Here is a 243,286-nt window from a genome sequence, read left to right on the forward strand (position 1 = left end):
CCACTAATAAAATGTTATATCTGGCGCACCATGACAATGAAAGTAATGAAACGAATTAATAGCACGTCCCCACGTTCACAATGCAGAGTGCTTTAGTAATATCTTGATCAGGGCTAGTTGCTTCATATTTAGAACTGAGGTTGAACAGCGCGAATGAAACAAGGACACGAGGAAACAAATATCACAGACAAGCGCTGACTGCTGTAAAGGTTGGGGTCGGGCATGAAATAGATGGTAGCTGGCCCATGCCGTCGTCCAACTCATCCACGCTGAGGACGTTGTTGAAGGGAGAGACTTATTCTCATCGAGAACGAGGAATATGTGATTTATTTACAGTATCTACATGAGAACGTTACAGTTCATCAGTCTAGCATGGCTGAAAGAGAATGCACACTCAGCGGCCGCGCCACGGCTGCTTATAAACACTTTGTCCTCACTAGATCCCTAGGTGAGGGAAAACGGCCGTTCAACCGTCGACCAATTCGGAGAGTCCAAAGGCATCGTAGCCGACCCACCCTTGTGGGGGAGGGTTTACACACTCACTTCCGAACAGGTTTCACTGACCACACCGAAGTGAGAGGGTTCTCGCAGACAGAGGTCTTGACCCGAGCCGGCGCCTCTTTATCCCAGAGTTGAACCTGCAGTCAGTGGCCGCCGCGTTCGTCCATTGACTGACGACTTCTAAGACCCGTGAGACGGCGCCGCAGAACACCTTCTTCCAGGAGTTCCCCCGCTCCAAACAGACCGTGACGGTGACGGCGAATCCACTAACAATAGAGACGTTTAGCGTGTCCGGTATTCGGGCAAGCTCGGGCGGTTTTCCGGTTTAGCGGGGGCGTCAAGGTGAGCGCCCAGATTGGTGGCGCCAGCTGGTGGCGCAAAGCTCAATCACACAAACACAGAGCTAATTCCTATATTCCGCTTAGCTCCTGGCGTAAATTTTCGACAGTGGCGTAATCGTGTTCACAATTAGGCCGCTGCGAAAAATTTGCACGAGTGGCGAAGCAGGATATGGTGAGTTACTGCAGTTTTAGCTATGCGTTTGTCTGGTTGAGCTCTACAACACCAGGCGGCTTCACCGCTCACGTTTACGCCCCGACCATCCGGTAATCCGCCCAAACCGCTCCCGTTTACCGGAATAGCGTACAAGCTAAAGGTCTCTAATACTTGGTCCGCCGACTGCGTCCAGACATACCGGCGCCGCTCGCTTGGGAACGCGGCGTATTGTCGTCCTTACAAAGCGAGTCGCCGCAGCAGACATGCCGGCGCCACGGGTTGTTGACGAGGCGCATCCTTGTTTTCACAAAGCGAGTCATCGCAGCGGGCCGGGCAGAGTTCGACGGTCGCTTCCCCGAAGATTGCCAGCCCCCGTAGGTCGAAAGTAACAGTGCCAACTGGAAGTTTATTTGAAATCCTCCAGTCATTTTATACCTTTTCCAGCATAAGCATGCGTACAGCAGTCGCAAATACATCTGCAAAATCAGATACATCATAATCTATCATTCAAAAAAAGCTATTTCTTTTTCCGACAAGGCAAGAGAGGGTGCGCTTGCACATTTATCTCCTTCCTTTCTAATGTAATAAGCCTCTAGCATTTTCTTTTCCCTATGAATTTAATTTTTCAAATATGGGAGTGCAGGGACACTCGTTACAATGTCTTGCTAAATGACTCCCATAGTCATTGTTTAGGTTACTGCTGTGCTGACAAGCTCTGTCATTGAAACACTGTCCCGTTTGCCCTATGTAAGTTTTTCCACAGCTCAGCGGTATCTGATGCATAGCGTTGCGCCTGCAGTCAGTGAAACGAGATTGATGATTTGTGGTGCATAGTGGCCTTTCGAGCGTTTTCCTACGATTGCATATCGAGGAAAGTTTGCACGGGGCACTGAAAAGCAGATTAGCATCATGTCTATTGGAAACTTTCTTTAGATTGTGTGACAACTTGTGCAAGTATGGCACCACGTGCGCTGGTTTGTTGTCTTTATTCTTTTCTTCGTGTGCTGGTTCGGAACTTATTCTTTTTACTTTCTGCAATATGGCTTCACATACTGAAGTGATGACAGAACGGGGAAAACCTGCGTTCTGTAATCGTGCTATCTGATTTTAAAAACTTCGCTTGCACTCATGCTCACATTACTTACTTAGTGCTGCCTTAATGCACGTGATTGCTACGCCCCTCTTAATCAATTTAGAGTGCGCGCTGTTGTAGCGCAACAAGCTTTTCTTAGATCTGGGATGATATGCCCAGCATACATGCTCATCCAAAGAAAAACAGAGATTAATATCGAGAAACTGAATGCGGTTGTTAATTGGCAATTCGTGCGTGAACTTCCCGATGTCCTCCCGAAGTCCTCCCGATGAGTTGAGGAACAAGTCCAAAATTTATACCGCGTCATGAAAATGCATACATATGTCTTTCTTCATAAAAATTAAGTAGTCGTCAACGTACCTAAACACTCGTGTCACAGGTGTGTCCACCAACTTAGCAGAAATTACATTGTCAACCGAGGATAAAAGAATGTCACACAAAATGGGGGCTATGGCTGATCCTACACAGACGCCGCTACGTTGGATGTAGAACTGGCTATCATAATTAATGGCAGTTGAATGAAGATAAAAATCTACAAGTGTTAAAAAATTGTCCGTGTTAACACCTACAGAATTCTGAACATTCAACTCTCCCAAATCTTATATCCTTTCACGCACAGCCCACACCCAACTATCACGCGGCACAGAATAATATAAGTCCTCTACATCTATTGAAAATGCGGTTAGTGCAGTCCCCTGGTCTTCATTTACCGCCAGGATAACCTCTACGGGACTTCTTACCAGAAAAGGGTCATTTATCTGCAACTTCTTCAGATGGCCCTGTAGAACTTTTCCTACATGGCGCTGCCATGACGTCTTCTCGGACACAATAACCCTAAAAGGGTATTCAGGCTTGTAGGTTTTGCAAGTGAAGAAAACTTCAAGAAACTCTGTATCAGCTTTGTTCACAAGCTGCCGTAACGAGTCCAGGTGCAAGTCTTTGAGTACCTTCAGGGCGGCCTTCTTTTGCTTTTTCTGTTCGAAAGAAACAATTTTGAAATTCTTCATTATAGCTTGCTTGGATTTTTGGTTCATAAGGTTTGTAGGCAGAACAACAAAACGGCCTTCTTTATATGCCTGTAGTACTTCAAGCGCATCATTCTTCAGGTTCGTTACAATTTTCTTTGTGGGTGGCGTACCTGATTTTCCACATGGTGCGTGCTTTAGAACGCAGTCCACAGCTTCACCAACGACTCGTTCACGATCTTGATTCTGAGCTCTGTCTCCTATGCTTCTACCCATGGCTAGGAGCTGTGGAGCAGTCAGCTTTGGCTCAAAACTGTATTTTGGACCTTTTTTACAGGGTCCTCCTAAGTTGGTCTGGAATTGTAGCCTCCCCAAACGTGGGGACTATGTTGGCACTGGTGACCCTAGCGCACGCCTTCAGTAAAAAGATCCTGGTGCGTTGCCACAGGAACTCCGTAGATTGCCCGGCAAGTCTCTTGTACTCCCGCAGCGTTCGGTCCTTTTTGCAGGGGTCCAGAACCTTCTTGGGGACACGCAAAAAGGATGTGCAAATTACTAATGCCTGAAAAATGTCGTCAAATACGACTATACAATGATTGGCTGAAAGTAGCTGTTGAAGAAAGAAAAGACCCCTGCAAAAAGGGCCGAACGCTGCGCGAGTACAAGAGACTTGCCGGGCAATCTACGGAGTTCCTGCAGCAACGCACCAGGAGCAGGTAGGGAACGACCCCACGTCTTCGCATTACGCGTGCGATGCTGCGGAAAGTTGTTTTTCATCCACTTTCATTGCAATTAATGTATCAATTCTTTATTTCACTTATTAAGTACAAGTAACTTCCCCTGTTTTCCTTAGTGTCTTTGTTGGCTTCTCATGATATGATTAATAAAAATCGGGCCTCTCGGTTAACCCCCTTCCTTCTCGTTCTCTTGAATCACAGTGGCACACTATCCATTCTGGAGGATTGACCAAGAACTGGTGCAGGTCAGTGGCACGTGCCGAATGAATAAATTAAAGAAAATCAAGCAAATAAGAGACTACGTTGAATGTAATGAGCTATTAAGAGGTTGTTGTGCTCTAGAGATACCTCTGGTCTAACATATATATATATATATATATATATATATATATATATATATATATATATATATATATATATATATATATATATATATATATATATATGTGTGTGTGTTGAGGTTTTATGTAGAAATTTACTTATTATGCAGAAGAGAGGTACCCACTCTCACTACTTTGTTGGTCAGCATACAACGATTATATAAGTCACCTTTTTCTAAAACACCCGCTTTTCAAGAGAAGCCTGCTCTTCTCTTTTCTGGACGCTTTATTTCGTAATATAGCACATTCCCCTACGCGGCTGCTGTCGGCCAATAGTTGATACGTGAGCTGACCTCAATAAAGAAGGGTACGTTTGGATCAGCGCACTTCTTCCTACTGTTATTGTATATATTTAGTGACTCAGTTTTATAAACAGGCTGAAATAAGTGAAAGTGTGCTTTCGAATTTCAACAATAATTACGTACTTCAGGAAGAAGCAGACTATCTGCTCACGCTCGGCCGCGGGCGCCCGCATAGGAATTACACTTTGGCCACACTGCTTGTCGGTGTCGTAGCCGTCGGGTCTCGCTAATTTCGACTAGTTTTGAACACTCAACTAGCCTCGAACGACGCGAAACCCCAGGCGTGGACAAATTGAGCTGACAAGCATACAATGCGCGCCAACGATCGTGTCTCACTTCGCTGCGCGCCGCGGAAAGGACTGAAATTTCAAACCGAACGCCATTTGCCCTTCTTTATTCTATGGTTTGCCCTTCTCGTGGCCGCCGTGCTCCAAGCCGGACGGTCCTACGGACACGTTGCTAGTGCGCCTATGTACACGTGTTTGTGCTGTGACGTCGCTCGTAGTGATATGTGACCTCGAGAATTATTCAAGGCAACATCTGCTATTTGCGTAATCTGCTGCCTGAATAGACGAATTAAAGCTTATAGAAATAATAAAACACACAAACTGAATGTCTGCATTATGTTTTACCTCGCACCGGAGCAAGAGAGATGTACTTCCGTTTCGTCTGCTTGTTCCCACGTCGCGCAGACCCCGAAACTATGTCATTTTCTACTGTGTTCTAGCGCGCGATGATGCTCTGTTATCCGCTTGTGTCTACCTCAGTATTCGGGTAGCACTGACTTATACCCTAGTCAGGTGTCCTCGAGCTCAGCGCGCAAAATCGTGCGCTGCGCGAAACGAGACAATCGCAACAGCTCGCGCGCGACGCCGTCAGCGGAAGTGCGCCGCGCCGCAACAAAATGAAGGCGGGGCCCGTGACGTATGGGACACGCGTTTCTCGAGCTCCGGTATGGAAGAACGCAGGGAAGAAATTTCGCTTGCGGAAGCCAGACGGGGCGAGTGAAGAGAGCGTCTCTCTTGGCAGTGGCGCTCGCCTTTTGAAGTCACGAGTTTGCGGCACTGAAATATTTATACCTCGGCTATTAATGAACCGATTTGAAGAATTTTTTCCGGCAGAATGCTCCGCAGAGTATACGTAACAACTTCCAGCGTATAACCGAAATTTGCTGTGTGGCCTGGTGAAGGGCCCCCCTCCAAGTCTGGCCATTTTGAGCTGACAAGCGCAGAGCATACAATGCGCGCTAACGATCGTGTTTGCAAAGAATTACATCGCTAAGCGCCGCGGAAAGGTCTGAAATTTCAATTTATCTTTCCCTCGCGGCGACCGCGCTCCAAGCCGGACCGTGACATACCGGTGTCCCTGCGCGTACGTACTCGGGTCCGCAGTGTGACGTCGCTCGTGGTGACATGTGGCTTCGAGAATTATCCAAGGCAACATCTGTTATTTGCGTGATCTGTTACTTGAATTGACGAATTAAAGTTTAGAGAAATAATTAAACACACAAACGGAATGTCGGCGTGTTTTTGTTTTACTTCGCACCGAAGCAAGAGAGATGGTACTTTCACTTCGTCTGCTTGTTCCCACGGTCGTGCAGTCACGTGCGTTGGTACCGAAACTACGCCATTTTCGACCGTGTTTCAGCGCGTGATCATGCTCTGCGATCCGCTTGTTCTGCCTGAGTATTTGTGCAGCACTGAATTATACCGCTAGTCATGTGTCCTTGTGCACAGCGCGCAAAATCGTGCGCTGCGCGAAACGAGACATCACAACAGCTCGCGCGCAACGCCGTTAGCAAAAGTGCGCAGCGCCGGAAAAAAAAAGCAATGAATAAAAAACGACGGCGGGGCCCGTGACGCAAGCGTCACGCGATCCTCGAGGTCCGATATGGGAGAACGCAGGGAAGGATTTTCGCTTGCGGAAGCCAGATGGGGCGAGTGGAGATAGTCTCGCTTTGCAGTGGAGCTTGCCTCCTGAAATCATTGGTTCGCGGCACTGAAATATTTCTTTCTCGGCTATCAATGAGCCGATTTGAAAAAAATTTTTGCGACAGAACGCTTTCTAGAGGACGCGTAACTTTCAGCGTATAACCAAAATTTGCTGTGGGGCCTGGTGAGGGGCCCTTTATGGCCAGACCACAGGCATGCTTGCCAGCGCACACTCATTCCAGGCCGCTTCTGGTTAGACGCCTTGGCAGACTTCGCATTGAGCTATTGATAGCGCTTCAAAATGCGAAAGTTGGATGTGGCTACTATCCGTCTGTCAAGCTTGTGCAGGACAAAGCCGGTCCGCACTACGTAGCACGGCCAGACTGGAGCATATGAGCGCGACCGCGCACTCAAGCCCTGTCGTGCCCAAACGCGGCGCACCCGCACCAGGGCCGGATTAAGAAAAATGGGGGCCCTGGGCTAATGCGCAAGCAGGCTCCCTTTCCCTATACTGACCCCCCCCCCCCCCCTGTCACCTGCTACGCTACTGGAAATATGCCATGTTTCATTTTAATTCCACCAAATTAAAAAGAACGAAGTGCGATCAACGGGATTATTTTTATTCTTGTTATTATTATAAGGAAAACAACAAAACTTGCTTGAAACGCGTATTGTTGTAAACACCAACACATATGTTCACTTTGTGATTAAGCTGCATTCTGTTTTCAGCAAAAGCTAGGCTTTAAGGAAAACTTTAGTGCACTCAAGACGATCAAGAACGTAGAAAAGACAACACAGCTCAGATGTCGATCCTTCTGAAGCTAAGCTTTGTTTGCATCACTAAGTTTAATCCCGTGAGGAGACGCATGGTTGTATCCAAAACATTTTTTATTAAAATTCAAGCATCAGACTGCGGTAATCGTTATACACGTTACTCTATAAATATGCAATAGATATATACAATACTTAAGGCAATACAAACACCATGAAAATGCACTAGAATACAGATGAAAATTACCAACTGTAATTACAAAACATTATTTGAAAATATTTTCGTTATAGGTAAGACAAGCAAGGACGACACCAAATAAACGTGGCACTATCAAAAACAACAAAAATACAGTTCTTTATAAGCACGCTAAATATAACAGGAACAAACAAGAGACGAACAACGAAGATTTGCATATCTTGAATTACACTGCTCAGCGTTTCATTGGCACCGTGGAGGTTGGGAGGCGACACAGCGAACTTATTGGAACTATTCATGTATAGCACAAACAGTCCTCTTTTAAAATGGCATCTTTCGCGCCTTCGCTTTGGCGAACTCAGATATAGTCTGTTCGAAGCCCATTGGACCACAAATCTCCAGCGAATGTCCAAAGGACGTCCTACAAAGGATATTTTGATGTCCGTCGGACATCCCTAGAAGTCCCGATGATGTACTACGTATGTCCATAGGATCGTCCGACGCAAGAGAATTGCACATCCCACGAACGTCCATCGTACATCAAAATCAAATATCCGGACGTCCGCAGGACCTTTGAAGATAATCCCATTGGAGCACCAGCGTCCTACAGATGTCCAGCGGAGATCAAAAACGGGACATTCGGACGTCCCTGGGATTGACGTTTATAGAAACGTCCCCCGAACGTCATAATGGGATATTCGGACGTCCAAGAGACGTCTAAATACAGATTATTCTTATTGCATAACCCCGAGTACATCCTAAGGACATTTTTGTCAGGATATAGGACGCTTCTGGGACATTTTACCAATCGTCCTAAGGACGTTTGTGGGACATTTGGTTGGGGATTGAGGATATCCACAGGGCGTCCATATTGATTATAAATTACCATAATTGGGACATTCCTCAGTATGGACCCTACAGTGCAGCAAGCCTGCTGCAATTTACATACCATTAACAAAGTAAGCTGGTTTTGTGATGACTTGTGGGCAATGATGAAAAGGAACTGCACAGCTCTTGATGATCCATCCCAGCGGTCCAATAAGGCGACCAAATATTTTCGTCATGCAAAAGCTGAAGTACCAGTAGACAAGCCAGGAATGCAGCCCACCACATCTCAAGGCACGTTAAATGAAGACTGCAGTGCAACTAAGCATTGTGCACATGGTTCCCTGCTACGCTAAGCAAATACATTACATACAACTTGATAAAAATGCATTAATTCACAACATATAGACATGCGACCTATACTTTTTTGTGCTAACAGGGACAAAGTTACAGAACGAAGTTCTGCATACTGCTGAATCGTTTGACAATCTCATCAAAAATACAGCATTTATTTCAATAAAACAGTTGCAGGAAGATCACTCGTTGAACTCTAAAATGCACTCAGCAGTTTTCAGTAAAACCCAGGAATGCAAACAAATAAAAGTCGATAATTTCTTCATACAAGCTCAGTATTGGAGTTATTTATACCGCACCATGGTTAGTAAAAGTGTACATTACTCAAACTCTTTACAAATGCACTTTGGGTAGCAAGAAAATTTCAGAATTCGCAGTGGGCCCACTATGGAACTTATCACGAGGCTTGCAGTGGGCTCACTTCCGTGGTAGCAGGCACATCAATGCAAAATTTGCTGAAAAGTTTAGATATGTTAGCCACTTTAAGTTGCCACAGCCTTTCCCTAGGCCATATTCAGTAGTTACATACACGAACACGAGTTATGCTAAATTAAGATGTCACAACTACATTAGGCATTAACAAAATTACTCGAGGCTAGTTCAGTGGTCATATATAGACAAACAGCTGCTGTATAATCATCCATTTACACTCTAAAAATAGTTGCGCCCTGTGGGGTGTATATTTGCCACAGAACAATAATTGTCATCCGTCTTGCCCACATTTCCTTTCTTTAACGCTGCAAGCCTGGTACTTCCATGTCACGAATGGCATGCGCATTATCAGCATGACAGAGCATTCTCGACAGGAAAGTAACGAGCGCAGGGTTTTCAAGAAAAGAAACACAAGCAAGACAGATGACGATTATCGTTCTGTGGCAAAATTACACCCCAAAGGGTGCAACTGTTCTTAGAGTGTACAGCAAATGCACTGCGCATCCATAACAAGTTCTGGCAAAGGTCACCAGAGCAAACATCGACACTTTCGTGTGTAGTGATAAGACCATTTCAGTTGAGCTAATAATACGCAGATGCACCTCGGCCAGTAAAAGAACTTTAAAAGCCCTATGCAAGGGTGGTGGGGGGGGGGGGGGGGGTAGGGGGGTACAAAGGAAGTTAGTAGGAGGGCTACTGTGGGCTGGCTCACTTCAACGGTCGCGGGCACATAAATGCAATATTTGCTGGAAAGTTCAGAGGTGTCTTAGCCATGACGGAAGCTACTCCACTTTCTGCAGGCCTCCTTCAGCGTTTGCACACAGTAAAAGTACTAAATATTTTATAGACACACTGGGCATAAAAAGATTACTAAAGGATCACTTAAGTAGTTGCAAACACGAACATTACTGGAGAGTTCAGATACAAAGGCAGTTACAAGACACTTGCTTCAACACAATACCAAACTGACGTCACAAGTACTAGAGTTACAAGACACTCGCTGCACTTGAGTGGTCCCAAACAAATTCACCATAAGTGTTCATAGGCTTGAAGGCCTCTAAGCAAGTCAACAGAAGCAGAATGCGACCTTTCCGTGGTCACAGCCAAATATTGCTGAACCGTCACAGGTACCTTGGCGACTAAACAATTAACTAAAAGCTTGCAGCATGCTCGCTTCAGCAGTCATAGACAGAAAAATGCATTATATGAGTTCACCCATATGAAAAGCTAATAGAGGATTTGTGTGGGCTTGCTTCAGCAGCCACACATAAACACAATTTCATCCTAAAAATTCACGGGAATCAGACAGCCTCGATGGAAGTTACCAGAGGCAGAGCATGACTGTTCTTCAATGGCAGCAGTTACAAATACTTCTGAAAATATCACAGGTATCTTGGCGACTAAACATTTCACTAAGGCTCACTGCAGGCTGGCTCAGCGGTCGAAGACGACTACAATTGCAGTTCACGTGTACTACAAAATTTAGTGGGGAATTTCTGTGGACTTGCTTGAACAGTCCCAGAGACCAAAATTAACCGAGTTCACAGGTACATCGGTCCATAAGGAAGTCGCCACACGCTGGATGAAGCCTTTCGTCCATAGTTTCAGATGCAGAACAGAAGAGGTCACGGGTACGCTACACAATTTACTAGTCATCCTGAACGATCGGTGCCAGTGGTCGCAGACACGAAATACACTGCTGAGATCAGAGGTACTAAGAAAGCAGATTTCCGCGGGCTTGTTTCTGTGCTGATCCTCAACAAAGAAGGATGTCGATCCAAAGTGACACCAGGCTGATGGCAGGAACACAGCATGACTGTAAAGTATGCAATAAAAATGTGTTAGAAATGTTTATGAAAATTGCTATCGTAACAACGTGCACATTTAACAGCAATCTGCAGATTCTGGCAGGAACTTTGCTTCTTTGTGGCTTAATACAAGCTCGCTGAGCGAACAGTTATCAGAAAAGAAGTAATGATTTCATCTCTTTACAAAGATAAAAGGAATTCTCCTAGTTACTACGTCAGCATAGCATAGTTTCGTCCGAAAAGCGAAGCAGCGATTGGGAGAGCAAATTATCAAACGGCTATATTTAAGCAGCTGTACGTGTTATCGCCACTTTAAATTACAGTAAACCTTCGCTTCCTCGTTAAATTAACAAACAGTGTCATGCGCAAAGCCGAACATGAACACACCTCCCTGACGGTAAATACGCTACGCTGGCGTGAAGCGGGGCAGCAGCGACACGCGATCGCTTCTTGCTGGTTCCAGCCACAATGCCTTTCCAGAGCCACATTTACGCGAACTTCGACACTAAGCTGCGCGGGAACAGCGCCCACGAAGCCACTACCCACCGCGGCGCACGTCCGCGTCAGCGGAATTTCATCAGGAGTGTCCGTACAATTTCTATCGCAATATAATACAAAAGTTAGGCGATTGTCGACTATATAACTCCAGTAAATATACAATGACAATATGGGGATGCAACAGTCGCGTAATTTTGTCCAGCGCGTCGCGCACACATGTCAGCACATACGCTGGCCCAAATGATAGCACATGCGAGAAAACTGAAGCAGCACGGTTGGTCAACCGCCCTGTGTGCGAGGTGCTGCCATTGAAATACAAATGCCTACAATATAGTTCCGTTATTTGGAACTTCCGCGATTGTATTGGTCTTGCAAATGCGATTACGCAAAGAAAACTCAAAGGGTAGACAAAACTTAGGCGACACGGTAAATCACCTGACAGAGCGAGTGAGTGAATAAACTTTTATTGGGTCCAGCAAAACGCGATAAAACGCGCACCCGACAGAAATTTAGTTAACAGTCAAATTAAATTATGGGGTTTTTACGTGCCAAAACCACTTTCTGATTATGAGGCACGCAGTAGTGGAGGGCTCCGGAAATTTCGACCACCTGGGGTTCTTTAACGTGCACCTAAATCTAAATACACGGATGTTTCAGCATTTCGCCCCCATCGAAATGCGACCGCCGTGGCCGGGATTCGATCCCGCGACCTCGTGCTCAGCAGCCCAACACCATAGCCACTGAGCTACCACGGCGGGTAATTAACAGTCAAGAGAAACAAACGTTCACCATAACTAAAAAATATAAATTATTGGGTTTTTAAGTGCCAAAACCACGATCTGATTATGAAGCACGCCATAGTGGGGGACTCCGGAATAATTTGGGCCCCCTGGGGTTCTTAACATGCACTTAAATCTAAGTACACGGGTGTTTTCGCGTATCGCCCTCATCAAAATGCGGGCGCCGTGGCCGAGACTCTATTACTAAAAATACGACAACGTGCGAATTCGGAGCGATAGTCTAATAGGCGCAAACGATTCGATCGTTACAGACATCTGAGACGTAAGCTTGACCTCACCAACATACTAGCATGCACCTGAGAACGTGTAAATGAGCAGCAGTTCACAAGATGTCGCCCGAAATTTCGTTATTCCCAGAAACGAACGTGTAGGGTATTGTATGACAGAAACGCGTGGGAAAATTCCGCAGCGCGGCAGGCCAACCATCAGTGCAACAAGTGCTGCGATCGCGGTACAAATGCCCAGAAATGTTTAGTTATTTCAACCGCATGCCATTTTACGATCGCTCTCGCAGTCGCCGTTACGCAAAGAAAACTCAAACGGCAGACGAAGCTCAACTGGCGACACGGTTAATCATGAGGGCGGGAGCGTGACGCAAATTTAACAGTCAACGAAGATCGGCAAACGTTCCCCATTATTAATACGAAACAATACGACCACGTGCGAGCGAGCTATAGTATAAGTAGCGTAAATGTGTCGATCGTTACAGGAAGCTGAGGCCTAAGCTTGATCGTATTACCCTCATAAGAGCATGCATCCGCCCACATGCAAACAGGCAGCAGCCTAACAAGTCGTCCAAAAGTTTCGTTATTTAGAAAAATATGCATGTCACTGTTTGGCACATATATGTATGCTGTACGTAATGGTTAAGGGGCCGGCCGCACTGCTGAACTTTACCACGCTTGTCTTTACGGCTGGTATACCAGCCGTAAAGACAAGCGTGGTAAAGTTCAGCAGTGCGGCCGGCCAATTAGCCATCACGCGCAGCAAGTGCTCCGATCGTGATACAGATGCCTACATCTGTATTCTACGTCCCAAGTTCACGTACAAACGAGCACGGTTATTCCTTGTTCTAAGGTCAGCGACAACCTGTCCCATCATACTTCAAAACCCTGATTTCCACTTATTGTACAGAATCACACCCTCCTTGTAACGCTCTGCGTGACATTAAGAGTATTGAAATGAGTAAATTCAGTTAATCCATCCTTACGCAGTTTTTACGATTGCTATCGCGATTGTTAAGCAAATAAAACAGCAATGGCAGACGAAGCTTAAGCGACACGGTTACTCACTACGACCGTGTGATGGAGTCAACCCTCACAAACACTTATAATAAAAAAATTGCTACCACGTGCGAACGAGCTCATCAGCGCGCACGTTTGGTCGTTACAGAGCTGAGACGTGAAGTTGACCTTAACACCATACTAGCATGCATCCGTTCACGTGTAAATATGCAAAAACCTCACAAGTCGCCCAGATGTCTCGTTATTACGACAACGTGCACGGCACTGTTAGCCAAAAACAATACCAGCGTTAATACACGATCTGTTTAATTCAGCAGCGCGACCGGCCATCACGGGCAGCAAATTCTCAAATCGCGATACAAACGCTAACAAAGTTCTATTATTCCGAACGTACGCAGTTTTACGATTACTTTGGCAATCGCTGTTACGCAAACAAAACGCCAACAGTACACGTAGCGAAGATTAAGCGACACGGTTATCAGTACGAGCACGCGAAAGAATCAGTCAAGAGAGAAAAAGTTTCATGTTACGTACTAAAAAATACGACCACGTGCGAACGGGCAATTAAGTAGGCGCAAACGTTTCGTTCGTCACAGGGGAGCCGAGTAGTAAATTTGTCTTGAAGTCTAACAAGTCGCCCTAAATTTCAGTTATTTCAAGAAACGTGCATGCACTGTTAGTAAGAATATATCAGCCCTACAGACAGGTGTATTAAAGTTCAGCAGCGTTGCCGGCCATAACGTGCAGCAAGTGCCCCGACCGCGATACAAATGCACACAAACTTTCAGCTATTTCAACCGTACAGTTGTACGATTGATTGCTCTCGCAATCACGGTTACGCAAAGAAAACGCAAACGAAGCTGAAGCAAGGCTATTCTGGACAGTGTGTGTCGGGTAGCTATTATAATTAATATTCATTTTCTTATTATTCGCCACTGTTCAGTAAAGACAACGATAACTCGATCTTGCGGACTCATCCTGTGGGCAACATCCGAGTTAACGATTCTAAAGTTACGAATTCAGATTCTTTTTTTTTTTTTTTTTTGCGGATCTCAGCGCTGCGCAGAGATATAGGACAGAGTAAGCTCAGAAGTTTGCAAAAAAGTAGTACGATGCGACCAAACGCAACACAACGCATGGTCAATCGCCGATTGATGTTGCCATCGCTGCGAAAGATGGGGATGTACTACAATGCCCGTCATTCGATTATGCGCAGACACGACACTTGCAGGGCTGGTAATAGAAAAACATTGATTTCATGAACTGTCACTTACCTCTTGATAGGCGTAAGACGTACAGGTGCCGCAGAAATGGAGCTCCAAAGCGCATGACAAAAACGTTCACCTGGAGCTGACCAACGCTCACCCTGGAACTCATGAGCACATGGCACAACGATTCAACCACCACGTTCAGAGAAAGCGCGCGAACTGAGCGTGTGAGAGTGCAGAGCACACCAACCCAGCAACCTTCAGGCGTTGGCATTCCGAGCTTACGCAGAAGGGCGAAGAGATCCAATAAGACAGCGTCGTTACGTCATGTGACTGACTACGCGCAAATCAGCACAAAGCGTGCGTGTGAATGCAACAGCCAGTGGTGATTCGACTGGGTAAAGGCAGTCACTGCTCTGTACAACGGCAGGGGTTACAGGTGTTGTAGAGGTTGCCGTACTCTTCCTTCTCGACATGTTCGGAGAGCGTAGGAGTTGGTAGGAGCATAGAGCACGATTGATTCGGTTTCGCCTTGCAGTAGGTGGTAATGCGCAGTTGTTCCGGCGTTCTGCCTGTTTCTTTGTGACGTTTCCTCCCAATATGCTTGTGCAGTTTCGGTCGTTCATTTTAACTTCTCCGTTTATCGTCTGCATTGGAAGTTCGATTATGAGTGCAGCAACTTCACATTGCTGGCAGACATGTCTTTACGGAGGAGCGTGCGCTGAAGGCAGCCGTGGTAGAGATTTAATATGCCGCGATATAATCACGTAGTACGTGCAGGACTGTGTGTGGTGGTCCCACATATGGCCGGTATGGGACATCCCGTTGAAAACATCCTTCGGACATCCATAGGATTAAAGTTTTGGGATTTTGTTTAGATCCCAGAAGTTCAATCGTGTGGATGTCTGAAGGATGTCTTAAATAGGACATCCCGAATTTAATGTCCACATGGTACCCTGTGGACGTCCTGAGCGGGACTTGGACGTTCGGATCTAATCGGGATGTCCAGAGGATATTCGTGGTCCAATGGGAGGATAGATCGCGGAGGAGGTCACTTTCAATGGACATGATAGTAAGCGAGTTCACCTTGTCGTCAAGGAGGCTCGAACGAAGGCGATTTTTTATCAGCGACAACTTGGAAAACGATCGTTCGGTCTCACAGTTTGCCACGGGTATGAAGTACATTCACAAGGCAATAGAAAGGTTCGGAAACGCATCAATAAGCTTTCTTTAGTGCAGCAACTTCATTATTCCCAGGGAACTCGTGTTTTGGCACACAGAGTTGTGCAGAAAGTTCGCAAACTGAACGATTTCAGTGGAAAATGCTGGCTCCAAATCATTTTTGTAGGTCTACACCAACTTCTCAGCCATGCTGTGCCAGAGAGACCTCGCTCCCAACTTCTGTCAGCAATTTTAAGAATCCGAACCTTTCGCAGAGTTGTGCGTAGGCAGCCTTTCGCACTCGCAAAGCAGAGCCTAGACTGTCAAGTGCAACATTGTAGGTCTCTACGATAAACTTTTTTCTACCTTGTAGCGCACTATCGCTTTTTCCGTCCGGGTGCCTACTCAAAACGATGCGTTTGCCTTCATCCTGATAACATTGATTGTTAGCGTGCGTGCTCTGTCTTCGAAGGTATCAAAGAGAGGTCACATAGAATTAACAAAGCCTTCTAGAGAGCTCAGCAGGTCTACAGCAGTTGAAATGTCTAGGCCTGGTTTCTGAAGTGCTACGCTCGTTTTGTCAAAGCGCTCCCAGATTTCACTCCAGAAAATCGCAATGAATGCAGTCTCTAGTTTTGTCATTTTCTTGGAGAGAGTGCGCTTCGTTCCTAGTGTCACCGTTTTCTTCCTCGTTCTTTGATATAGCTTCAAGGCAACACAAGACTGCATTCAAATTGTTCAGAATGGCCTTACATAATTCAGCGTGTCTTGACCACCTGGTCTCAGAGAGACTTTTCAAAACAAGCTGCTGGCCAGTTCCGCCCATGCTGTCCAAAAGATACCTCCGTCGCTTAGGTGAGGCAGCAAAGAACACATATAGTCTCTGAATTACACTGAAAGATTTGATGCCTCAAGACAACTGTCAACGCTGCACGCGCCAACTAAGTTCAGTGAATGACCAGCACACGGGACGTAGACTGCCAATTCGTTCAGGTGTTTGATTTGAGCTTGCAGTCCTTTGTATTTTCCTGACATATTACTCGCATTATCATAAGCTTGGCCCCTACAATCATCAATTGAGATGCCATTGGTCGTCAAGAGGGACATCACGGTATCGAAAAGATACAAGCCGGTATGCGATTCAATTGGAACAAATTAATCCAAGAAAGCGTTCGTACACTTTCCCATTTAAATAGTATCGTAAAACTGACAGCTGATCAAGGTGAGTAAGGTCTGGAGTCGAATCGACAATTAAAGAGAACTATTTTGCGTGTTTCACTTCGTCAACGAGACGTTCCTCGACAGCCTTTGCCATATGCTCGATGAATTCATCACAAATGGTTTTTGACAGATACGATGGGTGACCTTTTCCTTTGTTCCCGTAGCGTTTGATGTGCTCCTCTAGAAAGAGATCAAACGTTGCCAAAATGGCTTCAAGCACTCCCATACAATTGCCATTTCTCGTTGAACCAAAAATCTCCCCACTGCCCCTAAACGCTAGGTTGCGCTCAGCTAGAAGCTTAACTACGACTACGCGCTTCAACACCTCTGTCCAGTAAGCGGTCTCAGTGACAAGATTCTTAACCAGCTCCTTGTCAATTGTGCTACTAGAGTTAGAGCGGGTGTTGGTGGTGGTGGTACAAACTTTATTTAGTGAAGGAGGAGGAAAGAACTTTATTGCGTGCCCTGCGAGTTGGTGGGGAGGGCCGAAGGCCCCGCCTAGGTGACGGCCAGGAGTTCGTGGGTCCTGGCGGCGTCCTCGGCCCGCTGGACGGCCCATAGTTGATCCTCGAGGGCGGGGCTGAGCAGCGCGGCTTCCCAGCGCGTGCGAAGGCTGCTGCTAGAGGCCGCGTTTTCTTTATTGTTATTTATCCCTCGGCATTCCCATAATATATGCTCCAGAGTGGCTCTGGATTCACATGTTTTGCATTTGTCCGTAGGATATACATCCGGATATATGATGTGCGAGAGCGCAGGATTCGGATACGTCTTAGTTTGTAACTACCGCCATGCGACAGACTGCTCTTTTGTCAATTGTGCGTGAGGTCGAGGGAATATGCGCCTCTGTAACCTATAATGTTTCGTAATGTCATTATATGTTGTCATTCTGTCCTCCCACTCCCACTCATTTACCGCACCGTCACGTCCGGAGGGTGTGGGGGCGTCACTTGCGACTGCGGCTCGGTCCGCAAGCCCTCGAGCCGCGTCGTGTGCCGCCTCGTTGTTGCCGTCCTCCGCGAGGGTGTGAGCGGGTGTCCAGGTGATGTATATCTTTCTTTTGTAATTTTGGCCTCCTGCAAGAAGAATGCGTAGTGCCTCCGGGGAGATTCGGCCGTTGGCAAAGTTTCTTATTGCCGTCTGAGAGTCGCTGACTATCACGGTTGCGTTAGTCTGAGCTACTGCGAGCGCTATGGCTACTTCTTCAGCTATCTCGTTACTTGTGGTGCGTATCGTCGCGCACGCCTTGCACCGTTTCTCCCTATCGATTACGGCTGCCGTAAACCCCCGCCTGCGACTGTATCGAGCCGCGTCTACGAACACTGCGCCCTTGTCGCTGCCGAATTTCTTCTGTATTTGCTTCGCTCTGTTCTCTCTTCTGTCCTTATTGTGTTCTGGGTGCATGTTCTTAGGTATGGGAGGTATTATCAATCTTTCCTTCGTCTTTCTCGGGATGTCCACCTTGACACCGTGCTGTGTGTGGTAACCTATGTCTAATTTCTCTAGGATGTGTCTGCCTGCTCTAGTCTTAGAGAGGCGTTCATATTGTGCCGTACATTGCGCTTCAATGAGCTCGTCTATCGTGTTGTGTAGGCCTAATTGCAACAACTTGTCCGTGCTGGTGCTGATCGGTAGTCCTATGGCTAGTTTATATATTTTCCGAATGAGGCATTCTAATTTGATCTTTTCCGCGACCTGCCATTTTAAGTACGGCGCTACGTATACTATTCTACTCATTACGAAGGCCTGTATTAACCTGATCGTGTTTTCCTCTTTCATCCCGCTATGTTTATTTGTGAAGGCCAAAAAGAAAAGGAAATTAAGATGCCGCCGTTACGTGGGTGGCCTTCAGGCTGCCGGTCGTGGCCACCAGACCATGCCTGGCGGCGACTTCCGCTGCCCAGATCGTTAGCCGTAGCTGGCGAGCTACACTCTTACACTCTAAAAACAGTTTGCACCCTTTGGGGTGTATATTTGTCCCACAACAATAATCGTCATCTGCCTTGCTTGCGTTTCCTTTCTTGAAAACTCGGCGCTGGCTACTTTCCTGTCGAGAATGCTGCGTCACACTGATAACGCGCATGCCGTTCGTGACTGGGAAGTACCGGGCTCGCAGCGTTAAAGAAAGGAAACGCGGGCAAGACAGATGACGATTATTGTTGTGGGACAAATATACACCCCAAAGGGTGCAACTGTTTTTAGAGTGTAGGCAAAGTTACACCCTTTGGCTTGCCCCTTCTGCCACACAACAAATCGTTATCTGCCTTGATGCGTTTCCTTTCTTTAACGCTGCGAGCCCGGTACTTTCCAGTAACGAACGGCACGCCCGTTATCAGCATAGAACAGTTTACACCCTTTGGATTGCCCCTTCTGATAACGCGCGTGCCGTTCGTTACTGGAAAGTACCGGGCTCGCAGCGTTAAAGAAAGGAAACGCATCAAGGCAGATAACGATTATTGTTGTGTGGCAGAAGGGGCAAGCCAAAGGGTGTAACTTTGCCTAAGAGTGTATGCTGCCACGTAGTTCCGGTGCTCGACGCGATTTTCATGTGCGCAAACCTTTTCTTTTGCTCTTTTCCAATCAGAAAAGCCGTGCGTGGTGAAAGCACTGGGGTTGCTTGAAATCGAAAATAGTTTGCACACGAAACAGTAAGCGGAACATTTGGACTCCGAGCACATTAACCAGTGTCGATCGTACGCCTCCCCATTTACAGCCTTTCGTACGAAAAGATGAGGTGACATATAGCGTTTCTGAGTTTTGTATTGCCTTTCGGAAGACGGAAAATTTTCTGCCCGATTTTGAAAATACAATGGCCCTTTCTCAAGGCATACACTCAGAAAGCTGTCAGTAATAACGTCCGGCCACTTAGCGTGGTCCCTTCGGAAAATCTCGCAACCTACCTTCTTGCTGCGGGGGTGTCTGTACTTCTCTGTTGCCACAACGAGAAGCCGTCTCATTCGTCCACTCGAGGCACACTTTGTTGGTGGGAACATGTTATTTGAAGCCAAACAAACAGGAAACAAGTGAGTCGGTTCTTGGAGTGTTGTTTCCTGGCGCTCGTCAGTAGAAGGAGGCTCATCGGGGAAGTTTGGCACCTGTTGATCAGCAGTAGTAGAAATCGGGCGTGGCGGACCGGACACCTGGAGCTCTGTGGCAGGGGCCAGGCCGAGTAGCATAGACGTGGCTGACTGAGGAACAGGACAGGGCTCGGTTAGCGTCGGTTGCTCAGAAATATGGACGACCGAGGTTGGCACCGTTTTCACAGGATCCAGACAACCAAGATGAGTCAAACCTTGCTTCTTGCCAGGAAACCGTGGTGATGGAGTTAGCAAGTCCTCCACAGAAGCACAGTCGGTACTATTGGCAGTTTGACACGCACTCTGGGTAGAACGATCATACTGCTCCGCGGAAGCTGCATTCAGTAGGTACTTTGTCATCTTTGGTAGCTTCCTTTCACGCTCTTCTAACTTAGCCTTTCGTTTAGACGCACCACTTTGATGCTTCCGACCGAGCATTTTCGCATGAATGGATGCTAATTGTTCACCGGGCACTTCGTCAGTCCGACGCGACCGCAGGTGTCCAACGGTGGCCGTCCCGATGACTAGCGCACGCTGCCTGGATGGTCAGTGGCTGGCCGAGAGTGGTGCGTCCCCCGGGAGCTCCTCAGCGGGTGGGCTTATGCAAGCTTAACCGGCGGCTCGTGGTTGAATCGTAGCCCGCGATCAACTTCCTTTTATAGACGCGCGCCGCGTCTGCCTGTTACAAGCGCCAAAGCAGGCGTTTACATACGCATAGAGTTCCTTGCACAAATTCCCTCCTTCTCCGTACAAACTCACTCCTTCTCCCATTCCGGTCTCGTCTTCCTATTGGCTAGGAGCAATCGTCTGTTCTGGGAGGTTCTCGATTTTTCTTTCGCCCCGTCGACGCCGAACGAAGGGGAGAGGGCGACTCCTAGCGCGGACGAAGTTACGCGCCCTCCGTCGCCTCTGAGTCATCTTTTTCTACTTCTTTTTGGAAAGTTCGGCGGCCAGTCTCACCTACTTTTTCCGTCGGGCGCGCGCGAGGGTGCGCAGCCACTAGGCAGGAATGGGCCCTGGAGACAGGCCTTTGTGTCCAGCTCTCCAACTTCCCCCTTCCCTCTTCCACAACCCTAGCCCTAACAGTGAGCATTGAACAGTGAACGTAATTACGTGGCGCTTCTCGTATAAAGCATGGGAAAGATAAGTACGCAATTTTTTAAGTCATTTTATTAGAAAAAGATGCAGCAGAACCCACTTAACAATGACCATAGCAGTTAATGCGATTAGCAACGAAGCAAAATAGCAACATACCACTGAGATGTGTTCAGTATGAGGCATATATGCAGCCGGGCTCCTTTCTTGCACTGGACACGGCGGGTCATTCAGCGGCACCGCCACCAAGTCCGCACATGGCACTTGTGTGAATATACATCAGAGATGTTTTGCTGAATATATGACACGCTTTTGAATCTGCCCAAGCACTACAGAAATCTTTAAATCATTTTGTTTTTCGCCATTGACGAGTGGCACATACTAAGTGGTGCACAGTTGCCCAAGTTGGCGTCAAAGAGGTTCACTGAACAGCAACACATACCCAGTGACCCAAGTTGGTGTCAAAGAGGTTCATTGACGAGTGCCGTGCAAGCAGTGGCACATACCCAGTATTACACAGTACAAAAGGCGCGAAATGGATTAAACGATGTGCAGCACAGGTCCAGTCACCCAAGATGGTAAGGCGGTTGGTTTTAAACACAATTCCATCAGCACAACAGCTCAATGATCCACCCATTATGCCACGAACTTCCCAGTGAACTGCCACTTTCATGGCTGAGGGAAGCCACTTTTTGGCGGGAGATAGTATGCCCGACGTATTCACTTTTCATTAGCACCGCAAACGGTGCATCCGCTAGGGTCCCAACTCGAGCCATCATTGACGTCAGGCACGCCGTGCCTGACGTCCCATACGTCACGAGCCCCGCCTTCACTTTTTGCAGCACGGCGCACTTCCGCTGACGGCGTCGCGTGCGATTTTGCGCGCTGTGCACGAGGACACCTGACTAGTGGAATAAGTCAGTGCTACACAAATATTGAGGCAGACACAAGCAAATAACGGAGCATCATCGCGTGCTGCAATAATGTTTGCATTCTTCCAGTTTTCTGGGACCCTTGCAGTCGATTGACATCAAGAGAAAAAAAATGGAGCTGGGCAGGTCATGTAATGCGCTGGTTAGATAATGGTTGGACCATTATGGTTACAGAATGGGTACCAAGAGAAGGGAAACGCCGTCGAGGATGGCAGAAGACTAGGTGGAGCGATGTAATTAGGAAATTCGTGAATCCTAGTTGGAATCAGTTGGCGCAGGATAGGGGTAATTGGAGATCGCAGGGAGAGGCCTTCGTCCTGCAGTGGACATAAAACAGGCTGATGATGATGATGACAGCGTGCTGACCAGTCAAGTTCAAATTATCTGACAAGTCAATTTCATGACTGAAGTCTTGGCCCATATAAATCTATGAGCACCCACTGGGACCTTTGGTCTGGATTGAATCAACCAGGAAATTGAATTAACAGAAGTCTACTATACTTTCATTCAACCTATTTAACTACTATACAAGGTCAGGCCTACTAAATACTCGAAAGGCCTGAATGGCAGTGCCTGGAAGGTGGCAGTAAGTGAACCCAAAAAAATAAAACAATTACTGTCAGTGCAGTACAAGCCGACACAACCAAAATGCACTTACCGAGATAGATGGACTATTAAATACTCAACATTTTTTATAGACTATATTTTGTTCTCACTTGGAAGATAGTGGGTGGTAATAGTAGGTCAAGACATGGTGAAATGGGTATGCTACCCAAAACCTGTGAAACAGGTTTTGGGTAGCTATAGTGATAGGTTAGTGCTTGAGAATCTCTAAGACATCAATATTATCGCAAACAGAGCCTTAATAATCGAGGAATTGAGATAAATGCAGGACATGATTAGAGACTCCCCCCGGGACATTCACGCAGTTGCCCGATGATGAAAGCACTCCTCAGTCAAATTCTGTCGCTAGTACTCAACCACTAGTTCTTCAAGACATCCTTGTATTGTATTATAATACAAGATGAAATAAAATGCTACTTGTCCAGTTCTGTTTCACTTTTAGAAAAGGAACTCGTTGAAATTTCCCTCGACAACGACGCGGGCGATCGAAAGGTTTTGTTTTCGCTCGACTCCGCGTCGGCCACGCTTTCGCATATCAGTTTTTATCGTGTAGTGCTGCGCTGGTTTTGCTGGTTCGCGGCACTCACACAAATTGCAAGTAACAAAGAATTCAACTTCCATGTGATGTTGCGGGATGCCCGAACGGTCTATGCCACTTGACCAAACAACAGATGCAGCGGCGAATCCACCTCTCTGTCTTGGCTCAGTATCGCTGTCTGTCGGGCGCTGTTTTACTCACTGACGGCAGCAAAGGGTGGTGATGGCGCATGCAACATCACCACTCACTCACCCGGTTGGGTGGCGGGATATTTGAATTGTGATAAAGCTATTCGGACCCTTCAGATGCACTTTTCTCGTAAAGTAAGTCTTTTCTTGGCACGAAACAAGCATTGTGAGGTTTCTGCAATGGTATTTAAAGAGTCCATGTCAACTTAGTATTTGTCTTTAGTGTCCCTTAAAGCACAGGATTCTCAGACTACCTTCAGGCTTTAAGCATTTCGATCAGCATAATTCTAACTGCCTAAAATGGTACGGAGGGGCCTTCCTCAGCATATCCTAATGAAGTACATTTCCATAAATCATAACAGGCAAAAAATGCAATATTTTTTACAACAGCATGCTGCTCCTTCTCTCCATCCCCTCCATAGTCTGGGAGACACCCCAGTGGCAGCATGGTCAAATACAATGTACACAGACATTCTAGATAAACATAGCCTACTTTGAAAATGGATTAGGAGAGGGAGAAATGTTTGTGCTGCTGCCACAAAGATGCTCCATCATCACTGAAGTCCTTCTCACTTACCCTGGAACGAAATTCGCAATGCAGGACAGGTACCACAGAAGGTCAAGCATAACAAAATGTTTCTTAAACCACTAATCAGCTCACTATGAGCTGAGACACTGACGCACACAATCTGCCAAGAAACTTGCAATACAATGATCAACATCATTATAACATCCTTAAATTTATTTGAGTCATAACCTCAGGAATCCTTGTCACAATAACACTACTGATCCATCCTTGACAAGGGGGGCAATGGCACGGTAACGCATTATGTGTCGAGATCCTTCATCAAGATCAACAACTTCACCATCTCTGAAACAAAAAATAAAATGTTGCTCCATTTTCTAGAATGCAGGTACAATCAAAACATACAAAGGCAAAACATGGAAACAGCTTTCCGTGAGACATATGACCTAAAATATAGTAAAGGCTGCGTAAATCAAGCACCATCACAAGATAAAATATACATTCAATCCAGCTTGCTTGTGTGTGCCGTGACTCTGAAGCTTGTAATATGTGCACTGCCCTTAACAGAACCAATAACGCCAATATTTAGAATGTAGAGTGTGTCCAATGTAAATATGCTTTTGCCACCTGACCACAGGAGTTTCCAATTTAGGTCATGGTCAAAATGCCTGCAGTGCACACATTTTTAGTTTAGGTGCTGAAGTGTGTCCAAGCCCTTGCAGTCTGTGAGAATACACTTTTTATCACGATGGGCAACAGGAACTGAAAGCCAAAAGCTGTAAAAAATATGCTTTTTTTTTCTTTTTAAGGATTGGAACACAGCTTTCTTTTCCCCCACTCTAGAACAAAGCCAAAAAGAATCAATTACTGCTTTTGATTCGAGTCGACTGCCTTCTCCAAGCTTTTCATGTTTGCGTTGCCTGTAGTAAAACCTCGTTAATTTGGATTTCACGGGACCGTTAAAAATGCCGAATTAACCGAATGTTGAATTATCAAAAGTATATATATAAAAAAAACAATAAACAAATTCTTACTATTTCAACGCGCTTTTCTTCACTGAATGAATGCGCCAATCATGTTTCTATTTTGCACAAATGCAGTGCGGAAGCTGCAATTCTCGTCATCTAGTGGCTGATTAACGCTCGCAGTGGCGAAGGCCTCGCGAGTCACGACTTCCTTCACAGCGTGGCCGCAGCGCACGCATTCATCTGAGACAGGCTTTTTACTACTGTGCGCACATCCCAATTAATATTTTTCGCCAGTGAGCTGGTCGCCGTCCATCACGATGTAGCTGGTGCTTTTCATCCTCGAAAGCTTGTCATAATGAAACAACTGCTTGCCGCAACCACTGCGGACGAAGCTGTGGCGGCTGTAAAGGGCGACCTTGCGGTTCTGAAGGCACGCGGCCGACGCACTCAACGAGTCAAAAAGAAGCTACCGTCTGCTGCAATTGCAGACGAAACCGCGGCCGCTATCGACACGATCGTGGATGGCAACTACGCAGTTATGAAGGCACACGACCGACACGCGTACTGAGTCAAAACCGAGCTACTGCTTGCAGCAACCACTGCAGACGAAACCGGGGCCGCTACAAAGCAACTACAAGGCAACTGCGCAGTCATGAAGGCACGCGGCCAACGCGGTGCTGTGCGCAGTGGTAAATGCGAGAATAAAGGCTTTAAAGGCCCAAATAGGCACGAAGCGTTCTGGCATTGCTGTCATTCACGTGCGATTTCCACTGATGACTGTGGTGCTGCGGACTAGTGATGCGCTAACGCCATTTCTGCTCTTTCGCGTTGCACGTTTGCAACGTTCCAGCGCTCGCTGAGCTCCGAGGGTTGTCCGAATTACCCGAGGTGCGGCCAAATATGTATGAAGTAACGAGAGTTTCACTGCATTAGATAACGCGTACTCCTGCCAGGACCAAAGGACGAGTCCAAATTATCCAACTTTTTTAATTAACGAGGGTCGAGTCAACGAGGTTTCACTTACTTGTGCCTGAACCATGCTATGCATTTGCAAAATGAACATGAAGTGGTGGCACTGTTGCAGTTTCCAATGTGGTTCGCCAGGGCCAGGCATGTTAGTAATAACTGAACAGCATTAAAACTGATCACCATCAAGTGCTTTGGCCATACTGGGAGGCCTATTGGATTGCTGATAAAAGGAATCCCTCCTTAGCCAAGTGATTGCTTTTGACAACACTGGTACGCACATTGAAAGGGTGTAACAGAATTGCTTACTGTGAATCATGCAAACTAACTTAGGTTACTTAAAAAACCAAACACATCTTTTTTAAATATTGAGGGGGAAGAAGTTGGGGGAGGGGGTTGCTAAAATCATCATGAATTGATGATTTCCAATGACCACTGCATATGAAGCACACTAGAACTAAGAGACAAAAAGCACTGATATTTTTAACATTGGTATGCATGCCTTGTAGAGCGTCGACAGAATCCCATGGGGAATAACATAACAAATATAGTGTTATGTTATTCATTTAGTCTCTCTACATCCTCAGCCCTGCTTCATTTTAAGTGAAGAAATCTGGAGCAAATCCACATGTCATTGCACTGGTGCCTACCCCCACCAATAGGTGCCTCTATATCTTGACATCATGATGCATGGAAGCCGAAGAGTCTTCAAAGCTGACATTCTTAAACTAAAATATTGCACCAATGGTAAAAGTTGTGGCAGCATCTGTGAACTGGGAGAGGTGTGGTAGCAACAGTCTGTGTGTGTTCCTGCCGCAAATATCCACTACATTAGTTGTCAAGAAGCAACAGGTGAGAGTAGTCTGTTGAGCAAGACAAAAAAATTCTACGAGTTACTGAAACCATGACACAAATCTAAGCTTCCATCTATGCTTTCATCAATTAATGAAACAGCCCTTTCTGGCAGCTCCTTGTGGCTTAAATAATGCTGTGGGATGCGCAATGGTAGCATCACGGCAACTGTCACTTTGGTGCTTCTCTGAAAACAGAAGTCACTCTTTGTGGCAAGATCGCTACTGCTCCACCAACCATGTAGGGGAAAAAAAAAAACAATCTTTCCATCTTTCTTCCATGCTGCTACTGCTTCCCACTTCTCCCTCCCATTCTCCCACTGCATACTGCTGGTGCCTTTCAAGCGAATATGACCTTTCAAGCAAGACTGCAGATTCTCCCTCATGTGGCGGTATACTTGCTTTACCCGCCGTGGTGCCTTATTGGCTATGGCATTGCACTGCTAAGCACAAGGCCACGGGATCAAATCCCAACCTCGGCAGACACATTTCAGTGGGGGCGAAATACAAAAACACCTGTGTACTGTGCATTGGGTGCATGTTAAAGAACCCCAGGTGGTCAAAATTTATCCGCAGTACCCCACTATGGCATGCCTCATAATCATGTTGTGGTTACAGCACGCAAAGCCCAAGTAAAAAAATTTTGCTTTATGTTTATGACAAAAAAAGATGCATGGTTTCATTTCCCATGTTAAAAAGTGCTGCAAGTCACCTTAAAACTATAGTCCCATCTCAATTATGCCATTGAACCACTGTGTGCCTTTCAGTATGGGGAAGGTACATGCAGAAACAACAATTAAAGAAAGCTGTGACAGCACCTCTGTCACAAACAAGTCGTATCACTAAAAATGTGTGTGAGCATGTGAGCTCACATATATGAATGCACAATTGTGGTCCAAAAACCCAAAGCTTATGAAGCTTCTTCAGAAATTGATGTGACTAAACTGAATCTGGGATCATTCCTAATAAAGTAGCAGTATCAGTAAAGTAGCCGTAGGAGAAGTAAAGAAAGAAGAGTAGCAAGGTAATTTAAAATGCACTGACCTGCTTTGTGATGTTGCTTCCTCTACTAAAACACCCATTGTTTGTCTTTTCACCTTCAGAAACACAAACTCATCCAAGTCGGGACCTCCATCTGTACCACAAATGAAGTGAATCATAGGTTAGAAACTTCTCATGGTACGAAATACTTGAGTGATCAAATGTTATACACAGACAAAAAATAATAAAACATAACTTTTGTTATGAACTTAACACTTTTTACTGGCCAGAGCCAGTAAGATGGTTCAGGGCTGTTTTTCCCACCTGGCATGCATGCACAATATCACTGTCTATGAGACTGTTTTCAAGATCTCAAACTATTGTCATAGGCCACCATTTCATGTGCATTTTGTCCCAGCCTATCCCACTCCTCATCACTCAATATGAATGTACTGATCAAATGATGTACCTTAAGCTTCGCGACAGTTACAACAAGCATGTGTATTCCAACTGACCTCATGCAGTCACACAGAATGGTTCCCACATCATCTTTAGCTTAGTACAAAAGCCTTCAGGGAACAGTGCTGCATCACCATAAAGACTTTGCAACATATTTCACAGATCACACGGTAATGATTGCTACGAAGTGTTGTATGGAGTTGCACATATTGGCGCTGCACCTGTATAATGTACACTACCAACTGCACAATTGTATGCACAAAGCCTTGCCAGGATTTTACAATAAGTACTATTGTTTTTTATGGACAAATGAAACGTAAGCTGGAAATTATAGTATCACTACTAGTTGCTGGGCTCATTGGCTCATTCTCGTAGGCATAATAGCATGCAGAATAATATGAAGAGGACAGGAAAGAGTGTCCTAGTTGTCTTTCCGGTCCTGCTCTTGATACTGTTTTGCATCCTGTTATACCAATAAGAGGTAATTATAGACTACAACACCTCTTAAGAGTAACAATATGAGACTGTGATTTCACACTGCTACCAACTAATTGCCAATGGTGGTTCAGGCTTGAAACTATGCCTACAAGCCAAAATTGTGTTCGCATGACACAAGCCTTCAAAGTGGAAGCAAAATACAGTGTTCTAGTCAGCCCTAACTTATTTCCATTTAATTTGTTCATGATGGTACATGTGCAGACAATGCATAGTTGCAAGATGCTATAGAGTATTTTACAAAGAAGTTAGAGTGTCGCTAACATGGGCTGTTAATGCAGGCGAATCAACTGCGATACTGTAATGCACAGTATTACAGTTTATTTCTACGCATGAAAATTGTACAGATACCATCTGTTTCATGAGCGTGTTAACTTTCCGCTACTCCGCACAAAATAGAGAAAATGCTCATTACAGCCAAATATAGCAGTGCCCATGAACCAAATGTAAAATTGTCAATAGTATAAACATTTGATGTAATAGTTCTGGGGAAACCCGCAAGGTGGAGGGAAGTAATTAATAAAGGGAAAATGAGCCAGCCACCCAATTATAGCAATTGCGACAAAGAAAACCCATATGAAGAAAAATTTTTCTTCAACTGCGAGGCTTTTCTTTCAAGGAACCCGTATGGGTTTCCTTTGTATCAATCGCTACGATTGGGTGGCTGTCTCATTTTCCCTTTGTTAATTACTTCCCTCCACCTTGTGGGTTTCCGAAGAACTATTACATCAAACTCTTGCCTTTGCTTCGAGTTGTCGATAAATTCGACTACACCCTGCCATCTGCTAGCCGCCTTGTTAGCTCAGATGGTAGAGTGGCTGCCCCGGAAAGGCGGTGGTCCCGGGTTTGAGTCCTGGTACAGGACGAATTTTTCTTCAACTGCGAGGCTTTTCTTTCGAGGAACCCGTACGGGTTTCCTTTGTAGCAATTGCTATGATTGGGTGGCTGTCTCATTTTCCCTTTAAGCATAAACATTTGTAAACAGCTCTGCCAAGTGGATGAATAAGGCACACACAGGCAAGCATGTTACCAGTACATTCTTTTAAGGTAAGCATAAGGGTGCATAGGCGCAGAGTTTTCAATATGCGGCGGGGGGGGGGGGGCAATTTGCACCTTCTCTTTTTTCATGTTTCCCCTCCACGCATGGTCCTTGGCAAGAGATATACACAGGCACAGAGGCAATATATGTAAACATCAGTTTTATTTGTTTCTAAAGTTGAGCAAATATGCTAAAAAAATGACCACATGGTTTTTAACCCTTTGAGGGTAGATTTTTTTCACCATATGCAACCACGCAGGGTCGATTTTTTTTATTGCACATTTAAATTCTTCAGAGGGACCTATTTCCAAAAAAAATTACCGTAATTTTTCTAGGGTGGCCGTAAAGTGAGAAAAAAATGTTTTCCGTTGGCATATATGTACTGTTTATTCATCAAAAACAATGTCCACACGAGAAAAATACAAAGTCTCAAATGTTCCTCTTGCACTAATATTTCTTCAGCGTGTGGTAGTCCTTGAAGCATGGCTCCACACAGAGCGGTTTGTTGCACTCAGCGCACATATACCTTGTGTCCTTGCGACGTTTTTGCTGCCGAGTGGTGTTGGCGCAGACGTGGCACCTCCTCTGGGTACTGCTTCCCTGAGCAGCTGTGGGAGGCAACTTCTGAATAAAGTGTCGCGCTGTCAACCTCAGAGGATTTTCTCCAGTTGGCCTTCCCCGTTTGTTTTTCTCAGTGTGATGTTCTTCAATGAGTTGGCTCACTACTAGCCGTTTGAACTCTGCATATTTTGTTGTTGACCCGGTGTTCACACGAAAGAGAATGAACGCATTGAGCAGCGACATGTCTAGAAAGCGATAAAAAAACGTTTCTTATTCCACTTCACTGTCTTCCTAATACTTTCGGAAAAGCTCAGCTGCATGTCAACTTTGTCTACCAGTCCCATTTTTTTGTTGTATTCTAACACGCATTTCGGCTTCTTCTTCCTTTCACCTGTCCTCCAGTCCAATTTCTCCGTTTCAGCAATCTCCGCTCCATGCATTGTTGACAGCATGTGCACATCTCTTCTATCATGCCACTTCAGGGCCAGCATGGTGTTCGTGTGAAAGCTATCAATTTGTCCTTGCTGAAGCTTCTTTGCGAACTTTGGAAGCATCCTCCTATTTGCTCGCACCGTGCCACAAGCACTCGTCTGCCTGCTGTGGAGAAACTTGAACAGGGCTGGGCTGGTATACCAATTATCAATGAACAGGAAATGTCCCCTCCCGAGAAAGTCTCCAAGCAGCTCCACCACAACAGACCCTGTGAATCCCAGCTCTTTCAATATGGTCACAGCTATAGTAGCTCCTGTGTACACGATAAACCGCAAGATGTAGCCTGTGTTGACGTCACAGAGCACAAACAGCTTTACATCAAACCGATGCCTCTTAGAAGGAATATACTGTCGAAAAGCAAGGCGTCCTCTCCAAGGCATCAGAGACTCGTCAATGCACAAGTCTTGAAAAGGAACAAAAAGTGCGGCAAATCTTTCTTGTATTGCTTCCATCACCGGTCTGATTGCTCTTAGGCGGTCTTTTTTATCTGTGATTGAACTGAAGTGCAGCACTCGCGTCAATAGACAAAACCGGTTGGCGGAAAAGACTGACCGGAAAAACGGAGTTTCCAACATCGTATTTTTAGACGAGTATTCCCTGACAGTATTTTTCCTCACCAGGCCCATCAATAGCACAACCGCTAGAAAGCAGTAAAGTTCTGAGACTTCGGTCTCCTGCTACTCCCTGAGTCGCGACTTTCGGGGCAGACTACGCTCGTGAGCCTTCTGTTTTGCGTACTTGTTTGTTTCGGTTACAATCTGTGAAACCACACCTTCGTCAAAAAAAAAAGCTTGATGTAGTCGACTTCTTTTGCGTCTGGGGGTAGCATAGAGCTGGACACTTGTCCAGAATGTGTGGCGTCAAATGTAAACAAGGAGGGAGAAAAGTCACCTTTGACCCAGTCAGCATCGTCATGCCGCGAACGCTTTTGCGGTGTTGCTCCTTCGTCAGATTCTGAGTCTGAACTGGTGAGTAACTCCTCATCTGACGGGCTCAGGTCCAATGAATGTGACTCCGACCCGGTACTTAGGCAGTAGTCCGCATCGGAGGAATCGCTGCTCGACCCACTTGCTGCAGAGCAGCCAGTGCGCACGTCCATAGCGTAATCGAACTGTGAGGTGAGCAAGCTCAAGAAAACTGTGCGGTTATGCGCTCATCAAAAAAGTGAAACGTCGTGAAAAACTTCCGCCCATCCTTCAATCTTATCGTCAACTACAGGCACTTAGTTTTCCGAGTCTCCAAAAAAGGAAACGTATGCATGGCGGCATCCTTCGTACGCTGACCCATGCGAGCAACAAACGAGCGAGTACCAGGCAGTCACCCTTTGAGTGATAAGAACAAGATAGCCATCAGTTTTGCGAGCGAAATAAACCGAAACCGCGTGTGGAACGAAACCAAAACTAACCGCCGTGCGCCCGCGAGGCCGCCAATGCGCGAGCGTAGCAGACGCGCCGGAGCAAAAAAAAAAACAACTATACAACGAAAAGCGAGAGAGAGATGCGAGAAAAAAATTATAGGTATTCCCACATAGTGGCAGCACATGCCAAGCAAGAAAAAGTTAGGAAATTGGCGCTCATTTTAAATGTACAGACAGCGCCGTAAATATACGGCATTGACCATTTTCGGACCTGTTCGTGGCGCCATATATTTACGGCATCGACCCTCAAAGGGTTAAGATACTGAATAAATAAATGAAAGAAGAAACTGAAAACACATAACCTCTTGCTAGACATTAATAACATCCTTAATCAAAGTGAGAGAAAACACTGGGCAACAGGAACATTTCCTCAAGAAGCTAACAATTCAAGGATTACAAACTCATTACAAACCCTTTGTTTGTAAGAACCATTGGTCAATACAAACATTTCCACAATAAGCTAACAATTCAAAATAAAAAATAGATTTGAAACTCTTTCTATCCAAGAAACACTGGGCAGTACAAACATTTTCACAATAAGCTAACAATATAAAATCTAAAGACAGATCATAAACTCTTTGCCTTTCAAAAATGTAAATGAACTACCACACGCGATACAAAATAAAAAGAACAATACTCAAAGGGTAGAGGTCGTAATAATGAAGCAGCAAAACGCAGATTTTATGGAAGGGGATAAATTAAGGTCAGAGGGTTGTGAAAGCTTCAATGAAGCTGGCGCTTTATACTGTGGTGAAGTTCACTGTCCTTTTATACAAAGGTTACTGAACAATCCAGAATGTGTTTCTACGCACAGTTGAACTCTGAATAAACTCGCCCGCGATGTCACTGAAATTTATTTTGCGGGCGAGCTCTTTGCGCCCATGGAGAAATGCTATGCGATTTAATCGCGCTTGTCCCACTGTTGACCTCAGGTACGTTTTGACGTGACGGAGGCATGAAAATGATCTCTCAGATGTGCATGACGTGACTGGGATAGTCAAAGCAATTTTGACACGCTTAGCCACCTTGGGCGAAAGATCTCGCAGCTGCTCACAGTTATCGTGTGAAAGCATCTCTACAACATCTTGAAACATTTTCAAAGGTGTGTTGCGCTGCCTTGTTATATCTATGAGCATACTATGGTGAACGTTGAGCCGCTCAGGCTCAAGAACTTCAACAGGTACGTGCTGTCACCATTCCCAGTCAAAAACTGCTCTATTTGTGTCGTCTGCTGCCACATTTCTGGTATATGCCTGTCGTCTATCAAAGAATTTACTGTGTCCAATACGTCATAGAAATGCTGGCAGTACATGTCCTCGGCAGAAGGAAATACATGAAGTACAGAATCATCGTCATATCGCTGTGGAGCCTTCCTTTGCCTTGGTGCAGGAGCTTCTTTCCCTTTAACATTTAGTTCCAATTCACACGCCTCTGCGTGTGTCTCATTCCAAAATCGGCAAAACCCTTCCTTCCTAAGTTTGCTAAGACTCTCCCTGGCGGCCTTGACTATTTCTTCTGCTTGATCAAATTTCAGTGTTGCTTTCTGCAACACAGTATTTACTGTTTATAATGGTGAAAACACAAGTGTCAGGAGCTTGAGGATGAAGTATGAGTCAATTTATGACAGCACTTTCAAAAATCCACTGGCTTTGGCTTCAGCATCGTTCCGTTCTTCTGATGCTAGGCCAAGAACAAATGAGATCAGGTGGCTATAGTTCTGAACAATCAACTTCAGAGAAGCGTCCTCTTAGCGTCCCCTTAGCGTCCTCCTCGTGGGACAAAACTTACGCAACTTTACGCTCTCGTCTTTCTGAAATGCCTGGAACATATTCAGGCACTTTGGGGAGCATGTAACAAAGTTGATAATTTCTAATATGCCCAAGAAATCGCAGCACATTTCTACTTTCCGACTCATGTCCTGCAGCACCAGGTTAAGCATGTGCACAAGACAGTGTACATACAGTGCTTGCGGCTCCTCCTGTTGTACGAGGGCTTGCAGCCCACCATGCTATCCTCTCATATTTGCAGCGCCATCATAGCCTTGCCCACAGCGATTGTCAATGCCAAGGTTAAAACAGCAGAGGACATCCTTTAGAATGGCAAGAAGACTGGCCACTCTGGTGTCCGCAGTGTTATAAGATCCACAGAACAGCTGATGTGGTTCAAAGTACTTTTGGACAATACAAAAGCAGATCGACACTTTCTCCTTGGCAGATATGTTCGCTGTCTCATCCAAAATCACGGCATAGTGCTCCGCTTCATGAACCTCATTCATGAGTGACTGGTAAACATCATGAACCAAAATTTCCAACATTTTGTTTAAAATGTTGCGGGAGATCCACCTGTACTTGGTTCAAGAAATCCATGATTGCAGTTCTGGAATATCACTGGCACGAAGTTCCAGAAGCTGTCTCATTACTTTCTGCATCATTATGACCACGTACTGCCAATCCCTGGCATGCTAAGTACTGCAATGAAGATAATGCCGCTATCAATGCTTTCCTTGCGTCTTCCATTTCTTTTTCCTTACCAATTACACAAGCAGTTGCTACATTGACTCTCTTTTTTACAGCTGCGGTTCTGCTCATGGCCGCACGGTGCAGAATCGAGGCCTCACGACTTTTAAATCTCATAAGAGCTTTCTTCCAGTTAGAAAACTCATTTTGCACAAGTGTCAAGCAAGGGTCCCTATCCCTGGAAGTACTTGGAAGAAAAAGTTTCATCGCACAAGCAATGTGACAGGTCTCACAAAATACTTTGTCCACTGACATGTCATAGAGAAGCAATTTGTAAGCAAGTTTCTAAGCTGCTTGGTAATGTCATCCCTGTTGTGCTTTAAAGTTAGGAACTGGACCCTTACCAACAATTCACGCGCGTGCAGAGGCAGTGGTTAGAGTGGCAGATGTTGAGCCTGTGCTGCTAAGGCAAACCTCGATAGGTTCAGAAGCGGATATTGAAGGTCCCATGCCGGGTGGATTGCGTGTCCTTTCGTCATCCTCTTTGGGAACACTTGAAGCAGTGCAAAGAAGATGAAGAGAGGAATCGAAAACAAACGCAACAGGATGAGCGCTGTACTGCCAACTGGAAGATTTATTGAAAGAACAACCAGTTTTTATAACATGTAAAAAAATACCACAAACAATGACCAAAAAGGTTAAAAAGCACACACACTGCCTACAAGTAGAAGTGCTTATCTAGAAAATTTATCTCAAGTTTTGTTAGGGGGAGTGATGCTGCGCTGACAGATTTATCTCCTGCTTTGGCAATGCAGTAAGCTTCTACAATTTATCTTTCTTTTTTGCTCTTTGCGTGCTTCAGAAACGTAGCGTCACTGAACAATGGGGTACATGCGCATTTGTTGCAATGCGCAGCTAAATGGCTACCGTACCCATTTTTTACATTGTTTTCATGCTACCTAACTACCATTAAAACACTGCCTGGTTTGTCCGATGTCTGCAATCTAAAGGTATCTTGTAAACGACGTCAGAGGTGCACTTGGTGAATTTTTTCTCGTGATTCGTGGCAAAGTGCTGGAGTTTCCAATTTTTCATAGCGCTGCATAGCTGCAAAAGTTTACAAGGAGCAGAAAACATTTTCTAGATAACCACGTCTGCTTGTAGGCAGTACACATGCCTTTTAACCTTTTTGGCCATTGTTGGTGTTTTTGTGACATGTTATAAACACTGGTTGTTCTTTCAATAAACTTTCTAGTTGGCAGTACAGCACTCGTCCTGTTGTCTTTGTTTTAGATTTCTGTCCTCATCTTCCTTGCACTGCTTCAAGTTTTACTCAAGATGAACCAATACGTCCAAGTTGTTGCTACTACAGACCTCTTGGGAGGTCTGTTCTTCTTGATAAGATGTATGTGCATTGTTTTTCAGGGTTTCCTGAAATACAATACCAGGAAGGTAAGACTACAAAAGAATAGAGTGCCAAAAATGTGTCCTGGGTTAAAGAGAAAAAATTGGGGGCCAGTCCACTTTACGAAGGTGGAATGCCAGCAAAGATGTCATTGTGCTCCCAAATTCACCCCCGATTTATAGTGTGAACATGGTTGCACAGCAAAGCCAAATGACTGCTCGGAACAAAACACGATTGACCGAAGCACAGTCCAAAGGAGTGCACGAAACAGAACATGTTTGTGTGTAATTTACGATTCAGCACACTGCTTAGTTAATTAGCTTAATGGAACTTGGAAGGACTAGAGTTTTGCCCTAGCAGACAAAACATGGGGCTGTTCGTTTCCCTCCTGTAGAAGCCCATGTATCAACAGCATACAGGAATTCTACAACTTTTACAACTTCACTGTGATCTACCTAATAATGAAGAATAAATGAAACTCGGCGTAATGATAGAGTTACCTTAGCGGCCAATTGTCATATAATTTTTTTGCGATAGTTTTAATAAAGCAAGAGTTACAGCCATTTTCTGCAGGGCATTCGTGATAAAGTTGGCTTTGCTGCAAGACATTTTTGTTCACTACATGGATGTTAGTGAGCCCAGATACCCCCCTATGAGAAGACATATGTGGCTCATTCATATGGGGTCTAGAGGAAACAGCTTCGCTGTAAAAACATAATAAAGCACACCAATCATTTGTTCGTGCTAACAGTGTTGCAGTCTGTATGTACAAAGAACAAATAGGTCGAGTAAAGTTCAAGCTTCTCCGTTCTTCCCTTTGGTACCTACCTTGAGGCAAAGGCGAAAAGTTTCATTTTTCCCAAGGGGGGGGGGGGGGGGGGGGACCAGCTTTCCCAGCCCCACTTATATATATGTAATCATTGGTGGGTGCAATGATAAAGGGTGAGCAGGGATGGCTGCTAACTTTATGCATGCCGTCTTCCTTCCCAGGCTGTCTTTCCATGCCCCTAGAGTTTCAGATCATGTAGTCTAAGAGATGGGGGCAATTAGAGATTGCTGACAGAAGAGGCCGTCCTATGGTGGACATAAAAATAGGCAGATGATGATGAATGTTATTTTCGGAGTTGCGGTGAATTGCGCAGCTGTACGAACCATTTGTCCCTGCTGACGGCGTTCTTCATAATGCCAGCATTGTGACATCGAGTCAGGCAAAACTGCAGCCTTTTTTTGAGAGCGCAGCTCTTAGGCGCCCGTTTCTGCTGTGAGCGTCGGTGTCCCTTGTAACTGAGCAAATGAGCACAGCGAAGGATGAAAGAGCAAATGCGGAGTGCAGCAGGGGATGAATGACGGTGATAGTGAAGAGGGCGCGGGGAGGAAAGCGGAGGGGGAGGCTATGGCAAAAGTGTGAGAAGAAAAGCCTAGTGCTGCGCAAGATGGGCTCTGCAAAGACGATGGCTACAAGATGGCACCAGAGTAGAGCGTGTCGTCTGTTCACCGATGATGCCACCAATACCACATATGAAAACAAAGCACTGCATGGAGGGAGAACTGCCTGCAGCAGCTGCTGTGAATTGCACCCATGCGTCACTTACGTGCAGCCTCTCGATATCTCCTGATTAATGAGGCAATCACACCACACTTCACTCTGTTTGCAACATTTTTGTGGCGCGATTTATCAAAGGCATGTTTACCATAGAAAAATTTTTGGACCATATTCACAATCTTTTTCTGACTTAGGTCGTACTGATGCCACATTCCCTATGTTATTTGAGAGGAAGCTTTAGCTCTGGCCCAACTTCAATATAGCCTATTCAAAGACATGTAAAATGCAGAAATGCTTTTCTGAGATAACCCTTGGACCGACTTTATTGAAATTTGTTGCATTTGAGAGATAAAGTTAAATTGTAGTGACCGTCGGAAACATAATTTCGATTAAGGGCATGAATTGTTTTACAAAAGTTATAATAAATAAGTAAGTTAAAGAAATAGAAGCACGAAGTTCACAAATCCGTAGCTCTTCATCAAGAACAGATATTGCAGTTCAGTAAACTGCATCCACTAGAACATCCAAAGCGAAGAAATTTGATATGTGAATGTATATCTTACGTGAATTTGTCAAAGTGTTTACAAGTGTTTTGCAAAAGTCCTGCTCACATATTAGTGGAGTATTTGAGAGCCATGTATAATACCTCAATTTTGTCTGCTCTAGATGTACTATTATTAGATGCAATTTACAGAATTGTGATTTCACTTCTTTATTTCTGAGTTACAGAGTTGGAACTTTACAGTTTTGTTTACTAAATACTTGTGATTTTCAACAATTTTATTAAACATTCAATGGCTTTTATTGAAATTTCACTTCCTACAGTCACTAGATTCGAACTTTATCTTTTATATGCAACAAACCTCATCCAATTTGGTGCAATGGTTGCCAAGAAAAAAGGTGTCTTCTTTCGTATGCATTTAGATAGAAGCCCCAAGCTAAAGTTTGCCCTTTAGAGCTCAAATTGATGATGACAACGATGATGATTGCTATCAACAGAAGCTAGTATGCTGGGGACACCAAGTAAGGGCACCTAAATGGAGCAAAACAGTTCTACGGAAGCCCGCAACGTGGAGAAAACGTTTCCAAAGGGTAAAAATTGTCATCCGCCAGAGTGCAGCATGATCAGGAGGAATTTTTCTTCAACTGCTATGCTTTCTTTCTGAGAAACGCATATGGGCTTCCTTTGTAGATTTCTGGTACACTTGGGTGGATAACAATTTTTCACTTTCACTAAGGGCACCTAGAGTACGACAATTTGTTGTCATTCTTAGCACTACAAATAAAGCTTTTCAGCAAGCAGCTTTCCTTGCAAGCTGTATGCTCACATAGCTTGTCCAAAGCAAATTTGATGTGTAGCATGCATTCATATGGTAGCAAATCAATTCACCAGAGAAAGCTTGTTAGAAGCCTAATCAATAGCCTTTTAAAAACAAGCAAATCATCAAAAACAAATGAAAAAAAGAGAAAATAATAAAAATAGAAGCTCCCATCAATGACTAAGACAATAAGACTATCAAATAAATTTTTCAAAAAATAACAACAACAAGAAAAACAAACGGGTAAGCAACACAAAAGCTTTCATTACAGAGTGCAGCAAGTGGCTACTCTATAACAGCAAGGTACAGTTACACCTTAGTACACACGCCAGCAAGGGGGGCCTATTCAGACAAGATGTTGGCACTTGCCCTTACTGCAAGATACAGAGATAAATATGGCTGTTTTACAGCTTCTGTTCAATTTTTTTTTTCAATTTAACCAGGCCTTGAAAATGTAAACCTTCATAAAGAAGAAAACTTTTTCTTTGTCATCTACCTGACAGTAGCACGTAGCTACAAGGAAAAGCCATATGGTTTTCTCAGAGCAAAAAGCCTCGCCAGTTGAACATACATCCTCCCGAGATCTGAAAACAGCTCAGGGACATAATCACTTTTCAAGTTGGTTCTTGTTACCAACTTGGTATGTTACGAACATGAAAAATTGATTTTATTGCGATAGCAATTATATGGACACTCCAAGCCCATTTCTGCAATTACATGGATGCTCCAAGCCCATTTCGTTTTCTCCAAGCCCATTTCTGCAGTATAATGTTTGCATTCTTCCAGTTTTCTGGGACCCTTGCAGTCGACAGACACTTCGTATAGAGAGCCGCCAGTTTTCCAAGCATTATGTCTCCTCCATCTTTGATTAAATCGACTGTTATTCCATCTTCTCCTGCCACTCTTCACCGTTTCACGTCTTGCAAGGCCCTACTGACCTCATCGCTAGTTATAGGAGGAATTTCTGTAGCCTGTTCATTACTGTTTCGAATGGAGTTATCCCGAGTCCTCTGGGTACTGTACAGGTCTGTATAGAATTCTTTCGCTGCTTTTACTATACCTTCAAGTTTGCTGATGATATTACCCTGCTTATCTTTCAGTGCATACATCTTGCTTTGTCCTGTGCCAAGTTTCTTTCTCACTGATTTCAGGCTACATCCATTTCTTATGGCTCCTTCAGTCTTTCTCACGTTATAATTTCGAATATCCCTTACTTTCTCCTTGTTGATCAGTTTTGACAGTTCCACGAAAACTATCTGATCTCTTGAGTTGCACAGTTTCAGTCTTTGTTGTTCTTTATTAGATCCTTTGTTACTTGGTCCTTTGTTACTGGTTGCCTTGGTGCCTTACCTCCCACTTCAATTGCTGCTTGTGAGGCCAGCCTAGTTACGGTTTCATTCATTACCTCTATGCCATCTTCATCTCTCTGGTTTGCAAGTACCAGCCTGAATTGGTCCGTTTTTACCCTTACTGCACCTAGGTTGACCTGTTCCTTCTTGACTAATTTTACTGTTTCTCTCTTCATATTGAGGGAAATCCTAAACCTCACTAACCTATCATCACTGCACTTCATCCTACCTAACACTTCTGCATCCTGCACTATGCTGGGATTGGCAGAGAGTACGAGATCTATTTCATTTCTTGTTTGTATATTAGGGATTTTCCAGGTCCACTTCCTGTTGCTACGCTTCCTGAAAAAGGTGTTCATTGTTCTCAGCTTATTCCTTTCTGCGAATTCTACCAGCATCTCTCCTCTAGCGTTCCTAGAATCGCCACCGTAGTTGCCAATTGCTTGTTCACCAGCCTGCTTTTCCCTCACTTTAGCATCGAAGTCGCTCACTACTACAGTATACTGTGTTTACACTTTTCTCATTGCTAATTCAACATCTTCATAAAGCTGATCTACTTTATCATCGTGACTGGATGTTGGGGCGTAGGCTTGTACTACCCTTAATCTATACCTCTTATTAAGTTTGATTACGACTACTGCTACCCTCTGATGAATGCTGCAGAATTCATCAATGTTGCCCGCTATGTCCTTATGGATTAGGAATCCTACCTCGTATTGCTTCTTATCTGGGAGACCTCTATAGTAGAGGACATGTCCGTTATTCAGCTATGTATAAGCCTCACCAGTTCTAATCTCACTAAGGCCGATGATATCCCAAACAATGTCTGTTAGTTCTTCAAAGAGTCCTGTTAAGCTAGCCTGACTCAACACAGTTCAGCAATTAAAGGTTGACAGGGTGAGCTTCCATTGGCGGCCTGTCCAGATCCTGAGATTCTTATCACCCTCTGCTGGATTACAGGTCTGACTGCCGCCTTGCTCAGTTGCTCCGCAGCTGCTGGGGACTGAGGGCCATGAGATAATTGTAGGAATCATGAGGGAGGGGGTGGCCGAATACTGCACCAGGTAGGCCAATTCCTGTTCTGGTGAGGGAGTGTTTTTGTTGAAGCTTAGTGGGCTTTCCTAATTTGATTCTACCTGGATTAGTATAGCCCCACTCGCTCTCGGAATCTTTTGCCGGTGTCAGGCGTCACTCCAAGCCTGCAGATGTAGTGCAGTGGAGGAGGTCAAATTCAGGCACACCATCGTCAGATAAAAAAAAAAAAGGAAACAAAAAGAAAGAAGAGAGAGAGAGCGATTTGAACTTCCAACTATCGCAACCGAGCATTAACATAGTTCACTCAGATAATCCCGCAGGCGGTGAGGCTACCTTATCGCCGAAAACTACAGCCCAGAGGGCCCTATATGCATAAGAGATCCATCAATTTGTCTGCTCTCTGCGAGTTTTGTCGATTGTCAAAGGTTGCACAATATAGTGTCAATTCTCTGTGGTCCTTGAATGCGCCTAGGTACACAATATATTTTCGGTGAATTTGGACAGCACTTAAAACTTGTGGGAAAAAAGTCGGAAAATGAAAAAGTTTTCAGCGCTTACCGAGAAGCCCCGAACTGCGTATTGTCCGCTTGTTTGTTGTGTCTATTAGCTATTAAACTGGGAAGGCTTAGGAGTAAGGATCAACGGTGAATATCTCAGCAACTTTCGATTTGCAGATGACATTATCCCGTTCAGCAACACTGGGGACGAGTTACAACAAATGATTGAGAAGCTTAACAGGGAGAGTGTAAGAGTGGGGTTGAAGATTAATATGCAGAAGACAAAGATAATGACGAATAGCCAGGCAAGGGAACAAGAGTTCAGGATTGCCAGTCAGCCTCTAGAGTCTGTGAAAGAGTACATTTACCTAGGTCAATTACTCGGAGGCGGCCCTGATCATGAGAAGGAAATTTACAAAAAAAGAAAAATGGGTTGGAACGCATTCGGCAGACATTGTCAGATCCTGACTGGAAGTTTACTATTATCATCAAAAAGAAAGGTGTACAATCAGTGCATTCTAATGATGTTAACATATGGGGCAGAAACTTGGATACTGACAAAGAAGCTTGAAAACAAGTTAAGGACCATGTAAAGAGCGATGGAATGAAGAACGTTAGGCGTAATGTTAAGGGACAGGAAGAGAGTGGTTTGGATCAGAGAGCAAACGGGGATAGCCGATGTTCTAATTGACATTAGGAGAAAAAAATTGATCTGGGCAGGTCACGTAATGCATAGATTAGATAAGTGGTGGACCATTAGGGTTACAGAATGGGTGCCAAGAGAAGGGAAGCGCAGTCGAGGACGGCAGAAGGCTAGGTGAGCTGATGAAATTAAGAAATTCGCAGGTGCTAGTTGGGATCGGTTGGTGCAGGACAGGGTCAATTGGAGATTGCAGGAGAGGCCTTCGTCCTGCAGTGGACATAAAATAGGCTGATGATGATGAGTCGGCCTCTGCAGTTCTGAGAACTACGGCCAAACTTTTGGCATTTGAAGCATCGGAGGGGATTGGGAATACTATATGGCCTGACCCCGATTTTGACATAGCCTGCCTCACTTGTCTCAGTCAGCCCGTTTGAACCAAATGTCAGAATAAGATGCCTGGTTTGTATTTCTTTACCATCGCACCTCATCTTGATTCGCTTTACATTAATCAAGTTCTGCTCACTCCAGCCCTCTAGTAGTTCAACCTCTGTTCATCGATCACCACCACCAGAGATCACCATCGGATACGACACCACGGGTGGTGTTTATGGTATGATTTGGGGCCACACTCACCTAAACGTCCCCAAAACACAAGGATAGGCAGCCTTTCATATTGCTTCTTATCGCGGAGTTCCAGAAGGAGATATCCGCTTGCCAACTTGGAAACTTAGTAACCTGGGCCAAGAGCCCCAGTTAATGGTTTGGAAACTGGAAAAGGAGAGATCAATCGTACTGCCTTCTCTGTTTTCTCAGAACGTACAACAGGAAATCGTGGGAAATTCTAATTTTGATGGCCAAAAAACTTACTCCTTCAGTGGGCACTCGTTTTTGAGGGCGATTAGGAAGTGAGGGGAAAGAAGTTGCCATAGTGACACATGATAAATTTCAGTAGAGGCGCCAGCCACCCATCATGGAGCCCAACAAGGGGATGCTGCAGGATTTTGAAAAGGCAGGTCCTGCATGTGCCAGCTGTATGACACTACTATAACCAAATATAATATAACCAAGGTTGGCTAGATACACAAGGTTAACCCTTGCTGCCCAGGAAATTGGAAGTAAAAGGAAATAAAGAGAAGACAGGAAATATAGAAAGTGAGGGAGAAAGATGAAGATTGGAGAGAAGTGTAGGAAAAGGCAACTACCAATTTCCCTTGGGTGAGTCAGTCTGCGGGTGTCGTCTACGTGAAGCAGAGGCCAAAGAAGTGTGTTGCCTTCGCTGGGGGGCCATAAAGGTCCAAGATCCCGGCCTCAGCTCAACCCCCAGGATCCGCTTTTCCTCGGACACAGCTGAGCCACGTACACTTAAACGCAGGAAGGGCCAATCCCCTTGTGCTCGGGTACGTGGTGTCGCAACACACCAAACACCTGCTCATGCATATGCCCCTGTAGGGAACCGGCACTCATTCTCCTTCCCACCCATGTCCACTCACACCTTTTGTCACTCACTAAAGCTCTATCTCACGCCTTTGAAATGAGTATGGTGCGAGTATGAGTCGGTGTACTTGTGAGCAAGTATACCGGCCTATAGGTTTACCATCCCAAAACTACACAAAGGGGTTTGGGGGATACTGTAATGGAGGGTTCCAGGTTAATTTTGACCACCTGGGTTTCATTAACGTGCACCCAAGGCATAGTACACAAGTGTCTTTGCATTCTGCCACTTTGGGGCTGCTGCAGCCAGAAATCGAGCCCGTGACCTTGTGATCAACAGCAGACTGCCATTGCCACTAAGTCACATACATGGCGAGCAGAAAAAAGTAACCGATTACAGTTACATCTTTCAAAAATGTAATTGATTACAGTTAGGAATTACTGCCCCATGAAAGTAACTTGACAATTAATAAAAAGTAATTGATTATGTTAGCATTACTTTTATTGACACTTTATTAACATTGCACAAATACAGTAAATAGAACAAGCTAGCCTGGCTCTTTCAATGCGTACACTGTAGCTCATCAAACATTGCTTATCCTGCTTTTCAAAATTTTCTTGGGTCATTTTCCCTCTTTTCTTTGTGACATCTGCAGCGACACAGAAAACTCACTTTATGAGCGCACTAGAGAGAAGGGCTGTGTTGTAACATACCAACACGTTGCACACAAGACTGTGGTTGCTCAGTAATGCTATGTTCGGGTTTTGGTCCTCTGTGAAATGCAGCACTTCATTTTTGCTAGGGCTAGGGGAAGGCGCTCCCGGTAGGGACAGTGAGGAAGTTAAAAATTGCCCATAGATGATTCCTTGGCATGAATGTTTGAAGTGGCCATTGCTATCAAGCCATAGATGCACCTTTCATATTTGTCAGCCAACATATGGTGGACCTCCTCCCGGCACCCTTCCCTCATTAGCCATTTAGATAGAAATGCTTACAAGCAAATGTTCACGTTCTTTGAAAAGATAATAATGCAATGTAATACAAAGCTGAATATTATTCAGCACCAAAAATACTGCTCACATATTACAAGTGCAAAAATAGGTGCATATAAGTCACAAATATATCAGATAGATAGAAAAATATGGGTTTAATGGCCAAGAACTTCTGTCTATATCCAAGAAGTCATAGAATGTACAAAGCAAAGAAGAACTGAGAAGCAGCTCTTACCGCCTATGAAGGGCGGCTAAAAGCGCTTCAAGGAGGGAGAGAGAGAAATGTATTATAAAAGAAAAGCTGAGAAGTTGGACTTCCAAGAGAGGTGTGCAAATCTGCAAGCCTGCCATACTGAGGTGATCGAGGCATAGCTGCAGGACACTGATTGTGGGAAAAAGGTAACCCAGGTACACGTTTTCATCCCTTTAGACACTGTAGTGCCAAATTTAAGTACTAAAAGGCGCATTGCCAGTTGTAGTTTGTTTCATGAAAAATGTAACTGATTACATAACTGGTTACTGAAGAATGTGATTGAATTACACCGAACATTACCAACAAAGTAATTGTTAAATTACAAAATTACCAAACAACATACTTGATTACAATTAATAACATGTAATTCGTTACGCACAAGCCTGGTGGTGACTATATACAAATTGTAGCAAAGAAGAGGAACGCTATAGTGGGCCATCCTCTCCAGTGTTTTCGAGTGGCTCAATCTCTCCAGTGCTTTTGCTCAGGAAACGCCGCTCCTGCCGAGTCTGTGCCCTGCTCTGAAAGTCGACCCAAACACTGGTGACTAATAAACACCTTTACAAGATGTGTGTTTGTGTGTGTGGGGGGAGTTTCTTCAAAGTTCAGCACAAAGGACCCGACGTAACATATGCAGGAAAGAGACAAACTTTTTGGAAGTAAGACGTCTTTACTTAAAGGGACCTTGAAATGATTTTAACGATTTCGTACAAACATACTGAGTCGTCAGAGTAAGTTCTTCTGATCATTAATTGACACATCTAAGTGCTCCGCGTAGGTTTTAAAAATGTACATCGCTGCCGATCGCAGCACACTGCTCGGCAGAATTTTCAGCCGCCCCTACCCATATGGCGTAAATCACCCGATTGACATCATGTGGGCAAGCTATTCGATTGGCTGCCCAAGGCGCGTAATCGATAATTTTTCCACCTTTATGGTGAAAAAATGATGTTCGTAATAGTTGGAATGTTAGTTTGTTTCTATAAAAAGAAAGTAACAGAAAGAGAGTGCACAAGAACAATTTCTCACTACACTTAAGTACTTCCGGCACACAGCAAGCGTCGTCTGTTTGCGTTACAACATGCTACATTTTGACGAGAGCTCCGCAGTCAGAGTCGGTCTCAGTCTTTTAGCGAGCACTATGATGTGACTTTGTTGCATTGTGGATTGCATACGTAGCGATTGGCAATATGTCAAGCTGTGACATCGTGTCCCTCTGCAAGGCAGCAGACGAGCGGACTGGCTGCAGCGCATCGGACTGCCAATATTCGATCAGCGCCAGGATCTGCGCGTTTGCAGCCGTCACTTTACACCGAAAGATTACTAACGCAACAGCGTTTCGCGAGTCCGGTATTAGGGTAAACGCAAGCGCAAGGGGACAGGGCCTGGCCGCTTGACTGTGTCGTCTCACGGGATGAGCAGAAGCGCAAATATGAATGGTCTGCACGATGCAGCCACCTGGTGGCACAGAGCTCAACCACACACAGTAGCAGTAACGACATGTATTCTTCTTTGCTGCTGGTGTAAATTTTTCGCAGGAGTGTAATCGTTAACACATTGTTTTTGTAAATGTTTAAAATGCTTTACACTTGGTTAGAGCAATATTAGCTTTTTGTTTGGGTGGTTAAGTTCTGCACCAACGGGTGGCTGGACTGTGGAGACTGATCAGGCAGCTCACGTACGTCTACGCTAAAGTTCCTTCACCAGCTTGAGTTTATGCCTCTAGCCATCCGTCAAAACACCCAGTTCGCCTGTGGTTACCGGAATACCAGACATGTTCGGCGCTGCGACAGAATGCTCGCAACGCACGCTGCTTCAATAGCTCTTGCTTGGGGTCAACTGCAGAGCAGCTGGCGGAGAGTTTGGAGAGGCTTTGCGTGCTCGTTCCTAGAGAACTGGAAGTCGACAACATGACATGCCATCACGACGCAGAGCCAGTGAAGGTGGAACTTAGCCCCGATCACTTGGCGAACGAGTTGAGGAGAAAATGCATGACTATGGAGGAGGGTAACTTGTAATCTTCTGTAACTCTCTTAATATGAGACTTTTCACACAAATTGTGGTGCAAATGATTAACTTTACCTGTACCCTACACGTCTACAAAATTTGTCCAAACCGTTTCAGGGGCCCTTTAATGTTTTCAGCTGGTGGACCAGCCTTCATCAGAGTACAGTAACCTAACTGACTGTTACTGTCCTCCGACGAAGGCTGGCCCACCAGCTGAAAATGTTAGGTAAACACGTCTTACTTCAAAAAAATCACCAACCCTTCCAGTCCATGACGATGGTCGAACAGCGAAGCTGCGTTAGTTACACCAAGTGTTACACCATGAAGTCAAGCTTCGCAAGCAGTCTATATCGTAAATCTTTTGTTTCACCATTCTTTCGCCTCATTTTCACTTTCACATGCTTCGCGTGGTGAGCATGCTTTAGGAGTGCTTTTTTTTGCGGCATCTCTGGCATCTGACATTAGGCATCTCTGGCACACGGCTTGGGGTCAGCCCTACGACAACGAGCCCATTTACAAGCCAACTCTCGTTGACGCTCGCGGTAGGCAGCTTCTTTCTCAGGAGTACGCACTACTCGTGATCTTCCCATAGGTGTAGCTGGAATGGAATGTGCGGAACCACTAATCCAAAGCTCCGTATATTGGGTGCAAGGCCCACCACTGGAGATGCGGGCGCTGCAATCGTTTTGACGATTGATTGGATTGGTTTGACGACTGACGTAGCTGCCGGCACTTCTTGCTGGCGTAAGAAGTGCTAGCAGCCACGTGCTCCTTGTATCACGTTTCAATCGCTGGGCACTGTTCATTGGCCGCAAACCACCAGCATAAAATTTGTTTCTTTCGAGGCAGGGTGGAATCAATCATCGATAAATTCAATGCCGATCTGGCTAGATTGCCAGAAATGCACTGTGTGACAACCGCACAAGATTTGCGTATAAGATAACATTCTCACAGGGGGAAAGGGGTCACCTCAACCCCTCTCCCCTTGTTGAGCTCTTCTTTTCCTCTCCCGCTAGGTCACATGGTCCCTCTTTAGCGAAGTCCGACAACGACAGCACAAGGTCCGCATAAACAGCTCCGCTGTAAAAGTTTGTCTCTTTCCTGCACACACACACACACAACACACCATCAGAGCAGGGCACGGACTCTCAGCATGGGCAGCATTTCCCAAGCAAAAGCACTGGAGGATGGTCCACTATAGCGTTCCTCTTCTTTGCTACAATATATATAAAATCGAAAACAGGACATAGCTTTAATACATTTTAGAATATCATGAACACAACAGAAAATGAATTCAGACCAATTGTAAGAGCCTATACTCATTTGTAATAAACATTGGTGATGCCACAGAACTCCCTGGAGCTACCATAAATGTTATACTCATTTTAGTTGCTGAAACTGCACCTCACCTACAGATGCCATCTTGAAGTCTTGCTGGTTGAAGGGCATATGAACCAAGGCCACATCCCGAAGGTAATCCTCAATGCTAGCGACGTACCTGAAAGCGAATAAGGGGGAGTCTTATTACCATGACTTAAAAATGAAGCCCACAGTGCTGAAGGATGTCTCTAGTTCCACATGAACTTCTGTAACCAAACACTTCTCTAACGCAATCTAAAAGAAATAGGAGAGAGAGAGAGAGAGAGTTCAGCAGTGCCTATTAGATGACAGTGCATAATTCATACATTACAGTCGACTGCCTCCACAATGAACGCCTCTACAACGAAATAACCTATATAACGAAGGAATAAGACTGCCCTGGTTCGATTGTGAGCTGTGCGGTGCGCAACGTTTAAAACAAAGTGACCTGTACAACGAACGATTTCAGGGGCCCCAAACACTTCGTTACAAAGGCATTCGACTGTATTGGGTTTGTGAAACACATCATGACCACATTTGTGCTTTACGTCATGCACTTTCTTTGAAGCTGCTGATCCTCTACATCTAAGATGAAAACAACATATTAATATTCATCCTATTGCACCAAAGACTTGACTGCAAAGTGACATGACTTTTGAAATATCAAGGGAAGGAGGGTATGCGGGAAGGGGAATGCTATCTACCACATGTGAAGGTGACCACCAGCATTAATACATAATGTTTCTTCATGCAAATTCAATCTTCCAAATCAATTGCAGCAATACCAGGCATAAACTTAGCAAAAGTCATGTGCATAAGTTGTACTAATAAAACAAAAGCAATGTGAAAGAACACAACTAATAAATATAAAGCCAACACAATTTTTTTCTCAGGAACTAAGTTTTTATGCGAAACCTTTTTTGTTGCAAACAATTTTTTGGGAGGAGTAAGTTCTGTCCATGCTCTTTTCTTGCAAGTGATTTACAACAGAAGTTAAGAAGCCTTGTGCATCATTTTTATGGGCTCAGACATATTTAACATAGGAGCCATTGATACACTACAGCTTAACGACAATCACACCATGTCACCAACCAGATAAAAATGAAAGAAACCTTCACTGTACATCTGCTGTGCTTTTGGTTTCTTAGGGAAAACATATTGATAGCTATAAATATTTATTTGACGGAGTAATCACAATCATGACATTCAAGGCTGGGAAATCGATTGACTGATTGACTAATGGTTAATCGCAATTATTTTTTTTCCAGCAAATTAGCCCCTAAAGATATGCCAGTGAAACATCCCAAAGCCCTCTTAAACTTTCACATGCCCTTTTCTAGAGGGAGTTTCTGATTTCAGTAACCTGGCTACTAATGCAATGGGATATTGAGTGCAGCAATATTGACTATCAGCATACTCAGAGATGATGGAAAGCCATAAACCAGGTTCTGGCAAAGAAAAACAATGCAGTAACCGTTTTGTAGACTTCACCTATTCCACACTTTCAGTGACCTGACAGTAGAAAAGGCTGGTTTACGCTTACTACACTTATACCTTCAGTGGCTGCTCGTTTCTGTAATCTTTTAGACTGTTTTGTTTAGAATGCGCTTTTAATCTGTACAAACAACTAAGATATCAATCAATTTAAAAGTGATAGCTAATCAGGCAAGAAATATTAATAGATGCCCTAGTAACACATAAAGCCGTCCATAATGATGCAAGTGCTGTGTAAAAAAACATAGAACTCGTACTAACACAGTACCACGTAATGTTAACAAAGTTCATAGGTAGAGCGTAACTGTGGCAAATGTTCTAAAAATGCATAGCATATGAAGGAAGCTGTTCATCCCTGGAGCTCCTTTTGTGTCAGTTTCAATGACCAGCTCCAATGGTCTACATGCAGCAAGACGACAGAATTAGAAAGAAGCAACAAATTATCAATGTTTTCGTAGAATTCAATACAAGAAGGTAAACAATCGTTTTATTGTTCACCTTCTGGTGAAAAGAGAGAGAGAGAGAAAGCTCTTTACTGAAATACAGAGAACATTTGCATGCATTGCTGAGCCTCTCCTGGGGCAAAAGGTATAGCCACTGTAACCCTACTTGTCTACAGCACTCGGGCAGTGTGCAGCGGAGCGGAGAAAGCAAAATTTGAGGGTATCCACAAGGCTTCATGGCAATACCATTACGTTGCAGCGCAACACACCAGCCAGATCCCCATCTGGAGTCACCCTTGCATTTTACAAAGAGGGGGGAATGGGGCTGTACGTATCAGAGTGCCCACTTTTAGCTGATAATACTCTCTTATTCATCATCATCATTATCAGCCTATTTTTATGTCCACTGCAGGATGAAGGCCTCTCCCAGTGACATCCAATTGCCCCTGTCTTGTGCTAGCTGATTCTAAGTTGCACCTGCAAATTTCCTAATTTCATCATCCCAACTAATTTTCTGTTATCCACAACTGCGTTTCTTTTTCTTTGGCGATTCTGTAACTCTAATGGTCCACCGGTTATCCGCCCTACACATTACATGGCCTGCCCAGCTCCATTTTTTTCCTCTTAATGTCAACTATAATATTGGCTATCGCTGTCTGCTCTCCGATTCACACCGCTCTCTTCCTGTCTCGTTAACATTTCGCCTAACATTTTTTGTTCCGTGGCTCTTTGTGCATTCCTTAATTTGTTCTCAAACTTCTTTGTTAACCTCCAAGTTTCTTTCCCATATGTTAGCACCGGTAGAATGCAATGATTGTAAACTTTTCTTTTCAACGATGGTGGTAAGCTTTCAGTCGGGATTTGGTATGCACTCCAACCGATTTCTATTATGTAAATTTCCTTCTCGTGATCAGGGTCCCCTGTGAGTAATTGTGAGATACGTGTACTCCTGCACAAACTATAGGGGCTGACTAGCGATGACAAGTTCTTGTTCCCTTGCCAGGCTATTGAACGTCATCGTTATCTTGTGCATTCTTATTGAAGGCCTCCAAATACAATATTTCCTGCAAAACACATATATAGCCAGGAAAAAAAAAAGAACAAGCTGCTTCACAAACATGCTTGTTGTATGAACCCTTTGATGGCCCTCCAGCAAGGGCCCACACCTTGAGTCTGCAGTACTGTAAAAATAAAATTTAAAAAAGAGTGGGGATGGGAGCCAACTTACGCTCGAGCAAATCTTCTTTCGTCTAAAGATAGCAAATCATCTGAATCAATTTCCCCTCTTTCATGTTGTCCAAGGATGTATGCACCATGCTTTTCTATTTTTCCGAGTCGTGTTCTGAGGTAGCTCGTAAGGATGTACTGAATCCGCTCAACCTGCAATATAAGTAAATAAATAAAGTTGGGGGATGGTGTCATCGGTGCATTATTTCTATCCAACCAGAACTGTCGTTCATAGTAGGCCAAGTAGCCATTTTTTGCAAGATAAAAACGTTTATTTAATCAATACAAACAAATAGTCGGCTTGCACTACTTGGGAAACAACAGTAATGAAAACATTATTGCGCAAAACATACGTGGATTGAATTGATATCGCCCTTCAGTCGCAGGTACCTGCATGTTTCTTCTTTGTGCCATGTGTTTTCCAAACAGTGCTGGTGAACACGAGCTATGTATCAGCAACTAGCCCACACAAAATCTCTACTAAAGATCTCTTTTATGCATACGTTTACAAAGTCTGCGGAGAACGGCGCGTCGCTTTAAATCGTTTACTCACTTCCATCTTGTGCATTGTGGCTTTGAAATCAGTCTTATCAATCCTTTGCAGGTTTTCTTGCATGTATCTCAGCTGGTCCAGGACGCATTCAACGATATCATTTTGGTAAGACAGTAATTCAGGAGAAAAAGTCTCATTCAACCAAGCCTGGAAAGCAGGAGGAAATTACAATAACGTGGATGAAGTGTGCCGTTGGCATGGTTGGCACGTTAAAAGTGAGTTCAAATTCAACTGAAGCGATGAAAAGCAGAAGACAGAAAACTAAAGTTCAAAAGCTCGCACCTCTTCAAGTTTCTTTACGACTTGCTCTGCCGATGTGCACTCTTCTTCGTGACTTTCTACCCCATAGCCGTACTTATTCGCTATATCTACAACATCCGGCTCACTATCCATTGATGCAAATAAAGTCGCGAAGCACAGCGTTTCACTAACGTTACTTTTCACGCGTACCGCCAAAAATGCGCACCGCGCGCTTTCCGCTTGGTTCGTTGGTTGACTCCGTTAGTTGCTCCGGTTGCATGGTCCTGCACTCTCGCCAACAACGACAGAAGCATGATAGAAGTAGTTTCACAATAGGCGGCGCCCCGCCTCTAATGACGAAGCAGTCGCTGGTTTGGAGGGTATAGACTGCGGCCAGAGTGAGTGCCGTTTATGAGCTGTGTGATAGCAAACCGGTGCAACGTTTCGAGTTAGTGTAGTCCGCTCATCACCGAAGCTGCAACAAAAATGCCTGATGCAAAATCAGCTGTTGCCGCGAGCAAGGAACATGCTCTAGCCGTCACAAGAGATTACATTTCTCAGCCAAGGTTGGGTAAGCAGCTCACCGATAGTGCCTGTCGACTGCTTTAGTTTGTATCACACTGAAGTCTGCAAGGTTAGTGCTCCTTGCCATGAATGTGGGAGGACTGTAGTAAAAAAAAAAATGTATAGTAACCTTTTTACGAACCAGAGAGATTTGCGAGCCCCACTGCTCACAAACATTCAGCAGCTCAAATGTGTGCTGTTGAGCCTTTGACGCCTACCGATTTGCTCCAGTATCGCGCCTACCGTAGTTTTATTTTGTGTGAGATAGACACTTGTAAGATAAAAAAACAGTTAAGTTAATGTTAGTAACCAACAACCGTCGCAATAAACATTAGAGCAGCGTTTACAGAGTTCACAGCTCAAGCAGTTGCACTGTGCCCGTAGTCATGTGACTGCGGATGTCATGTGCCTACTAGCGGGATAACGCCCGTAGTGCGCTGCTACTTCTAGTTCGAGCACGGTTTACGTATTTTGCCTTCCGTATTAGTTCCTGGAACAATACTTTTTAACTACCTGGTAATGACTACCGCCACATGGTTGATATGTTCTGGGGTTGGACTGTACTGGTTGGTTTTGGCTGGACTGATGGTCCAATTTTGTCAGTGTCGCTGTGCAAAGAAGTTTTGAGTCGGTAATTCGAGTTTTGTGGTTTGTGTAATAAGCGCTTTGTTTTTGCTTCTAGTATACAAGACCGTCTGTGGTGTCAACGGCCCCTTGGTCATTTTGGATGAAGTCAAGGTGATTCTGTGCTTAGTTAATTTACATTACAACTCGGTTAACAGCAACTCTGTGTAGCCGGGTTTGTGTGTGTGGATGCTGCCACACTTCTGGTGCTGAATATTGGTTCAGTACGTTCAACTTCTGCACATTCAAAACGCATGCAGCGTGAAATTATTCGGCGATTTCCTAGATATGTTAATATGCCTCTTGTAATGTTGTATTTATGCCATTAAAGATAGAACACTGTCTGTGGGCACGAACAATAGTTGTAGCAAAATTTACTTTGCTGTACTGATTCAGTAAATATTGTGGGCATGCTTAATTAGGGCACACATGTGCTTCTTCTGCAATGTACTCAATGCAAAGAGCAGTTTATTACCATGAAATGTATGTTGTAACTCTTCTGCGACAGGAGCTAAGAAAAGGAAAGATTACTATCCTTGTTTATTTCTATTTGTTTGAAAAAATGTCCTTACTAGTACAGTAATAGTTGCTCCTCAACAGCTCTTCATCAGTCTCATGTTCTTCTAACCCTTTTCAGTTTCCAAAATATGCCGAAATTGTTCAGTTGGTCCTTGCCGATGGCAGTGCCCGCACTGGGCAGGTACTGGAGGTCAGTGGATCAAAAGCTGTTGTACAGGTATGGATCGACGTCTTCCATCTTGCTGCTCATTAAAAATTTTTATTTCGTGCTTGGTAATAAAGGCTGCCAGGAAAACATGTCTGCTTGCACTCATTTATCTAGTTAGTTGCTCCTTTAAGTCAACTCGAAATTATTGAGACCTGGGGTCTGTCTTGTACCAATCCATTTCATTTTCCACTCTTTTCACTTTTCTTTATTGGCTCAGGTGCCCCTGCGCTGCCATTATTGCCAGAATCAGCCACCTGACAAGACTGATAGCCCCCTAAAGGCACCATTTAAATATGTCCTCTCAAAATTTAGTTTCATCATATTTCTTGTATCTTCAGGATCATGGAAAGCGTACAACTGTAGAGTGGATTCAGAATTTAATTTTCAGTAAGTTTTGTCAAGTGTGCAGAATGTGGACTCCACGCTGTAGTTCTCTACAGGAATGTCAGATATGAGAACATAGACTACTTCATGTCTCGCGTGCTTAGAAAGCACCTATCCAACCCTTGAAAAATATGCCTGATGTACAACATCTTGAAAAACAAATGAAAGTGAGCCTTCGTGATGGCATACTGGCATCGAGAGCAAGCACCCAGCTGTCTACTTGACTTGTTTTACTGGAACACTGTACATACTTTATTCAAAGTTTCAGCACAGGCGCAGTTTGAAGTGTTTCAACATGTATACAACACATTTTAAATGTCATTTTTGATCAGTGCTTCTACTTTTGATTCACTATCTTGGCATTGCATTATATTACATTATTTGTAGGAGTAGCTAGCCCAAAACCTGAACATTTAATCATTGAATGAACTGTCTTTTGCAGCCTTATGCATATTGTGGAATGTCAAGCATATTAAGGGAGGACGTGGCTTTGAAAATCAACTTCCTTATTTCTTCATGAGTTTTGACGAAAATTGGCACAAATGTTTAGAATGTCGCCCTGATTCTTCCATAAAAGCTTCAGAGCAATATCTTGAGAACATTTTTATTAAATTTTATTGAGCAGAATTTTTCTCCCTTTTTCTGGAGAGCCTGGGGAACATAAAAAACGTGATAGAAGGCTTGTTAAGTATTGACTGCATAGCTAAATTCATGCTGACGGTCATGACATTCTTGCTTTATTTTTTTTTTTCAACACAAATTTTTTGTAGTGCCATATTTTATGTTACCTTCATATCAAGCACGCTTTCGGGGTAGACGAATAGCCATATCGTAAACTTACAAAGGGTCAAGATAAGAAAGCGAGAATGTCGCGACCTGCACTGTAGCCCAAGGAACGTGACAAAAAAAAAAGACTGAGTCAAAATATGTTAAACAGTAACAAAGAAATTAGCTCCAGAAACTGAGCAGAAAGGCAGAAAAACAGTTTTGAGAAAACGGCTCTCAAAGTTTCACCTTCTCTTCAGTTCTCTAAAAGGCACCGAATTTGTCGTCTTTGGAGTGTTTTGTGATGTGGGGCTTCTTGTACATGTGGCCTCTGGTCTGGCATGCTTCCCCCCCCCCCCTTTTTTTTTCTATAAAAAGAAAAGGAAGGGGGGGGGGGGGGGCAGGCGGCATTCTTTGCTCCTGCTGCGCTACAAAGAGCATGGTGCCTTTGGCAATTTTTCGCGATGCGAAAGCCGCGTCCCCCCTTAATTAAACCAAACTTAACCAGTTTTGCTTTAAAATTGTGTGTAGTGCACTAACATAATGCTAGCCATTATTACATAATGGCTGAACATGTTGCATGCTTGTGGGTTCTTGTACTTTTATGTGGTGCACTGTAAGCCTCACTTTGACACCTGTTCACGTTTTTTTTCTTAGGGATGGGCAGTGAAGCTGCCATTTTCACCAATAAGTTCAAGTTTCATAAACAAAACTGCAGTGTAAATTCACGTTGTGATTTGGTAGCCCTGGTTAAAAAAAAAGCTGGTCCCTTGGTGTTTCTTTTTTTTTTTCATGACACTAAGTTGCTTACTTGGGCAAGGTTAGCTAAAATTGAAGTTTCTTTAATGGGCCCTGCAAAATCTTTTATGAAAGGTATCGAATGTTTCTGATATTAAGGGCATCTCCACGCAAATATTTCTCAAGGTTTGAATGTACTTTGTATGAGCAGCTATCAGCAACCAAGTTTCCATGTCCTGGCTGCCTCTGCATCTTTTTTGTTCTTCAAATTACACTTGAAGCAATGCTGCCACACTTATGGGAATGGTGCCCCCCCCCTCCCCAAGTTCCACCAATCATTGTCAAGATTTTGTATCGGGACAACCTCAGGATCGTTGGTGCAGCCCTTTGGCATGCCACTCAGTCTCTGACATAGTGTAGGCACAGTGGTATTGTTCCCTGCTATCAGATGGTGTCATTGCCTCATCAATAATGAGATTATTGCACTATTTTTTCTGCTGGAAGTACTGCTTGTTTGCGACATCTAAAAAAATCCAATCAGTGGCAATTGTGTCTAAAATGCAAAAAGTGGTGGGAAGTTGAAAAGAGCAGGCAGTTGTTTTAATGAAACCATAAGCTTCCTTCTGTGAGTACAGGAATAAATACTCAGATGTTTGTGACAGTATTGTCTAGTTACTAAAGTTTAATTTACCACATTCAAAAAAAGTAAGCTTCTAGGTGTATGCTTGCTTGCACCCGTGAGATAAAAACAATTTCTTTTGCAGGTAATTTCTTATGACTATGTTTGTCGTTGGTATCATGTAACACAAGTGTTAAGTGCCCACACTACCATGTAATCTGTTCGTTTGATTCCCTTGTGGCCTTTGCTCTTCATGGCAGGTCCTGAATGTACAATTCAGAAAATTTATCCACGTTTGATATTACTTTAACGTTTCTTTTCTAGATTTCTCGCAACCTCAGTGACAAGCTGTTATGCTTTGTTCTCAGTAAAGATAAGTTTGACATCTACTGCAGCAAAGACAATATTCAGCCCATTTTTAAGTATAGTCTACTCCAGATTGTTATTGTGAAGTTCTTGCAAGAAGTAAATAATTTGTGAGCTCTTGTGCTTTGCCACTCAACTCACAATTGTACTTATCTTCTCCATAGCATCAACCTGAACTACTTAATTCTCAGCTTAATATACATTGCATGTTGGAGTGCATTGCATACTTTGGGGTGCATTGATCCATTGGCCTGTTGTGCTGGTGAGGTGGCATAAGCAGTGGCATGTTTTCTTTTCAGGTTTTTGAAGGCACCTCCGGTATTGATGCCAAGAACACTGTGTGTGAATTCACAGGAGACATTTTACGAATCCCAGTGTCTGAAGACATGCTTGGTAAGCTCTTGTTTTTCAGGTCTCGGGAAAAGAATGTTTCATTGTCTCGTGCCCATCTTGTTTTAGGCAGAGTATTCAATGGCTCCGGCAAACCTATCGACAAAGGTCCTCCAGTGTTGGCTGAAGACTTCCTAGATATTCAGGGTGAGGAGCTGTGCCATTCATTCTGGTCAAGTTAAGATGCAAATTTCTTTTTTTCAGGCCAGCCTATCAACCCATGGTCTCGTATCTATCCGGAGGAAATGATTCAAACTGGAATCTCTGCCATTGACGTCATGAACAGTATTGCCCGAGGCCAGAAAATTCCCATCTTCTCTGCAGCTGGCCTTCCTCACAACGATGTAGGTGGCCTTGTAGTTACTCATGTTTGGACAGATGCAAATGCCAGTGCTAACCATTGGTGGCATTTCCAGATTGCTGCCCAGATCTGTCGTCAAGGTGGCCTTGTGAAGCTGCCTGGAAAGAGTGTCCTTGACTCGTCAGAAGACAACTTTGCCATTGTTTTTGCTGCGATGGGTGTAAGTATATGTACTGTTTGAGAATTAACAGGTTTTGTAAAGGCTGTCTGATATCTAGCCTGTATTTTATAAGCCAGAATGCTGTCATCTTGCATGACTACTGTTACCGATGTTCATAAACTGTTGCAGCCATCGAACAAGAATGCTTAGTGTGATTATGCAGATCCTGTAGCAGCTGAACTGTTTTGAACAACTGAACTACGAGTCATTGGTAATGTCATGGCCAATTTTATCAAACTGCAAGGCGTTCATCTGGTTCTTCACAGGTGAACATGGAAACTGCAAGATTTTTCAAACAGGACTTCGAAGAGAACGGCTCCATGGAGAATGTGTGTCTCTTCCTGAACTTGGCAAATGACCCAACGTAAGACTTCAAATTGACATGCTGGCTGCCACTGCCAGATTCAGAATTTCTGTGTGTAATGTTATTCTTGGGGCTTTTCTGCATCCCTGGCATGTACATTTTGTTTGGTGTGCCACTTAATTTTGAAAGTATACATGAAGATTTAGCTCACTTAACATTAAACCCCTCCTTTGGGGGGGGGGGGGGGGGAAGCAGTCGCTGCCATAGTACAGTGAAATCCCGTTAGAGCGAACCTCACATTTACGATTTTTTCAAATGAACAAACATTTCGAAAATCCCCCACCAAGTGCCCATTGATTGAATGTAAAAATCTTTCACTACAATGAATTTCAGAATACCAAATTTTTCAGAATAACGCACCAAATTTCATTGTCATCGTATCTTAACACTTCACAATAATGGTAGGAATCTGCTCGCAATGGCACAAACGATGACAAATGCTCTGTATGTGCCACTACCATCATCATCAGTATGCCTGCCTATATTTCTCTATGCTCCTGCCCATTTTTAAACGTGCGTTTGCCCTATCGGCATCACCTGCACTTGGAATTGAGCCTCGCCGGCCCTCGCAGTCTTTGTTCCGTGAACCACATACCTCGGCACGTTTGTCGGAGGGCTGTTTTTCTTGCTTGAAACGTTAGGCTTTCGTTTCTATGTTCGCGATGAGCTCTGGAAGCAGCACGAAAAAAAAGTGGAGGCAATTCTCTTTGCAAGAAAAGGTGGATGTTCTTTCTCAAGTGAACGCTGGGAAAAAGCAAATCGACATTGCAAAGGTGTGGGGGATTACACCATTTCTTCAAATAAACGTGCATTCAATACTCGGTGCTTTTTTTGTGCTTCTAGACATTAACATGTTTGCGGATGTGTTCCCAGCAAAGGTAAGAGACTGCTTGTGTCGCATTTACAATTTTCCATGAGAATAAGATTTTTTTCAATATTACAATTTTTCAAAATAAAGATTTTTAGCGGTCTCTTCAGGTTCGTTGTATCAAGATTTGACTGTAATACATTTCACTGAACCTTGGAGCACAAGAGTGTTGCAATGATCTTATTTCTGATTTTCAAGAAACTGTCACATTACTATCAGTGATAGGCTCTACATATTGGCATAGAGAATGTAAAAATATGAATAATTGCTGATTATGAGCTCTGTATGCTGCTTTAACTCCTGGTTAGCATAGTGAATGACTTCCTTCCCAAACATGACTCTCTGGCCCTGAATAGAAGAAAACTTGGAAAGGTCAGAATTGCTATGTATAAGTTACCAGTTCTGGACCTAATGCTTAAAATTGAACTGCAGGCTCAAGTTCTGCCTAAATGGAGCTCTATATTTGTGTCGCTCTTGTTTAGGGAAACTGTACATGAAATGTTCTCAGTGAATGCTGGCATGTCTGTACCCTTGCCGACAAGTGGTATATAAAAGAAATATGGTCAGTGTTGTTGAAATTACATAGCAGTCAATGCTATAGTCGTGGTACAAAACATGATTTATTTTCTGCTCAATGAACTTGTTGCTATCACTTTGTTTCAAATTTCACGAGTTTCAAGACACTAAAAGAAAGCAATAAATCAGAAAATACTGCTGCAACTGCAGTATTAGTCTTTCGGTACTCTGCAAGAGGGCTTATGAGTGGAGATGAGCGACTTTCCTTTCGGAATTTTGTTGTCAAACCAAAGCACCACTAACTTCACTAGTGTTGCAGATTCTGCTATGTCTTAATGCATCTGCTCTTTTCTTTTTTTTGTCTTGTGTGTTTAGGAAAAGGTTACAAAGTTGCGAAGTTGTGTAAATGTTGCCAATGTTCTATTCTGTAAGCCCTTTAGCAGTATGTATTGTGTGTGTGTGTGTGTGTGTGTGTGTGTGTGCACGTGCGTGTCTCAACTATCATACACCAAGATTTAAAAATATGCAAATGCCATGTAGCTAGACAGAACCAACGTAATGTTTGGCATCGCTTGGAGATGCTCAGATTATTTTGTGCATTCTACCTAATTACATGATTAGTCTTAATTAATCAATAAACTTCTCAAATATAATAATTCAATGAGAAAACTGTAGAGCAGCATGAACTTCCAATACAGCTTTCTGTTGCTCAATACATGCTACGTAAAGGTGTTTTTCCAAGCGTGAAAGAAACACACAAATGCATGCAAAATTGCCACGCAACTGGCCGCTTGAAGCACTTTGCGTGTATTCGCAGCCTTCTTTCACGCTTGGAAAACCTTTTTTGTAGCACGTGTATTCAGCAACAGAAAGCAGAATGCAAAAAATAATCTGAGTATCTCCAAGCAACGGCAAACATTACCTTGATTCTGTCCAGCTATGTGGCATTTGCATATTTTTAATATCTTTATATCTTAGTACATAATAGTTGTGACACCGTGTGTGTGTGTGTGTGTGTGTGTGTGTGTGTGTGTGTGTGTGTGTGTTCTAATCAATTTTAATTCTGCTGCAAAGCACTATGCCTCTTCTGCACACACATTGTGTGCCTGCCTGCAAGTGCATTGCACTAAAATATTTTATATCCTAGTCTAATGATGCACGCAATCATGGGGATGACTGCACACCAAACCAACAGAGAAAAGTAAGAACGACAGCATAAAGTCGTAATAGTGTCTTCACATAAGCACCACGGTATGCAACATCAGCAGCCCACACTGAGTGTTGCAGAAGTTTATCGATGCTGCAGTGTATTTTGGAGATTTTTTTTGTGCTGTCTTGATGTTTGTCATGCTGTGCTGCACTTTTATGTTGCTTGCTTTTGTAGTCTTTGATATCAAATTTACCAAATTAAGGTAAACAGTATTACGAAACGGCCTGGTTGGTGGCAATTCATATTGGTGAACTGCATTACGTGGTAACTGAGACAATACACATTGCGTCTGGTTACCCTTTTGTACTGTTGTCACTTAGTGCAGTTTGCCAGTATATTGTAGGTGGCCGGTGGATGCGGTATATCCAGTTCACTTGTGTTTTGAGCAATTTTTGCTTGTATACTTGGTCAGAGGCATTTCGAAATTTAATACAGAAATTTGAACTTGGAAGTTTGGTGCCAGTGCACCTCAAGATCAGCTAAAGCAGTGCTATTCTAGCTTTGGTACTGTAGGGAGGAGGGGATACCAAACCCTTCATCTGTTGCGCCGTGTGAGGATGAGGCCAGTGATACTACAACCGTGTAGTGAGGCTGTAGGACATGGATTTCCTTTCTAATCTCGGAGCAGCAGCTCTCAGACCAGGAACTGCTTGAGGCCAGCATCTGGAGGTGGCCATGAGGCTGCCATTATAAACCAGTGCCAACCCCTGAGAGCAAAGCTTGTTTGGCAAGCATGTGGCTGCAGGCAGTAAACGTGGCGCATGCATGGTGGTGTTGCTAGTAGGAGATGCAAAGGCTAGTTGCCAGCAGTCATGGCGCAGGGAAGATGGTATAGTCCAGTTTCAGCACTGGTTTTACCACTTTAGGTTCAATTCTGCTGCTTAGGTTTTAACACAGCAATATATGACTGGGAAAAGATTGAGGTAATGTGGATGCATGACCCACTGTGGTAGCTTAGTGGCTTTGGCATTGCACTGCTGAGCTTGAGGTCACAAATTTGATCCTGGCCGCAGTGGCCGAATTTTGATGGGGGTGAAATGCACTAGTGTACTTAGATATAAGGGCACATTAAAGAACCCCAGGTGGTCAAAGTTGACCCGGCGTTTCCTACTGTGTGCCTCATAATTAGATTGTGGTTTTGGCACATTAAAGTCCAGAATTTAAATAAAAAATGTGGATGCTTGGGGAAGGAGGTGTGTGGCCATATGTAACTCGTGAGTGCATATCACAAAGTCCGAAGTCATGTACACTGGGCAGGGATGTTTCTGAACAGGCTAACTAGGGCTGAATATTCCTAAAGAGGGCACAATGCTGTTGCAAATAGTAGAGTGAGCAGGAAAGCTGAGCTTGTTTAACCCTTTCAGGGTCAATTTTTTTAGGCAGATGTGAACCCCTGGGTCGAATTTATTGGATTTGAAATCTTCAGACTGACCAATCAAAAAAAAAAAAAAATTGGCCAAATTTTTTTAAGTTGCCATACAGTGACAAAGTATTTTCCATTGGTAAACATGCATTGTTTATTCATGAATACGGATGGGCTTCCATAAATACTTATAAGCATTTAAAAATACATGCACCAAAATAGATATATTCCATGTTGGAACTTGGGTAGCAGTCCACATCAAAGGAATTGCCGCTAGACTCAGTTACAGCAGAGCGACCAGCGCGCACACCCGTAGCGTAATTGAACCATGTATTTGAGTGCCCGCAAGAAAACTTGGTGGTTGTGTGCCTGTCAGGAAAACCAAATGAGTTGGAAACTTTCTGTAATCCATCGTTCCATTGTGAATGATGGACAGTTTTCACAAGCCAAGTCTCAAGAAAAGAAATACAGGCATGGCAGTAGTGTTCGTATATGGTGGCATCGTTTGTATATACCAGCATCTGCCTTGTGGACAGATGTAATCGTAACCCTGTGAGCAACATGACCAGCGATCATCTAGCGGTGACCCTTCAAGAGATCAGAAACCAGATCGACATAAATTTTTAAAAGAGCAATGAACATAAACAGCTCGCAAGCCGAAACCAAAACTAACCACTACGCGCCTTCGCATGTGTGGATGCGTGAGTGATCGCTGAGATGCCAGCGTGAAGATGCCATGGAATGAAAACCCAGACTACAGAGCAAAAATAAAAAGTTCTTTGTATCCACACATGGTGGCAGCACTTGCTAGGCAACAGAGTTGAAAAATTGGCACATTTTTCAAACGTACTGCTGGCACCGTAAATATACGGCATCAACAGTTTGGGACTTGTCCATGGCGCCGTGTACTTACGGCATTGACCCTGAAAGGGTTAATAGACTTAGTGAGAAGGAGGAGGGCAGGATACTAGGGCTATGCATAGGTATCTCATGAACACTTGATGGCCATTTTGAGGTGATGGTAAAACTTCTCCATGTACTTGTTAGTCTGATGGTGTTTGACGTAATAGTTCTGTGGAAACCTGCAAGGTGGAGAGAACTAGTAATTGATAAAGGGAAAATGAGATGTCCACCCAATCGTAGCAGTTGCTACAAAGGAAACCCAATGGGTTCCTCAAAAGAAAAGCCTCTTTGTCCTGGTCCGGGACTCGAACTCGGGACCATCGCCTTTCCCGAGCAGCCGCTCTACCATGTGAGCTTTGTTAGCATCTGTTTGGTTAGGCTGTTTCATGTTGGAATAGCTTATCATATGTTGGTGTGGGCAAAATTAACCGTAAATAGAGCATTGCACTCTGGGACACTCTTCTCTTTACACCCACAGTCACGGACCACTTGCAGCTCACGCCAGCTTTAGTGAGGGCCATAGAATTGCCTCACTGCTGCATTAGACAGTAAATTTAGCCATGGTGCAGCTTTTGAAGACCCGTGGATATGCAACAACCTCAGCTAAGCCCGTAATTAATTCGTCATTCACCGATTTGCACAATGTGCATTGTGGATCACTCTCGCTTATTCACTTATGGATGAAAGTAGTGTATGCTTGAGATAAAACTGTTGTCAGTATATTTTAATAAATGCCTATTGAAACCAGACAAAAGTGGCTTGCTCACTTGTGTGCTTGTGCAATAGTATGGCCTTTTTTACTTTTCAGTATTGAGAGGATCATTACACCACGTCTCGCCCTGACTACTGCCGAGTTCCTGGCCTACCAGTGTGAGAAGCACGTGCTGGTGATCCTGACTGACATGTCTTCATACGCAGAAGCTTTGCGAGAGGTATCTGCTGCCCGAGAAGAAGTTCCTGGTCGACGTGGCTTTCCAGGTTACATGTACACTGACTTGGCCACCATATATGAGCGGGCTGGGCGTGTGGAAGGTCGCAATGGCTCCATCACACAGATTCCCATCTTAACCATGCCCAATGACGATATCACTCACCCCATACCTGACTTGACAGGCTACATTACTGAAGGCCAAGTGTATGTTGATCGGCAGCTACACAATCGGCAGGTCAGTGTGGTGCTTTCACCTGCTGTGCGTTCTTTCAATGCAGAGTGTGAAAGTGGCTATTTTTACATTTTTAGATCTATCCACCCATCAATGTGTTGCCATCCCTGTCTCGACTTATGAAATCTGCCATCGGAGAAGGCATGACGAGGAAGGACCACGCAGACGTCTCCAACCAGCTAGTAAGTGTCATTTTCAACTTCACCAATGCTAGTTCCATTCTCTTTCTTTATTTTTATCATGGAAAGGGGTAGAAATGCAAATATCAAGACATTGTGTAAGAATGGTCTGGCCTGTTAATGTACTTGGATGCTTTGTTCCACTTGAATTGTCTTGCTATAACTTGCTCAGTAATTAAATACAAAAATGTGGAAAGCTGTCTTCCAAGAATTTTGCATAGCATATTGAAGACATCAGTTTGCGAAACTCTGAGAAAAATTGAAGATGTCAAAGTGGCAAGTTACATAAAATGTTCATATTTGGAAATTAGGCATAATTACTAGACAAATGATATTGCACAAGAGTAAACTAGAACTGTATGTATGCAGTATAAAAATTCATTTTCGAGACTTTCTAAATATTGAGTAATAAAACCAGAAATTCACTTTTAAGAAAACTATGCTTAAAAAATTACACAGGTCCCACACACTATGGGAATCAATGTTATTTGAAGCATTTTGCAGGTTACTGGCTATCTAGCATTGTTTGGGGTTTCACAGAATGTTACCAGATAGTGCGATGTGTCCATGTAAGGCGAGTGATCGTGTTTGTGATGTGAGCATGTGTGTGAAAACGGCAAGGTAACAGCATGACAATGATAGCATGACAATTGATCTACTGTAGGCTCTGGTGAAGGAATGTTGCAACCTGTTTGAACATGGGCCAATCACAAAGGCAGTACAATGTCACGTGGTATTAGTGTTTGCTGTTATAAAAAGGTGTAATGTCTCAGTGTCTCAAATTGGTATCTGCCACAAGGAAGGATAGGGAAAACTGGCATGGGCCATAGTATATTGTAGTGAAAAATCATTTACTACTGTACTAATAAGTTCATAACTCAAATAGTTCATTGTTTTTTTTTATATGAATATGCTCTCCACGGCCAGAAATAAAGGTAATAATGTTAGTTTTCCTTCACATAGAATGGTTTGTGGAGCAGCCAGTTTTTTTTTATTATTATTATTATTGAAGTGGAGAAAATATTTGTCACACATGTAAACGCTTAGTTAGAGCAGAAAGAAATGTGTGATAAACTGCTGCAGCCCAATTTTTGTGGCATCTTGAGACTCGGACCAACTAATTTGGTTGGTCTGGAGTAACTGGTTTGTTTTCAGTATGAATATATATAGTGATGGTTATATTTGGGATTTTGACTGTGGTGGCAAATTTTCCAAAATTAAGAAGCATGAACAGAGTATTCTTGATTTTTTAGTCATCTCATTTTGGCAAAGTAACTAGCCAGCATTTGCAAAACTATCAAAAGCACCATCAACAATGAAAGTTGGCAAAATATTACGCTACTATCAATAGTAATATTAGAATTTTTTCACATAATCTTGACTGCAGGAAGACGTGGGTTCAAAGCCACTCTGCCGCCGGTTCCCCACCAGTTATATAATGGCCTGACACTCGCTTTCTTTAGAGATTAACCATTCTGGGGAAAGAGCCTGCGCCATGCAAATCTCGTCAAACCCTGTGGGCACAACAAAGCCGTGAAAAAAAGGGGGGGCCTGGGCCTATCCCACGGCAGCAATTTTCCATGTGGCATCCCAAAGCCCCTATTAGGTTGGGATGCCTTCGGGTTGGGGACCTACATCCCTTTCCAAGTGCTGAGGTCCCATAATGGTCAAGCAACTGGCCAGGAGCACATTTGTACTTATTTTACTGGTGGGTACCTGGTGGCAGCTCTAGTTCCCTCTTGCAGCCACAGCAGATGCTCACCGACAAGGCACGCCTATGGATCATGCCTAGAAATCTGTTTGGCCCCCTTTCAAGATACGAACCCACACAAGCAGCCAAGCACCAGGCCAGGCAACATCCCTACCCATTAAAGAACTGGGGGGTTTCTGGTGACACCGGGTTTCGAACCCCAGTATCTCCCGCATACGAGGGGCACACTCAACCACTAAGCCACCACTCTATTGAATTCTTTGCCGTTGATGCAGTGATTGCTCTTGGTGGAGGCATGCAGGGTTGTCACACGCACGTCACTTAACCCCACGTCACTTAACCGTTTTCGACGAGCTCAGCTCGTTAATGGCAGTATTCCCATTTTCAAAGAGCTTAACTGAGCATGTCCACTTAGTCTTTTTTTCTTCTACATAGGCAGCTGCAATGCCAGAGTTTGATACCTGCAGTTATCACTCCTTTCTTATTTTAAAACTACATAGTCAACACTTTTTCAGCGCCTCTAAGGCTGCATTGATCCAGTCTCCACCATTTTGTCAGCGCTGGAGGGGTGCATTTGTTGCAGTCTTCGTTTTATGCTACATAGATGGCATCACTTCGTCAGCTCTCAGATTGCGTTTTTGGAATTATGGTATCTGCCACTGACAGCTCGCAATTGGGTTGCACCTACAAAAAAAGCCACTGCTCGAGTCTGACAGTGAAAACGAAAGTGATGCACTAGTTTTATTCTTCAAGTGAAGAGATGATGATAGTCTTCTCATCCCTTCTTCAACCGAAAGTGATTTGGTAAGCAAAGACGGCATTGACTTAGCCCAGCAGTGATGCAGCGTCCCTTTGTGTCCGAAGAGGGGCTGTCATGCAAGAATGCACAAAAAACTTTCTTTGGGCAAGAATGTTACTTCACAGAATAGTTGATATTGAAACAGGGTAAAATAAAGCATTTCTTGTTTCTAACGGTACCATTTGTGGCAATTACAAGTACATATACATTGCACAATGGAGAGGTAAAATGAGGTTTTCATGCTTAAAACATGAAGCAAATTGGTTGATAAAGCTTTGAAAGGGGATTCAATGGATTGAAGTTTAAAAATAAGCCATAAAATATAAAAGGTCACTTTTAGTGAAAATAACACCTACAGGGTTAAGCATAAAACTTAGCCACCAGAAGGTGAAGCATGTAGGATGCATTAAGGAGTTGGAAAATACAGTAGAGTCCCGTTAAGACAAACTCACTCAAGGTGAACCCTCAGTTAAGATGAACAGTGGAAGTCGTTTGTTTGGTTTCCCATAGAGTCAATGCAAAAAAAATCCGCTTAATATGAACACTGCACACGCGCTAATCGGTTAAGATGAACTTTCACGGCCGGCCGCGCCTTACCCACGCAGCTTTACTCGACCATTCGAGCAGCACTTTAGAGGAAAGAAAGAAAAAAAGAAAAAAAAAAAGCTTTTCTGCGCCGTCGACCATCTGTGCGACGCGGGGAGACGAGGAGACCTAACCACCTTGGTGTTTCTGTGAAGCTTCCGCTGCTCCTTCGCTGGTGATCACGTGATAGTGCCGTCATGCCAGTGCTACCAACCTCCGCGCGTTTGCTGACCTCAAACTACGGCAACTACGCAGTAGGCACATCCCTTCTTCGTGGCATGCGTGCGCGCCATGTCCTGCTGTCTCCTGCCAGTCCGTACGCCGTCACATCGTGGTGTGCGTTGTTTGTTTTAGTGTGTGCCCTGTTCGTCATGTTGCTAGCCAACAGTTGTCAGCCAACAGCTCGGAAAAAGCCGCTTGAACTTCGTGAGAAGATCGAAGTTTTGACCAAAGTTCGCACCGGCCGGCTTTCAAAGGCTGAAATTGCGCACAAGTTCGGCATCGCGAAAAGTACCATGAGTGGTATTGTGAAAGACGAAGCGCGGATTACCAGTGCTCTGCAAGATGGCGAGTTTGCGGCGAAGCGTAAAAGAATGCGCACGGCTATGCACAAAGACCTAGAAGACGTTCTTCTTGCTTGGGTAAAGAGAGCGTGCGGTGCGAATTTGCCAATGAATGGAGTCATATTCAAAGCGAAAGCAGAAGAAATTGCACTGCGGCTGAATGTGGAGTTTGCATGCAGCGATGGGTGGCTCGACAGTTTCCGCAGAAGGCGTGGACTGGCCTTTCGTTGCATTGTCGGTGAGGCCGCTGCAGTGGACGAAACGGCCTGCTGCGATTGGAGGCAGAACAAACTGAATGACCTCATAGAAGAATATGACCAAGATATATACAACATGGACGAAACTGCCCTTTTCTAACAGCTGCTTCCAAACAAAATGCTCGCATTTGCTGGTGATAACTGCGTGGCGGGCAAGCACAGCAAGCTTTGGGTAACGGTCCTTGTGGGCGCAAATATGACAGGGACTGACAAACTAAGGTTGCTGGTGATTGGGAAGTCTAAAGCACCACGCTGCTTTAAAAGCATAAAAATGCTGCCGGTCATGTACATGGCTAATTTGAAAGCGTGGATGACGCAAGCGCTTTTCGAGCAGTGGCTTCAGGAGATGGATCATCACTTCCAGAGAGAGAAAAGTTCTCTTTATTGTTCATGACTGTCCCGGACACGGTCACGTCGCAGGACTTTCTGCCATCCGTCTGGAGTTTCTACCAGCAAATACAACTGCGAAGCTACAGCCCATGGACCAGGGAGTAATCAGCAGCTTGAAGAGGCACTATCGTCGCTCTGTTGAAGAGGATGCTAATTTGCATGGAGAGCGGTAAAGAGTACGCAGTGAACCTGTTAAGTGCTGTCCACTTACAAGTGCCTGGGGAAACCATGCGGGGTTTATGGCGCCTAGTGACAGCTCAGCGCAGAATGACTGCGATACTATGAGTGAGGACTCTACTGTGAACTTGGAGAGCAACATTGTTTCTACGCCGAGCAGTAAGGGTGTCTCCATTGATATGAGTGTGTAGGTCAGCATTGATGAAGGTGTGCAAACATGTAGGGCTGACACACTGGAAGCTTTAATTGAAGAGGTGCTCAACCTGCCATCATAAACTGCTGCTGACGATGACAGCATGGATGTTATGCCTGAATCTGCACAAGTGACCTGCAATGCAGCTGACGCTTGTCTGGATACTTTAGTGCAGTTTTTCGAACAATGCGAGGGCACTGAGGAATATCTTAGAAACTTAAGTGAGATATCTGCATTTGTAGCAGCCAGGCAATTTTCTCGACAGGCACAAAAAAAAAGTAAAAAAAAAACAGACTGGGTAACAGTCAACAGTGCCTGATGCCTTACTAGGGCTATGTGTAGTATACCACTAGTAGTGCAATAAATGCTTATATTGCAGTTATTTTTTCCCTGAAAGGCCATTTCATTCATTTGTTCTCATATACGAGGTATTTGGACACACACTGCATGCTCAAACATCATTTTTTAGAAGCTCTCCTGATTAGACGAACTTCTGATAAGACGAACATTTTTCATGATCCCTTGGAGTTCGTCTTAAAGGGAGTCTACTGTACTTATAAAACTTATCTGACATGTCTGAGTGCTGATGCATGAGTGAGGGGAGCACATATGCTGACATATGCTGCCTGAACCAATGCCAGTCCAAGGCGATGGCAAACGTGTGTCGTCTGTGGCAACACGGCCCAAAAGCTTATTTCTGTGCAACGGAACCGTGGCATCTATCACCGTCTAGTGTGTTCTAACATGTTTTCATTGACAGATAGTACAGTGAAACCTCGTGAAACCGTAGTTGGTTGGAGCTTGGAAAAAGCATGTACTAAACAGTAGTACTGCTTAACCGAAATAGCACGAGATCGCCCACTTGCCTGTCAAGAACGGAACTCTGAGAGAGTGCAATGAAAAGGCAAAAACATGGCAGTATTCATTCACTTCAAGCGACAAGTCTATTTTCATTTTTGTTTGATGCCGTGGCGGCCTAGCAACGACGACAGCGGCCTCAAACTTGCTGAAGCTGCGAGTCACCTTTTCAGCCAGCCCCCTCTTTTCGGCAAACACTCTCATGGCAGATTCCTCGTTGGCATTGCATATTCTCAGTGTGCGGCTGCGGCAGCGCTGCAGAAGTCGCGGGGCGCCTTTTTCACTGTGGGGTGCTGTTCTCGTCGGGACGATTCCTCTCATGATGCTGACGTAACGCGCAGCTTCTGCTACTGTCGGGCCTGAATCGCTCATGCTGTCGCTTTCACTGTCGTTAGGCGACACTTCGGTAACTATGGCAAAAAGCCGAACCCCGTAGCCGACGTCTTTTCATGGTTGCAGCAGCGCTGCCGAGCAACTTCGCATTCGAAATGCCACACACCGTAGTCAACAGCAGATGCCTGTCGTGTGCCAGCGCAGACTTCTTCGTGCCATGTTCTTTACCACGAACGATGTACAGTTTTTCTTCTGTACTGAGCACCCGGTGCCTTTTTTCCGAGCTTTGGCATGACTAGTCCTTGCTTGCACGACTCCGAAATGATGTTGATGCGACTTCACGCGCAAACGCACAGGGCACTTGGAGGCTGTTGGTCTGATGGACTACTCGATGGGGATGACGCACCACCATGATTGCGTGATGAAAAGTGGAAACGCTACACGTTAACAGATACGTATGTAATAAGCTGGTACGGTTTATGTGGATACAAAACACATTATGTTCAGTGGCCACTGGGTCAGGGATTTCACTTTACTACTTTTAAAACGAAACTGTTTTAGCAGGTACAGTTTAACGAGGTTTTACTGTACCACCATTCCGTTGCAGCAACATTGTGTGTCTGTATGTGTGTCTGCAAAAGAAATTCCTGGCTGCACCACTGTCTGAAAGAATAAAGTTTGCAGTCAGTGCATGGCTCACCAAAAGGGCAACTCCGGCATTTTTCTAAGCACGTTAGGTTATTGTCATTTTCAAATGGCATTCACAGTCCTTTCGCCGGTAGGGTGGTTTAATTTGTTTAGAAACTCATCCGTAATTTTAAATGACCAATAAACAAAGTACCAAAACGGGTAGCTGCTTCGTGTGACGTCTACGATGAGTTGATGTCATATCCTACACTACCATAATGTAACTGCGCAGAATGCATACTAAATACGCAGTACATGTGGCGCTAACACCAAAAAAAGTGAAGCCGACAATGTCTTTTGACAGCATGAGGAGCTTTTTCAGCTCTTTCGAACTAGACTGCGGCAATTTCTGCGATATGAGTGCTGAAAGGTCGTTGTTTGCTTTTGACTTGCTGCCGCGCAGACCAGCTGACATGCCCCAAGCTTAACACATTGTGCTATGGCAAGGCGAAGAGTAGCACCTGTTATCAGGTCTGCCAAATGATTATTGTCGGCGGTTGTCTCGTAGAAAAAGGAGCTAGCTTTGTCGTTTGTGAGCGAGGTGTCTGTAGCCTCTGACATCACAAATGCAGAGTGGCCAGTAAAGCCATACATTCGTGGGCACGAGTTGGGAACATGCAACCAATCTTCAAAATTTATTTTCAGGAGAACTATGACTTGCAGTCATATAGTTTGGTACCGATAATCAGATAGCAAAAGAAAACATATATTCAAAATTCTATCAGTGTCAGTGGACACTAAAAAATCACTCGTAAGATCTGTATGGACTCCCAAGGTTTCCCAGCGAGAAAGGAGCCAGGTGTGCTGAAGCAGTGTCGGCGTCTTGCCAGGAAAAGCGATTTAGTCTGATGCACCTGGCAGTTAGTCAGTCTAATCATTCTGCCAGTCTGATCGTGCCATCAGTCTTGGGCTGATAAGGAGGGCACAGCAGCTCCACCACAAAATCCAGCTGCAAAGTTTAGCAGAAGAGTACGACCATTCATGCATGTTAGCAGAAGTGATAATGTAATGTCTGCAGAATGCACCCGAGTGTGCTGTACAACTAATGGGAACGCCAATGAGATGCCCTCTTTTTTCAGGTGTTTTATGCAAGCTTTTCAAAACTTATGTTGTCACCATTAGTGCCTTTCACGGAGGTGTGCAGAACTGACTTCCTAATGTGAAGCATTCTTTGGCTATTCCAGCGACTTTGTCTGCGTATGTCTTGCATTGATACACAGTGCACCACCTTCAGGAATTGTCACCTTTATGCTGCTGCTGTTGCCATGTCACCGTCATCACTGGCATTTTCGTGTCATTGCAGTCTCTGTTGTCATATTATCATTGTTGCACAAATGCTCCCATCACATGGACACACTAAACCATCTGGTAACACCTTGTACAACCCCAAGCAAGGTAGATAGCCAGCTACCCGCTAAACGTTTCTTATAGCATTGATTTCTGCAGTCTGTGAAGTATCATTTGCTGTTCTTTTTTTAAAGGTTGTGGGAATACGTTGAGCAGTGTATTTTGTCGCTGTCTCTGTAGTTCAACATCTGTGGATTACTTTCTGACCTAACCTCATTTTGATTTCTTCGCGTAGTATGCCTGTTATGCCATTGGCAAAGATGTACAAGCAATGAAGGCAGTTGTTGGAGAAGAAGCTCTAAGCGCTGAAGACTTGCTTTACCTTGAGTTCCTTACAAAGTTTGAAAAGAACTTCATCTCCCAAGGTAAGAAGAGTACATAAATAGTTGAAGCTCAAGACATGCCCGTTCACATTTGTAGACATTTGTGGGCTGTATCGTCATTGCGCTCTGTGTTCTCCCCTGGTGTGAAGTAACCCGCCAAGTCATCCACTTGCTTGTGAACTTCCTGAATTCAAATTTTGCCTTAAAGCTAAAGTTCTGGTCTCGTTTAAAAATGTCTACTATACATGCTCACTGACATACACATAGGCCTCACTGATGCACGATCTTGTGCTGCTTGACAGTGCTGACTGTTTCATTATTTCACGTCTGCTCTACACTGCAACTTCAAGTGGGTTGCATTGCCATTTGGTGCTTAAACACCATTATGTTGCAGAATACAGTCTGCACACAGCACCTCAGTAGCTGACCGTGCATACATCTTGCACACATCTCATACCTCATTATAAAGCATTTGTCAAAAATGGATTATCCACTATAAGATTCCTTATGGAGAGGAAGCTCTCTTAAAGGGGTAGGCTACACTTGAAAGCCAACTTAATTATGGATAGATCTGAAGTCACTTTGCGCACTTGTGTATTTTGATGTGCCGAGTCCAAAAAATGCATAATTGTTTTCGTCCTAGGACAAACAGCGCCTGATATGCCTTAGAAACTGGCTTCTTTTGTTTGGAGAAAAGTGAGCCTCTAGATCTTAAACAACAGTTGTTAGGATATTGTTGCATGGTAGTGACGCTGAAAAACGCAGTAGCAAAAACTTGACCACGAGACTAATTTGGGTGAACCTCTTCCCAGAAAACAGGTTAGACTGTAAGCACAACGATAGCGGCGAGCACAGTCAGCGATGGTCGAGAATCTGATTCAGCAAGTCAAGTGTGTCGGCTTTAATACATGACTCCTTGAAGGTTCCAGTGTAATCGCTTGTGCCTCCATGTCTTCCAGAAAGTACTACACAATTCCCGTCGCACATACAATCTGATTACACAAGGTTCGGTGACTACAGGCAATGGATAGAACCGTCGATAACATTTCAGAAACTTCCAATACATGTAGGCGCGTCCTGCGCTGAACGATAATGTTTAACATTTGTTAGCCACTGAAAAGCGATCAGCCAAGAAAGATAAACAAGTACACGTGTTAATATAGAAAAATGTAGAATGCCTAAGCTGTGCGCTAATGTATAACCAATGTCCTCGGTCCATTTGAACTAAAGCCCATCAAAGTTGCCTGAAAAAAAATTCCATTTTGACAGGTAAAACCTAACTGGTAAATATAACAAATATCGCACTAAAATTTGGCTTGGCACATACTCCATGCATTTATCTTTTAGGTAAAAAAAAGTATTACGATGTTTAACATGGAACAGAAGCTATTTTCTCTCCAAAATTGTAAGTGTCAAAATTGTTGTTTTGAGAAATAGAGGGAAAAAAATTCCAAAGCGTGTTTATTGGGACACAACTTAACCTATTATGAAAATGAAGGGTCTTGAAATTTTATGGAATAAATCTTATTCTAATCTTTAGGCTAATTTTTGGTCTTGAGGTGGAGCTTCCTCCTCAAGTTATTCATTTTACAGATGCTACTAGTCTGCATATTGCAACTGTATTTGTGTGCATGGAACAGTGCTCCCATTGCACCAGAAGTTGTGGCAGCTACACGTTGAGTGAATTCATGTAATGTTTTAAAGCTAGCACCCTATCAAAAGCATTGCTAAAGCATTGCATTGCTATAAAAGGCGTTGCAACAATGAACCAGAGCCAGTCTGAGGCAACTAAAAGGTCATTGGTGTAATCTGAAGAGTGTACTGTGGCAGGAGGGCACACTTTCTAAATTGGAGCTTGTTGGCTTTCTCCATTTTACCATACATAATGCAAAAAAGTGTTGACTGGAAGTCACATTTTGACAGTGCCTGTCTGGCTGGGCTAATTAAGTTAATATCTACAACCAACCAAAAAAGTGTTATTTGTTACACCAAACATTTCGTGGCCAACTCTGCTGCTTCCTCGGGGGTTAGATGGCGGAAGGAGCCTAGTTGGCCCCGAAACATGGATTTAATCAATACCACCCTTCGATTGCAATTGTAAACTTTTTTAAAAACGTGTGTCATAGTGTACATGTGAAAGGCCTAAACAGGTTGATAAAATGCGACGTGGTCATGCAGTGGTTGCTGATTGCTTCATTTAATTTTTTAAGCACTATTACCCAATACATAGCAGTGAAGTATACTTTAGTTAGTTGCCACATTGCTTTTTTTTGTATTGCCTTCCTGGTAAAAAGTAACTGAGAACCAGGATTAAAGTAGATATGTGCAGAAGCATTAGGAAATGAGTGTCTTGGAAAGTAACTGTAAGGAAAGCAGAAGGAAATTGGAATGTTTATTATAGGGGAGCATAAATTCTGTTTGTATCATCGGGAAGGAACTAGAAATTGAAGAAAAGCCAACTTGCCACCACTGTGTGTGTGCCCCATAAAGCTACTCCATAAATAAGCTTCGCTGGCTGCATCCTGGTTTGAGTAGCTTGCTTTCAAAAAGCAACATCTGTCAAAGCAACAACCCTGCCATAGTTCTCAGGCTTTCAAAGACTGTTGCAAGTTTTTGAAGGAAATACCGTAAAAACCCACGTATAATACGAGGTTTTTTTCCTATTAGTGTCCCAAATTTTCGCTTCTTACTATATGCAGATCCGAACAAAAATTTGTCGGAAATTAGGGCTACAAGTTTTGGTTTCGTTATTGCTGCATGGCTACGGCTTGGCTTCCTTATTGCTGCGTGGCTACAGCATCGTTTTTTTATTGAGTGCACACCTTGGCAGCACACCTGCAAACCACGCTTCACGAATTGCATCTTTTTTATTCCGCATTGAACGACCAAGATGTCCGGACCACGAAAACAGTACTCGGTTGCTTTCAAGAGAAAGGTTATTTTAGCTGCACAGGATATCAGCGACAGTGCGGCCGGGAGGCAGTTTGGAGTCAACGAGGGAAGCAGTCGTGGATGGCGTCGACAGAAGGAAGCCCTTTTCGCATGCAGTGGAACGCGAAGAAGCTTTCGCGGCCCGAAGAGTAGGACATTCCCGGAAATCGAACTTGCCCTGACGGAGTTCGTACACCAACAGCGAGCTGCACATCTAGCTGTGAGCGTGGAGCTTATGCAGGCAAAAGCCAAGGAGCTTGCAAGAGAAAAAGGGCTGCCGAGCTCCACCTTGAAAGCAGGCAAGCACTGGGTTTATCGCTACATGTGCTGTGCTGGTTCTTCTTTACGCCGCCGAACTTCGATCTCACAAAAGCTACCCTAATCGTTCGAAGAGCTGCTTGTGGCTTTCCAGCGCCACATTATTTCGCTGTGCAAGTGCAAAAACTTCCAGCTAGGGCAAATTGGCAATGCTGACCAAACGCTGGTTTATCTGGACATGCCATCGCCCCTTACCATGCACGAAAAGGGCTCTAAACAAGTTTATGTCCAGTCCACTGGCAACGACAAAACGCAAGTTACCATCACGTTGTCGTGCACGGCAGGCAGACGCAAGCTTCCGCCCTATGTCGTCTTCAAGTGCAAGACAGTGCCTAAAGGTGAGGAGCTGCCAAAAAATGTGGTTGTGAGATGAGATGAGAAAGGCTAAGATGAGAAAGATGAACGAGTATCTTGTGCTCGACTGGATAAAGGCAGTCTGGTGTAGGCGGCCCGGCACACTGTTGTTGTTCCCGTCAATCCTTGTGCTGGACGCATTTCGTTGCCATTTGGCTGACTCAGTGAAGAGGCTGTTGCGTGAATCCAGCACTGAACTCGTTATCCCGGGGGGGGATGACATCTCAGCCGCAGCCTTTAGATGTTTGCGTGAACAAGCCGTTCAAGGACGCGGTCAAGCGGTGTTGCGCAGATTGGATGCGCTCAGGTGAGCCTGCAGTGGCACCGACCGGGTAGCCGAAGCGGGCTTTGACAGCTGCACTATGCAAGTGGATTGTGGACGCATGGGCCAGCATACCAGAGGACCTTGTGTGTCATCGCATTCAAGAAGTGAGTCATCTCGAACGCGCTCGATGGCACAGAGGATGAGTACCTCTGGGAAGATATGTCCGACAAAGAACTATCCGAAGAGAGCGCAGCTGAGGAAGACAGTGATTGAAGTGCGGAGTGCAATTTAAATGTTTTCCTCGAGTTTTCCTAACTCGTATTATATGCGGATAAAACTTTTTTTTTTTCCATTTCATGCCCCAAAAATTTCACCTCTTACTATATGCGGGTTCGTATTATATGCGGGTTTTTACGGTATATTTGAACAGCATTCTCGAGAACCAGTCAACATTGGCTGGCCATTGAAAGGCAAAAGGTGCATTGACTGTGCAGCTGCAGTTTCAAGTGAAGTCACTGAGCCTGTGCAACCTTGTCTCTATGTATGCAGGAGGCTATGAGAACAGAACTATTTTTGAGTCTTTGGACATTGGCTGGCAGTTGCTGCGCATATTCCCCAAGGAAATGCTGAAGCGAATTCCCCAGTCACTACTGCAGGAATTTTACCCCCGCGATGGCAGACAAGGTGCCGATGCCAAGTAGTCAAGCCGGCCACACTCTCCAGTCACGTGGGGCCAGCCCAGCCTTCACCTTGCATTCCAGATCTGGAAATCAGTGTATTTCTTTCTCCCCCACCTTCACTCTGGCACAGCAGCTTTGCTGGTCAGGACCTTGTAATGTAGTGAATGTGTATACTTGTACACTTGTTTCATTCAGCTGTTGTAAGATGGTGCTCACATCAGTTATTACGTAGGCGTTAAATGCTGAGCAGCATTGTCTTGCAAAAATGCTTGGTGTAAAAGCTAGCAGGCGTAGCAATAATTTTTTTTGGTCCATCTTAGGCTGCATCTTGTCGTGATCACTGCCACCAACAGCTTTTTGCTTGTTGTGTTGCACACAGAGAACAAGAGTCACTGGCAGCACAGTGGCTCCCAATAGTCAGGAGGCTGGTGCCAGTGTTTTATTTAAATGTTTTCAGCTGATGGTGAATAAACAAGTTGAAAAGATCAAGTTTTTTTCTCTCCTGTATGTTGACAAATGTACAAATGTACATTTGTGACAAATGTACTTGAAACTAGTGGCTTCGTTTAGAGCTTCAATCGATATGATGCAGTCCAAAAAGTGAAGTTCAGCAATGCTTGGTGTGGCAACCCTAGAAATTACACAAGAGGCACAGATGTGTCATCTTGCACATGCCAAATTTAGAGGGCTGCCGAAAAGTGCCAGCTACAAAATGCCAGAGAATTTTTAACAAACTGCCTAGTAAGTCTGACTCTTTGGACTGTTTCACCACTTCTTTTGAGGGCCTGAAACTAGGCATGTCTGTTCATTTTGTTGGGGTTTCTCATTTCCAAGTAAAATTGGGTTCTGGAATTTCAGTCAAAAGCAGTTTAATCAAGATGAGCTTTCTTGTGAGGATTCTAGGTTCAAGCACATTCCAGGAAATGTGAATGTAGTAACAAAAACAGGATTTCCAGACTGCAACTTGACTGGGGATGTTCTTCAGTCAGTGTGATGGAGAGATGTCGATGTTAAGCTGCAAAAGACTGCCAATAAACTCTCACGGATAACTGAACTTAGGCAATTAATTGCTGGTGTTTTTTCCACTGCTTTCAGAAACTGCCATGACATGGCAATAAGGGTTGTGCTGTATTGGAGAGAATTGTTCAAGCATTTTATGCTCTAAGTAGGACAGTATATGTAGTCTATACTTGACTCGAACACACCTTTGTGTTTTTCCTGCAGAAAGTGCTGGAGATTTCTGAGTGGGGTGCTTTGAATGTGATAAAAAAAGTAAAAAAGTAACAATGTATAATACACTATTCTGTAATACACTATACACTATTCTGTAATACACTATGTAATACACTATTCTGTAAGTGTCCACCTAGTGGACAAGTCCATTTTGTCTGCTGCTGAAGTGCTGCTTGGCTGAAGGCATCAGTCTCCTGAAGCATACCCCAGCCCAGCCAATCGGAACATAAACAGATGAAATGGACATGTCCACTAGGTGTGCACTCGCAGAATAGCCCTCCAGATCAGTCGATGGCGAGTATTATCAGTATTTTCCACCACATATTTCAGTAAAAATTTTTGGCGATATGGGCAAAACTGTACTGAGAGCAAATTATACTGAAAAAGTACGTTTTGCACTATATGCATTATCTTTGCCAAAGACAACCCTAGCCTGCCAGAGCTTTTGAAAGGTTCTTCAGTAAAGACTTCACCCCCCAAGTTTGAAAATTATGAAGCCCTAAAATTAAAGGCCTTATTGTGGTCAATCCTCTCTGAATGCTAAGAAAGGTCACAGGCCCATGTCCTGGCAAATATGTTTGGGACTGGCATTTCTTGTCTATAAGTAGGGGTGTTTGAATAGTGAAATTTCTCAATTGTAAATAATATTCAAAACTGCCTTTGAATATAAAATCAAATAACGAATATGTTCTCATTTCTAAACAGAAATATGCAGTTTGTGTGGAGCACATTTGATTCAAAGGTTTATTTATGTAACTCGATACATGCCTGACAACGAGCAAAATGAGAACAAGGTTTTGCTCATTGTCTCAGCGGTCCAAAGCCCTACATCAGAAATTCCACGCCTTCAAAGACGTAGTCTATGTCGACGCAGCAGAATACGTAGAATGCAACTGTATGTCCCTTGCAGTGGTGGACTCCTCAGGTCAAATATGCGCTGGTGGTTCAATTCGCACCAGAAGCTTCGAAACAGCGAAAGAGGTGGCTATTGCTCTGGCAATAGCCTCCACACATTGTCATTACATTATTAGCGATTCCAGAGCAGCAGTACGCAATTTTGTGAAAGGTCGGGTCTCTGCTCCCGTAAAACACATAGTAGACACCAACCAACACCCACGACCAATCCAGATCATTAGGGCATCAGCACACTCCTCCCTACCCGGCAACGATGCCGCCCACACCGCCGCTCGAGGACTTGCTAACCGAGCACCCGAACGGCTCACGCTAGGATCAGAGAGGGATCGCATGGTCAGTTACCAGGAAATAACTCGGCACTACAGGTTAGCCAGGGCAGTGTACCCGCCAGCACACAAATAGCTTAACAAGCGACAAGTAGCAGCTTGGAGACTACTTCAGACGCACACCTACCCCAATCCCATAGCCTATCACTACTACTACCCGGACCAATACCCTAATACATGTAAGCATTGTAAGAAAAAAGCGGATCTGTTCCATATTATGAGGTCGTGCCCAGCCGAAAATCACAAATCACGTAATAATACTGAGCAGTGGGAGGCCGTGTTGCTCAGCTCCGACCCTGACCTGCAGGCCCAAGGTCATTAAGAGAGCTGAAGAAGCTGCCCGGGCCCAGGGGCTCGTGGCTGCCTAACAAGGTCATCCGTCAATACCTTGTTTTCAAATAAAGTCTTTACTCACTCGCTCACTGCTCATAGTCTTGAATTTCCATCTCCCGCCTTCCCCCAGTTTTCCCTGGATTGATACATGCATGTGATGTTGTTCACACCCAATGAACTGAGGAGCTTGTAAACTGGTTTCAGTTCCCTTCTTTCATTATTGTAATGCAATATGTACCAGGTAAGAATAGCACCTCGCCAAATGCACATAGTGAGTTGTGTTCGTCAAGGAGATTAGTGCAATACTACAGCACTGCACATTGCTTTAAATGGATGCAAACATGGCGAGATTGGAAAATAATTTGCTTTGCCTAAATCTATATAAATTGTCTAGGCTGCCTCCTAAAAGCCAGGCATTCTTATTTAATGACTAGAAGTTATCTAGTAAGAGTTATCTGCCTCATGCTTTTGCTTAGGAACAACAAATGAAGATTTGATTTTACAAAGTGAATTCTCAAATGAAATACTAATTGTCTTCACCATTCATGTTCTAACATTTGCACACCTCTATCCATAAAGCAACTTCAAAATGGTGTCCTCTAGTAGCTTTCTCATGTTCAGCATAAGAGCATGGCTTTTGTGCAATTTAACTGCATAAGGGCGATCAAGTGCTGGATGAGAGCACTGAAAGCAGATTTTGGCATGTGGTACTGAGGCCTCAGTGGAACAAACAAAATTTTAATCGAATTTTTTTAATATCGGCAACTCAAGGTAATGTCCTTGGGAGGGTATTTTTTTTTTTTTTTTTTTTTTGTTATGGGAAGTTTTCTGAAAGAGTAGGACAATCTGTAACAACAGCATGACTTGCTGTTTATTACTCCTCAAGGTACATCCGTGCCACAGCTAAATGCCATAAGCCTACGAGACACTGCTGCATGTGCTCAAAAACACTCAAAACCGCAAGGAAGGAATCCTGAACATGGTGCCACAACGGTGAAGTGGAAAAAACATAGGGGTGACGAGACAAGTAAAATATAGCACTCTGTGCTACATTCCATTTTGAGCTATACCACTTGGAGTCAAGCTTTCCAGCGTATGTGTGTCATGGACGAGTGTATTAACTCTGCACCCAACCAGAGACGTTGAATTTTATTTGAGACCTTTTTGCTGTTCCTTTCCTTTGATGTTCCAAATACTGGCAGCAAGCTGTCAAATCAATTCTTTTTTAGTGTGTCCTTTAAATTAAAATAACCATCTGAATAATTTGCATTGGGCATCCATGTGCACTGTGATTTCATTGGGCACTTCACAGGATTCAGTATTTTGGGAAAGTTTCTTCGAAAATGGTGCTGTCAATAAAGGGTTAAAATGGGCATATAGAAACTTACTGTGATGAAGAAAAAAAGCAACTGGACATGCCACCAGCACAGAGTGGATGCAACTTTCAGTCACTGTGCAGCTATGTTGAAAAAGCACCCAGTGCTTTAATTTATGCATGTGCATTTGCAATGTGCACATTTCCCTTATCACCATGTAACTTTCCAAGGCATTTTTTCTTTCTGGGGGTGGGGGAATTTGGCCAGGAGATCAACAAGAAGTGTTTCAGAGTATTTTTTGCAGTAATACAGGTTTATCCTACAAGGTATGCTTTTTTTTTTTTTTTGTCAGTTCACTGTCTTGTAGAACCCCAAGGGTGCTTTGGTTTTCACTACTTCAGTAATGTGCACAGTGCTTGATAGACTAGAAAACTTCCCACTATTAAAACAAAATTCTAGGCCAGTGCTCTCGGAGCAACTCCACAGAGGCAGCTATAATTATATCTATGCTGAAGTTCCCAAGTCCATGAGCTTCACATAAGACACTGCCTGCCACCACTGGATTGTGTATGCAGTTTACTTTGTGCCACATATCACCTTACCCCGGTGCAGGGTGGCCAACCAGGACTACCTCGGATTAACTTCCTTGCCTTTCTATATATCCTCTCTCTCTCTCTCTACTTTGGTACAGTTGTAGCAAAAACCTGAGCAAGCTGAAATTCTGCCGTCTAAGAAGATACACAGTTATCCAACTGAAGAATACAAATTGAAGTCAATACAGCTAGCTAGGTTATAACCATGTTTGCTAAAAAGAAGGGACTTTTATATTTTTGAAATTTCAGTTTGCTTCCACCAAATCATTTTACCGCACTAAGCAGTTAAGAGCTCGGAACACACTTGTCTCTGCAAAATACTGCTAGAGTGCCCCTAAGCTAAAAATATAAAAATAATCCCTTAGTTATTTGGGTTTGAATGCCACGGCTGTGATGCGAGTGCTCTACCACTACTTCACAACTGCACTGCATTTGTAGGTAGCATCAGAAATTATGAAATGCATACGAGATGCATTGCAGAAGAGCAATGCATCTTCAAATGCACAAAAAAAAAAAAAAACTCAGAGTGCAGGGCATTTCTATGCATTTAGCTACCAAGATAAAGCATCCTCTTCATACCTGGCCCTCTAATAGCTGAAAGCAACTAAAAAGCAGTAAAACCAAATCAATACATCGCAGAATTAAAATTATGGTTCTGCATGCAAAGCGCATTCCAGCAAGCCTGTACCTATGCACAAATTACAGCAGACTCTTTAACCCCTTCAGCACTACATTCTGATGAAAAGCGACCCAATTTTTCTTTTCTTTTATGGCATACTTTCAAACTTCCCTTTTTCGAAACACTTCCCGTGGAATACACCAATTTACTTTGTACTTTATGCATACAAACCCGATTTTCTCTTGATAAAGCAACTTAAGTGTATTAATGCGTTCGGAATACTTGGGGTCCGTCATGCCTTGTCAATGGGCTGCATATGTTTATATATATAACCATTTTCCTACCTACATGGGTCACTGGGTAGTCCACGGTCGATAGGGTAGCACACTAGGCCGCTGTGCTGAGGGCACAGGGTTTGAAACCAACGGTCGGACCAACTTGGGTGGCTGAGTATGTGGCAATGTGTACATATGCGCTGCTCTTATTGAACCTCTTTCATGATGACATGGGTCACTATTGATGCCAGACTGCGCCCTCAGTATGTGCCACTCAGTCTGTGCTGGTCTTCAGTGAACCTCTTTGATGCTAACTTCAGTAACTAGGTACGTGCCACTGGGGATGTGCTGCTCCACAGTGATGAAAAAAGGTCTCTTAAATTTCTCCTATGCTGAGTGGAATTTAACTCTGGTCACAAAGGTCGCTCAAGGACAGCAACCCGGTGCTTTCATGGGCAGCGCCACAAATTCACTGGGTATGTGCCACTTTTCAATGAACCTCTTCCCAACTTGGGTTACTAAGTATGTGTGACTGGGTGAGCAGCAAGTGAGGGAACAGTTCTCAGCATTCGCAGGCACCGGCACACTGGAAGGTCACATGCGAATTTTCGGTCGTGCTACTAGACAAGCACAGCATGCCCAGGAAGAAGTGCGAGCGGAGCCTGGTTGCCGCATGACGCGTTTCCAAGTCTTCACATGCACCAGCATGCCATGCATTTTGTAGACCATGTGCTGGCTTCATGGCAGCAGCGCTAGATGGTGCCGAATGCTCTTATGGAAGCCCGAAATAGGAGTTCCGCTGCAGTACACACCTCATAACTAGTTTCGACGGTGGCAATACATTGTGTCGCTATATTGATTCAATGCTAAATGCATTACCGTCAACCGTGATCGCGAGATGGGTTCTGCCAAATGTTTTGTCATTGCCACAAATGATAGTCGGAGAACCAAGGAAAATACTTTAGACTGCAGTCCTTCAATATCAACTATTACATGAAGTAATGTTTGGCCCCAAAGAAAGTTTTTTTTCCCCATTCTTCGTCTGCCAAAGCAGGGAACGGCGCACAGAGCTCTGCCAGGTGGCTTGCACCAGGCTCTGCACAACCCACGAGCAAGCTGTCAGCAGGAGATGCCACCTTTGAGCAACTCCTGCCAAAAGGTAGCCCAAAGAGCACACTTTCAAAAACGCAGTCTTTGAATGCTGACAAGTTGCTGTCAAGGGGACCACAGAAATCTGTCTTGCCAGAAGCTCAGCTTAACAGACGTTTACAGAAACCTGTGGCAACGAAACAAGGGAATCAAAAATGCAACTTTTCAGAAAATTTGTCTAAACAGAGCTTGTCTCAAACAGAATCTACTGCAAAACAAAATAACTGTTTTCTTAGTCTCCTCACAGCTGTGATTAGCATTGCACTTAAATTTTCTCTTTTTTTTTTAAAAAAAAAAAGCTCGTAGCCCACTGTGTAGGTGAGCACATATGCCACTGGGCACCATCTAAGCACGACCACAAATATGCGAAGACAGTGGCACACAAACTTTAACTGCAAGTTGCACAGCCATTTTAAAATTTTGAACACATCACAGCAATCTACCATAAAAGTGGTGCTCTAGCGTGACACACTGCTGACGACATTTATAGTTCCGGAATTAACAGATTGTCATGGCAATACCTACACTGCAAAATCCTCCGCAGTGTGCATAGTAACAATTTTCGTGATGGGGTTACAAGTCTATTGCAGTGGCCTATGAAGGATGCAATAGTGGAGGGCTAAAATTAAATTAAATTATGGGGTTTTACGTGCCAAAACCACTTTCTGATTATGAGGCACGCCGTAGTGGAGGACTCCGGAAATTTCGACCACCTGGGGTTCTTTAACGTGCACCTAAATCTAAGTACACGGGTGTTTTCGCATTTCGCCCCCATCGAAATGCGGCCGCCGTGGCCGGGATTCGATCCCGCGACCTCGTGCTCAGCAGCCTAACACCATAGCCACTGAGCAACCACGGCGGGTAGTGGAGGGCTCCAGATTAATTCAGGCTATTCCAAAGTAAGCAATGGGATTACAGCAAAGACCTATCGTTTACAAAGATGAGCAGTAGCGAGTGAGGGCACAAAATAAAACATCTACTGCTCTAACATTAAGCTGAACCCATCAGATGGTTACAGTGAGAGGGCACAACAGAAATGTTTTGTTGTTCAATAAGCGTGGAAAAATGTGTGTTTATTTTCTCTCTTAGCAGCACCAGGTAAACTTTGTCAAACCAATCGTCAAGGAACAGTGTGTCACAGAGCAATGGCATGCTTCATAGCGATGAGAAGCAATGCATCCATGATGTTTCCACAGAAGCCGACTAGAATAACGGCCAGCACAAACACCAACATGAGGTGGCATGAGATGCTTAATGTATGCATGACAATAATTTTTATTCAATACAGCAATGTATTTTAAACATCGCTACTTTCAACACTTTTTTTTTTTTTTCTGCCGACACTAAGTATGCAAATATGGCGGCCTCTGGATTAATGCGAAAATGGTTACACATATGTGCTCGCATGAATGGTGGCAGCGAGCGGGGCCCAGATGTCTCGTGCCCTTTCTTGTGGCTTGTCCTAAGGCATCTACTTTGCAGATCCACCACTGGGCTTTTTCTTTGCCCAGAAATATAAACCTATGGTGCCGAAAACTAAGTAAGTGGCCTTGGCAATCTGGAAAATAAAACAAGCGTCACTTAGTGCCCCTCTTCTGCACTTCAATCGGTCGCATGACTTACGTTGGCACGGCCTGTTTGGGTAACAGTGTTGAAGTATTTAGAAAGACCTTGAAACTGCGGCTCGTTTGCACCAGCCATCACAAAGCCGGAACCTGCAAAAGGCTGAGGGGGGAAAAAATGGCAGTTTTGCCCAAAGGGCAAAGCATCGACAGCAAGAGCAAGGTTTAACATTGTGCTTTAACTCCTCAGTCGGTGTTCTATACACTGCTCCGACTCGCAGACGCGACATACAGGGGTGCGGCAAGATTTATAGCACCCTTAAATGCTTGAACACGCCGTGTAGGGCCTGTAATGTGATCACACAGGCACCACTACTCTGCCCATATTACATCACTCGTATTTGAGCCCCGGTACTATTTTGCACTTTTAATATTTGATAGTCTGAAGATTTAGCTAAAAGCCATGCGCCGTATATGCTATGTTTAATGGCTTATGTTTGCGGTGTGCCATTCTTAAAATTATGAGGAATAATTCAGTCAAGAATGTAAACCTTGTCTGAGCAACTTTGGTGGTTGAATAGTATAGAATCTACTGCATGCATAAACATATAGCATACTTGTACATAAATATGTGCGGAACACTGCGACGGTGGCGGCGAAAATTTACTGCAGATAGGCTCAGTACTAAAAACAAGAACAGAACAGCACCACATGCAGTGACGTGAACTGAGCGCGACTGCTACTGCGATCTATAAAACCCAAGTTTCTCATCCTGCCTAATTCACCCCGTTACATTATTTCAGAGCCTATTGGAAACATTTAAAAATCATTATTGGCGTCAATATCCATACCTTATTTCCTTTCTTAAACCCGTACCAAAACGAACGAGTTAACCCGGGTGGTAAACAAATTTTGTGAGAGCCCAAATGTTTTGTATGAAACTTATGTCCATTAGCATCTATTCTGTCAAATTCTTTAATGAACATTGCATTTACCGCACTAACACTGGTATTATCAAAATAATGAATACCATCCACGTTAACCGATGCAAGCATGCCGGGCCAAGACTACATAAGCATAATACAAAGTACACTGGTTCCGAGTGGACAAATATGTAATGGTTCATACTGCAGAACAGTGAATCATGTTAGTAGTGAGAGATGAGATTCTTACCAAGCAATACAAAAAATACAAGCAGAGGTTATGCAGAAGGTCAGCCTGCCGAGCACCGCCACACTGACTGCAGGTTGGCTGGCTCTGGCTCAGCAAACGGTAACCTACTTACGCCACAGGACAGAACAAACGCTTGCATTTTATTGTAAATATAACGTGGCGCTAGTAAATATACACGGTGAGGCAAAAAGATGTTAGCATTAAATGGGTGTTCCTTTTTTTTTTTTCAAATTAAACGATGGCGTGCCGATATTCTGTTGAGGAACGAAGGAAAGTAGCTGCCTGGATGGAGGTCTTTCAGTCCCCAAGCATCGTACTTATAAGAAAAATTTACCGCCTGGACCGGTCGGGATGCACATGGGATGCACCATCGCACCTGACAATGCCTGAAAGGATCTACGGGAAGTGTGGCAGGACGGGGTCCGTTCAAGACGATTGCGAGGGAAACAGCGGTAGAAAGAGATCTGTCACCGTCTTTCTCTTCCCCTGTCCCCTATCCCCGCCTCCCCTAACCCAGTCCTTGGTGTCAATAAAGTTGTTTCCTCCTCCTCCCTGTCCGAACTGAAGAGAATATCATCCTCGTCCAGGGTGTGATGGCAGCCAGCCCAACCAAGTCCTCGAGCAGACTTTCTCTAGAGACGAATATTTCTCAAAGGTCAGATATAAGAATTTTACACCGTGATTTAGGAATGAAGCTATACCACTTGCAGACTGTGCAGCAGCTCACAAACGCGGACAAGCAAGCACGTGTGAATGGTGCACAAATTATCCTGCAAATGGTGCGCATGGGGCCTGAGATTCTGTTCATGTTTTCTGACGAAGCAACATTCCACATCAGCGGTCGTTCGAACAAACACAACTGTGTCATCTGTGTTAATTAAGAGCACCCGCAGGAAGTTCGCTAGCACATGCGGGTTCCCCCAAGGTGAACGTTTGGGGCGCAGTGAGCAAGTTTGTAGTGATTGGACTCTTTTTTTTTGAAGAACAGACCGTCAGGGGAGAGATTCATCTTTCCATGCTCAGCACGTTCACGGAGGAGAACGCGTCACTTGCCATTTTCCAGCGAGGGTCCTTTCAGCAAGACGACCGCCCCTGCCCATTACAGTCAGATGGTTCGAAATTACCTGACCATTAATGGATTGGTGACTACCAAACGTTGGATTGGTAGAAGTGGTGGTCTTCTCCCCGGGCCAGCACGTTCACCCGACCTGACGCCATGTAACTTTTGGTTGTGGGGCATTGTCAAGGATCGTGTGCCAGCAAACCTAACAACTTGGACGACGTGATAGCACCGCATCACTCACGTCATCGCTGATATCCCTGCCCAAGCGGCCCTGTGGGCCTTACAATCAACAATGGACAGACTCCATAAGTGCAGTGAGCGGGATGGGTGCCAAATTGAAGCCATAACCAAGTCCCTGCCATGTAATTTCACATGACTGAGTGAGTGAGTGAAAGTCCTTTATTGGAGGTCCGGCGAGGGGACGCGAACTCGTCGCGCACCCGGCTATAGTCCCGCGTCGGGACCGGCAGGTCTAGGTAATTAATAAAAGTTACAGAGCAGTTCAATTTGCATTGTTATACACGTACTTTTGAAAGGTCCAAATGACAAAAAACGCAAGGACCACAAGACGACGTCTTGACGTCGTCCTTGCTTTAGACACAGGTTTCTTTTTTTTTTTTTTTTTCCTGCACACCATAGAAAATGACATTGCGCTTGCCGCTGCTCCGTTTTTGCTCATATTTCGCAGCAAGGTAACATTTATGATCACTTGGTACGGTTACTGTTTCGTATCTAAAGAAAACAAAAATGCAAAGTTGCCTTGGAAATAAAAAAATCGGCTTAAGCCACCTCACGAAGAATGCGTTTAGCTTAGCATCAACATAGTGACAACGTACGTATTGCCATCGTTCCACCTCAAAACGAGTTATGTATATGAGGCGTGAACTGCAGCTATAATATATATATACGACCCAAAACGCGCATGCCGTTCGTGACTTGGAAATATACCGGGCTCGCAGCGTTAAGAAAGGAAATGGGGACAAGTCAGATAACGATTATCGTTGTAGCAAGATACGACCCAAAGGGTGTAATTTTGCTTAAGAGTTTAAATTGCACCCTTAACTCTACACTCTTACACTCTTAGAAAAATTTACACCCTTTGGGGCTTATCTTGTCCCACAACGATAATCGTCATCTGTCTTGCCCGCGTTTCCTTTCTTTAACGTTGCGAGCTCGGTACTTCCCAGTCGCGAACGGCATGCGCGTTATCAGTGTGACTCAGCATTCTCGACAGGAAAGTAGCGAGCGCCGAGTTTTCAAGAAAGGAAATGCAAGCAAGGCAGATGACGATTATTGTTGTGGGAGAAATATACACCCCAAGGGTGCAACCGTTTTAAGAGTGTATAGGCAAAGTTACACCCTTTGGCATGCCCCTTCTGCCACACAACGATAATCGTCATCTGCCTCGATGCGTTTCCTTTCTTTAACGCTGCGCGAGCCCGGTACTTTCCAGTAACGAACGGCATGCGCGTTATCAGCATGATAGCATTCCCGACAGGAAAGTAGCGGGCGCGACGTTTTCAAGAAAGGAAACGCAAGCAAGGCAGATGACGATATTATCGTTGTGTGACAGATATGCACCCCAAAGGGTGTACTCTTATCTACACTCTAGAAACAGTTTGCACCCTTTGGGGTGTATGTTTGTCCCACAACGATAATCGTCATCTGCCTTGCTTGCGTTTCCTTTCTTGAAAACTCGGCGCTCGCTACTTTCCTGTCGAGAATGCTGCGTCACGCTGATAACGCGCATGCCGTTCGTGACTGGGAAGTACCGGGCTCGCAGCGTTAAAGAAAGGAAACGCGGGCAAGATAGATGACGATTATCGTTGTGGGACAAATATACACCCCAAAGGGTGCAACTGTTTTTAGAGTGCACGCTCTAAAACAGTTGCACCCTTTGGGGTGTATATGTGCCACACAACGATAATCGTCATCTGTCTTGCCCGCATTTTCTTTCTTTAACGCGGCGAGCCCGGTACTTTCCAGTAACGAACGGCATGCGCGTTATCAGCATGACATATATATCCCGACAGGAAAGTAACGAGCGCAGCGTTTTCAAGAAAGGAAATGCGGGCAAGACAGATTACGATTATTGTTGTGTGGCAAATATACACTCCAAAGGGTGTAAACTTTTCCTACACTCTTAAAACGGTTGCACCCTCTGGGGTGTATATTTGTCCCACAACAATAATCGTCATCTGGCTGGCTTGTGTTTCCTTTCCTGAAAACTCGGCGCTCGCTACTTTCCTGTCGAGAATGCTGCGTCACACTGATAACGCGCATGTCGTTCGTGACTGGGAAGTACCGGGCTCGCAGCGTTAAAGGAAGGAAACGCGGGCAGGACAGATGACGATTATCGTTGTGGGACAAGATAAACCCCAAAGGGTGTAAATTTTTCTAAGAGTGTAGAGTGTACACTCTTAGTCAAAGATACATCCTTCGGGGTGTATATCTGCCACACAACAATAATCATCTGCCTTGCTTGCGTTTCCTTTCTTGAAAACGCCGCGCCCGCTACTTTCCTGACGGGAATGCTATGTCATGCTGATAACGCGCATGCCGTTCGTTACTGGGAAGGAAGGAAGGAAGGAAATCAACTTTATTCAGGTCCTGCAGGCCACGAGAGCTTTGGGCTCTCATAGAGTGGGCGTCTCCCACGACGGAACCGGGAGGTTGAGTTTCCTGGCGGCGTCGTGGACCTGCTGGACGGCCCAGAGTTGGGGAGCGAGTTCTTCGCTCCGGATTGCTTCCTCAAACTTGCGCTTGTCCTGTTCGTAGTTTACGTGAGCTTGCGAGCACGGCCAGAGTAAATGATAAACGTTAAGGGATGTATTGCAATTACTGGGAAGTACCGGGCTCGCACGTCACCTCCGAGTTTCAGTGGTGACGGCTCGCAGCGTTAAAGAAAGGAAATGCGGACAAGAGAGATGACGTTTATTGTTGCACTCTAGTATCACTCATAATTGCACTCATGATAGCATTGCCGACAATGCTATTATGCTGCTAACGCGCGTGCCGTTCGTTACTGGAAAGTACCGGGCTCGCAGCGTTAAAGAAAGGAAACGCATCAAGGCAGATGACGATTATCGTTATGTGGCAGAAGGGGCACTCCAAAGCAACGTTACTAGTAACGGTGCTCCAAAGGGTGTAAACTGTTCTTAGAGTGTATATATACTGCAAACGGCGAAAGCGTCTGCAGAAGCTAGAAACAATAGAGTATAATGCTAGAAACCATAGAAACGCGTCACGGTCGCCATATTTTTTATACCGTCATTGAAGGAAACAAATACGCCACCAAGTCAACATTAGCCAAGAAAGCAGCTAAATAAAAGACCGTTCCTGTGCCGGTCTGTGGTTACCAGTGGCTGTGGTACTAGTGGTACATGGTGGTACCACGGTACGAAGCTGCGACGTAACGTTGTGGTTGAGCGTCTTGCCGGTTTGATTCACTTGCGTTTGTTCCGTTTCGTAATCTGTGCTGCATCTGTGAAGTTGGGACAAGTGGGAACTAGTGTTTTGTGTTTAACGCGAACGTTGGAGTTTAAATGATGCCAACATTTTTTTGCTCTGCGATGAAAATTTGTAATCGTGGAGTTCGCTCTTGTTTACGAGGCTTGCTTTCAACGAATTATCCAATCGCACCTAGCGACCTGACCAAGGAACTCCACACGACTACATCGTATCGTGCAGGCCTCGTCTCGGTGAACGACGTGAACGGTATCCGGGAAATTACCCTTAACAATCCAAAAAAACGGAACGTCTTGTCACTTGCTGTGCTTAGGGAACTGGATGCTTGTTTTAAGGAGGTCGACAAGGAAAACGCCGTTCGCTGCGTTGTCCTTTCTAGCAGCGGGCCTGTCTTCAGCTCGGGACATGACCTGAAGGAGCTGAAAATTGAGTCCAGTGATACCGCCAAAATTGGAGAGATATTTACCGTCTGCACCCGTGTCATGACGGCGATACGTAAGCTGTCTGTTCCTGTCGTCGCCCAGGTGAATGGTCTCGCGGCGGCGGCAGGTTGCCAGCTGGTCGCCACCTGCGACATCGTACTGGCCACAGACAAGGCTTCCTTCTCGCTTCCAGGTGCTGCGTTCGGTCTGTTCTGCTCGACGCCTGGCATCGCGGTAGCCCGTTGCGTGCCACAGAAGATGTCTGCCTACATGCTGTTCACTGGCAACACCATAAGTGCTCAAGAAGCGCTGAGAAGTGGCCTGGTGAGCAAAGTGGTCCCCGAAGATAAGCTTCAAGAGGAAACAGACCATGTGGTCTCGGCCATCGTGGCCAAGAGCAAATCCGTTCTGTCTCTCGGCAAGAAGTTTTACTATAGACAGATTCAGATGGGTATCGAGGACGCGTACGCTGAAGGCGAGCGAGTGATGCTCCACAACTTGGAGTACAGCGACTCTCAGGAAGGTATCAACGCCTTCGCCGAGAAGAGGAAACCATGCTGGGAACACACAGACCGAAAATTTTAGTGTTCAATATTGTGGTGCTTAAACGGATGTAAACAAAAATTATCGTGCAAACTTGGTTGTGAGCTTGGTTAGTGGCCGCATATCAATAGGGGCAGAATGCAAAGAAAAAAAAGAAAAGAAAAAAATTGCAACAAACATTAGAAGAACTTTAAATAGGTTGGAACGACAGAAAGCTGAGCTAGTTGGTAAGGATTCATTATGCAAAAAAAGAGGCGAGGCGTGCAGACAGGACACAAGAGTAGAGAAGTGGAGAAATTCCCCTTAGCTGTGGCCAGTTCTACGAGGGACGTGTATCAATCGGAGGCTAATGGAACTTAAAAGGTTGTTAACCGGTGGATCGCCTTCTAATCTTTCCCTACATTGCCTAGATTGTAACTGCACGCCCGAGTTAAATGAATGCGCGATATTGTACAGGCATAAGAATGAAGATACGCGTCTTATAGTAGAGGCATGGCATATCTATAATGGTGGAAGTGCATGCGTGAGTCAGCCTTCGATTACTTTACATAAGGAAGAGATTAAGTGCCTTAACAGTTATCTCTCGCGTAGACCGGCACAGGTACCCGACTGACACGTGGTGATACCGATCCTGAGCTTGCGCAAATGAGTTTTGTGTCTTTTTTTTCTTTTTTTCGCCTCAGTGCTCCCTTCACTTGACACCGTTTGTGTTGTCCACTTCTCTACTCTTGTGTCCTGTCTGCATGCCTCACTTCCTTTTTTTTAAATAGGTGTTAAAAAATAATTTGAAGCCCTCCGTTACGGCCTCTTGCATAGCCAGTGTGTTGGTTTGGGACGTTGAACCCCATCGTTTAATACATTTTAATTTTATAGCATAAGAAAGTTTAGCAACTCGGATTTGAGAAAAGAAAGAAAAGACAAAACAGATAGGTGTATAGCTGAACCAAAATAAGCTAGACCAAAGCAAAAATATTGCAGGGCCCATCTAGCAGTAAAGAATAATGCTGTTTTTGCAGATTTATGCCATTTTTTGTATTCACCCAGTCTTTCAAAGAGGCATGAAAAAACCACATCTGTGACATGTCAAGACATGTCGATAGCAGCTCTCTCTGATACAACACAATGTTCACCTTGCTTTACATGGTTACCTTCAGTGATGATAAAGGTTAAAAGGAATGTTGTACTGTGTACTTGTCACACCAGCTAGCAGCATGATACCCTTACCTTCTAATAGTAGACAAACTTGCTCTGTAATGCTGCATCATGTGAGGAATATGCAGAAAGAAAAGGCACTGTTTCTAGGCTGTGATATGTACTTTTGATTTGAGTGCCACAAAGCTGTTTTCTTTGGCATGATTGGCACTTTTACTTTGGTGATTGCATAAACGCCATTGCATCACTCCCTTTCCTTTTTTCTTTACATGGATACCATATCTTCTGGCACATATTCTGCCCCCACTGCACAATCCACAAGTCCACAAAGGGGAATTTTGGCAGAACCAATGTATGGTGTATGGTGACGATAATTGGATAATTTATTTATTGATTGGGAAACTAACCATTGCATAGGGCCATAGGGGCTCAAGTTCTCGTTTTTCACAAGCATGCCCAGAGTATAAAAGATAGTATTTTTGACAGTTGCACAACTTCTACTCAATAAGAAAATGGTATTAGAAAATAAACTGTGCAGTGCACACGTGTGAATAGTTCACACAGCAGCAGCTTTCAGTCTTTAGAGATAATAGTATACAAACTATATGACAGATAATGAAGTACATGAAGTGCAACATTCCCCTAATAGAAACCACAGTTACTTTTCTTCTTTAGCAAGAACACTTTCGCCTCTATCAAAGTAGAAACTCAGTGATCCTAATGAATACAAAAGACCTTGGAAACAGGCTAGCAAAATTTTTTTTTTCCACTATTTGAAATGCTCAGTCGTTCCAGAACAAGAATCGGTAACTCATCTGCAGTAGTGTGATTTTTTTGTGGAAATAAGTATATTGTAACCCAGGTGGTGACCACACGTGCTTCCATTTTTAAACCTATGTACAATTCATAGCTGTGCTCAGCAAAGATTATTTGCTAGAACTTGTGCACCTAATTTTTGCACATTAGCAGGAACTAACAAGCCATTTCACAGTCAAGTCAATATCCACACGCTGCCTAAATTGCCTGGGCTGCATTGTGATGCGCTCCATCAGCACCCTTTTGCTAGAGAGGCAAATTTTTTTCTTGTTTGGAGGCTAGAATTTGAAAGCTGATAAGATAAAGTTAGTAGAGAAAGAGAACAACTTTAATGCATAACCCCAGTCCAAGCCATAAGATTACAAAAATGATGAAGTTTGTCATTTTCACGGGAATCAGTATCATAAACTTGTCATCCTTGCCAATAGGGCCAATACGGCTGTACACAAGCTGACAAAAGAAAGCCTGGAAGGCAGTTGGGCACCTATCAAGCAAGAAAATTTTATCCTGTAAATGAGTATGACCTTGGGCCAAGCTTTACAATTTTAAAGCCAATTTTCTAATAAAAGGAATTTTTTTCTTACATTTCTCCCATTATCTTTGCTACCCAAAACAGCAGGAAGAAATTGACATAGATAAGCAGTAGTGCGACATTGACGAGGGCGAATGAAAAAAGATCACAACACAAGCTCTCTTTTGTTTGTCCTCGTCAATTTAGCACTGCTGATTGTCAAATATAAACTTCACCAACTCGCCCAAGTTTCCCTGCTATTGTCGGGAAGAAAATTTTTTCTAGTGGCTAGCAAACAGATTAGGGAATTTACTGGACACGAACTGTCAAATTTCACTGAACAATTTTTGTTCCACAAAGCATTTATGCCTAATATTGCTTGAAAATTGAGTATGCATACTTAGTTAAAAAAAAAAAAATCAGTCCATGATGCTTTTAAACCTTGAACAGGGTGATCATATTTAAGTTTTGTGGAATTTTGAAAAACCACCTGTGGCAGATAGCATAATTCTTGTCCTCGAGCTGGATTATTTGAAGAGGTGGACATTTCTAGCATGAGAAATCGAAACATTTGTTGAACTAAACAAAAATGAGCTAATTGTTAATTAGTTACTTTTCTGGCACATATTGCAATTTATGAATTGTAGCCAGAGAGCTTGCATGATGTATTCACTTCAAATGAATTTCCAGGATGATACCAGTTTAGAGTTATTTCCCAAAATGTGAAACAAAACACAGGGTGTTCAACTTTTTTGTTTGTTTTTGTTTAAAAAGTGAGTGGAATAGCAATGCATTTTTACAGCAAATTTGACGGTGCATATCTCCAAACTGGCATCATTCTGGAAATTCATCCCAAGTGGATACGCCTTGCAAACTGACTGGTTACAATTCATCAATTGCAATATGTAGTGTAAAGTAATTAATTCAAAAGATAATTAGTTCCATAATACTTAAAAATGACCACCCTGTATAAAAATGCATGCACACACACTATATATATATATATATATATATATATATATATATAAACACGCACACTATGAAGAAGGTTTTGCCCAAGGGTCAAAAGCTGCTAGTCTCTGGAGAAGGGAACTTGTAAATGCTGGCATTCTCATTTGTGCAATCAGAATCGTGCCTTACAAGAATTATAGATCACATTTGACCCAAGTGCCAAATTTTCAGATGTCCTAATGAAAGTGATCATATTGTTTCAAGCATTGTTTTGTACAGGGAAGCAATGCTGTCATGAACAGTGCAGAGATGTAGGCAGAAATATATAATAAGTAGGCCTGTATGCTAAATAGGCCTTGTGCTGAATGAGCTCAACACAAGGTGTTCAGCTCATTCAGTTAACGAAGAACTGACTTTGAACTGTCCTTAACTAGTTTGTGCAGTGGAAAGTGAATTGAGCTCATTGTGTGTGCTGTGAACACCAGGCACAAGGAAAAAAAATGCAAAAATTGTGTGAACAATTTTGTACCTCTGCCAAGTGGACGCACTTCTGGTCTACTGGTACAGTTAAATGCTTACTGTGGGAAGAAATCTGATTGTTAGAGAAGGTGTCTGTTATGCAAGGTTTTTTTTTCTTAAGACACCGGAATGGTGGTGATGCATTAAAAAGAAACATCACCCAAGGCCTTTAAGCTACTCGTAGTGCTTGTTGTCTAAGCAATTTCTTTTTCTAGGAAGGTGGCAGCCTAATTCATGTGTGGAGCTTGGTCCTAGCATCAATAATGAATGCAACTAGCAGGGTTGCACCATGTGCACAAAAAATGTAGGCACACTGCATTTGGGCTAAGTTGCTTGCTATTGCACTAGCTGTAATTGACAGCATACTGAGAGTTGGTTATATACATTCAGCAGATTACTCAATTACCTATGGGTGTGATCCATTGTTGAATATACCTTCCTAAAGCCAGCCTGTTTTCTGGGTTGAATGAAGTTGAGCATTGTCCTGATTCTATTGATAATTTACTTTAATTGGCAAATATTTTGTACAATGCCAAAAGGAAGCTAATGGGCCTATAATTCTTCAATTCTTGGGTGTGTCCCTTTTTACAGATTAATATGACATTGGTGTTCTACCGTGTCTCTGGTACAATGGCAGTCATGAGGCATTGCAAATAAAGGGTCACAAGTTCTTTTGAGCACTCCAAAATCCCCTCCATTTTTTATCAAATTCACTGTTCCATCTCCTGCTGCCTTTTTCCTCAACATATCTTGTGGAGCCCTTCTAACCTCATTGGTAGTTACACTTGGAACTTCAGTTCCGTGTTTGTCAATACGTCCAATCACAGTTATGTGGCTGTTATGCATACTGTATAGTTGAGTAAAGAATTTCTCTGCTGTATTCATTATATAGTTGAAATTGATGATGACATTACCCTGCTCATCTTTGCATACACCTTGTTCCTTCCAATGCCAAAAGGTTGCCTGTGCATCATATGAGATTGCGATTTTGCATGAATGTTTTGGGTTCTATCTTTCAGTCTGCGTGTGTGACCGAGACCCCATTCTCCTTCCTCAATCTTTCCTATTATAATTTTGAATGCCACTCATTTTTTTATCAGCTCTAGGGTGTCTACCAAGTTGACATTTTCAAATTCCCATAGTTTTCCAGGTTTTCCCTGAGCGACGCAGAACTTTATGTCAAGACGGGCTGACACCATATCGCCCGATCGATTCTGTCACTCTCAAGTATAAGCATCTTAAAGAAAAAAAAAAGTAATCCAATTTGAATATTAAGGAGTAGTGTTTATTTTATTCAAAATAAAAAACTGAAGGTAGGGGATAGTAAAATGCACAGCAAATAAAATATCTTCAAAAAAGAAAGATGATAAAGCCCATTGCAAATCGAGTCGAACATTTACAAATACGAATGAAGAGAGATGCATACAGAAGCAAATATTTTCGAAAATGAGCTATTTCTATCAAGTGATGGCAAGATCATTGGTATTAGGCCCGAACTTTGTCACAATTAACTGAGATTTTCTCAGCAGTTGGAAAGTCAACCTCAACTGTCCTCACATACTCTTAACCGGCCACGCACAATACGTCCGTTTTGTGTTTCACTGCGTTCAAGAGTTTATTTTGGTTTGGATGAGGGTCACCTGCATCCTTGCGTCAGCCAACACTTTGCTTTTTGAGCTCAAGCTCCTTCAAAGAAGAGGCGGCACAGTTCCTTTCCTGATCATTCCTCAATGCGACGGTCATTTAATTCTGTTCTTGTCCTCGTAGTTCTGCGCGCGTTCGCCCCACGGACCATTTGAAGAATCCTCAATTGGTCAGTTGTACAGTCAACGTCCGATTTTTCTAACTCCCTAGGGGCCACAAAACGTCCGAAAAATCAAATCGGGCAATCCGAAAAAAAAAAAAAATGAAATTGCATGTCTTTTACTGCCTTTAAGGGATCAAATCCTCATAGGCACGTCCGAAAAAGCTCTGAAGGCCTGTCGGTACATGTATTAGACATATAGGTGCTCGTACTGTGACAGGAGGTACCGGGTGCACGCGTGTATAATAGAATTTGGAATGGAGTACGTATTATATGGAATACGTACTGTGTCCCGTGACAATTGCCCCTTCCCACGCTTGTTAAGCTTCACCGCGTAACGTCCTTGTGCAGAGGCGAAGCTGCCCTTCGGGAACCCGCATTATGCAACGCGCGATGCTTTCCAAGCTTCGAAGCCAATCGCGAGGATTACAGAGGCGGAGTCGGTGCCATTACTGACAGCGGCGAATTCTTTCAATGAAAAACACGGCACCGAACGGCAAGAACCTTAATAGCGAACGTCGAAGCAGCTAAGCTTAGCGTTGCCTCGGTGGTCAGGCTACGGCGGTCAGCGGATCTGCGTGCGAGAGCGCTGGTTCGAGGCGGCGAGATAATCAAAACGGCGGTGTTGGCTTTGATTAATGCTGCTTCGGACCTGCGGTCGCGGCAAAAAGTCAGGAAAATCGGTCGGCGAAGGGTTCTTGCATCTGAAATTACAAACGTTGTGGTGCACGCCGCGAAATCGTCCGCATTATCGCGGGCATTTCACAAAAATCGGGCGTCCGGATCGTTTACTGTAAACTGGCAACTCCCCCACATCTTGTCTCTCTCAATAAATTCTACCCACACTGTTATGCAGATCGTTGCCCTGGCTGTGGCAGTTCGCCCACCAATCTTCCACGTCACGATTGAGTGCACTGCGAACCTCTTTCCTCCCTTGCCAACTCTCCTTTACCCCCTACGCAACAAAGAGCTGTGGGACGATGCGCCCTCCGCGACGGACCTCCCGAGGTCCTCCGAGCTGTGATATAACGGGCTCGAAACATCGCCGGAATCATCTTAGGGACCCTGTATTGAGGGTACCTTCCATACTGCATGCTCTCGCCATTCAAATATTATTAATAAAGATGTTTTACTCTAGCTCTCTCTCCAGCCGACGACGGCGTCAAAGACAATCGATTCCCCTCATTTACTCGAGCCAGCTGTAGGGCGACTTTCGTTCCCCTTTTAAAAAGAAACAAAAAAAAAAAACAGCTAATTTTTTCTGGAAGCACAAATTCCCTAGAGTTTTCCCTGAGTTCTTCCAGATCCAAAATCCCTGAGAATTCTCGGTTTTCCCGGTTGGTAGATACCCCGCAGCCGCTCCCACAATTCAGAAAATTCATTGTGCTATCTGGAGTTATATAGTACCTTCATCGTTTCTTTATTACGTAAACTTGTCTGCTTGCTGTCAATTCCTTATCCCCAACGTACTTCGACTTCAGCCTCTGAAATTAGTTTCGTTAATGTTTCATTCATGAATTGTTATGCTGTCTTCGATCAGCTTCCTGTTTCAAAGCCTCACATTTGTTCGTGCTTCCTCCCCGGGGTTTGGCGCGTCTGCTCGATCGGTTTCCCGTCGAGCAAAATGGGGTACGTCGATCTCCGCGCATTGCCAGGCAGGCACGTAAAGCCGCGAAGCCAAATGACACAAAACTTCTGGGTGGGGAGAATAGTACGTGAACAGTTAATTCCTTGGGCGCGTAGTTGGACATAAAATTGCACACGTGTCTCACTGCATGCATGCGAGTGCCCATTTTGGCAAGGTTCTGGCTGGTACGTGTACGCGGGCCGCTTTCTCGTTGCGACGATAGATTGGATTTTATGCAACCGGCAAACGGAGTCCTCAGAGAGTAGAGCACCTGAGATTATAATAAAGGTCCGAAGCGGCGCAGGATCTCCAGGGCACCTATAAGTAGCCAGCTTTATCGACACTATGGTACACCCCTGATCACGCAACGGTATACTCTGTCGGTATGGCGAGGCACGCTTTGTTCGCGAAACCCATATCAGTTCACTACAACTTCGAATTAAAATCAAAGCATTTTTACAGCGCCAATTGGAATTGCTAAAGCATTGTCGAGCTACTATACAGCGCAGCTTAGAAAGGAAAATTCAAGCACCTTAACACCATGTCTCGATCCAGCGTTGTTTAATTATACAAGCGGAGAACTATTCGCTTCGTCGGTACATAAAAGAGAACCTCGCCCAGCTGCAGGCACAAACAAAGTTTGCTCCAATCCAATCCAATCGCAAGCATTCATAAAGAAAACAAACAAGCCTTACATATTTCACTTGATTTTTGATCCTCCACAGGAGAACTATAATATATCTTCAATATGTCCCATACTACTAATGATTGACGCATCGACTTCTTTCTGGCTGCAGCCATGCGGTCCAACAGGCATATTTCACAAAAAAAAAAAAAAAAGTTAGGCCGAGCAGCCTGTGTCAGTTCACCAAATAGATTCGTCATGTATATACCTCAAGCAACAATTAAGTACGAGTAAATTTCTCAATTAAGTGAGTTGAACTTGTAGCACGGAAAAGAGAATATATAGTGGTACATTCGTTTTGTATTCTGTAAATAGCTGTAAGCCTTCATTAGCTTTACTTCAATTAAATTACCGCCGCTTAAAATAAGCAAATGAAGAACCGCCTAATTTTGAGAAGCAGTTAAAAAAGCAAGTGGTGCTTGTAGAATCTAAACTGCAGTGTTAATTAAGTCCTCGTTTTACAGCCGAGCGTTTCTGTGAAAAATGCAAAAATTTGATATTATACTGTATGAACTACTCGTCGTGAGCAAACCTGTTTTGGCGTACGTATTAAAATCAAGGTAACTGTTGTAGAAGTCGTATATAGCCAGCGTTTGTGACATACTTGCTGCACCGAGGCAGGCATGGTATCATAACTGGATTCTTATATGCTATGTTTTTGCGGTTGTCGATCCACGCATGAAAAACCCACAATGGGCTGGTCTGCGCTCCTTCGGCTGGCACTGTAGCGTTACCTTTGAGAGCTGCATTGTCGTCTAAGAAATAAGCTCTTTGAATAAATTTTCGCAAATGAAGACGTCGTAAAATATATTTGAGACAGCCGCCATAAGTATACAAGCAGAGAGAACGAGGGCGAACAAACGAAAACACCGCACAAAGCGCCCGGACGCCGCCCGAACTGTAGCAGACGACAGGCGCGAGTCCGTGCCCTGACGTCACGCGAGCGGCGCTCGCAGCGCCCCTGTAGTTCGTTCTCGGGGCAAAATAGCCCACGACCTAGGTCTTTTTATAGTAATGGAAAATAAAACTTTGCAATTTAATTTTACTCTACAAAGCTACAGCAGCAATTATTTCTGCATATTTTGTAAAAAAAAAAGGTTTGGTGAATAAAAACAGCTAGGATAAAGTTAGCGCTATCAGCTTTTGGTCTGGCAACGTGTCGCTGTTTTTTTTACGGCACAATTGCCGCGTGCGTGCAGCGTGGTTGTCCTGCCGTGGATGGTTTGAAAAAGGTAGTATACGTTATTTTAGACGTAGTTGTCGTCACTTAGCTGTGCGTGTGCATTTCGTGCTTGGTTTGTGCTGCGACTATTGTCAACAGTGCTAGTGGATCAAGGATTCATCTATTAAAGTGCAGTGCATGCGGATAGATTCACTCTGCCTTGTGCTGCTTATTCGTGTCAACACATGCTGAAGCGATCACGATGTGTTAAGGCAGTGTCCGAAGCTCAGTCGAAGTGGTCGTCGTGACTACTAGCGTCCTTGAACAGCGATCGCAGCTGCACCGAGATGTGGATCCGCCTGACAGTGTCGGCTTTTCGTTTTCACGAACGACAACAAATTAACACCGATGGCTTTCAAAGACCACTGAGTGCACGTGTGACACACGTACACTCGGAGTGACGCCTGTCTGTATCCTCTCTCCCTTTTGTTTTTTTTTAGCTCTGCATCTAATACCCCCTATCACGCGAGGCACTTTTGATCGCGACCCAGCCCGATTGGGATCGAATTTCTAGATCGCGGTCGAGAACTTCGATCGCTATCGAAGGTGCCCGTGTGACCAAGGTATAACACGACATATCGGTATATAAGTTCGACTTACACCTTTGCCCCGTTTTCGTGCATCCAAAACTATTAATAACGTGTTTTTTTTTTTGTTCTGGTCCCCATTAGCAACGCTGTTGTCGCAGCCGGGAATTGAAATGGTGGCTTCATGCTTAGTAGCACAGTACCATTGTTGTGGGACATAAGAGGGTTAACTGAGAAGTAACATTAGATTGCCAATTTCTGCTTGATGATAATAGTCTCTGTGCTATTGTGGCCTTCGTGTACAGGAGCAAGGTGCTGGAAAACATGGATGATGGTGAATTGCCCCGTGGTGAAGAGCAGAGAACTATTTCCTCTGTGAAAAGATCTACTCTCGAGAAGGATGACCTGTTCAAGGTGAACAAACATAGTTTATGTTCACTTAAGTGTTGGCCTAATACTTTACCACACAGATCGATCAATTTATGGACAAATGTTTGTGTTCCTTTCTTTGAAAAATGATATCTTGTATACCTCTGTCACAAGAGTACGCAAACGCTCTTTTACGTAAGCGGTCTTTTACCATGTTGAAATACTTTTTATTGAAGAGGTGTTGTGCAGCACACACACGGCACTGACAATCTCTTCTTAAAAAGGTGTTTCCTTCTGGACACGCTATAGGGAAAGTGTGGCACTAGCGTTTTAAACAAGATTGGCCAAACTAAACTGATTTATCATGAAATATAAAGTGAAAACTTATTCTATTACATAGTTTTCAAATAAGTTTAACAAGACCAGATTAAGAAACGTTAATGTAAAGGTTTATTGTACTTTAGAAAGCGTTCGACCTGCTTACGAGGGTACAGAAGAAAGTGAGCATTACTGGGTTTGCTACACCTTCTGTGAGATGCAAAATTATTTTTTACGATGAGCCTAGCTAGGCGACAGAAAAATATGCATTTGCTTAGATTTTTTTAATATATGATAATTGATGGCGCCCACTGGTTTCGAGGCTACTCCTTTTTGGCCGTAAAAGAGATCGACGATTGCTTCTGAAGAAGAGCTCGCTCCCTGTTGTGTGTCTGTGAGTGAAACTCTTTTTCGGGAGAAGTCTTTTTGCTCAAAAGACTTTTGTGTGACAGTGGTATTAAAGAGTGAAACACATTTTCGAGATTTTGCAACTTGTAATGAAGTTAGTAGTAGAAATATATAGTCCGTAGTGCAGCCCAATAGCCATGGTGCAGTTTTGGGACATGGAACCCAAACAGTTATTGCTACGAAAGAAAGAGAACCCAACTTCACATTGGTTGATATGCTTGATAAGCAAGTGGGCTAGAAAACCGTACGTTTCCTAATTTAGTCATTGCAACTTATTGTGCAAAAGGAAGACTGTGCAGTGCCTCCTTCAATGCAAAGCGACCTTTTATACCAAGGTTGCCTCAAGAGCTGTGCATTTCAGGCTTAGTTTGCTCAAGAGCTGTCATTTTAAGCAGTCTGTAAAGAGCTACCGTTTGCATGATTCTTCATGCATTCTGTAATAATTAGCTTGCAAGTAGCAAAGTGCGAAACTGAATGTAAATACAATAACAAAAAATAAGCTATTCGTATTTAAAATTTTGGTTAGGTGCACCACTGTCTCTTTTCTTTTTGTTCTGAACATACTTTAAAAATAAATAAATAAAAAGTGTCAATTTCACCTGAAAGGTGAATCAGTGATAATGATAGCAAAGTATTACATGAAGTAAGGTTTGTAGTTTTATTGGCCGTATAAATTGCATAAACATTTGCTTATTAATTAAATTAGCAAGCATGATGTCGTGCACGCACAGGCAAACACAAGTTCTCTCTGGATGACCATGAACACTTGTTGCAACACTGGAGTAATGAGAGAAAACAGAGGGGATTAAACGCTTATACTGCCTCTCTGTTCAGTGTGTCTTTAAAAGTTTGAAACTTAAGATTACACGCCCTCCAGCACTAAGCACGTGCGAGGACAGCGCACATGAAGCCACCAGCCATCTTGGCTCACCAAGTCTTTGCACCCATTGGAGATTACGTCCAATATAGGACATTGGTGGTGCACGGCTAGGCTAAAGGGGAGATGCCTGCTCACCTCCCCCCTCTCCTTCCGCACATTTGATCATGTGACCTCCAACATTGTGCGTGCATAAAGCCACCATCCTTCTCAGCTCACCATTGCATGCTTCCCCTCGCTTCCACAGCACACGGCATGCGGGGAGTGATAGAATCTTATAGCTCTTGCACTTTATACAGAACCTCATGGTGACGCCGATGGTGAAAATTCGCCTGGAGAGTCCATATAATTGCCATTGCAACAAAAAAAAATCATTGGTTAGGCTGAAACCCATTCCCACTACATGTCACACATAGAAGTAATTCAGCTATGATGATGCCTGAAACCGTCTTTTTTGTGTGCAGTTAATACTGTGTAAATATGTTGCTTAACCATGACAGTGCTAGGCCTTTCCCAGAGGATTATGAGTACTTGCTGCCATAACCCTGAGAGTGTAGCACCAGTTAGTGGTGTTTTGGTTGTCGGCTTGTCATTGCCTATGCATTGCATGTTATTGCGATTTTGCATGAATGGTTTTGGTTCTGTCTTCACCTGTCGCATATTTCCTCATTTTATTTCACTTTATTTCTTATACTGAAAAGCCGTTCATTTTGGCCTCTCATTTTTTCCATTCTTATTGTGATTGGTAAATGTGACAGTGCTGTGGACTAATTAGAAAAACTGCTTGCAGGCCCGTGACAGCGACTTGCCGAAAAAGCGCAACCGTAAACGAAAAAAGAAGAAGTCTGAGGAAGGCGAGGCTCAGGAGGATGAGTCTTCATCAGTGGTTGTGGAGCCATTGACAATTCGTCTGCTGGCTGAGGGCTTGGTGGTGTTGGGCCGCCTGCAGCAGGTGCAAGAGTTTGGTCTGCGTGTGTCCCTCCCAGGGGCCATCACAGGCCGTGTATCCCTGACTAACATCTCGCAGCCGTACAGCCTCCTGCTGCGCCAGTTTGCCCAAGGGGTCCAGGATCAAACCACAGTGAGGCTTTTTCATTATAGAAACTAGATTGATTGATAGATATAGTGATTGGTTGATTGATGGGGTTTAACACTAAAAAAGCAATGTAAAGGAGTGTTTACATGAATTTTACATGAACAGCCTAAGCACAGACATCATGTAAAAGATGCACAAACTAGCCCAATTAGGAAGTTAACTTCTGCACAGCAGTAGACATAGTTGCCATGAGAGGCTTCTTCATTATCATTTGCAATAAGATTTTAGTGGGAAGAAACTCCTATTAAAATGCTCTTGTCTATCCATAATCAAGCAGTTGTGTAAGGTGCAATCGACCGCTCTGTAACAAGTGTAGCATATTAGGCTTTCATTGATGGGGGAATGTGAAGGAGGTCACATAGTTTTGTGGCGTCATTTCTGCCTGTGCTGCAGGATTGTTCAGTTGTTTACTTGGACATGAAAAGAAATTTCGTTAGAATGAGCATCACGTGATAATTTCAGTATGTTGCCCTTGGGACACATCTTGTGTTACAGTTAGAACAAAGAAACCTGTTCCTGCTGTGTGTATTGCATTCTGTCTGCAGCTTGCTGCCTGCCCTCATCATTGCAGCACAACATTCCAGCAGCAGATTCCAAATGCACCCTGACCTCAGTACACATACACTGTTTTAATGAAGTGTTTTGTGTGCTGCATATGGCGAAGCTTTGTCTGGACTGTTCAACACACAGTATTGTGCTGAATATGAGGTTTGCATCTCCAGCATTGGTAGCTGAACAGCCAAGTGGCTATTGCACTGTGGCAGATTAAAGTTTCTAAACCGGTACACGTTTGCTGAAATCTGGTAAAATGGTCGAGCCAACAATTTTTTTGGAAAGTATTGGAGACAGTCTGATATAGTGACATTAGAGCCTGTACAATAACCAAATTTTGGTTTTGGAAAAGAGGAAGCTTTAGCTCAAGGCCAACTCCGACTTTCCTATTTAAATACATGTAAAACGAAGAAAGGCTTTTATGAGGCAACTGCCGGGCTGGTTTTAATGGAATTTGTTGCATTTAAGAGAGAAATATCAATTCTAGCAACTCTATGAAGCAGAATTTAGATTTAGTACCTTTCTTTTTCTCAAAGATTGCCATAAATTGTGAAGTACAGTCAAACCTCGATATATCGTACACGGATATATTGAATTATTGCGTATATCGAACACTTTCTATATCACCTGGAAAATCATACTAATTTTAAATTTTTTATTTCGAACGGGGTCCGACGTAAAATGGATATATCGAACTTGCCACCCCAGAAGACCATGTGCGCTCTGTTGTCAGGCGGTGAGCTTTCCTGCAACACCCTTGAAAATAGCAGTGGCATGATGGATGTTCCCGACTGCTGCGCACTATAGCTGCACATATCAATCACGCCGAGGGCGCCATTTGAACGTAGCAGCGTGTACATGCGATGGCTTGGCTAGTTCACGGCCAGGCTAGAGGGGCGATGTGTGCGCTCTTTCTTACTGCCTGCGCTTCGGGGCTAGTTCCTGTCTTTCACCGCCACTAGTTCAGGGCACTGTAACCTAACCCTGGCCAGTTCAGCTGACTGAACCGGACGTGTGTCGTGAAGCTCGTGAAACTTTTCAGATAGTGTGGGAACCACTTGTTCAGCATCAATATCAGGCGTCTCGGCTTCCTTCGGGCTTAATGGTTTGGCCTTCACAATCCGATCAAGGGCAGCCGTAACAGCCCTGGCATCCAGTTGATCGTTGCCGCTGCACATTTGTCGAATTCTTGCGAAAAGTGCCTAAATTGGATCACTATCTAATTTCTTTGTCAGCACATAAGTGACACCTTTCTTCAGCAAGAAGCGTGTTGTTTTCACAGTGGACTGGAGGTTGTGAAGAGCAAGGCTTGAAATGTCTTTTCTTTGAGTGCACCGTTGCCTGAGGTGACTGAATATAACTGTACATTTCTTATGTATACATTGAACTTGTTTTCTAGCCACAGCAAACGATGATCGCTGTCATGGTGCGGCACCATTCGATTTGGCGAAGCACCGATCAACGGTCGCCAAAAGGTTGTAGGAATAGGAACCGGCGAGCAAGACGGTTATTGCCGGCCACTCTGGCAAGTGGTCGAAAGAAGTAGAACGCAGATTTATAGATTATTGTCTTTTTGTTGTTGGTGCGACGGTGACGCCCCGACGGCTTTTTGTAGGAACCCCTGTGTATTCTCTGTCCCGCGCTTACATTGAGAAGCTTGCTAAGAAGGCAGCGGTGCGAATATTCCGAAATGTGTGGTGTCTCTGTGCAATCCTGTGTCCACGAATTTCTGACAGTGTATGTGTGCCAACAGCACTGTATGGCCGGCTGCCGTCGTTTCTCCTGTGCTTGTGAATGAACAATAGAGGCCCGCCATGGACTCAAGGTTGTGCGTGTGTGGTGCAATACCAGTGCGCTACCTCTAACAGCAGGAGGAAATCACCTGTTCCCTCGCCCCTAATTAAAAGGGGCGCGGCCAAGACTTTGGGAGGAGATAGAATACAATTGGGTGAACTTGATTGGATCGTCACCAATATCTGCCGTTCCCCAACACAGGGAACTAAGGAAAGGAGAAGTTATTTAAACGTAGGTTTTAGACCGAGCTAGGCAGTCTAGAAGCTGAGCCTACAATCTGCTGAAAAGCGTCAAAGAGCTAGTGCCATCCTGTCTCGCCTGGGCCGCCTAGCCGCGTCTGAACTGCGAGTTACTAGTTGACGTAAACAACGACAAATGAACGTCTACAACGAAACTCACGGTAGTTCCCCTCAAGTTAGCTCAACCTGCTCGAGGAAAGACGTCAGACCTAGACTCCCGGGAAGCCCAGCCCAGCAATCGCATCCACCGCAACGAGATCGGCTTGCCAGCGTTCTTCGGTAAAGCTCTGCCATCAACTTCACGCTTTATGGACTTGCTGCTGCTGCCCGGCCATACATATGCTATCATTTGTTTTTTGTTTTTTTAACTCTGTTTAGTGGAACACCATTAAGTGTGTTTAAGCATCAACGCAATAATGGCGACGCAGCCAAAATTTCTTGCCAAGGCCCTTCTGGTTGCTTCCGGGACCCTAGGAGGGAGAGAAGTCTCAGTGTTGCAGGACACAGGGTGCAACACCGTGATTGTAAAGGCTGACCTGGTGAACGAAGGCCAGCTAACGGGTGCAAACAGCCTCGTCTACTTGGTTGACAGAACTGCCAAGCTTCTGCCCGAGGCGCAGATTGAAGTCGACACCCTGTACTTTACCGGCCCCCTTACAGCTCTATGTATGCGAGAACCGCTGTATGACCTAATTGGTGGGAAATATACAAGGCGCAAGATCTCCGGAGGATCCGAAATAAGAGACCGAACAATACGGCAGTAACGACAAGGCACAAGAACTCGTGGCCCAGCAGAAAAGGCTTCCCAAACTCCAGGCTCCCGAGGCCGCGGTAGAGTTACCAGGCGAGGGCGGGTACGCGAGCGGTTTTCTTTTAGGGTTGGGTCGAAGCGCCACTACTCGGCGAATGGGGCAACCAGCCATCAAGAATGCACCCTTTTGTTCCCTCGTCAGGCGTGCAGGCCGTAAGAATGAGCGCGTGCATTGCCCATTTAGCACGGCCGTGGCTAGTTTGACAACGTCATCGACGCATTGCATTTGCCGTACCGACTCCTCCTCAGTGCCATGCTCTGTGCCTGCTGCGCCTCGTGAGGACTGGAAGTTTGCATCCGCAAAGACGCGTGACAGCGCATGCTTACTGGGCTCACTCATCATCATCATCATGAGCCTGGTTAAGCCCACTGCAGGGCAAAGGCCTCTCCCATACGTCTCCAACTACCCCGGTCATGTACTAATTGTGGCCATGTTGTCCCTGCAAACTTCTTAATCTCGTCCGCCCACCTAACTTTCTGCCGCCCTCTGCTACGCTTCCCTTCCATTGGAATCCATTCCGTAACTCTTAATGACCATCGGTTATCTTCCCTCCTCATTACGTGTCCTGCCCATGCCCATTTCTTTTTCTTGATTTCAACTAAGATATCATTAACTCGCGTTTGTTCCCTCGCCCAATCTGCTCTTTTCTTATCCCTTAACGTTACACCTATCATTCTTCTTTCCATAGCTCGTTGCGTCGTCCTCAGAACCCTTTTTGTAAGCCTCCAGGTTTCTGCCCCGTACGTGAGTACTGGTAAGACACAGCTGTTATAAACTTTTCTCTTGAGGGATAATGGCTCACTCATAGACACCTTCAATTGCTTCGATTGACGAACGTGGAGATTGCAGCAGAAGTAGTGGCCAAACGAAGATGATGCCGAGATTGATCCCGCAAGCACTGATGCTGTGCACTGGTCTATTGCTTGTGGATCGTTTAGACTATCTTGAGGACTCTGTGTGTAAGCACGCGGCTGCCAATAAGAAGCAGGCTGCACTGCTACAGTACTTTCAACCAAATAAATAAATACTTTGTGTGAAGCTTCAAGCTTGCTTTATATAAGTATTTACTGCGCCACGATTAGGGCATGATCGGGGATCATTGTGTGGAGCGCAGGTTCGGTTGCACCGCACATGATTGGCCTTGGCTGCGCTGACTTCGCGTGGCTGACGAAATCGGCACTGCCTAGGCTAATTGCATGCGGCACAGTCGACCGCGTGCTCATGGCTGACGAAGTTGGCGCAGCCTAGGCCAATTGTGTGCAGCGTAACTGAACGCACACTCCGAACAATCCCCGATCGCACCCTTGGTTCATTGATTGATTTGCAGAAGTTTTTGACGCATATTTTACATGATTTTATGTATTGAATTCTGGCTATATCGAATTATTTCGTGATCACCGCACTGTACGATATATCGAGGTTCGACTAAATTAAAAAAAAAAAAAAAAACGAAGCACAAAGTTTTACAAGTTCACGACTTTGCACCAAAAACAAATATGCCAGTTCTGTAAACTACATCTTTTAAATCATCTCAAGGAGACAAATTTGATGTGTGAACTTGCAGCTTACATGAAGTTTCTATGCTGTTTATGAGGGTTTTGCAGAAAAATTTGTAAGTTTGAAAAAAAAAAAATATAGTAGCAAGACGTTTACAAATTTGTAGCTCTGCAGCAAGAACACATATTCCAGTTTTGTACACTGCATCCATTAAAGCATCCAAAGGGGACAAAATTGATTTATCAATTTATATCTTGGATGAATTTTTTACGGTGTTTACATATGTTTTGCGAAAATTCCTACTCACATAATGGTGGTATATTTGAAAGCCATGTGTAATATGTCCGTTTTGTCCGCTTTAGGTGGACTATCAGATACAAATTACAGAATTGTGATATCATATTTCATTGCTGGGTACATAGTTCTAAATTTACTAGTTTCGTTTTCTGAAAATTTGCAATTTTCAGCAATATTTATTGAAAATTTCATGGCCTAAATCAAAATTCCCTTTCAACAGTCACTAGATTTTGAATTTTCCTTTTAAATGCAACAAACCTCATCAAATTTGGTGCAGTGGTTGCTGAGAAAAGTTTTTTCTCCTTTCCTATGTATTTATTTATGTAGGAGCCCTCGAGCTAAAGCTTTCTCTTGGGGGTTTTTTGAAATTTAGCAATGTTTAAGAATTCTTTTAAAAAATTGATGGCCTAAATTAAAAAAATTGCTTCCTACAGTCACTAGATCTCAACTTATTCCTTTAGATACAACAAACCTCATCAAAATCTGTGCAGTGGTTGCTGAGAAAAACAATTTTTTTGTTGCTATGTATTTGGATAGAAGCCCCCTAGCTAAAGCTTCCTCTCGAGCACTGGAAGTCGTAAAGTGCTGTCTAGGGAGCGTCTGACTGTAACATTTTTGAAGGAGGTTTAGCTATAGTGGAGGTAAAAGGAAAATGAAATGTTTTGACCTGATGGGGCAGGGAGGTGAGCTACCCTGCCCGCAGGAGAGGCTCTCTCCAATTGTCTCAACCGATGCCTGCAAGTGATATTCCTTCACTGCCGTCCCCCTTTTGGAGGCAAAAGCCAATGTGACCCTGGCATTCTTTTTTTTAATCTGCCTTTTTTGTTGTATGATGCATTTCTGGCAGTGATATTGCATGCGCTCTGCTTTGCAGAAATGCCCTAGATTATGTTGCTTGTGGCTACTTGTATGTTCCAGATGTCTGCTGTGATGTTGTGGCTGCTGGTGGGGAGAGTGACTCCTCTGAGAAAAAATGGCGTGGATGCTTCATTTAACTTTTTGTCTGTATTTGAGGCATGCATTGCTGTAATACTTTGCAGACACGATCATCACTGTGTGATCTCTGCACCGGGCTTGTCTGTTTACAATGCCCAAGCCTGGAGAAGGAAAATGTTAAGCAAACACCAAACATGAACATTCACACCAAGTATAAGTATTTTATGATAAACTACTGGTAATATACAGGTAATACCTTCAGTGTAAAGTAGCTAAGGCCTTTTAGCCAAAGCATTCTATTTTGAGCACAATATACTGAATATGTGTCATGATCATGCGGGCTGCCTAAGGCAAGGATGAATAATAGGGAAGGCTTTGTATAGTGATTTATGTAGTACTTAGAGTTGGGCACATGTGAAATATAGTAAGTTTGTCTTAGATAATTCTGTAGACTGCTGTGACTTGGCTGCTTACTGCATTGTTTGTTTTTACAATTCTCAACAGGAAATACTTCCCCTGCCAAGGCTGTTTCAAGAAGGCCAAACTGTAGTCTGTAAAGTTATTGCTGCTGCTCCAGTAGAATGGGGATCTTCCAAGGTCTCTATCGACCTTTCCTTGGATCCGGCTGCAGTGAATGCCTCGATGACACCGTCAATACTACAGAAAGGAATGGTAGGAGGCACTACGATTTGCTTGCCTAGCATTCCTGACTGGGATCTTATGTTGCAGGTACTACAGGCAGCAGTATCAAGCATAGAGGACCATGGTTACACCATGGATTGTGGAGTGGATGGAGTCACTGCCTTCTTGTCTCGTGCTGAAGCAACTACATTCATCAAGCAGTGCAATGCAGGTCATGCACTGGCTGTTGGCCAACTGGTCCAATGTGCGGTTCTGGCTGATACTGGAGGTGGCCGAGCATTGCAATTGACAGCACGACCTTCCATTGTCAATGCACCCGTGGTATGTAAATAATTGCAACCCATCTCTGTCACAAGGCACATTTGCAATGACTGTGCCTGTATGTGATTTCTTTTTTTTTTGTGTTATGCTATAGACACCTGCACATTCTCTGGCAGGAAATTTTTGAGTGGGTTCAGAGAAAAATAGCTCAGACTAGGAGCCTGTTCTGCACATTTCTAGGGAACTTTTAATTCAATAGTTGCCAAATCTGCTGGCCTAGAAATCCACCAAATTTCTTATAGTGCTGAGGAACCTTTGCGTCTTTGTACCGCCCTGTAATAGAGGACAACACAGAAATGAAACGCTTTTCAAAGCGCTTATAATAATACGACGAGTGCAGAGGTGCACATTTGGAGTACAAACTGCACCAATGTCTGCTGCTTTTGACATCACAGATGATAGAAATAGCATGTGAATTTGAGGCTTACAATAAATTTTTTAAGAGGGAATTAGAGGCCTTTGCGTGTGCTTGTCAGTATCAAATGGGAATGGAAAAAGTTGTTTAAGGGCACTTCCTATACCCTGAATTGTGGAAAGTGCAGATGGAAGTGGGTAATGTTTTCATTCCATGATGATCACTTGTCAATGAAGGAAATCTGACAGTTACTGCTAGTGTCAGCTCTCATGTGTATATGCCTATAGCAGTAGGTTTGGCGGTGATAGGTGGGAATGCGGCATGCGACGACCTGGGCGGAGATTTGTTGGTACCGGAATAAGAAACTGCACGTGCCGTCATTTTCACTTGAGACAGGCGGCTATATACTGTTTTCGATAGCGCGTGCCTCGCGCCTTTTCTTGTTCACACGGCATCTAACGGCCGCAAAACATATACGATCGGAGTCTGCAGCAAGGAACGGCGGCGCATTTCGGTTATTGCCTATTAAAAGCGTGCGCTACGCTTTGGCTATCTTTGAAACAGTTAGGCGAAGATGCTTATTGCATCGCAATAGGATTGGCGGTAATAGCTGTGCGACAACCCCAAAGGTTTGCTGGTACCGAAGTGAGAAACCGAGTGCGCGCCGGCGTTTTTACGTAAGATGGGCAGGTGAGTATTGCAGTGATGCTGCCACGGCAGGCAGCTATATACTGTTATTGATCGCGCGCACCTCGTGCATTTTCTTGTTTACATGGGATCTAGCGACCGGAAAACGTATTATACGATCGCAGTTTGGCGATGTACTGAACGTTGGTGCTGAAAATTTTTGTTTTCTGGGAATGTATGAACTGGTAAAAAATTACCCTAACTCTATGGGGTAATTTTTTGTGGTCTCGATTGCAGACGGCGCTGGGAGAACGTAGATAGCGGTAACGTGTCAACGAGGTTCTACCGCATACAATGTGTTGGGGTTTCGTTCAAGCAAAACTGCAGTGCAACGTTACATTACTTAACTGATTCAAAAAAAATAAATAAAATAAAAATAAACGGCAGACTTCTGCAATTCTTCCTACTTTCAAATCATTTACTGCAACAGCAGGAGGCTCTCACAGCTGACACGCCATCTTCTAGAGGGCCCCTTTGCTGTGCACAGTGCCATCTTTGTTCATCTCAGAATTGCCTGTTGTCCCCCAAAATACATACATGCCCAGGCACAGCCATTATTAGAATCACTGTGGGGTGCTAAAACTAGCACAAAATGCCAAGAGTGAATGTTTATCGTGCAGTGGTTAGACATTGTTGCAAGGACATAAGTTTGAATCCTAGTGGTGATGGTAGGCAATGTTTTCATTTTTCAGCATACAAGCGCTTCTCTGACTACACTCCGTGCATTTCGACAACATTGTTATGTAACACCCCATGTGTTGAAATAATGAAAATATTGAATATCATGCGCTCTTGTGCTCTTAGCAGGTCTGTGTGCTGTAGAGACACCTATGAGCTCACAATATATATTACAGGTATTTCAGCTTGTTACGCAGAACACAGTGCATTCACTGGTACTACTGTGTGACTCGAAATGCATCGCTAAATAAGCCAGTTTGCTGGGGTTTGGATTGTCTGCAGTTCGAGAAATGCTGTGATAGTGGTCGTTTTCTTTTTCTTTGCCCTATGGGGGGGGTAGTAGTACTGAGGATGATGAAATGGTTTGACAGCAACATGATAAATTTATTAAATCAACATTTGATGTACTTATAGCCAGTTTCAGCACATACTTTCTGTGCTGGTCAGGCCAGGGAATGTAGGCTCAATATTACGATGCAGTAAAAAGAAGCTGCATCTCATGCCTTTGTTTAGCTTAAAAGAGAAATGAGGGTAGAAGGGGATACGTGAGTAGGTGTGTCAGTTGTATCATTGTCTGAACTTTTGGAATAAGCTTTGGGCAATAAATTTTGCGTTATCGATGTCCTAGTGCAAACTACAATGTGAGTGGTTTGCAAGTCCAATTTTTTTGAACATGCTGTAGATTCCTTAATAAAAGAAAACGAAATAAAATAAATCAGTACAGTATATATAAAGTGTACAGTCTACATTGTAAGCAGTTTATAAGAATTCTGACGTTTGGTCGTGCCTCAACTATGTTTGTCCAGGAACTTGAGGACTTCAGCTTGGACTACGTTCTGCCTGGTTTCCGTGCAGAGGTTACTGTAATCGAGGTGATGTATTTGCATCTATTTGTTGTGCTTTCTAAACATTCTGCACCTTTTCTGCACAGTACTGTACGAACCTTACTAGGTATGGCAAGTTGTGCTACTATATACATGTATAGTTGTTCACTGATCATTCGGACTCGATGGTGACAGACAAAATGTCTGAATGATTGGGGGCGCGAAATACAGCTAAACCTCGATATAATGAAGTAGATAAAATCAGCAATTTGCTTTGTTATATTGAAATTTCGTTGTATTGAAATTCAACCTTTTGTGCAAATAAGTACAGTTGCCGATCGGTTTTTCTTTCATGGAAAGGAGCCGCAGAATTTTCCGAAATGCTATAAAAGGAGATGTGCACCAACCTGCCCCCCACTCCTCTCGCACGTGCCTAATTGCGTTGACGTGAGCTCGCTCCTCTCGCCCTCTTTCCCCTTGCTCACAGGAAAGATGGTGCTCATCAATTCACCATTTTTCTCAGCTTACCTTCACGCGCTTTCACTCACATTCAAAGCAAACAGTGCGCCGAGCGTGATAAGGTCTTATGAGACTTGGATTTTATACAGAATATGACACTGCTCTGCTTCGGTGATGCGTCGCTCTTGGTTGCACATTGTGCGATTTGAGAGGTGCTTACACAAGCAGCCGCTTGTAATTTGACCATTTGCGTCCGTGCAAGTTTTCATATACAGTCGCCGACAGTTTATTCGGACCTCACGGGGACTGCGAAAATGTCCGAATAAACAGGTGTCCGAAAAAGGAGATTAAGGGGGGGGAAATGAAATCCTATATTTCCATGCACTTATTCGGGCTCGGCAGTAGGCTTGAATAAATCGTGAATGCACCGTTGCACGCTGTTCCGTTTACGCGCAATCAGATAAGCCTGAATCTCGGAGAGGGTCGTGTGGTCCCTATAGGCGGCTGAAAGCACAGTCACTGCTTGTACACGCTCCACATGCGACGGCAGCGTAGCACATGGTGCGTCATCTTCCGACTCGGTCATCGTCCGGCGGTGCAGCAGAAACCTGACGAATGGTCTCGCCGTCGTCGAGTTCTGCTCATGTCAGTACAGCAGTGTCAGCACCTGTGAAACTGTCAAATGAGACGGTGTCCGGAATTGCAGTGCAACCACTGCGCAGGTCTCGGCAGAACATTTTCCGCATCGGTAGGGAGCACATCGGAAGGCGACAAATCTTAGGCCTCCTGGCACCCGCTTGCCGGCATTCCCCAGCGCAGTCTGCGTGAGCACTGTTGGTGTCAGTAGACACTTGACGCGATGTTTTGTATGCCGCGTTGGATCACCGAAACCTCGACACAGCACACAAAGCAAACACCACCGTGCCGACACCAGTCGCACAAACGAGAAACGTGGCCTACTCGCAACGTCGTATGTGAAGAAACAAATCATCTGCTGGATTCTCTTGACATGGCTTACTAAGCTGAAACCGGAACTGCTGTAGAACCACTCTATTGAAGCACGCAGAAACGATGATGATGAGCGGGGATTTGCAGTAGCGCCACTTCGTAGGGCAGCAAGGAGGCTCCGTTCAAAACAAAAATGGCGTTCAGCAAGTTGAACCATGCACCGGTCAGAGTCGGTGCATGGTGCTCTCGATCGAGTTGGCTCAAGGAGTGTCCGAAAAATCAGACGAGAGGTTGCGAGGTGTCCGAACTTCCAGCAGTTGTTATACATTATGGCCTATGGGGAGAATGGCGGTGCCACGAAGCAGACCGAATAATCGAGCATGTCCGAATTTTCGGAGTCCGGAAAATTAGTCGCCGACTGTATTTGTGTAGCCATATGCACATTTTAGACGAAGCCTCTTGCAACACAAGCCTCACAGACACATATACCGTCGTTCCCTTGATGTCACAGCGTCCCTTAGGAAACTCCCATAGATGCTGGCACAAGGTTTCTCTCTAGTTGTTATAGTGAGAAACTTATGTGTTGCACTGTCTGTCTTCCCTTTTTGTGCGTTTGCGCTATCAGCATCGAAGTGCCGACTGCGAAGACATGCTGACTTCATCACGATGCCATAATTAAAAGGAAAGTGATCACGTCTGCGGAGACAGACGGAAATCAGGCCGCATGACTTCGTTCGGAGTTCTCGAAACTTCTCGTGCGGGACTTGTGCATACAGGAGGTGCATTCTACAGTACTACGGTGGCTGCTACGTACGGCATGGCCGTGCAGAGCCTATCTTGAAAGTGATTTGCGATGGAGTGTCTACACATCTAGGTGCACCGCACTGTGCTCTTGTCCCTTAGCGTTGAAGCGAGAGGCTGCACAAAGGTAATTCGCTCCATGATTCACTTGTTCATGCTACCCCTGATAAAGAGTTTCTACGGTCATTGCGTGAAACGTGTTCATGTTTGCTTGTGCGAGCGTGACACCCTGCTTGTTAATTTAGTTAGTAATCGCATGTTTAAAATTTTATAGGGCCTTTAAAACAACAATCTTTACTTTTTGTATAGCTGTATACTAATTTGCTATCGCAATCGATGCTTCGCCTTTTGGGCGAAACTGCAACTTTTTTTATTTATCGTAACTTTAGTGTATTGGGAGTAAATCTGTTTTTCCAAAAGAGAGAAAGTTGTATTTCTGTTTGAAAGAATGAGGTGTGCGGTACTGTAAAGGACTTTTCTTTCTTTAGGTCACAGCAAACGTATGCTTGTTACAATCAAGGGTGTTTTTTTTTTTTTTTTTCCTTTTCTGGGTCACTGAAAATGGATGCGCGTTACAATCGAGGGCACGTTAGAATAGACTAAATATGGTACGTGCACCAAATGCGGCCACGTATTGCTTTATATAAACAAGTAAATGTCACGTAGGAATCGTGTTAAAGTGTGCAGACAAATGGCAACATGCTCAGTGAACTGTGCAATATCTACTACGTTATGACCTGCAACAAATTATGCAAGCATGACACGTACTATACTATGAGAGTCTCGCAACTTACGTTGCATAGTCTTGTGGAGGATGTTGGTATGAAGTTCTCCCTCCAATTCGATGAATCTATTTTTTCCTTCTTAACCCGTCATGCTTACCGGACAGTATCAAGAAGGGATTCTTGCCTTTGCTGAGAATGTTTTGGCATCCGAAGGCGCACCAGGTCCTGGTGAGGGAAAATGCTGCGGAGCGAAGCGACATTGCACTTGCCACAAAACTAAATTCAAGGTGTCGCAAACCAAAGCAACACGGAAAAGCAGCAGCGCAAACATGTGCTCCAAGCCTGTGTAGACACTTCTCAAGCGAAAATGATGGTGGAGTGCAACTGTCAACAAACGAAGCCAGCGTGAGGGCTAACGTGGTGCCATTAGGCCAATAGTGATGTGGTGTTGGCCTTGGCCAGGGTGCACAAGGAGGAGGCGGCACTCTTCAAAGCATGTCTCTACTTTACGAAGTTTGGGGGGCTTTACCGACAACAGCATTTTTGGGGAGTCATGATATTTCGAATAGTTAAAGTGTCTCAAATAGAATTAAATACCAAATGGTTTGAATCTAATATTGAAGTTTCAATTACAGTCGTCGACCATTTATTGGAACCTCACGGGGACTGCGGAAATGTCCGAATAAACAGGTGTCCGAAAAAGCAGATTAGGAAAAAATGAAATCCTTTATTTCCACACAGTTATTCGGGCTCGGCAGTAGGCTTAAAGAAATCGTGAATGCACCGTTGCATGCTGTTCCATTTACGCTCAATCAGATAAGCCTGAATCTCGGAGAAGGTCGTACGGTCACTACAGGCGGCTGAAAGCACAGTAACTGCTTGTACACGCTCTGTATGCGATGGCAGCGTAGCACATGGTGCGTCATCTTCTGACTCGGAGTCATCGTCTGGCGGTGCAGCAGAAACCTGACGAATGATCTCGCCGTCGTCGAGTTCTGCTCATGTCAGTACAGCAGTGTCAGCATCTGTGAAACTGTCAAATGATGTGATCTCCGGAATCGCAATGCAACCACTGCGCAGGTCTCCGCAGAACATTTTCGGTGTCAGTAGGGAGCACAACGGAACGCGACAAATCATAGGCCTTCCGGCACCCGCTTGCCGTCATTCCCCAGTGCAGTCTGCGCGGGCACTGTCGGTGCCATTAGACACTTGACGCGATGTTTCCGTATGCCGCGTTGGATCACCGAAACCTCGACACAGCACACAAAGCAAACACCACCATGCCGACACCAGTCGCACAAACGAAAAAATGTGGCCTACTCGCAGCGTCGTGCGCGAAGAAAAAAATCAGCTGCTGGATTGTCTTGACATGGCTTACTAAGCTGAGACCGGAATTGCTGTAGCCACTCTATCGAACTAAGCAGAAACGATGATGATGAGCGGATATTTGCAGTAGCACCACTTCGTGGGGCAGCAAGCAGGCTCTGTTTAAAACAAAAATGGCGTTCAGCAGGTCGAACCATGCACCAGTCAGAGTTGGTGCATGGTGCTCTCGATCGAGTTGCCTCAAGGAGTGTCCGAAAAATCAGAAGTGAGGTTGTAAGGTGTCCGAACTTTCAGCAGTTATACATTATGGTCTATCGGGAGAATGGTGATGCCGCGAAGCAGACCGAATAATCGAGCATGTCCGAATTTTTGGAGTCTGAAAAATCAGTCGGCGACTATATTCGCACACCTCTAGCAGTAATCGATATAACAAAGTAATTTCTGCTCCCCCTTCAACTTTATTATAATGAGGCTCAAGTGTATTTATATCTTTGCTGTTAATGAACCAATTTGAAAAATACTTGCACTAGACTGCTCTCTAGAGGGCATGTAACATTTAAAAAGATTACTCCTGTGTGTAGTGTGTATATATTAGCTCATTGTACCGTATCATAATCACCTTCCACCTGCCTTTCCCTGTATCTCCCACTTTCCCTTACCCAGTGAGGAGTAGCAGGCTAGACGCACGCCCTCCAGGCCGAGCTCTCCTCCTTTGCCTTCATTAATATCTGCTCCTCCTCCTTCACAATGTAAGCAAAATTGGCTATTGGGCCTGGTAAAGGACCCTTTTAAGAGAGGGTGGGGTGCGGCTGGTGACGACTGACCCCGTCAGTGCCAGGAGCCTTAGCTCATACGTGCAACAAAGTTGTGAAAAATTTTTTAGTCCCACCGTCTCGGCTTACAACAAGAAAGGTACAGTATAGCTGCCTGACTAACACGGCTACCAATACGGATGGAGGTGCTGTGAACGGTTAGTCCCTGCAACAGAACTAGAACACAGAACACTACAAGCACGAAACTGCCTTTATGTTTATGGTAATGCAACAGAACACAACAAAGTAAAATGTTCAAATGAGCTGTCAGGCATTATAAAAAGGAAATTGGGTTTATTTATTGTTCTTGTCCAGAAAGGGAGAAAAAAAGCAAAAGTCATTTGGCCGTCCTCACTGGGTCAAATCAGGACTCTGGCTTGACATTTACTGAAAAGTCAGAGCAATTGGCAACCCTAGCCATGCCCCTGCATGAGCACTTTTTCTACCGGGGCCACAATCACTTGTATCATTTGAAATATTCAGTGCTGACGAAATGGCACTGTTTTGGCAGATGCTGCCAAACAAAAGATTGCATCTGGAGATTGCATGCCATGGAGAAAAAATTAGCAAAATGCGTGTCTCAGTTTGGTTTACTGTAAATATGAATGGCTTGTGCATGCTGTGGCTGTTCGTTGTGGGAACGAGCAGATCATCACGCTGCTTCAAGAACATGAAAGGCCTTCCGGTCTGTTATGTGGTCCACAAGAAAGTGTAGATGACACTTGATCGTTGTCTGAGCATAGGAGGCTGAACTGGTGATGTCTGCACTGCCAAGTTTGTCTTCTTATAGACCAGAGGTTCTGCGAACTGCATTTGAGTGTTCCACAAGCAGCTAAAATAAATTCAACCACATCCCACCTTTCGATGGACTTTTACATTACAGTTTGGATTTAACAAAAACAGTGCACATCATATCTGCACTTCGTACTAGTCTTTGAGGAATGACCATTGTGCCACCAGTGGGTAACTCTGATGTTCTGCAAGCTAAAAGCCAGTTTTGAATTCAACGGTGTCGTCCTGGTTGGCTCGTTTCCGACGTATGACAGTCCATATATTGCTATAGAAATGAGGATCATATTCGGAAGTGATTTGTGGTACAGGTGTACTGATGGCGACACAGTGCTACCCGTACAGGGTGGTTTTAAGCTTCGTCCATTTCTACTGTGATCAGAATAAAAATGCACAAGCGCTTTGCTGCATGCAAGGCACATTTGCAGACTTTTAAAGTTAAAATTGCCATCAGTATATAAAAGACCATACCTCAGCACAAGTGATTTGCACCATTTGTGTATCAAAAATAAAGCAAGCTTTTGTGCATTGAACATGTGAACTACAAGTTCTTGGTTTTCGTGATCATGGGAAAGTGTGCAATATGTGTGCAGTTTTCGGATAAGCTTCAAATTGGCATATTTTGTATTTCGAATTCTTGTTATCTGGAACTATTTTGGGATCCCCCTTGATTTCACTATATCTGAAATCGACTGTGCTAGTACTTGCATCATAATGGCAGTCAGAATTGCCAATGAAAACTATCACCTTTGAGCTTGTCAAGGCCTCCTTGAGCTTATCTGATGCTAGATAATCATTCAGTAGCTGTTATGATAATTGTTTTATGCCGTGGAAACATGTTATAGTGGCTGTCACTGCACACAAACCTTCACAATGGCAATGAAGTGCAGTGATTAGTTGACACCCCTGTTGGGACACCAGTACATGTATAAAGAATTGACATACTCTTGCTCTTGGTTTTCGCAGGCACAGAATGAAGGGCTGGTGGTAGGCTGGAATGGTATGGAAGCATGTGTGCATCGCAGCCACTTGCCGGGACCTTGGGATACCCCAGAGGACATTGTAGTTGGGCAGACACTGGTGGGCACATTGCTGTATGTGCAGCCACTTGTTCAACGACCCTACCTGAGTCTTCAGAAACCCCTGAGCCGAAACATGTTTGGAGCAATTCGCCCTGGTGCCCTCTTGGAGAGTGCAGCAAAAGTGGTGGCCATTGAAGCTGGTGCCGTGCACCTGCGCCTTGAGCCCGGTGGTGTCCGTGCCCTCTGCCCACGACCTCTGGTAGCTGATCAAGATGTTGAAGATGCTCGTGACTTTGTTACTGCTGGTGAATGCCTCACGTGAGTGGCTTCTTTTGATTCTTCTCCTGAGGATTGCAGAACCCTTTCTTCAGCTATCCATTCTGAATGTTGTTTTGGAGCAGTGTGAACCCAGTGCTCACCAAGGGGCACATTAGCTTCATAGTAGTTTGACGTTACAGTTGAATTATGTTGATTGCACCTTAGCAGGACTATAAAATTTGTTAAAATAACCCAAGAGTTCTAACAAATGGAAATGTTTAGGCATCTTATCTATCTGTGTCACAGCGTGTGTGGTAGTCCCATTAAAAGCGTACTACAATCGAATCCCAACACAATGAAGTCCACATAACCAAAATTTTCACCTCAACGAAGATTTTTTAATTCCCCGTCAATGTTCTATAGAACACAATGCATCGAAATTCCCCCTAAAACGAACTACTTCGCGGACACATTTTCACTTCAACAAAATTTTACAGAGCAGACGTGAGCAAAAGTATTTAAACTTTAGCTCATCGAAACTCCTAAAACTGCTTTTTCATGCCTTGACAAACCATTCACATTGATAGCATAAAAAAAACACACACACACACGAACTGGAGCTGCTCGGGCCATGACACAATGTAAACAAAACCGAAAGCCGTCTTGCCGTCTTGGTGATGCCAATGCAACGCACTCTTATGGAGGAGCATCCGAGCTCTGAGGAAATGTTTTGGGTCATATTGTTTAGGAAGATGGTGTGCGTACAAATAACATGCACGCAATAATTTTATTTATATAGTATTTCTAATTATTCATAGTCTACAAAGTTTCGTGAAAATGGCTCCGGTGTGCAACAGCAATTACTATACGAAGTAGTGGTTGCGAGGTCAAATCCCAGTAGGGTGCGACGAGGCATTCGGGCGATGCACGCTTGATGACTGATTGCACGCCATTTGATCGTTGTCTCTTGAAGCTGTTGGATCGTCAGCTGAAGCATGTTACAGCTGTCAAAGAAACCAGAGTGTCTACCGACTGGGAAAACCGGGAATTCTCAGGGAATTTGTGCTTCTATCCGGGAAAATTACCTGTAACTTTAGTGAAAAGGGAACGAAAGTCATGTTAATGCTGGCTCTAGTAACAGAGGAATCGCAAAGAATCGTCATTGACGCCGTGTCATCGGCACAATGTATTGCCAGAGTAGTTAACAACCGATTTGCCAGACGCCCGATTTTTCGGACATGCCCGATAATTCGCACGACATTGCGACACCACCACGTACTCCATATAGTCAATGTATATTGCCTTGACTGCAGGTCTGAAATGGCATTAAGCAAAGCCCACCACCGCCGCCATTTCTATTATCTCGCCGCCTCGAACCGGCACTCTTGTACGCAGATCCGCTGGCAGCCGTAGCCACTACCGTGGCAACGTTAAGCCTAGCTGCTCCTACGTTCCCTATTAAGCTTCTTGCCGTGCGGTGCCGTGTTTTTCATTGAAAGAATTTGCCGTTGTCAGCAATGGCACCCGACTCTGCCTTTGTAATCCTCGTGATTGGCTTCGAAGCTCGCAGAGCACAGCACGTTGCGTAATGCCAGTCACCGAAAGTTGGTTTCGCCTCAGTACAGTAGTGCTAGGCGGTGAAGCATAACAAGCATGGGAAGGGGCAATTGTCATGGGACACAGTATGTATTCCTTAATTATACACGTGTGCACCCCCGTCTCATGTCAAAGTGCGAGCACCGATATGCCTAATAAGTGTACTGACAGGCTTTAAGAGTTTTTTCGGACGTGCTTGGGGCAATTTTAGGCAGTTAAAGACATGCATTCATTTTTTTTTTTTTTCGGACAGCCAGATTTTTCGGATGTTTTTGTGGCCCCTATCGAGTCCGAAAAATGGGACGTTGACTGTACAACTGAACAAGAGGATGCTTCAAATGATCCATGGGGTGAAAGGGTGGCAGAAGGAGGATGAGAACCGAAAGGACCGACGCACTAAGGAATTAATGGGAAAGGAAGCGTGCCGCCGCCTCTTTGAAGGAGCTTGAGCTTTACCGTTTTAACCGTAGGTTACTGTGTCTAGCAGAAATGTGCCATCATCGCCAGTAAAAATTCACTCCATGCTGCCAGCAGTAAATGATGTGGCACCATCTGACAGCTAGGGATCAAAACACTTTCATATTCTATGGCCTCCAAGACTACAATGCAAACGCAGTCTCGCTTACTAAGTTTGAGACAAGATGAAGCAAAGGCTGATTTTACTAATTATTTCTTGTCACGGAGGAGAGCAAGTAGCAAGAGTGAATTTGTATCTAGGTGGCTGCACTGGTTGTCGTGCAGTCATGTGGCAATGGGTAGGCCACCACACCGATCTCTGGGCAACAAGCAAAATTTCTGCAAGCAGTAGAAAATGCCTTGTCCGTGTGATGTCTTGAGATGCTGTCAGTTGTGTCTTCATTTCGTTTCTAGGCGTCCTTTTGCATTTTACGCAAGAAAAGGAAAGCTGTAGTGTTGGCTCTAGGTGCCATTTTATTCACTGACGACAAGGGTGGTAATGGCGTATGCAATGTCATAACTCCTTGCTCGTGGGTGGGCGATTTGAATTGCTCTAGAGGAATGCGGAATCTTCAGACGCAATTTTCTCTTAAACTAAGTTTTTTCTTGGCATGAAACATGTGCTGCATGGTTTCAGTCCACGTTTACATAATACACGTACTTGCTTTTAGTGGCCTTTTAAGCACAGAGTACATACTATGTAATGTCTCTTTAAAAATTAGCTTGGTAAACCTGCTTTTTCTATTTGACATGTGAAACTGCAGAATTTAATTAACTTTAACTTCTTCACCTGTGAGTAAATATGGACTGTAGAAGGCATTAGAAAAATGTACGTTTCATTGACAGGTTTTTATCTTTTCTTTTGCAGCTGCCGTGTCATGGCTCTCAGCTACATGGATAGAGTTGTGGTTGTGTCCTTGAAGAAGTGAGTTGGTTGCTGCATTTACTATTTTTTGTGCTACCAGCGTAGAAGCTGCTCCTTAACATCACATTTCACCTTTCTGCTTCTCCTGTTGTTTTGCAGGTCCATGCTGTCAGAAAAGTATGTGACTGCCGATGCTTTGGTTCCAGGAGCGAAGTTTGAAGTAAGAGAAGTTATTAAATGGCATCAATGCTATCGCAGAGTTTTTGCTGACAAGGAAAACAAGGATAATTTGTTAACGAGCTTCATAAATTACAATTTATGATGGAGGTTTTGAGAATATTTGGTAATTTGAGAAGGGGCCAATCAAGGTGATGCAGTGAGGAGTAGCAAAACATGGTGGGACATGACAGGGCTAGTAGAATGACAGTGCAGCTCAGCAGAGTTGCATTTTTTTCTGTGTTTGCTTTGGGTAAGGCTTCTATTTTTTTGGGAAAAGAAAAATGAGGCTTCTGATGGTCATTAGCACTTTCAAGATATTTCTTGGTGCCAGTGTTGTGTGGAAAAGAAATTACTGTGACAAAATATAGAAAATTGGAATGGCTTTAGTACTGCTACAGTCAAACCTTGATACAACAAAATTGTACTTGCAGCGAAGAACTTTGTTAAACTGTGAATTTCGTTATGTCGAGGTTTTAAAGTTTCAGCAGTAAAAATAATTTCAAGGATTCCCAGAACATTTCTGGTGGACAGCACCTTGTCAGCAAACACTTATAAACAAGTTGTACTATGGTGGCTACTACTGTGCTGACCTAAGAGAAGCACATGCAGTAAAACCTAATTCATACGTCAAAGAAAAAAAAAATGTGAGGAGAAACATACTAACTGGGAAAACGTACAATCTCAAGTCACTAATAAATTCAGTAGACTCAACTGTAGTTGACATCTGTGTAATGCGAAGTGTTGCGTGAATTGTAGCGCAAAACGCTAATGCATGCCTAGCTGGTGGGGGCCAAGTGGCTCGAGACACGCATTGCCATTCTTGTGGCTTGAGTGAGCTTACGTTGTCACTCCTCGAATTCAGCCTGGGTCAGCAGCTTCTTTGGGCAGGGCATTCTTGTGAGAAGTTTTGACGCGCCTACTCGGCGAGAATCATTGTGGCGCGAGACACTGACGTGCATTGAGCTTCTGGGGCTTGAGCAGCCCGAGATGCGCTTTGTCATTTTCTTATTGCATTGTGTTTTAAGATGCTTACCCCAATAGGGTTGGCGGTGGCTGTATCTGTGAACGGGATGTGCAACGACTCGCAAAGAAATTTGCTTGTAAACTGCTGTGGGGGCATAGTGGCTGTGGCGTTGCACTACTAAGCCCAAGGGCACAGAATATTATCCCGGTCAAGGCAGCTGCATTTTGATGGAGGTGAAATTCAAAAATGCTCGTGTGCCATGCATTGGGTGCACGTTAAAGAATTCCAGGTGGTCAAAAATTTATTTGGAGCCCCTAACTACAGCGTGCGTGCCTCATAATCAAATCATGGTTTTGGCAAGTAAAACCTGAGAATTGAACAAAATAATAAAAATTTGCTTGTATCGAAAGAGGAAACTGTGCACGCCAGCATTTTCACATCACATAGGCGTGTGAGTACTGCAGCTAAGCTGCTGTGCTGGGTGCCTACTGCTCCCAATCGCACTTGCCTCGTTCCTTTTCTTGTTCATATAGGCTCTAGCAACCTGAAAACGAATCATACAGTCACATTTTAGTGACGTACTGAATGTTAGCGTCGACAGGTTGTGTTATCCTGGAACGTTTTAATCGGTAAAAAGAAGCACTACCATAGTGGGTAATTTTTTGTGTTCTCAATCGCGAATCTTGGTAGTGGAAAATCATACAAAATGGGATTGTATTAACAAGGTTCTACTGTATTCACTTTCAGCTTCACCTTGTTTACTACTGCATGCTTACTGCTCATGCCTGCACTAGCGTGCTTTCAAATCAATGTTGTACCTGAGAGAGGTTGTGTGTACTATTAGCTAGCACATACAAAAAACTACAGCTGAAGAAGTTACAGTACAAAACTTTGTTTGTTTTGTGGGTATGTTTGCTTTGTGATACATTTATTCAGCTATCTTCCATTTCTGTGTTGCTGTCACCTCCCTTCAGAAGAGTAGGCAGGCGTTGGGCCCCTTCCGGTGGCAGTTGCCAGACTGCTCGTTGCTTTTCCTTTCCCTGTATATGTGTTCAAAACAAATAACCATAATAATAATAAATTTATTCTGCGGGACACATTTTCTTATTCTTATGGGAAACCAGGTGACAACATTAGCATTGCTACAACACATTATAAAGAAATTTCAGTGTTTTACCAAGTAAGGAGGATGCTCAGGAAACAAAGAGAGGTGGTGGAGGAAAGGAGCTATGTAAGCTCATCCTTACATTTCTCTGCACATTTAGAAACACTTCTCTGTCAGAGCCAGTCTTCCTCTGCGAGATGAGGCAGAAGACGTGCTTTGAAGGACTTCCTCCTGCCTGTGTACTGGCCTTTTTTGAAGGGCCCCTCACCAGGCCCCATGGCAAATTTTGGTTATACGCTGGAAGTTGTTACGTGTCCTCTAGGGAGTCTTATGCTGCAAAAGTTTTCAAATCAGCTCGTTAACAGTCGAGATAGAAATTTTTCAGTGCCTCGAACCCATGATTTCAGTAGGCGGGCTCCACTGCCAAGCAAGACGCTCTCTCCACTTGTTCCGTCTAGCCTTCGCAAGCGAATTGCTTTCCTACGTTCTCCCATACTAGACCTTGCAGATCGCGTGACGCATACATCACAGGCTCCGCCTTCATTTTTTTTCTCCTCGTTTTTTTTTTTTTTTTTTTTTTTTTTACGGTGCTACGCATTTCCGTTGACCACGTCGCGTGCAAGCTCTTATCTCGTTTGCGCGGCGCACGATTTTGCGCACTGCGCACAAGGAAACATGACTAGTGGTATAATTCACTGCTACACGAATACTGAGGCAGAACAAGCAGATTGCAGAGCATGATCACGCGCTGGAGCACGGTAGAAAAGGGCATAGTTTCAGTACCTACGCACGTGACCGCACGACCGTGTGAACAAGCAGATGAAGTGGACATCTCTCTTGCTTCAGTGCGAAGTAAAACAAAAAACACGCAGGCATTCCGTTTCTGTCTTTTATTATTTCTCTAAACTTTAATTTGTCAATTCAAGCAACAGATCGTAGAGATAACAGATGTTGTCTTCAATAATTCTCAAAGTCATGTGTCACCACGAGCGACGTCACACTGCGGACTCGAGTACGTAGACGCAGGGACTCGAGTATGTGATCCTCGGGCTTGGAGCGCAGTGGCTGCGAGAAGGAAAAATGGCGTTCGGTTTGAAATTTCAGATCTTTCCGTGGCGCGTAGCAATGTAATACTTCGCGGACACAATCGTTATCGCTCAATGTATGCTCTGTGCTTGTCAGCTTAAAATGGCCAGACCTGGTGAGGGGCCCTTTAATGATGTCCAAGGTTTACTGCAACGCGCGACGCAACACCTGCAAATCTCGGATGCTGCAAGCCACGTCGATGGGTTTCTCTCGCTGCAATCTGCACCGAACTCGTTGGCACTTCTAACCGCGCTATTATGGCCCGGCCGTCTTATGCTTTGTTTATAAGTGCTGGCAAGACATTATCTACGAGGAATGTTCTTGGAATTTGTAAAATTATTTTTACTGTTGAAACTTTATAACTGACTTAACGAAATTCAAAATTTAACGAAGTTTTTCACTGCAAGTACAACTTCATTGTATCGGGGTTTGAGAACCCCTATTAGTAACCCTTTAAGGGTCAAATGTTTTCATAAATCTGTCCCCCTAAGGTCACATTTTTAATAGTTCAGAGTTAATTTCTTCAGAGTGAAATATTTCAAGAAAAAAACGGGCAAATGATTTTTTAGGCGACAATAAAGGGACAATTTGTGGTTGAGTACAGTTTGATACATTGTTTGTTGTTGAATACTTAGATTAACTTGCATAGTAAATTTTTTACAAATGTAATAAAGTTCACACAACTTATGTTTATGTTTAAGATACGACTAGAACCTGTATATTGAAACATTGCATTTCTTTTTCTACTCGATAAATGTTTTGTGCCGAGGGTGCCATCCCAGCAAACATAGCAGTGCAACGGCCTTCAAGCCATGGTCAAACCAATGACAAAAGGCCACAAGAATGTAAAATGAAGTGTATCGTTAAAGAATATAGCCCCAGGGATGCGCACAGCCCTAGCTAAAGTGAAATGTGCCATGTGAGCGCCCTCAAGCTATTGCAGTGGTGTACACCCGTCAGAAAAATGGAGCGGTAATCAGTTGTCAGATCGCTTGACGAAATTATATCAGTTATCGCACGTCTTGGAATGAAGAACGCACGCACGGCAGTATCGCTGGTTCGAAAATGCCCACTGTAAACAAAGTAATCACATGCCTACGGGAAAGCCATACAGGCAAACATCTCATGGTAATGGTTTGAGTGATAAGGAACAAGGTGGAAACGCATTTTTTCCAATTTTTTTTCCAGCATAAGGCAGATTATAAAGTGCGCAAGCATGGAATTCAGTATGGGGCAGTAAACTGGCTGAAGTGGGAATACTGTACTCCCAAAATACCGCAGTGGCAGTTACCATAGAGCAACCGAGAAATCAATTTTGGTGGATGGCATGTTTTTTTAAACGTTCTGTTGCCATCGTAAATGTATGGCTGTGACCATTTGTGGTTTGTTTCTGCTGCCTTATATGTACAGTGGTGACCCTCAAAGAGTTAATTCCAATATTGCATTAGTTACTTTCCAGGCTTGTTTTTCAGCTTGCCCGGCTTTGAAGTGGAAGAGCATTTAGTGACTCTGATCTGTTGATGTCTTCTGCAGTGTACAGTGCGGCAAATGCAGCGTTCTGGTATACTGGTCAGTTTGAGCCCGTGGATTGCAGGCTTTATTCAAGCACTGCATGCGAGTGGTCCCGAAGAAGAACAGCCCGCTCTTGGCTCTAAAGTGCGGTGTCGTCTGCTCAACGTTGACCGTAGCTTTGACCCACCCAGGCTGCTTCTGACCTGCCGGCGTGCGCTGGTCACTTCAAAGCGCCCAATTATAACCACCTATGATGATGCCACTCCTGGGAAACTTACAGAGGGAATTGTTGTCCGTACCACACCACAAGGGCTCTTGGTGGCTTTCTATAACAATATTAAAGTGAGTGCACCTTTATACATGTTCAAAAATTTATTAACAGTAATGTTTAGAAGCTTATTGTGCTGCCACGTTGATTTCAATGTACGATACATGCAGCTAACACAGCTCCCAAAGAACAAAAGCAATGTGTTGTGAAATGTTTGCTAAGCTGTAGCCCTATTAATAGGAATCAAACTAATGGGAAGCATTGATCAAGCTGGTAATCGGTAACTCTGTGAACTTCTGCAGCTGATAAGTGATGATGATAAAGTGTTGTGTGCTTTACATGGCTGCATATCGAGTTGTGTAGCAGATGTATACTGCATGCTTCTGTCACGACTGTCTGAGATCACTAGAAATGTAAGATTTGAGACAATAATTTTTTACTGTCCAAGCGACATAGCAGTGGCAGGCATCACAATTGGTGCAGTAACCCGCTGATTACTAACAAAATCAATTAAGTGCACAATTAAAGACTCTGTGGGGCATGTTGTAATTCCAGAGTTTAAGTTGGCCAGTACTTCAATCATAACCCTTTGCTAGGAGCTATGCATTAAACCAGTTTCAGGAAATACCGTAAGTCTGCAATAAAATGCATTGCTGCTCCACATCCACACTGGAAAAATACAGTAAAGTGGTAAAAGGAACAGGAGTGCCTTTCACAGCACATTATGAATCGATTAATCAAACTCCTGCTAGGTACAATGCTTCTAGCAAGAGGTTAGGAGTGAAGTTGAGTGTACTTATAACAATCTCAGTTATAATGAATGCTTGGAATTTGTAGCATGACAGTCATGATTTTCATGCCGTCTGTTGCAGCATGTCTTGGATAGATGAACATGTAGTGGCTCCGAACTCCTTTAGAGTGACCACGGAAGTACAGTAGAACTTAGTTCATACGTTCTGGAAAAAATTGCAAAAAAAGTACTAACCGTGAAAATGTACAATCCGAAATAACTGAAAAAATTTGTCAGACTCAACTATTGCTGTCATCTATGTATTGTTAAGTGTGGCGAGGATCGTTGCGGCACGAGACGCCGACGCGCGTCGTGCTGGTGGGGCTCCGGCGGCCCAAGGCGCATTCTGTTTTCCTATTGTGTGGTGTTTTAAGAGGGCAACGGAAAGCCGAAATGAAATCTAGCTGGTGGGCGACACCGGATGCCGCCGAAGCGGAATGTGATACCCACATTGCGCCGCCTGCAGCAGGGAATGGCAGCGCGTTTGGATTATCACCGCCTGCTAAAAGCGTGCAGTGTGCTACCAATGGCACCATGCACCACGCGCTGTAAGACAGATAGGTGAAGATGCTTATTGCAATAGGTTTGGCGGCGATGGCTGTGAATGCGGTTTGCGACGACACGGGCGAAGATTTGCTGGTACTGGAATAAGAAACTGCGCGCTGTCGTTTTCATGTTGGGTCATTTCTTGTGTTCTCAATTGCGACCGTTGGCGCCGGGAAAACGTACGTAACGGGAACGTATCAACGATGTTCTACTGTATATGAAATCATTAACGGTGCTCTTAGGTTGGTCACTATATTTTGTAGGGTGCAGATGTCTAGGACTTTCATTTACCGCAAGAAACGAATAGTCGAAAATAACATGGCAGTACCCCTGTAAAACGCAGTGTAAAACATAGGTGAAGATGCTCATTGCAGTAGGTTTGGCAACGATAGCTGTGAAAGGGGCGGATATTTGCTGGTACCGGAATAAGAAACTGTGCGCGCCGTCGTTTTCACGTGAGACAGGCATCTATATGCTGTTCTCGATCGTGCACACCTCGCGCCTTTTCTTGTTCGCATGGGGTCTAGTGGCCAGAAAACGTGTATGATTGCAGTCTGCAGCAGGGAATGGCGGCGCGTTTCGGTTATCACCTATTAAAAGCGTGCGCTATGCTTCCGACGGCACCACGTGTTGTGAAACGGATAGGCGAAGATACTTATCACAATATGATTGGCGGTGATAGCTGTGAATGCCGCATACGATGAGCCTGGAGATTTGCTGGTACTGAAATGAGAAACTGGGTGCGTGCCGTAGTTTTCACGTGAGACGGGCGGGCAAGTGTTGTAGTGAAGCTGCCGTGGCGGGCAGCAATATACTGTTATCGATCGCCCGAGCCTCGCGCATTTTCTTGTTTACATGCGATCTAGCGGATGTATCATACGATCGCAGTTTGGCGACGTACTGAATGTTCTTACCGAAAAATCGTGTTTTCTGGGAACGTATGAACCATTAAAAAATGAGCATAACTCTATCAGGTCATTTTATGTGTTCCTTAATTGTGAACGTTCGCGCCAAGAAAACATATGTAATGGGAATGTATCAGTGAGGTTCTACTGTACCTGTCAGTCTCCCAAGAAGGCACCACTCTCCTTGCATGCCCTCTGTTTAGTGTGTTCCTCAGCAGTGTATGCCTGGGTGTGAACACAAAATCACTTCTCCACTGCGCGAAATGGCCATTTACATCCCGTTACGGGCGTTGTTGTTCACAGCAAGTTAAATGATAAAGGTGGCTTGGGTGGAGGTTACTGCACAATGCATAAAAAAAATGTTTTGGCGAGGATGGATTCTTACGTGGAGCTTGAGAGTGTAACTGTGGAGCTCAGAAGCAATGAAGATTCACCTGTGTATTTATAACAGCTCATTGTTGAAGCAGTCTAGTGCTGTTGTCATCAGTTAGGATGATATTGCTGATATGTGGACGATGAAGCCAACATCCTGTAGTCATACATGGATGAGGGCATCGTCTGTGCGGTGCAAGGCTCTGTCAGCGGTGAATTGGATGCAGAAAGTCAGTTACATGCTGGCTGTTCTTTATTAAATCCACTATAGTCTGGCTTGCAAAGGTCAAACAGAGTAAATGTACTATATCAGTACTTATACATCAGCATTGAAATCGTGATGTTCTGAGTTGCTTACTCCGTTGCATGTGAGGTGAACTCAGCCATGAATACACTGCACTCATGTATTTTTGTATGCCTATTAAATGTGGCTAGGGTGTTGCAGCTTCTGATAGTGGCGCTATTGACAAAGCTAAAGCCTTTTTGAAGAACTGGAAAAGTAGTTGATTACCTGATTGCAGATGAACCACACTGTAATGAGTTAACCTGATGACAGTGCTCTAGATGCTATAGTTTCTTGGTTTCCTTCTGCTCTTACTTTTGTCTTGTATAATTTTTGAAGTCGTTTCTGTTACACTTGCCATTGATGCATTTTGCTAAGCTCTTCTTACAAAGAAAGATTTAGTATTCCTTCATATTTATTTAGTCACCTTTTGTTGTATTCGTTTGAAGTTGTGTTAAATGAGTACTTAATTCTACAGGGCTGGGTGCCTTCTCGAGAAATACCCCGTCCTGGCCACAGCATAAATGCAAATTACACTGAAGGCAAGGTTGTTACTTGTCGTGTAGTTGACTGCCAACCTTCAGAAGAACGTTTGACATTGTCACTAAAGGTAAGTTTGTACTGCTTGGCTGATTTTTCATGTTCATTTAACTAACATTTGGGTTTGTTTTCTTTTTTTTATTTTAGTAATGTATCTGGTAGTAGTGGGAACTCAATTCATCAGGGATGTTTTATTATTTGCAAATTTCTGGTGGCTATATGCAGTATGTATTTCTGTTGTATTAACTCATTGCTAATGCTCACCTTGGAAAGGAAAATTATCTTGTTTACTGCTGTATTTCAAGCTGTGGACAATGGAGCATGTGCATATGAACTTGGAGCTTTCATCGTTCAATGTTTCATCACTTCATTCATCAATGTTTGGGAAAGAATGTAATGTTACTTTTGACATTTGGTAAAAGCATTATGTTTGGAAAATGAATTTTTGAGGTGGTAAAAACCGAAGTTATTACTGCTGCATGCGTATAGTACAAAGTGTTCCTTGAGCGTTTAAGGTAAATGCTTGTTCATGGCTATCTTTTGAAGCTAGAATGAGCTTTTGTGTTTTGCATATATTGTGTGAATGGTAAGTGAAATGTTACATTTCTTGTGACATGTGAATGCTTTTGTGAATTTGTATACTGATATTATTAAATTAATTCTTCAGCTGGCACCAAAAGGGGAACAAGAAGAAGAAAACATGCCTGCCGAGGTAAATGCTTAATGTCAAAAGCACTTGTTGTGGACATAACTCGAGCATGGTTTCATTTTTTTTTCAGGCAATAACAAACTCCTTGAAGCCTGGTGCCATGGAGGTGGGAACTGTAAGTAGCTCGTCAGGATCATTCTGTGTCTGTCTCACGCCCATCATCATGGTTCAGTGGCTATTTTGTCCTGCCACTGAGCGGGATGTGGCAGGTTTTATTCTTTGTTGTAATAGTGACCTACGTGCCTATGTTACTCTAACTCAAAATACGTATGCGTACTACTTGAATTTTGTTGTACACTGAAGAACCAGTTTAACATAATTACTGATCTGTAGCCCTCTACTACAGTGTTTCTTGTAGCTGAGGTGTGATTGTGGGGCATGTAACCCTATCATCAATGTTATGCTGGGCTCAGGAACATGGTCAGAACTGGTATAATGACCTTGCCAACAGAAATGCACACTCACCTTCCACATCAGAGATCCCATCTGATCCTCTTCCTTCAGACCCCCCTTCTATACTTTCAGCCCCCAAATCAGATCCCATCAGGACACATATGCTTAATCTGTTCATCTGCTTGTTCCTCTCCCTGTTATCTTTCTCGTGTGGAGGAAGTGTCTCTATAGAGACTACAGGCTGGGGTGGCCCTTATACATTCTGCCACCTGGCTCGGGGTTCAACACCTGAAGATCCTGTGAGCTGTTTTAAGTTTGTTGCTCTATCATTTACAGCAAGCATTCACCACCTGTTGTGGATCTGCCCATGAACAAGGGATACTCAAGAGAGAATTCTAAAAGCTGCCAACCTATAAACTCATCAGAGTTGTATATGTTGGCTCATTGAAAAGTTCTCAAAACCATTACTTCAATTTCTACATGAGTGTGGCCTCCACAATTTTGAAATACACATATGAGTCCCTGAATACTGCTACTTTATTATTCTTGCATGTAGGCTGTGCGTAAGTAGCATTTCTAAGTCTAGTGCCTACTATACAGAGTTTATTCATATTTCGCGGGGGTTTGCCTTGCACCATGGCATAAAATGAATGTGTTCATTTTAGCATGTTTCATGCATTCCTGACTTTTTATTGTTATGGTGAGGTGCTCTAATGTGGCATGCTCGCACCTGAGTAATAATGAGTATGTAGCGCAGATGTGAGTACAACTTCCAACACAACACACACTCATCCATCAGTTTAGGTTTGTTATGATAGCAGGGTCAATAGTATATGCAGACAAGGGAGGATCATGAGTGTCTGAATGCATTATCCCGGGCATTATTGGCCTAGATTTTATGTAAGCTTACTTGATTCTGTGAGTTGCCTCCTTAAATAGGTCGACTTATGTTAGCCTTGTTGCCTATCAAGTGATTGTTTTGGCTCATTGTTCAAGCTACAGCCTGCAGATTGGCAGAGTGCCATCTATATACAGTTAAGGGGGGACATGGCAATTAGGCTTACTATTTCTTTCTTTTAGACCGAATTCAATGAAAATACACAGTCTTGTTCAATTTTTCAAGCTTTATTTGTGAATTATTTTTGTTATAGGTCAAAATAATTATATAGCTAATTAAAGGTACACTATTACCTTAATATGACAAAGTTGGTAAAATTGGCACTTTAATTTGTTAGAGAGAAATTTCATTGTATTGAAATTTGACCTATTATGCTAAACAGTTGCCGACAAATTTTTCTTACGTGAAAGTGGCTGTAAAGTTTTCTGAATTATCCGGCATCTGGGAAAAAAAATTTCGTTGAGAATTAAAATTAATTTTGTTGAGCTTGAGAGGGGATCATCAAAGATATGGTTTCATGCAGGGGGTGGGACTCCTGTGCCAATTGCACCATTTTGATACAGATGAAAATTCCTGCGCCAAACACAGAAAAGTGACTGAAATTGCGCCATGTTGCTCCAGAACGGCTTCGGCATATGTGCTCCAGCACTGGCCGCCAACGGCGAACAGATTCATTCTCCGAGAAAAAGTGCAGTCGTTCACATTCCGCACCCGGCGCGATGGCACCTCCCACGCAGTTTCTCATAATTTTCTACTTATAACACGACTTTTTGGTGCTTCCGGCAAGTTCCTGGCGCGTGCGCGGCCACTCCTGGCTGTCATCGCTGCTGTTGGAGGAGCGGGGCAGCTGTATTTAGTGTATTCTAATATGGTTGAGCGGGCCAAGCGGCGCGGTGCTGTCTAGCTGAGAGAGAAATAAACTTTATTGTGAGACCAGGCTTCTTGTGCCCAAAGGTGGGTGGCCTCCTCAGTCCAGGTAGCCATGGCTCGCTGAAGCACAAAACAATGAAAAGTAGACTGAGGGCACTGCAAACGAACTAGATATTAGGGAGGCACGTGCTGCAGCGGGTTCAGTGGGCAGGTGTGTCTATCCCCACACTCTTAAAGGGACCCTGGAACGATTTTGACGATTTTCTAGAAACATACTGAGTCATAAGAGTAGGTCCTTCTGATCATTAATTCACGCATCCAAGTGCTCTGCATAAAGCGTGTAAATTATTATAAGGTTTTAAAAATGTACATCGCTGTCGATCGCAGCGCACTGCTTGGCAGAATTTTCAGCCGCCCCTACCCATATGACATAAATCACCCAATTGACGTCAGGTGGGCGAGCTTTCAGATTGGCTGCCCAGGGCACGTCATCTATAGTTTTTCCACCTTTATGGTCAACAAACGATGTTCGTAATAGTTGGAATGTTAGTTAATTTGTTTCTATAAAGAGAAAGTAACAGAAATATAGTGCACAAGAACAATTTCTCACTACACTTAAGCACTTCCGGCACACAGCAAGCGTCGTCTGCTTGCATTACAATGCGCTCCATTTTGATGAGAGCTCCGCCGTCAGAGTCGGTCTCAGTCTTTTGGCGAGCACTATGATGTGACTTTGTTGCATTGTGGATTGCATACGTAGCGACTGGCAATATGTCAAGCTGCGACATCGTGTCCCTCTGCAAGGCATCAGACGAGCGGACTGGCTGCAGCGCATCGGACTTCCGCTATCCGATCGGCGCCAGGATTTGTGCGTTTGTGACCATCACTTTACACCGGAAGATTACTAATGCAATAGCATTTCACGAGGCCGGTATTAGAGTAAACGCAAGCACAAGGGCACAGGGCCTGGCCGTGTCCCCTTGCGTGTCGTTTCACGGGATGAGCAGAAGGGCAAATGTGAATGGTCTGCACGGTGCAGCCACCTGGTGGCACAGAGCTAAACCACACACAGTAGCAGTAACAAAATGTATTCTTTGCTGCTGGTGTAAATTTTTCACAGGAGTGTAATCGTTGACACGTTTTTGTAAATGTTTAAGATGTTTCACACTTGGTTAGAGCAATATTAGCTCTTTGTTTGGCTGGTTAAGCTCTGCGCCAACGGGTGGCTGGACCATGGAGACCGATCAGGCAGCTCACGTACGTCTACGCTAAAGTTCCTTCATCAGCTTGAGTTTATGCCTCCGCCGTTCTGTCGAAACGCCCGGTTAGCCTGTGGTTACAGGAATACCAGACACGTTCGGCGCTGCTGCAGAATGCTTGCAACGCACGCTGCTTCGATAGCTCTCGCTTGCGGTCGACTGCGCAGCTGGCGGAGAGTTTGGAGAGGCTTTGCGCGCTTGCTCCTAGAGAACCGGAAGTCGACGACACGATGTGCCATCATGACGCAGAGCCAGTGAAGGCGGAGCTTAGCCCCGATCACTCGGCGAAGAAGTTGAGCAGAAAATGCATGACTATGGAGGAAGGTAACTTGTAATGGTCCGTAGCTCTCTTAAAGGGACACTAAAGGTTAATATTAAGTCAATGTGGACTGTTGAAATACCATCCCAGAAACCTCGAAACACTTGTTTCATGCAAAGAAGAGACTTATTTTAAGAGAAAATGCGTTCTGAAACGTCCGCGTACCTCTAGTGGAGTTCAAATCGTCTGCCCTCCGATCGAGGAGTGGTGATGTCATGGTCTCATAGTGACGTTGCGCCGTTGGTGAGTAAAACGGCGCCCGCAGACGGCGCTACGGTTTTTCTGCACAAAACGCAAAGCACGGCCAGAAACAGCCAGGACAGAGCCGACAGCAGCGCGAAAGCAGAACTATGGTGGTCAGCGGAAGGGAAAGCATGCGACGATAACCTGGTTCTTTATTTTATTACGCCAATTTTGACGCTCGTTGCAATGGAGGACCCTGACAACAACACATTGGCTCACGATGCTGGGCTCGACTTCAGTGATTTAAGCACTGATGAATGTGACCTACCGCTGAGGACTGGCTCTGCCGGCGTCATTGCGTACTACGACAGCAACTGTATGTCATGGCTGTGCATATTCGCACATTTGTAGCTTTTTCTTCGTGAAAACGAAATGCTGCACTCACTGCCCCATCTTCGACCTGCAGTTGTTCTTGCGCTTCGTAGAATGCAAGCAAGACCGACGGAACAGCGCTGCGGGAAAGCATTGCTTTGAAAGGCACTCCACACGACTTAAGTCATTGTTGAACTCCTAATCCTCTGGACGAAAGTGCAGCGAGCACACTATGCGATTTTTCGGCTCTTTGCCAATGCGCTGTGGCAGAGGTACAGCACTTAACCACTTCGAACGGAGAGGTTCACTTGTTGGCACACAGTGATAAGTAACGTTGGATTCGCTGCTGCAACTGCCCTCGGCCAAGTTCCGTGGACCGTTTGTGCATCACACGACATCACATGGACGTGTCATTCTCTCTGCTTTTTCCAAATGCAAGTTCCGCGAGCCAGCAGAACCAGCACAGCACGACGCGATAACGAAACAACTGAAACTCCAAAGCGCGCGCAGCGCAGAGTCGAGCGCGCAGAGTCGAGCGAAAACGAAACCTTTCGACCACCCATACTACTGAAGGGTAACGTCAAAATGTTATTTTTTGTTAGAATCGTACAGAAGTAGACAAGTAGCATTTTCTTCCGTCTTATAACCTAATGAAATGATTTTTTTAATACGAGTAGTTGAGTACTAGTGACATAAATTATGATGAGGAGTGCCTTCGTCATCAGGCTAGTACCGGAACGTCGCTGGGTGGTCTCAAATCATGTCACGCATTTATTTCAATTTCTCGGTTACTAAAGAATTGTTCGCGATTATATTGACGCCTTAAACATTCTAGAGCATTGCTTTATCACTTTAACTTGACTTCCGGCGGCCGCATTTCGATGGGGGCGAAATGCGAAAACACCCGTGTTCTTAGATTTAAGTGCACGTTAAAGATCCCCAGGTGGTCCAAATTTCCGGAGTCCCCCACTACGGTGTGCCTCATAATCAGAAAGTGGTTTTGGCACGTAAAACCCCATAATTCAATTCAATTAACTTGACTTCAGAGTAGCCTTTAGTGGCCCTTTAAGGGGGGACACGGGTTGTGGCGACCAAAAATCGCGACAAAACTAGATTTTTTTTTATTGCATTTTTAGAATGTACAGCTATTATTGCATCTACATTGTTAATTTCGTACCGATAACATCAATATTTTAGCCGCAGTGACGCCTTATATGACATGTACTAGCTGAATTTCAGCCGGAACTTGCGCTGAAACGGCACATTTTCCGAAACGCACGCCTGCTCTTCCACGTGTGCTAGCACGGACATCTTGGTCTCATTTGAAAGAGCCGACTTTTCCCTTCAAATTCGCACCAGAACGGGCCCCATTCAGCCATTGGCAACTTAGAAAATGCGCGGCAAAAGAAGGTACTAGAATGCCCTCCTATTTGTTACTCGGGGCATGTGACTTGAGCTTGCCTCCCGATTGGCGGAACTGCATGGCCATCGTCTGCTCCGCGCTTGGAGCTGCGCATTGAAGCGCGCCATCTTGCCCCAAGCAGGACGCGATGTCTGAAACGGAGCGTTAATTTCGGACACGGCACAAGTTTGATGTGAAAAAAGTGCGACGGACACTCATCGAAAACTTCAAAAAACGCTGCTCGACACTGCAAACCGCCCAGGACGCCACAACCCCAGCGTCCGATTCCGAAATTGTCGATGCAGCAATGGCAGGCCTAATGACCGCATCGGCTGCTGTGGATATTGTGACAAGTGTGTCTGCCACGAACCCTTCGATCAACGCTCGCGTATGGCAAGATATGATCTACTGGCAGCCCTTCGAGCTGGAGGAGGAGGAAGCGAAAGCCAAAGCAAAGCTATCGGAGTTGTCTTCCGCTCCAGCGACGGAGAGGAAACGCGAGTTCGTGGGTGACAGTACTGACGATGCACTTAGCCTGCCTGATGGGACTACGTTTGCGATTGTGGACTTGAGTGCCGTAACGTTCGCAAACTGCAATATCTGCAATGGTGCCTTAGAAATCGTCCGAGACGAACGGGAATACGGACTCGCTGTGAAGCTGCGTTTTATGTGCACAAACTGTGGAGATTGCGTCGGTGTGGAGCTCGCCGCGCATTCACAGTGCTGAATGAATGAAACCCTTTGCTGTGAACGTTTTGGCTACACGTGCCAGGCAGGCAATGGGGAACCGACAGACCATGTTCAATGTCGTTTTCTCGTTGATGGGCATCAGCCATCGGGCTCTTCACACGAAAACGTGGCAGAGCTACCTGAAGACGAAGTTGACGCCAGCGGCCGATCGCGCGGCTTGTAATCTGACAAGCGACTGCGCGTGGTTGGTTCGCGAACTTTACGCCGAACTGAACGTGGGTCATACCGGAAACATCGCGGTGTCGTATGACGGGTCATGGATGACCCGCGGTCATACGTCCCATATTGGTGTCGGCACCGTGATCGAGTTGTTCAGCGGACTTGTGCTCGACTTTGTTGTATTGAGCAATTTCTCTGCTGGGTGCGAGTCGGGGCATAAGGAGAGTGACCCTTCCTATGGAGCCTGGAAGAATGGCCGCAAGTGTCAGAACAACACTAATAAGAAAGCCGGGGAGATGGAGGTGGAAGCTGCCCTCATCCTTTTCAGGCGATCATTGGAGCGGCACAATCTGCGGTGTGCAACGGTACTTTGTGACGGGGACAGCCGCAGTTATCTCGCTTTACAAGATGATGAAGTGTATGGTTATATCACAATTGAAAAAGAGGACTGCGTGAATCATGGGCAAAAGCGCATGGGGATGGCTTTGCGCAACTTGGTTGCAAAACACAGAGGCCCTGGACATGAGAGTCTTGGTGGAAAGGGCCACTTGGCAGCAGACTTGATCTCCAAGTTAACCTCATACTAAGACCCACAAAGAGATGTAGATGCCACTCAAAATGCACTGATGACCACATATCATCACATTACATCAAACGATGATGTGGCTAATCACACTCTTTGTCCATCAGGCCCAAACTCCTGGTGCAAGCAAAATGCTGCAGTGGCCAAGGGTGAGCTGGTTCCAAAACATCCTCGAAAGCTTACTCCTCATGTGCTTCAGGCTTTACGTCCCGTATATGATCTTTCAGACAAGAAACTGCTGCAACGTTGCCAGCGTGGTAAAACGCAAAATAACAACGAAAGCTTGCATTCGATGGGCACTGGCGCCAGAAGACCGGCACGCTTCTTTGTTCATGGTGGAGGCTGCTGTGGAAGAGCCAGTAATAAAGTTCAATGCAGGCAATGCAAGGGTCTCGAAGGACATAATGAAAGAACTACTGAGCTGTTCCAGCTGTAAATTTGTAAATAATATAGGGGTTTTGCATGTTTTCTCACTTATCTCAACACGTGTTTTTGGGTCGCTTCACCAGACTGTCGCAGTGACATCTCATGATCTATAACAGCTAGAGCAATAATTCTTTCTTTAGCAGAAAACCTAATCTGCATATTACAAAGTGCTGAGAGCAGAATTTCAAATTTGTGCGCATGTATATTTCCATTTTAGTATTAATTTTCTTCTGGTGTGGCAGCCTTAGGACAAGGAAAGAATTTTGATCACCTGCAGAATGGCTAATTAGAATTTCATTTGAAAACTTTTTGTAGCATTGCAGTTATTGCACATTATAGTGTCTAGCTATGCAATAATATTCACTTTCTGCTGAGCAGTTTTTTTTTTCATTGTCTCCGGAAACAATAGAGTGGCAGCACTGTCAATCTCCTGAACTGATGGACCTACAAGAAAAATTATTGCATATTTGAAATCAGCACGAGAAACTAAGTAAGCTTGTTTATTTTCACAGATTTGGCCATAAGATGCAGGAAATAATCTCCACAACCCATGTGCCCACTTAATTTAAGACGTTTCACATAAATTGTGGTGCGAATGATTAACTTTAGCTGTACCCTACAGGTCTACAAAATTTGTCAGAACCGTTTCAGGGGCCCTTTAAGCAAGATTCCACCCTTTTGCCACACAACAATAATCGTCATCTGTCTTGTCCGCATTTCCTTTCTCTAACACGGTGAGCCCGGTACTTCCCAGTAACGAACGGCATGTGCATTATCAGCATGATGTAGCATTCCCAACAGGAAAGTAGCAGATGCAAGCAAGGCAGATGACGATTATTGTTGTGTGGCAGACATACACCCCAAAAGGTGTACCTTTGCCTAAGAGTGCAGGGCCAGTATAACGTAAATCTATTACAGTCTGTTTTTGTGTCCATATGGGCAAGGCCTGAGCCATTTTGACCTATCACAATGTGCTAATGGCAGATTTGGAATAAAAACAGATTGGAATAGCTTTACGTTAGACCAGAAAGCTAAGCATTAGGTGCTTTGGAATCGTCTTGGTCTAGTATGTAAAAATGGCTTTAAAAAATCATAGTTTCACCTTGACAAAACATAGATTGCAATCTATACGAAATAAGGATAGCTTTATTGGTCATATAAACTTGTAATTATTTGCGTACTAACTAAATTAAAACAAAAATGGTGTAATGCACGCGTACGCAAACGTGAACACATCTTGCTCGATCACCACCCGCACTTGTGGTCAAAACACTGGAGTGAGGAAGCGCGGTGCTAGCAGTGGACGAATTGACTTTCGTGCTGCCTTTTGCCTCAATGTAACCTAAACTGCGAAAACACAGCTCACACGAAGCTATCAGCACTCGACGCATGCACTGTCCCCATCGCAGATCGCTTTCAAGATAGGGCCTCTGCGGCCGTGCCATGTGCAGCAGCCATCGGAGTAGAACGCCTCCCCTACCCCTAGTGCCTTGCGCCCAATGGAAGACAACACACTTTCTCCCAGCTTTCGTTGCTTGTGCGTGCTATATTGAGCTGCCATTGTTGGCTCACCATCGCACGCTTTCACTCACACGTGCAGCATACGGCGCACAGCGATGTTGTTATCACGCTTGGACGGAACATCACGGTGACGCTGACGACGCCTGCAAAATGCGCCTTGAGTGTCCATATAATTGTTATTGCCATAAACCACAGTAGTTCATAACGCTGGCTTCTCCATACGGTCTTTTGGTGAGGCGCATTTCCAGGCACTTCACCCACACTGTCGAGTTGTTAAAGAAAAATCTATTTATAAAAAATGCCTTGGGATACTTTTCAAAATGTCAGACTCACTATTACAGAATGCAGTTTTTTGCGATTGCTATCACTAATTAAAAATATGCAGGCACTATAACCAAAATTTGCATGCACTAGACAGTTTCAGTATCAGTGTAATCTGCTTCAAAATTCAGCTTAAGGCATTGCTTAAGACAGTTGCAGTATAGCGCTCGTGTTGGTTTATTCTGTTTCATCGTGGTTTCAAAGTGTGCTGCCATATTCCATATTCCCATTATTGCACCAAAATTCAGATTGTCCTGCTCCGACCTGCTTCAAAATGAAATTTTATCTGCTCCAAATTGCTCCAAAATTACTTTGGGCAGTCCCGCCCCTGTTACATGCCATGTCGGCGAAATCTTCAGATTGGCAGCACAAAGCAAAGCTCTCACGTCCACTCTGCCACCGTGGCTGATAAGGTTGGCCACACATTGGGACGATGCTATCAAGAAGAGCACAGGCAGAGGGGAGCGAGCGCTTCACTTGCATCTTGGTTGAATACGTCTACGAAACTGCGTTATGGGAAATGTAGAACTAAACGCTAGGAAAGACACCGCACATAGAATAATGGCCTTCTCGGCCTGCCCAGCCTTTGGGACCACATCAGATTACCTCCAAGATGGGGCGCACTGACAGACAAGCGCAGCCATGGCCATGCTAGAGGAACAGATGTGCGCTCACATGCCCCTCTCCCCGTGCTCGCATGGGAAGACTGCGCGCATCAATCCACCATCCTTCTCGGCTCATCCTTGCAAGCTTTCCCTGGCAGCCACAGCATATGGCGCATGGGGCGTGATAGGATATTAGAGAGATTTAGCATGTGCGGTATTCTGGTTAACACAGGCGGGCTGGGAGTCTTGCTGGGTGAGCAGAGGCGTAAACGTGAGGGGCCTGCACGTTGCAGCCACCTGGTGGCGCAGAGCTCAACCAGCCAAACACAGAGCTAATATGGCTTTAACCAAGTGTAAGGTTACGCTGCCGCCGAAAATTTACACTCGGAGCAAAATAGAATATGCTTGGTTACTGCTCTACTAACTTTGTGTTTGGATGGTCGAGCTCTGTGCCACCAGGTGGCTGCACTCTGCAGGCTTCTCATGTTTATGCCTTCGCCCATCCGGCAGAACATCCCGTCCCCCTGCATTCACCGGAATACCAGAGACCTCTCTATTATCACACTTTTGACTTTATACGAAACATGGCGGCAAGAGGGAATTGTTGCTCCACTTCGGCGGCTGCTGATCTCTGTCGTGCAGCGTGCGATTTGAGAGGTGCGTTGCAAGGAGCCGCATGTAATTCAACAACCATCTGCATCCATGGCAGCTTCTTTTTATTGCCTCTGTTATACATTTGCGGCGGCAGTTAAATTTAGTTATATTGAAATCGTGTATAAACACACTTCGTTGTATTGAGGTTTAAAACACAGTAACACCTCGTTATTACAAAGTTGAAGGGGGAGGCAAGATTGCTTTGTTATATTCATTATTGTGTGTTCTGCAATATTAATCTTTATGGGGATTTCAAGGGGAAGTTCACTTACTTCGTTATATCTGTTATTTGGTTTTATCAATTTTCGTTATGGGCACGTTGCAAGTGCTAGGCGGCGCCCTGCTTTTCCGACCCCTAGCGCCATCTGACGAATAGTTGCGCGAATGCGGTAGGATTACTCACGGCGTCAGCAGCCCGCGCTGCGTGTTTGGCGCCCTGTCAAACGGTAGCGATGACGTGAAACAGCGTGCCGATATTAATTTTAACCGGGTTTCGGGAATTACAAGATCTCCACAGATTTTTTCGTGAAAAGAATTTAGAGAAAGGAAGTCGTCTACTTGAAGTGGGGCACGTCTACGATGTGAGGGAAGTGTTGAACTCGCACTGATCGGAAGTGACTGCCAGGTGTATTCCGCAAACAAAAAACAACGCACCAGCGAGATGCGTGAAGCTCAGCGTAAGTTACTTCGTTATCTACGGTGTGGACGCATGAAATTATAGGCGACATTGATTCTTGAAGATTGGCGACAGCAGACAAATCCTAGCGGGGAGCTGCGATTGCCGTGCTGGCATCGCAGGAAAATGCAAGGACGCCGCGGTAGTTTCCCTGTACATACAGGACGGCAAATACGAATCCAAAACATCTCATCCAAGAACGTGGGGCGTACGAACGACTCGTAAGACCTACCCGAACTATTTTAACGTTGCTCTCCCCAAACACAAAGAAAGGGGAGGAGCTTACCAGTTGTGTTAGACTAAGCTGGGAAAATATTTTCGCCCAAGTTACTGGAAGTGCGATACTCTTATGTTGCGATTTTCCAGTGCGTGCAAAGGAGGTTCCAATAAACCACGCCGTCCAAAATTTTGGTGATCTCAACTGCCCCCTAGTTGATATGCTGGGCGCAGAAGGGTGTATGCCAGCTCAAACAGCTGCAATCCCTCCTCAAATCACTCAGCAAGCCCTAGCGCTCTTTGAATGGGAGAGGATTGGGAAAGAGTTCCACTGCTTTACTACGGTACAGTGTGGGAACAAACTAGTTTGTTTGCTGCATATCATGGTACGCACTGCAGGTGTCCCGTTGCTGCCATCATTGCTGTAAAAGCAAAGAATGCAGCGTTAACGCGCTTGGCATAACGCCGGAACATAAAACAACTTATGCCGTCGGACGAGCGCTATCCAGTGTTGACGCCGTCCCGCTTCATACGGTTGGCTTGGAAACCTGTAAAACTTTGTTCCTCGTGAGTTGGTGTACGTACTGTTGCAGCCCACTACGCAACAGCTCGTGTTGCATTTCGCCATTGCTCAGAAAAGGCAACAGCTACGCGCGAAACAGTGCGCAGACAGGCTTTCCGAACGCAAGCGGGCCGGTCGTATCCTGCCGGTTCCGCGCTCGCCGCCGCGAGGGGCGCCCTTGTAGGCGCGGGAACTACGTTCGCAACGTGCCTATAGTGAGGTTTGACTGTACATGGAATTCTATGGACAAGAAGTTATGAAAGGTTCAAGACCTTGTTATGTTGAGAATTTTGTTATATTGAAGTTTATTATATCTTGGTTTTTCTGTATTCTTCATTGGACTATGGAATAATGGGCATAAGCTGAGGATGGCATCTAAACTAATTGCAGTGTTTAAGAAATGTCATTATTTTCATTTATGAAGGTCATTTTGACTTAAATTGTACCTCGTAATAAAAAAAAATATTGAGACATTGACTAGCCTAATCCTTTAAACCTTCCAAGAAGAGAATGTCCTCTGCAACAATACACATCACATATAATACAATTGCCCCATGCAGAAAGTTTATAGTAGAGAACACATCGTTCAAGGATCCTTGTTTTACTATATCTCAATTTCTCCCTCGTCATTGATGTGCAGTGTACGGCCTTTTGTTCTTGCAGGTTGTCTCTGGTAGCATTAAAGCAAGGGTAAAAGATGGCTTCACTGTGCAACTTCGCTCAGGAGAATGCGCATCTCTTCCCAGGGAGCACCTGTCAGATTTTGAGCCACACTGTGCACATCTTCATCGACTGCTTGCAGAAGGGACCAATCTCACCAACCTTGTTATTTTCAACTCCTCAGGGAATCTTGTATCCTTGCTTGTTTGAAATTGTTTTACAAATGCTTTTACCTTTCTTGTCCTCTTTGATTGGTTGTGTTGACACAAATGTTTTGTAGTGGCTGCTGTGTTGAGTCTCTTTACTCAGCACTTCATTGAGTAGAGTCCATGAATAATGGACACTCGAAGTGTTTCTTGCGTTCTCTCTCTCGCAACTTGAGCATTACCATGCAGTATTGGTGCTAACAACCAGGGCTCGATAAAGGTACTTTGAAATTGTACCATGATACTGATAAAAAATATTGAAGTGATAAGTAATTTAAATATGATACTTGCCATTTGTGTCTATTAAGACGCACTTTGATAAGGAAGGTAATTTTTCATTATAGTACCTCCACTCTAGGGTCCTGGGAAGGTTACAATAATTGGCTTGTACTTTCTTAACTCCTTCCATCAGACTGCATTCCTTTTGAATTTACTCTGTTAAAGGGACGCTATAGAGACAAATAACTTGAGCTACATTAGTAAATCACCCTTCTTCCCTTTATTGATATTCTAGCGTTGTGCAACAATCTATTTTCTCAAGAAGATCTAGGCAGACTGATGCTCGTAATTTTTGAAGTTGGAAAGTGCAGAGTTCCTTTGTGGCACTTTGTCCTGTATTCATATTCCTAATTATGTTTGGTGCTTAGAAATAAGATTTAAAATAAAGCTGTCATATTTTAGAATAAGCTTTGCCAAAATTTGCTAGCTGTCAGTGGCTCAGTACTTCTTTGGATTTTGCTATTGATGTACCTTGTATATTTAAGGGACACTAAAGAGAAAAATAAGTTGACCTGTATTAATAAATCACCTTTCTGAAATATCAAAAAAGCCATTCTGAGAGGAGGCTTGGTAAGCCAGAAAAGATGCCAAAATGAAAGACTGGTGGCAATGCTGCCTTGGAAGCTCCCACACCAGCATGTTGTGACATCATGGATTTTGACAGCATTTGCTAGTGCCTAGTTAATTATTTATCAGTAAAGATGGACTATATTGTATTCTAAAAGAACCATAGATTAAACTTAGTAAGCTTCAAGAACTTTTACTGTTCCTCAATGGCAAAAATATGAAAATATACTTGGAAATTTGTCTACCAGAGCTGTGCAGAATTTGAAAAACTGAATTTTGGTATTATGCTTTTCTTTTGTAGTAATTGCCATTTTATCTCAAAATTACATCTGTCATCTATCTATCTCATCTTTCTATTCCCCCTTTCCCCATCCCCCAGCGTAGGGTAGCGAACAAGACACATTCCTGGTTAACACCCCTGCCTTCTCTCTTTCTTTCCTCCTCCTCCTACATCTTTTATTATGTGTCTCAAAGGCACCAGCTAGGTAATTGCATCTTCATTGATATTCCAAATAATGTATCAAAACAGCCCCAGCCTGCCACCTGTTTAGGCTGGAAACTAGGAGTGCAAGTATAAAACATATACTGTCAGTATATCAGCAGGAAAAAAAGAAAATTGTGTGCAGTAGATGTCCATGATCTGGCTGTGGTGAGGGAGTGTCCCGTAAGGAAATTGAAGTGTGATATGGGTGGGGCTGACTAGTAGCAGTTGATGTATGGGTATGACATAGAGAAGTAATGGCAGTCTACCTGATGCCTGGAAGGCAACTGCATGAATGCAGGCTTGCTGGTGGTTTTTATTGCTTGCTGTAAACTGAAGGCATTCGTGTAGTGGTGTTTGACTGCTTTGCAGTTTTGCTATGAAGTAGGTGCGATTGAGTGCATTTTGTCACATGTTCTTTGGGAAATGGTGGCTGTTGGTAGGAAAAAGTAAGAGCCTTCACAGCAGAGCTTCATGATGTGAACCTTTGATGTGAACCTGATGTGAACCGTAGGCCTTTTGCTCCCTTGTAAGAGAAAACAAGGAATGAATGTTGCTTGCTGGTGTTGCAGCAATGGGAGAAATGCACTGCTGTGTGGAGGATAGCTCGCCTGCTTCCATTATTACATAAACCCTCACTATAATGAAGTCATCAGTACATGTGTTATAAATTGTATTTCGTTAAAAGTGGAGTGGTTATATGAGTTGTAGTAATATGAGACATACACTCCAGGAGTGTGGGAGCTCGTGAGACGCATATTGAGGCAATGCCGAATACTTGATATCGATAATGTGACAGTGGTGAAATTTTGCTGATGCCTGTGAACAGCTGTTTCATCTGTTGATTATTGTTACTTGATCCAGTTAATTCCAAAGAGCTGCCACCATGGGGTAGAGTGACCTTTGTAGTGCTCCTTGGTTAAATTGCTACAAGACACAAAGGCTCATTGGGTATGCTGTACGGAGCAATCTGATGCAGATTTCCTAACTCTGCACATAGTGAAAAACGGAGCCAGGTGCTAGCGCACTTCAAATATTCAGCTCTAAAATGCATGCACTGCTGTAGGGATCACAAGAAACTTTGAATAAAGTGATTTCAATATAATAAGGGTTTAATGTATACTTGGCAGCATTTCATTTGCTTCTGACTTTGCTGTTTACTAAGTCCTTTTTAAAAATTATTTTGCTAGAATGCTTCTTAGGCAACGTTATACAACTTCCAGTGTATAACGAAAGCTTCTGATGGGGGCCTGTATAGAGGCCCTTTAAGTCAAGCTTTTAGGAGTGTGATTTACAATTTTGTAACTTTTTAAACACGTGTCACAGGGGTGGCTATGGTTTATATATATACCATATTTGGCATGATTCTAACGCACTCTCGAATTGAATGCGCAGCCAACTTTAGCGGGCCTAAAGTGAAAAAATAACAGTACACCTAAATGTAACATGCACCTGAATGTAATGAGCCTGATTTATAAAAGAAAAATATAGCATGCCCCCACATTCACGATCAGAAAAAACGAGACATGCAGAATTTACCTTCACTGAAGAATATGTATTTAAATGAGCTTTCATAATGAAAGTGGTGCATCGTCATCACCATTTGTGCTTCATTGGTGACATATGCCAAGCACACAAAGTGGTATTCTTGAGCAATCACTTTTAGAGACACTGTTATCACTTTCACTAGATTTTACGTGACTTTGCATCGGACTTGTTCTAATATGCATCCGAGAACGTTCCTGGCACTCTGTGCAGATAGCAAGCTTGGCACAGTGCCAGAAATGCTGGTGACCATCTATGCCAATGCATTTGATGCTGAGTCATGCAGAATCTTGCGAAAGTGATTGTATCTCCGAAAGTGATCGTAGTTGAGCATAAAGTGAGAACCCACAGCAACCTTCAAGAAAAGCTCTGCCGCCATTTTGTCATGGCAATGGTGCTGCGTCTGATCATAGGCTGTTGCCAATGCCGTGAACACAGTTTCATATCCATTTGAACGCATAGCCAATTTCCGGACCCCCCCCCTTTTTTTTTTCAGAAAAAAGGTGTGCATTAGATTCATGTAAATACGGTATATTTCATTTCACTGTAAGCACTCGAGTTTCTTTTAGACATTTTGTTGCCATTATTTTTATTACACAGGTTACTGGACAAACGTCAGTGAATGCTGTGCTGAGCAAAACGAGAACATGGTGAAAGCAGGCTCCTGTTTTCACTCTGTCCTCCTTTTTCACATCGTCACGAATTTCCATCCCCTGCCTTCGCCGTGTTTTCCCCGAATGCTGTGCTATTATATTTAAGGTTTCCTTAACTGAAAGCTTACAGGTGGTGTCACGGAAAACATCCCTTGTGAATGCAGCTCAGAGGGAGTTGCTTGTTTCTTGCTTTGAAGATATGGAGGTGGGTACTTCTAGAAACTGTGTGCATGTGTGTTAGTAGTTCACTGCACTGTGTGTACTAAACTGCAATTTTTTGTTTCAGCCAGGTACTCTTGTGTTTGGTGTCCTGTTAGCCTTTGTGAGGCATGGTATGCTCCTAGAGCTGCCTGCAGGCATCCGAGGCTTTGTTCCACTCAAGGTACGTAGCATATGAGAAATCTAGAAATTAATTTTGCTGCAGTTTGGCAAATGTCAAGGATTGTGACTGCACGCTAACTTTTTATCATAAGCATAGTTGCCTGGTATGATTTGAAGGGTTTTTAACTTGGTGTTGCCAGGTCAAAAGACCAGCATTTAGTTTAATTTTTAATCACATCTGCAGAAGTGCGCTGATGTTAATAATGTTTTATGCAGACTATGATAGTTTTAGAATGTGTGCTTGCTTCAGTACAATAAAGCTTTGACTAGGGCTAGTTGGTATGGCATCTTTCTGCTTGCCGCGCTATACTGTTATACGAAGGACAAAAGAGAGACAGGCACACATGTGTGCGCATGTGTGTCTGTATCTTTTTTGTCCTTCGTATAACAGTATTGCGCAGCAAGCAGAAAGTTGCTTCAGTAATATTTCCATGTGTGTTTATGCTGAATTATTTTTGCTGTTCTTTTATTTGCAAATGCACTTATGGTATGAGTTTTTCCATCCGTTATAATAACCCATGACTGTTTGTAACTAATGCATGGTAAGCACAGCTTGTCAAGGTTTACAGTTTTTAGTCGGCAGGTGGTAGGGTGCTCCATGTCACGTTTTAAAAGTTAGCTGCATGTAGTTGTCTGATGTATGATTGTCTGATGTCATGTATTCTGATTGCTGTCCATAACAGAAATGCTTGCCGCTGAGCAGCTGCCCCACCTCCTTTGTGTGTGTGTGGTGGGGGAGAGGGGCATGGGCACATGTTCACCTCAAATAAAGGGTCTCTTTTTCCCTGCGCCATCTACTGTTTTCATGCGTGCATATTGGACGCAAAAATATGCAAACAGTTCTTATAAGCCATTGTCATAATCTTGGGAATGTAGTATGACTGCTCACTCACAGTAATTGAGTGGTTTAACCTAGGGTCTCGTACATAAATCATTTGTTACTGTACTTTATAGATTGCCAAAAGTTACGTTGGGGAAAGTTTATGAAGGTTGTGCTGTGAAAACTTGAATATATGCTCAACTGTGATGCACATATTAAAGTGCATATATTAAATTGTTTAAAGTATATTAAAGGTAATCTAGCTGCTTACAGCATGATTTGTAATCTTAAGATATTTGCATGGATGGTATCTGTATTTCTTTAGAAACTGTTCATGCAAAATGCCTCCACATGCTCCATGTTGTTTCCTAAAAGGTTATAGGTATGTGGCCCCACCAATATTTGCCTTTCTTGATTACATTGTCACTGTCATTACTCGTTACCTAAAAGGAGAATGATGTAAAATTGGTTCTGCATTTTAACCTTGATAATATGGCTCTGTGGTTGCATTCCTCTTTTGTCTCTGTGGTCACGCAGGATGTTGCAGATGAATTTCTTAGTGATGCATCCAAGTCAGGGTTTGTGATTGGCCAGTGCCTGGTAGCCAGGGTGACCAAAGTGGATTCTGAAAAACAGCAGGTCTGGTTAAGCACAAGCATGAGGAGTTGTGGTGAAAAAAACTTTGGTAGCACCATGGAGTGCCTCGCAGCACAACTTACTGATGAGGAACTTCTCTCAAGATTGGAGCGTGAGTAGCTTTTTCATATTTTTCTGTAAACTTTTGTACAACAAGCATGATCATGTTACATAAAACATTATTAATATGGGTGTGTGAACAAATACTATATACTAGTATTTTTTATTGAAGCCGCACTCACAGCTCATTCACCCTCAGTTTCCTCAAGTGATGTGTTGCAGAGGAGTTCTACCCAGATATACTGATATAATTAGACTGGGTGAGGTGAGTCTTCACTGCAGGAATCAGGAAACGATGACGAAGCCGGGCATAGTGAGGATAAAGAAAAGTGTAAAATGTTGTATTCACTTCATTGGTGCGTGGATGTGATTCTCATCTGAGTCTCGAGCGGTTCTTATTCACACGTGGGCCAGCATGACCTTGAATAACCTCTGGCGGTCTAGCCATCGTCGCTGTCTTCCACCGGAGCCGGTGTTGCCCTTTTGTCCATCCTTGGTGTCAGCTCGGGAAAAACCGTGACGTCGTCTTGACCTCTGGATTTTCTTCTATTCTTTTGTGTCAGCTCAGGTAAAACAGGAGCCTGTCTTTCCCTTTTGCCCATCTTTGGTGTCAGCTTGGGTAAAAGCGGGACGTCGTCTTGATGTTCAGTTTTTGCTTATATCCTTTTGTGTCAGCTCGTAAAGAATGAGGTGGCGTCGATTTCGGAGAAGACGGCAATTATGTTGACTTGGAGAAGCCCGTTTGAATGCTTCTCACACCTGACAGGTCTATCATAACAGTACTTATCTGTGCCATCCGGAGCGTTCAGTATCCTGTAGTTCTTAAAGTCATGCACGACAAGTGCACCGGTGTAATGAAAAGGCAGCGCAGATCATAAGCGGGTAATCCAGTGCGTGCTAACCTTAGGCCCACATCGCAATGCTGTGGTGCTCTAAATGAATAAGCATAAGAGTGCTAAAAGACACGTGAGTGATACTTGCTTTCCATGCTGGAAGTAGTAGAAAAGCACTCAAAGTAGCTCACTTGCGGCTTACGAAAGAAAGGTGCAAGCGGTTGCTGGGGGAGATTAAAGCTGCGTTATGATTTATGTAGCATCATTATAGACACAACATCATGCAAAGACTGATAAGTGTCAACCTATGAGTTAGGGATGGAATACCATTGTTCTGCGTGGTTTGTGATGGCACCCCTCGATGGCTTGAGTGCACACTGGCAACTCGAAGGAAGAGCCAGCGTCTAGTGGAGAAAATCGTTCATTTCGCAGCAAAGTGTCTGCCCAGGTTGCACTCAAACAACTGCCCTTGTCTCAACTGAAGCGCCCGTTTTTAAAAGCCCGGTCTATGGTCAATCACCTAGTCAATCGTCACACCCTCCTGTGGAGTCGCACAACAACCACAGGAACAAACAAGTACATGTACATGCCTGCTTCCTTCTGCCCCTACGAGAATGACACAACATTCCGTCAAACCTTGCATGCATGTGACAGGCAAGCGATAATTTCTAGCACTGAGCGCGCACACAGTATTTGGGAGAGACAAGTGGAGAGCAGGGGTGCTACTTTGGACATTAGCAGAATCTGCTAAATTGCTCAAAACGTCGCCATTGCAGAATTTGGTTGTTGTACACTAATTTTAGGTGCATGCATTTTGCAGAAACTCAAGTTCCAAGTATTGGAAGCATCATCAGAGTGACTGTGCAAGATGTGGATGAAGAGAACCAGCTTGCCCATTGCAAGGTTGTGGAAAGTGCACTATCTGCCACAGCTGAAACTGTCTCAGGTTCGTGTGTGTGTTTTTTCAACTTTGCGTGCGTTGTAGTACTTATTTTATGCTGTGTTTGTTCATACAGTCGAACTCACTTATAACGATACCGGTTTTAACAATATGTCGGGTTATTACAATGAGAAGCTGCTGCACCATCGACTTTTGTATGTTTTCCATGGTGAAATAATCCACTTGCTACAATGCCCCGACACTGCATTATCGGTTTTAACGATGAAGTCTGGCTGCTGGGTGTACGAGATGAAAGGCAGTGAAATGCGAAATCCTTGAAAAGAAGAACAAAAAAAAAGAAGAAAACGAAAAATTCAAGCCGCTCAACGATGGGCCGCTGCTCCAACAGCCACCGCGCGCTCATTTTCCAGCCATCTCCTCGCGGCTGTCTCTTGTTGCCTTTCCACCCCTCCGAACACGAATGGGCTGTGCCCATACCTCTATGCCGCCTCACCCTCCGAAACGCGAATGGACCGTGCCAACTGTGCCGCTCGCAGGTTGCTCGCATGTTGCTCGCTGACTTCTCATTCCGTGCAGTTCTGCGAACAACTTAATCGCTTGCGTTCGTCTTTGTCGGTTGCGTCGAAGTCATTCCTGGCCACGCGGTTTCTCAGCTTCGCTTGACTCACCGCCGAAACGGAAGATGGCTTCCACCTGCTGATCATCGGTAATGCACGACTTTGCCAGTGAAAAGAAAGCGCACAGCTACAGATCTGGAAACTAAGTGCTTCTAACCGATAACATGATCGTCGCGAACGTGCTTGCATTTGCATCAGATAGCGACAGCGACGACGGCAGCGATGACCCGATCGGGCAGGCTGCCTCACAGGAAGCAGGCTGCCTCAACGTTGTCCTCACAGGAGGCCCGGCAGATGATTCAGTCCCTCGGGGGCTTCCTTTTTCGAGGAACCTTCCACTGCACAACATGGAGCACTTGGATGCCTTGGAGAATGATGTTGGCAAGCTTCGCCTAAAGCATGCATGGCTGATGGACATAGGCTTTTCTCGTGCAAGCCAGTGAGAAGTACGTGGTGAGATCAGAATCAGAATCAGTTTTATGCAAGACAAAAAATGGGGATAATTACATGATAAGTATATACAGAAGGAGGTCCCGTAGTTAGAAACTGAAATGGGACCTCCTGTGCATGATGACTAGAATTAATAAAACAACAATGGCAACATGTGAAAATGTTGCTTGTGGCCATCTCTCCTCAGCGTTCTAGATTTCTCAAGCTGACAGGCTGCCGCGGCGGCCTTCTCGCAATTTCTAAAAGGCCCCTTTTGGGGCCTCCAAAGCGATGCCTCGGCAGTGCTTGCATATCGCTTGCCACCCATGACACCTTTTTGCAGTTGTTATAGCAGTGCCATTCTTTAATGCCGACAGCCACAGCTTGTTACACGCGATCAGAGCACCCAGGAAGCAGGTAAAATGATTGAACACAATCAGCAGCCGGGCAGAGAAAGGTGGTGGGGAGGGGCACTGGCCTCCCCACTTATATAGTTTTCTAATATCGTCTCTGCCATCCCCCCTATTTTGATTTTTTCATGCAACCCAGTTATAACAATCATCGGTTATAACAATGGAATTTTCGTGGCACTTGAATATTGTTATAAGTGGGTTCGATTGTATTAGTTTTGCAGTACTTATCTCATTAACATTTGCATGTATTGTAGTGTTCATTTCTTGCTGTGTTTTCTCATGATAGTTTTGCAATAACCCTACAGGAATACAGGAACAGAACATAGAACTGTTTATAACTTGTTGCGTAGTGTCAAGAGTTGTCTTTAAAGGGCCCCTCACCAGGTCTAGCCATTTTAAGCTGACAAGCACTGAGCATACAATGCGCACTAATGATCGTATTTGCAAAGTATTACATCGCTACGCGCCGCGGAAAGGTCTGAAATTTCAATCCGAACAGTGTTTTCCCTTTCCATCGTGGAGACCGTGCTCCAAGCCGGACGGTGACGTACTCGTGTCCGCGGTGTGACGTCAATCACCGAGACATGTGACTTCGACAATTATTCAAGACAGCATCTGTTATTTGTGTGATCTGTTGCTTGAATTGACGAATTGAAGTTTAGAGAAACAATAACACGTACAAACGGAATGTCTGCATGATTTTTGTTTTACTTCGCACCGAAGCAAGACAGATGTATTTCCTCTTCGTCTGCTTGTTCCCACGGTCGTGCAGTCACGTGCGCAGGTACGATAACTATGCCACTTTCTACCGTGATCCAGCATGTGATCATGCTCTGCGATCTGCTTATGTCTGCCTCAGTATTCGTGTAGCACTGAGTTATACCGCTAGTCATGTGTCCTTGTGCACAGTGTGCAAAATTGTGTGCTGCGCGAAACGAGACAAGTGCAACAGCTCGCATGCAATGCCGTTAGTGGAAGTGCGCAGCGCCGGGGGGGGGATGAAGGCGGGGCTCGTGACGTATGTGTCACGTGATCCTCGAGGTCCGGCATGGGAGAACGCAGGGGGCACTGGAGCTCGTGCCGTGAGATCATGGGTTCGCGGCACTGAAATATTTCTATCTCGGTTATTAATGAGCAGATTTGAAAAATTTTTGTGGCAGGACGCTCCCTAGAGGACATGTAACAACTTCCAGCGTATAACCAAAGTTTGCTATGGGGCCTGGTGAGGGACCCTTTAATAACAGTATGTTAAGAATTTATTCCACATGCTACTCTGTCACAGGTGTACTTATTTTTATTAGATAAAAAATAGCCAAGCTACACTGTGAGTACACTAATATGAAATCTTAAAAATGGCATGATCACTTTCCATGCTACTGCATAGACTAACAATATCTAGTTAATGGAGCTGATGAGCTCATTGGATACAATATACCAAAAACGTGCTTACTGATGTTTGCAAATTGGCTTTCAGGCAGCTGTTTACACTCATTGACCATATATGTATTGACACTCCGCTTTCATTTTACTTTTAGGCAGAAACATTGCAAGTGGTAGCACACACGAGGCTGTCGTTATCCATTGCAGCACTGCGCACTCAAATGTTGAGCTGTGCCTTGACCCCCAAGTTGTGCGGAGTGTCAACACAGCAAAGAGAATAAAGGCAAGGCTTTCTGCTTGTTGAAATTTACCTGCACAGCTGTCACTGTGCCAGTTTGATGTGTTTTCAGGTTTCTTGTTTTTATTTTATTTTGATAATTGTGAAGGTTGTTATAGATTTGCACTGTGCAATAAGTGTGGCTTTGCTGTAAAACACTTCTTTTTCTTTTAACTCTTAAAAGGATGTCGTTTGTCTAGTGCAATATATGCTATATATGAAAGGTTTGCCTTGAAATGACTCTTGCTAAGTTTTCAATTTATGGGCTATACAGTTAATACTTCTTATGGTAAAGTCTTTATGAGTACAAGATTTCTACTGTATTGATGCAAACCTGTACCAAAACACTTACATAGCTGCATACATAGTATGTACAGTAGAATCTTGGCAATATGATCATTCCTGATACAAATTTGGGGAGGGGGGAGGATAGGAATTTTCAAAAGTCCTGGCCCAAATCCATTAACTTACAATGTACTAAATTTCTAATGTTGTGAAGAGTTTCTTGCGCCGTGGCAGGTGATACAAACAGTCAAGCCACAGCACATTGATTGCATTCCTATTGCCACGGTGATCGACTTCACTCTGCCTTGACATTACCTCCCCCCCATAGAAAGCTTTTGCTTTGTGCAGTATCATGTAACTTGTCGATCATTTTCAAACACCTTGCAACTTTATCAGGAGCCAGCAGTTACATGCGACCTAGTCTTGCCCCGTCAGTAAAATTGACGACATTCTCTGTGTACATCTCCGTATTCCATGCATTCCGTCGTCTTCAAGCCCTGATGACAATTTGAATCTTTTCTCCCTTTACACCAGTCAAATCTCACGATTAAAATCAGCTTTGCTGCTACAAAGAAATGTAAACTGATTCTCTTATCTTGCACAAATCATGTCCTTATCACCATCAGGCAGCAGCTAGGGCACAGCAACGTAAGGAACTTGAGATAACCAGGTAGATCTTGACATGTCAGCCTCGGAACACTTCAAGTACACAGCTTGCTGCTGCCAAAATGTGCACGAAACAAGCGTGGCAGTGATTCAAATTCACGTCGGCCAATAGGAGCGCTTTCTGCGTGCCATGTAACTGCAGTAATCAATTGCGATGCTAGTTTTTCATTTTTGTGCCTGCTTTTGTTGCTTTTATTTCCGCATGGAGAGATGCTGTGCTGCTACTACAGTAAAAGCTTGTTCATTCGAATTCTGTGGGGATACTACGAAAATTTGAACTAATGAAAGTCAGAGAAAAAATAGCTCAGTTAAGGCGCGTATATAGTTTGACGTAGCATGAGCTCGCGCGCACACTCGTTCACACAACGTCACGTTGGCGAGAACAACAACGTCTATAGTTCGACGCACTGGCGCAGCCAACGTAGCTGGACGCGTCCAACGCGGTCCGAGGTGCCCGACGTCGAGATGGCTCTTGCTCTATTCGTGTGTTCTTCACGCTGACTGCGCTGACTCACAGCGTGTTGCGCGAAGAATAAAAAAACGCCCACGCTGCTTCGCCGATAGTCGCAGATAGCCGTTCAAAGCGGCGTGTGGGTAGAAGATCGTTCTGCACGTGCTCCAAAGAGAGCAGCCAACGGCGTGCGCATCGAAATATACAGGGTATGCATTGCAGCTGGCGCAACACGTGACTGGCCGCAACTGACGCTCACCCGCGCGCCAAGAACATTGGACTTGAACATTGCACCGCCTATAGAGACGCCACTGATAGCCACCTAGCGGGCGCTTCTTACAGTACGCTCGGGAGCAGTAGTGGACGACAACCCTTTAAGTAAGGATGGTTGAAGTTTGCTGCTGCGATTTCTCCTTTGTTCGGGTGCCAGACTGCTTCTTCGCGGTGACAGCTGTAGGAAAAACGCTAGCCTCTGTGGGAGCGGGTATGAACACGATGTTACCGCTGTTTGGGACAACCCGGTTCACATACGTGCCAGGCGTGCCCGCAGACAAATGCCATAAACCCCATTTACATGAAATGGAGCTCATGTTAACCAGCTGCTAAATTTTGTTGAGTAATGCGATGTCTCTATCGTTTTTGTTTAATTCTACGCTTGCCGTAATGCTGCTTCTGTACCTCATAATAAGCACCCGTCGTTAATGCAGACTTATATCTGAAAACAAATCTGCATGGTGCAATGTCTGCACATGCCGTTGTGATCTTTCTGCCGATGAATACATGTGACATCCCTGAATAATTGTAGTCAAAGTCGCCTCAAGAAGAGTTATTGCGAATTTATTGGTGGAAATGCACACACTAGTCAACGAAGTCACCAAACGCATGGGTTAATAAGGGCGCGTGTTAGTGCTATACCGCCGATGCAATTCTGCTGCATACGCCGATGAACTGCCATTCCCACTGCAGTTCTTGCAATTTTAATTTCCCCAAGGGAGTTGCTTGGAAAGGTACAAAGCTAAAGTCTGACCACCCTTTCAGTACTTTTCAGTAAGTACTATCAGTACCCACTTGAGAGAGGTGCGACATGATATATTTAAAGGCAGAGCAACGCCAGCGAAAGTAGATGAGTGCTGGTGGCAAGGCTGGGTTTAATACTCTGTGGCGTAAGCATAATAACAAAGAATTCATTTGAGAACAAAATTCACATGCATAAAGGAACTACGCTGTGAAACAAACAAATCACTCGGCATGGTAAGTCTACTCAGACAGCCTTGAGGTGCGCTGACTTCCCAAACATGACGCGAACTTTTCAGCGAAAATGGAACAAAGATACCATAGGCAGCAACTATTAGCAATTCTTGCCCTGAACTACCTATTTTCTAAACAAATTTCCCAATAAACCACGATATCTAAGATGCCGTTGGGCGATAAGATACAGTGTGATTTAGACCCTTTACAAACAAGGCAGGGTGAAAATCAACAACAGTTATGCATGAAGCAACTATCAATAGTTCAACATGCGCAAAGCCCTGCATAAAATAGATGCAAAAACATGAAGTGCGCGACAGCTGGTGCCACATAAAACCAGCAATTTCAGTTCTTGCAAGCTTCAATAACTTTAACATACAACACAATGCGCTAATGCAGTCGTGCTGCCTAGCTAGCGCAATGTGGTAAAGAAGTGGGAAACAGTAGAAGCGGCAAACGGCATTCAGAGCTTTAGTGAAATGCCTTTAAACCGTATGCTGCACTGCAGATGAACTTCGTCGCTTACCCATCTAAATATAAGGGAAAATGAGACATCCACCCAATCGTAGCAATTGCAACAAAGGAAACCCATACGTGTTCCTCGAAAGAAAGGCCTCGTAGTTGAAGAAATATTTGTCTAAATATGATCAAGTGGAGAAAAACACCAACACGACAAAGGAAAAGATGAGAAGAAGAAATTGCCCGCCGAATGGCGGTGATCCATTGCTACCGTTGCTCCCGCTGATCAGGATTTGCGGGGAATGATTAGAACCGTATCACTGGCACGTTTTTGCCGGTATTTGAGCCCCCCACTGTGCAACAGTTCTTCGATATTCCTTGAAGCTTTGGCCACCCCACACATATGAAGGGTGTTGCTTATTTTGCTCTGAAAACGTGAATAAGATGGAGAAGCACACTCAACGATGCAGCAAACTACAGCATGCGGCTGTCTCCTTTCCCGACTATTCGGCACAAGGCCACCACCAGTGGTGCGTTCATCGGCGCGCACTATGTGCATAAACACGCCTTGAATAAAGGCCACTGTATAGTCTGGCTTAGCGATGACACACGTGCACTCTCCCACGCCAGCCAAAGCGCATCACTCTGTAGTCTGACGCGAGGTGCAGCCATATCCAGTGTGCATCGGCGTTCCCCGGCTGCAGCCAGTGCGAGATACGACATGCTGCATTCTGCGACAGCCTCATCACCCAGAATGCTCTGGTGGCAGCAATTTTCGCTGCACATTGCAACGAGTTTGCAGTTCCTTACCATCCCGAAACTCCTAGGTTCGTATAAAAGGAGCATGTGTCTGGGCGGTGCACGTGGTGGACTATGCAGGGGTCGGTTTTCGTGCCAGTATTATGTGACGAACCTGGCGTCACCAACCTCCGCCGGCGCTGGCTGACGCGCATGCTGTGTTGGACTATAAAGTGGCCTTACCCCTTTGATGGTCAATGACGTAAATATACGGCGCCCCGAACAAGTCCGCAAATGGACGATGCCGTATATTTACGGCGCCGTCTGTACGGTTAAAAAGCGCGCCAATTTCCTAACTTTTTCTTTTTCAATGCGTGCGTGCCCATTGAAAATGCATGCTTGTTAACGTGCTTGTTAATGTTAATGTTAATGTTAATGTTTTACTGTATCTCTGATCTCTCCTGTTTATGGTGATAACAAGATGGCGGCATTGCATCAACAGAAAGCCGTGCTCACACGATTAGCGGGTGTGATAGCACCACCCGATGCCTGATTTTCTTGGTTTCGAAGATACTAAAAAGAAAATGTTTTTTTTAATCAAATTCTGCTATGTATTTCTTTGAAATATTTTGCCATGAGATAAAGGAAGGTCTTAGGATTGCGGGGAAAGAAATATAAGAAATCGGAAATTTTTAAGCAAGTCTTCTCATTTTACTGCCACAAGACCCCCTAATTTTTCTCTTCTTTTTTTGGCAATATGTATTTCAGGTAATATGAATTTTAGTGTTGTCTCGAGAGATTTGTATCATTGAGAGTCTACTGTACCTTGGTGTTCAAGGGTGCGGGATAAAATCCTGGCCGCGGCGACCGCATTCCAATGGGGATGACATGCAAGAACTACCATGTACCATGCATTGGGTGCATGGTAATGAAGCCCAAGTGGTCAAGATTATTCCGGAGTGGAAAACCCAGAATTTACTTTTTATGTACTTTGGCCCATTTGGGATCAGGATATAGGGCGTTATCTTTATTTTTATTTTTTTAAGCTCTGACATTGATACAGCCAAAATAGGGGCATGAAGTTCATAGCAAATAAATTTCATGAGGCCAGTGACTTCAGTGATAAAATATGTGGTACAGCGTAAGCCGCTTATAACATAAGTTGCTGGAGTCTTGAATATCCACACTATAAGTGGTGCTCCACTATAACCAAAGCATTTTACAAAGGCTGTATACATGTAAAACATGTAGACCAAGCAGCCACGTGTATTCGAGAATCATGGGACCTGGACGTTTGCATTCGTTTAAATTTATATAGGTTGGAAGATTGTCCGAGAACCCGCGGTCTACAACAAGTAGACACACGAGCACAGGAAAAAAAAAATGAAAGAAAGATGCACCAGAGGAAAGTGAGTCGGCAACTAATAACCTTTTCAGCTGATGCTCTTGCGCTTTCCCTCACGCCTACAACATATGGCGCTGTGAGGCGCGCTAGGATGTTATGTCCACTTCACCACGATAGCAGAAGTTCGCCAGGTGCGTCCCTGTAATTGCTCTCACAATAAAAGGAAAATCTTAAAGAGTGGCTTCTGAAACCAGCTTCAAGTGCATTTGCACTGTACAGGGGCACCATGGCTCTCGGGTACACAGTGAAAGGATCATGGTTTCTCCTCGAACAGTGTTTCTATCTTATTTATTTCTTTCTTCCGCATGCGTCAATAGATTTTATGCAGTGGGTGCAAAAGGCGCATGGGCATTGGAAGGTAGGGTATTTAGCCACAGTTTGATTGAGACCGTGACAAACTTGGTATAGTTCAGTAGATTTTTTGCAGTGATGATTTAGAAGAACAATCTTGTAAAATAAAAATTTTTGTGGTATTAGTGCTTCCTGTGTGCTCCAATGGCTTGTCATTGGTGAAGCTGGAACAGCTGGTGTCCTGTGTCTTTCTAGCCTGTTCAACGGCGTGTCCAGTCTGGTCGAGTCCTCCTTGTGAAGCCCAACCATGCGGTGGTTCTTCTGCTGTCTGGCCACTTGTGCCTGGTACCTACCAAGAGTCATTTCAACTCCACCTTTCATTTGCCCCTGGAGAAAGGAACCATTGCTTCAGTGTGGACTTGGAAGTGAGTGTGGCAGTTGCATGATGACTACCAGTTCTGTGTCAGATCTTTACTGCTCAGCTGCCATGTATAGTCTTAAAATGAAGAATTTCTCAACTGTAATTTTATACCCCTTTCTTTTTCCTGTTCCAAATCATTGTAGACTACTGACCTTTTGCAGCTAAAACCAAGAATTGAAAAGATGTTGGTAATTTCACTGTTTTTCGGTTTAAACTTCAAGCTTTAAACTACAGTGGAACCTAGTTATAACAAAGTCGCATTTGACACAATACCTTCGTTGTAACCAATATTTATGTACATATACATATATCCATAGTATGCTGATATCTGTAAGAAACATTTCAGATTTATTTTCTTACTTCTGAAAGTTCATTATTTATAAGCATGTTTATTACATTGAGGTTCAACTGTAGTTTTAATCCTTTCACAGGGCGCTTCAATACTGTAGATGAATCCAGTATGCAGAAGAATGAAATGTTTCGAAGCAACCTAGCAAAGGCACAACGCCTTACGGCAGTGTGACCGTACGGTAATTAATAGTGAATGCATGTGATATTTGAAAAGAAATAGAACAAGAGATTTTTTTTATTTGCCGTTAATTAGGACACCTTTGCAGCACTGACATGTACAGTGAAACCTCGTTAAACGGTAGTACTGCTTGACCGAAACAGCATGAGATCGCCCACTTACCTGTCAAAAACGGAACTCGGAGAGAGTGCGATGAAAGGGAAAAAAAACATGCAGTATTTATTTACTTCGCACGACAAACGTGTTATTTTCGTTTGATGCCGCGGCAGCCTAGCAGCGACGACAGCGGCCTCAAACTTGCTGAAGCTGTGAGCCAGCTTTTCAGCCAGCCCCTCCTTCTCGGCAAACACTCGCATGGCAGATTCCTCATTGGCGTTGCATATTCTTCGTGCACAGGCGCGGTAGCGTTGCAGAAGTTGCAGGGCACCTTTTCATTGCAGGGTGCTGTTCTCGTCGCGACGATTGCATTCATGAGGCTGACGTAACGCGCAGCTTCTGCCACTGTAGGGCCTGCATAGCCCGTGCTGTCGCTTTCCGTATCGTCCTTACCACTGTCGCTAGGTGACACTTCGGCAACAACAGAGGCAACGATGGCGAAAAGTCGGGCCTCGTACCCCAGATCTCTTCACAGTCGCAGCAGCGCTGCCGAGCAACTTCTTCGCATTCCAAATGCCACACACCGTAGTCAACAGTAGACCCATGTCGCGTGCCAGCACCGACTTTTCGTGTCACGTTCAATAGCACGAATGATGTCTAATTGTTTTTCTATGCTCAGCACCCGGCATATTTTTTTCCGAGTTTCAGCATGACGCGAGTTCTCGCTTGCACGACGCTACAATGCTCTGGCACGGCGCTGAAATGATGCTGATGTTCATGTGGCTTCACACGCAAGAGCACGGGCGCTTGGAGGCTGTTCTGCTGATCTGTGAGGCTTGTTGTTCTGCCAGGCCGCCCAATGGAGATGATGCACCGCCGTCTTTGCGCGATGAAAAGTGGAAACACTACGTGTTAACTGATACGTATGCAATAAGTTGGTACTGTTTATGTGGATACAAAACACATTATGTTCAATGGCTGCTGAGTCGGGGATTTTACTTTACTACTTTTAAAACAAAACTACTGTTTAAGCGGGTATGGTTTAACGATGTTCTACTGTACTCCGTAGACCCAAATTATAAGAACGTTTGAAGTTTCGGATGCTGAAACCATTCGCCGTCCAATTTTCCTAACTTTTTGCCATAACTGCAGGTCCAAAAGAGCATTAATTGAAGCCGCCACCACTGCCATTTTGATTATCTTGCCGCCTTGAACCAGCGCTCTTGCATGGCAATCCGCTGACAGCCATAGCCACCGTGGCAATGCTAGCTCTAGCTGCATTGACGTTCGCTACCAAGCTTCCTGCTGTTTGGTGCCGTGTTTTTCATTGAAAGAATTTGCCGCTGTCAACAATGGTGCCTGCCATGTCTTCGTCATCCTTGATGATGCCTTTCAACTACGGAAAGCACTGCTCGAGTTAATCCTTGCATAATGCTGGTTCCCAAAAGACAGCTTTGCTGCAATTTTTTTAATGCAGATTTAAAATGTTCAGACTGACGTTTCTCGAAAAAAAATTTGGCACAATTTTTTTTGAGTGCCCATAAAGTGTAAAAAAAAATATTTTCTTTAGGCGAACATGCATTGTTTATGCACCAATACAGATGGGCTTCCATAAATACTTATACAGTTGAGCCCGCTTATAGCGAACCCGAGCGTCACGCGGAATTTGTTTGTTCTATCCAGAAGTTCGTGGTATGGTGGGCCACACACAAAAATTGACATCAATCAAAACAAAAATTTATCGAGAAAAAAAATCGGTGATCGTTGTCTGCCTCGTCAGAGCACACCCAATGACGGCGGTTTCAAGCTTGTTCAAAGCTGCGATGTGTTCGTCACCCAAGGCCTTAAAATACACAAGATTTCTAAGTGCCTCAATATGGCTCATTGCTGTGGTCGCGTTTACGGGTGCTGGCTCCGACGGATCGTTGTCATTGTCCGATGCTTCGGCGTCGCTTGATGCCCGCACTTCCCGGACGGCGGTCTCGTCACAAAACGACTCCGCAACTTCAGCAGCGTCGTCCACATCAACAAAATCTTGCCAATCAAGATCGCAGCCGGCCAGGTTAGCGTCAACAACGCGTCGCCACAAGTCGTCGTCAGGCTGGCTTTGTTCAGTGTCTTCAATGCCTGCTTCAGGTGCGTCAGCGAAGCCGGCCTTGCGAAAACAATTCCGGATGCATTCGGGTGTTACTTCCATCCACGCCGCTTTGATCATTTCTATCGCCGAGTACAGCGAAACCTGCAGAGACACATTGGCAGCGGGGCGATCAACTGCAATCAGCATCCGCTGCACAACACGGCGCCTGTAGGCCGCTTTAAACGACCGTATTACACCCATGTCCAGCGGTTGCGCTTTTGAAGTTACATTTGGCGGCAGAAAAAGCAACTCGACTGCCGTTAAGACAGCTTGGACATGGTGGGCGGTACAGTTGTCGAGAACCAGAAGAACTTTGCGCCCTTTCTTCGCCATGCTGCTGTCAAAGTCAATAAGCCATTCCGCGAACAACTCGCGTGTCATCCACGACTTCGAGTTATGCCTGTAACGCACTGGTACATATGTGCGGAAGCAACGTGGCCTCTTTGATTTACCGATGACAAATGGCAAGCATCGATCGCTTCCATCCATGTTGGTGCACAAAAGCACAGTTATGCGAACTTTGCTGTGCTTGCCGCCAGCACATTTGTCACCCTTCATAGCGTGCGTTTTGCCAGGCAGCATTTGATAGAATAGCGCCGTTTCATCGGCGTTATACACATCCCTTTCAGCATAACTTGATACACGGGCCAAGTTTTTCGACATCCACGTGTTGATGTCTTCGTCGCTTACCGATGCCGATTCGCCGTTGATGGTCTTGAAAATAATTCCGTGGCGGAGCTTGAAGCGATGGAGCCAGCCATTGCCAGGAGAAAAATCTGGGAAGTCCAGGAGGAACGCTAAGTCCTTTGCTTTGTACAACATCAGCGGCCCGCTGATGGGAACATTGCGTGCTCGAGTATCAAGGAACCACTTTAGAAGCGCGTCTTCAACGTCTGCATATGTGGCTTTCCGTAGGCGCTTCCTCGTCGCGGAGTCCGTGGCGGCACTCTTGTAGATTTTGTCCTTCGCTTTTAGTATCGTGGATATTGTCGATTTCGACAAACCATACTTTTTCACCAGTTCGTGGTTTTTCGCGCCTTGGGAAAGGTCTTTCAAGATCAACAGTTTCGTGGCCAAGTCCAAAGCTTTTCGCTTCACTGTCGAAGTAGACGCTGGCGAATCTGCCATCTCGGATAGGCACGGGAGCACACCAGTAGGAAACAACGCCGACAACGCTAGCACAACCACAAGTAAGAAAAAGACAGTTCCGCAGTCGTGTGAGGTGTGAGGCGCGGCGTTAAGGGGGGGGGGGGGGAGAAGAGGGGGTACGAAATCACGTGATCACGTGCTACGTTGTCAATTGGTGGAAAACTTCGCCGCTGCCCTGACGTCAACTATGGCGAGTGGGGTCCCGTGGCGAATGAGCTGGCACTTTCGACTTGTGTGTTCACGTTGCTGATGCGTGCTGGGCCGGCATTTTTTTTTTCTCTCTCTCTCGTTATCGCGGCGATCCCCTCGCCGCATCGCCGCTCCTCCGTGCCTCCAGCGAGACGCCGCGGGAAAGCCAATTCTCGGAGCGTGCACAGCACAGGGTCGGCGGATCTCGCCACGTGGAAAGTGGTCCGCGACACCAAGGCGTTCGCTGTAGCCGATCGGCTAGGCTCGCGGGCGTTCGTTGTAGCTGAGACCGAGCGCCATAGCCTAAACGTATATTTTGACGGTCACGCCGGACTTGTTCGTGATAAGCGAGCGTTCGTCTTAAGTGGGGCCGTTATAAGTGGGCTCGACTGTAGTAACTATAAAGAAGTACATACACTGAAATAGATATATTGTTATTCGGCACTTCGGTAGTAGTCCGCATAGGAAAAATCGCCTCTTGACCCACTTTCATCAAAGCAACCAGCGCGCACTCCCGTAGTGTAATTGAACCGTGTATGAAAGAAAACTCAATGGTTGTGCACCCGTCAGAAAAACCAAACGAGTCAGAAACTTGCTGTAATCCTTCGTTCCTTCACAAATGAGGGACAATCAGTTTTTGCAAGCTGAGTCTCAAGAAAGGAAATGCAGGCATGGCAGCATCGTTCGTATATGGTGGCATCGTTTGCATATGCACCAGTGCCTGCCTGTGAACAGATGTAATCACAACCCTGTGAGCAACTGACGAGCGAGCATTTAGTGGTGACCCCTTGAGAGATCAGAAAACGGATAGACATCGGTTTTTAGGAGCACAATGAACGGACGCACCCCTAGAGATGAAACCAAAACTAACCGCCACGCGCTCTCTTAGGCACGGATGCGAGAGCAGTTGCTGAAACACCAGAGCAAAGAAGCTGTGGAATGAAAACCAAGAGTGTAAGGAGTAAAGGGAAATTACTTGTGTCCATACAAGGGTGGCAGCACTTTGGCCTCCCATGGGAACAACGTTAACAAACTTTGTTTAAACGGCACACTGCGTCTACCTCATCGGCTTTCATACTAAACATAAAACAGGATTAGGTTGACAAATTTCAAATGGTGATGCCAAATAGCCAAGTAAACCCAATGTGCCAGCCATTTGCGCTGCCGTGGCATCAGCGGCTGCTCTTCAGCGTTCACGTTGCCTAGTTTTCGAGTTTTTCTTTCTTTTGTAGTGAAGAGGAATATATGACGCTGCAACCACATCGCCAGTCTCCAGGGAGGCGTGAGCTTGAGAATGGCTCGGCGCATTGGGAAACAATCAACGTCTCGGCGATGGAGCTATCTAAGGCATCGGGTGAAGTCAACTCTTGCGCGGGGTTACAGGCCACTCCAAAAACATAACGAGTGGTGATGGAACCAGTTGGCATGTCAATGATGGCAGCAGAGTTGACACAGTGGACACGGCCAGCATACTCCCCATGAAGCAAAGGGATGGGACATGACAATTGGTTGGAAATGAGGAGTCTGCTCATGGCAGGCATAAATTTCTAAAAGAGGGAAATGCAGCGGGGACCATTAGCGATGAGTGAAAATGGCAGATAGCATAAAAAGTGTGCTTGCATCAGCAACAATGTTGCATGACACCGTGGCAAGGGCAGGTGAGTGCGGTGGAGTTGCAACGTCTTCAGTAACAAATACTTTATCTTCAGCTTCACGATCGTCAAGAAACGGGGTGTTGCAAAGCGCTTGAAATGCCACTTCAGCGCGAGAACAGTCGGATGACAGCTTTATTAGCAGAAAGAAAGTCCCAGCCCCAAATAACATTGTGGGAACAAGAATACGGCACCAAAAATTCGGCGATGTAGAAGAGGCCGTTAATCGCAATGCGAGCACTACACGCAGCCACAGGCGGGATGAAGTCTGTCATGATAGCAACAGTCAAAAGCCAAGAGCGTGTGAACAAATACTTTGTGCTTAAGAAGCTGTGGTACTCCAGGCAGAGTACAGTAATGTCTTATTTTAACTGCAGTGAAATTAAATCACTTGACGCTTTTGAAATAAAGCAATTTCTTTTTTTTTTTTTTTTTTGTGACCTTCGCATAATCCAAACTTCTGATAAATGGAACTTTATTTGCTCTCCCTTCGAGTTCCTTTTAAGCAGAGTCTACTGTAGTTGAAAAATTGGCGTGCTTTTCAAACATACAGACAGTGCCGTAAATATATGGCATTGACCATTTGGGACTTGTCTCAAGGTGCCGTATATTTACGGCATTGGCCATGAAAAGGTTAATTAAACATGCATGCCCCCACCGTCTCCTGTCAAAGTACTAGCACTGATACGTCTAGTAAGCATACTAGAAGGCTTTCAGAACTATTTCGGGCATGCCTGTGGCCCTTGGGGGCAGTAATAGGCATGTATTCTTTTTTCGTACATTCTTGCGCCCTCTAGAGAGTCCGAAAAATTGGACATTAAGCGTAGATGCCACTCTTGCTGAACTTGCTCAGTTCATTCGCTGCAGTTCATTCACTGCACCCATCTGGATGCTTCGCCCTCCCTCTTCGCTTATCGTTTTTATTGCAACTGCAGGAAAGGTGGAAAAAAAAAAAGTAAACGCTGGGTGGGTGCATTACCTTCACCTTGCATGGAAGTGCATGCAAGCTCACAGCTGCACTTATCACCATCTTGTACATTTACTTTCACATGCCCTGCTTCGTTAAAGCCAAATTCATGGGGAAACAATTTGGCGTACCTCTATTATTTCATCTCCTCCCTCTCTCATTATTATTATTTTTTTTTAAAGGACATAGTGCTTGAAGACGTATCTATGCCTGCAAACATCATACGTGGTATAAATGGTGTTGCAATGTTTACACGGGATGCCGGGGACATGTCTGGGGATGTTGGCAGTCATTTTCAATTATGTTACTAATTAGTTGCCCACACAATCTTTTGCTTTTTGTTACTGACAATGTGCACTTGCATTGCTTTATCATTGCCACTTTCCTGATCTCAGAAACATGAGTGGTTTTTCACTTCTAGCATGTTTCCAGTTTTTTAGTGTACAAATGGGTCTTAGAAACAAAAACTAATTTTAAATGTCTATTTTTCATTTCTTGTTATTTTTGTTTCATCTACGTATGGTGCACCTCTTGGCAAAAAACTAATTCGAAAGAATGTGTCATTGAGCGAAAAATGCTGTAGCATATGTAGTACTTGAAAATGCTAAGTTTCACCCTTTAAAGCACTGAAAATAAGCCATTTTGTGCTTTGTGCCATTCCACAACCACTTTGCAGAGCCAGGCCATATTGGTCGCGTTTGAAAGAGCATCTTTCCGGCTTTCTTTCCTTTGCAAAACGATCCTTCAATGCTGCTTCAGAAGAAAGCTTCCTGGTTTTGTACCTTGAAATGTATAGTGACACTGCAAAGTTTTAAGATCTAGTAGAAATCACCAACAAGTATTACCATTTGAAGTTGCATCTTTAGAATTTCATAACACCGGCTAAAATACAGATTCAAGTATTAAACGCAAGCTTGCACAATTTGAACATTCAGGAACATACCATATAGGCTCGTGTTGGACCACACTTTTTTGTTTTCACAATTTTGACGAAGTGCGGCCCAGCCCGGCGACTTCTGCACACCCCAGCCCTTGCTATCTTGTATTGGCATGTGGAAGTACGCAGCGCGCAGCACCAGGGCACCGAATGCAATTGCTTCTCGATTGGAATTTTTTTTTTCCAAAATTTGGGCTGCCAAGTTGGGAGTGCGGCCCTTACATGGGCGCGGCCCTTACACGAGTCTATACGGTGCCTGCTTAATTTTAGATCCCTTGTTGCAGTACATTATTTTCAAGTCACATCCCAAATTTTTAACACAAAAAAAGAATTGTACTTTATTTTTATTGACTTCAAAAGAAAAAAAAAATGCATATTTGTAATAAGCGTACGAGATTTAATATTTGATGAAGACTTCATGTGTTTAAAGCTAATAACAAAATTTTTTTTAAGGCTCATTTACCCATTGTAGTTCTCTTTTTACACGTTGCTGATTTCAGCATGCTTGCTCCTCAACATTTTTCGATGAAATAATGATATGCAGGTACATTTGTGTTCTTCAATACTCAGTTTGCTTTTTTCCCCTTGTATTGTCACTATCTGATTTCAGACATTGTAAACCAATAGGGCTGATTTCGTTTCACTGACACTAAATCTTGAGCATAGGCCTCCTCTCTAAAAATATCTACCACAAGCTTAATATATTTTGAACTAGTATCCACAAGCAAAACGATGTCATCTGTTTGCATTAAACCAAGAAGATGTTGTTCCATCTCCACACCATCATGTTTATACAATAGATTATAACCTAACTTACTTAACTTTAGTCTCCTTTCCATGCCTATGATGTACTCTCCTGAGAAAAAGTACACGGACCAGTGATTTTGAGATAAAACCGATGTTTTTCTCCACCTACACATGTGCCTTGAAATTGAGAACTGCAGTACAAACACTGTAGTTTGTGCATCTGAATTACAAATAAATTATTATTATTATTATTATTATTTTTTTGCGAGCCTGTGGTCTGCATACTTTTGCTCATGAGTGTAAATCTCAAGTAGTAGAGCAAAATTGGCAACCCTGGCATAGGCCTTCTGAATGTAAGATGTCTTGCTGCTAATTAGCCCTTCCCACTCTATCTGTACTGCTGTATTTTCTGTGCATAAGACGCAGTTTTTGTCCAAAAAATTTGTTGGTGCTTCTTTACAGTCTGATTTTTCGGACTCCTAGGGGCTGCGAAAACATCTAGAAAAATCAGGCTGTAAAAAAAAAAAAAATGCATGCATGCATTTTATTAGCCCTAAGGGCTCAAATTATCACAGGCACATCTGAAATAGCTCTGAAGGCTTGCCAGTACGCTTAGTAGGCGTATCCTGCTCGTACTTTGGCATGAGACGGCGGGCACATGTCTGTAATAAAGGAATACATACTGTGGCCCGTGACAGTGGCCCCTTTTTTTACTCTTGGCATTCTTCATTGCATAACACCATTGCATTGCGATGAAGCTGGCTTTCAGGAACTGGCATTAGGCAACGCTTGTACTTTGCCATGCCGTGCTTACTGCACGAAGCTTGATATCCGTTGTTGAACCAGCTAAGCCTAGCATTGCAGCGGTGGTGGCCACGGTTGCCAACGGATTGGTGTGCAGAAGCACTGGTTTAAGCAATGCCTTGACGTTGGTTTAAGGCGGCGAGATAATAAAAATGGCGGCAGTAGTGGCTTCGATTAATGCTGTTTCGAACGTGCAGTCATGGCAAAAAGTCCGCAAAATCGGATGGCGAACGGTTTTAGTGTCCGAAATTTCATTGCAATAAATAAAAAAGGCACCAGAATTTTTTATTGTTACGTTGTGGCGCTGGGTGTTGTGATCATTGTTTAAGTTCGGCATGCGCCTGAGCACGCCATGCAGCAGAGGCAATGGCAGCAATGTGCTTCAATATGCTTACAATGTTGCTTACAAGTTATCGCGTACTGAGAGGCTGCGATGGTAACCCAGTGATGCTGCCGGCCGAAGTGGCTGAACTTTTTGATAGTGCGTCGGAGGATGAGGCCTTCTATAACGTCAATCGAAGTGCAATAAATGTTGGTTTCTTGCACCTAAGAAGAGCATTGGATCAAGTTTTAATCTGCTAGAACTTGCAGCTTGGAAAAAGTTAGTGAAAATTTAGGGCCCTGGAATGGGAGAGTACCACATTTCGTGATGATTTTGGAAGCTTGTGTAATCACACTGGTCATACCCACTGAGTTAAAAAAGGTGTGTCTTATACCCAGACACTAGTTCGAATCAGCTAGCGCAAGACAGGGGTAATTCAACATCGCAGGAAGAGGCCTTCGTCCTGCAGTGGTCATAAAAATAGGCTGATGATGATGATACACAGTGCACCTTATATAACATTTTTTTCTTCGAGAGTCGCGAAAAGTAGGGGATGCATCTGATACAAATATGTGAGTTGTACTCTGGAAAATACAGTATATATTGAGCTAGCGGTACATATTTTTAGAGAGGAGGGCGATGCTTTAGGATTTAGGCTTAGTGGAATAGAATATCCTTTAGTAGTGTCACGTTGTCTTCCTTCAAGCCTTCATCCCTATCATTTTTTTCATAACATATACACTATCATACCCACCACTAATAACCAAGGAAGCTAAGCACAAACATCTATTCTCTGCTTTGGCTATTTCGGTAGTCTGTGGGATTATGAATATTTTGTCATCTATGGGCTTGCCTATTCTAAAACTGTTCTGCAATTCTCCTAATTTCTCATTCTCTTTGGCCCATGCTTGAAAATTCAGTTTTATGGCTTGCATCGTTAAAGATAAATTGGAAGGGGGGTAACGTCTCGAAACTGCTCAGTTAGTTAATAGGGACGTTTTAGTGGAAAGCTCAGGATTAATTTTGACTGCTTGGTGTTTTTTAATGTGCACCTAACTTTAAGTACACAAGAATTATTGGCTTTCACCCCCATCAAAACATGCCCCCACCACAGTGGCTGAGTATCGAACCCGTGACCTTGTGCTTAGCAGCAGAACTGCATTGACACTGAGCCACCGCAGTGTGTGCCTTGCATTCTTAACCTTTGTACCATGGATGATATTGTATTTGTTCTATAGGACTAGCGTTTGTTCTGTCTCTTTCTCTCTTTTTCTTTTATTATTTCCTTTCTTTAAAATCTATAATTTGGTTAATTCTAGTTCTTTGCAAAGAATCTGGCCTTTGCTCGACCTGTTTAAAGTCACTAATGTTAAAAAAGTATTAGGGACATAATGGGGCATATAATGCAAAAGTGTTATATGCCCCATTACGCGAAAATGTGTTGTAGTCGGCATGACCGAAAGATGGTACCAAAAATGGCCAACAGTGCAAAGAGTAAAACTGTGTCAAAAATGTTCGGATTGACGTCAAATTTCTCATTGAGGTTCCTGTAAACAAAGTAAATGAACAGCTTTGAAAAAAGAATTTCATACATTTTGGCCATTTCATACATTTTGGGTGGGAAACGAAACCTGGCCTCTGCGGTGCGAGACGAGCACGCTTCCCTGACACCACAGTGGCTGCACGGTTCTGGCTGACTAAAGGCTTGCCTAGTGCGTACATCATTAGGCATGTGACGGCGCAGCCAGTGGGGAGAAGGTGGCAGGCACCCTTCATGGGTGTGACGTTCCGAGGTCTACGAATGGTATAATGCTTTTTCATTTGCGCACGTAAGCAGTCTTAAGTGTCTTTGCCGGTCTTATTTATTTTTATTTTATTTTGGCGGTGGAGGAGGACCTAGTTTATTAATTATCCTCATCAATATTCTTCTGGGTCCGGTTGCCGTGTAGCTCGCTATTTTCTGTCCCAACTTTTTTCACTTGAGGTTCTTCATGATCAGTTAATTCTCTTTCTGCGTCAGTCTTACTTCTCTGCCTCTCCTAGATTGCTCCATGAAGATTTTCATCAAAAGCACTGCTTATGAAAAAAACAATGACTGAAACCAGTTAAAAATTTCTCAGTGTAAACGTAGACTTGGTGTATAAGTTGGAATGTCATGAATTCATGACACTGAGCATTGAAGGGTTAAATGTAGACGTTGCACGCGTGGCTGTAACAGATAGCATGGTTCAGAAAGCTAATTCACCATTGAGGGATGGTAGTTGCATGAAGAAAACAAGCCCATCTAACAAAGTTGTTTCTTGTGCTGGTGTCGTCAGTGACGTCCATGATGCTCTTAGTAATGTTTCTGGCACATTCCTCCTTGTATTCCATGTTGAGAACATTTTAAAAAAAATAAAGCAGGCCACAACAAAAGATGCATATTTTGATTCTTTGCGAGTCATTTTTGTTGCACAACTTCAAAACCTCATTTGTGCCATCTTAATAAGCTCACTTTGGTATTTCTTATTTTGTCGACAGGCTTTGCGGAAATGTCATTGTCGGCTGCACAAAGGCCACTGCCGACCGCTTTGGACACATGGAAGCAGCCAAATTGCACACCAGAAAGGAAAAAGGAGGATCTACAAGTGACATTGGGGTGCAACTAAGGAAAGATTCATGTCCAGGTGGAGCTAATTTAATTCCCAACAAAGGTAGTGAAGCACTGCTTGATGTGAAGACGCAGCAACGTAAGCGAAAGAACTCCCAAGCTGAGCAAGGCAGTAGCATGGATGATTTTGGTATTGACAAAGGCAAGAACTTGAGCAGCAGAGGTGCTATTGAAGATGATTCAGTAAGTTTTTACCAATATCATTCAAACTTGAGCACTGTGTGTGGCACTTTGAACGTGTGATAAAATTATTGCGCATGCTCATTCTAGGAAAAGAGATGCAAGTCACGTTAGTAGAGGTCTAAGGACATAGCTCTTTTTTTTTTAGAGCAGCTGCATAGTTTTAGACTCTCAAGAATAAGAAACGCTTAGGTTAATTGAAAGCTAACATCGCCTGCTGTTAAAGGGATCAGTAATGAAATTTAAGGGTCTCCCTCTTTCTCTCTCTTTAGCATTGGAAAGCTCATTGTCATAAAGAAGTATGAACACTTGATTTAGAAAATGTGAAAATTCTCAGGCTGATTTTTCTATTTGCAAAATGTCTTGACCTTACTGTGCATAGACGTCAGCAACACTTATCACTGAGTGTTGGCTCTTAGTGACTGAAGACATTCATGGACAAGTACTGGTTCAAGGCAGTGATGTCTTATGAGTGCTGGATTTGACCATGGACTAATGTGAAAGGCGTTTAAATTCTTATTGAGCTTTGCAAGGGAAGTTTCCATAGTGAACGAGACCTTCGCCTGATCTTCCTTTCTCTTACCTACTTCCCCAAACATGCTTTGAGCCATCATTTAAATATACAATTCTCTCTCTTGTAATTTTCTGAACTGGAAAAGGATGCAGCTCTGACAGAAATAAAAGAGCAATTTCTGTTAAGCCCTACAAGAAAAGGGAATCCAAAATGGTTATGAAATGACGTATTGCGTGCACTAGTTTCAGATGGTCTTTTTGCATTTCGCTTGACCAGAAATTAAAATGTGATTTTAAAGAGGTCTTGAATGACCCTTCGCGCTTAACAAAAAAAACAGGCTGCGGATAGCATACGCTGCTGTGCTCACAAGTGGGGTGCGAAGTCACCTTTTTCTCAAACATGCTCTTTTCTTACGAGGCCTGCTCATCACCTGTTTCAAAGCTGCCGGTGGCTTGCACATGTCGTCATACCCAAGATTTCATAGACTGCTATTGGCTGATAGCTGACATTAATCAAGAAGTGTGTTTGGGTCAGTTCACTTCTTCCGACTGTTACTGTGTGTATTTATTGACGGCGTTTAAAAAAAAGCATGCTAAAGTAAGTGAAAATCTGCATTTTAAATTTCGATAAGAATTACATACTTCCGGAAAAAACCTGCTATATATGTATATATTGCCTGCTCACACTCTGCCAACCGTGTAGGAATTTAATGTTGGCAACATTGCTTGTCAGTGTAGTAACCGTTGGTTCTCGCCAATTTCGATTAGTTTTACACACTCAACTAGCCTAGAACCATGCGAAACATATGGTCTGATCACACTTGTGCTTGCCAACATGCTCTCCTTCTGGCCGCTCCTGGCTAGACACCCTGGCAGACATCATTTCGCATGAAGCTATTGACAGCACTTCAAAATGCACAATTCGGATGTGACTACTATCCGTCAGTCTAGCTGGTGCTGGACAAAGCCGGTCCGCACGTAGCGTAGACACCGTAGCTTCCGTGGGTGCCGTGACGAGCCTGATTTATTGAGCTTGCTGCGGCTGAGGGCAACCGCGTGCTCTGAGTGGTCTCTGTTGTGGGGGGACGTGGCTCCAGTGCATGGCGAGCAAGCCCAAGCACCAACATCCGCCTTGAACAGGCCGTCTGCGTTCTGAGTTGCACACCTTCTAGTGGTGTCAAGATCATAATTGGAGCTTGTTACGTTGGGAATCCTTTCAACGTGAGTCCGCAGTGCAGAATTCATCGCTACCTGATGTGGGCGCTGCCGATGTACTTGCACAAGCTAACAAAAAGACAATGTTTCATTTGACCCTGAGAAATAATGTGATTGCTGTAGAAGTAAGCTTGAAAGGAAATGTGTTAGTTGCAACTCAGTGCGATGAAACAGCCGCACGTAGCTATCTAGTACACTGTGGCACAGCAAAGAGATTAGACACCATGAACTCAACCATAAGCTAAGGGATAACCTCTGAGTTTGGTGTGTCATAGGCACAAAATTCGGTAGTAGTGGTGTCTACATGAATGTCCGAAATCAAATTTGAACTACATACTATGAGAAAATTTTAGAAAAATCGAAACTGTAAAAAATAGCCTATATTTATTATTTCAGCTATAAAAAAATAATTATCCTGAAATGCATGCAATGATTACTCAGAGAAGGCAAAGACAATGGAAGGCAAAGACAATTGTTTCCTTCTATGAAAGATTGCTAGTCTGATAATTGTGGAAAAGATCACTCGATGTCCGAGTCACTCTCATTGGACACACTCCCATTAGAATTGATTGCGGCTGCTTTCACATTCCAATTTGATTGGTAGACGTCTTTGTAAACATGTTTACTTGCAAGTCTGTTGAAAAGCTTCTTATTAACATTTCCAAACAAAAACCAGTCTCATTCACTGCTGGCAGATGATGGAGGCATCTGTAGTGGCCTAGAAGCTATAGCTGTCAGCGGCTGATTAGTGCAAAGGCCTTACTACCAGGTTGATGATTCCACGTGCTTTGTCGAGTCCCAGATGCCAGTCCTGGACCAAAACTCAAAGGGCATCCTGTATACCGCTACATTTGAAAGCTATGCTTCATTTTCATAACAAAATGAAGATTCTTGAAATGAAATGAAAAATGAAATATAATGAAGATTCTTGAAAACTGTGCTGCCATTTTCTTGTTATCTTCATCGCTGCTTCTAGAAAGGTATGCTGCACAGCAGAGAATGGCAAGCCCTACTGCATGCGGAAATTTTAATGTTTTTTTTTCTGTCACTTTCTCTGTGTTGGAAAAACAATGGGAAACAAAATTTTCCTAACCTTTTCGGTTTTTTTTCCCGACCTTACATCTTTAGTTACAATACTGTGGCTTGCACTTGCACCACCAGAAGCGCACAAAAAAGCGGCAACTCTACTTGGTGAGGAGGACGGACATCTTACTAGGTGAATGAGAGGGTTTTCAAGGACAATTTTCTGAGAGTAACACACTCACTAGTTGTGGTCAACAGTGGCTACACAAAAACATAAAGCTGTTATCACTTCAAGTCTCAGTCTTCCTGTGAAGTGCTGTCTTGTTTTGATATTCACTAACTACATTTTGTGGCATATCACACTTCCCAGTGCATCATGATAATGCTGTGCAACACCACTACATCTCACATGCCACCCGTTGTCCAAAACAAAGTTGAAACCTGTTTCTGGCAAGTATGTTTCACTGGTGAATGGAAAAGAGCCCAGGTTGCCATCTGTCTCACTTATCCGTGTCTCTCTTAATGCTCCACGTGAGCCGACTTACGCTTCTCTACTTACATTCGTCTGGTGCTCTAAGGCACTTTGCATTTCTAAAACATTAATGCCATTTACATAAATGTGATTTGCTAAAAATGTGACATGCCACTGTCATATTCGGGTAAATGTGGCTTCTTTGGCTGTTCTGCTCTTGTACCCACCCGTGCCCAACAGTCAAACTTGCAGCTCAATGGCCTGTGGCGATAAGTGAGCAGACCCTTGTTGGCAGCATTTATGGAGGGGATGCCCTTCTTCTTTGTGCTGGCCCACTTGTTTTCCAAGCAACAAGTACATTCTCGATTGTCTATTGTTGTTTTGCCTTATTTGGTCAAACTTGCTTTGGTTGCGATTTAAATGTACAAGGGATTGGGGATGTGTTTTGGAGTGACTGTATAGGGCTAGAAGTGGAGCTTGCCTTCTGCACTAGGTGGTACACAGAGCATACCATGTACCTCTGCATGCACCGGTACCAACATTCCAGAAAGCATGCTGACAAAGTCTGTCTGACTTCTAGGGTTTCGGCATGTTTTTTTAGTTCATGGCACAAAATTGGGGTTGCCCGCTGTGGTGGTGCAGTGGCTGTGGCATTCTGCTGCTGAGCATGAGGTCGCGGGTTCGATTCCCAGCCACAGCAGCTGCATTTCGATGGGGCCAAAGTGTAAAAATGCTCATGTACTTATGGCAGCCTCGACAAACCGGTTTGTCCAGGAGGCCATTAGATTTAGGTGCACCTAATGAACCCCGTGTGGCCAACATCAATCTGGAGACCTCAACTACGGTGTCTCTCATAGCTTCAGTGTTGCTTTCAGACATTAAACTCGATGAATGAACGAACAAGATCAGTGTCAAAATCACAAACGTGATACCTTCTGGGTCTACCGACAGCTTCGACCTTTTCCATTTTACATGAAATTACCAAAATTTCAAACCCAGTGCATTGGTATGTGTTCAGCCCGAAACGGGGCACAACACGCTGCTCTCTTTACCACTTCACGGCACTGACAGGAAGGCAAAGGTGTTCCACGAGCTGTGTTCAAAACCCATTGGTGGTGGTCTGTTGTCAGGCAAGGTATACTATTGCACAACAAATTTCCAGTTATGCAGAGCTTGGCAGGTATCCTGCACAACACCTTGCAGGCCCTGCCGCAAAGTGACAGTCCTGCCTACAGTGGTTGCCACAACCATAAGTACAAAATAGTTCCTCGACTTCTGCTGTATTAGCAGCAAGCAACAGGGCTTTCTGACACCAAACGCATTGCAAATGTGTATTGTCCCCTTTTCAGTGATGGAGCAAGCCACTCACTGGCTCTGACTGGTCCGGCATTAAGCAAGCACGATGGAAGTGTTGTGCAAGCATTCTACAATTATTTATTTTTTCCCCTGTTTTTCCAAATAACTATGAGTGGCCATTGAAAGTTAGAATTGCATACCTTCCCACTGTAGCCAAAGAGCCACCACTGTAGGTGACCTGACTTGCACGTTTTTCATAAACTCGGTCTATCATACTGAATGTGTTATGCTTTAATGTAGAATGTGAAGGTCTCAGTACTGCGCAGATGTGGTAAGGCCAATATTGTCAGGCCTTCTATTGAGCTAATGAAAAGAAATACCTTTCTCTGTGTACATTTTGAAGCCATGAGATGTGGACAAGCATCACTCTTTCCACATCCCTTTCTCCTCATTGTACTCATGCTATCTGTAACCATAATGGGTGAAATCTCATGTTCATGAGGCACTGTGTGTTCATACGCAATGAAAATTGTGTAGTAGGAGCCCGTGGCTCTGTTTTGTTTCTAATTGAGGAAAGCTAATGAACAAAATGGACTAATACAATTTTATGTAAACCTACACTATCCACAGTTCAAAGGGGGTTATGCCATCGGTATGTTAATTTTTTGCTCTGCGACATGTTTTCTGTTAAACTAATGCTAAATTTATTGTTGCCATGGCATTGAATGTGGTTTTAGGTATGCTATGACATGTGCTTGCGTTCTCCCTTTATGTCATAACCTAGTGACAATGCGTCAGAATTACATTGTGTATATGCTTTTGGTGGCTCAGCATCACATTTTCCTCTTAAAAGAGACACTGAAGGCAAGTACTAAGTCAAGCTAAAGTGATAGATTAGTGCCCAAGAATCTCTAAGGCATCATCAATATTATCACGAACAAAGCCTTAATAATGGAGAAATTGAGATAAATGCAGGACATAATTAGAGACTCTCCCGGGACATTCAAGTACTTGCCCAATGACGAAAGCACTCCTCAGTTAAATTCTGTCTCTAGTACTCAACTACTTGTTGCAAAAAACATCTTTGCATTGTATTATAAGATTAAATAAAATGCTACTTGTCCAGTTCCATTTCAATTTTAGAAAAGGAACTTATTGAAATTACCCTTGACAACGACACGGGCAGCCGAAAAGCTTCGTTTTTGCTTGACTCTGCAGTGCCCACGCTTTCGCGTTTCAATAGTCTCGTTATTGCGTAGTGCTGCGCTGGTTTTGCTGGCTTCTGAAAAAACACAAACTGCAAGTAGCAGAGAGTTCAACTTCCATGTGATGTGACGGGATGCCCAAATGGCCTACACCGCTTGACCAAAAAGCAGCTGCAGAGGCAAATCTACCTTAGCTCGGTACCGCCGTCTGTCGGGTGCCGTTTTACTCACCAACGGCAGTAAAGGGTGGTGATGGCGTGTGCAATGTCACCACTCCCCTTGTTGGGTGGCGGGAGACATGAATTTCGAAACAGGTATTCGGACCCTTCAGATCCAATTTTCTCGTAAACTAAGTCTTTTCTTGGCAGGAAACAAGCATTGCGAGGTTTCTGGAATGGTATTTAAACAGTCCACGTCAACTTAGTATTTGCTTTTAGTGTCCCTTTAAAGAAGCTGTCTACTGGTGTTTAAGGAGGCCCACTTTTGTGGTGCCACCTAACGATTATTTGATGGTGGCCATAATTGGAGTGGTTTCTTACGGAAAATGGATAAAAAAAGTTTGAACAATTTTTAGATCAGGGGGTTCTCTAGAATATAAGTGTTGGAACTCCAGAACGGTTCTCAATATCACAGAATTCATGTTCTATATAGTCGGCTGTTAGCTGTATAAGAAGCTATATTTTTTCTTTCTCGTTGGTAATGTCCTGCAATGCACTGTTTTGCAGGAACATGCTGTTGAAATGGGTGCAAGCAATGAAACCGTAAGCACATCATTGGAACCAAAGGAAATTACCAGCCAGACGAAAAAACTAAATATGCGGAGCTGCATGGCTATGTAAGTTTGTCGGCAGGTTCATTATGTCCATGTTGCTCTTAGAAATGCATTCCATTGTACAGGCCCACATCGTTTCCATTACACTGTGTGTACATGCTGTATTTCACATTTTATAGAAACTTGCTCTTCAGTCTAGCATATTCTTAATGGCAATTGCTTTACTTCATTTTATGAATGCAGCACTATTATGTCTTCCAAGACTCAAGTCTTGCATCAAGACGGCAAGTTGCGCCACTTTGTTGGGATTCATAGTAAGGTTCGTTACAGCGCAACACATAAGATAGGTCGCATATGCCCGTTATTTGATAATTTGATGAAGTGAAGCAAGTGAAGAGAAAATGCACTGTCAAACATGTGAACAGGTACATCACTTGTGCTAAGCAGGTTGTATATGCCATTCCATTATCTTGTGGTAGAGAGTACCTGGAACAAACGAAGCGATGTGTGAATGTTTGACTTAGGGAGCATGAGCTATCTTTTCAAGTGGTTGTGCCATTTCATCTCCCGGAGCATTGCAAGTCGTGCGGTTGTCGCCCCGAATTAAAAAAAAAACTAGTGTCATTTTTAAACACGCGAGCCAACTGACAAGGGAAATCGCCGGGGTTTACAATATAAAGATTAGGGACAAGGCATGTATCAGCGAACCGTCTATCGCTCTTCATGACAAAGAACTGCATTACCTATCTCAATTTTGATTATGCGTCAGTTTGTCAAAGTTGCTTCAATGCATCTCTGTGTCTCGTGCATGTCATGGTTATCAACTGGCACCTATATATGTGTTAGACATATTGCCACGTGTACTTGTTTATCTTTATCGGGCTACCATGTTTCACTACGTGACAATATCTTCAATAAGATATCAGTTGAGAGTCAGCGCCGTGTCGTCATTTTATACCTTCTTTTGTCCTTGTCTTGTGTTGTACTGTAACCAACCTTAATATGACTCAAGTCTTGTCTATTCAACTTGTTCTCTTTGTTTCTTATAGTGTGAGAGCTGTGGAGAAATTGCAGCTTAAAGTTACCCTTGAAAATGGCTACAAGGGCCGTGTGCATATCAGCTTTGTTGATGAGAACCCAAAAGAGGTGGGTTTCTTTCTTGTTGCTTTTCTGTTGTTAAAATTAAGAGTTACATGAGTCATGCTGCAATCAGCTTTTTTGCATATCTGTATATTTCATTGTATTAGAGCCTAAGTATCTCATAATAACAGTACATTTTGTGCATGTTCTCTGCTGTTCAATTTCCCACATTTTATGGCCTGTGAAGCAACATTGAGCTGATCAGTCATATAGTAAAAGAATGTTGTGACAGAGATGGGGAAAAACATGAACAGAATGGTATACTCACATCATTGCTACACAGATGGAAAAACAAGGACAATGGCTGTGTAAAACTAATGGTGTCATCATTGTAACCACTATGGACTCCCTGGCTGATCAATGTCTTGTTTCATGCACATATAAATACACTTCCTGACATAATAGTGATTGCCCTTTGCACCACCAGCTCATGCTCTGCACAAATATTTTCGTACCTTAAATCTGGGAAAGTAAGCAAGAAAATAAGGATGATGACTTCAGTGTAGTTTCTTTTTTTTAAATTTCTCTCTCAAAGTGTTTTTTAAATTTGTGAAAATTAAGAGGCCACTAAACTTGGCCTGCATAGGTAATGGTTTAGGAAGCCTCTAAATGTTGCAGAATTTCCTACACCAGGGGAAATAGCATGTACTGGTGATCAGGAGAAGCAGCAAGGATTGGGTCTGAAAATGCATAACTGTACACATCTGAAATCTAGCCACAATGATGTGGGCTGTCAGTCATAAAGCAGCTAGGACTGGACTCCAACACGATGCCTTTGCCAGTGATTCGGCAGTTTTGTTCAAAAAGAAACCTCTATGGCCAGGTACATAACTTTATCAGACACATTGCAAATGGCCAAGAAGTAGCAAATGAAAAAGCTTTAGCATGGGCAAATCACTAGAAATGGAAAGGGAAGAGCATACAGATAAGTGAGTAACATTAACAGCTATAGTGATTAAGGGGGTTAACTTATGCAGCGCCAGAACTACTGCAGCCAGAAAAATAGGTACAAGATCATACAAACTTGAATGAAAAAGATAATAAAGTGCATGACAATAAATTCCAACGCCACACCTTTGCTTCCTTTGCAATGCTTCAGTTGCGACGACATTTATTGATAGTGTCCTTAGATGATCTTGTAATAATCCGATTAAGATGCAGTAGGGCAGTAACTATGCATGGTTTTGTAAAGCAGTGTGAAGTGAAATAGCAAAAGAATCATAGTACGAATAAGCAGGATGCATGTCGCAAATTTGGGCCTTCAGTGGCTCAAGTAACATTTTAACAAAAATGACCTGTGGTGTATGAAACCTTGGCCAATGAAAAAAAAAAGATTAATTTGCATCAATGAGAGCAGCTTACAGGTGACCCAAAAAGTATTAAAAAGCTCTTGACAGTCAGAAGGTGAAATTGGCATAAAAGAGGTTGGGTTCTTGTTTCTGTGTACAATATGGCATTGGTGACATAATTAAATCCTTATTGGAAATGTAATGCATGTTGTTAGAACAAGTGGCCAAAGATTGTAAAAGCTTGTATGCTGGCACACTGGAAAATAGTGCACATACGAATTCGTAAGAGCAGACATTTGCCGGTTTGTCTTTACATATTTTGGTTGACGGTCGCAAATGCTCCTTTTGTTGCAACATATCCAATATGTGGCCATCGATTGCAATATTCATTTTCCAAATGATAATTAAGTGATGTGTGCATTCACGTAAATCAAGACTAGCACACTTTTAGCATTCAGAGCCAAACATATACACATTAAACTCAACGAGGTAACAACAGGAGAGACTGCGCAAGTATACACAACTGAGAAGCTAGAGCACAACTTTAAGTGTGTGTGCTAGTCACCGAGGCCTTAATGGTACAGTGTGGTAGTCCTCTTCCTGAGGACTAAGGTCCTCAGGAAGAGGACCTTAGTGTTGAAACAATTAACGACAATCTTGTGGGCATCATTAAGGAGTATGCAATAGAAGTCGGTGGTAACTCTGTTAGACAGGATACCAGTAAGCTATCGCAGGAGACGAAAGATCTGATCAAGAAACGCCAATGTATGAAAGCCTCTAACCCTACAGCTAGAATAGAACTGGCAGAACTTTCGAAGTTAATCAACAAGCGTAAGACAGCTGACATAAGGAAGTATAATATGGATAGAATTGAACATGCTCTCAGAAACGGAGGAAGCCTAAAAGCACTGAAGAAGAAACTAGGAATTGGCAAGAATCAGATGTATGCGTTAAGAGACAAAGCCGGCAATATCATTACTAATATGGATGAGATAGTTCAAGTGGCTGAGGAGTTCTATAGAGATTTATACAGTACCAGTGGCACCCACAATGATAATGGAAGAGAGAGTAGTCTAGAGGAATACGAAATCCCACAGGTAACGCCGGAAGAAGTAAAGAAAGCCTTGGGAGCTATGCAAAGGGGGAAGGCAGCTGGGGAGGATCAGGTAACAGCAGATTTGTTGAAGGATGGTGGGCAGATTGTTCTAGAGAAACTGGCCACCCTGTATACGCAATGCCTCATGACTTCGAGCGTACCGGAATCTTGGAAAAACGCTGACATAATCCTAATCCATAAGAAAGGGGACTCCAAAGACTTGAAAAATTATAGACCGATCAGCTTACTGTCCGTTGCCTACAAAGTATTTACTAAGGTAATTGCAAATAGAATCAGGAACACCTTAGACTTCCGTCAACCAAAGGACCAGGCAGGATTCCGTAAAGGCTACTCAACAATAGACCATATTCACACTATCAATCAGGTGATAGAAAAATGTGCGGAATATAACCAACCTTTATATATAGCTTTCATTGATTACGAGAAAGCGTTTGATTCAGTCGAAACCTCAGCAGTCATGGAGGCATTACGGAATCAGGGTGTAGACGAGCCGTATGTAAAAATACTGTAAGATATCTATAGCAGCTCCACAGCCACCGTAGTCCTCCATAAAGAAAGCAACAAAATCCCAATAAAGAAAGGCGTCAGGCAGGGAGATACGATCTCTCCAATGCTATTCACAGCGTGTTTACAGGAGGTATTCAGAGACCTGGATTGGGGAGAATTGGGGATAAGAGTTAATGGAGAATACCTTAGTAACTTGCGATTCGCTGACGATATTGTCTTGCTTAGTAACTCAGGGGACCAACTGCAATGCATGCTCACTGACCTGGAGAGGCAAAGCCGAAGGGTGGGTCTAAAAATTAATCTGCAGAAAACTAAAGTAATGTTTAACAGTCTCGGAAGAGAACAGCAGTTTACGATAGGTAGCGAGGCACTGGAAGTGGTAAGGGAATACATCTGCTTAGGACAGGTAGTGACTGCGGATCCGGATCATGAGACTGAAATAATCAGAAGAATAAGAATGGGCTGGGGTACGTTTGGCAGGCATTCTCAGATCATGAACAGCAGGTTGCCATTATCCCTCAAGAGAAAAGTTTATAACAGCTGTGTCTTACCAGTACTCACGTACGACGCAGAAACCTGGAGGCTTACGAAAAGGGTTCTTACAAAAAAAAAAAAGGAGGCTTACGAAAAGGGACGACGCAACGAGCTATGGAAAGAAGAATGATAGGTGTAACGTTAAGGGATAAGAAAAGAGCAGATTGGGTGAGGGAACAAACGCGAGTTAATGATATCTTAGTTGAAATCAAGAAAAAGAAATGGGCATGGGCAGGACACGTAATGAGGAGGGAAGATAACCGATGGTCATTAAGAGTTACAGAATGGATTCCAAGGGAAGGGAAGCATAGCAGAGGGCGGCAGAAAGTTAGGTGGGCGGATGAGATTAAGAAGTTTGCAGGGACAACATGGCCACAATTAGTACATGACCGGGGTAGTTGGAGCAGTATGGGAGAGGCCTTTGCCCTGCAGTGGGCGTAACCAGGCTGATGATGGTGATGGTGGATGAGAGTGATGGTGAAATAGCAGTCAGGCTTGATGAGCAATGGTAAAAGAGCCCGAAACGGTTTTGGTTGACTGGTTGCTCCAAGGTGAACACCGGAGTTCAAGGGACCAGGAAGAGGCCTGACTGTCGCATTGGAATCAATGGACAGTTGCATTGGTGATGGTAGAAGTCTTGAAAAGAAGGTGCAAAGTCGAATGGCCTCACTGGTGTTCTGGCCTCCACTTGGGATGTTGCTCGACAGCTCTCTTTCTGAGGCCAGGAGGACTTGGTCAATGCCCCATGGCCAGAAGGTGACTCTTGCTTCATAGGAGGCTTGAAGCTCAGACATGATTCTCAACGACTTCACTCTTGTGCCGAGAACATTGACAAGCCCCTTTCTTTTGCCTTGCCTGCCCATTGAGTCCCGATTCGGAACTGCTCTTTGTTTCTTGTTTTTGTTTTTTCTTTCTTGCCATTGAGCTCTCTTATTCTCTTATTCATTGAGCCTTGGCTTAGTGCGATAGCACCACATATCCCAATCATCCTCATTGTCTTTTTGGTGTGCAACTTTTGTGGTAGCCATATCTTTTCATTGTCATCTATTCAGAACACCACATGTCACAGAATACATAGTAATCAAAAGTGGAAAAATAATATCTTTCTAGTAGATCAAGGAGTACGGCTTGAGATAACATAGATTTCTTTTGGTTGTTGCAGCCAGTTTTGGTTTCTGGTTCACCTGTGTTTAAACATGCTTAAATGCGACATAGAAAACACTGGTTGGGTGTTCAATTTTGAACTTTTTCTTCTAATACTTTTTCAGGGTGAGAGCCCGCTGAAGAGGTTTGAGCCAGGTGATGAGCTGGAAGTGTATGTCTTGGAACGTGTTATACCCCTTCATAGCCGGGCATTGGCCATCACTGGACGCAGGAACTTTTGTGAATGCAGCCTCTACCCAGCCGAGAGCACCGAGTTTGCTCCAGCACCAGGTAGCGAGGTCATTGGATATTTCTCACATGTGAGTATGCCAATTGGCTAGCTTGATATTTCTTTCATCAGCTGCTTTTAATTTCCCGCTCATTTATAGTGCACAGAGTACATTTTTCTGCAGCTCTACTGTGAAGCATTTCTCTCATTTATTTCTTTAAAGCTATTAGTGAAACTTGCCCAAACCTAAGAGGCTTATTTTGACCATAGGATCATTCATTTGCATCTTCACACTCTTAATGTTAGTTAACAAGGCATAGGCCTGTTGTACTACTAAGGTGGTGTTGTGGGAGGGCTGGTTAACAGCGCTCTTTATGCTGCATTTTATTGGTTTTGCGTCGATAAAAACCCAAGCCCCTACTAAAGAATGCATGCAATCGGAGTATATCTCTTTAAGTACCCTTTAAGTATCTCTTTAAACTGGTTGCGCTCTGTGTAGTGCGTGCTTTGTCCAGTTTTGTCGTCCTTGTGAATTACAGCTCATTTATCCAAATGTGCAACCAAATGGCTCGAATTGCAGCTCGACAAGGTGTATGGGTCATTTCATGCCAAACGTACCAGAGGTGGTGCTCGATCATTACCGATATTCACAAAAAAAAATCGTGGCTTTTAACTAAGGGTGTGTGAATACTGATTTTTGAGACTGAATCGAATACAAATCGAGTAGTGCCAGAAGTGAATCAAATCGAATATTGAATACTTTTCGAATAGTTTTCTAATAATGAACAGCCGTTATCACAATTTACATAAAACAATGTTTACATCCCAGTATTCTTAAAGTTAGGCAAGCTTCTGTCATTACATAGTACGTTATGAAGCTTTATTTATTAAAAGCACAACTGGAGCATTAGAACCAAACAAGCCATTTCTTTGCGTTCACAAACGTCTTCAGAGTGCAAATGTTCGCTGTACAGTCTGTAAAGTATGGCTACCTAAGTGACATAGCCTGCACCACTACACAAGTTCTCGTGTGAAATTTTACCATACTTTTGTTCTAATTTTATGTTTATTTGGGTAAAGTTAGCGTTCTGAAATATTCTGAAAAGCATTAGAAAAATGTTTGCATTTACAAATAGTGAATACTCAATTCGAACTCTTAATAGGACACTATTCGATTCGTTATTGGAAATTTTTGAATATTGATACACCCCTACTATTAACAATATCTCAATGGTGACATAGCCAAGATAGCCCCCCCCCCCCCCCCCCCTTAATTTTTTTTTTTTTTTTTTTTCACTGCCCGAGTGCCATTTTAATTTCACACTGGAGAGCGAAACACATGGTGAAAAAAATAATTATCAAAAATAAAAAATTTTTTTTCTCTGTATGACCATAAAACTGTCGCAATGTCTTCTAGAAGGATGTGGCTTGAAGGTAACACATTTTTAAGGGTATTTGTATTGAGGTTTGTGTGTTTGTAATGGGAGGGAAAACGTCCAATATGAAGGATGTTGACCATTTTTTATAAGATTGTTGGTTCATTTCCTATACTTTATAACACACATGTTGTTGCACAGTATCCAAATAATGAACTCAGCAGTTACTTACTCAGCAAACTTAAAGTTTGAGAGAAAAAAAATGGCAAACTTGATAACATTTCAATTGAGCCGTGGGTTCAGCCCTAAATTGCATATTGAGGTGGTCCATGAAAAAATTATGGAGTGTGATGCATTTTATACATAAACACAGTAACATTTTATTCATGAAATTTAATCAGTTTTTTTGTTTTGAGCAAGAAACAAATTTTTGAAGTTGGCTACTCCCCACCATCTGGCTTGCTCGTCTGACGTTGCCCCACACTACCTCTTCACTTATAAAGGCTTAGCCACTTGAAACTCCTGCATTGGCAGGTATGAAGCGAGTCGAGTACAAATACTATAGAGTGATTGCATTTATTGCAGGTATTACATTGCATTGGGCTTCATGGTGCAACTCCATGTGGCCGAAAGCAAATGCCGTTCGCCTTTCTTCTTCAATATTTTATTTGGTCCTGTGCGTGTGTGCGTCTGCTAGCAGTTTTATGTCAGTCGCGGTAAAAGAAACATGACCTGACTGAACCAAACGTGAACCAAACGCACTTGTTCCTGCTCCTTGCTTGTTCGCTGCATTCCTGCACCTGTGATTGTTTTCTTTGCCTTGCCTTGCCTAGTCACATTACAGGCGGGGATAGGAAAGTGATTGAGAGCATCAGTGTGAAACCATACACGCCTGCTCGGCTGCTCTATTCTGTCACTCTCTACCTCTCTTTCTTCGTTCTTTCTCATGTGTGCGCCTGCTTTGCTTGTAGTTGTTTAGGTGCATTGCCGTACATGCTCTGCTAGAGCTCTTGTTCGACTGTGCATCAGTTCCAAAGAAGTGACGATGCAGTACACCACGGGCAATCCATAGTGAATTCCTTCACACCTTTCCTGTTCTCGACGAGTGCACCATAGCAAGGCCTAACCGTTATGTAGAGGACTGGCAGAGACGACCCACCAACCACGTCAGCAGGAAGCCACGCATGTTGCTGTTCTATGCAGGCAGGTCATTCTGCAGGTCCAGCATTTGGTGATGCAGGTGAATAAAGAGGAAATACCTCAACGCTGTTACCTCAGTGCAAACTTGTTGTCTGTCTTACTGAGCGGTGACAGATATAGCTTCTTGTGCTCAGTATTAATACGCCTTCCCAGATTTTTGTATTTTGGCTGTCCTCTTGAATGATGCAATGAACAAAGTATATAGCAGAAGGATAAGTCTTTCTTGTGTTTCATTTGTATGTGTGCTGCGAATGGATAGGTTCCAACTTGCCCGCTTTTTAATCTGCAGTTCATTACTAGTTCTTCTGGCTCTTTCTTGTGTTTTTCTCGTGTTTCGTTTATGTGTGCGCTGCCCAAGGATGGGTCAAAGTATATAGGCTGCGAGCTGTGAACAGATATAGAATTCTTAAGGACATAAAAGGCACCCATATTGCAGTACACATTTCAACAAAAATTTGTATGACGGCATTGAGGGGCTTTTTGATAGCTTGTGTTTTATTTCATGAGGTGAATTTCCGCCTTGTTCCCTTGGACCAACAGGGTGCCATAAATTGACACAAACAAGGCGAGGGGAAATTGCAGCTGTGCAGAAGCTGAGTGAAACAGAGCGTCGTCTATTAGAAATGCGAGCAAAACGCTCAAACCTCACTACAGTCTGTGCCCATCGCTATGAAGTATACAAAAAAGTACATTTCGCTGATTGCATCGAAGTGGTGCATTGACCCATTCTCCTCACATGCAAAAACCGATGTGGATCCTTGGTGACTATAACTTGAAGAGCAATCCTTGATCCTTCCTTGGGCCTCATTCCAGGGGACCGAATGTGCCAAACTTGCAAGCGACGTTGTCTTTGTCAGCATGAGGGTGATTATGGCTTGAAACCTGTATGGAATTTTTTTGCTATGTCACATAGGAAAAGCACATGCGATGGCATTGGTGGAACAGCAAAGCATCTAGCCACTAGGGCAAGTCTTCAAAGGCCCTATGGAGGGCACATAACAACACCTCACCAGATATTTGAATGGGCACGAGAACATGTCAAAAGTGTTGTCCTCTTGGTTTCAGATAACATTGTGAAAGAAAGACAAGCCCAACTCGCCTTGAGGTTCAAAAAGGCTATCTCCTTGAGAGGCACATGCACATTTCACTACTTTGTGCTCTCATCATTCTCCAATGTTTGCGCTAGGCTCTCTTCTTGCTCCCCGGCTCAAGAGTTTCAAGTGGCTAAGCACCTATAAGTTTAGCTGCATTACTGTGAGCCTGGCACCCGGACAGGACTCGCGCAATAAATCAGCAGCTCAGTGCTGTATCAACTGTCGACAAGTGGCTGCATGCGCTGCAGTGAAGATGTAGTACAGGGCAATGTCACACAACCGAGCCAGATGCTGAGGGAGAACCCAAATTCAACAATTTTTTTTCTTGCTTAAAACAAAAAAGGCTAATTTTCTTGAATAATATGTTACTATGTTCATCTATCAAATGCATTATGTTACATAATTTAGCAGGGACCACCTCAATGTGCAATTTAGGGCTGAACACACGGCTCAACTGAAATTTTATCAAGTTCAACATTGTTGTTTTTTTCCCACAAACTTTAAATTTGCAACGTATGAAATTACTTTGAGTTCATTATTTGGATACTGTGTGACAACATCAATGGGTGATAAAATATAGTAAATAATCAAAAAAAATAATTCTCTAATATCGCTTATATTGGACTTTTTCGTCCGATTACACACACACAAAACCCAATACAAATTGCCTTTAAAATTAGTTACTTTAAAGCACCATTCTTCTGAAAGACACTGTAACAGGTTTATGGTCATCTGAAAAAAAAAAGTTTTTTTTAATACATTTTTCTTCGCCATGTTCTGCTGTCTAATGTGAAACTAAAAGGCACTCACACAGTGAAAAAATTGTTTAGAGCGCAGCTCTTAAGTGCCCATCCCTGTGGCAGTGGCGTAACTGAGGAACAAGCACAGCAAAAGATGAAAGATTGAATGCAGAGCGGGTGATTGAAGACTTGATCCACGAGCATTTGAGACTTGCGAAGTATTCTCGTGTGCACATTTTCTAAGCCTTGAACTTCGTGTATAACACAAGGCATCAAATTTTTAATTCTTATAAGTTGATTTCCTTTCTATTATTGTGGTTGTTCTTGAATAAACTACATATATACTAATGCAAAATATTTTTTTCTCACTTTACGGTCACCCTAGAAAAATTACGGTAAATTTTTTTTTCGAAATAGGTCCCTCTGAAGAATTTAAATCCAATAAAAAAACCGACCCTGAAAGGGTTAATAGCCATGATTATTTTTTGCGGGAATCGGTAATGGTCGACTGCCACATCTGGTACGTTTGGCATGGAATGACCCATATCTGTTTGTCTCAATTGTGGGGCATTGAAACTCAGAAACTCAGTTTATTGCATGCAAATTTCTGTGCTTGACAGCTGCTTGCTTGTGCTTGTAGCATGGTTAGGCAAAGGGCTTGGCTGCGACGTACGCGACTTCCAGCAATTGCAGATATCTTCACTAGCCATAGAATTCCAAAATAAGGGCAGAAATGAAACTCGATTTAGCAAGCAAAGCAGGCGAGACGAGTTCTGCCACACAGTGACAGTGTAATTAAATGTGCCAAGCTGCAGCTTGTACTCGTACTTCAATTTAATGCTTGCCTCTAGGTTGCACTCAAAACTCCAGCACATCAGGCCAGTAGACTTTTCAAAGGGTTTTCTTCTGTTCTTGTTATGCCAGTTAAAAGTGACAAGCATGGATATTTCTTTCTCAGTTATGCTGTCAGACTTACATATATGAAGTGGTAGCAACACTGATTCACTCGATTGGCTCATTTTCTATAGAGTGTATGATTTCTTTCGTGGATAATGAAAAGTGCTGCATGCAATTGAACCTTAATATAGCAAAGTCTTATTTGTAGAGTAAAACTTCATTTTTAATTCAGAACTTTGATAAGTTGAGGTTTCTGTTTCAGCAGCAACAATTGCTCCACAGGTTCCTAAACAGTCCTGGCGATTAGTTTCTTCCTAGGAAGCATTCTTCCTGTGAGAGGCTCAAGCAATAATTATGGGATCAAAAGTGTGGGATCAATCTCAACCTCACATGACAGAGGTTGCATCGAGAGAAGCTACAGTGCAGACTTCACCTTGAGCTAGCGTCCGCTGGCAAAGAGCATCATGCGCACACTTGTATTATCATCATTACGGCCTGCTTGTGTTAGATTGCCATTCCGCTATTTTACAACAGTGTAATGATTCACAAGGCCTAGATAATCATCAACTTGCTGTATTCATTCGCAATAGCAATTCTGATGTTATGTCATGATGACACCAAGACAACAAACATTCCTTTCATCATTGTCACTGAGGTATTTTTGTAAGCTCACTGCCAGTTTAGATTTTCCTCTTTGAACTAGCTGCTAACATGCTTGGGAACATGTCCATTAGCACGAATGGAATTTCACTGTGCATGGTTTCCATACTAGCATAACATATGGTGCAGTGGTGCATTTACTCCTCCACTAAATGGTTGGTGCTTTTTGCTGCTAACCATCAATGATTGCATGATACATATTGTGTCATGCAGTGTTTTTCTTTTGTTTGCCACGAAAGGTCCAGTTACAAGCATGCAACACGTTTATGCTTTGCTAAATCAAAACTGTGGAACGAAATGACTTATCTAATTGCAGAGAAAAAAGTGCCTGATGTTCAGTAGAACTAAGGTCAGGAAACGAGAAAAGTTTGTGATAGCACAGATTTCATTAAAAACAAGGTTCGTTATGCTATTGAGGTTTGATTGTATTCTTGCGTAAGGGTTGCACCCACAATAGGGTGCGCACGCACAGCCTGCGCGCCTGTTGTAGAGGTACTATGCCGCATGTGCAAAGTCTGGGCGAGCTGAGCATTTAGTGCTGGAGGTTGCGCTACTTCAAGTTTCAGAGATGATTTGTAGCGAGAGGCAGACGAAGCATTTGCTCCCCACCTCCAGTGCTTTTCTCTATAGCATCATCTCACTGCAGGTGACACTATCAGCTGCGAGGGCGTAGTGGACCCGAAATCGTGACTGGCTTCATTTTGTACGTCCTAGGTGAACATATCGTCGACATGCCATGAAACCCCTATCTTTCATCTCTCAAATTCTACAAAATTATTTTTTTTTTCTCATTCAAGTTTGCTTTATCCGATTGTCTGATAATTTGGAAAATTTTGCGGCCCCTTCCATGTTAGAAAAATTCATGACTACTTATTTGCATAAAAAGTTGAATTTCAATATAATGAAGCAAACTGCCGCTTTTACTGACTTCACTATATCGAGGTGTAACTGCATTTTTTTTTTTTTTCATCATATATCAAGTGGCAACTCTTAAACAAGAACATACTGTACTTGTTGCCTCTATTGTGTATGCAGCACATTCTTTTGTCCTTAGTGAAAACTTTTTTCTCGTCATGCTTTCTTTTCAGTTCTCTGAAGGAAGCCTGTTCTTTGCATTGACGCACAACAAAATGGGCAAACTTCCAGTCTTGAACATGGACCTACCGCCATCGGTATGAGCCGTTGCCCATTTGCATCAAATGCATGTTATTTGTTATTATATTATTTTTTTAACCACTGATTTGCAGAGGCTCGGCTACATACAGACTGACTTCAAGGCTGGCCAGGCTGTGAAGGTCAAAGTCCTCAGGGCAGATGAAAGCTCAATGGTGGAACTGTCACAGCTAGGTGCGTACAACCTCACCAATTAGCCATATGCCATGCCTTGGCAGCTCTTGCCACATAGTGAAGTATTTATGCCATGTTGACTTTTTTCTGCTGACAGGTGTAGCCACATTAACGGTGGACAGCGTTGTCAATGGCTGCGTTGTGAGTGCTCGAGCTGGCGTGGGCGCATGTGTGTCCCTCCCACTGGGTCATCATGGGACGATCAGCATCACTGACATCTGTGATGACTTCAGTCAAGCAGCAGCACTGATGGCCAACTACGTTCAGGAGCGCTATTTGCAGTGCTACATCCTAGACATCGACAGTGAGACAAACACATACCACCTTTCAACGAGGCAGTCTCGGTATGTTTATTTGTTTGCTTGCGTGTTTATTTGTATGTTTGCTCACATCAGCGGCCAAAAGGGATGCTTACAGAAATTTTTTAATCAAGCTAAAATGAACAATTAGTAGGCTTGTGCAAATATCAGTTTTTTTTTTCATTCGAAGCAAATAGTTTGAATAGTGGGATTTGCTAATATCTTGACACATGTGCCAGATGTTGACAAATCTAAAGAAATTGATTCTTTGCTTGCCAAAAGAAATGGAATTGGTTCATCTCTGAAATCAGTTTATTTTCGTAGTGCCGTTATTCAAATAGTTTCATGCAAAAATTCAAGTTCTATGTTTCTCACAATTAACAAATACCTTGATTTGGGCAGGTTGGTTCTCCTGGACAGTGTTTTAAAGAAAACAGCGCTTTGGATGAGGATGAAAAGTACAGATACGACAGGATAGGGACTGAACTTCCAACTAGCAATTCTTTCAACTCTACAGCAGAGATTTGTTTACAGGCTCTTGCTCACTGTTTTGTTTAAGTGTACTTGAAATTTTGTGGTGGTTGAAGTCGCAGGAATGTTTCGCGTATGGCTGTCGTGTGTCATCACGATGCTGTGAAGTGCAAACCTGACTGTGCCACGCCGGCTGTTAGTGCTGTTTTGCGCAAGTTCACCTTGAGGCTTTCTGTCGACACACAAGCTTTAACCCATTCCATTCAGTAAGTGCACATACAAACTTGCGAGGCACGTTCGCTGCTTTTGTATTCCTCAGTCTTGCCTGTGTGTATGATCTTGGACCTGATCACCGATGGGTGAGAAATTTCCCACAATAGTTTATCGTCCACCACCACGCCTACCTTGGCTGGTAGGCCTAACCAGCACTATTTTGCTGGGTGTCAGCCACCAAAGTTCCTGCTTAGTGCCATGTTGAAATTTTTAAAATTTAAGAGTAAAATATGGGTGCTGATTATAGTATGTGAATTTTGACTTGAGGTGTAGCTTCACAGCACTGTGAATTTCACCTCAAGGTGTGGTTTCACATTAGTGCAGCACAGCGGGCACTGCTGTGAAACCACCTTTAAGGCAGAGTTCTCCATCAGCATCGCCAAAGAGGTGGGGAACAGAGCCGCTGGCCGAAGATACAAGATGGACGTTTCGTGCATCCGCGTATGGAGACTGTTCTACAAAGATTTGGATGTATGCAGTTTTTTCTGCGGCTTATATGCATGGATTTGTTCTTTCTTTCTTATTTTTTCTGGGTTGTAATTGGAGGTGCAGCTTACAAGAGAGAACATACTTGTAGTCGTTTGCTTCGAATACTTCGAAAACTTTGAATACTGAAGTTTGAGCAGAAGCGAGTATCAAGTAGCATAATATTCGAGTGAATAATTGCATAAGCCTAAAAATTAGTTCAAATGTTCTAAAACGTCACTTTTTCCTAAAATGAAGGCTTTGTAATAGGAAAATGATGTCAGTGTAAGACAGTACTGACACTGCCATAGTGAGATCATGGCGGCAAAATTATATAAAATAAACGTTATGTCCTTAATGGCATTTCTGTTTGTGAGTACAGTACAATCTACTTGTAACAATACATATTCATAAAATCCAACTACTGTAATTATGTTGTGTTGGCTTAGTGGCTGTGGTTTTGCACTGCTAAGCGCGAGGTCACAGGATGAAATCCAGGCTACGTTGGCCACATTTTGATGGGGGCGAAATGCAAAAACACTTTTGCCCCATATCTTGGGGCAAAGGTGTTCCACTTAAGAAGAAGCTTTAGCTCGGGCCCAACTCTGACGCAGCCTATTCAAATACAGGTAAAACGCAGAAACGCTTTTTTGATATAACCCCTGGACCAATATTAATGAAATTTGTTGTATTTGAGAAAGAAAGTCAAATTCTAGTGACTGTTGGCAGCGGAATTTCGATTTAGAGCCTGAATTTTATTTAAAGAAATTTCAAAAATTTGGAAGTTAAGAAGAATAGAAGCACAAAGTTTACAAATTAATAGCTCTGCATCAGGAACAGATATCGCGGTTCTGTAAACGGCATCCATGAGATCATTCAAAGCGGACAAATTCATTATTTTATACCTTACATGAATTCGTTACGTTTTGTACAAGGGTTCTGCAAAAGATGTATTTCCATATTACTAAATTTCTTGAGATTCATGTGTAACATGAATTTTGTTCGCTTTAGATGTACTGTTAGATGCAATTCACAGAATTGTGATATCATTTTTCATTGCTGAGTTACAGAGTTGTAATGTTGATAGTTTCGTTTTCTGAAAATTTGCTACTTTTGCCAATTTTTAGTAAAAAAATTGATTACCTAAATCAAAAATTCGAAACCAGCGGTCACTAGATTTTACGTTTTTCTTTTAAATGCAATAGACCTCGTCAAATTTGGTGCAGTGGTTGCCAAGAAAAACGAATTCTGCTTTTACATGCATTTAGATAGGAGCGCCCGTGCTAAAGCTTCCTCTTAAAGATCCCCAGTTGGTCAAAATTAATCCGAAGTCCCCCGCCATGGTGTGCCTCATAATGAGATTGTGATTTTGGCATGTAAAATCCAATCCAACAATTTAATTATAATTTTTTAAAAATTGATTATCATTGTATCTGGGTCGATGGCAGATCTGCTTTTTAGGTGCCATATTTTGTAACAATATTTTTTATTTCCTTTGTTTTTGTCCTTCACCATTGGCTCGCACAGAGCTGAGCTTCTGCTATAGCCAGGATTGGCCACTCACCAACAGGGATGATAAATTTATTTATTTATTTATTTATTTATGTATTTACAGAGTACCTACATCACCATAAAGGCATGTAGGTACTAAGATGAAGAGAATCAGGCAAAACAAATTCTTACAAAATGCTGATGCAAGAATACACCCTTGTGTAAGGTTGAACACTGCTTCAACCATCTTGGAGTGATAATACAGTGTCAAAACAGCTTACCTGTTAAAATGTTTCTTTCTATATAAGTATATATATGCCCACATATGACTCAGCATTCTGGAAACTGTGTAGTGGAAACAAAATTGAGAAACAAATCGCTTTGATATCAGCATATAAAACAACAGCTACTGGAAGTGGTGTGCTAGGTGTCTAAGTAGGCCAGTGAGGTCCTAGATCTGTGCTTGGGCTCCGCAGTAGATTAGGGCTAGCAACTGTGCAATGTACTGCATCTAGTCTCTTTGCAAGCATTTGTGGTGCTCCTCTGGACTGTTGAAAATCATTTGCCAATGTGGATTGTGCGCACACTACGTGAATACTCCAGTCCTTATTGGCATCATTTGCTTTTCACATTTATTATTGTTTTACTTTCCATGAGACCTGCTTCACCGAAAAACCAGCTTTTTCAAACACAGAATTTCATTTTTGTACTAAATAGGTGATGGCAATTGAATTGCATCAGAATAGTATGCGGGTTTATTTTTTGTGGAGTTAATGGAAAAGCGGATCTTCCAAAGTGGCTGATTGCTATGAATGAACTGTACTGCATTAGCGCATCCATGTTCTGCCATTAAGCTCTCCTGTAATCGTTTTCATTCAATTTTTACTATTTATATCGGCTTTTCAGGTGGACAAGATAGGCGTACTGAAAATTTTATGATCGTTTCGTAGCAGAAGTGCAACATGTATACATTGAGCCCTTGATTGAGGCAGAAGTATACAAGGAAAAATTTTAATGAACCGCAGTAATAGATGTGCACCCACTGACTGCTACGTTGTGCCCCTGGTATACGCAGGTGTTGTTGCCCGTGCAGATAGTCGCTACCTGAACAAATCTATTGTAGTTTGGTAGCTCATTGATTCAGAGCTACAGCTGACAGTACATTGTAGGGGTGCACAAAGTGACATTTTTAATCTAAAATGAATGCTGGAAAGAAAGTGTGCCCATGTGCCAAATTTAATCTTAGAATGTATCAATTTTTGTAATTAAAGAAGGAGGAAGAAGTACAGAATGGTAAGCATTGCCTGACCTATAGCTTATTTCATGTACAGTAAAACCTCGTTAAAATAAACCTTTGAATTAAGCGGGTTTTCTAATTAACCGAACACGCAAAAAAATGCAACCCAGGCAAAAAATTTCGCTGCAGGAATGCGCTACCTTTATTCAGCGATCTTTGGATTACTTAAAAGTAATCAGAGATGCTGGTTTGCCGTGTCCTGTAGTTCGAGGCTCCAAGGGTCATGTTTTCTAGTTGGCCAACTACGTGCAGCATTTGAGAATTTCCACCGTGGCACCCAACAAAACTGCGGATAACGTTCAGCGATCCGATAACTTCCCCGAGAGCGGATGCTCATGAAGGCTAGTTAGCGTCGTCGTCGTCACTGTCATCACACATGGTCGCATCAGCGGTAGCTTCACTCACCAAGTCTGAATAGCATGTTTGTTGATCATTTTCAATGTTCAGATACTCGGCGAAGCCGACTGCACCGCATTCACTATCCTCTTCGCAGAGTGCATTGATGCGGTCGCAATACTCAGCTCTTTCTTCATCAAGTGCACATGAATAATCAGCATCAGCATCGACGGTGCTTTCCTTCGAGAAGCCAGCATGTTCAAAACACCGCATGATCAAAGCGGGCTCCACTTGCTTCCATGCATACACAATAAGATATATGGCCCCGAGGAGGTCGATGGAGTACTCGTTGCCGTTGTAGCAAAGTAGCATGCGCTTGAGCAGGTGGTGGCGGTAACTCTTCCTCGTGTAGTGAAAGACGCCTTGGTCCATTGGCTGCGAGATCGACATGGTATTCGGAGGAAGAAATACCATCCTGATAGCTTTCAGGTGTGGGATGTCACCATGCGCCGGGCAATTATCAACAACAAAGAGTACATTCCTGCCTGTAGCCGCGAACTTGCGGTCAAGCTGCCGAACGTAATCTTAAAATATTGCGCCTGTGACGCAGGCTTGTTGTGCCGGTAGATAAGCTCATCCCTTGGCGGCAACCGTGCATTTTTAAAGCAGCGAGGCTTCCCACTCTTTCCAACGACGATTAGCGGCAGCTTGTGTTTACCGTACATGTTCGCGCCAAACACAATGGTAATTCTTTCCTTGCCCTGCCTTCGACCCTTGACCGCGGTGTCCTTTGCTGCGAACGATTTTGTGGGCAGCATCCTGTAGAAAGGGCTGCCTCGTCAAGGTTGTACACGTCTGCACTATACTCGCTAAGCAACGGAGCCAACATGTGTTTCTTTCCAGTTGTCGACGATGCTCTTGTTTGCACTGCCGCTCTCGCCACAGACGGCAACGAAGGTCAAATTATTTCGCTCTTTAAAACGGCTGAACCGTCCATTTCTACAATTGAACTCTTCGTGCCCAAGTTGTAGAGCCAAGTCGTTGGCCTTCTCCCGAAGTATCGTTCCATTGACGGGAAGGTGGGCGGCATTTGCTTTCTGCAGCCAGCGAAATAAAGCCAATTCCACATCTTGGTATGTGGAAGCCCGTACTCGCAACCGCTTCGAAGAATATGTCTTGCTGTAGGCCTCCAGTACCTTCGACTTGTTCTTCAATATTGTGGACAACGTCGAGAGGGGCACGCTGTGCCTTTCAGGCAGCTCGGTCTTGGAACACGTATTCTTACCCGCTTCTTGGATCAAGCAGAACTTTTGCTTTAGCGTTGAGGTCTTATGCTTTCGTATCTTCACTCACTAGCACTTCTGCACAGTTCAGAAAAAAAGAAAACACCACGCTAGCTGCAACACCCTTAAGCACTGCACACAAAGAATCGGTGCAGACCAGTGTTGCAGGCATACACGTCGCTGCAGGCGCGGAGAGAGAATGGGCGAACGGCAGCCAGTGGCAGCGGCACAGAACACGCGCTAGCGCTGCGACTGCGAGGAGTGTGCGGAGTGGGAGACGAGAGCATGTGACAAAAACCGATATGCCTGCTGCGTTGCAGTGAAGCACGTGTTCTTCTCTGCAGACGCGCATTTAGGCGGTGCGCTGGACGTACCAGTACTGCGGGTCTGGCGCTTCGTCTATAAATAATCGCGATTGCTATGTGGCATCGCCTCACGGCTCCGAATGGCTGTCGTTTCATCAATTTTGCGGTGAAAGGGGAATCTGGAATTGCCGCATAGCACCCCAAATCTTCGAATTAAGCGGGTTGGCCTAGGCTGCCGGTTCGGATTATCCGGTCAAATTTACATTTGAAAATACGGGACCGCAGAAAACCTTTGAATTATCCGAGATTTCGAATTAACCAAGTTCGAATTAACAAGGTTTTACTGTAATTTTATTTAGAAGCTGAGATAATGATAAGGTAAGAGCAGAGGTGCAGACTGGCGCTTCCCATGACAGATGGTCTGTGTGATTGGTGCCTTGTAAAGTCCAGTTTGCTTCATCATAATTAAGTTCAAAGTGGCATGCTTCAGTTACTGGGTCTCAGGAAATGTGGGCTTCTGCTTGCTTATAGACAAAGGTCACAGCACAACCCACTCGCCCTTTTCTGTTCTTGTCTCTATGCCCTTACAGTTGATATTATGGCAGCTTGCTTATTTAACAGGCGTCCTCATTTCAGACTTGTGTAAAGATTCACTCCCAAATGGTGTGGTTGTAGTAGCTGACTTGACACAGGCTTCCTGTGAGCTGTGCATTAACTGTTTTAAGGAAAATGAAAGTACCTTTTTAAACTAATATCTGCATGCAGGAAGATGTGATGGCGGCTGATGAGGCCTGCCATCGTTTTTGCATTTATTGGAAGGGTGAAGGCGAAAGCAAAGCAGTGAACAGAGCAGTGACCAGCCTGGATCTAAACCAAAACATGCACTCAATTAGTCCAGGCTGGAGGCCTCAGCCGCTGCTTCACTTTCACCTTTCAAATAAATGTAGGGATGACGACAGACCCCATTGGCCTCCGCCATGTCTTCCTACATGCACTATTTCCTTTTCAACATCTGTGCATTGAACCATGTCTACCCTAGTTGCTTTGAGGATTGTGAGGATTTGTTGAAATGCCTTGCACCTTTTTCTCCATTGTGTGCATGGGGCTGGAGGAAGAGATACGGGGTTTCTTTGGCATTTTTCAAAAAGTTGACTGGCTTGCCGAATGTCATTAATGTTTGGTAAGCCCTGTTTTAGATGCTAATAACCTAATGCTTCAAAACTGAAAGGATAGTAAATGTGCTCAAAAAAGGGGGGGGGGGGAAATGGGGTTTGTGTTAAATTTCTGGACATTTGTTGTATTTTTTTAAATGAAAATGTGTTGTAAAAGAGAAGAAAAAATGTAAGTGGTTTCCCAAGCACCAGCCAAGTCTAGTGATATTTTAGTGGTAGACATTATTTAGAATGGTATGTAAAGTTGAACAAGAAGTAAGTCATTAAATGTTTGAGCTCATTGGGATCACAGCCTGCCTTTGACAAAGTTGTAAGGCAATAAAATTTACATACGGCATGAAGATAGCCTTTTTAGTGATTTTGTGTTTCCTCTTCAGATGGTGCTTCACTTTGCCTTTCTCTTTTGTTCCTTTTGCACTTGTTGTAGGCTACATCCTGAGAATTGCAGAGAAGTTGAAGACAAGGAAATTGTAGCACTCAGCAACCTCAGTGCAGGCGCTACGCTTCGAGGGTTTGTGAAGACTGTGAACAAACATGGATGCTTTGTCACTGTGGGATGTGGAGTAGTGGGCCTGATACCCATGTCTAAGCTGCCAGCTCCACTGCAACGGAACCACAAGGACATGAAGATCGGCGAGCTGGTCAGTGTTGTTGTGAAAAGAATCCAGGCTTCAGAGAGACGGCTATTCCTGGGTCTAGTCCACCGTGTTCAGGCAAAGACTACATTGCCTCGCAAGAGGAAATTTTCTACCTCATCCACAGACGAGCCAATCTTTGACAGTGGCGAAAAGAAAATCAATCTTGGGGACCCCCTCCCTCGTCTCACTCTGGATGAGGGATTCAGCTGGGATGTCGAAGCCACACCAGACTTGGGAAGGTTACTGGAAGAGCGGCCAGCTGTTGGTAGCAGTGATGAGGATGATGGTGATGAAGACAATACAAGAAAAAGCCACAAGGATATTCGTCAAGAGAGGGAGCAAGCTGAAGCACAGTTACGCAAGGTAGCTCTTAAGCTTCATTTAAATATGAGCTACAGTACCCGGCTAGTTTATTCTTGATTGCATGTTTTGGAAGCACAAAGTGCTACCTAACTTCACTTTATTTTCTTGCATTTAAGTTGTTTCATGAACATCCTTCTTTGACTTGTGTAGGTTAATATCTTTGCCCTGAACTACCCTCCATATGTAATAGCAAAGTCCGAAGGCTAATCTTTTTCTCAAGTGATCTGCTTGAATATCACAGGCACTAATGCGTGTATTACTGCTGAATTTTATTGCAGAAGGAACGCATGCTGGTTGACCCAAGCCGTGAGCCTGAAACTGTTGACGATTTTGATCGTCTGGTGCTGGTTTCACCCAACAGTTCTATAGTATGGCTCCGATACATGGCTTTCCATTTGCGTCAAGCTGAGATTGAGAAAGCACGTGCTGTAGCAAGACGAGCACTGACATGCATTGACTTCAGGTAATATTTCTTAATGTCTGTTATAACATCAGTTATTACAGCATCAAGTTTTGAGTCTCAATCTGCAAAGGCATGCTTTTGGTGTGATACAGTTCATGCTGCTAATTTTGTCATGACTGGCCTCCTTTCAAACAGTGCTGTGTGGTTTTGGTTGACTCATGCTTAAAGGACAACGCTGAACAGCTGTAATGGGTGCTGCATTGTGAGAAGAGCACCATTCCTCTCCAGCTAGGACTACTGCCTCACTTGCACCTCACATGGCTTACATCTATAGCTTGCATTTTAATGCATAAGTATTCTAGGACTACTTCCCTTTTAAATATGTCCGTCCCTCTGTCTGTAATGCGTGACGTGATGCACTCTATAGGTATACATAGGGTCCTATGGGGGTATATATGTGAGCACGCCTTATGACTACGTATGACTACTGAGGTTTAGGATTATGACTATATATAGTGACTACTATATATGAGCGACTGTAAAGAATGCTTACGTGCTATCTGACAAGCATCACTAGGGAGTTTCTGCTGTAGCTTTTGTGGTAATGCGGTCATTCTAATGTGATTGCATTAGAGGGATGGGAAATGTGAGCATGATCTTGTGTGGACCCAAGAGCCTGTGAGCACAAACTCCATTGCCCAGAAAAGGAAACAAAGAAGAAAAAAAAACTGTTCTCAAGGTGGAATCTAATCAGCATTCTCCAGGGTGTTGCCACCACACAGGCAGTAAACCCAGAGGCCCAACAAAAACAATCCATATTCTTCACCCATTTTCCACTCCCTCTTATTGCATCTTGTTTCCATTGTGCACACGGGTGAAGAAAATTATTCCTTGCTAACAGGCAATGTGTTCATCAGACCAGTGCACTGGGCATCTCACCATAACCCTCCAAATGCAAAATATCGTGAATGAATCCATACAAAGACCTTCCAGAAATCTTTTTTCCTTCATACAGCGCTGTCTTGTGTGTTTCTTCCTTATTTCTTCGTCGTCTTGCACTACCTCCTCAAGATGTTCACACAGCAAAAGACTGGAACAACCTTCCTGCTCGCATCACCATTTTTAACAGGCCGTACCCTGTAACAGCCACTGAGAGTCATCATCTAACATGTTAAAAGAACGCTAAAGAGAAAGTTTATTTCAGCTGTATTCATAAATTACCCTTCTACATTGCCAAAAAGCCTCTCTTACGGTGAGAAGAGACCCGGTGAGCCAGCAAAGGTGCAAAAATAAAAGATGAGTAGCAACACCACTTTGGAAGTTCCCACACTAGCTTGCCGTGACATCATAGATTCTGATCACGTCTGCTCAGGCCTAGTCAATTTGTTATTGTTAAAGATGGACTGCAGTGTACCCTAAAGGGCCAAAGGACTGAACTTAGCTGGTTTTGTGAACTCTTTACTGTGCCACAATGGCCAAAATACAAAAAAAAAAAAAGAAACGAAATATTTTGAAATTCGTGACGTCGCACTGACATACCGGCTCTGGCGTTTCGACGTAAAATTCAAGAAATGAAACTTTGACCTTTATTTTTTTTAATAACAAGCCTATTATTGTGAATTTAATGAAAATGAAGTTTTGAAATAACGCATTAAGAGTCTAAAGTTTCTCTTTAGTGTCCCTTTAACCAAGAAAAGCAGTACCCTTTGCCCACCCCTCTTGTATAATGTTCCACCATGACCCTTGAAATATGAATAAATAAATAAAATTAATAAATAAAGATGGAAACACAAAAAGTCATGGCGTACAACCAAAGCTCAATGTGCATGCACACCAGCAACTCAATGCCCCTTCCCCATTCTTTTCCCTATACTGTTTCATACTTAGCAGGCAATGCTGCAGAAGCTGTGCAAGTAGTGCAATCATACTCTTACTACATGCATTTCGTTTTACTCTTGTTTTTGATCTGTGACACTTTTTACGGAGTAACTGCTTTGTATAGAATAATACTACTAGAGCTTGTGGATGTAAGGATATGTCAAATTACATGTTATTTGTGCACCTTTGTGCTTCGAGTATGCGATGTATGATATTTTAGTCAAGTGAAAATGATGTGCTGTGGCCATTCGTTGCAGAAACATGTCCCTTCGCTCATTCACGGTAAATGGGATCAGGTGTATGAGGCCTCATGTGTAATAAATACTTCATATTTTTCTGCATAGAAGTACGAGACTTAATGTTACATCTATTTACATAACCCATACCTTGTAGTATCTTTCTTTCATTGGGACATACTTTATTTTTGGTCACAAATGCAAGCTGTGTGAGAGGTCTCTCTAGCATTTGTAGCATTGCCTGCCATGTATGAAATGGAGTACTATATATAGCTTTGTGCTGATTGCACAAACTGGCCAGAAATATTGATAGAAATTGTCGGCAGGAAATGGCACCACGGTGGCAGAGACATGTCCTTTTTGTGAAACTGAATTGGAACTTAGCAGATCATGATCGTAAACTTTGCATCTCAGCACCAGGTCGCCACCGCAACTGCAATTGAGCTCTGAGGAGTGGCATTGACAAAAGCGGGGACATGAAGCAGCTCGTTGAACGTTCCAATTACTTTGACAATTGCTTTGGAAGAGAGAGTGCTGCAGGTAGAATCGAGGTGCCAGCACTTCCCAACAAGACATCAATCCCTTCCTTGCCACTTACCTTGAGTAACAAGTCACTGCTTACTTTATGATTGCCCATTGAGATTTGTGTGGTCTGGTCCAACAGAAGCATTCTTGGTTTTCTGGGTACATGGAGTACACATTGCAGTTACCTACGTGTTTGTGGCAGATGGTGGTGATAAATAAATGATGTGGACATCTTTAGTACATACACATGCACCAGATGTACGAGGGCAAATCAGAAAGTCTTTGCCCCTATTTGTTATTAGCCAAAATAAGATACATACATTTTTTATAAATATATGTACTATTCTACGTATCTTACACTATTTTTCCACATAGTCCCCACACCGGTTCTGACATTTGTCTCGTCGCAGTGCTAAACTTGACATGCCCCTGTGTCATGTCATCAGTCAGCGACGCACGCGGCCTCCCCGAACGCTCATTGTCATGCAAGTCTAAACAACCTTTTGCAAACTCACAACACCAGCACCTCGCACTTCTCAAAGCGAGACACCTTTCCCCATACGTGGGCTGCATTTTCCCACGAATTTCGATTGGCATTCGTTCCTTGCTCTACAGAAAACGAATGACAATTCGTTGCTCATACACCGTGGACGTGTGAAGCACAACCGCCTTCTTCAACAACTGACAGCAGTGTGGTGCCACGGAGCTACGGCCAGATAAGGCTGGGTCGGTCCAGAAAGGTCCGCTGCTGGAAATGGATATTTTGACTGCATTTACAGCCGTAACTTGGCTTAAAAAAAAAAAAAAAAAATAGAGGCAGATTTTGCGATTCGCCCTTTCAGTAAGAAGTATAAGTGATGAAAGATGAGTAGAAGGCATTTCAATGCTCTCACATTAATCAAGTGAAGTTGCGGGAGTAAGGACCAGCAAAAGAAAGAAAGATTGATTGGAAAGGCCTACCAAAACATTGTCACAGTGCAAATGGCAGTGTCATCTTCTGTCACTGAACAAATATAAAGTAGTACAAGGTGTACGGAAAGGCCTAATAGTTCCCGAGCTTACGTTTGAAATTCGGTGCTTTCCTTGAAATCCTAAGTGCAGGTGGAACTGGAGATTAATCAGAGGGCTGGTCAAAAGGCTTGCTCTGGGGGTGCGTGGAAAAATGATGAATGAAGCAGTACAGGCAGTCATTGGCTGGGCGCCCTTTGAAGTGTGGGAGGCTCAGAGCAAAATTTGCTTCAAAAGAGTTGACTATGGCAGATGCATGCTTAGTACTGTCACTGCTGAGGCACCAGCAATCTCAGGGGAGGCCTGCAGGGCCCCTCCTCTGGATCCGCCAGTACACTAGGGTAGACACTATGATTAAGCCAATCAGGTGCGCCATCACACAAAGACCTATGTACATTCACGTCGGAGCATTGTCCCCTCAGTCACAAGCGCTGTCTCGGGCAGCAGAGCGTGCCACATAGCTTGCACTTCTCAGACACATTTTTCTGAAATGAAGTACAGTGAGTGCTGCACTGTTCCTTGACTGTTTCATTGGCAGAAATTCAGGGCCTTGAATGTAGCAAAACGCCCTGCACCACTAAGCAATGTGCTTGTCACTTAAATGTGTGCATTTCACTTTATACAGAGAGGAGCAAGAGAAACTGAATGTGTGGACAGCATTGCTCAACCTGGAGCACTTGTACGGCACACAAGATTCACTTGACACTGTCTTCAAGGAGGCACTGCAGTTCAATGAGCCACTAAAGGTCTACATGCACTTGGCACAGATCTATGTGGCAGGCAACAAGCAGGAGGTCAGTACTAGAGCAGAGAGTATCCTTCAACCATCTAGCTCTCCAAAACTCACTATAGGAGTCTAGCTTCATGTTTGTGTTGGTAATTGGGAAAGAAAAAAAATATTTCTCCCTTCTCGGAAACTAGTCCGTAATTTTTTGTCTCTCATGTCACCTTTAAGGTTCAGAGTAATTGACAGCGAAGAGCTCCAGCTCACTTTCTTTTCCACTGCCACTTTTGGCATTCTTGCATAACATAGTTTTCTGTGCAATGTTTATCCTTTTTTGCATGGTGCACTGCATACCTTATTAGCTTCATATGGTATGCTGATGGGCCTTACTGCATTTTTAAACTTTGCTGACTTGTTCAGTACATCTAGAGTTGTTTACAATGTAGCTTTTTTTTTATCAAGTAAATTTTTCAAGAATTGTATGTGCCAGATAGGCACAATTTCATATCTTGGCTAAACTGGTAGATGTTGCCTACATGAAAATTTTTATGTTCAGTAACTGTGCTTTATTCATTAAATATTGCTGCAGAACACATGTAATTGCAGCCAGGCATAATGAAATCATGTTTATATAGCAGAAATCGCAACACCCATCGCAGTGGCTTAGTGGCTGCTACAGTGTTGCATTTCTAAGCGTAAGGTCGTGGGATGAAATCCTGGCCGCTGCGGCCACATTTCGATGGGGGCGAAGTGCAAAAACACCCGTGTTCCTGCATTGAGAGAGCGTTAAAGATCCCCTGGTGGTGAAAATTAATCCGTAGTCCCCTGCTACGGCGTGCCTCATAATGAAATTGTGGTTTTGCCACGCAAAACTCCAGGATTTAATTCAAGAAAAAATCGTTAGACTAGCACCAGTTTCATGTAAAAAGGTTCATCATGTTAGCACAGTGTGTGAACACTTTTCAGAAAGGTCCAGGATAGCTGCGCTGATTTCAGTATTGTTTGTCTTTTTGTATTAGTCCAAACCATTGTACCCTTCTTCTTTGGCTGTACAGTTGATGTTCCACATAGTTCTGACCTGCAGTGTATGTTATATGGAAGTTTTAGAACACCCATGCCCTTGCACCATATTTTGGGGACACGCATCTTGAAACTGGCACAATTTCATGGTTTTTACTAAATGGGCACACCTTGGGGCAATCGTTGTGTAGTTTCCACTATCAAATACTTGTACTAAAATTTGTCCATTTTAGTTCATTGAAGCTCAGTGGCAATTATTCTTGGTTTCTACTGACTCTCTCTCTCTCTCTCTCTACTACATTGCCTAAGGATTGCCTAATGCACTTGCTGATGCACCTATCACTGGGAAAAGTGGTGAATATTTATGTATTTGTATTAAATGCACCTGTTTTCTTTATTATCACAGTACATCAGTGGCTTTAGGTGCTCACTACATGTTGTTCCCTTGTGTTTGCAGCAAGCAGAGCAGCTGTACAAGCAGATGCTGAACAAGTTCAAACAGAATGCAGATGTTTGGCTTAGCTTTGGCTTGTTCTACATGAAATGTGGGCAAGTTGAGGCTTGCAGAGCCCTTCTTCAGCGAGCTCTCAAAAGCCTGCCGAGTCGGGAACGTGAGTGCACACTGTTTTTTGCTCAACATCGGTAGGCGCACAAAATGCATTTGGAGCCTAAAATAAACATGCTCGTGTACTTAGATTTAGGGGCATATAAAAGTACCTTGAAATGATTTTGACAATATTGTACAAGCATGCCGAGTCATTAGGGTGGGTCATTATGATTATTAAGTGACACATAAAGTGTTCCTTGTGAAGCGTGCATCTTATACGATATTTTAAACATGTGCATCGCTACCGATCGTAGCAGCGCCACTCTCTTGAGTTCTCAGCCACACCGTTACAATCTACATCATCATCAGCAGCAGCAGCCTATTTAATGTCCACTGCAGGACAAAGGCCTCTTCCTGCGATCTCCAACTAACCCCTGTCCTACGCCAACCGATTCCAACTAGCGCCCGCAAATTTCCTAATTTCATCGCTCCACCATATCTTCTGCCATCCTCGACTGCATTTCCCTTCTCTTGGTACCCATTCTGTAACCCTAATGGTCCAACGGTTATCTAACCGGCGCATTACATGACCTGCCCAGGTCCATTTTTTTCTGTTAATGTCAATTAGAATATTGGCTATACCCGTCTGCTCTCTGATCCAAACCGCTCTCTTTCTGTCTCTTAACGTTATGCCTAACAATCTTCGTTTCGTCGTTTTTTGCGCGGTCCTTAACTTGGTCTCAAGCTTCTTTGTCAATCTCCAAGTTTCTGCCCCATATGTCAGCACCGGTAAAATGCACTGATTGTACAATTTTTTTTTTTTTTTTCAATGATAATGGTAAGCTTCCAGTCAGGAGTTGACTGTCTGCCGTATGCGCTCCAATCCGTTTTTATTCTTCTGTGAATTTCCTTCTCATGATCAGGGTTCCCTGTGAGTAATTGACCTAAGTAAACATACTCCTTCACAGACTCTAGAGGCCAACTGGCGATCCTGAACTCATTTTCTCTTGCCCAGCTATTGATCATTATCTTTGTCTTCTGCAATATTAATCTTCCAACGCCAGTCTTATACTCTCTCTGTTAAGGTCCTCAATCATTTGTTGTAACTCGTCCCCAGTGTTGCTGAACAAGACAATGTCATCTGCAAATCGAAGGTTGCCGAGATATTTGCCATTGATCCTCACTCTAAGCCTTCCCAGTTTAATAGCTTGAATACTTCTTCCAAGCACGCAGGAGAGATTGTGCTTCTTTGTCTGACACCTTTCTTGACAGGTATCTTCCTACTTTTCTTGTGGAGAATCAAGGTAGCTGTGGAATCTCTGTAGATATTTTCCAGGATATTTACGTAAGTGGCCTGTTCTCCTCGATTACTTAATGCCTCTATGACTGCTGGTATCTCTACTGTATCAAATGTCATTTCGTAATCTATGAAAGCCATGTAAAAAGGCTGATTGTACTCTGCGGACTTCTCAATTACCTGATTAATGACATGGATGTGATCCATTGTAGAGTATCCCCTCCTGAAACCTGCCTGTTCCCTTGGTTGACTAAAGTCCAGTGTTGCCATTATTGTATTGGTGATTGTCTTGGTGAATGTTTTATATAATACTGGGAGTAGGCTAATGGGCCTATAATTTTTCAATTCTTGGACGTCTCCCTTTTTATGGATTAGTAGAATGTTTGCATTCTTCCAGTTCTCTGTGAGTAGAGTATCCCCTCCTGAAACCTGCCTGTTCCCTTGGTTGACTAAAGTCCAGTGTTGCCATTATTGTATTGGTGATTGTCTTGGTGAATGTTTTATATAATACTGGGAGTAGGCTAATGGGCCTATAATTTTTCAATTCTTGGACGTCTCCCTTTTTATGGATTAGTAGAATGTTTGCATTCTTCCAGTTCTCTGTGATCCTTGAAGTCGATAGACGGTTCGTATAGAGAGCCGCCAGTTTTTCAAGCATTATGTCTCCTTCATCTTTGATTAAATCGACTGTTATTCCATCTTCTCCTGCCGCTTTTCCTCGTTTCATGTCTTGCAAGGCCCTTCTGACCTCATCGCTAGTTATAGGAGTTTCTGTATCCTGTTCATTGCTGTTTCTAATTGAGGTATCCTGACTCCTCTGGGTCCTGTACAGGTCAATGTAGAATTCTTTTGCTGCTTTTACTATATCTTCGAGATTGCTGATGATATTACCCTGCTTTTCTTTCAGTGCATACATCTTGGTTTGTCCTATGCCAAGTTTTCTTCTCACTGATTTCGGGCTGCGTCCATGTTTCACTGCTTCTTCAGTCTTTCTCACGTTATGGTTTTGAATATAACTTTTTTTCCCTTGTTGATCAGTTTTGACAGTTCCGCGAATTCTATCTTATCTCTTGAGTTGGACACTTTCATTCTTTGTCGTTTCTTTATTAGGTCCTTAGTTACTTGGGAGAGCTTGCCTACTGGTTGTCTTGGTGCCTTGCCTCCAACTTCAATTGCTACCTCTGAAGCCCAGCCTAGTTACGGTTTCATTCATTACCTCTATGTCATCTTCATCTCTCTGTTCTAAGGCTGCATATTTGTTTGCAAATACCAGCCTGAATTTGTCTGCTTTTATCCTTACTGCCTCTAGGTTGACCTGTTTCTTGTTGACCAATTTTACTCTTGCTCTCTTCAAATTGAGGTGAATCCTAGCCCTCACTAACCTATGATCACTGCACTTTACCCTACCTGACACTTCTACATCCTGCACTATGCTGGGATCAGCAGAAAGTATGAAATCAATTTCATTTCTTTTTTCACCATTATGGCTTTTCGAGGTCCACTTTCTTTTGCTACGCTTCCTGAAAAAGGTGTTCATTATTCTCAGCTTATTCCTTTCAGCGAATCCTACCAGTATCTCTCCTCTAGCATTCCTATAATCAACGCTGTAGTTGCCAATTGCTTGTTCACCAGCCTGCTTTTTCCCCGCTTTTGCATTGAAGTCGCCCATTACTACAGTATACTAAGTTTGCACTTTTCTCATCGCTAATTCAGCATCTCCATAAAACTGGTCTACCTCATCACCATCGTGACTGGGTGTTGGAGCGCAGGCTTGTACTACCTTTAATCTATACCTCTTATTAAGTTTGATTACGACTACGCTACCCTCTCATTAATGCTGTAGAATTTGTCAACGTTGCCCGCTATGTCCTCATGCATAAGGAATCCTACCCCTTATTGCTTCTTATCTGGGAGACCTCTATAGCAGAGGACATGTCCGTTACTCAGCAATGTATAAGCCTCATTAGTTCTTCTAAGCTCACTAAGGTCGATGATATCCCAAACAATGTCTGATAGTTCCTCAAAGAGTCCTGCTAAGCTAGCCTCACTCGACAGAGTTGGGCAATTAAAGGTTGACAAGGTCAGTTTCCATTCGTGGCCTGTTTGGACCCAGAGATTCTTAGCACCCTGTGCTGCACTACAGGTCTGACCGCCACCTTGGTCAGGTGCTCCACAGCTGCTGGGGACCGAAGGCCATGTAGTTGCCATGTAGTTGCATGTAGGCCATGTTAATTGTAGGAATCATTCGGGAGGTAGTGGCCGAAAGCACCAGGGAGGCCAATTCCTGTTCTGGTGAGGGAGTGTCTTTGTTGAAGCTTAGTGGGCCTTCCTAATTTGGTTGTACCTGGATTAGTATAGCCCCACTCGCTCTCGGCATCATTTGCCGGTGTCAGGCATCACTCCAAGCCTGCAGATGTTGTCCACTGGAGGAGGTGAATTTCAAGCTCACCATCGTCAAATTAAAAAAAGAACTGCATAGAAGGATTCGAACTTCCACAATCTACATATCTTGCGCAATTGAAGTTAGTTGGTTGAGCTATCCAATTGGTTACCCAGGTTACATCATTGACAATTTTTCCAACTTTATTGTGAACAAGTGTTTTTGTTATAGTTGGAATCTTGGTTAATTTGTTTCTGTTAAAAAAAAATGTTGAAGAAAGAGAATACACAACGACAATTTATCACTTCACTACACTCAAGCACTGCACACAACACGTGTTGTCTGCTTGTGTTACAACCTGCTCTGTGTTGATGCGAGCTGTGCAATCAGTGTTGGTGTCGAGGTTTATTTTCGTGAGGATTATTATGTCGAAGTTTATTTTTGCCCTTGTTGTGTTGTGGGCTGAAAAACTTGGCGATTGGCGACATGTCAAGCTCCAACATCAAGTCCCTCTGAAAGCCAACAGGATCTATACATTTGCGGCCATCATTTCACGACGGATGATTACTGCCACAAAACCAAGTTTTAGCGTGTCTGTTATTCCAGTAAAGGAAGGAGAACTGGGTGTTTTGCAACATGAGCGGAGGAACAAACGTGAGTGGCCTACTGGTGAGTGGCCACCTGGTGGCACAGAGCTCAACCAGACAGAGCTAATACAGCCGTAACCAAGTGTATTCTATTTTGCTGCTTGTGTAAATTTTTGGCAGCAGCTTAATCATGAACACGTCTTTTTAAAGGTTTAAAAATGCTTTATTACACGTGGTTACAGCAAAATGAGCTCTGTGTTTGGCTGGTTAAGCTCTGTGCGACCAGGTGGCTGCACCGTGCAGGCCACTCATGCTTACATTAAATTCCCCTTTATCACAGCGATAGTAGTACGAAGGGGCTTTAGTTTACGCCTCCGCCCATCAGTCAAAACACCCACCCAGCTTGCTTGCGTTTACCAGGCACGCTCAATGGTGCAACAGAACGCTGGGAATTGACGGCCATGCGGCTAGCGGAGAGGCGTCGCACACTGGCTCCAAGACACTGGAAATAGATGACACGACGTCACATCATGACGCAGAGTGAAGGCAGGGTTTAGCCCGATCGCTCGGCGAACGAGTTGAGAAAAAACCGTGGCTAGGGAGGAGTATAACCTGTAATCCTACATAGTTTTCTTGATGCGAGATGATACTCATAAATTGTGGCGCAGATATTTTACTGTAGCTGTACCTTACAAATCTCCAAATTTGTCCAAACTGTTTCAGGGAAAGAACCCGATGTGGTCAAAATTAACCTGGAGTTCCCCCGCTGTGGTGTGCCTCATAATGATATTTTGTTTTTTGACCTGTAAAGCTATAGAATTTAATTACTTTAAAGCAAAGCAAAATGTCCTTTTAAAACTGCTTGTTAATTGTACACATGGCCTTTCTCAATCTTGCTAACCATAAACAAGCCAATATCTACAGGTCACATATTTTATGCTGCACAAGCATTTATTGTCTATGCCCTGCTGCATTTGTGAATCTTTGCCTGTAAATGCCAGTGGGACTGTAGAGTTAAGAAGAGTTTCATTTCCATAACCAACTGTTGCGCAGTTATGTTGTTTGCTCCATCATTGAATTATTGAGTTGCTTTAGCAGAACTGCGGGCATGTGAGGGAGATAATTTTACTCCTGAAAAGGAAAGCTGTTTTGGAGAAACAGCTTGATCAATTATTGTGGCTCCTGAGTGACTGCTAGCTCTTGTGTAACTCAACAGCTTTTTCCACCATAGAAAGGAATAGAGCTTTGACAAAATTCACTTTACGGCAGCATACCCCTATTAAAAAAATAAATTATATATACAGCACTCCGAATCCCTCTAAACCGAGTGTCACTGCATTGGTCAGAAGAAACATCATTCTATTTGTGAGTGGCAAAGAAAGAAAATTTAATAGGCAAAGTGCTTTTGGTACTAGAGAGGCTGGGCAGGTGCCATTCATGCAATTTGCTTTTATCATAAATCCGTATGTGCAGAGCGAATTCTCTCTTTCAGCATTTGGGCTAAAACGACCCTGCAACACCTTTTATGAACAGTGTGAATTGTCCGGCATCGAAGAGGATCTCCTCAATTTAACTTGTATTAGCAGAGTTGACAGTAATCAGATACTGCTGCCACCATGCCATCACAGCCTTCTCTTGCTTTTTGGCATTACTACATAACTTCAAGCTGTATGCTGGAAGTATCCACCATACGCAATCAGACCAAGTATTTGTATCAGCATGACGTCGTGATCATTTTGTTTCTCTTGTCATCATGCCATCCTTGGCAAAGGTCGTAGTATAGGTGTAGTGGTGTCACTTCCTGACACTGATGAGATTTGTCCACTTCGATTTTGCTGGAGGCACTGCTTAGTTGTGATTTCTGAAGAAAAATGGCAGAGATTTGAGGAAGTTGAAAGAAAAAGCAAAGCAGTCTTTTGAATGCAACCATAGGCTCTGTGCTGCAAGAGTACAGGAATAATTTAGGCCAGTGTTGACTAGCGACCATGCAAGTTTTTTATATTCAACAAGTGTTGAAGGGTCGGCCTCATTAATCTACTAATATTTTTTTACTGCATCAGAAAGTTTACTGTATGCTGTACTGCTACAGTTTTGTGGAAACACTGGAAATTACTTAAAGAATTTTTGTAACTGTGGTGACTTCCTTTATTATGCTGGAAACAGTGGTGAGTAAGTGTAATAGCAAATATACAGGTAGGTTTACTGTTAGACAGAAAACGTGAGCACAAGCGCGAAACGGCACTGGGGCGGCGCGTGCCACGGATCATCTGCTACCAAACCACCCCTGCGCTTTGCTCACACATGGCCGCCGTGCCGTGAAATCACAGCCAAGATCCCCCCGCTTCAAACAAACATTTAATTTTGTGCAGTGCCACCCGTGAGACGTAGAAAGCACACAAATACGCTCACTTCTTCTGCAGTGCCATAGAATACAAAGCAGCAGCAGAACTATGTTTCGTAGAACCGCATTGTTTGGACATGCCAAATATGACGTCGCTGTGCTGCATCTCACGCGAGCATTCTGGGGACACAAACACATGCACAACACCATCCGTAACTACAAATTCTTCTGTAAGTGCTTGCTGATACACATTAGTGTCACTCCCTCACTATCATTTTGGAATAAAAGGGCGATACTTTCGAATGTGTATACATAGGTTCACGTTTCCTGATTCACCAACGGTAGCTTTACACGACACCGTGTTTCGTGTCTTCCAGCAAGTCAACAAACTAAGCGCGTCATAGCCAGACATCACTGAAATTGCAGTGTGACTCATGCTCGCTTCATTAACTCAGTGGCGATGCTCCATCCACAAAGTGAATGTGTTTCGATCTGTAGGGCTTCATGTCGCCTGTAATGTTCTACAAGCTCAATCATTTCTATGCTCTTAGCATCCAGACAGCTGGCACGTCAAGCACAACTTTGCTCCTTTAGATTACATTCATTGCAGCCGCGGCTCAAGTCGCCCAGCCGGACGCAGGTGAAGCGATAGGGGGGCAGCAGACGACATGCAGCATGTGCCGCTTCGTGAATGCTCTTGGTTTTAGCTGCTTCCCGTGCATGGCGCTGTGCGGAGCATGAGCCACGTGCTCGCGTGTTCCCTCTAGCAGTGGACTGACCTGTACATCAGCATGAGAGTAGCCAAGAACAAGTGTAGCCCCAGCCACTTAGTTTTGTTTGTAAAGGTGATAATCACGTAGCTCGTGCTCCTAATTTGTTCAAATTATTTCTACACTAAAATATACACCACTTTAATACATTGGTCATTTCAGCATCCAAACCAAGTTTTTGAAAACAAAACGATACATTTAAAATGTCTGTCTAGAAAGTTTGCAACTTTGTAAAGATACATCGCTTGCGTGTAACTACGAACTAGTTAGGTTAGTCCCCTTCAGAGTCAGTGCACTGAATCCAGCGTTCATACCATGAAAGGAACACTGCAGATGCTGCGCAAGTCCCCTAGAAAATTTTCCTCAATAGCTTCAGGGGATTCAGAACTCGCTATAATTCACAAGTTGCGATATGTGCAATAAAGAGTTAATTGGTGAATTATTTTGCTATTTGTTTCGAGTTCTCATGCATGTCCACTTCCCTGAACAATCCAGCTCAATTATGTTACTTGCAACAGGCAATTTTTAAAAATTCCGTAAGACTTGAAAACCTGAAATGCAAAAAGCCTGCGCTTTTTTCTTTTTTTAATGTTAAGGTTCAACAATATTCTATAAACTCGTATTCAGAAGTGTCGACTTCAAGGTATCGTCAAGGGAGAACGATTTCTAAGAGGCTATGTTACCTGAGAAACTACTTATCCTAATTAAAGTCCTTTTGTTTAAATTATCAGATTAAAAATTGTTCAGTAACATATTGCAAATGAATAGAATTTGAATTTCAAGCCTGGCAACGTTACTTCAGTGATGGAAGCGGCACTTGGTCTTTTGGAGCAGCTTTCAGAGCAGGAAAAATCGCAGTTTGGAACAGTAACTTACTGTGCTAGTGCAGAGGAAGCTCTTCGTACTTTCTGAAACATTGCGTTCAATATGTGTTATACTAAGGTGAAAGTATTTTTTTCTTCAACTTGCTGTTCCATTTTATTGTTATTGCAGAAGATAAGCACAAACGTAATCCTAATTCACAGTTAATTCTGCATTTCAGTAAAGAGTGCACCCCCCCCCTCCCCCCCCGCCCCCAAGCTGTCCTTGGCTTCATTATTCATTTAATCTGCTAAGCGTTTTATCTGTTATAACGTTTCATCCGCTAAACAAGTTGAGTACGTGCAGCTGCCCGATTCTTTATTAATATGGCTTGAGCGCTGTATCCTCGAACATTAATAATGGTGCATAAAGATAAGCTCTTGCTAGTCGTAGCGTATGGTCTTTCAGGCTGTTCCAAGGAGGGCACTGGCACGCTATCGCTTAGGCACTCATGCAGTGTTAATAAAGAATTGGGTGGCTATACTATATCGACACTATATATCCCTACAATTGAATTTACTAGCTGAGCAAGTTGGTAGTTGATCAGAAGCACGACTAAGCAGTGCAAATCCAGATGGAACAGAAACAATAATACTATTTAAATTGTCCTCGCAAGTACAGATTGAATAGCATTTGTGTTGTGTGACTTGCATATCCGTGACTTCCTTGTTTCCCCCCCTGCGTTGGGGCTGCCTAGTCATAACGAAATGTGCCTTATGCACTTTTCGATATAGCAGTAAGTGGCTGCAAAAAAGGTGCATCGAGCAGCTGTGCCCTCACAATTGTACGTCACTGTAATTACATAATTATTGCGATAACTATATGGACACTCCAGGCAAACTTACGCAGTCAGCGTCATCATAAGGTTCCGTGTAATGTTGAAGTGCCATAAGGTGGCGGCTGCACGCTGACATATGCTGCAGCTGTGATGGAAAGTGTGCGAGGGTGAGTCGCAAAGGGTTGCTTGATGCATTGCGCCTTCTCGCGTGTGCAAAATGTGTGTTCCCAATTCGGAGCAGGTGCGTGTCGGCGCAGTTACATCACTGTCACTTAGAAATTGAATTTGGTGCACTTTAGAAAAACAACACCTGAAGGTCTAAATAAAGGTGCATATAATTTCAGCTAACTTCATAAATGTGAATTTGTGATCACATATGAAAATGCTTCACAGTGGTGCCTCACCTCATCTAGATTGAAGTGACTGTTTGTGGCAAGTCAAAATTCCTTGTTGAATTGCTAATATGCTGTTACATGAACCGTGATCTTCACATATTTTCTTTATTCTGTCATCATGCTCAATCCTTTTTTCTCCATTTTGCAGATATTGTGCTAATATCAAAGTTTGCACAAATGGAGTTTAGGTATGGTGATCCTGAAAGGGGGCGAAGTATGTTCAACAGCATTCTGGACAACTACCCAAAGCGCACAGATTTGTGGCTGGTGTACATGGACCTTCTCACAAAGCTGGGTGATGTAGAGAATGCACGGTGAGGCACATTGTCATAGTACGATTTTTTCATCTGCATGGTTTTGTGAACAATTTCTAAGCTTTGTTTGTTTTCCCTACAGGAAAACTTTTGAGAAAGCCACGTCACTGAATCTGAATCCCAAGAAGATGAAATCTTTGTTTAAAAAATGGCTCGACTTTGAAAAGGAACATGGTGATGCATCGTTATGTCAAACGGTGAAGCAGCGTGCTGTGCAGTATGTTCAACAACGCACAAGTGCTGCACAGTAAAAATGTACGCATATGTAAATAAAGGTGCACATTTCTTTATTTAAACATAAAGGGAATTGATTTCACAAAGTTTGTTGCTTTTATTAAATAGTCTACAAAGGCTATCATTCTCAGTGTACATGTCTTTGTAAATAAAACTTGTGGCAACCTTGACAACGCACACCAAAGCAGTTTTCATGTTGTGCCCTCCCCCCCTCTTTTTCGTACAGGCAGAGACATGTCTCAATTGTGCCAGAAAACTGCATTTAGTCTGCCTATTCAAGGACAACACCAGTTTCCCATTAGAGGCACAGTGGGTGCATGGGAAGAGCTTATACAAAAGTGGAAAAACACATGGCAGTTCTCACAAAGCATAATCACAAATGTAACATTTGTTACTGTCCATACATAAATGTGTCTCTTAAATATATAATGTACAAACAAAACATGAATTTCACTGAAGTGTAAGTTTTGGTATTTGTAAGTAAGTAGTGGTTAGGTACACGAGTAAAGCTTCCCTCAAGAACACAAGCAGTCCCTGCCATGTCCCTAGAGCACCACAGAGAGAGAGGAAAGCAAGAAACATCGCACTGCATATTCATGCTATTAATTTGTAGCAGATTGGCTAAAGACATTAGTGGGTTACAGTGTGTTATGAGTGAAACTAGCAGGAGTTCTCACGTGTACAGGAAAGTATTCGGTGCAATTGCTACAAGACTGGATGCAGAAGTGGGCCCACCATGTTCCACACAGAGATGAAGCTGTTTCTAAACCACTAACGAAGTGCTAGGAGAAAGTAGAGCACGTCCTTCGCTCGAACGGGCAAGAAAGCAGTGACAGCCACAGCAGTAGTGACTCATGCTGCAAATAGAAACCCTAGCTTGGTTATGAAAGGGCACTTGACAAGAAAGCACACACAAACAGCACACAATCGAGCAGAAAGAGGGATAATGGGATGCATGCCAGTGCATACACGGTGGAGGAAGGTGATCCTGTTTATTGGGGAGGTGACCACTCGTGTGTGACTGTTCACAACCTAGCACCGGATGGGGCTACGAGGAAAGGCCGTGCAGGAGGGCATGCCACTCAGACTGATTCGGCCAGACTCTGAAACTCACTGAGCGCTTTGATGGGCGCGATGTTCTTTTTCTGTGAGCCCTTGCGTACTTTAGCTCTGACTTCTTCAGGCTTCTCCCGGCGAACCAGAGGCTTCTTTTCAGGTGCCTTCATCTTCCACACAACAATCGGTGACTGCAAAGAAAGGATAGCCCCCCACTCGTTGACCCCAAGGTTGCATACAATACAGGACCTGGCATGCACCACCACCTATGTATCCTCTACTTACACTCACAACGCCACTTCTTGGATACTGTGGTAAGAAAAAGAACTGTTAGTACAAGGCACTGTGTCACAAAGTGTGGTTACTTGCCTTAGTTGATGCTACATATGACGCCTTCACTGTTAGCACAACTGCATTCATCAGGTTTTTGGCAGCTTGAATCAGAGATGTGGCACTGTCAAGCTGGAAAGCAAGAAAAAAAAGGTGACTGAACTGCCAGCCAAGCTTTAGTTTGACATCTCACCCCAGAGACGATGAGGTTTCCAGAAATGTTCTGCACATCAGCTTTCACTTTACTGGTGATGTTGAGCTGGTGACAATAAAGTGCTATGCGCTGAAGATAAGCAATAAGATCCTTCTTGGTGCTCGACTCTGGGCACTGTGAAAAAAAATTAAGCACATTAGACCACTTGCACAAGTGAAGCATATGCCATTGTTTTATTACCTGGTCAGCAATGGTTCGTGCCAATTTGTCCAGTTTAGTGCCATACTCTGATATCTTTTTTGCAGCGTTGATGACGTCCATAGTTGTTTTCAAGGGCCCTTTGCCCCTTGTGAAATCTGTCATTTCCATCATAATCATGCACATCTGCTTCGCCAGCACAATGATATCATTGCCGGTGTCATCCCATTTGGCCACTTCGCGGTCAAACTTGTTCTTCTCTGTGCGGAATGTCTCCACCTGAGCAGCAATCTTCTGCTTCTCTTCTTCTGACACGAGGCGGTAAGCATCCTGTGTTAAAAGAATATAGTCAAGCACCTCTTGCTCCATGCGACTTAAATGTGCTCCTTACCCGTGTGTTGTTGATGCCACTGATGTCCGGATACTCATCATAGTCGGCAGTGTGGGCACTAGCTGCAAGAGGAATAGCACGCCTATGCAGCTAAGACAGCATTCAACTAATCCCCAGGCAGACAAAGGACAGAAGCTTACATTTGCTGCGTGTTTCATAGGTGTTATCCTCGTACTCGATCTCTGTTTCCGAGTCCAGCTCCTCTGCACTCTAAGAAAAATCGCCCAGCAAAGCAGCTATAAAGCACCAGCCAACATCCAAAAGCAAAGGACAGCTCATACAAGCACACAACAGTAAGCAACCTGTATCCCATAATGCACACACAAGTCAAGTTTTTCCTCACAAGCCCCACTCCTCTGAGAACTAAGCGAGGCCCAGCTTCCAGAGAGATTTGAGCCATCCATTTCATCTTCAGAGTCAACATCAAACTAAAAAAATTTGAGACGAAATTGTAAGCAAAAGGTTGTGAAAGACAAACTTACCCTATTCATCAGCACTGCACGGCGAATCTCCCGCACGCCATCATAAACTAGACGGGAAGCATCTATAAATTCATTTTCATCTATTTCTTTCTGGGGAGTGGCGCTCAGTGCTTCTACTGCCATCTCAACCTTCTGGGCAAAGTTTGGCATAACTGCAAAAAACAGCAGAACATCTTCAGAGAATGAACCTCAATGCAAACAACAATCCTACCTTGGTCTCTCAGCACTGCCACAGCCTCAAGTACTCTTTCTGTGTAGATACCTGGCTCATAGTTGTCCATCTCGGAAGTTACCACATTGCACACACGGGCTGAACGCCCTCGAATGGCACCAGCAGTGCGGTCCAATGCATCTGCATCATTCTCTTGCAGAGCCAGCACGCACTTGTTGACATCTTCAAGAATGTGGTTTTCTATGAAAATAGAGCACCACTCTGTTAAGCAGAATTCTCACTTCAACAAAATCCTAATCAGGTAAGAGCTGGAGCATCATTACTTGCCAAAAAAGTGAACACAAACCACAGCCTCTGCATTAATAGACTAATTTTTTAACAGGTTTCGGAGCCACTGCCACCTCGCAAATTTTGAGCCAGTCCTCCACAGCACCACATTTATGACTGCAGGCATAACTATACGAAGTGCCTGGTGAGGTGTGCGATATGTATAGTTGCTTCTAGTTATGCCTCTGGCATTCCAAGGAGCCTCTGTAGGGCTTAAAATTACGATGAAACGTACATGACACTTCATTGAAAGCTGTGAGAACACACCAGGTGAGACGAGAGCTACGAGAATTCTTTGTTTCTATGGCCATTAGCAACAGCCAAGGCAAGTGTGTGTTATGGCCACAGAAATATTATTCAGTATTTCTAAGACTGGTCACAAGGTTGCAAATAAAGTGCCAGCCACGGACACAGAGACAAACATGCACCATGTTTAGCTTGAAGTATAGTTAAAGCAGTTCTAGAGAGGGTGCCAAATTTCAGAAGTGATTGAACTTGCATGCTCAAACTGCCGCCAATGGGGAATGGAAGCTTTGCCTTACCTGACACAGCCAAGAAGTCATCGATGGTGGTAATGTCATCAACAGCTTCTGTAAGCAGACGCACCTGTGTCTCCCAGGCATCTCGAAAAGCGTCCATGTTTTCCTGTGCCACTTTAGAGCGTGGCCGTGCTGCAAGGATACGAGCTGCATTCACTACTTGTGGACAGAGGCCCTCAATGTGGGCCGCCGCACACCGCACCATCTTTACACCATCCTCATGGCTTGACATAGAGCAGGCCAGGCTGGCCACTTCAACCAGCTTGTGGGCGTGCTCGGCAAACACACGCGCATATTCCTCGACCTGCCGCTCGTTCCCGGCACGTGCTGCCTCTACCAGCACTAGAAGAGGCACCTGTGTCTCGAGAAACGAATCCGATACGTGGTCCACGACTGCCTTGCGCAGCTGCCGCCGCAAGTCCCGCGTCTTGCGCCCCATCTGCTCCACAGCCTTGTCCAGGGAGTCCTCCTTGCGGCCCGCACTTGCCATGTATTCAGCCAGTAGGTCTTGCAGGGCCTGCCGAACTGCATTGCACTCTGCCACAATGCGCTCCCGCCGCTCATCGCGGGTGCATGATGAATCGGCCATGAGGGCGGCTCCGCTGATAATACTCTCCAGCCTCTCTTCCAAAGCTGGCCTGGTGCGCAGTTCGTTGTAGGTGAGTGGATCCAGCACAACACGCTCCTGGTGAAGCAGGACAAAACAAGGGTACCAATGTTAATCACAATTTCTCCCTACCCAGTTAGGGTACAGGCCTTACATCAAAATCATCCAGTGCAGCTGCTAACTCGCCAGGGCCCTCATAGGATGGCACTAGGGCACCAGCACGACCTTGTGCAACGTCGCCAATTGTGTTGACTGCTTCACACACTTGCCGAAACACAAAATCTCTGTTCTCCTTGGCAGCCGAAAGCTCAGGATGACGAATGTAGACCTGCGGGCAGCAAGCGTGCTCTGTGAGATGACGAACCGGAAGGTTGTTGTCTTTTGTACCTTAGAGGCTGTGAGAAGCATCATGCTATTTTTCTTCAGCACTGCCCTGGCAGCAGCAAGGTCATCTCGCAACCTTGAGTCCTTCAGCTCCTACAACAAAAGAAGGATGGTGTTGTGCCCTACCACCACACATTGCTGGTTCCTAGTTCTCACCGCCTGCCTGCGTGCAGCCTGCTGTATCAGCTCAACAGTGTTGACACCAAAGTTTCGAAAGAACTCCATCAGCTCAGACTGGCTGGATGCATTCTTGACCTTGTCCAAGTCATCCTCGACCTGAGATAATATGTGGTCTCCACAAATGAACCACACAACAAGCCACGTATCCGGTGCTCACCACACGCAATGATTTCAGCAGCCGGTGCACATCCACCATGTCAGCGAGGATCAGTAGTCGAGTGACAGCAGACAGGAGGTTCCGTGCTGAGCGCACCATGTTACCCCTCTTGACCGATGAGCAAGGGTCCTCCGCAAATTCACGCGAAGCCTTACTCATGGCCTCTCCTGCAAGACATGTTACTTAACATGCCACGCTTCCAATATGTACAGGGTTGCGCTTCGTAAAAGTGAATGCACAAACTCCAAATGCCCATGCTCTGCAACAACTGGCACTGGTTACCGGCCCAGGGAAAGGCAGCAACTCATCTCATTGTGCTTCTGACATAGCTATGCCGAGTGCTTTTCCTGGGCACTAGCAGTTGACACCTGCAGCAGCCACTGCAGAGTGTGGGTTTCACACTGTACGTTCCCTTTCATTAAAGGAAATCCTATACAACATTAGCTTACCTGTCTTCCGCACTTCATCTACAGCTGCCATCATTTCCTGATGAATGTCAGGGTTCTCTGTTGCAATCTCTTCTCCCTTCTTGATGAAGTTTTCTGTGGCCCGCTCTACAGCAGCAACCAGGACATGGGCCCGCTTTGAGCGACCTTTCTTCTTTTTTGATGGTCCTTTTGTGTTTACCAGTGTCGTCACCTAGCCAAGCAACAAAAACATTGATCTCACTACAACAGCCTCTCGCTACCAAAGGTGGGGAGGCATTCTCCTTGCCTGTATGACCAGGGGCTCCAGAGTTTTCTCCACAGACAGTGTTTTGATCTCGAGGTTCTTGGGATCCCACTTGAGGGCGACTGGCGGTGGCTCCATAGTGGACATGTCTCAGACCACCTGGTGTCCCTACAGGTCACAGCAACAGAAAACTGCCACTTTCTCAGACTGTTTTCAACAGCACACAAACACTTGCACTTTGTCACTTTTAGGGCTCAAATTTTAGTCATTGCAGCCTTTCTGCCCATTATACTTGCTGTTAGTACTGTATTGCATGTGTTGTAGGGTGTTCAGCCATAATTGTGCGACTGTTGTCAGTTTAAATAATGAGCAAGTAGTACCCAGTGCAATAACAATCACTTGGTGAAATGATGTCATAATAATTGATACTGTGTTTGCGCTTCCTGTGTCACTGCTTGTGTCTTGGCTTGTCACTAAAAGACAACTTCGGTGAATGTTCACTCTGTGGTTGAAAGTGAGTTCATCTTTGGCCTCTCTTGGTTTTTTCTTTGTTGTTTTGTTGATTGCAACTGGGCAGCAGCTCCAGAGTGGCAAAATTTGGTGGTTTACATGTTTTATGAACAGTGTCCATTTTCAAAGCCATGAGGTACATTCACATTTCAAGCAATACAGTTAACCTGAAGTAACTTCAATTCAGCAGTAAGCGCAAACTCTACCAGGATTTTATGCTGTTACTTCAGTGTTCAGTAAAAGCTTTTATGGAAATTCTACAGCAGAAGTTTTGTTCCAATATTAGGGGCAGACAACAAAAGATAGGGGTACCTGAGACTCGGGAAAAGAGAGAATTTATCTGAACGAAGTCGGGGAGGTCAGCCTGAGCTAGTGCGCTCTAGCCTGCTACTCTGCACAGGGGGAAGGGGAACAGGGACATAGAGGTGTGATGAGGGATGATGATAACATAGAAAGAGGGATGTATAACGGTGAAATCAAGTTCCATATTCTGTTGATAAACATTCAGAAATTTCATCCATGAAGCCACTGCTGGGTTGAAATTAACTTTCAGATAAAGGTGCCAAGACTCAGGAAAAAATGCACAGAAGATACAACGCTCATCGTGCATACTACATCAAGCTGGTAATAAAACAAGCCAAAGGTTCACAGAAAGATAAAGGCCTGAAGTGATTGAACAAGGGATGTCACAGCGACATCCCTTATTTGACCACTGATCAAATCAAGCTGGTAAAGTATTTATCAAGCTAGAAAGCAGTCACTGTACAACAACTGTTGAATAAAGTATGAGTTACACACGGAACATTTGGCTAACAATTCCAATGCGAGAAAGAAATGAATTTTTGCTCCTCTACCATTGATCAGAACCACCTTGTATGGGCACAGTTGGAGTTGCGAACTGATATTAGTACAGAAAATTTGGCATTGGTATGCATGCTTTGCAAGTATGGCAGTTAAATAGATTTGTCCTAATTTCGACCTTGTTTTGAATGCCCCTGTGACATATACTACTTACCGTCCTGTGAAAGTAGTTTTTCACTGCAATTTTTCTATGAGAAAATGATTAGCCTCATTTAGCACTGTTTAGGTAACATGACAGACAAGAATTGTTTGGAATATCACATTACTCATGGTCGGTGCTACTACACCAATATCATCTGTGGCACTGGAACAACTGTGGCACCAAATTTCACCATGGCAATCTTAATAGGCAACTCTGTAGGCATGTACAAGTTATAAAGCAGAAGCTGGATGACATCATTTTTAGAGAAATAATGGAACTTCAGTAAGTCAAATCAAGCTTCACTGCAAGTCACTTACAAACAATATTTCTTTAAAAAGATAATAAAGGCAAAAACAGATAAAAATGGTCAGATTAGCATCATAAAATGAAGCAGACTGTGCCACTGCTGCCAAGAATACTCCCACAAATGTGAAAGCTCATGTAAATGTTACAGGACTGGTGCCGTTATTTTATAACTGCAGCACCTGCAAACAGTGATGTAAATCCGTCTAGCAATCGTCTCTCAAAAGCAGTCGAATATGATAACAAAAAAAAAAGCAAATTAAATTGCACTGTAAGAGCTAGGCACTTTAGTATGGCTAACTTTACAGAATTTTCTCACGGCAGAACAGATTGGTGCACTTTACACTTCTGTCAGTGCTATTTGAGAGAGTGTGATTCTCTCATTGTGCCACTATCTGACACCAAGCTAAGCAGCCTTGACCTCAGAGGTTGCTGGTATAGCGTAGAATTCCTGTGCTCCCCCCATTTTCTCAAGCAATGTGAAATGTGGAGACATGCTGCCTTTAATTGCAATTTTCTGGGCAACTGAGTTATCTCTCGTGACAGATTTTCAGAACCGTAATCTACCACTTTGCTAGACTTCATATTTGCCTATTGTGTCCATACAATTGTGTGCACTTTTTTATGCAGCATAGGCTCTTGAGTGACTTGCATCTTTGCAGCTGTATTGCTAAACAAGGCATCTTTGACATACAACTAAAGTGCAACTGCTTCCTAATTACCAACGTTAATCCTCTTAGGTCTGAAACCAACAGAAGCTTCTTGCATTTATGTTGCTGAACATTCTTTTTTTCTTTGTTTAGAAATCTTTTTAGGTTGACAAGAATTCTTTAGAAGCACTTTAGCAGTCTATGACACTTCTTGTATAACTTTCTAGCACAGAGACAAAAACACAGAGGTTGATATCTCATGCCGAAAATGCAAACTCTCTGCATACCTTCAGCAGATCTCAAAGCAAAAATGGCAGTTCACAATATATGATTACACTGTTTACTCGATTCTAACGCGCGTTACAATTGGATACCAAGTCCAGTGTTCTTGGCGTTAGCAACAGCCTAGCGTCAGTGCCAGCATCTACATTCTCATCACAAGATGACAGCAGAGCAAGTTTTCGCATAATATGGAAACAACACTTTCAGGCTTTAAAGGGGCCCTGAACCACCCTTCGGGCTTGGTGAAACAACACAGTCTGTGGATAGCATATGCTGCTGTGAACACCTTGGCCAAATTTCGCAATCGTATACGGCACATGGTTTGCAAGCGGAGCACAAAGTTACCTATCTCTCAAACACTCTCTTTTCAACCAAAGCCTGCTCCTCACTCTTTTCTGGGTGCCTTATTTTATAATATAGCATATTCCCATATGCGGTTGCTATTGGCAAAGAGCTGACATCAATCAAGAAGTGTGTTTGGAACAGTGCACTTTTTTACTGATACTGTGTATATCAACTGACGCAGTTAATGAACAGGCTAAAGTAAGTGAAAACCTGCTTTCGAATTTCTATAGTAATTACGTACTTCCAAAAGAAACCGACTATCGTCTGCTCACACTCGGTAACTGCCACCCGCGTAGGAATTAAACTTTGGCCACCCTGCTTATCGATGTCGTAGCCGTCGGGTCTGGCTAATTTCGACTGTAGTTTTGAACACTCAACTAGCCTCAAACCACACAAAACTTAAGGTCAGACCACATGCACACTTGCCAACGTGCGTTCACTCCTGGCTGCTCCTGTTTAGACTCCTTGGCAGACTTCACTTCATATTGAGCTATTGATCGCACTTCAATATGCACAAGTTGGAAGTGGCTACTATCCGCCAGTCAAGCTGGTGCAGGACAAAGGCGGTTCGCACCATGTAGCAGAGCCAGACAGGAGCATATGAGCACGAGTGCGCACTTAAGCCCGGTCATCCACAATGCAAATGCTGCAGTTAAATGTAGCTGCAGTCTGCTACGTAGCGTAGATACAGCGACCGCGACAAGTCTGACAAGGCTGAGCGCAATGCAGCTCGCTGATGACAACCGTGTTTGGCGCATCAGAAGCACCAAAATCGAAAATAGTGGCATCTACATGAACATCCAAAATCAAATTTGAACTGCACACAACGGTGACGTTCAGTAGGCGGAGCCTTGTGGGCACACCCTGCCCTGCCGTAGCCTTCACAGTGCAAGTAAATGAAGAAGTAACAGAAGCACCGCAAAACGAGTGTTTGCCAATAACCCCGCTTCTGCTGAATGCATTGAAGTACTTTTTGTGGCAAAGTACTACTGAAATAGTCTAATTTCTCGACTTCGATAAAAAGAGATTTACTGCACCTTTAATTACAAAAGTGCTAATTCAAAAGATACTTTACGTGCTAAGCTAGCACCAAGAGTTGCATTGGGTGTTTTCGGCACTCCAGAGGCTAGCATACATCCCTGTATCGAAACTGAAGAGCGTGGCAAAAGACAATAGATGGTCCATAAGCGATAGATGGTGCCATAGTTGTGTCCCTTTCTACGTCTATCATGTTTTTCTGCGCTCGATACAGTAGTTTCGATATAGTAATGCAATACCAACTAGCATACGTCGCAGATTGAACTGGCAAAGTGGTTAGTTAAGGTGTGGCCCACTATCTCGTTCGCTATGGTTGTGGAGTCATTCAAGAAATGTGGAATACAAGATACACTGGGCACACTCAGATATCAAACATGACAACATGCTGCAGTCTGTGTACAGCGATAAAAAGCTGACAGGTTGTCAACCATGGACATTCTGCATAAATAAATTTCCATTCTGTACAGGTAAACCCTAAACGTTTCATCTTATTTGTGATTGCCAAAACCAAAGGGATGCTACACTTTTGTTATAAAATCAGGTGCACGTTAAGTTAGGATGCATTGTCATGTTTTATGAATGCACAAAAACTATGTGCACTCAACTGGGGGGCATATTAGAATTGGGTAAATACTGCCAAATGTAGTAGTGTTTGGACTCTCTTTTCTGCCTTTTTTAATTCAGCTAGCCAGATGATTTGACCAAATCTGTAAGTCCCGCGAAGCTAAAATGAACAGAAAACAACTGTGTTATGTTCAGACGACTTTTTTGCCCACTTTTAAAATAGTACAACCTTTGTGAATCCCATCAGGGAAACAAAACATTATCTATGATCTAGGCTTGAAATTTGTCCAACTAGACCTCTTTCATTAGGACAGTTCCGGACGAATCAGATTGCTCAGTAATGCTTCAAAAGCACTAAAGTTGGCGTGGTGTTAATAGCCACCTATATTTGTGCAGTTGAAGACTGGAACTTGAAAAAGCCAAAGACTAAAGTCTCTGTCTAATATTTAATTGGTTTTTACTTGTGAGTAAAGACAATTTCCTTGTCCCAAAGTGCTTGCTCAACAAGTAAACTCTGCACAATGTCTCAGGAAGTAATGAAATAGCATCTGGTAAATTAAGTTTTCCCTCTCCATTCTGGAATGTCAATGTACAGAGAATAGGACATCAAACACATAATTGCCCTGTAAGGTAGATGCCTAGTCAAAGGACCTTAAGCCACATGTTTATCACGCTTCAACTTCTGAAAAGATAAAAATAATTGTGAATACAAACTTTTAGAGCTTCGAAGAGTGTTGCAGACAGACAGAAAAAAGATAAGATTATGAAACACTGAACACTTGGTTTGGCAGACAAGACATCCAACCACAAATGGTTAATGTACAAGATCTGTTAGAAATGTATCTGACCTTTGGCCAAAGAAAAACTGGCACAACTGGAGCGTTGGAAACCTAATCACCCTCAAAGTAGTCTCCTTGGAACTCCATACACTTCTCCCAGCAATGCTGCCATTATTGGAAGCATTCCGAGAAGGCCTCTTTAGGAATGGAGTTTAGCTCAGTTGTTATTGCAGCCATAATGTCCTCTCTTGTCTCAAATCGCGCTCCTTTCAATGGCCTATTGATTTTGGGAAACAGCCAGAAGTCGCAGGGGGCATATCAGGAGAGTAAGAAGCCTGTTGAACTACAGGAGTCTGGTTTTTCGCCAAAAAAGTCTGACTCAAGTGCGAGGAATGTGCAGGAGCATTGTCGTGATGGATGCCCCAATTTCCTGTTGACCACAACTCCGGTCTCTTGTGCCGCGCAGCATCATGTAGGCGACGGAGGACATCCCTGTAGTACTCTTTGGCGATTGTTTGACCCTGTGGTGTGTCCTCGTGGTGTACCACACCACGGGAGTCAAAGAAAGCAGTCAGCATCACTTTGACGTTGCTGCACACTTGGTGGGCCTTCTTTGGTCTTGGTGACGTGGAATGCTTCCACTGTGACGACTGGGATTTGGTTTCCGGGTCGTACCCATACACCCAAGGCTCGTCACCAGTGATTATGATGTTCATGAAGTCGGGGTCACTGTTTGTGGAATCCAGCATGTGCTGTGAGACTACTTTTGCTCCATTGTGAGCAGCTTCGGCACGAATATTGCCGCAACTATCTTCATGGCCAAATCTTCGGTCATAAGGAATGTGCATAAAAAGTGCTGATGCCCACCTCTTCTGCAATTTCTCGGATAGTCACACGACGGTCCCGCATCACCACAGCGTTCACTTCGGCAATGACCTGGTCATTTCGGCATGTTGATGGCCCTCCGGAGCATGGTTCGCTCTCCACCGATGTGTGGCCATCTTTAAACTGGTTGTGCCACTCCTTAATCTGTGTGCTGCTCATAGCATTGTCACCGAAAGCAGTCTGAATCTTCCGAATGGTTTCCACTTGGCTGTTACCCAGTTTCTCGCAAAATTTGATGCAGTAGCGCTGCTCCAGTCGTTTCGCCATTTTCCTTGCAATAAAAAACCGACGAGAGCACTGCACACTACCTCACTCAAACGCTGCGTCCCAGCGACTGATGCTATCGGCTAGCGGGAAAAAATTTGTGCATGTGCACGAAGGTTCAAGGTCGGCTGACGCAAGTGCGCTTGTTTCATATCCATCAGGTGTTCGCAAAAAATAATAATAATGAGCTCGGATACTTTTCTAACAGACCTCGTACATGTTAATGCACACCTGAAGGTGACAAATCAGCAAGCCTAACCAACTCTGCTCCCATAATGAGCAAGATATCCACAGTAAAATTTGAATTCAATCTGTGAACAAGTATGCTGCATGATCTAGTGAAAATGCAACATGCAAGGGTGACATGCCAAATTTGGTGAGTGAAATTGCATTACGACAAGCCAAAGGCAAGATAAGTTTATCTGTTCACCATAAAACATAAAACTAAGAACAGCACAATAATCTGCCTTGCATATTCACACCTGAAGTCTGCACAAATTCTGCAAAAAGCAACTGAAGATATGCATTTATACTTCATTCCTTTTCAAAAGAAGTAATGAATATTGCAAGACAAATAAGTGAAGCATTCCTTCTGGAAATGGCGTAACATGTGAACACAACAGCTGCCACTTCTAATTGATGAGTGAATGCTTTTATAAGTTGGATTTTGCAATAAACTAATTAAAGCAAATTTAGTCTGCACTGCGGACAATACTGAAAATGGGTACTGTCTGTAAAATGTGTGTATTTGTAGTGAAGTGTTCAGTATTGCTTCTGTTTATAGCCTATGAGCGTTGAACTGCCAACCTACTACACAAGTACAGCAGAAAATGTAGCCCCACCTCCCCAGGTGTACGTACAGCCTGCTGCATTTTTAACTATATTGCGCAAGGATCGACCACACACTCAGTCAGAGCCTTGCAACAGCAATAATCTACAAGACCAGAAGTAGCAAGCACAGGCATACACAGCCTCCAGGGCAAGCGCTTCATTCCACACTGTTTCCTTCAGGATGATGCATTCCTTACCAAAGCAGAAGCTCCGGCACCTTACTACCTGTGGCAATGCTCGCACTGGAGAGTGCTTTGTACCCCTGAGCGTACTAATGCCAGTCTTGCAGATTATTGCCACCGTGAGGCGCTGATAATAGTGTGTGGTCGACACAAGCGCAATATATTAAAAAAGGCAGGAGGCTGTAGTTTCTTGTGCTCTATGGTGGCTTTGAACCTAGTTCTTTTCAGGCATGTGCCCATAATAAAATTCATTAGTGAGAATGACTGCCAACTCTGCAGCACAAAGATTTGACCAAAAGGTTGCACATAAAAACAATAATTCTCACCTGTGTGAGACTCTTCCCCACATCAAAATAACACAGCTGCAAAGATAGAAATCTCCTGTTTGTTTTAACAATGCACATAGAAGTAATTGCTGACTCCTCAATTCAAATTATCAGAAACAATCTAGTTTTGTTCTAATTACCTAAAGTTTAATAAAATATGGTCCAGAGCAGAATCACTAGTCAATGTATATGTGCATGTAGTAGTGTGTACGTAAGTCAAAAGATGCAAGATGCACACCTTTGGCTATTCATGCTCTAAGCATTTGAGTTTCATTGCTTTGTCCTGAGAAGCCTTAAGTGAATTAACCAGACACCTTGTTTGACTTCAGCGGCTTCAAAGAACACTGCAAACACAGCAAGCCAACAAAATTTTTGAGATTTGTTTGAATTAGCTGCAGCCCATGGAAACAAAGCAACATAATTCACAACTTCCATATAAAAGCAATGAATGTAAAATCTCTACAGCTTTGCCTTGAATTTTAACTTGCGTTCGCGTTACAATGTGCACACACAGATTCCAATGAAGTTATTAATGTGGGGCTTGATGTTTCTATGAACAGTAAAAGTGAAGAGCATTATGCCCTTTTTATTTGCGCGATGCTGTCATATAACTCCTATATGACAACCACAACATAGTGTTAAAGACTTTTTCTGGCCTTGTCATGCATGCATGCATGCAAAACGAGCTCCAACTAAAGCACGATGGCAAAGGCGCGTGCGTCGGTGTGGACATCAACTGCATACACTCGGATATGGTGGCAGAGATGCCACTCTACCACAACAGCATAATCAGGCCTTCCTATTACTCATGCACTTCCGTTGTAATTCACTCGAAGAGCAGAACATTCAGGCGCAATGTAATTTTGGTGCATTCTTCAAAAAGAGGCTGGCAAATCTAGGAGCACCACAGAAAATGGCTTCTGAAGGACAGACTAGCAATACGGTCAACGCTGCGATTCCTGCTGCCCGCCATTTGGCTAGTCGCGTCAAAATGAACTTACAGAAATGACCCGCACCGCAGCCTATCTGAGAGCGGTGCGGCTGTTTTAGCAACACACCGATCACAGGTGGCCAGTGACAAGAACTAAACTGCAATGAAAGGGCGTTAACCGTGTCAGCACGAGCTCCGCTTCGGCCCCATGTCTTCATTACATAAACCTTCAGTTTTGTCAGCAAACAGTAAACGAGTAGAGCTTTCTTACTTTGAATGACTATAAGCCCACACTGACTGCGCGAAATTAACAACCACAGCTACAAGAGAAAGGTTTCACCACAACTACAACAATAGGCTTACCCAAAGATTAGGCTGCAACTGAGAGCTTGTAACGGTTTTTGTAAAATGTTGCTTGCAAACGAAGTAGCAGTATCCTCTAAACTATTGCTTTTCTTCCAATAAGTTTATAGAAAACTAAACCATGAGTAACAATACATAAAATTAGGCGTTGAAATAAGCTTAGTACGGTAGCTCTGTAATAACTCAAAAGACAACAAGCGCCCGGAAGTGGGAATCCGCACGTCCGCTTTGACGTCTATACACGGTCTCCGCGTCGAGCTCGTACGTAAGAAAATTCCTTGGCCAAAGTGGGAGCAAAAAAAAGTTGATGCTGGCAACGTGTCATTTTTAAGTATTTTTTAATAATATTTTAAGCAATATTAAAATAATAATTTGTTGATATAACTGACTTAATTTGAGCCAAGTGTAAGAAAAAGGAACACTAATGAAACGACTGAGGTTTGACACAGAGCGCTTTGCTACGGCAGTTTTCAGCGTTAGCCTTGTTACTGAGAGACTTTCTTTGGAACCTGCGGGAACACGCGGAAGTTTGCTGGTTCTACGCCGCCGTTGCTTGTAATCAAATGTAGAAAAGTTTAGTCTTTAGTTATCCTAAAACCATGCAAAACGACGATGTAAGCATTCTGTGTTTTTATTTCATAAGCTGCCATTGGTCTATTATGTGCGGCGGATTATACTACGTTTCCATGTGTAGATTTTCATGTCGACTGCATGCGCGGCTGTGTTTGCATGTTTTCTTAACTAAATAGCCGACTATTCGACTATTGGTGGTCATAAAATTGTGACTTTTGTTGTTGTGAGTTAGTGTGAGTTTACATCGCTGTGACATCATTGTGCCGTTTTATTGCAGTTATGTTGTGAACCTAGTGTCTGATTATAATCGATCTGTGAAACAGTGCACGATCCTGTTAAACTTGTCATGTATTTGCCTATTATGTCAATCAAGTAAAATATTGTGCCCAACGCGCTTGCGACACGCCTTTGAATGTTGGCTAAGGCTTTATGCGTCAGTGATAATTAACACATTAAACTATCAACACCCCATGGACTTGGCGCTGACGTTTAGTCCGTCTGAACTGTGCGATTATTATTATTATTATTATTATTATTATTATTATTATTATTATTATTATTAAAGGTGGAGGCGAAATGTGAAGACACCTGTGTACTTAGATTTAGGAGCACGTTAAAGAACCCCAGGTGGTCGAAATTTCCGGAGTCCTCCACTACAGCGTGCCTCATAATCAGAAAGTGGTTTTGACACGTAAAACTCCATATTTTTTTTTATTATTAAAGGTTATATGGAGCATCATCAAAGGAAGCTTCTGCTCCTTCAAAGTCAAGTAAGCTTGCTTTCTTTTTTTTTTTTTAATGGTGCCATGTTATTTCTTACTCTGCTTTTCGGCGCGCCTCGTGACTTCTGTTGAATGAATTTTGTGTCGTTGCAGCACCAAAGGTCAGCAGTTCTGCCGAAATGATTTCAACTTAACGGGCCTCTGCAATCGCTCATCATGTCCTCTAGCCAATTCTGTCTACGCAACCATCAAAGAGGAAGATGGTGTCTGTTACTTGTACATGAAGACCATCGAAAGGGCTGCCTTTCCTGATCGGCTGTGGGAGAAAGTGAAGCTCTCTAAGAACTTTGAGAAAGCACTGGAGCAGATAAACCAGCATCTGGTCTACTGGCCCAGATTTGTGCGCCAGAAATGCAAGCAGCGTTTGTTGAAGATCACTCAGTACATCATCCGCATGCGCAAGCTGCGCTTGTCTCGGCAGTAAGTCCTGCATGCGTGAAATTCCTCTAGTAATTACACTGCCTATTGAATATCCCTACAACATATACACTGTGACATGTTGAAGTATGAATATAATTTTATGTAGCATATTGATATCTGATCTTGAAAATAGTTATATCCACTACATTCTAATGCTACACGCATACACACAAGGTACTCTATAAGTAAGGTCAAGCTGCAAACATGTGCTCTGTGAGTATTAACAGTATTTTTGATGCAGATGCAGCAACTTTATTTATAAGTTAATGATTTTTTTTAGTCAACTAGAATAGTTCTAGAGTTGCGGAAGCTATATTTATCAAGTTGCAAGGAAAATGCTTCATGGTGCTATATCTGAAAGCAAACTGACTTCAAGAAAAACTCAGCAGAATTGAAAAACACTGGATGAACAACACGAATCAAAGAACACGTAAGGATGAGAGACACCACTGTGTCTCATCCGAAGTCCATAGATTTTGCCTGTGTCGTTCAATTCTGCTGACAGCGCTCTGCCCTGTACTTAAGTTATGTGATTTGTTCTTTGTTTCTGCTGAGTTTTTCATGGACAACGGACACAGATTTCAAGGAAGTACACAGTCTCCATTTAATTTGAGCATGTCAGTTTATTGTTTTTGCTTCTGACTGTTGACCCAAGCACCTCTAAGCTTCTGCAGCCACAGTCATGTGAAGTGCAAAAGCGGCTGCAAACATGCTCTTTCAATTTAGGCATTCGTTCAGCGGATATAGTAAATGTAATGGCAATAATTATTTCTTTAGAAATTTTGAGATTACATGTGCTAATCGATACAGTACGTCTTTGTAACCAGAATTGTGTAACCTGAAAGTATTGTGTACCCTTAGTTGGTGAAATAATAATACACGGTAATTAGTTGAATACATAAAATTTGTAGTTCCTATAGGTCAAAGGAAATTAAAATTCAATTCTGGCACTAAGGAAAGGAAAAATGTAGGAAAAAGACATAGCATTTTTGTTTGGTGCCTGTCTTCCAACCTTGCATTGTGGAGGATGCCATGTCCACAGTTACCTATCTTAGTTCTTTTCTTTTTCACTGCTTGTTTGTTGTTCTCATTCTTTGTTCATCAGTTCAATCTGTAGATGGCTTATAGGAAGCTTCCTTGCAGCAGTAAAGATTGTTTCCTATTTTCATTTACCTAGGCAAAGTAAGTAAAGCTGTTATGAATAGATGATGGTAAATTTTTTCCCACTGGCTTTGTTATGAATGAACTAGGCTCTAAACAGCTTGAAAATTGGTCCAGATAGGTTTTGCAGTATTTTTGCATGAAACTCCTGTTAAGGACACATTTTCAATGCAGACGAAAGCTGGTACCAATGCAGCGCAAAATAGAGCGTCGTGAGCGAAGAAGAGAAGAAAAAGCACTGGTGGCAGCCCGTCTGGACACAGCCATTGAAAAGGAGCTGCTGGACAGGTTACGGCAAGGCACGGTGTGTATCTTGCAGAAGTACAGACATCCAACTGCAGTGTATATTGCCCAATCTTGCATAATGTTGGTGCATATTGCAGGGGATATTTATTGCATATTAGTGCACATTTATTGTGCAGTGCCTGTGCATTTCTCATGTCACATTCAGCAGGCATTTCAGTGGTCATTGCCACAGACTCCAGAAGTGTAACATATGGCGGCATGCAGCATTATGTAAAAGTGCATCATGCAGTCTCAGCTTGAGATGTTTATCTAACTTACATGCTGCATGTGTGGAAGCTGCCAGCAAAAAAACTGTTCTTATGACAACTGTTTTTCTTTTGCTTGTTCTCTCTTATTTAGTACAAGGACATATACAATTTCCCCCAGAAGGCCTTTGATAATGCCCTTAAAGGTGAAGAAGTTGAGAGTGAAGTTGAGTCTGATGATGAAGAGGAGGAGGACGAAGATGAGCATGATGTGGTTAGTATCGTGTGGGCTCTGACCACATTATTCCTTGTGCTGAGATTTTCAAGTAATATCTGTTGTGCAGTGATGTAAATCCAGTTTACGACAAGCAAGTTTTCAGATTACTCTCCTTGAAGGAGAAATTCGGCTTGAAAAAGACTAATTCTTGAAAGTTCTTACAAGTGTTTGTTAAATATAAGGTGGTTTCTGTGGATCATGAAGAATGGAGGCAGCATGTTTGTGCAACAAGTGCAGGGATACTTTATCTGCCGATGGAACGTTTGTACTGCTATGAGAGTTTAAGTTAGTGGAAAGGGTGGAAGAAAGGGGAATCACACAAACCCACTTTTCATAGATCTCATCGTTGAAAGTGCATGTACCATGCAACCATTGCACATTCTGATCACAGTAAGACAGAGGCACTATAACAACACAGGACTTCACCCTACTCAACATGTCAGAACTAATGAACTGTATGTTACTAAAACAAACACAATAAGCCTTTTTTGCTCTTGTGCTCACAGGTGGCATTTTGGACATTCATATATTTTACAAGTGCTAACATATGGGGCAGAAAGTTTGAGTTCTACAAAGAAGCTCGAGAACTAGTTAAGGACCGCACAAGGAGTGATGGAACAAAATATGTTAGGCTTAATGTTAAGAGACTGGAAGAGAGCAAATGGGGATAGCTGATATTCTAGTTGACATTAAGAGGGAAAAAAAATAAGGCTGGGCAGGTCGTGTATTGCGTAGGGTAGATAACTGGTGGACCATTAGAGTTACAGAATGTATTCCAAGGGAAGAGAAGCGTAGTTGAGGATGGCAGAAAATTATCTGGAGTGATAAAATTGGGAAATTTTCAGGCACAAGTTGGAATCGGCTAGTGCAAGACGGGGGTAATTCGAGATCGCAGGGAGAGGCCTTTGTCCTGCAGTGGACATAAAAGTAGGCTGCTGCTGATGATATTTTACAAAGCATCAATCGGGAACATATGCATGTTGCGGTTTTTTAATAGCAAGTGTTTTTTTGTTGATAGTGGTCTTATGGTTGTGTGGCAAGAATGGGTTACTTTACAGATGTGGCCAAGGATCACTGATGCACTGTGTCACTGTTAGGCTTATTTAGGTGCAGTAAATGTTTACAATGACCCTTGTGCTACACTGCCTGCATTATGTGGCAGACTGAGCTGTTGAAGGCGCACAACAGGTAGCATGACTGAAGTTACTTTAAAAAGGTCAGGCCAGAGTGTTTGAACATTAGCATCTTACTGTATTGCTAATAACCTGTACGTCATCCTTGGAAAGTGATGGAAGATGTTATCCTTTTTTTCATGAAATTTTGGTGGGGTCAACTTGGATACAAATAATTGAGTGACCTTATGCAAAGGAAAACTAGTTGAATCTGTTTTGATATTGAAAAGGCAGTAGAAATTAAATGTATTGAGACATCTCAGAAATAGCCTTGGTAATTGTCATCATTCTGACCAGGCCACTCAATAACATTCACTGCTTCTCCATTTTTTTAATCATATGTGCCCTGGACATCCTTAAAGATGCACCAAAAATAATTTTGTAAGACTGCATGTTTCGCCTACTAATTTAGCATTTAAAAAGCAAAATGAAAAGGACTAATTTTTATGCGTACAATGCTCCCTTGGTGACTTATGATAGTGGATGGCTGGTAGTGTTTGCACGCTTCAGTCATCCAAAAGAAAACGAGATTTGTTTGAATACTTGGAATAATGAGTTTCCACTGTACCAGCCATGGTTTTACACTCATGCACAGTGCAACGTGCATTTTTCCATACTGACCACTCCCTTCGAATTTACCTAGATGCCATTGCATTTTCAGGAACCAGTCATCAGTTCTTTCTACACGGTGCTGTGGTGGATGTGGAACAGGTTGCGCAAAATTTGATCAGATGCATTCAGAGGGGAAAAAATTGCCCTACCAGATAGCGAAATTATGAGAAACCAACATCTAAAGTGTGAAGAGTTGTAATCTCAAAGATTTGGGGGAGAGAGAGGGGGGGTCACTTTTTAAGTTTGGATCTCCAGCATAACGCTTTGTCTCACCATATAAAATAACCTATTGGGAATGGTCTATTTTCTGCACATTGCCTTACTAGATCTGGTGGGACAATCTACAGTGCTTGTGCTCTGCTGACACTGCCATGTTCCATGCAGATTGATTGCTTAATGACACTTGCTGGTGTCTGGTTTTACTAGTAGTTACTTTTGTGCTTAATTTCACTATATAGAGATGCAAGAGCTACGTCCGACACCTTGCTGATAACGGTACTTCCCAGGTTGCACCTTAGTCACTTTGCGAAAGCATTCATGTGGTGCAAAAATTAGAACATGTGGCTAATGGAACATTTGGGCCAATAAACAATTTATAAATTGCAGCAGCAGCTCCCCCTGCATGTATGTTGCACACACACACACACACATATATATATATACATATATATATATACATATACATACATACGATAAGCAAATGTTTTTGTTAACAGGATGCTTTCCTGGAAGTTCCTTATGGTTGTTAGTACTTAGTACTACTAAAAACCGAGCCTTTGATTCCTTCAGTTCTTGCAAGGATATAAACTAAATTTTTTGCTGCTGGTGTAATGTTTGAACAATGGATGCAGTGGGAGTGACATGTCTGTATGTATTATGCCTTCACCATAGAATCAAATACCTTGACAGTTGTACGTTTAAGATGCTTTCTCAAGGTTGCAGGTTCGATCCCGGCCGCAGTGGCCGCATTCTGATGGGGGCGGAATAACAAAATTATCTCATACTTAGGTTTATGTAGAGTGTTAAAAAAAGCCCCAGGGGGTAACAGTTAATCCGGAGTCCCCCACTACAGTGTACATCGTAATCAGATTGTGGCTTTGCCATGTAAAGCCCCAGAATTCAGTTTAGTTTAATTTAACTTAGGCTGTTAGAAGGAGTGCAGTATAGTACCGGGATAACTTTGTGTAACCATATCTATGGCTGTGTATGTCAAAGATATTGTTTTTGCTCGGATAAGAAGGTGCTGACAAGTTGGACTTTCTACTCACTTCAGGGAACAGTTGAATATGTTGCTGCTGACGATGTGGAAGAGAGTGATCTCTCTGATTTGGAAGACCTTGGAGAGGAGAGCTCATCCGAAGAAGAAGCAGCAGCAAGCAAAGAGAGTGTGGTGGCATCGTCATCCAGAAGAAAGCAGCCGCATGTAGAGATAGAATATGAAAAGGAAACAGAGCCTTCAACCTCCAAAATAAACACGAAATGATTTTTAAGTATTTGGCTAGCAGTGTTGTTATGTCAGTTTGGCTATAATTGGCTGCTTTTCAGACTTCATGCTGTCCTGCCTGAACAAGTAGCTTTCTGTGACAAAACTAAGTGAACCTGTATTTTCAATTCAGCTATGGCTATGAGATGCTATGTACTCTACAGCCCCTACCTTGAACTTCCATCTGTATAGTACTATACAACTACAACACCACTCACTTACTACACCGAGTTATGAAACAGGGATCTGCGTGTTTCAGCTAGCTCAGTATTAAAGCAGTTTCCTCCAATACTTAATAAAGTGCACAAACAGCCACAAAATTGGTCGATCTGTAATTTTCATTGATTCTCTAAGTGCACTAAAGGCTATGTTTTGGAAGAACAAAAATACCGTGTTGTAGTTGGGAATATCTTGGTTGAATATGGCAAACTGTAAAAACAAGGCTGTGAAGTTGAGCTCTGTTGGATACTAAGCTATTCGGGGCAATGAAACAGTAGATAGGGGCAAGAGTAATGAAAGAGTGTTGATCAGCGACACCCCTCTAAAAGTCACTATGCATAAATTCTTTCAATTTCATTGGGATAAACTGGTGAGGCATTGCACATCGTGAAACCAGTGCTACAGGAATCAAGGTTTAGGCATGGGAAGTGCTTGTATAAAGTCGTCCACTGTCGCCTCGGAATCGGATACACAAGACTAACCCACTGATTAACCGTTACTATTTTTATTTCCTTCACCCAACGTGAAACACAAATGTAAAACTTCAGCGCATTCCACAATTACAAAATACCACTGCACCCAGCAGTTTTACTGCGAGACAATACTATAGCAGCAGGTGGAGTATGACAATGAAATAGATCCGTTAAATGATGCTTTCCTAGTGGGACAAAAATGCTCAGTGCAACACAGCCTCTGTTGTTCCTGGCCAACATTGCCGAGGTTGGCCCATGGTCAGCCACCATAAGAGGTGCAAGTTTAGGTATTGGCACTTGCCTCTGTTGGGAATTGACAGCTGCCCAATGTTGGTGGCCAACATTTAACCACTAAC

At 43.7% G+C, this 243,286-nt stretch overlaps 7 protein-coding genes across 10 annotated transcripts; 4 read left to right on the top strand and 3 right to left on the bottom strand.

The window, feature by feature from the left end:
* Nucleotides 1-24,090: 24,090 nt before the first annotated feature.
* Sld5 (DNA replication complex GINS protein Sld5) lies at nt 24,091-52,674 on the bottom strand. 2 transcript variants are annotated; one of them, XM_072288325.1, is made up of 6 exons: nt 52,586-52,674; nt 52,136-52,282; nt 51,584-51,735; nt 48,469-48,557; nt 27,729-27,819; nt 24,091-24,244 (listed from the first exon to the last, which is right to left on the bottom strand). In XM_072288325.1, exons 2-6 carry the CDS (start codon nt 52,196-52,198, stop codon nt 24,145-24,147), a joined length of 495 nt encoding a protein of 164 aa, XP_072144426.1. In that variant the 5' UTR covers nt 52,199-52,282; nt 52,586-52,674; the 3' UTR covers nt 24,091-24,144. The 2 variants fall into 2 exon arrangements, with proteins under 2 accessions (XP_072144426.1, XP_050050222.1); XM_050194265.3 differs by having other exon boundaries at nt 52,418-52,665.
* Nucleotides 52,675-52,757: 83 nt separating this feature from the next.
* On the top strand, nt 52,758-77,899 carry Vha55 (V-type proton ATPase subunit Vha55). Its single transcript, XM_050194260.3, has 12 exons — nt 52,758-52,946; nt 53,622-53,677; nt 54,201-54,299; nt 57,462-57,555; nt 57,622-57,699; nt 57,757-57,896; nt 57,969-58,073; nt 58,340-58,437; nt 64,106-64,463; nt 64,538-64,642; nt 72,775-72,904; nt 77,280-77,899. Exons 1-12 carry the CDS (start codon nt 52,862-52,864, stop codon nt 77,429-77,431), a joined length of 1,500 nt encoding a protein of 499 aa, XP_050050217.1. The 5' UTR covers nt 52,758-52,861; the 3' UTR covers nt 77,432-77,899.
* Nucleotides 77,900-91,263: 13,364 nt separating this feature from the next.
* On the top strand, nt 91,264-94,951 carry LOC126546146 (enoyl-CoA hydratase domain-containing protein 3, mitochondrial-like). Its single transcript, XM_050194262.3, has one exon. The coding sequence runs from the start codon at nt 91,513-91,515 to the stop codon at nt 92,440-92,442; it is 930 nt and encodes a 309-aa protein (XP_050050219.2). The 5' UTR covers nt 91,264-91,512; the 3' UTR covers nt 92,443-94,951.
* A 6,679-nt stretch (nt 94,952-101,630) lies between these two features.
* On the top strand, nt 101,631-220,430 carry Rrp5 (Ribosomal RNA Processing 5). Its single transcript, XM_050194252.2, has 33 exons — nt 101,631-101,697; nt 102,520-102,628; nt 104,977-105,267; nt 111,914-112,081; nt 112,139-112,372; nt 114,899-114,964; nt 121,743-122,116; nt 124,977-125,033; nt 125,133-125,193; nt 129,881-130,201; nt 133,502-133,633; nt 134,231-134,275; nt 134,343-134,387; nt 147,105-147,293; nt 150,963-151,037; nt 151,119-151,214; nt 152,571-152,781; nt 154,383-154,508; nt 157,458-157,585; nt 163,378-163,547; nt 175,593-175,905; nt 182,352-182,461; nt 183,448-183,544; nt 188,254-188,448; nt 195,413-195,496; nt 195,572-195,671; nt 195,769-196,015; nt 203,491-204,064; nt 204,343-204,527; nt 208,740-208,908; nt 210,316-210,469; nt 219,963-220,128; nt 220,211-220,430. The coding sequence occupies exons 2-33, from the start codon at nt 102,539-102,541 to the stop codon at nt 220,377-220,379; spliced, it is 5,442 nt and encodes a 1,813-aa protein (XP_050050209.2). The 5' UTR covers nt 101,631-101,697; nt 102,520-102,538; the 3' UTR covers nt 220,380-220,430.
* On the bottom strand, nt 165,907-166,956 carry LOC140218609 (tigger transposable element-derived protein 6-like). Its single transcript, XM_072288428.1, has one exon. It carries the CDS (start codon nt 166,885-166,887, stop codon nt 165,907-165,909), a length of 981 nt encoding a protein of 326 aa, XP_072144529.1. The 5' UTR covers nt 166,888-166,956.
* Nucleotides 219,388-235,509, bottom strand: alpha-Cat (catenin alpha). 3 transcript variants are annotated; one of them, XR_008608504.2, is made up of 17 exons: nt 235,268-235,509; nt 226,054-226,179; nt 225,789-225,978; nt 225,340-225,506; nt 225,159-225,278; nt 225,006-225,095; nt 224,773-224,946; nt 224,015-224,696; nt 223,185-223,385; nt 222,974-223,125; nt 222,632-222,701; nt 222,492-222,553; nt 222,143-222,430; nt 221,942-222,076; nt 221,704-221,880; nt 221,477-221,609; nt 219,388-219,564 (listed from the first exon to the last, which is right to left on the bottom strand). XR_008608504.2 is itself a non-coding variant. In XM_072288418.1 (17 exons), exons 2-17 carry the CDS (start codon nt 226,156-226,158, stop codon nt 221,445-221,447), a joined length of 2,718 nt encoding a protein of 905 aa, XP_072144519.1. In that variant the 5' UTR covers nt 226,159-226,179; nt 235,268-235,509; the 3' UTR covers nt 220,399-221,444. The 3 variants fall into 3 exon arrangements, 1 of the variants encoding a protein (XP_072144519.1); XR_008608503.2 differs by lacking the exon at nt 219,388-219,564 and adding an exon at nt 220,399-221,219; XM_072288418.1 differs by lacking the exon at nt 219,388-219,564 and having other exon boundaries at nt 220,399-221,609; nt 221,704-221,727; nt 221,788-221,880.
* A 240-nt stretch (nt 235,510-235,749) lies between these two features.
* Rbm13 (RNA-binding motif protein 13) lies at nt 235,750-242,248 on the top strand. The gene is made up of 6 exons (XM_050194264.3): nt 235,750-235,881; nt 236,564-236,610; nt 236,716-237,042; nt 238,378-238,507; nt 238,849-238,968; nt 242,029-242,248. The coding sequence occupies exons 1-6, from the start codon at nt 235,867-235,869 to the stop codon at nt 242,236-242,238; spliced, it is 849 nt and encodes a 282-aa protein (XP_050050221.1). The 5' UTR covers nt 235,750-235,866; the 3' UTR covers nt 242,239-242,248.
* Nucleotides 242,249-243,286: the final 1,038 nt, after the last annotated feature.

This window comes from Dermacentor andersoni, chromosome 1, assembly GCF_023375885.2.
Source record: "Dermacentor andersoni chromosome 1, qqDerAnde1_hic_scaffold, whole genome shotgun sequence".
In the NCBI taxonomy this organism is placed as follows: Eukaryota; Metazoa; Arthropoda; class Arachnida; order Ixodida; family Ixodidae; genus Dermacentor; species Dermacentor andersoni.

Coding starts and splice junctions, on each gene's coding strand:
- Rbm13 (XM_050194264.3), top strand. Junction 238,508..238,848: donor ACAGGTTACGGCAAGGCACG/GTGTGTATCTTG, acceptor TCTCTTATTTAG/TACAAGGACATATACAATTT. Junction 238,969..242,028: donor ACGAAGATGAGCATGATGTG/GTTAGTATCGTG, acceptor TACTCACTTCAG/GGAACAGTTGAATATGTTGC.
- alpha-Cat (XM_072288418.1), bottom strand. CDS start 226,158: ATGTCCACTATGGAGCCACCGCCAGTCGCCCTCAAGTGGGATCCCAAG. Junction 225,979..226,053: donor TGGAGCCCCTGGTCATACAG/GCAAGGAGAATG, acceptor TTGCTTGGCTAG/GTGACGACACTGGTAAACAC. Junction 222,554..222,631: donor CTATGAAACACGCAGCAAAT/GTAAGCTTCTGT, acceptor TTCCTCTTGCAG/CTAGTGCCCACACTGCCGAC.
- Sld5 (XM_050194265.3), bottom strand. CDS start 52,528: ATGGATAGTGAGCCGGATGTTGTAGATATAGCGAATAAGTACGGCTAT. Junction 51,736..52,135: donor CCACAATGCACAAGATGGAA/GTGAGTAAACGA, acceptor CTTATATTGCAG/GTTGAGCGGATTCAGTACAT. Junction 24,245..27,728: donor GAAGCAACATCACAAAGCAG/GTCAGTGCATTT, acceptor TTTTTGTTTCAG/AGATGGTGAAGTTGTTGATC.
- Vha55 (XM_050194260.3), top strand. CDS start 52,862: ATGCCTGATGCAAAATCAGCTGTTGCCGCGAGCAAGGAACATGCTCTA. Junction 52,947..53,621: donor CATTTCTCAGCCAAGGTTGG/GTAAGCAGCTCA, acceptor TTTTGCTTCTAG/TATACAAGACCGTCTGTGGT. Junction 58,438..64,105: donor AACTTGGCAAATGACCCAAC/GTAAGACTTCAA, acceptor TTTACTTTTCAG/TATTGAGAGGATCATTACAC.
- LOC140218609 (XM_072288428.1), bottom strand. CDS start 166,887: ATGCTGCCTGGCAAAACGCACGCTATGAAGGGTGACAAATGTGCTGGC.
- LOC126546146 (XM_050194262.3), top strand. CDS start 91,513: ATGATGCCAACATTTTTTTGCTCTGCGATGAAAATTTGTAATCGTGGA.
- Rrp5 (XM_050194252.2), top strand. CDS start 102,539: ATGGATGATGGTGAATTGCCCCGTGGTGAAGAGCAGAGAACTATTTCC. Junction 134,276..134,342: donor AAGAAAACATGCCTGCCGAG/GTAAATGCTTAA, acceptor TTTTTTTTTCAG/GCAATAACAAACTCCTTGAA. Junction 195,497..195,571: donor ACATGGACCTACCGCCATCG/GTATGAGCCGTT, acceptor ACTGATTTGCAG/AGGCTCGGCTACATACAGAC.